The 288358-nt window shown below is 40.2% G+C and overlaps 7 protein-coding genes and 1 long non-coding RNA gene across 10 annotated transcripts; 4 read left to right on the top strand and 4 right to left on the bottom strand.

The window, feature by feature from the left end:
* Positions 1 to 22116: 22116 nt before the first annotated feature.
* LOC121513750 lies at positions 22117 to 23002 on the bottom strand. Its single transcript, XR_005992232.1, has 3 exons — positions 22939 to 23002; positions 22336 to 22432; positions 22117 to 22224 (listed from the first exon to the last, which is right to left on the bottom strand). It is a non-coding gene; the product is annotated as an uncharacterized LOC121513750 (long non-coding RNA).
* Positions 23003 to 34713: 11711 nt separating this feature from the next.
* Positions 34714 to 196732, top strand: ano1a (anoctamin 1, calcium activated chloride channel a). 2 transcript variants are annotated; one of them, XM_041791662.1, is made up of 26 exons: positions 34714 to 35106; positions 55446 to 55600; positions 96422 to 96763; positions 109736 to 109834; positions 111637 to 111788; positions 119102 to 119156; positions 122848 to 122899; positions 125799 to 125854; positions 126863 to 126904; positions 139708 to 139772; positions 143146 to 143280; positions 147028 to 147188; positions 150474 to 150559; positions 151289 to 151300; positions 154322 to 154393; positions 157503 to 157577; positions 163177 to 163378; positions 166982 to 167093; positions 170003 to 170060; positions 170615 to 170715; positions 172796 to 172938; positions 186034 to 186186; positions 189764 to 189816; positions 189971 to 190155; positions 190361 to 190466; positions 193439 to 196732. In XM_041791662.1, exons 1-26 carry the CDS (start codon positions 35037 to 35039, stop codon positions 193682 to 193684), a joined length of 2988 nt encoding a protein of 995 aa, XP_041647596.1. In that variant the 5' UTR covers positions 34714 to 35036; the 3' UTR covers positions 193685 to 196732. The 2 variants fall into 2 exon arrangements, with proteins under 2 accessions (XP_041647596.1, XP_041648349.1); XM_041792415.1 differs by lacking the exon at positions 151289 to 151300.
* Positions 196733 to 214219: 17487 nt separating this feature from the next.
* fadd (Fas (tnfrsf6)-associated via death domain) lies at positions 214220 to 218193 on the top strand. The gene is made up of 2 exons (XM_041791059.1): positions 214220 to 214594; positions 216784 to 218193. Exons 1-2 carry the CDS (start codon positions 214291 to 214293, stop codon positions 217062 to 217064), a joined length of 585 nt encoding a protein of 194 aa, XP_041646993.1. The 5' UTR covers positions 214220 to 214290; the 3' UTR covers positions 217065 to 218193.
* Positions 218194 to 218320: 127 nt separating this feature from the next.
* Positions 218321 to 227224, bottom strand: LOC121512058 (low choriolytic enzyme-like). The gene is made up of 10 exons (XM_041791045.1): positions 227174 to 227224; positions 226964 to 227030; positions 224809 to 224812; positions 224605 to 224667; positions 222748 to 222903; positions 222449 to 222569; positions 221963 to 222141; positions 221683 to 221764; positions 220819 to 220943; positions 218321 to 218424 (listed from the first exon to the last, which is right to left on the bottom strand). Coding segments are annotated over exons 2-10 (786 nt in total). The 5' UTR covers positions 227018 to 227030; positions 227174 to 227224; the 3' UTR covers positions 218321 to 218422.
* A 12739-nt stretch (positions 227225 to 239963) lies between these two features.
* Positions 239964 to 245196, bottom strand: LOC121509172 (high choriolytic enzyme 1-like). Of its 2 annotated transcripts, none has more exons than XM_041786425.1 (10): positions 245133 to 245196; positions 244965 to 245052; positions 241691 to 241697; positions 241536 to 241592; positions 241290 to 241445; positions 240851 to 240971; positions 240581 to 240759; positions 240401 to 240482; positions 240180 to 240304; positions 239964 to 240098 (listed from the first exon to the last, which is right to left on the bottom strand). In XM_041786425.1, coding segments are annotated over exons 2-10 (807 nt in total). In that variant the 5' UTR covers positions 245043 to 245052; positions 245133 to 245196; the 3' UTR covers positions 239964 to 240096. The 2 variants fall into 2 exon arrangements, with proteins under 2 accessions (XP_041642359.1, XP_041642358.1); XM_041786424.1 differs by having other exon boundaries at positions 241691 to 241700; positions 245133 to 245150.
* Positions 245197 to 253866: 8670 nt separating this feature from the next.
* On the top strand, positions 253867 to 256731 carry LOC121509197 (U2 snRNP-associated SURP motif-containing protein-like). Its single transcript, XM_041786426.1, has 3 exons — positions 253867 to 253978; positions 254833 to 254976; positions 255418 to 256731. Exons 1-3 carry the CDS (start codon positions 253897 to 253899, stop codon positions 255699 to 255701), a joined length of 510 nt encoding a protein of 169 aa, XP_041642360.1. The 5' UTR covers positions 253867 to 253896; the 3' UTR covers positions 255702 to 256731.
* A 666-nt stretch (positions 256732 to 257397) lies between these two features.
* LOC121509165 (high choriolytic enzyme 1-like) lies at positions 257398 to 265265 on the bottom strand. Its single transcript, XM_041786413.1, has 10 exons — positions 265127 to 265265; positions 264940 to 264967; positions 264786 to 264851; positions 264407 to 264559; positions 263708 to 263825; positions 263411 to 263589; positions 262191 to 262272; positions 260284 to 260408; positions 257910 to 257979; positions 257398 to 257526 (listed from the first exon to the last, which is right to left on the bottom strand). The coding sequence occupies exons 1-9, from the start codon at positions 265187 to 265189 to the stop codon at positions 257912 to 257914; spliced, it is 882 nt and encodes a 293-aa protein (XP_041642347.1). The 5' UTR covers positions 265190 to 265265; the 3' UTR covers positions 257398 to 257526; positions 257910 to 257911.
* A 5250-nt stretch (positions 265266 to 270515) lies between these two features.
* On the top strand, positions 270516 to 281848 carry LOC121510918 (low choriolytic enzyme-like). The gene is made up of 9 exons (XM_041789296.1): positions 270516 to 270593; positions 274678 to 274684; positions 274783 to 274839; positions 274930 to 275085; positions 276996 to 277116; positions 278868 to 279054; positions 281404 to 281477; positions 281567 to 281691; positions 281781 to 281848. Coding segments are annotated over exons 1-9 (807 nt in total). The 3' UTR covers positions 281783 to 281848.
* The last annotated feature ends 6510 nt before the right edge of the window (positions 281849 to 288358 follow it).

The raw sequence follows: 288358 nt of genomic DNA on the forward strand, positions 1-288358 counted from the left end.
TTGCAAGGCTGGAGAGAAGCCAGACCATCAGACGTTAGCTGTTGAGACCCTCCCCTCCAGATCCAGGGTCTTCAAGGTCCTCTTCAGCTGAGGACCTCCAGCAGGCATTAGGGGGGGTTAGTGCTAAGTGGTTGGGTTCAGGGTCAGCACCTCTAAGTCTGAGGCCATGGTTCTGTGCAAGAATAGAAAACAATGATTGCTCCCTTACATTGGGGAGTGAGTCTTTGCCCTAAGTGAAGGAGTTTCACTAGCAGGGTAGAAAGGTGGGCAGATTGGTGCAGCATCAGTGTTACAGTACTGGTCTGTTGTGGCGAAAAGGGAAGCTTAGTTCCAGCCCTTACCTATGGTCATGAGCTTTAGGTAATGACTAAAAGAATGAGATCACAGGTGAAAGTGGTTGAAATAAGATTCCTTAGGAGGGTGTCAGGACTCAGCATCAGAGATAGGATGAGGAGCTTGGACATCTGAGGGGAGCTCAAAGTAGAACTGCTGCTCCTTTCATCAGAAGGAGTCTGTTGAGGTGGTTCAGGCATCTAATTAGGATACTCCCTGATCACCTCCCTGCAGAGGACCCTGGGGTAGACCCAGTGTTTGCTGAAGCGATTATATATTCCATCTGGCCAAGAAACCCTTCAGAATCCTCCAGGAGAGGCTGGAAATGTTGCTGTAATGTCTGTGCTGACATGCGAATTGAGCAATCATACACATGCCATGTTCAAATACTCAAAGTTTGATCTGTTGGTCCAGAAATATAAACATAGCAGGAATCAGTTATTTCACATGTTGGCAGAAGGAAAAAGGGGCCGCCCCCCCTCCACCTTCCCCACTGGGGGACCACATGGATCAGGAGTTCTGACCACAGCTTTCATCTTTGAGACAGCTAATCAAGGCATTAATGGCTATCGTCAGATCAAACACAGCGCTGCCCAGCACTCCAGTGGTGTCTTCTCTTTATTTAACTCTTCCTGGTGTCACCATCTGCATTGACTTTTTCATGATATTTTTGTAACTGGAACGGCTGCACAGCTGATTCAATGAAAGCAAACAGAGCTTTTAAACTTACGTTTCACCAGGATGCTGTTCTTGTCCCTTTTATCCAAAAATCCATCAAAATGGGGATAATTCCTCAGTGTCCTGCTGTCCTCTCTGTCATCTCACTGGCTCAACAAGCTAACAATGCGCGTGTAATGGCACACAATGTTTACCTTCCGCTGCCACGTGCCAACGTGACTACAGGAAGAAAGAAGAACAAACAGAGCAGACGATTCAAGGAGCTTCCTTTTTTTCTTTCTTTTTGAAGCCACAGAAGAGAGAGGAAATTTGGGATTTTTCTTTCAGTAAAAGATTACTTTAGTGAAAATGTAACTAATAACGGTATTACTTGAATTGTAAAACTAACACGTTACGTAACACATTACAATAAGACTTGGAGCGTCACAGAGCTTCTAATCCTCATTAAACCTAAATAAATTGGATCCCTCATCCTGACAGGGTCACGAAAAAAACAGCTCACTATCTGCTACATGTTAGCTTTCTCCCACTCTTGGCTGATTGTACTGAAAATGTCTCAACATGATAAATGTTTTTTTTTTTTTTCAAAGAGTTATTAGTCTCAGAGGTTGTCTTGCTGGAATTATGAATCATGAGTCCTCTCTGGAGGGACTCAAAACCTTTGTTTTATTTGTGCCTGTTACAGAAACCAAAGCCTTTGTAAAGATGTTGACCTGCAGTAGTTTAGCCCTGTCTCACATTGACTGAACTAAGGCCCCGCCCACACGGAGACGAATCAGGAGTATACGCAAAAGTTTTTTGTCGTATCGGCATTTCAGCCACACGGAAACAGCGTTTTGGGTGACTGTAAATGATACTTTTTGAAACCGGGTCCCAGCATGAACAAATCTGTAAACGCTTACTGTTTCGTCTCCATGTGGACAGCCAACTGCATCTTTCCTAAAACGATTACATCACACATAGCGTAGCACACTTACCCCCCATGCATATGTCAAACCAAAACAACAATGATGGATTACAGAGTTGTATTCATGCTGCAGAAGCTACTGAGCTTATTATGGCTTTTACAGCTAAATCTGAGCAGCAGACACCAGATGTTCCTAAATTCACTGTGGAGAACAACCAGAAGGAACCAGGAGAAAGTTTGTGGCAGTTTTCTGTAACCTTCTTCTCTCTTTTGTTGCATTCCCATGGCAGCAATACAGCGCCACTTACAGGCTTGCAGGGGCGTAGCACAGGGGGGAGAAAGCGTACTGCTTACCTGGGCCCACAGTAGGGAGGGGCCCTTGAGGAGCCTGCAATGAAAAGTGTGTTTTTATCTATTTCTCTTAGTAATTAGTGTCATTATTGAATCAAAAGCTAAAAAAAAATGAATAGGTCAACACATTGAAATTTGTATCAAATAGAGTAAAAATAAAAACTGGGGGGCCTCTGATCCTCCAATGTACAAATGCTATAGTCCAGCGCTGCAAAATCATGCAAGTAAATTCATTATAACCATACTGAATTAGTAAAAATATAGTAAAAATATTGCTCATAAATGGGAAAATTATGCTTCAAAAATATATTAAAATCCATATATATTTGTAAAAAATTATGCAAAATTTGTTGCTTGGATAGCCAGTTAAGGGGGGAACTGTGTAATATTCTTTCTGGGGGCCCAAAATCCCTGGCAATGCCCCTGCAGGCTCGGCATATCTACTACAGCGATTTCAGTTGTTTTCAGTGGTTCTGTGTTTACTTGGACATTTCCCGAAATGACCTTGTATTTACAGAAAACTTTTTGAAAATGAAACGGAAATATAACATTTTCATCTTCGTGTGGACAAGGCCTAAGAGTCTGTGCAGTAGTGATCAGCTCATGGGGCTGTAGTGTTGACGTCTGCAGTTAGACTGGCCACACATCTTAACCCAACATCACACACAGGAGACTGCAGGCACATTTTCCACAAACTTTTAATCCTCTGAATACTCACACTAGATGACTCAGCCTCAGACAGTAGGATCACACAGCTGCTGTCTGTAGTCACAATTTCACAGTGGGGAATCCACAGACACGAGATCTCACAGAAGCTCACAGGATCAAACGTGACTTCTGAAGACAAACAAACATCAAGGACAATCGAAATCCTCGCCTGGCTGCCCAGATGTGCATTACAGGTTCTTACAGGTTGTCTTCACAGCACAGAACTTCAGATGGGGGGCAAGAAGGGATTTCTGCATAGAGCAGCGCTAGTAAATTACTAAAGTTTTGTTCCGTTTATGACTATGCCAACCATTCAAATAGTGAAAAAGAGCTACTTTTAAGTCCCAACAACATTGTCACATTCAGGAAAAAACTAATAAAAAGCTCACAGAGAAATGTCAGCAAGCACAGATTAAAAGCCTCTGTCTAATGTCTGGAGTAGTGAGTCAGTACTCACATATGGTCCGTTTTCCACCAAGTGGTCTGGTTTGGTTCAGTTCAGTCTGCTAGTAGCACACTAAACCCTGAGGACATGCAGAACGAAACAAATGTCAGAAGGCTGGTAGCTTCACCAGAGCATTTAGTGTTAATAGGATGAACCATCATTATGATGTCAACGGTATGTTATTAATAAATTATTATCAACTTTAAATTTAACTGTGTTTTCTCATCATTCAGCCTACCACTGACTTTGGCTGTAGCATCAACTTCAATGCCGAGATGAGCATCCTCTTATTAAGTGTAACCACAATATTTGCCTGACCTTTATCATACGTTTTAGTTGATCAGTCCTAACCATGTCTTAACTAGGGTGACCAAACGTCCTGTTTTCCCAGGACATGTCCTGTTTTCATGTCCTGTCCTGGCCGACCTGGCTGATTTTTATAAAGTGATGAAAATGTCCTGGTTTTTATTGTTTTTCATTGGGTCACCAAATTGACTGGCACTAGGGCACTCTGCACCTACAGTGCTGCATGTGACGTAATCCCTGAGAGGCTGCTGTTTGGGTGGCTCTCTTTACACTCAGAACGAGCAAGCAGACAGCCATCCAGGCACTTCCGCCTGCAACATGCCGAAGCGCAAATGTACATTTACGGATGAGTTGCAGAAGAAATTCCCCACTTACCGTCCTGGTTGGGACAAGTTGGAGGCTGCGTGCACCATGTGCAAACCCGGCACATATGTTTTGGTGTCCAGTGGGGGTGCCCCATGATCTTAAAGATCACATGGACAGCGAAAAACAAAAAAAAGGCTGTGCGAGGTGAGAGTAGTTCAACAAAGTTGACGGAGTTCTTTGTTAGACCCGGAAAAACAGAGGATGCCGTGAATGCAGCAGAGGGTGCATTGGCATTTCATACTGTGAGACACCACAACAGCTACAGATCCATGGATTGCACTAGTGCGTTGCTAAAAAAGGCATTCCCAGATTCTGACACCGCCAAAAAGTTTAATGGTGCCCGCACTAAGACCGAAGCCATTGTGAATGGTGTTTTAGTGCCCCACTCTGTTGAAGTCTCGCATGAAGCACTGAAAGAAATCCAGTTTTGTGGTATTTGTACAGATGGAAATAACCACGGAGCAGTGAAAATATTCCCGATCATAATCCAGTACTTTGATTGGAAGAAGGGTGGTGTGCAAACAAAATGAATTAAGGTGAAAGACACACCTAATGAGACAGCAGAAACCATTGCAAATTATCTCACTGAAACACCGGCAAAAAACAATTTGTCTGAAAAATGCATTGCATTTACTGGAGACAACTGCAACACAAATTTAGGTAGAATTAGACGTGATGAAGGGGGAAACTGTGTTTGCAAATTTGAAGAGGATGCTTCAGAACAAGACCCTGATTGGTGTGGGTTGCCCAGCACACATATTGAATAATTGTGTTCATCATGGGGCAGACACAATAGATGCTGACCTTGAGAATATCATGTGTAAAATCTACCAGTACTTCCACATTTACACTGTGTGCACTGAGAACCTGAAGGAGTACTGTGATTTTGTTGACATTGAATACAGGAGGATGCTTTCTCACAGCAAGACAAGGTGGCTGTCATTGTTCCCAGGCATTGTGAGAATGCTACAGATGTTTCCAGCTTTAGAGGCATTCTTTCTGTCTCAGCAAAAGCCACCCATAGTGATCAAGAAGTTTTTTGAAAATAACTTCAGTGAGATCTACCTGTGGCACATGCACTCACTCATGTCTGTGTTTCACACCAACATTCAACAAATGGAAAAGGAGAATAATTCCATCATGGAGGTGAAGAAAATACTGAACAGCATCCACAACATTCTTCTTGAATGTAAGAGCAACAATTTCATGTCCCTTAAAGTTAAGGGACTACTGGCAGAAAATCGCAGAGATAGACTTGGTGAGGGCTGTGACAAGTTCTGTGTTGATGTGCAAGGCCTGTACAGTGCATGTCTGGAGTATCTGGAGAAGTGGATGATTCCCATGGAAGAGTTCTCAACATCTATGTGGATGGATATGAGTGAGCCACCAGACTGGAATGATGTGGAGGCCTGCATCAAGTACCTAGGAGAGAAGGGGGTGCCAATTGATGATGTCAAGTGTTTTGACCAGGTCGCCAATCTGAAGAATTTCATAAAAAGGTGCAACAGTGATGAGGAGTTCACTGGCCTACAGGTGCACCAGAAGTGGACCAAATACTTTGAGAAAGCCAAAAGCATTGCATGCTACTCAGAACTACTGAAGATTGCACAGTTTGTCTTTGCACTTCCCTCTCACAATGCAAATGTTGAGAGGGTTTTCTCACTGATGCAGAGCCAGTGGACAAAGGAGAGGAACCAGCTCTCTGTTGAGTCATTGAAAGGGATTCTATTTGTGCAATACAACCTCAAAGACACTTCTTGCAAAGACTTTCATGCTTATTTGTTAAGCAACAAAAAACTGCTGGGAAAGATCAGCTCTACAGCGAAATATAGATGGGCAAACAAAGAGGATGAGGAAGAAAAACAGTATGAAGAGGAAAACGAGGATGAAGAAGAAAACTAAAGATATAGATATTTTTGTTAGTTTTTGTAAGCTTGTAAGAGCTATTTCTGTAAAAGTTGGATCGCTAATATAGCAGAGGTATTTTTTATTTATTTATTCATTTATTTTTCTAATACAGAAGAGACATTATTTCTATTATTATTTCATTTGTTATTTTTTAAATTTGTCATAATAAAACCTCTGAGAAGCCTATCTAAATTTGTGTCTTTGGTTATAGATAGTATTTGGTAATATAACAATTTTCTATCCATACAGATGAGGTATACTTTCAATGTATTGATTTGATAATCTGAGTGTCGAGTGCCGAGTGTCCTGGTTTTCGTTAATCAAAATATGGTCACCCTATCTTAACATGATTTGTCATAACCGCCACCCCCGGCTGACCTTGGTGTGTAATTTTTGTTGTAAAGGGATTTTAAGGAAGTTAAACCTTGCAAAGCAGATGGATACCCCTGTTTCCGTGTTTTTCACAGGTGAATCCATCTTGCAAAGCTCCCATCTGAACCGTTTGGGCCCGGTTAGAAAGTGACAGGACCAATCAGTGACGAGGGGCAGTACTTTCAGGCGCGGCAGAGTTGTGATATAAGCAAGCAGCAACAAGAGACCAGTGCAATTATGGCCGAAGAGCTTAACGTAGATGCTGCTAAAGCGCCAGTTTTATCAGAACTTGACGACATTTCTTTGTTAAAAGAAGAACAAAGAACAGCAGTGAGTTTTCTTTTCAAAAATGACAAATGTGTGTACTTACATGTCTATAGCCACCATGTTTTACGTTATTCCTCGGCGGCAGCTTGGATTAAAACAAAACTTGGTAGGGCTGTTCCTTTTATACATGTAAAGCAGTGGTTCTCAACCTGGGGTCCGCTAGCTACAGCTTGAGGGTCCGCCAAATAATTCAAAATAAACTAGTAAAGTAATGCCATGTAATTAAAAGTCAAATAAATACATATCAGGACCACAGCGCCATAAAACAACCATACTAAACCACATAATTCAGCTTTGGGCCAATTAAAACTGTGAGAAAACACGTAAATTTATCACTCGTCACACATAAAAAAAGCCCAGAGGGCTTCTTATTTGGCTGCTTAAAGGATCGCAAAAAGTATGATATTTATGTTGAAGAGTTTAAAATACAACATCTAAGAGTACAAATGGCAGTTAGCACATGTTTAATCAGCGTGAGGGTTATGCGGGAGTCCTTGGGAAATGTTCTTCCCTGTAGGGGGTCCCTAGCCCCGAAAAGTTTGAGACCCCCGATGTAAAGAAATGTGAGAAAGTGAGCCGTGAGCTTGCTTCTCTTCCTCTCACTCCTGTGTGCCCTCTGTGTTTGCACGCTGACCTGAAGTCTCATGTCCATTTGTGGGCATAAATGCTAAAATCTTAGGAATATTTTGGTGAATGAGGCCCAAAGAGTACTTTTTGGTGTCCATGTGCGGTTGATTTATGGTTGCACTGAGGGAAGGAATATCCTCAGGTCATCCTTCACCTGCAGCCTTACCTGGGACTTTCTTTGGACCACTGCAGAAAACCCACACTCACTAATGACACTTTTCATGGCCTCATGCTGTCATTTGCTTACACCTCTTTGGCCATTCAGCATCATCTGTTCCAATCTAGAAAATATACACTTTAAATAGTTATGGTTGTACTTCCTGTTTATCCTGCATAACCCAGATTCTGTCTGTTTTTGTATTTACTAAAAATATATCCCTTTTGCCCCAAACATTGTAGAAGTTGGCTACGCAGGTCATCTTTTTTCACTCTGCAAGCTGTCCAAAAAGTAGGTACACAAAAAGTCAAAAACTCGACAAAATCAAGGGACAAGACAAAAAGTTGAGTTAAAAAAAAAGTCAATAACCTCACATGAAGTAGATGCAGAGTACATGAGAACAAGGAAACCAGACTCAGCAGGAGCTGGAAACATGAAGGGATTGAGGTTAACTGGGGTTAAATACACTGACAGACAGGGGATAAAGAGACATGGGTGCAGGTAATGAAGGGTGGGGCTGACACAGAAGGCAGTAAAGAGTTGAAAGACAGAAGACATGCAAAGCACAAGAAAAGAACATACCTAAAATATATTTCCATGGAACGCTGCTACATTGCTGTAGAAACTGTGTTGTAGTTTTAGTCACAGTTTCCTCTCTTTTCACCTGCAATGTTTTGAATCCTTCAGCTCTTGCCCAAGTTCCAGCAGACATTCTTGTGTATATCAGTGTCAGTTTACAGGTAAGGAGCTCTGACTCATAGGGTGGGATTTACCTCATATACCTGTAGTGACAAGAGCAGAAATGCATGTGTGGGATGATGTATAGACTCTCAGAGAAACCAGAGAGTCCTTGTGTGGGTGAAGAGCTGCAGGGATGTGACGTGATCCAAGTGTGCTATTGGCTCAGGCAGTGACAGCCGCATACAGGAGGACATGATGATATGATCTTTAGTTTACTTTAGCTTTTCTTGCTCCTCTTTTGTTTCTGTTGATGGCTGCCCTGATGAAATAAAAAAACTAAAGTACTAAAGTGTACTCAGACTATGTTTGAATCTTTGGAGGTGTGTGAAAAACAAACTAACTGATACAAATGTGCTAATAGAACAGGCTTTCATGACATTCTTGCACATGCACTTTGATCACACTTCAAAATAGTTGTAAAATTAAAAACAACAATATGCACTCACTGATCACTTTATTAGGTACACCTATTCATCTGCTAATTATTACAAGAATCTAATCTGAAAACTAAGACAAAAGTACTTGGAGTACAAGTCGCCCCAATTCATGCCACATCCATACAGAAATGAACTCAGGAGTATACGTTTTTAAGTTTTTTGTCGGATCTGCGTTTCATCCACATGTACATCCCAGAGTGCATGAATCCGTAAACGACTACCGTTTCATCTCCGTGTGGACGACTATCCTTTCTTGAAACGATTACATCACACACAGTGTGTCTTCCTTAAGGCGCCTGTGCGGCCCGACCAAAACATTAATGATGGATTACAGGATTGTGTTCGTGCTGCAGAAGCTACTGAGCTTGTTATGGCTTTTACAGCATAATCTGTTGCTCCTTTACTGCGAAACGCATAAACCATATGTTCTTAAATCCAAGTGGAGAACAACCAGAAGGACAACTAGACGAAAGTTTGTGTCAGTTTTCTGTGATCTTCTTCTACTTTGGTGCATTTCCGTGGCAGCGTCACAGCGCCAGTTAAAGGCTTGGCATATGCACTACAGCCTTTTCAGTTGTTTCAGTGGTTCCTGAAACGACTCCTTCTTCACAGAAGGCGTTTCCAAAATTAAATTGCAGTATATAATTTTTGTCTCCATGTGGACGGGGCCTTAGTCATGGCCTTTAGTCATGTGATTCCCCCACACCCCCTTCATAAAGGGCAACAAAAGTAAAGATCAGCGGCAGCTACCATTGAACTTTATGATTTCTTTTTTTTACAACATTTACTGTTCATTCAGACAAATGTGTTTATTTTGATGAATATGAGTGGAGAGGAGGGTGAGCAGAGGAATATTCAGATGTGTCCCATCACATGTAACTTTATTCCTTTTTTCATCACAGCCTCCAAACAAACGATCAGCTGCATTTGTTTCATTATTTTGGGCTACTTCAAAAAATTGGCAAAACTTTAATCACTGCCATTTGAAAGTCAGATTTCTGCTGTTTGGATGATGATGATTATGGTTCACAGTTGATAAATCCCCAAATTCAGTGTCTCAGAAAATTGGAATATTGTTAAAAAGTGAAATAATGGAGACTCATCGTGACACACTCTAATCAGCTAATTAACTCCAAACACCTGAAAAGGTTTTCTGAATCTTTAAACGGTCTCTCAGTCTGGGGGTCTGTTCGAAAAGTCCATTTTGCTTTAATTTAATATCGTTGTGAAATAAAAGGATTTGAACATTATTCATTTTGTATTGACTTAGCAGAAAGTTCAGATTAAGAGAAATGTTTCTGCTGTTCTAGATGTTCACAGTCACATAACAATACAGAGAATGCATTGAGTGGTAGATGCAAATGTTGTACTCCATCAACATTAAATTGTAGTTTTTACACACACATCACATCCATAATATCATAACAGCCTAGGGAAAGTGCGGTCAGATTCCCTGATCACTGCTGTTCTCCTTTCCTATTCTCTTACTCCCACCTTTCCTTGGATAGGAAAGGACTTAGGAGGTAATTCTTTGGACTTTTCCATAAGACCCCAGGTCAGTAGGCTACACAATCATGGGGAAGACTGCAGACTTGACAGATGTCCAGATGACAGTCATTGACGCCTTCCACAAGGAGGGTAAGCTACAAAAGGTCATTGTTAAAGAAGCTGCTTGTTCACAGAGTGCTGTATCCAAGCATATTCATAGAAAGTTGAGTGGAAGGAAAAAGTGTGGAAGGAAAAGGATCACAAACAGCAGGGATACCCACAGCCTTGAGGGGACAGTCAAGAGAAACCCATTCAAGAATTGGGAAAGCTTCACAAGAAGTGGACTGAGGCTGGAGTCAGCGCATCAAGAGCCACCACACAGACAATTCATGGAATTTGGTTGCAAGTGTCGTGTTCTTAGTGCCAAGCCTGAACCAGAGACTGGTCAGTGGTCCACAGTCCTGTTTTCAGATGAAAGTACATTTTGAATTTCATTTGGAAATCAGGGTTCTGAAGTCTGGAGGAAGATCAGTGAGGCACAGAATCCAGGGTGCTTGAAGTCCAATGTTTTCAGTTTCTCCAGTCAGTGATGGTTTGAGGTGCATGTCATCTGCTGCTGCTGGTCCACTGTGTTTTCTGAAGCCAAAGTCAACAAAGTTGGTTACCAGGACATTTTAGGGTACTCCATGTATGCGTCTGCTGAGAAGCTTTATGGAGATAGTTTCATTTCCAGCAGGACTGGCACCTGCCCACACTGCCAAAGGTACTAACAGCTGGTTCAATGACCATGGTGCTACTGTGCTTGACTGGCCAGCAAACTGGCTTGACCTGGACCCCATAGAGAATCTGTGGGGTATTGTCAAGAGGAAGATGAGAGACACCAAGCACAGACGAGCTGAAGGCCGCTTTTAGAGCAACCTGGGCTTCGTAACACCTGAGCAGTGCCACAGGCTGATCACCTCCATGCCACATTACTGCACTGATGCAGTAATTCATGCAAAAGGAACCTTGACCAAGTATTGAGTGCATAGAAATGAACAAATATTAATGTTTTACATATTATTCTCACAGTCTGAGATACTGAATTTTGGGTTCTCATTAGCTTTAAGCTATAATCATCAAAATTCAAAGAAATAAACACTCTAAATTTTTCAGCCTGATCCTTTTATCACTGCGGTTCTCTTTCCTATCTCCCTGATTCACCTTTCCCTGACCTTGTGATGTTTTTCATCGGAGTCAAGGGAAGTGGCTTGGAAAGGACTTAGAGAGTCGTTTTTAAAAAACTTATTGAACAGACTTTCATCAAACAGGTGAAAAGTTCAGGATAAATATGTAGTAATGTGTTTTAGCAGAAAAATGATGTGACATCCATAACATTGATCTTGGTCTGATAAGCTGGCTAATGGACTTTTAACTGGAAGGACTCCACGGGTGAAGGTTAATGGGGTTTTATCAGATTTAAGTATTTCCTCTACTGGCTCACCTCAAGGATGTGTTCTCTCACTGCTTTTATTTGTTTTATATACAAACGAATGTCGGAGTCAGTATGAGAAGTGACACATAAGTCACAAGTGACGACTCTGTGATTGTGTCACTTCTCTCCAACAATGATCCAGATCGTGGTCCCATTTTAACTGATTTTATTGAATGGTGTGACAAATCCTTTTTAAAGATCCATGTTTTAAAAAACAAAAGAAATGACTGTGGATTTTAGGAAGAATGCCACTGCCTTTCTCCTTTGTTGATTAATGGACAGTCCATAAAGTGAGCCAATATAAATACCTGGGTACTGCTGTGGACAACAAAATGAGCTTCGAGCCTCAGGTAGACGATGACTGCAAGAAAGTCAACCAAAGATTGTATTTTTATCACAAGCTTAGGAATTTTAATGTGGACAGTGTTTTTCTGGAAATGTTTTATTCTTGTTTTATTGAATCTGTTCTTACATTCTCTTTTATGGGTCACTTAATTTGAAATTTAAAAACCGGCTGTTAGGCTTAGTTAAAACCTGCTGCAAAATTACAGGCACTGCTCTGAGTGATCTGACCGACTTATTTAAACTCAGAACTCTTAAAAAAGCCCAGTCTATCCTTGGTGAACCAGACCATCCATTCTTTAAGGAGTTCATACTGCTCCCTTCTGATATGTACGCAGATATGTCCTTCCATCATGTAAGATGAACAGACTGAAAAATTCTTTAATCCCGACTGTCATTAGCCTTTTGAGTAGTTCAAGGTAAAATTTGTCCATGACTTTTTTATTCTGATGCCATTGCCATTGTTTCCTGTCTATGTGGTTTCTATGTGTCAAAACTTTTATTTTATTCCTATTGTGAGAGAAATTGTTTGTATGGTACTGCTGGCTGTGAAACAAATTGCCCCTCGGGGATAATAAAGATATCCTTCATCCTCAATCCTTGCATATTTCAGGCACAAAGATTGTGTTGAATCTGCTCATACTTCCTTAGTTTTAGTTTTTCATAGCTTTTTCCTCATGAAGAGCTTCTCTTTCAGTGAGTTAACGTTACAACAGAAATTTTTCCTGAACTGGTACAACATATCCACCTCTTTAGATATCAGTTTTTTCTTTGCCCCATGAGAACAGACATGATGTAAGTGTGGTACAGAAAATACTTGATTTAGAAAAATTCACTTTTGGATTGACCTCCTTTTTCGATTTAGGGGTCTCTTTGGAAAATAAAAGTTCATTGCAAGTGCATCTTTTATTGTAATGAAATTCCCTACCTAAATCATTTTTTTTATTTGAATTTGTTTTAAAGAGCCTCTCCAGGAAAAGAGAGCCACACTGCTGCCATTTTACTCAAAATAACGTCTCATGTTTCAGCGCTGGTGGCCACCTCTCCTGATCTCCACGCTGAGTCCTCTGCAAGGTGTGGGTGTGGCGTGTAAAACAACACCCAGGGCTATGAAAGTCTGGTTGAAAACACAATAGGTGAACTAAGCTGATGCAAATGAGTCCCTTCCTTTCTGCTCTGGTTCTGCAGCTCTGGAAAAGCTTGAATATCAGTCCCTCCAGTGTCCACACTGACACCCATTTGGGAAATATTTAGCAAACAACACTCCTTGGTTTTGATTTGCCGCTGTGTGTGAAGAAGCCAGCAGAGCAAACAGGTTACAAAACACACAGAAGCTGCAGCCTGACAGCAGAATGTTCATGGCTGACTGAGGCCCAGCTGATAGTGTTGGTCAGGTTTGGCTACTTTCTCAAATGCACTGTCATGAATTATCAATAACTAAGACCATGATCTATGATCTATGTCTGCAGAGAGCAGCTCCATAACACTGCATGGATGAACACAAGTGAATGTTCCCAGACTCTTTGGTATGGTTTTACTTCTAAAGATCAGCCAGAAACAAACGATTCAGCGTTTATTTAGCAGATGAAGTAGATCTGAAAGTTTCACATGAGAATATTGAATAAATGAAATCACTGTATTCCCCTTTTCACCTGCGTGTGTCAGTTATTTCATTATAGTCTCTGTTTAACACAAGTGTGCGCTACTATGGTCATTTATTCTCATTCTTTTCTCTTGAGTTTATTTACATGCAGCTAAAAACATTGATTGTGCTTGTTCTGGACTTTTTAAACGCCTGTTAACATTTGAGTCTAAATTAAATCAAACTAGGTTCAACTTCTCAAAGTTGGACTACAGGATAATTTATGCTCTATGCATTTATGCATAGATCTGGATAATGTCATACTGATGTGCGTCTGTTATTTTTTGAGGACATGAAAAAAAAAAAATCCTGGCGAGGTTGCAGTCCTTCACAGAGCTACTTTAAAGCTGCTCTGCCTGATAGACTGAAGAAGAGCAGCCCGTCCTCTGCTCAGCTGTGCTCTTGTAGCTGTCGGTCTTTGTGCCCAGGTGAGCTAACATCATTGATTCAGCGCTGCCCCATGATTGGCAGTGGTGCTGTAATGTCTGGTCCCGATCCGTAAGCTTCGAGAGAATGGCCGAAAAATGTACGAAATGAATGGTCCGTCGTATCCGTATGCGTTTCAAACGTAAAGCATAAATGAGCCAAAACACACCAAGAAAATGCAGTTGGGTAAGATGTTAAATCTTCTGTCTAAGCCCCCCTGGGTTGGACCAGGATCCTCTTCTAGGAGGTCAGAGACATCTGATCATCCTGTCAGACTTTCTGACAGGCTTAACTCTAGGATTTCAGTTTACATCTGTTTTTCTTGTAATAACTAGGGATGTTCCAAGACCATTTTTTCCATCTTTTTTCCATTTTTTTTGGTTTACTGGTGTGGATTTAATCAATAAAGTCCCAAAAGTCACATGAGTTCCAGGCTCACTGAAAATGCTGCTAAGGGATTCAAAGGCATCAATAGTATCAATGTGAAGGCACAACAGCTAGCTTTAAGAAGAAAAACAAGTAAGAGGCAGTGATTTATGGTTCAAAAGTTATTTAACTTTTCATAAACTGTGTCACTTCCTGTCATGTACGACAGTGATGGTCTGGAAGGCATTTTAACGATCACATTCAGAAAAAAAGTCACACAGTCATTCTTTGCTGCTGCCGTGGCTCCTTTGGTTCTTCTTCTCTGCTGTAAAAATGGTAGCCTGTGCATGATGTGCTTTCCGGCAGCGAACAAGAACAATTTCTGGTTTATAGCGCTAACAGTTAGCATGGCTAAACAAAGCAAAATATAAAGCTAAACCAAACAGAACAGACTGGTGCATAAACACGAGTTCTCACCGATACCAATACCTGCATTTTAAGCAGTATCTGACATATTTCCTATACTGGTATTGGAATCGGAACAACCCAAGTAATACCCTCAGAAAACTTCTCCTGCAACAATTTCCTTCAACTGTTGTGTATGACTGCCCAGCTCTGCTGCTCTCCTGTCTTGAATCAGGAAATCTTTTGCACTCCATTAGGTTTATTTTCAAAACATTATTTCCCCATTTTCTTTAAATGGCCTGAGGTGAAACCATCATCCAGCCCCTCTTCTGGGTCTGGGGTGGTAGGATTTCACGCAGGCCTTGACATAAACTTTTTCCCCCACGAGACAATGTGGCTGTTAGCTGTGTAAAGGTACAAAGCCACTCTGAGTTTTCACTTGCCACTATGTTGCTTTCAGGAAATTATGCTTATGGTTTACCATGGCTCAAAAATTATTTGGACTAGATTAACAAACCTGAAATGTAAATAATTCCTCTACTTCCAGCTCTCAAGCATTTTTCCTCCTGAAGAAAACACAATTTGACTGACAGGTTTGCGTACTCATATAAAACAGGCTCAATGAGAAGCGAGCTTTAAGCACATCTCTGCACCAGTGAACTGACACATCACCGACTGTGAGACACATTTGAAACATCAGGCTTTAAATGAACCTGCTATTTGCTGATGATGGGAAAATCATGCCAGGAATACAATAACAAGCTCCTGTCAGTGATTTTTCACTGATGTCAGTTTTCAATCTTTTACCGTGAGCGTTGGGCACTTTTTGGCTTGCACTCTTTGCATTACTGTAATTATGCAACCATTAGTACTATCCTATCGTATTTGTACTGTGTAAAATTCAAATGGCTTCTGAAAGCTGAGTAATGTTTCACAGCCAGCATGTGGTTATTATGGTCATTTCACATGCACTGTAACAAACTCTAACGTCACCCACAAGGATGCCAGCAGGCACCTATGATCCATCAGCACCTCCAGGAGACCCCAGGTGATAAAGACCTGCCTGTCCTCACATACAGCAGACAGACCAAAGCTCAGAGAACCAGCATAGAGTGACGGCGCTGCAGATTCCACAAGAGGAGCACTGCTTGGAAGTGTGAGGCCAGTAATGTGGTCCTGTTTCTGCAGCCAGACAGTAACTATCACTAGCAGAACCACCGAGACCTCTGAATGTGAAGGGATGGTCCACAGCCAGAGAAGAGAGTTGGAAAAAATATCTGAGTTTCTATTTTTCAGCCCGTTTTTGCAAACTGAGAGTCAAAGACTACCAATCTTTATTGTAAATATGTTTATTGTATGTGTTACATCTATTGTTCATGTTCAACTGCAATGTTTTTTCTCACTAAGACTCTAAAAATCTAATTCTGTTTTTAATGTTTTGTCTTTATTTCAAACCTTTAATACACTATTTTAACATGCAGTGAATTGAAAAAGTAGAAATGAATTTACAGGATATTTTCTGTCCCTTTTATGGTCAAAATAAGAAAATAGCATCCAGACAGACATTTTGAGGATAGGTATTAAAGGGTTAAATATCAGATGTGATGGCAAATTCCCAATTTGCCCCATGAGTCTTAGTCCCTTTCAGCACGCTTTGGTTGGTCGAACGTCTCCCTGCAGCCACAGAGATGTGGGGATGTGACCTCTTGTCTCCTTCAGACTCTTTCCCATTGGCTGCCTCCAGCACATGAAGGCGCACAGACCAGGTAGACTTAAACATAGACACAGGGCAGCTGTGGATCAGTAGGTAGTCTCAGTTGGAAGCTTGTGGCTTTGATTTGATCTGATTTGTCCTTTGGCTAATTTACTCCCTCTGCTGTGTCACTGGTGTGTGAGTTTGTTTGGATGCATATGAATGGGATTAGTTAACACTGGTCTTAATTATAATAGAGGGCACAGTCTAGACCTCCCCTCTTTGTAAAGTGTCTGCAGATAACTTTGGTTAGGATTGCAGCTAGACAAACAATGATTGATTGGTGGATTGAATACTGACGGACACTCTACATCGCAGCCTTTATCATCAGTGTGTGAGTGTGGAGTGAATGGGTGTGACTGGCAGGTGTGATCTGGAGTATAAAAAGCACTTCGAGTAGTCAGACTCAAGAAAAGAGTCATGCGAGCTCAGGTCCTGTCCGTTTACAGCCCTTCCACACCCCCAGTATTTCCACATATTGTTGTATTTAAATTCTGGGATTAAAGTCAAAATTCAGAGAAAACAAGGTCTGAATTCAGAAGAAAAACTTTGAGAGTGAAGTCAAAATTCAGAAAAAAAAGAGTTTTGACTGAAAAAGAAAAGCTTGAGACAAAGGTAGAATTCAAGAAGAATAAAATAAAGAGTCGTATAGAAATAGAGTTTAGACTGAAAGAGAAAAACTACACAGAATTTTGACTCTGAAAAAGACTTTGAGACATTTTTTTCAAAATAAGAATTCTGACTTTGTTAATAAAATTAAGACTTTTATTTTAAATTCTGTCTCTGATCTCAGAGTTCTGATGTTTTTTTGTTCAGAATTCTTTTCTTTTTCAATATTCTGACTTTTTCTCAGTTATGTCTCAGTCATTTTTCCGTTGAGCCCAATATTAAGTTAGTGGTACAGGATGGGGCAGGATGAGGCATGACAGGGCAGGATGGGACTGGACTGGACAGGACAGGACAGAGTGGGGCAGGATGGGACAGGATGGGGTAGGATGGGGCAGGATGGGGTAGGATGGGGTAGGATGGGGCAGGATAGGAAAGGATGGGGTAGGATGGGGCAGGATGGGCAGGATGGGGCAGGACAGACAGGACAGGGTAGGACGGGGCAGGATGGGCAGGATGGGGTAGGATGGGGTAGGATGGGCAGGACCGGGCAGGATGGGGCAGGACGGAGCAGGATGGGACAGGATGGGGCAGGACGGGACTGGATGGGGTAGGGCAGGGTAGGACTGGGTAGGATGGGGAAGGATGGGACGGGATGGGACATGATGGGGCAGGATAGGACAGGGGGATCTTGGAGAATCTGCACGAACTCAGGCATGGTCAGGTTAGATTTTTGGACCTGACCCAAACTACCTCTTAAGTTACCAAGAAGGACAAAGAGTCAGTTAACACTTATTCGTCCCCATCATGTTTAAGTGACACAAATCAATTCATCCTAGTTCCACATGGTCTCACACACTGCTCCGGCCTGCTGAGCCATAAATGACAGTCAGCTGTGTCAGTGCAGCCCACATATCCTGATGGATGTAGCTGAAGTAAAACAGAGCAGACTCAGAGCAGCAATGAGGACCGAAACAGCTCTGAGCAGAAAATTTCATTTTTTTTCCCAATGAAAGCATCAGTTTAGAATTAAATAGCCTCTAAACTCATCTGTTCTTCAGATAAAGGTTTCAGGTATAGGGGTAGGTTTAGTTTTGTCCTAGTTATTTATAACTGAGGCAGGAGGCATCCAGATAAGACTTTAAAAAGAAGTTAAATAACCGTGGTCTACAGCTCTGTTGGAAAACAGGCTGCCTGATAAGAGCTGTCGACTATCGTAGTACATCTGATGGTATGCAGTTAAAAACATCTTTAAAAAGCTTGTAGGCAGTGTGTCGAGGCAGCAGGTAGGCTCAAGGCTTCAGACAGTTTTTGCCAAGGTTGCATAATGTAGGGGGTGAAAATATGTCAAAGTATTTAGTGAGCTTCTGCGGAGGCACAGGTGCCACATAAACATTTGGTCAAGAAGAATAAAAGCTGTCTAATCTTAATTTTCATCCATAAAAACTGGGTAGAAAGCAGACCTGGAGGGTCTCTCTGTCAGCCACGGTTACAGAGGTCCAGCTATGGTGTCATGAAGAAGCAGAGAAGAAAAGGTCTTTTTATGCCAGAGTCTGCCTATAAACACATCATTAAAAGCCCTGAGCTCACTGGGTTTTTATTCTGCCTCTCTAGATGGTTATTTTCATGGCTGTCCTGCCTGACTGTAGTGGACAGGTGGATTCTGTATGCACACACTTTCAGGTGAAGGATATAGAAGCCAGCTCCCACAGTACCCTCCTTTTCATTCATTATATGACAGAATAAATGATGAGCATTTCTCCACACTGCTCAGCCACAGGCATACACAGCACTGGACCAACAGTCATGTAACCAATTACTGTTGACTTATGCTAATTAGCCAGTTTAGTTTGATTCTAAGGAATATTTTCAGTGATAATGGCTTCATTAATTTAGCACGTTTCATTCAAAATGTAGCTCAAAGAGTTCAGCAACACAAGAACATGCATCACGGTCTTTTTAATTTGGAAAAAGCATTTAAAAAGATCATTGTTGTAAAAATGTCATGGATTGGCATCATGTCTGTTTTATGTAAATGTTCTTCTGTAGGAGAAGATTTTACTACTTTCTCCTGTTTCAAGGAGCGAAGGGCACTTGGAAACATGGAGAAGTGCATCTTTCTGTATTATGATTGTGGTTAAGTTAACATTTAAAATGTGAGGCTGAGACAGAGAAACGCTGTTCATTTTAATAGAGTACGCCGTTAAACACAAGAAGACCAAGGACTGTCGAGCAGTGAGAATCCAGACTGTTGTTTAAAGACCCTGTAAAGTGAAATCCAAAGTTTTTGTCTTAACACTCTAGATATGTTTGAAAATGGTTGCTGTAAACATGTGAAAACACTGAGATCTACATGTGACTGAATTCTGGATTTAGGCCATTCACCTCTTTCCTGGCTTGGTTTCATGTGGGCGGGGCCAATCTGTGGGCTCATGATGTCATGAGCCCACAGTAGGGAATGACCCCGCCCCTCAATACAATATTGTGGAAGGAAGCAGTCACCTGGAGCAGGGACTTCTGGGATTATTATGTGCAAAGGAATTCACTCTTGTACCGTTCTATAATGTTTATGTTTCATTGCAAAGTTTTAGTGATGCATGTTTTGTTTATTGGTTCATGTTTTTAGGGGAAAATATTTTTCCAAGTATGACATTATGAGTGAGGGGGTTAATGCTGCAGACTATGGTGCCTGTATGTGTCTTTATCTGTGGTTCTAAAGAAAAGAGAGCTGCTCATGCTTACTGTGTGAGGGCTTGTTAAACTCATTCAACTCATCAATGAGCCACTCCCCATTACAGTCTGCCACAATCTAAAATCACAGAGCAGTTCATCTCAGTGACACCACAGTAATAATAATAATAATGATAATATCTTGAATTTATATAGCGCCTTTCAAGAAACCCAAGGACACTTTACAGGAACACATAGACATGGACAAACTATGTGAGGGGTAGGATGAGTGTAAGGGGTGGTTTAGTGAAGACTGTAGGCTGTGGTGAACAGGTGGTGCTTGAGACATTTTTTGAAAATGTCCAGAGATGGAGCGCTACGGATGTCTGCAGGAAGAGTGTTCCAGAGGGTGGGAGCTGCAGCACTGAAGGCTCTGTCTCCATAGGTTCGGAGTTTGGTTTTGGGCATGGAAAGTAGGCCGGTGTCTGAAGATCGAAGTTTGCGGGATGGTGTGTATGGATGGAGGAGATCAGAAAGGTACTGGGGAGCCAGAGCATGGAGAGATTTGTATGTGAGGAGGAGGACTTTGTAGTTGATACGGGATTTGATAGGGAGCCAGTGGAGGTGGATGAGGGTCTAGTGCGGGTGAGAACTTTAGCTGCAGAGTTTTGGACGTACTGAAGCCTGTCCAGGGTTTTGCTGGGAACTCCAGACGGGACTCCATTACAGTAGTCCAGACAGGAGGTTATGAAAGCATGAATGAGTGTCTCAGCCACAGAATCAGGGCATGATTCTGTGGCTGAGCATGAGATCTCCAACCTTCTGCAGCAGCGCTTTGGGGGCCACCACCATGAGCCCTGTTTTATTGCTGTTGAGTTTGAGTTGGTTAGAGGTGTGGTGGTCTATGGATCATGTAAAGCATCATAGCAGAGATTTGAGCAGACTTTGTCTCTTCTCCTAAGGTCAACAAAAGGTCAAGGGAAAGGCTAACGGTGTGAGTGCTTTCCTTCATTCAGATTTTAACATTTTTAAAACCTGAGAGGATCATGTTCTTCCTGAGTGGGTGTGGCTTCAGCTCATTCAACAGACACGCCCATCCTGGAGCAGATTTTACTGCCTCATTTTTCATGACTTGAAGCTTATTATAATAAACTTGTTGATGCTTTATTTGACTGAAATTTGACCTGGGGGTTCATAACACAGTGATCTATCATACAACAAACCTAAATATGGAATATATATGGAATATATATTTTTACTTTCCAGGGTCTTTAAAGAAGTGTGGATGCCACAATAAACTTGGCCCTGTTCTTACTTTTCTGAGATGTGTTTCAGCTATCAAATTCAAAATAAGCTAATATGTTCCTGAAATGGTCAAATGTCTCAGTGTATCATCTGATCTGGTTTTTGTGTTCTATTATGAATCAAATATGGGTTTATGAGATTTGACAACCATTGAGCTCTGATTGTATTTACATTTTACACAGTGCCCCAACTTTTTTGGAACTGGGGTGGTGAAACCTGTAAACAGGCAAAGAATTCTGGGAATCTGAGAATTAGAAAGATTCAGAGGGGCATGTGGGAATAAGGCATCCCACAAAAATGACAATTTACTACCACAGTGCTCCAGAGCGCTGCTCCAACCTCTAATAACAGTAATAATACTGATATGCTGAGTGATAATCATGGTCTATATACACCAATCCGAACTCAGATCCTGTTCTGCTCTCCCTCGGAAGAATCCAGACAGCTCCTTTTAGACACACAGGCCTCAGAGGTCAAACAAGGGATTAATTTCCCCCCTGTGGCTGAGTAAAAGAAACACACTGACACCTCAGTCATGATCAGTCATCTCTACACAGTCGAAGGACAAAGGCAGATCTGTAAAAGCTCCACATGCCCACTGCGCAAAGACACGTTTAAACGTCTTTTCAACATCATTTTGAATGTCTAATTTTGGTCTCCTGAAGGTGCAGACTGTTACTCCAGACGTCTTTTTTCTGACGTCTACTGAACGTCCATGGACGTCTTTTCTACGTCATTTTTGAACGTCTAATTTTGGTCCCCTGAAGGTGCAGACTGTTACTCCAGATGGCATCTTTTTTCTGACGTCTACTGAACGTCTATTAAGGATGCCCACAGTACCTCCATATAGGAACTAATTGTTGTCCAAATGTGGTATTTGTGGATGTCTTTTCGACAACAAATTTAAACCCACTGTGAAGTTGGAGTAGTGAACCCAAAATGCAGACCAGAATGACAAAGTCTAAGATTATTGGTTTTTATTGTTTAACAATTTCTGTGAAGGGAGAGGGTTCCATGTGTAGGGGGTAGTGGCTCCAGAGTGAGAGTGCTGCGGCTGGGCTGTGGTGAGGCACAGAGAGAGGCACTGGAAAAAAGGAGAAGAGGCAGAATTAGTGGCGAGCTCAAACAAAGCACTCAAATTAATCATCAACAAGAAATCACAATAAATGAGAGAGAGCCTGAGAGCTGAGGTTACCACTGGTGAGTTGCTGGCAATACTGTGGAGCTGAGGTAAGTTTCTGCGGGCTTGATTGCAGAGCAGAGACAGGTGTGTCCAATCAGCCTCAGCGCACCTGGGGGAAGGGAGCAGCCTCAGTGAAGTACTATCACTATTACTACTAAACAGTAGTCAGTGTAACCCGCAGTTAAGTTTGTAAAAACAATAGTAGCAAAATACAATAAATAAAATTACCTTATCTTTGGTCTGTACCACAAATAAGAATAAAAATATGAAACAAACATTAAAGTGTGAACACTGAGGTAAAAATCCAGCTGAACACAGAAAAAGTAAAGGGCTAACCAGATTCCCCTAATGAAAAATTTAAAAATCAGTCCTGAGTGACTATTAAAACTTGTTAGGTTCTTGTTAAGAGCTGACCACCTAAGTGTCTCAAATTAAAGAGCTGATGACAATTGAAGCAATTTTGAGGTTTTATTTTCCATCCAAACCATGGTTTCTGTGTCAACAAAAATAAAGTAATAGGTTAACATAGGCTTTAAGTCAAACAATCAAGTTCTAATTTGTATAATTAACATAAAATAGTAAAGGAAACGCAGTAAAACAAAGAAACAGTCTTACATTCTCAAGGATGCATGGCTGGGAATTGGATGGAGATCAGAGAGACCTCTGCCTGACTGTGCTGGGCTTTTAATAATGGCTGCAGGCACGCCTGTGTGCCTGACACACCTGTCAGCAATTATTACTCCTGTCAGAGCTGCACCATTATTGGCCACCAGATGCCACCATTCTGACAGTATGAGAGAATTCACAACAGTAGCTGGGTTTCCATTACACTTGGAAATGCACAAAATTGAAATAGCGCAATAAAAAACTGGTAATGGAAACACCTGAATTTCGAAAAAACCCTAAAATATCGCTAAAAAGTTTTTACGCTTTCATGAGGAGGTTTTTCAGGAATTTCAATATAGAGATATATCGCAAACTGTGTTATGGAAACACTTTTTCCGCATTTACAAGTCACGGGATGTGACGTATGGTGTCACATGACCAGTCACTCTGAGACAACATGGCGCGGTTTGTGTGGACAGAAGAAGAGACGAGACTTTTCTTAACATCATAATTCTACCCTTATACATGGCTTTTGCCACACATATGGACTTTACCTCTGAACTATCATCCATTGCCTTCATCTTTTGTTCAACATTATCGAGGCAACCACCGTAGATGTAACCAAAACCATACCAACACGCAACAGGTTTTGAGCGTCAAGCTTCCTGCAGCGGATTCACGCGAGATGAGATTTTACAAGAATTGCAAGGCCTACGCCCAAAACCCTTTCAATGGAAACGCATTCAAAGTGCAATTGTATTTAACCGAAATTTAAGAAATATCGCTTTTATTTTTATAAAAAACTGTAATAGAAACCCAGCTATTGTCTGTGAACCTCCCTCCTCCACTTCTTTGTGGTGCATGCTTTAAATGCTCTGAAGCATGTGTCCTTATGAAGTCCTCAGTTGCTGTGTTATTAAATTGCATGACTCCATCCCCTCTTTTCACTGAATCACGTTTAGAAGTTCGGCTGCATGTGTTCAGACAGCATCTTCTTTTTCCTCCAAGTGAATTCAGTACAGCATCTTGTATTGCTTGATAGATTTTGTATTTTTGAGGGATGTTTTGTCCTTCTTCCCCTTCATGTTGAAGCAGGCCGTTGGAGAACTTGTGAAAAGCCAGTGAATAACTTCATGGACTCTGCCCTTATGGTCCAACATGAGCTAGTTGCTGCAGCTGTTGGGAACAAAATGAAAAAAAAAAAAAAAACAAAGGAAAATTTTCAGTAAATATATTTATATGTGTGTAAGAAGAAAAATGCTGAGGTGAGCAGTATATTGAATAATGTCAGTTTCATTCGCTTTTTAATTTATGTCAATATTCTGCACCTGACATTCACGTCCACAAGACATTGAAAAAAACGAGTATGCAAGCGTTCAAATATTGAACTGCATATCAACGTCCAGGAGAGGTCACGCTTTGACATCCAGATCCACTACTTGATTTGGAGGTCAGAATGACATGCAGATTGGGTCCTGGACCGACCGACTTGATTTAGACCAGATCTGCACATCCTGTGGACGTCCAATGTTTAGTGGGTGCTGTCCTCAGACGACAGCAAACAGATACAGTGTCACTTTGAATATGTAAATCTGGTTTCTGCTGACACATCTGTTAGGAAAACATGCTAGGAGAGAGGCTTTTTGTTTGTTAAGAGGTTTGTTGGGCCATACTCTGCCATGTCCTGTCTGTTAGACAGGTCAAACTTCATATATAGAACATTTCAAACGCAGGGAAACACTGAGCTTCATATTCAATCCAACAAACTTTCTGGTCAGTAATAGAAAGACACTTCACAAAGAGAGCAGGTCTGGACCGTACTCCTTTGAATTGTATTTATTAAAACTCAACATTCATTAATTAAGGATGCACAATACCATCAGCATAATATGAGTATGGACAGGTAGGAGCATTTCCGCCAATACAGCTGATATACAGACCATAATGATTGAATAGACACATGTACCTCAGTGTCTCTCTTTATAAGGCACAGCACCAGGTTTATGGAGCTTTCAGCAGATCCAGTACTGGTGTAGGTTGTTTGGAGTCACATGAATGCATTGACATGTAATGTCAGTTTGGATTTAATGTGAGCGAAGGAAAGGTAGTCTGATAAAGCTCTAAACAAACCTGCATGCTGCAGTTATTATCAGAAAAGTTTTACACTCATAATGTGTGATTCCTGCACTTTAAACAAGTCTTTTTTCACCACAGGTTCACTGATTTACCCGGCATGGTGGGGACTGATATCACAAATGGTTTAAGGACTAAGTCAGCAGACCTCCGACTACACATTTATTTATTTGTTTGTTTTTTTGTTTGTTGTAGGGGAAAGGAAACATGGACATTTACATGTGCCAGATTGTAGCCATAAGCTAGTTTCCATCTGTAGGTCCCAGCAGAGTGATGGTGTACATATAAAAGTGTGCATCAAACATGTACTTAATAAACATAAACACAGACATAAAATCAGAGAACACCAAACAACATAAACAGTACAATATTATACGACCCACATATAACAGTCCAGAAGGAGTCTATAAGACTGATCAGGAATAAAGGGGCTGCAGGGAGTTTCTTTTGTTAAAAATACAAGACACCATGGTTTTTTGTGGCAAATCTTCTAAAGTCTATCCACATAACTAAGCCTGACTTCACTAACTTTGCTCAGTTTCATTCTATGTTTCTAAACTAAAAAAAACTACATTAACCATGAATAAATGCACCCCTGAGATGCATTGTGGGTGTTCAGAATTAGTGATGGATTGGAAACAGCATTTCTAACTACCAGGATTCAGAGTTTTGGGGGGAAAATTGGGATTTCACCACTCAATGATAAGTGCACACTGAACTGTTGTCTATCACGCTGGTTGCTCACAGGTGAAACTTCTCTCACTGAGTTAGCAACTTCACTCATGGTGCCAAGGTGTCTGCAAAGCATTCTGGGAAATCTCTGCTGATTAACTCATTGAGTGCCAGCCCTTTTATAAAATGGAAAGTGGCTTGTGCCAGCGTTTTTGGCCATTTTGAGTCATCTTTCAAGACCCACAGAATATTTTGTACTATGATTCTGAAAACACCAAATAGCTCAAATAAAAGAAGAAGAATAACATAAAAGACATCTGAAAATTGTATTACAAATGTTATTTTATTGTAAAATAAATAACAATGCTTCCAGTCACTGTCATGCCATTCACACTCTGGAACTGGACGGCCTCCACAGGACCCCCCTATACACCCACATCCTCTCCTGCTTGTTGCTGTATGCATCCAGCTGGTGAGAGGCTGCCTTATTTCTCCGACGCACGGGGGAGACCTCGCGGCATTCTTTAGCCTCTTGGTCGGCATAGATGGATGAATTAAAGCACCGATCCCTGGGTTCGCTGTTGTTAAGTTCAGTGTCGGTTTCAGTGAGTAAGTGATTTCTCAGGCAAAAGTTTAAAGTTTCTTCCAGCATCTGAGTGAGAACTTTTAGCTTAGATTACCTCTGTAAGGATCACTCTGCTCTTTGACCCCAGGATCTCCACCTCTGATGTTTGATCTACCGTCACTTCCAAGCACCCCCTTGTGCCAGCCGCCGAAAAAACCACTATGACATATAAATACGTCTATTGCACTCAAGTGTTGTTTTTTAAATGACGTATAAATACGTCAATGGCACTCAATGAGTTAAGGGATAATAATTTGAGTAAAATGACAAAAAAATGACCCCCCCCCAAAAAAAATAAACATTTAAATTGATTAAGGAATGTTTACTTAAAACTAAAAATGTGTTCAGTCAACTCAGAAAAATAGAGCTGAAGTAGCTGTTTTTTAATTTAAAGTGAACACAGTTAATTTTTTTTTAACAACCTCCAACTGTTTGGTCTTATACACTTAAAAAAAATTAATCAGGGAAGTAGTAAATTTAACTTCATCTAACCTTCCATATCAACAATAAAAATCCACATTTCTAGCTTGACATAAGTAAACCTAATTTTGTTGTCAGTTTCTTTTGTTGAAAATAAAAGACATCGTGATTTTTTTCCAAAACAAGAATAATTTAGTTAATCTAAGCCAATCTTCCAAAGTTTATCCACATAACTAAACCTGACTTTGTTACCTTTACTCAGTTTCATTCTGTGTTTCAAAACTACAAAAAACTACATTATCCATGAATAAATGCCCCCTGTGATGCGTTGTGGGTATTTCAAATGAGTGATAAATGTCTTTTGTAAGGACTAGATGAACTGCTAACTGAAGACATGGCGGTGATGACAGATCAGATTGGTGGGATTCAAATCTGGGGATATGTAGGCAGAATTTTCCCATGATGCCCTGGGGCAGAATGTTTCTCTGTGTTTAGATGTGTTTAAATGTGATCAGGTGAGTTTAGATGTTGAATGTTGTCCAGAGATCACTGCTGGGATTCTGGTGTTTATCTTTCTGATGGATTACTGTTGATTTTGATGGTTAACACGTCTGCAACATGAGTGAAAAGAGGACTTCTTAAAAATGAGTCTGACTGCCTGACAGCCAGTTGTAATCAAAACTTAACCAATCTCTGTTTACTTCATGGAAAATTGCAACTGTGTGGAATGAAATGCAGATGCTTCCTTTGCATTATCACAGGTATTACAAATGTATATCTCTAATGGGTAATAATTATTGTGTCAGACTGCACTATAAACCCGAGTCATTTACACAAGCTGAGAATGATTGAAATGACATGTATTTCAAAGAAAAAAAATTAAGTTAAACAAAGATTGGTCTTGTTGAAGCTACTTGAAAATGTGAGTAAATTTCACTTCGATTTTTTTGTTCCTGAACTAAAACAGAGTAGCAGTTTTTACTGAGATTAATCTGGATAATCTAAAAAAACTGATGCAAAAAGTTGCCAAGGTTTTTCTAAGTAGATAGGGCTGAATATTTTGAACATTTTTGTTTTTATATTATTGTATATTATTATTGAAAATAAATGAGGTTGATTTATTTCTGTCCCAGGGTGTAAATTCATCTTATTCCTGTGTGCTGCCCCCCCCAAACAAATATGTCTGTGTTTTTCCTCTGGTTGTTGTGGATCCAGGGCCACTTTGGGTGACTTTTCTCCTGAGTTCAGATGCTGAGGCGTGTTTGGGAACTGCTAAACATCCCACCAGCTTGCAAGTCCACACACGCCTGGGAATGTCTGTCTCACCAGAGCAGACTCCCTCTGAGGCTGGCTGAAATCCTGCAGCCAGGACCCATAAACATCAAATAAAACCACCCAAAAACCTGTAGATCTGTAGATCATTGGACCAAACTAGACAGGATGTTTAGCAGGGATGACCTTTAGGGATGATCAGCTCCTTAATAAACTCCTGTTCAGTTCTCCCTCTAAATCCAGCAATTCCTTAACAAAGCCTAAATACTGAGATTAAATTCAGAACAAGGAGAAAAACGTCCAAATTCTGAGATCAAAGTCAGAATTCTGACTGAATAAAACTTAGGGATTTTTTTTTTTTTTAACTCTGAGAAAAAAGTCAGGATTTTTAAAGGTGGCATCAGGTTTTTCCCCGTTGGCCCTTATAGCATTCTGACATGGAATCATCGTTTAAAAAATTGGTGTTTTTCTCTCATTAATATGAAATGAAGATATTTTCAACATTGTGTTTTATTTTAAAGATGTGGTGGGGCACTCATGCTCCAGTTTTCATTACTCGTGCTGAAAGAAAATCCAGGGTTGCTCCAGCCAGGGGCGTAGCGAGGGATTTTGGGCCCTCAGAAAGAACTTTCACAGGGCCCCCCTTAACTAGACAGACAAGCAACATATGTTGAGTCTTTTTTACAAATATCTATGCGTTTTTATGTATTTTTGAAACATAATTTCCCCATTTGTGAGCAACATTTTGACTGTGATTAAATTAACTTAACTTGCAATATTTCGCAGTGCTGTATTATACCATTTGGACATTTTTAAGGAAGGAGCAGTGCTGTATTTTACTCTGTTTCACATGGATTTCAGTCTGTTGATTGATTAATTTAGTCCAGTGTTACTCAACCCTGCTCAACCAAAGAGCCAGATTGTTGAAAAATACATTTGCAAGAACCACAATCTAAAAAATGGCAATTAAAATGGTTAAAGGTAGCAAAAATTGTCAAATAGGAGCAAACACTGAGAGAAAAAGTGGTAAAAAATGGGAAGAAAAGTGGCATAAAAGGGCAGAAAGTGGCAAAATGGGTGGGAAGTGACCAAAAAAATGAGTTAACGGTGGCAAAAAAAATGGTCCCAAAGTGACAAAAAGTGGCAAAAAATGAGTGAAAAGTGACTAAACTGGGCAAAAATAAGACAAAAAGTGGGAAAAATGGTCGAAAAGTGGCATTTAATTGCAAAAGGCAGCTTAAATAGGCAAGACATGGCAGAAAAGGCAAAAAGCAGAATTAAAAATGTCAAAAATGGACGAGACGAGACAAAAAGAAGAGGAAAAAATGGGCTAAAAGCAGCAAACACTGGGAGAAAAATGGCAAAAAGGGAAGAAAGTGGCAAAAATGGGCGTGAAGTGTCCAAAAAATGAGTAAACAGTGGGAAAAACATGGCAAAACAAAGGAAACGTGACTAAACTGGGCAAAAAGCATCAAAGAGTGGTAAAATGGGAAGTAAGTAGCATTTAAGTGCACAAGGCAGCTTAAACGGGCATTGAGGATCACTGCTTTAGTCACTTTTGATTTGATAATGTCTCTAATTACTAAGAAAAAAATAAATCAGATACACTTTTCGTCGCAGGCTTCCCACGGGCCCCTCCCCACAGTGGGCTCGGGTGATCAGAACCCTTTTTCCCCCCCCTGGCTCCAGCACCCCCAAAGACTGTCTAGAATCGCTCGTGAGCTATAGGTTTCTTTTGCCTCCTTAAAGCTCCTGGCCTATCAGCAGTCCCATGCCTTCAGTTGTCACGTTGCATAACCCACCAATGACTTCATGTTCTCCCTGAGCTGCTGTGTGGGAGGAGAGACTCTACCTGAGGAGGACACAAGCACTTCCTCCTCCGCCCTGTCTGCACTCAGGTGAGTGGGAAGTGTTACCTGGCCAATACCTGCGCTTATTTCTTCTTTCCGTCCATGCAAACGGACTCCCTTTAACTCCGGAGAAAAGGTAAGTATTGATTTCACTGATTTCGTCACATTCTTCTCCTTTTGATGACTCTGTCTTTGTTTGCGCGGCTCACATACACCTGCTCTGTGCGTAAAACGCAGCTGGATCAATGTTCTTCCCCTGTGAGCTCCATAGGAGGTCTCAGGTTTCATTATTTTTTAACACTTTGTGTAATAGTTGATAATTCACCGGGCAGCGCATTTGGCAAAGTCAAACACTGTGATTCCCTTTAAACGCTGGCGGGCTCCTGACCGGCGTCTGTCCTGAGGCGCATTTTTGCGCGAGGAGGCTTCCCCGGCTCTGTGATTCTGCCAGTGATGTCTGCTCACTTTAGAATCAGAGAAAGATGTGGGACGCACTGCTGCTGGTACTGTTTTATGGAATCTACAGTGCCCAGTGTCCATAGAAAGCTGTTTGGTGAATGCTTTCGCTCCATGTGTTCCCCGTAGCTCTGGGTCTCTCAGAAGAGCGCGCTCGGGCTGACAGCGTGCAGGCGGACCATGAGAGAGGAAATGCAGGCTCCTATTGACAGGGACAAGGCTCAGGTTAAGTCATTGTTGTTTTTTCGGACACGTCCCTGCAGATATTTAGAACATTCCTGCGGACTGACTCCGTGAATCTTTCCATCCACAAACCGAAGCAGGCTGTGAATGTCGAGGTCTGCTTCATGTTTTACTTTCAACTTCCATCTTGAGCTGATATATGACGTTTCAGGAGCGCTCCGTGGTCGTTCAGGGTAGATTTCTGTGAAATGATGCGTCTTTACCGGAGACCACAACAACATTCGCTCGTGCGCTTCAATCACCTCGCGCCTACTGGAAGACCCCAGCGCGAGTGGGCGACACCAGCTGGCGCAGTGATGCTCGAGCTGGAGAGCAATGCTGCATTCACGTCCCATAGGAAATAACAGCAACTATAAGTCAGTTCCAGGCAGCCACTGGAAAATGTGCTTTCCCACATGTCCTCCCCTTTAATTTCACATCAGCAGTGATCTACATCTGTTCACAGACGCGTCTGTGTGCTGCTGGGTTAGGTTTTAGAAAAAAGACCCGCCTCAGATTATTTCTCTCACATAAAGAACACAACAGCATCTGATAATCTGCAGAGGGATTACTCTGAATCAGGATGAGAAAGATTTTCATCTGACAGCCAGACATGACACATGTTCCTGCCCCATTTAGGGGAAAAGGGCAAAATAAGGCACAAAAAAAATAACAAGGAAGACCAGTGTCCGTTTACAGAACTCAGATTCAGATTTATTGGCCAAGTATTCTACTCAACAAGAGATTCAACTCAGTCTACAAGAATTAAACATTGTATCAAAAAAAGACAAAATAATTAAGTTTATGTACGCATGGCCTCTTGTTAGATATCTTATCTACAAGTCTGTGCATTAGGGAGGGTGAGAGGACGCTGAATAGACATGATCAAAAAGTTTAAAATAAGCATTGAAGATTAACATGAGGCAGAAAAGATTAGCTCATGATAAATTTATTTTAAAATCTTATTGATCCTCCTGTGTTGAATCTGCAGTCTGATGAGCAGCTACTCATATGTGACTACATGTGGCCAGGGGCGTAGCACAGGGGGAGAAAGGGTACTGTAAAGTACCCACGGTAAAGTAAAGTAAAGTTGTACTTCATTCATCCCCGTAGGGAAATTCATAGTTTACACTGTTTTGTTGCTTTTTACATATTACACATGTATACAGTGATGGCCTTGCTGCTCATTGCTAAGCGCTGCCATGAGCTGTGAGGGGTTCAGTGCCTTGCTCAAGGGCACTTCAGCAGTGCTCAGGACTGTAGGGAGGGACCCTTGAGAAGCCTGCAATGAAAAGTGTGTTTTTATCTATTTCTCTTAGTAATTAGTGTCATTATTGAAACAAAAGAATGAATGGGTCAACAGGCTGAAATTTGTATCATATAGAGTAAAATAAAAACTGGGGGGCCTCTGCTCCTGCCTTAAAAATGTCCAAATGCTATAGTCCAGCGATGCAAAATAACGCGAGTAAATTCAGTATAACCATATGAATTAGTAAAAAAATAGTTAAAATATTGCTCATAAATGGGGAAATTCTGCCTCAAAAATATATCAAAATCCAATAGTGGTTGGGCGTTCCTTGGTGCCTTAGCAGTGAGGCACTGGGATACAGAGGGATACTCCAACTCCCGATCACTAGCTAGACAGAAGAGTTCAAGTGCTCAAAGGTTAGAACAGAGTTGCTGTTAGCAGGGAGTAAAGATAGAATAGTTAGCAGTGTAGTTCCAAATCCAACTAGAGGAACGAAATGGAACCCAAGACAGGCAGTAGAGGAGACAGAGGCAGCTCTTAGGCATGCTGAGATTGTAGGCAATCTGGGAGGCCTGGGGCTTGGCTCAGGTAGACCGGCGTGGAACAAAGCAGGTCCTAAAGATAGAAGGAGACTGGTAGTGGAACAGGTACGTAGACAGGAGGAAGTAGTAAGGTGTACTAAGGCTGTGGCTCAGGCTAAGCAGGGACAGTGGATGAACTAGGAGAGTGTAGAGAAGAGGAAGCTGAGTTGGAGAGACCTATGGAGTTTGGAAGATAGGCAGATCAAATTCCTGCTAGGGTCTTCCTATGACGTCCTACCATCACCCCAGAACCTAAAGTGCTGGGTTGACGGGGACCCATCGTGTCCTTTGTGCTCAGAGACAGCAACCTTGAGGCACATTTTGACAGGATATAGGATCAGTCAGTCATAAGGTAGATATACATGGAGGCATGACAGGGTTTTGAACAGTCTGGCAGCAGGAATTGAAAACAGAAGGCGACAGGTGAATGTAGGATGTAATCAGGGAACGAGGACGGTTCAGTTTGTCAGAGAGGGAGAGAAGGTTAAAGGAGGTAGAGTATTAGGTAAGCACCAGTTAGGCCAGTTAAAGGATGCTAAGGACTGGGAGATGCAGGTAGATTTAGGAGGGAAAGTTGTTGTGCCACAGGAGATAGTTTGCACCAGTCTTAGGCCTGACATAGTGCTGTGGTCTATCAGTGAGTGTGTAGTTTATTTTATAGAGCTGACAGTTCTGTGGGAGGATTCTGTGGAGGAAGCCTATGAAAGGAAGAAGCTGAGATATGCAGATTTAGAAGCAGAAGCTGAACAGCAAGGATGGAAAGTTAGGACTCGTCCAGTAGAAGTGGGAGGGTTTGTAGCAAGGTCAGCTGTTTCATTTCTTAGAGAGCTGGGAGTGCAGGGACAGAATTTATGAAAGACAGTTAAGGAGATCTCAGATGAAGCAGCACAGGCCAGTCAGTGGATCTGGATGAGGAGGAGTAATGCCAGCCGGGGCAGAAATGAAGGTTGACGAAACCCCTTAACTTCTCTGTCCGTTAGTTTCATTTAATCCTCTCTCTACTCTGTCTTCCCTCATGAAAATGAGGGAGTAGGGGGGGTGGTAGAGTGGTGTTAAAGAAGGTAGTATCGGCATTGTCACTACATGGAGCTTGCATGAACAGAGCCTGGGTCTGTTGAAGGTGGCATGCTGTTGAGGCTGTGTGGGCCATGTGGTAAGATAGGTAAGATGATGTCTCCATGTTGACATGGTGGGTGGTGAGAGCTGGCATGGAGGGGTGTGGCTCTGGGATGCTGCAGATCACTGTTCAGCCCTCTGGAGGTGTCGTGGGACTAACTGGACGAAACATTGAGGAAGGAGGGTTCCCACTCGACAGCCCCTGTGAAGTGTGGGCTTCTTACTACCCATCAGTCTGCATGGGCGACTTGTGGAGGCAGATAGTATTGGATTAGGGATTTCCTCACTGAGCGCCGATCCTCTTTATAGGGCACAAGTATCTTGTGTTTCATTCAAACATAAATATTTGTAAAAAATGATGCAACATTTGTTGCTTGGATAGCGAGTTAAGGGGGGAACTGTGTAATATTCTTTCTAGGGGCCTAAAATCCCTAGCTACGTCCCTGCATGTTGCAATGATGCAGACTACAGGCTCTATGAACACTTCATCATCATTTTAACTTTTTTCACTGAAGTGTGTTCTTCCTCAGCCTGCATGATGTGAGAAATATGTGATATGTAGATAGATAACCATAAATAAACCAATATTAAAGAGTCCATGTCCTTGCACACTGCACTGAGGGGCTTCTCCAATCTCCTGTAACGTCACCAAGACCACTGAGCTATCCAGCCATATATAGCTACAATATAAAACTAAAATGGATGTGGCCCCCAAAGTTTCCCATCCCTACTGTAGAGACTGAAACATGAGCTGTGAGGTAAAATGATGCAGTAGAAAAAAAGGCCAGCATATATCTTCATGTCCTCAGGTCCACCTGGCCTAGAGGTGTGTTAAATGATTCTGGTGAGTTTGAGTTATGATGGAGTTCATTCTCCAGTTTGGGTGTCCTGTAGCTTATGTAGAATAGCCATACCTCTAAATGTTTGGTTCTCTCGCTGTGATTGCTGTTAGCTCAGCGGGGAAGGAGCCAAAATACTGAAACCACCTCTGGGTTTCAGATTTTCCGAGGAAACTGCCGGGTAAGGCAGGGAATCCACATTTCCGTGTTTTCCAATGGGAATTGAATGCAGCATATTTCTAGCCCTTTTTGGCACGATTTTTGCCGAGCTTCCCCGCGCGTTCTCACTCTGCTGTGTCATTAATCTCATTTGGACAGAGAGCATCCTGACACTCGGAGGAGACGCGGTTTAGCACGCAGTAGTCTCATTCTGACAGACAGGGAAATGTTGGCTGCGTTTACTCCAACCTTCATTATTGTCAGTTATAATCCGAGGTAAATACTCTCAGTAGATAGCACCCAGTCATCTGATTGGACCAATAGAGTATTCTGGATCAATTCGACAGTATCATCTCTCCTAAAGCATGTTTAAGTGGTAGCTCTCCGAGCAGCGTTTCCATGCAACAGCGCAGGCGGCTGTGAAGCCACGAAGCACACAGAGGGATAGATGCTGTTGGCTCTGTAGATCTGTCAGGGCTCTGTGAAGGAACCCCGTGCGCCTTTTAAAAGCCAATGGAGCGTCAAGATGATGGAGGAGAGCCGGTTGGGAGCTTAACGCAGCATGATAGCGCAGAAGAGCCCGGTAAGAGCTGAAATTCTGTTCAGGTTTGGACTAAAACGCAGGGCTGTGATGGAGGTGGTGGTAGTGGAGGTTCGTGCGCGCTCAGTGAGACGTGGAGTGAACATGAATGCTGAGCCTACAGCTCTGCTCGTCAGGCTTTCTTTAATAACCTCTGCTTGTGTTTGGTGGACTGGATTAACGCACATGTGCGCACTGGTACAGTCACTGGAGGCATGGAGGGAGCTTCACACCCGTGTACCTGGACTTTTCACTTCTAGATGCTGATGTTACTGCTGGGGTCATTATTTTGATTCTAACACCTTGTCAGAAGATGTGGAAGCCTGTATGTACAGAACAGTTTCACCTCAACTTTCCTGATAAATGTCCGCGTGTTTGCTGCGTTTGGAATCAGATCAGGGTGAAATTGTTTTGATTTGTTTTTCTAATTCTGATTTGCCTTTTTAATTTTTGTTAAGTTTATTGTTTAAGTTTATTTATAATCCTGTTGTTGGTTTAGCTGAGTATATTAAGTGAAAATAATTCGTTTTAGTTTACTTTTAGCGTGAGTTTAAAGTTTTTGTGTACAAGTGGAATTTTGTCTGGAACAACACCCAAAAGTAAGGCTGGGCTGTTAATCAAGTTTCAATTTCAATCATCATTTAGGCTTCACACAACAACAAGGCTGTGGTGATGACTTTTGCTGCATGCTTGCTGCGGGTTTGTGTCCATAGATTTTGTTATGTGGCACATGTATGTTTTTACATTGGGTGTAAAGTTTCTTCATTGTTATGAGATAGTATCATTTTTATTTGTGGTGCTGAAAGTAATCATTTTCACAATGGATCATGATACAGATGTGGACAATTCTGCATGGATGCAGAGGCAGAATATAATCACTGCTTATATATTTCCCCTGCAGTTGGATGTACTGTAAATATACCTTAAGTTTCTCTGAATGTTTTTCTGATTGGATTATTGATTTCTGATTATTGAGTTCATGTAGGTCATTATTGAGTTCTTGTAGGTTCATACTGTAAATGTAATTTCCAGTTTCCATTCCCAGTAAGGTGCTTTCAGCACATTTCAACCGTAGCTTTAAAGGATGCAGCTTTTCCTGTCTTTGCAGTAGGCACTAGTCACATGTAACTCTGCCAACCAACCAACCAGCTCCTGTGTTTTCACTCTGCTGGCATTAGAACACGGAAACACCAAGCTGTCAGAAACAGATTCATGGCTTTTTACTTGTTTATTCTCCTTCATTGCTTGTTTTTTTAAAGGTACAGGTGTGTCTATGTTTGATAAGTACATGCGATGTCGATGTTGTAAAATCATTGAATACTTGTTTTTTGTAATGGTGATCTCAATACCAATCAAAATAATGGTGATTATGATTTTGCTATAACCAAGCAGTCCTACTCAAATGGGCCAAAAAGAACGAGTGAATATCTCTGCTGTGGTGGCATAAGACAAAAAACCAAGGGCCCCTGTGCAGGCTAATATGACAGGTCCTTGTGCCCTTGACATTTACACCATTGTGGTACCAATCTGTCAGATTTGACTAAAGTACTTTTTGTAGTTTATTCAAAATTCTTGTAGTCTATGTAGAATAATCCTCTAATTTGGTTCTAATTTACCTCCTGTTATTTTTAATCACCATGACAGAAATGGTCGGGCTGGTTTAATGTACATGTCACTTGTAATCCAAGATGCACTAATGCCTGTATGTACCAGCAGTAGTAGTTACTGTAGTTACAGTAGTGTTCCTACATCAATTCAGATACTCAGGATCAGCGTGACTGTAACTTCATCACATGAGCAGGTGGGGAAAGATGAGCCATGTCTGCAGTTTGAGGATATTTTAGCTAGTGCTGCAAGTTTAATCTGATTGTAATCCTGATGTTCTTGTTTTGTATTGTAAGGCTGTGCAATGACATAACTGCATAAAAGGCAGGGGATCTATAATAATATCAGCATGATACCCACATCAGCAGATATTTATTATATATTATATATCTCACTCTCTCTATATATATTATTATATATATTATATATTATATATCTGCTGATATTTATAACCAGTATTTGGGCTGTGAATACTGGCTGCATGTATAGATGTGTTGGTAGAGTTTTAGAAAGGACCAGCAGACCTACGTCAGCTCAAGTTTTTTTCTCTGTTCAGCCTCATTCCTTAAACTTTAGAGTGTTTTTAAGAACTCATGTTTAGGGTCTGACAGAAATATTTAAATTCTGGTCTCAGTATTAGAATTAATGTCGGCTTAAATATTTCTGTGCATAACAGATACTGGAAAAAATCCAGTATTGTAGTACAGAAATGTCTGCAGAAAGGCCAGGAGGAGAGGAGGAGAGTTGAGGAACATCTGACTGAAATAAACTTTCTACATATTTCTAAGGACTGTAAAGGTGTTTTTAAGTTAGTCTTTACTTGGCATCACTGAGTTTCCACATTTACTTACTTACTCTGTGGTGTCAGTGCATCCTTAAGGGTGAGTATACCTGACGGTGTCACTCGTTATATGAAGTAAAGGTGTCATGTAAGATGAAATTTAGAAACATTATAGACACGTCGCTGTGAGAGGCCCACCTTCTAACAGACAGAATACAGATGAACTGTAGTGTCACCTCTGCACTGCTGTCCATGAAAGATAAACCCGCTGTGACGCTGAGTGGGACTTGCAGACCTGGGCCCACCCACTCCTCTAACAAACTCACTTTGACTGACATAAAGAACACTCAGTCTTTGATTTTTATCTTGTGGTATTTAATTTTTGAATTTAACACAAGACCTGGAATCAAACAGGATATCAGCATGCAGAAGCCCATTTTTAGGACAGATCGTCAGGTTTCTTTTCCTGCAGCAAAGTTACTGAAGCAGGGATAAAGAACGACCACTGGGCCACTCTGTGGAAATGAAATAGACAGCATTGTCCTTGTTGAGATTATTTTACTGTTTGAATATTAATCTTCTCTTTTAAGGTGGAAAAGTTAGGTGTTGCTTTAATCTTTGTGGACAGATTTGAGATGACTGAAGTCATATTGGCCAATAAAACTGATTGTGACTGCGTGGTAGCCATTACTGAGGTTTGTCACTGAAGAACCATGCTTCATAGATACACTTTATTGCCAAAAGTATTGGCTCACCTGCCTTGACTGGCACATGAACTTAAGTGACACCCCATTCTTAATCCATAGGGTTTAATATGATGTCGGTCCACCTTTTGCAGCTATAACAGCTTCAACCCTTCTGGGAAGGCTTTCCACAAGGTTTAGGAGTGTGTTTATTGGAATTTTTGACCATTCTTCCAGAAGCACATTTCTGAGGTCACGCACTGATGTTGGATGAGAAGGCCTGGCTCTCAGTCTCCGCTTTAATTCAGCCCAAAGGTGTTCTATCAGGTTGAGGTCAGGACTCTGTGCAGGCCAGTCAAGTTCATCCACACCAACCTCTCTCATCCATGTCTTTATGGACCTTGCTCTGTGCACTGGTGCACAGTCATGTTGGAACAGGAAGGGGCCATCCCCAAACTGTTCCCACAAAGTTGGGAGCATGGAATTAAACCCCCCTCCACCAAACTTTTTCATTTTACGTGGCCTACCACTTGGTGGTGGAGTTGCTATCGTTCCCAATGGCTTCCACTTTGTTATAATACCACTGACAGTTGACTGTGGAATATTTAGGAGCCAGGAAATTTCCCCACTGGACTTGCTGCACAGGTGGCATCCTATCACAGTAGCACGCTGGAATTCACTGAGCTCCTGAGAGCGAGCCATTCTTTCACAAATGGTTGTAGAACCAGTCTGCATACCTAGGTGCTTGATTTTATACACCTGTGGCCATGGAAGTAATTGGAACACCCGATTTCAATTATTTGGATGGGTGAGTGAATACTTTTGGCAATATAGTGTAATTAGCCACACAATCTAGAATACTGAACCATCACGACTTATTGCTTTGTTGTAAGAGGGGCTGCTAGTGGTACACTTTCTTGGATTACAAGTGACATGTACATTACAAAGACTACTGATCAGCTGAAAAAGCACTAGATGGCTGTATTCATTTCTGAAGTAAACATTTCAGCCTTTATCATGAAAATCAACTCAAAGAACTTATCTCAGAGACGAAGCGTCGTGTTTTAGCAGAGTCAGGAGCTCTGACAGTTCTGCAGGTGTGTTATTCAGGCTGTTTGCTTTTCCATTAATCTGCTCTCATTTCTCCAACTCTGTCACCTGCAGTCATCCATCTTTTCTCTTTGTTGTCATGCTAAGTTTCCACTCTTACTGAGCCGACACTGAATAAGACTGCAGCTCTTCCTTTTGCCCTCTCTAAAGAGCCGATCATTGTTCTGTAAGACCTGTGGGTTCAACTGGCACAAGTCTAACTGAACACATATCAGTTAAGGATGCTTTCACACTAGGGGGCTGGTCCCAAATCCAAATTTACTTGATCCCAAAGTGTAGTTACCAGGCTCGCTTGGAGAGGTGGTCTGAGGTCCGCCTTGGCGCCATGCCGCATACAGGCCAGAGAGTTGTGTCATCAAAACACAACTTTCTCTGGCAGTTTTCTCAATGCGAGGCGGGAATCACCGTAATCGGGTCAACAAATGGTTCATTATGACTCACCTTATGGATGAGCGTTGTAGTCAGCCAGTAGAGTTGCAAAGACGTCTCCTGTCTCTTAAAAAACCACCATATCTGTGCAGCTTGGGCCTATTTCATCCTCTAAGCTTCACATAGACGTGTGTATGAAGAGGGTTGTTGAAAGCATCTTAAAGATGATTAGAAAAACAAACATGGTGGCAGGATGGATCCTTTGTCAGCAAAAACAATCATGGCTCATGTCATGACCCGAGAAGCTGCAAAGATAGCTTCTTCTTCAAATCCTCCTACGTGCATACCTGCTGTATCAGACTGGGTCCATACGCTGAGCCAGGGCACTGAAGGATGTTCTTAATTGTCCTTGGGCAAGACACTTAACCCATATTTGCTCCCACTGCTTCGTTAGTGGTGTGTCAGTGGGTGTGGATGTGTATGAATGGTATTAGCTAATACTGATGGCTAATTCTCAACAGCAGCCTCTGCCATCTGTGTGTGAATGTGGAGTGACCTGGGGTGTAAAAGTGTGTTGAGTAGTCGGATGACCAAGCGCTATTTTACTAATCCAAGTACATGTCGGTTGCATTGGGGTGTGTGCTGTCGCTGTCTCACATGGACCTCCATCATTCTGCTCTCTGCCCTGTTGTGCTCTTGTGGTCGTCCATCTCTGTGTCCAGGGGCCTCATTTATAAAACTGTGCGTAGGAAAGATCCCTACAGGTGGCGTACGGTGGAAACAGGAAATGCATGCACACAAAAACTTTCAGATTTATAACAGAGTGCGCACGCACATCCTACACCTGTTTCCATTTATAAATCACAATCAACTCTAAAGTTGTCGCATGTGAGGGAACGCTTTGCCCCGCCCATATGGTGCCTATAAAAGGTCAGGAGAACGCCCTTGATGAATATTCAGTGATATCAGTTTCACGATGGACCAAGACGGAAAACGAGCGAAATAAAGAAATTCCACCCAATGTAAGGTCGCGATATTAATAGGAGAGGTGGACACACGCAAAGTCTTATTTGGTGGGCACAGTTTGGGCATCACTAATGCAAGAAAGGCAACAGAGTGGAAGCATGTGGCTGATGTTGTAAATAATGTTGCTTCAGAGGGTCGGACTGTGGCTGAAGTAAAAAAGAAATGGTCCGACATAAAAGTGGAGGCGAAAAGGTGCATCGCTCTCCATAGAAAGAGTATCTGTGTGACAGGTGGGGGAAAGGGCACACCAGAGCTCACCCCCACAGACGACAAGCTGGTGGGGATCACTGGGGAATCCCTCCTGAGCAGTGTGGTGACGGAGGCAGAGGGGGACACAGATGCACCAAATGCGCCAGAAGTGATCATGTCATTGATCGTGTCATTTTAATTACAATTATTATAAATGTACAACTTTATTTGTATGGCACATTTTGGGAGCACGGTTACTGTACGCCTTATTTATGTGAATAGATGTCATAATAACATGTAGGGTTTGTTTCACAATGACAGAACATGATCGATTCAATAATAAAGGCTATGTGTGTGGCTATGTGTGTGGGCACGAGCGCATGCACTCCCTTGGGCATCAGTGTAAATTTTTCTTTTTTTCAAATATATCCTTCATATATGATATGTGTTGTGAAATGTGTAATGTTTGATTATTTCACACAAATGTATCAATTTCACATTAGTCTTAATTTCATCCATCTACTGTTGAGGTCAGTTTCCTGTTTATTCAGGTTTTGTGCATATGGCAGGGTCAGAGCTGCCGTGGAGGTGCGCACATTTTCCCGTCAAGTTTGTTTTTCATAAATCCCAAACGTTACTTACAATTGACGTACGCTTTCTTTTGTGTGTACGCAGCATTTATAAATGAGGCCCCTGATCAGCTAACATCATCTATGTTTGTATTTCCTAACAACTCACAAAATTCTGCAATACAGTATGTTCTGAAATGTGACAAAATAAATCCAGAGTATGAAGAAAAGCTCTGCCTCAGATGTGAAGGTTCACACGGTGCAGCAGAGCAGCTGATTTAAATCATCAAAAAGTCAACATCATCACCTCTCTGAAACACGCCAGGAGGAATTCAGTTACAGCAGTTTATGAACTTAATCTGTTTGTTTTGACATGGAAATAGTTAAATATTAATCATGCAATTAAAACTGAGTGTAATCACTGTTAATAATAAGAAATCCTGGGATGAAGTGTGATTGAAAAAGTGGGCTGATGTCTGACAGCCCAGTGACCTCATTAATCTGACTCACATGCTGTGCACTCTGTAAATGTCACTCAGGTGATTTGTGTTTTTTCTCCTCCTGAGGACGTCTACCTGTCAAAAACATCGTACTGTACTCGTCCGTGAAAGTGAAGCACCATGTACGGCTCCATATGTGTTTGATGTGACCAATCTGGCCATGGGAGCCCGGGCACACGCTGAGGCGGTCATCACTGCCAGCACATAAACCTCATTCTGTTGGCTTTTGTTTATTTTTCTATGATGCTGCAGTGTAAAAATGGCCCTTTGAATTAGTGAACACAGCAGGGGGATGTATTTCCAACATAAACAGAACATTTCTAAAGGTTTTGAGATTCTGGTTGGCAAACATTATTCAAGGCCCAAGCTGTTGGGAGTATGCAGATACATTTTCCATATTTGACAGAGATAAAGTGTCCTGCTTATGAACATGCACATTAGAAACTCCTGATTATGGCTTCATAACAGATGAATCCTGTACAGTTTAACAAAGCATGTCCTCAGACCAGGATTTGCATAGTCAAATCTGATTGGTTAAATTTCGCCTAGAGTTGGCTGATGGATAAATACCTTTTTTATACTGTTTCATGCTGGCATTTATACCATAAGAGATAAACCAAACAATTCAGCTGTCTGTCGTGAGGAAAACTGCAGGACAAGGTGCTTTGTGGACTCAAAAGAACTGTCTGAGATGCATTTCAAATTTATGTAGTCAAAAAGATTATATGAAAATCTCCAAGGCACTCTTTGAACACAAATAATGCCTTTATTTTCACAACAACATAGCTGTGAAAGAGCTTAAACACACGTCTGGGTGCTGGTTAAGTTCTGAGCGTAGAGCACCGATAGAGGTGGTTACTCTCAGGGTGTTAATGGCAAAAGCAGCATACATTATTACAACAAAAAGAATCACATTTTGGGGCATTAATTTTTAAAATCAAGATCAGACCTGATCATAAATATCACATAATTATTGTGAGGAATTTAACCCTTTCACCCTGTGAATGTGTGGGTTCTCTCTGGATACTCCGGCTTCCTCCCACCACCATTAAAATACTTAACTGGTGACTCTAAATTGCCCGTAGGTGTGAGCATGAGCGTGCCTGGTTGTCTGTCTCTGTATGTCCATCCTGTGATTGACTGGCGACCAGACCAGGGTGTACCTCGCCTCTCGCCCAATGACAGCTAGGATAGGCTCCAGCCCCCCCGCGACCCCGAGGGATAAGTTGTATAGAAAATGGATGGATGGATTTATCCCTTTCAATGACAGTTTAAGTGAAAAACCCTGATGATTGTAATGTAAAAAACACAAAAGTAGATATTTTATATATATATTTCATGCAAATTGGATTTTCTTGAAGGTGTCTATCACAAAAAAATAGAATATTCTTTTGGAAAAAAGAAAAATGAGAAAATAAACCCCCTCCAAATGTATGTTTATGCATTAACATAAAAACTTTAAAACTGCCAATAGCATATCTTAGCTGCTGGCTTCAATGACAGCACTCACTGTTTCCAGCTAGAGTACGACTAAACCCCGCCCATAACTATTACAAACTCATGCTGAAGCAGGTCAGAAAAGAGAAAACATCCTTTCTGATAAAACTGCTGCTATATTACAGTTGCATCCAAGCGGATCACTACACTGGTGGTGGCCATTACTACTGGTTTGGAGAACAACTAAACCCTACCCATATCTCATTCTCATTCTCCTCAAATGATGCTGATTAGTCTGGTCGGTTCTTTAGAGCTGGTGCAATTATTTCAGGCTGGAGCTTTGCAAGATACCTTCATCTAGACAGCATACTTGACCAGTTTCAGTCAGGCTTTAGGACTGGTCATAGTACCGAGTCTGCCTTACTTAAAGTATATAATGGCCTCGTCCTTACTGTTGATGCAGGTAACTGTGCCATCCTGGTTCTCTTGGACCTGAGCACAGCATTCGATAATGTAGATAATGGCATTCTACTCAGTCGCCTAGAGTATGGGGTTGGTGTTAGAGGTATTGCTCTGCAGTGGTTCATCTCCTACTTACAACACAGATCATTCAATGTCAACGTAGGAAATTCTATTTCATCAATAGCCAACCTGTCATGTGGGGTGCCTTAAGGCTCCGTCCTAGGCCCCATTCTCTTCTCCATTTACATGCTCCCATTAGGTAAAGTTGTAGAAAAGCAAAATATTTCATACCACTGTTACGCTGATGATACACAACTCTATCTTCCCATAAAGTCAAACAACCAGTCAGACTTCAATGCGCTCATACAGTGTCTTGATGATATCAAATGCTGGATGGCTGAAAATTTTTTACAAATAAATGAAAGCAAAACTGAGGTCATTGTCTTTGGCATCCCCAACTCTATCAAACAGGTTAGGAAACACTTAGGAAATTTTAGAAAAAAAATACATGCCTTCATTTCGTCAGTGCTGGATTATTGTAGCTCTCTGTATTCTTGAATTAGCCAGACAACCCTCTCCAGGCTGCAAATGGTACAAAACACGGCAGCAAGGTTTCTCACTGGCTCTCATCAAAGGGAACATATCACCCCAGTCTTAGCCTCTCTTCACTGGCTTCCCATACGGTACAGGATTGACTTTAAGGTTGCTCTGTTTGTGTTTAAAGCTGTAAATGGCCTGGCACCAGCTTACATTTCCAACCTCCTCAGCCCTTATACCACTTCCAGGCCCCTCAGATCCACAGACATGGGACTTCTGGCTGTCCCTCGTTCCAACCATAAACTTAGAGGTGACCAAGCTTTTGCAGTAAAAGCCCCTCAACTATGGAACAGCCTCCCACCATCAATCAAATCTGCCCCCTCTGTTGACTGTTTTAAGTCCCGTCTCAAAACGTATCTCTAGAGTTTGGCTTCTGAGTCCGAAGCCCAGTGACCTGGTGGTAATATTTAACATAGCTCCAACAATTTATTACTATTGTTATTATTATTATTATCATTATTATCTTCCTCTTAATCCTATTTTCTATTTTATTTCATTTTACTTTATTTTTTGTTTGTTTCGTCATTGTAATAATTTGCGTCACTGTTTATAGTTTTTAATGTGTGTGCATCCTGACTTTTCTGTGCGACTTCCTGTCTTGTACAGCACTTTGGTCAGCTGTTGCTGTTTTAAATGTGCTTTTTAAATAAATTTGATTGATTGATTGAAGATGGATTTGCCTGATGACAGACGAGGAATTTGAGCATTCTGTCTGCTTCGCATAACTGAAAAGCTACAGTCCTCAATGTAGAAGTCATTGGAGTAAATCCTTATCCTGGCACCTCTTCCATAGTCTCTTTTCCCCTACTTCCTGTCTCTTACAGCTGAGCAAATAAAGGAAAAGCCCAAAAACTAATATTTAAAAAAACTGATAAATGTCAGCATCAAGCCTTCATCAGGTTGTAAAATCTCTGCACATCCATGCCCTCAAAATATTGAGTTGTTGAAGAGAGAGTTTTCTAGAGAGAGCTGAAGAGACTGGAAGGTGAGGCTTCTTTCAAACATCAGTGTCAGGGTCTTGAAATATCAGATCAAATGTGGAATCATCATTTTGAGTTTAGGGATTCCTTCTCATTACAGGAAATAAATCTTTTCATTGCCATGAAGCGAGGATAGATGGTCTGTAAAGTAGAATAAAAGCACAGCAACATTTTGGATTACATAAAAGGAAAAACATCAAACCACTTATAAAAAAGAGACAACATTTATAATTATCTGTTATAATTATCTGTTATCTAATGTAGTGGTTCCCAAACATTTGTCCTTGGGGCCCCCCCTACTCGTCTCCAAGACAAGCTCTAATTTTAACAACCTCAGCGCAGACAAAGCCTCGCGCCCCCCGGCACACCCCTAGGGGGGCCCAGACCCCAGGTTGGAAACCACTGATTTATTGTATCTGTTTTGTTTCAGTAATAAGTTGATCTTTTTACCAGGATACAGACTATGATCAGCATTTATTTGAAGAAAAAAACAGAACTATGTGAAATTAAGCATTTTACACCCCCATTCAGCTGAAATGGAATGATCCTTGTTTCATAAGCTGGTGATTAATAATCAGCAGTCGAATAAGGCAGTCAGTGACTATTTGGGGTCACCTGTAGTCTTAGCTGACATAACTAAGGTAGATATAAATCCTGAAACAACACCTACTGTGTTCATGGCCAGATCTCAGAGACATGTGGGACGGTCCTGGTGGTAAATGTTGATTTACAGTAAAAACACCTCGTGTTGTGAAAGTAAATCCAGGTCCCATGCTGGGTGCCGCCTGTCTAGGCTGTCTGCCAACACATTTGGCAGATGATATCAAGCCCTGGGCCGGGTTCTGTTGCTTTCAACACTTGTAACTGCACCTAACAAACCACCAAAGATATCCGTGTCATATAATGCCTTCCTAATTGCTTAACATTATGTGTTATTAAAACAGTTTTTGTAGAAAGTCTGTGGCCTTCCCATGACTCTGACTTCTCTGAGCGTTGTTATCCCGCAGAGCTGAATTTAGTTTAATGCAGTGAAAGGTCTGTACAGTAGCACCGTGGTTCTCAGAGGACACCGTTTAGGTGTGTCGTGGGAGTTTGTAAAACTACGTCATTACTACGACGATACAAAAACCAAAATACTTAAGCACATGTAAAGGAGGCTTTATCACTTGGCTATGATCTCGGTGATCCTCCAGACTTTGGCCTCATCTTAGGTGCGCCTCGGGCAAATAAAGTGTGAAAACCACTTTAGTAGGATAAAACCAGGAATAGAACCTCTTAGCTGAAGGATTAATCCTCTAGTTTACATCAGGTATACTGTGTGAGGAAATCAAACACAAACCTGCCACGCCAGACAAGTTACTTCAAGTTCACTTCAGGTATTTCAGTTGGCAAACATTGAACAAGCCCGGTCTGTTCCCTCAAGCTTCACCAGAGACAGCGTCCTGTCTGAGCCAGTATTACACAGCTTTTGGGATTATTCACAGCTTGAAGGATGAGGGTCGATGTTAGTATCACTGATTCAGACTCAAGACGAAAAAGGGGCAACAGCTTCAAAAACAGCTGCATCCATCATTCTCTCTCCTATCTGGAAACATCAGGCTGTTTTTTATGCTCAGGACTTTTCCCAGCAGAACAACCGATCTGTTAGAGATTAAGAAGACGGTTTGGGCAACTTGAAGAACTTGGAGATTGCACTGAGTGTTACAAAGGGTTGTAATGGTATTAGTTTTTCACCCTTAAAGGTGCAGTGTGTAATATTTAGCCTATTAGCATTTAGCAAAACAAGCTTGGTTAAAATGAAACATAACATTTATAAGTAGATTGATCTAAATTAGTGTTGACATCTGATAACACATTTTTTACATTTATGTTTTAAATTAACTCAGAATAAGCCTTTTATTCATACGTAGGGAGGGTCCCCTCTGTGGAAGCTGCCATCTTGGATTTTTGCATTTTGCCTGTTTCTATGGCACCATAGAAGGAACCAAATAACAGTTAAGCATGTATTGATTTTTAAACTTCACTGGTTCCCACAGTTATCACCAGAGAAATGAGCATCACACTCCAGAATTGACTGTTAGATGTTGATAGTCCCATTTTTACACACTGTACCTTTAACCGTCATGGTTGGAATGTTACAGTGTGGTGCATATAGTAACACGCCAGATACACATGGTGTCCACATCATATCCACGCCCTAGTTCAGGAGGCTGAATTCTTTCTGTTTGTTAACTGCTATTTAACAACTAATGAGGACAAAGCAGACACACAAAGTACACAAAGAAGAAAAGGTACACACAGTTGCACTGGGAAAGAAGACGGAGCAAAGCTACAAGACCTGCCGTCTTCTCCTTCTCAACATCTCAGCGCTTTTTAAAAAACCTCTGGATGTGAAAGCAGAGAGGTCAAAGACATCACTGATGCTCATTTACATTTTCAAGACTACATGCCCATATATGGTAATAGAGGGGCTCAGCTGTCTAAGAATATTACCACAAATATCCACATACTCCAGCTGCACCGTGATCTGCAACAATCAGTTTCTGTTGTGCGCTGAAGAACAAATCGGTCCCTTTCTAGTCCAGGGGTTCTCAAACTTCTCAGACCACGGCCCCCAAAATAAAGGTGCCAGAGACCCCCACTGTACCTGAAGGTGTTTGAACACAGCCATGGACACTCAAGAACAGTCATGTGCAGACAAGGCCGTGCATAAGGGGGGATGAAGGGGAGGGCTTTCTGGGGCCCTGACAAACTGGGGGCCCATGAAGTGAGCAAAATCATAGTCCATTGTAAAGTTACGCTGTGGTATCCGTATTTTATATTTTTACCTGAATGATAACCACTCTTAGCAAAGAAACACATATCTTTGTATTCATTTGTGCTGTAGTATATCTTAAATCCCTTTTTGTTTTAAACAGAATGGGTGCAAAATGGCAAAAAAGAGTAAAAATGGGATTTTAAAGTAGCAGGATTGGTTAAAAGTGGCAAAAATAAGAGAAGTGGTAAAAAAATAGTCAAAAATTGACAAAAATGAGTTAAAGTTGCAAAACTGGCATTAAAGGTGGTGAAATTGGATTAAAAGTGGGACATTTTGGTTTTAAACTGGCGAAAATTGACTCAAAAAAATAGGCAGAAATGGGAAAAGGGCAAAAATGTGCAAAACAAATAGTGAAAGCAAAATGGGTGTTAAAAGTGGTGAAAATGGGTTAATAGTGACATTAACAGGTCAACAGAGGCAACAATAGGCAGAAAGTGACAAGAATTGCTTTAGAAGTGGCAAAAAGTGGTGTAAAGGGTTAAACAGTGACAAATATGGCTTACATGTGAAAGAAATGGGCAGAAAAGGTGGTGAAATGAGATTAAACACTAGCAGAAATGGGTTTGAAGTGGCGAAAATTGGTGTGAAAAATGATGAAAACACATGCACTGATACTGCTAATAAATCACGACTGAGGAGAGCCCATCCTCTGGGACTGTCAGGGCCGAGCCAAATATGTAGGCAAAGTTGCAGATTTAGTTTTACAGATTTTTTTAAACATTACATCGATTTCAGCATATATCTTACCAAATAACCACGTTTTTATTTTTCATTGAACTGATTTTATGCCCCACCCCCACGTTGAGAACCACTGTTAGTCAATCTTTGCAATTCCACTGCACATGCTTTGGTCTGTGTCCCAGAAGCACCACTGTGCTTAAGATAAGTTCCAGATCTATTTCAGCGCTGCGTCTGTTCCTGCTGTGGTCTTTCATGCATGGTAGCGCTGCACTAGAATAAGGCCCAGAATTACTGAGGTACATGAACCTATCAGTGAGTTGGCAGCATGGTTACTGAGGGCACTAACTCCCTGCTGCAGAAGTGGCAGAGTGACTGTTAACTCTGATGTTGACTGCACCTGCAATTCACACATACAAAGACGCCGTCACGCTCTACAGTGCAACAGTGCGAGCAAAGGCCGACAACCGCCCACACTGGAAGTGTGTCTGCAGTGCTATGCAGGGCAGCCATCGGCAGTTTGATATGAGAGAGGACAAGATAATAGGACAACTGTGAGTGCAGTAACTTAAAAACAGATTATCTTTTCACCTCAAAAGTTAACGTTTAATATCAGTCACTGTAGTAGCTCTGTGACCCTCTGACCTTTGTGCTGCAGGATGTGATGTTGATAGGCTGATGATCCGTCATTCATTTCTACATAGTTCCTACTTTTCCAGCCGTCTAGTCTGCTGTACGTAGTTTGGTGTGTTTGCCAGTGTATGTGCGATGCATGTGACTTGGAACACTGTGGCGCACATCAGAAGATTGGAAAGCTGCTTTATAATTTTAACACTGCATGAAATCACACGCTGTTGCAGAAAACAAACATTTTAACTGCCTAATTTTCTCAGCCATGGCAGAAGCTAAATAATCATGGTGGAGTTATATTAAAATGAACAAAATCAACCTCGGAAAGATGAAATAATCTGGTGTTTACAGTGTTAACACATTGGTGCTGTCTGACACTCCTCCCAATGATCACCTCCACTATTTTCTATGTACAAACCCACACCAGCGGCAGCCAGACGCATACGTGGCATGCTGCAGCAATGTCCTGCCTGACAGTTCAAAATAATCAACAAGAAAAAACAAAAAAATATGCATCCACAACACTTGTTGCTTTTTTCCCATTGGGCCAAACTGAGAGCCCAAAACTGAGGTAAAAACTGAACAGTGACCTCTGGGGACCATCAAAAAAGATGCAGTTTTAGACCCACTTTAGAGGATGCAGGCTGCACATACACAGTATCAGCCCAAACGTCTCCCCAACGTTCTTCCTCATAATCTGACACACGGCAACATCACACTACTTCCACCTTTAATTCAAGGGAAGAACAGTTGTCATGCACCATCACAAAGGGCTGTTGTCTAGAAAACAGACAAAGGTCATTTAGTGTTTAGAGCAATAACTGGTTCAGTCACTCTTCATCTGTGGATATTTGGAGGGTTAATGGACCCTTTATCAAAGGAGGGTTAGAGCTCCCTCCTTTCTGAAAAAATTATGATACCCCATGGTTTAACTAACTTTAATTAACCTTGGTGCAGTTACCAAAGTTGGTCACAATTTTAATTTCTGATTGGTGCATCATTGGGCCAATCAGAGAGACAACAAGAAGCCATTTACAGAGCATTTTCTCCAAGTGGTCTTGTTTGGTTCAGTACATTTTAATAAAGAATAGGGGTGGGTGATGTGGAAAAAATATCATATCACGGTTTTTTAAAGGCCACATCCCAATCTCGATTTTATCACAAGTTTTTCATTCCTTTTTTAAAGACACATTTGTAAGTTAGTGACCAGAAAAAAACAACCTTTTTCTCTCTAAATGTTTTCAAATGCAAAAACACTATGTTCACAAGTCAGTTTTTTCTTTTTCTACTGCACCAGCCAGCGTTTATTTTCCTGCATTACTGTATGACCCATTTTATGGAATTAATTTCAGCATTTTTCTGCCACTTAAAAATTATGATTTGTGTGTAGGGATGGGTACTGAATTCGGTACTTTTATAGGCACCAACCGAATTCCGTTGGTACTACCGAGTACCGATTCAAGTAAAATCAAACGGTACCATGTTTCGGTACCTAAACGCATCCTTGTGACTGCAGCAGAATGGGAGAGTAGTCAATTTTCCATGCCAGACGCGAACGCAGCATTGCAAGCATGTGAGTAATGACGTCAGTAGCAGCTAACTGAATCAACAAAACAAGCATGGCTGATCGGCTCCCACTGTTTCCTGCTCATTTGCCTTCCTCCCTCTTGCTCTCTCGTAGTGAATCCTCACTTTAAACACTATGATTTGCCCATTTATCTTGTGGATATCAACCGTGGAAATATTCCAGATAAAGGGATATGTTTGGATATTGCTTTATTTTCTCCCTGAACATGTTAGATGTCCAGCATTCAGGGATATCTTGATCATCATCTCCCTGGTAACTTGGGCCATTTTCAGCATCATCAGCACTATCTTGCCCTGCGTCTGCTTCCTCCTCTCTTCCTCTTTTCTCTACAAAAACAAAAGATCTATGATAAATTAATTTGCCTCATGTACACTGACATAATGAGCTGTATTAATCCCGAATCTGGTAGCCCTTTGCTGCATGTCATTCCCCTTCTCACTGCCTCCCCTTTTCCTGCCTCTTTCAAACCATTCTATCAATTAAAGGCAAAAAGCCCAAAACATACACTTAAAAAAAGAATTATCAAACCTGTTCCTTCTCCAGCTCTTGGCTCTCCTGTGTGCCGTCCTGCTTCCTGTCCATGGTTATCCTCTATGAAGAAAAGAACGATATTATGGTTTCGTTAGAGTGAGCAGACAGTCAGGTGCAGTAAGTTATGTTATTTGGTTAAAATAAAAGGACAGTCACCAAGCTCAGTGTCCAAATAGAGAAATGTTTACATGTTACTGACCAAACACTTGCTGTCAGGATTTTCACCAAAAAAAAAAAATCATTGACAGCACCATAAATATGTTTTGCAAATTATTAAAAGCACAACAACTTGCTCTTAGATATTTAGAAAACTATATATTTTCATGAAGATGCCCAACATTCAAAAAACAACTACATATAAAATAAAACAGCTTTTGGGCTGAAAATAGTTTCTCAACTTACTTTTAATATCACTGTTATAATATTTTATAACAAAACACTGTGAGGGTCTTCAGAGACCCCTAGAAATAAAGAATTAAAGAACATGCTGGCGGGGAAAGAGTTAATTTATCTTAAAATTAATAGTTATCAAACCATCAATTCTCTCGGCCTCCGGGTCCCCTCCAGTTCCCCTTGTTGTACCACCATGTTGTGCTGTCGCACTGTGCTGGCTGTCATCTATGGAGAAAACAGCAGTGCCTAAATACAGATTATTATTAGGTTAGATCTACTATCAAAGCAGTCACCAGATTTTAAGAGACTATATAAAGGTAAGGACATACTAATGATGTTCATTCCAATACCTGTGCACCCTGATTATACTCTCGTGACTACCGTATCTAATTTCTCCTTTCAATATTTTATTAATGACGTTAATGTTAGCGACGTTTACTTTACCTGCATTTAATGTCAAAATGTTTCACTTGTTTTTGTTGCCTGAAGAATCCCAGAATAACATTAACTCTTGCTCAGCCCGGGCTGTTTAAATCTAAACTAACATTAGGCTATTGAGAAGCCTAACCCGAGTCTGCCAGCTAGCGTTAGAAAGAGAGAAAAACGTAAATTCCAACCTAACATCGTTAGCTGTGTTGTTGTCGCTATGTCCAGAGATTACACCTTTGGTGACATCATGGTAGGTTTATAAAAAGTAATGACTGATATTTCTGACTCTTGACTTACCTAAAATGCTACTTTTTGCCCTCTCAAATCCAAAGTGCCTCAGATCAAGCTGTCCATTTGCTTGACCATGATGCTGAAATCTCAACAGCGCCACCTGCGCTGCTACGCCGCTTACTGACGTCATTTAAAAAAAAAAAAAAAAGAAAGAAAAAAAAAACGTGTCATATTCGCACGTGCCTCCTCACCCAGAGTATTTTACTCACTATGCGCAAGGCCCCCTAAATGTTGAAATGGTGGTAATATTTCCAGTGTTAAAATAGTAGTAATATTTCCACATTCATTGATAAAAATGGCTCAAGGGATAGAAAGGGGGGATGACCATTTTAGAATGGGGATGATTTTGACCCTTTTTTATTTCGGGGGGGATGCCACCCCCCATCCCCCCTCAACTCGAGTACTGAACGTAACGGACCCTGTGTGTGACGTTTATACTTCTGCGTAGACGGTCACATGATTGATGGTTGAGGAGCAGACTCTGCTTTTACCAGGGAAACATAACATCTTAGTTTTATTGGAAAAAGAACTGCATGAGGAAAGAAGATGTGCAGTAAACGTAGTTCATGGTAGAGGAAGTAGTTAGTTTACTTTCATTTGTAATACTTTAATCAGTAAAATTTTATACCTTTTATTTATTTATTTAGTTTTATACATTTACATTCTAACATGGTGACTGCCATTCTAAAGCATGCTGAGTATAAATTGAATTCCTACAACTGAAGCTTTGAGGACCCTGCAAAGTGAAAATAAGTCTGTATTTAGGTTTTTTGTATGACAGCTCACTGTGTTATGAACCCCAAAATCAAATTTCAGTCAAAAAACCTCTCTAAGTTTATAAAATTAAAATTCAAAATCATGAAAAATGAGGCAGTAAAATCTGCTCGGATGGTGTGGATGTACTGGGATGAACTGCTCTGTGATTTTAGATTGTAGTGTTAGAGGGGCGGGGTCATTCCTCACTATGGGCTCATGACATCATCCTGTTTGAACCTCGGAGGGCGGTTTAGGGGGCATTCTTCTGAGCTCATCAGAAAAAAATCAGAAACTCTGTTCTGATTGTGTGTATGTTTACTTTTGCACACTGATGGTTTAGAAAACCTGACACCGCTTCATATAAGACAGAAGTCTACCTGAGCACTAAGTCTTAAGTTTCAGTTTCATTTGCTGCCAAAATGACTCCTACTCTGATGGAAACGCTGTCATGTCATACATTTAGAGCTGCAGTGGTGCCTGCAGAAGTGGGTTTTTTCTCACTTTATTCCCCTACATTATTAAGTGGCCCATCCTGCAAAGAATGACAACTTTGTGCTATAAACAAAGACACATGAAAGCATCTTACATGTTAGAGAATAATCTTTTCATATTTGTACATTAACTTCTGCTGCTTCAGGATCCTGATGAAATTAGGAGAAGAGCAGATTTGAACATCACCACTGGCCCAAGGGTGTTGGTTTTATGAGATAATGAATCCATACTTTTAAAGTTCATGGCAATGTATTATACAGCAGTGTCGCCTTTGCCGCCCTAGGAAAGAGGATCTAGATGTGGGTAAACTCAATAGAAAGAGGAATGAGAGCCTGAACACTGACAACACTGTCCCAGTGAAATGGTTCATAGAGATGTTTCTAAATGGTTGGATCAGACTTTTCTCATTCATCATCACTCACTGAAATGCTGGCAAGTCTTCTCACCCATTTTTGTGTGTTTTGCTGCTAAATGGACAACAGATCTCTGCATGGAAATCACAGTATCAGTGACTGTATGTGTGTTTGGTGTTTCCTTTATTGTGTTATTTTTATTATTTCTGACTGTTAAACTTTTTAATCAGGTCTTATTTCACTCCTGATCTTGTCTTTGTGTACCTTGTCTTTTGTGTGCTCCAGCTGCAAAACTGATTTCCTTTCATGGGACAATAAAATAATCTAAATCTGATTCTGAATCTGAATCTGAAATGAACAAAACAAGTTTATCAGATTTTAGCAAACAGCAGAGATATGTGGATGCTTCATGAAAATATTTTGTGGTGAGAGAAATGTAAAGAGTCATTTTGAGCCCTTTTTCCTTGAAATGATCACTGATATTTGATCATTAAAGGTAGATGTTTTAGTTCATTTTAGAGTGAGAGGAGCTGTGTTTACCAAAGCAGTAAGAGTCGTGCCATGCATACAGAAAGAAATATTGAGTATTTAGAGACTCATTTCACATTATTTCCTTTAAGATACTGATGTGGAGAAATTAACAATAATCCATCAACACTGATGGAAAGTTGGATTCACTTTTTACTTTAGCTGAGGACTTTTTTTTTTTGTTTTAATGATGGCTATACTGAAATTTTTGTGTCATTTGTGCTCCATCCGAAGTATACTAATAACTTTAGTTTGTGGCTGTATTGTATTTGAAAACAGTGTATATTAAAATATAGTCTGTTGGTAAAGAGCAGCTCTGCTTTGAGAGAAATCTTTTGTCATACAAGCCTTTCTGTGATGGATTATTTTGCATGTTGTCTCATGTTTTGCTCCCTAAACATGTCCAGACTTTATGTGAATCATCCTCACTCTTAACAGCCATAATAAATTAATAAAACCCTAACAGCCTATGCATAATTCACTCTGCCAGGTGGATGATAATAACACACAGAGCTAATGCCTGCTCCATCCCTCTGCTCCTCCTTAGGCTCTCCTCCCTTGGCTTGTGAGCCCACAGGCAGCCTGCAGCAGGAGGAGCCCGCCATGATGAAGAGGAGTGACCACTACCTGCCGGTCCCTGGAGAGGAGAAGAACCTGGATGGAGACTTTGCCAACGCTAACACCGGGGGCAACGTGTCAATAGTAAGAGCTTTCATCCATGTAGTCGTCCCAGTGAGGTCTTTTTATGGTGGGTGATGCAGAGAGGAAGGTAACATCTATCAGAGAAGTAATGAAGCTACAGGTTTGTGAGGGGAAGTATCATCCAAACTTTGAATTTTATCTGCAGTTCATAAGTTTGGGTTACTTTTATTTCAAGTGTAAACCTTTGTGGTATTTCATCAGTAAATAAAAGATAAAAATGTCCAACTTTTACCTTTTTTTCCATAAAGAAGATGTGATGGAGTTAAAAGAGTTTCTATCGCTCTTTGCATGGTACAGCACAACGCAGCATAGTTAAGCATAACGCAGCATAGCGCAGCATAGAGCAGCATAGAGCAGCATAGCGCAGCATAGAGCAGCATAGCGCAGCATAGAGCAGCACAGAGTAGCATAGCGCAGCATAGAGCAGCATAGCACAGCACAGAGCAGCATAGCACAGCACAGAGCAGCATAGCGCAGCATAGAGCTGCATAGAGCTGCATAGTGTAGCATAGTTCAGCCCTGAGCAGCTGAAGACTCTAGGTCTCAAGATCACAGCAGAGCTATGAGACAGGACAGGAAAACAGGAAGTGTCTATAACAACAGATTATTTTGTTTCCACCATGGGTGAGTACTCTAGGAGGTTAAAAGGTTTATGTTTCCTACTAAGGTTGTGTGGTTAGAGGTAAAATTCTGTGGTTTTTCACCGCGAGAGTCTGTGCTTTTCTTTGTCAGTTGCTCCCTAGTGACTCTCTGACTTACTGGTGCCTGCAGTTTGTGCCACAGGATGAGATGTGATGTTGATATAATCAGAGTATTGTGTTGTATTGTGTAAGTTGTGTAAGTTCACCTGATGCTTTCAACTCTTTCGATCAATCTGCTCTACATGGAGTGAAACATTTTTGGCGGCAGCGCTGAAAATAGACCTGTCGCAATTTCAAGTGGAGGAGAGAGTGCTTCTGAGGTGCACCAGGGATGGGCGAGAGTCTGTGCTTTGGAATTGCAGAGACTGACTCAAAAGGGAGCAATCTGCTCTGCAGTCTGCGTTGCCAGTGGACACAGGCAACGCAGGCAGAAAATGTGGAATTTGGCGGTTAGAGGTGGACTGCTGATATAATAAATTCCAAAATTCACAGCATGATTTTATTTTGACAAAATATTCTACTTTAAACAAATATCTGTTAGAATTTATTTCCTTTCAAAACAAGACTTCCTTTTCTTTCTCCACTTTTAGCTAGCAATGTCCTGCAACCAGCTGTCTGCAACCTTTCAAACTGAATCAGAGGTAACATTGTCAGCAGTGTTGGGGGTAACGCGTTACAAAGTATTCTGTTAGAGTACTCAGATTACTTTTTTGGAGTAACGAGTAACGTAACACATTAGTTTTACAATTCAAGTAATCCCGTTATTAGTTACATTTTCATAAAAGTAATCCGTTACTGAGAGAAAAACCCCAAATTTCCTCTCTCTTCCTTGGCTTCAAAAAGAGAGAAAGAAAAAAGGACGCTCCTTGAAGCATCTGCTCTGTTTGTCCTTCTCTCTTCCTGTAGTCAAGTTGGCACGTGCCAGCGGAAGGTAAACATTCTGTGCCGGTACACGCGCATTATTAGCTTGTTGAACCAGCGAGATGAGGAGGACAGCAGGCCACTGTGGAATTATCCCCATTATGATGGATTCTTGGATAAAAGGGACAAGAACGGCATCCTGGTGAAACGCAAGTTTAAAAGCTGTTTGCTTTCATTGAATCAGCTGTGCAGCTGTTCCAATTACGCGCTGTTATTACGCACAGTGTTGGAGTGATTCTGTCTGCCTCTGCTCAGTTTGTTGTCAGATTGTGAACTTGTTAAAGAGCTGTAAATGTTTTTCTGTCTGTAGGTGGTGTTTTTAGGCTGCACAGATACAGATTATGGGCTGTAAACTAGGCTGTACATTGGCATTAGAGTCTGCACATTCAAATGCAGAAGTGCGGCGTTATCTGTCGTTTTTACAGCCAACGAGTGGAACGAGTGGCTAAAGGGTTTTAATATTTAGTAATTCAAAAGTACTCTGACGCATTAGTTATAGAAGCAGGTAACGCAGTAACGTAACAAATTCCTCTTCTCAGTATGTAATGCAGTAAACGAGTTAGTTTCAAAAGTAACGCTACTCAACACTGATTGTCAGACACTTGATTCCAGCTGTATCGGCTCATGGTTGCTGCTTTCTGAAGTAGTCTTTTCCCGTTGTGAATGTTTGCTTTGGGCTTTACAGTTTAGTCTCAGCGTTTGGCGAGAATTGTGGTTGAAAATAATAACTATAATAGTAATAACTTTATTTGTATAGCACTTTTAAAAACATGGGTTTACAAAGTGCTTTGACAAGTGCAGAAGCAAGCAGAAGAACAAAGCAACAACCCAAAGAAAAGATAAGAAGACAGAATGTGACATGCAGACAACATCAGCAGAATCCACACATTTAAAGAAACTAAACAAGAATATGGATGAGATAGTAATTCATCAAAATATGAAGCTTTAGGTTAACAAAAGTAATTCTGGTGGGGACCACAGTGAGACTGGGTGTTTAATCGTTAAACAAAGATAGTGTGGGATGCTGACAGACTCGTCTCAGCATGGATAGCTGCCCAGGGTCAGAGCCCTTTAAAGTCACTATGAGCACATTAGTGCCCTAGTGAGAGAGTTTCTCTGTCAGCATCTGCTGTTTACCCAGGTTCAGTTAAGGTAGCTGTTCTTAGGCCCTGAATATGTGGGGAAGCTGTGACTATTAAGAATGTGTTACTGTTTACCGCCAAGAGAAATAAATCTGTTGTTTATGTACAGCAGAACAGCTTTACCTGCATCTATGGAGGGCTGTTAACGTTACTCATACTAGTTTTAATCCAGAGATTCAAATACACAAACACTTAAAAAGTGTTAGGGAACACTTAAAAACAAATCAGCTGTACTCTGAAGTATCTGACTGAACTTTGATAAAACACATCAATGCTGCTGTTATTTCTGACATTTGCACATAACTGATAAAAATCTGCATTTTATGGCATTTAATTAGCTCAAACGGACATCTGCTTTGAAAAATCTTTTCTGAACAGGCAGGGCTTATGTGACGTAGAATCCTACCATCGGTAGGCTAACTGACTTCACCATTCAGAGACCACTACCATCCTCTCCTGCACTGCCTCGGCTCTGAGAGCTCCAGCTTTTGTAACACCGGTGCTGGAGTAAACAGACCAAACAGGTAATGGTCAGGACCGCCACGGTACACCACCACACTCCAGTCTGCTTCAGGGGACTTTGGAGGGGAAAATCCTCCACCTTTAAAGAACGCTCTGAGGCAGCAGGGCTGCAGGACTCTCAGAAAATGTTTGCAAAAACAAGCCATTCTCAGATTTTCCCCTCATGACGTCATGTGGGGAGTTAGCACCGTCCCCAGGTTTGGTTGGCCCTCCCTGCTTAGAATAAAGTTCCGCCCTCCTCTCCTGATCTTCCCCTTAGCTGAGATGCTGGATAGCTCAGTGGGTTACCCTGCTGACTTTGATTTGGGAGATTGATGGTTCAAATCCCAGTCAGGTCCTTAACTTTGGATAAAACTGTCTGGAACATTGTAACATCAAGAGTGCTGCATCCATTTCCTGAGAGGGGTGTGTTCAGGGGCAGAGTCAGAGAGCTAATAATCATTTAAAGCCACAGACACAGAAACAGCCTGTTCTGAGCAGGGCTGAAACAGAGACCCCTCTGCTGTTTAGACATGCAAAAATCTAGGGGTGTGACGGGATCTCATGCCACGAGATCTCATGAGATTAAAACGTGCTGAGATTTCACGTCGAGGTGAAAATCATCTTGCAAGATCAATATTGCACAGAAATGATAAAAGATCACAAAGATGCCCTGGACACTTTAAAATAGTTGGTTTCACAGCCAATGAAGTAACGGAGCTGATCCGTGACCACCGCTCCAACCCCCACTCCCTTCTCTGCGTGCTTACTTGGGGCCGCACATGTTCTGCCAATGTTTAATAAGTTCATCATAACGGTGTGAAATGATGAAATGCTGCTGCTGCTTGAAACCTGTGCAGTCTCTGTGAGGACTGAGTAAAATATGGCGAATTTTGATATACATCCATACGTGTTAGATCCGGAGTCTGACCCTGATAGTTTGGAGAGAGAGGGGGAAGAAAACCAGCAGCAGCAAAGGATAGAGCGGGACATATCTGTTTGGTAAGTGTTTAACTACTGTGTTACTAGATGGCTAAATGGCTAAAAGGCCTTGTGGGGGCGGTCTGTTCCGCTTTGCCAGCAGCACGGATGAACCAGTCAGGAGATCCTATTGCGATGAACTCATCAGTTCGCTCCATCGAAATCTTGTCTCAGGAAGATCTCGGAAAGATTACCAACAAACCATTTTCATCAGTTTACACGCTAATTCCAAGATTTCTGCCACATACATCTTGCGGTTTGAAAATTTTCATACGTGAAGTATGGACACCCAACATTGTGACTTTATATTTATGTTTTAAAAATCTGAAAAGTACAATACCCCCTCTTTAATAACTGCAAAAAACAAACGTGTTATTAACAGAAAGATTTCTTTTGAGTGTTTTAATTTACTACTACTTAAAGAGAAATAGAAAAATTGAGAAATAGTTTAATTTTCATTGTACTCTACTGATGTAGCTCTTTATATTTCAGTCTGTTGTGTTTAAAGTACTTTCAAAATAATCTAAATGCTTTTATTACTATTATTGTAATTGTAGTAAAGAGTGCATAGTGTTGTACATTGAAGATGTGGTAGAATGTTAAAATGAAAGGTTTGATTTGAAGAGCATTAAAATGTAAAGATTGAGTCAGAGTTAGACAAACTGTGTGTAAACATTGATGGATTATTCAGTACAAGAGGAGATAGTTGAAACATTTCTGAATAGACCTGAATGCTTCGCAAATATGACTCTCAGCTGTATGAAGGACATATTATCTACTCATGGATTTTTTCCAAAATTTAAAAAAAATTAGTAAATTCTCATCTCATCTCATGAGATAAGAGTCTCGTCACACCCCTACAAAAATCCTATACTGGGGGGTGTTTTCAGCAACCAACTTCACAGGCATGTTTTGGGGACCTATGAGACTGATATAGACTTGTCTTAAAAGGGTAAAATATGTGACCTTTAACAATGAAAAGGTGTGTAGACTGGCATCAGCTAAAATGAGTTTGTAAATATCGGTATATTGGTTATTAACATAAGATCCAATATTATGCATCCCTAAAATGATAAGCCTATGAACATCACTACTTCAAATGTATTTGCATCTTGACGTTGGTGAGTGGATGCAGCCCAAGACTGAAATTTTAGAACAAAGACGAGGAGAGAAATAAGATAAAATAAACACAGCATCTGCTTCTGTCACCTTTTAGCTTTCGAGGAAAACAACTATTCTGGTAATAGAAATATGGAGTATATAGGATCATGGCTGATCAGCGGACTAGGAATTGTGGCTTTTTCACTCCTGCACTGGCTTCATATTTCTACTCTGAAGGATGAAGGAAGATGGTTCATTTCTCAGGCCTCTCATAGATCGATGCCAGCAGTATATAGCTTCTCATATTAATAGTCTGTGGATGCTTCACATAAAGCAACATCACCTGTGTACATCGGTGGGTGGTTATGCTCCCGTGTGGAGGATTACATTAATTTACCCTCTCGGTCTGTGGTATCAAAGGGAGACTGGATTTTAATGATCTCCTGTCTGTAAGGGAAATGTGTTTATGAAAACCATGTATGCACACACAATGGTGCCATTAGCGCTGATTTAACATTTACACACAATCTGCTGCTTACACGGCAGGGTGGAAACAATCACAAACTAATGACGTCCTTTAGAAGAGAAATCCTATTGTGTATTGTTTATATAAGTTGGATAAATCGTTGCTTTACCTTTGAGAGGAGCCTCATTGACATAATGTCTTCAGTTTGATGGGAATATTGTTCATCTTCACTGTAAGCAGCACACAAACGGCTCTATGTTTACTGTGTTTAGATGAATGACTGCATTAGTTTAGACGTCATTGCATTAAAAATGTAATGTTGACTTCTTGTCTGAGTGATGCTTTTTTCCATACTGTATAACATTAACTTAAGTGGTAAATAGCTCCAAAGCTTTTGCATTTTGTCTCCTTTTCAGACTGTTGTCAGGAGAAGAGGAGGTTATTTCTTCTCCTCTTTTAATGATTTAAATACTCAGCGCTCTTTCACAGTGAGCTGCTGCAGCATTTAAAAGACAGAGAAAAGAACAGCACTTCAGTACCACATGAGCTCAAGGAGACACCTCGAGTGGTACCGAAGCTTTCTGTTATTATGACTACGAAAGGACTAAACAGAATAAAGAAAAAAGAAAACACAAAGTCATCATACTGAGAAGAGAACAATACAACTAAATCACAAGTGACTTCTGTGAGTTTCACACGATTCCAGTGATTTAAAGCATGAAAACAACTGTTCCTCTAGTAGTTCATTATCTCATTGTTTGTATCTGCAGAGATCTTTACATCTCCCAGAGCTAAAGAGCAGATCCAGTGAATGCAGCCGACAACATCGGCAGATATTTCTTCGTCAGGGTTCAGTCTAAGCCCCATTCAGACCAAATATGTGCAAAGCAGCAAGATCATTTATGCATGTTGCTGGGGACAGTTTCAGCTGTGTGAACTGAGCCGTCGCTGCTTGAACAGTGGTATTTGACAGTTCTGCTTAGAGTTCAGTTTGTGAAGTCACTGGTTGGATTGAATGGAGTTGGCTGTCTGCAGGGCAGTAGTTCTCAACCTTTTCAGCCCGCGACCCCAAAATTAAGGTGACAGTGACCAGGGACCACTACTGTACCTGAAGCCATGAACATTCAAAAATAGTCATGTGACAAGGCCGTCCATTAGGGGGAAGAATGGGAGAGCTTTCTGGGGCCCAGCCAAAGTGGGGGCCAGCTAAATCATGGTCCATTGTAAAGTTAAACTGTGAGATTTTATATTTAACCTGAATAATAACCACTCTTATCAAAGAAACAAATTAGAATTTATTTGTTTAGTAAGCAGCCCTCTTAAAAATGTAAATCCTTTTGCTAAAACACAGAATTAAAATAGATGAAAAATGTGGTGGGGAAATTAGATTTTAAAAGTAGCAGAAATGGGTTAGAAATGCCAAAAGATAGATAAAAGAGGCCAAAAATAGCAAAAATTGGTTAAAGTGGCAGAAATGTGCATATTAAGTGGTAAAAGGAGATTCAAAATTGGCTTAAATGGCATTAAAGTGGCAAAAATAGGTGGAAATTTGGTGAAATGGGATGAAAATTGATATAAATTTGCAAAATAGGGTTAGCTGAGGCAGAAAAATTTAGAAACTGGCAAAAATGGGCATATCAAATTGTGAAATGTGGCTTAAAAAGTGGTAAACGGGGTTAATAGTGTCAACAGAGTCATCTATAGGCAGAGAGTTGCAAAATATGGTAGTTAGAAGTGGCAAAACCAGGCAGACAAAAAGTTGTGGAAAGGGTTTAAAATGGACAAAAATGGGGTTTAAGCTGCAAAAATGTGTCAAATTTGGCAAACTTTGTGAGAAAAAAAATGATAAAAATTGGTTAAAATTTGACAAAATTGGTGTAAATTGGCAACAGTGTAATTCAAAGATGTTCTTAGTTTTTATTAAGGCATCTGGAGACCCCCTCTCAGTGTCTCGTGACTCCCAGTGGGGTCCTGACCCCAAAGTTGAGAACCACTCCGGGGACGTCACATTACAACACAGAACTCCAGATGGGGGCAGGAAGTCATTTCTTCATGGAGAAAAATTTTGTGCTTTTTAAAACTGGATTCAGATTGAGTAAAAATTGTCTTAAGGTACCTTTATATTCCAGAAGTAGTGACACATTTAGGTGAAAAAGCTTAAAGAACAAAAAAAGTTTAATGAGCTCATAGAGAAACAGCAGCAGACATGGATTAGAAACTTCTGTCTGCAGCCTGGATGACTCTCATCAGGGAGGCAGTGACTGTAGTTGACATGAAAGATTTGTTTCTTTCGACAGGGATCGTCCATGGACGACACATTATAACTCTGATTATTTTCTTCATAGTATCTAGGTATTTCCATTAAAGCATGTTCATGACAAAAGAGGGGAAAAGCTGTTAAAGATGTTCAGCTAGCCTCTTAGCTAAGTCTAAGACTCCTCTAGACTCTGGTCTCACTTCGTCTGGATAGATGTGTAGTAGGAGTTCTGCAGGACTGAGTCATTTGTGCTTTTAATTGTCTCTATGCCAGGCTAATCAGTGGGAAAAAACACTTTCTGTTCAGTGTCGGGTCATTGTAGTGAGTGGATGTAGACATGTTCTGATAACTGCAGCATATAGGTCCATTTAGAGCTTTACTACTAACTTTCCTCCATTCACAGTGATACTAACCACTGTTCTTCAATTCCTGCACCCCATTCTACATGTGCACGCCATCAGATCACATGACTGCAAACAGCCAGTTGGAGATATTTATTAAAACTGTACATCATCTTCCCCATTTTCATGGTTTAGTTCTCATTAAGACTAAAACAGGAAACTGACAGGACTACTGCATGTGTTTCCCTTGGAATGAATGGCTTTTAAAGGTAGAATATCTGACATTTTACACTTAATTGTAATAAAAATCAAACATATGCTATGTAATTGTTTTTTCTCAGTACAGTATCAACACACTGAATTAAAACTTTGGTACCCTGTAGTTTTGTTTATATGGGATGTTTATAACTCTGTCCGGACCGGATTGGGGAGGTAACTTTCTCCTCTGGCACATGCTCCTCTCCTCCTAGATGCGCCCCCAGGGGCAGCAGTGCTGCAAGTAAATGTTTCACCCAAACAGCTCAGAGGAGTGTAAATGGCAGACTCAAGTCCGAAGCGGCCGACCGAAGGCCTGCCACCGGCCTCCCCTCCACCTAGAAAGCCTCGACATTTGTCTAGGAAACCCTCTGTCAAAGTGAAAGGAAAAACTAGAGTTAATATTGGACTTGCTTTTCCTCGGTGGCAAACCCTACGCGACGCTAAAACGCTCTCGCATGACTCAGAACTGGCTTTGCTTCTTGTGGATGCATAAGTAGGCTACATCTTTTCATTCATCGTGCACATTGTCTCAACAGCACTATTCTTATGGTTGGACATTTAAGCTGAGTGTTATAGCGCAGCTGAAATAAATGTGGGGTAAAAATGAATGGAAGCTAGGTGTGTTAATGTTAGCCTGCTGCTAATAAATGGAGGCTGCAGAAGGAGGTAGCTCTACTCAAATCAGGTAGTGTCTCAAATTTTGTTTATCTCAAATCACCCATGTCTTGTTTGAAGCTGATGTTTTCATGTTTAATTGATGCGATAACATAACCGGCCAGGATAAGAAGAGCTCGTGAAATGGTTTACTGCAGCTGAAAAAGGTATTAGCAGTAAAGGTTGCCTTGAACGTTACATATAAACTCGTATATGATTGGTGTTTAGGATCAACAGAGGCTAAAGGGAGAGGCTTCAAAGTGGTGGAGGTGTGTCAAAAACTCCTCTTTGTTTACATTTTCAAGGCTTTTCTCTCCTACGACACCTAGTGGAAAAAAATCGCATAGTCTACCTTTAAGGCAGGTTGACATTTGGATAATGATGTCTTTTATTAACATATTAACAACTATTTATTTATTTATTTATTTTTTTTACATATGGTGCTTATATATGTCCAGAATGGGCAGGAAGATTTATGGCAAGTCAAATAAGGGCTTGGAGTTCTACTTTTATGTGCTTAGGTGTAGGAAACAGAGGTGGACGGAGTCAATAAAGGATTAACTTTGTTAATAGTTGATCTGTTAACAAAGACATAAACTCATAACTCATAGCAGCTAACCTGCTGATTCTGTTCACAGCTGAAGCAACTTTACACCTGAGTGTTTTTCTCATCACTATTACAATAACATACCCAAATGCTGTGGTATCAGAATCATCAATCTCAGTCATTGTTTGTATTACTCATGCTAAACATCGCTTAGAGAATAAGGAACTTCTTATGGATTGAAAAGGAAGTAGGGGACATTAAAAAGGTAATATGTCTGTAAATTGAAAAGTCCAGATGCCTTCTGACTTGTCCACTGAGCTGTCTATGGGTTTATAAAGTGAAATGAGACTTTAAGAGGCAATGGACTTATTTCACATCACTATGGCTGCAGAGAAACGCTGGCATGGATTAACCAAAGGGACAAGAAAGCATGCAATAAAAAAAAAATAGTGCACTAATTTTGGACCTTAAATAACTGTGATTAATGGGATTAATCCTGACAGCCCTAGTTTTTAATGATTTGGGGAGAATGCACAGAAAATTATTTAAATTCTTTTACCCGCCAGAAGAAGCATCAGTGTCAGTGCACATGGAATTAGCTTTGACTGTTTGTTTGCTGTACTGATTACTGTATCCAGCTACAGCCAGGCATTTATCCCTGCATGCAGAGGGACTTTAGCTCAGAGCAGGTCTGAGAGGAATCACTCATTTGTCCTTCCATGTCACTCAAGTTCAAACCCCACAGTAACATTTTAGCATGAACATGCAAACACTCCTCGTTCATGCAGCTTACTGCTGCAGCTGAAAACATTATTGACTTCAATCTGCTGGGCTGTCTCAGCCCTGAGCTTATTATGGCTCACCAATGTGTGTGTGTCGGTTTGTGTTTTAGTGTGAGTGGGTGGCTGTGTGTGTGTGGAAGTCCAGAGGAGAGGAGAACCTCATTTCCCGATGGCGTGGTGAGAAAAGAGTTCCTATTGGTGAACGATGATCACAGCACCACATCCTCATGCGCCCTCTGAGAAAGCACCTCTGACCTCTGCAGCTCTGACGGCTTCCTGTTGAAGATGATGAGTATGTATTGTTGTGTGTGTGTGTTGGGGGTGAGGCTGGGGGCGACATACAGTACAGAATCACAGACATAAATACACAGCAGCAGCAGCAGCAGCAGCCCCCAGTGATTCTTTCTACCACGCTAACACCATCATGATCATCATAGTAGATATGTGAATTTAGATTTAATACTGAGAACAATTAGAAACACCGGTTTTCAATCACAGCTATGATAAAAGAAGTTTTTGGAGCCCAAAGCAGGGTACACAGTGGGGGATAACCAGGCATCTTAACTCATGAATAGAATCTGATGGAGTGTAGTGGCTGCTTCCATACTGTTGCTCCCCACATTGTGTGTATACTGTGAAACAAAAATGAAATAGTGGTTTACTGTATAGTACCTATAGTACCTTATGCAGTGAATTTTTGATGAAAAGACACCTCAATTTAAAAAAATACACTCAGCAACAGATATGGAAGGGGCATGTCCCTCCCCCAGGTCACCGCTGGGACGGATTCAGCGGTTCCGTACCCTGAGGCAGAGCGAGCGAGAGTGAGAGTGTCCTGCAATTTTCAAATTGCAAATGGTGAAATATGTCTTTGACCTTAAATGTGTGTCACATTCCTGTTTCATACTGTTCTTTCTGCAGAGATATTCTGCTATTAGGATCATGAAAAGATCCAAGTGTCATTGTTTTAGAATAGCTTGCAAAAAAACAGTTTAAATTTGATACTCTTCAGGGTTATTCTGCCCTAGTTTAATCTGTGGGATATTCCGATGCTTATTATAAAGAAGCATCTTTTACTTGATGAGGGACTTGAAAAGAATTTAATGATAAATCTGAATATTGGAAAAAGAAATTGCAATTAAAACTTTTTCCCAAATCATTCAGCCCACTTTTGACCTTCAAAATCTTAACAGTTCACCCTCAGATGCAAGAGTTGGTTGGGCCAAATTTGACAAAAATCTCTTGATTCATTCTGAAAATACTGTGATCCCAAGACTGGAGGTCACAGGGACTTTGACCTTGTTCCCCTAAAATCCAGTCCAATCATCCCTGAATCAGGACTTTTGTGCAAATTTTGTAAAAAATGAAGTGTGGGATGAACATGAGCCCTAATGACCTTGACCTTTGACTTATGACCTCTAAAATCTTATCAGTTTGTCTTTGAGTTAGAGTGGACATTTTTGCAAAGTTTGTAGAAATCCTTTGAAGAATCGCTGAGATATGGCAGTAACAGTACTGTCCAGGATGGACACGGGTATGTGAAGTCATTGTTCTAACTGTCACAATGATGGAGGCAACAAACACCTTAAAAGGTAGACCAGACCTCATTTCCTGTTTTTAACTTCCTAAAACTGTAAGCAAACTTTTTGCAGGATTAAGAGCTAGTTGGAAGCAGGACTGCATGTGACTGACATCAAAGTCAGAGTGCATAGGATGAATAAACAGAATAGGACACAGGTATGACATCACTGCAGAATCAGGAACGTCCTAATGTACAAATCCAACATACTACGTGTCTGCAGTGTCGCATGCAAAGCATGCATACTCCAAATAATGGCACATGCCCTCGCCCACTGGGTCCTTTTCTTAAAGCAGTGTAAAACTGAGTAGCTGGAGATCACAAGGTCACAGGAAAGGTATGAGTGCCATGTGATAACAACATGGTGGAACGTGAAAGTAGAATGTAAACAGCAGGTAGCTTTGCCTTTCTGGGCTTGATTTTCTGTTCGCTTTGGTACTGTTTTTTATCCTTCTACCAAGGGTGAGACAATGAGAACGTTTATGTTTTATAGAAACGGTGTATGGTGTTGAATCAAATGCCATCATATTACCTCACCTGACCCTCTGACCCACTGATGACCTGAGGCTTGTGCAACCAGCTGATGTTGATATAGAGATGAGATTTATAATTAGAAGCTGCTTCAATGTGCTGTATCTTGAAATTGACCTTTGTGCGCTGTCCTTCTGTTTGGGTTGATCAGCTCTACTTGGATTGACATGCTGTGGCAGCAGCTTGGCAGAAAATAGACTCAGCGTAAATCTTAAGCAAAGCAAAAAGAAGAGGCAGCTGCTGGCGAACAAAAAGATAAACCCACTTCAGTCTTGGTTTTGAGAATTCAGACTTGGAACAATGCACAATAACTGGCAGAATTTCTGACATGATTGTTGCTGCCCCTGAAGGCAACATGACACATTTAGTGAATCATCTAAAACTCACAGTAGTAAAATCAATGACTAGTCATGTTTAATAATCATGATCTCAGTTAATAATCATGATCTCAGTATCTATCAAAGTAATCGTGATCAGGATTTTAGAACACACAGAGGAACACACGGTGCTGCTGTTCAGAGATCTGGTGGTTTTACAGAGGAGAAAGCTTTTTTCTTTCATCGCTGTGTCAATATTAGCTTTGTGATTCACTGTTGATCTGCGGCTGACCGTGATGGTAATTTAAATGTTCCGTCAGGGTTTATGACTCTCTTATCGACAGCAGCCAGTGTCAACTGGAACAGAATTGCCTTCTAATTGCCCTCCTATCACCATGTAAACATCACCTCTTGTTATCAGCTTCTCTGTCAGAAATTCCCATACAGTCTGTTCTATATCCTCTCTGTCTCTCTTTAATAATATCAATAATAATATTGATTATATTTTTATTATAATAATGACAATAATAAACTCACAGCGGTCACTTCATCAGAAACACCTGAGCAGCACTGAGGTAGAACCAATCAGATTTTACACACAGTAGCCACTTTGATTTCTGTTCAAAGATCTCAGATAAAGAAACAGATGATCTGAAGGTAGAATAACAGAGAATCTGCTTCTTTTTGAGAGCTATTTATTTCATCCACGGTGGTGCAGTGGTCAGCGTGGTTACCTCACAGTTGGAGGGCTCTGGTTTAAATACTCTTACACGCTGTACTTGTTCTCTCTCTTAGTACTAGGCAACTAATTGAGTTTCAGTAATTTTGATTTTAGCTTACCACGATCAAGAAAAACAAGATAGTTGAAGGTACATGGTGATTGTGCCACATGCAGAGCTGCTTTCCTTTTGTACTGTGTGGTAATAGAGTGCACACACCCTCGCTTTAAGATACAGCGCTTGCGTCTGTACGCTCTAAATGTTGGTTTTCGGTGGAAGTGAATGAAACAGTTCAGTTTACATGAGAGCATAGCTCAAACTGCAGACATTGAACTACATTAATACTCTGTGAAGTAGAAGACAGTTGAACCAGCATGTGCTGCAGCAGATTCACTCTGCCTCCTCACTGTCCACACACTCCTGGTTAGAATGTCGGGCACGGTTCACTCTGAAATGCAATTTAGTGTTAAAGCATGTTCTTATTCTGAGGTTGTTTCTGTTGCACTTATTTCTTGTTGAAGTCACTTCAAAAGTTGTCCAGTCCTTTCCTCAAGTCTCTGTCAAGCTTTCTTTGTCATAAATCACACAGGGTGTTTTAATTATATTATATATGATGTTATTATTTTGATGGTTTGAATCATCTGTTTATGGTTCATACTGATAGAAGATCTATCCTTCCTTCCTCTATGACTCTTGCACTGCATGAGGTGTTTTCTTGTCACCTGTGTTTCTGAAATAGGGCTCTGTAAAACGCACCACATTTATCCTGATTAATGAAGGTCCACAATAAGTGTGCAGATTTTTTAAAACTATTTTAAAATTGTTTTTGTAGCATAATCCACAATAAATTCACAGATATTTTCCTTTTCTACACTAAAAAACATAAAAACAAAAGAATACATTCAACACCCCCCTCTTTCAGACTTAGTATTAGACACTCGCTTTCAAATACTAATTTCCAAAAAAAAAAAAACGAATAAAAATATCTGTACATGCATACACACATATATACACTATATTGCCAAAAGTATTCACTGACCCATCAAAATAATTAAAATCAGGTGTTCCAATCACTTCCATGGCCACAGGTGTATAAAATCAAGCACCTAGGCATGCAGACTGGTTCTATAAACATTTGTGAAAGAATGGCTCACTCTCAGGAGCTCAGTGAATTCCAGTGTGGTACTGTGATAGGATACCACCTGTGCAACAAGTCCAGTGGGGAAATTTCCTGGCTCCTAAATATTCCACAGTCAACTGTCAGTGGTATTATAACAAAGTGGAAGCCACTGGGAACGACAGCAACTCAGCCACCAAGTGGTAGGCCACGTAAAATGACGGCGTGGGGTCAGTGGATGCTGAGGCACATAGTGCGCAGAGGTCACCAACTTTCTGCAGAGTCAATGGCTACAGACCTCCAAACTTCATGTGGCCTTCAGATTAGTTCAAGAACAGTGGTAGAGAGCTTCATGGAATGGGTTTCCATGACCGAGCAGCTGCATCCAAGCCATACAACACCAAGTGCAATGCAAAGCGTCGGATGCAGTGGTGTAAAGCACGCCGCCACTGGACTCTAGAGCAGTGGAGATGGGTTTTCTGGAGTGACCAATCACACCTCTCTATCTGGCAATCTGATGGACAAGTCTGGGTTTGGCGGTTGCCAGGAGAACAGTACTTGTCTGACTGCATTGTGCCAAGTGTAAAGTTTGGTGGAGGGGGGATTATGGTGTGGGCTTGTTTTCAGGAGCTGGACTTGGCCCCTTAGTTCCAGTGAAAGGAACTCTGAATGCTTCAGCGTACCAAGAGATTTTGGACAATTCCATGCTCCCAACTTTGTGGAAACAGTTTGGGGATGGCCCCTTCCTATTCCACCATGACTGTGCACCAGTGCACAAAGCAAGGTCCATAAAGACATGGATGAGAGAGTTTGGTGTGGATGAACTTTACTGGCCTGCACAGAGTCCTGACCTCAACCCGATAAAACACCTTTGGGATGAATTAAAGCGGAGACTGAGAGCCAGGCCTTGTCGTCCAACATCACCTCACAAATGCGCTTCTGGAAGAATGGTGAAAAATTCCAATAAACACACTCCTAAACCTTGTGGAAAGCCTTCCCAGAAGAGTTGAAGGTGTTAAGGGTGGACCGATGTCATATTAAATCCTATGGATTAAGAATGGGATGACACTTAAGTTCATATGAGAGTCAAGGCAGGTGAGTGAATACTTTTGGCAATATAGTGTATTTGCACCGTAATGTTTTTGAAGAACAGAACAGAAAAAAGTGAAAAAAATGAAGAGTATCCACTGTAGGTGGCACAGTTTAGTTGCTGGTGATGCACAGTCCATACAGGATACATACTGGATAAAGACCCTGCCTGGTTAAACAAGCAGGTGCACTTTTGGAAACAGTCATTTAAAAGGGAACAAATGAGGCTGTATAATAAGAAAACAAAAGTAAAAGCCTTCAATCAGTTGTCCTTTTCATACTAAAAGCACCGACAGTTGAAACAAGCAGAGAACCAACCCACTCAGTCAGTGTGGCGAAGGAAGCCTTCTGAAGAAAAGACCTCTGAAAAACATCACTCCTGCTTGATTTAGTATTAAGACATCTTTTTTAATGTTTAAATCAAGCAGCAGATATATTTTTAGATGTTTTTATTTGCTTTATTCCAAAGTTGTTTACTCTATTTTTTCTCTTTTGCTCTGGCGGTTAAAGTCTTTCCCTGAAGCGTCATAAATGTTGATGAAATGTAATCAGAGCAGAGATTTATCTGCTGCAGTGAAATAAACAGTACGTCGGGGTTAGCTGGAGATCTGTGTTTGTTTGACCGCTGTGTTCTTGTGGTTTGCTCTGATGGCCTGCAGGAGTGTGTTACTATAACCTCAGCCAGCTCATACATACCCACACAGCGTCAGGGGTTAGCCAGCCTATAAATATAGCACAACAAAACACTCAGCTGTAATCAGAGGAAAAAGACTGGACGAGGTCAGACAGCAGGATTTTTTTTGAATTACACTAGATCACATCAGAGAACAACTCTGGAGCGTTTGTGCAGCGCTGTAACAGACGAAGATAATCGATGTCTCCACACATCTCTCTGTTAAAGCATTGTTATTCAGGCTGCAGATGTAATTAGAGTCTTATCCAAGTAATGTGATTGTCTTGAGTGTAATAATGCAATTCATTTAAGCTGCTCCCTTCACCAACAGCTCTGACTCCACTTTCATTAAAGCTGGGACAGGAATGAAACAGAGCACTGATGGATGGAAATAATGAACAAGGGCCAGAGATGTCGCCTCGAGTATTTGAAGCTGAACCATCGGCACCTTTCCATTGGCTCACTCCATTCCTCCTCTTTGTCTAGAGCTTTAAAGGCTCTGGAGCTGAGAAGATTTTTCCTTCGTACATTTACTTTACTAGTCCCAAAGCACAGAAACTGAGTGGTAATAAGTCAGGGACAATTGTGTCTCAGTAGGTAGAGTTGGCTGTCTTACAATCAGAAGGTTGTGGGTTCAATCCCCAACTCCTGCAGTCACATGTTGATGGCGAGACACTCAACCCCTGTTTGGTCCCACTGCTTCATCTGTGGGAGCAGTATGTAAAGGTGTGATTGATAGATAGATAGATAGCCGTTTATTGTCATTGCATTGTAAAAACACAATGAAATTACGTTTGGCAGTCTCTTCTGTAGCAGCAAACAGTCGTCCAAGCGGTGGTTAGAAATCCCCAGCCTCACATCATCCATCCCGCTGGTGAGGGGTTGGGCCCCCAGGAGAAAGAAGCTATGACAGGTTTGTGTGGGGCCGCTCTTAGCCAAGCCTGCAGCCCAGCTTTTTTGCCCCACTTCTGCCTTTTTGCACAATGCCGTCGCTGCCTCCTCCCAACCGGGTGTAGGTGTCGTGCTGCTCCGTATCATCCTCCTTTCAGTCTCCGAGTGCCCCGTTCTCTGGATAATATCTGTCGGGAGAGATGTAAACTCCATGGGCATGCTGTCAGTTCTGGTGTGAGTGTAGGGCTTTGTTTTGCTGCTAGTGATGGAGTGCCAGGCATGGATAGGAATGCATGACGATTTGCATCATCATCATCCGATATTACGCATATTTTAATTATTTTCATTTTTCCAATATTGGAATATTAACTGAAAAAATGCACTGATACTACTGACATTTGTTTACTTTCTCATGTGACTGCACATCTTGAAACAGCAGGTGGCATCACAGTGACCTGCTATTAAGACATGGAGGAAGGAGAAGAAGAAGTCTCAGATGCACTGGTGCATCTAAAAACACATTTTGAATGAATGAATGAATGTGTTTGGAAAACATGCTCCGCAAAGATCCTGAAGGGAGTATCTTTGGAGGCCACTAGGATCCCTGGCTGGGAGCAATGACTTGGTGCACATTAGATCTGAATAGAATTCTCCTTGTTTATCCTCTTAGATAAGTTACCTCCATTTTTTTCATTCCTGAAAGTTAAAGACGTTATATTTTTTTTACTACAGCTCCTACATTACCTGAATGGGTGGAGCTTGTAAGTTATAATAATTAAGTTTGCGTGATTTTGTATTTCAAATGTACAAAAAGCTGCAGAGCTTTGTTCAGTTTCTGGAGTTAAAGTTCTAAATACACAATTCAGTCAGGAACACTCTCGTCATAGATTTAAACCATTTATTGCCAAATGGAATACAGTTAGAGTTGGCGTTATAGCTCTGCTTTTCAGAGTACTCCCTGGGTTAGCCAAGCAGCCTGCTTAGGCTTTCCAAGGAGTGCATGCAAAATCCCCCACATGGGTAAATACATACATAGAGATTTGATAGGATACAACATGCAGACTTAATAAGAGGAGGCTGGGGTGGAGGAGGCAATATTTCAGACAGCAACAACGGGGTAGCATAGGAGTAGCAGGGATAAGTGAGAGTGGAGACGTAATTTAAATACACCGCCTTATTGCTAAACACGCGCTGTGATTGGTTGGGTGGGGTTGGGAACAGTGATTTGAGCATCAGCCTATCAGCTGATAACGGCTGGGCGTATGACTTCCGTGTCCTGCATGAACTTACGCAAACTTCATTTCAGTCAGGAACACTCTCGTCATAGATTTAAACCATTTATTGCCAAATGAAATACAGTTAGAGTTGGCGTTATAGCTCTGCTTTTCAGAGTACTCCCTGGGTTAGCCAAGCAGCCTGCTTAGGCTTTCCAGGGAGTGCATGCAAATCCCCCAAAACAACAGAGCCAACACCAATATTTAAGCTTGATACTAAAATATTTTGTGCCCCATATCTGCCGCAGACTGTTGCATAAACTAAGATGCAAGCATGCATCCTAAAGGGGTCATGCCAGATTAAGTGACGTATAACTTAAAACCTGTGCTACAGCAAGCATGCTGAAGACCCCCAAAAATCCTATGATGCAAGCATGCATCCTCAACGGGTCATACTAGAGTTATCTAATATGTGAATAGTTATGTGTTACAGCAAGCATGCTAAAGACCTTTGAAAGATCCTATGATGCAAGTATGCATCCTAGACAGGTCGCACTAGAGTAAAGTGATATGTGAATAAAACTCCTATGTGTTACAGCAAGCATGCTGAAGACCCAGAAAGAAATTATGATGCAAGCATGCATCCTCAATGGGTCATACTAGAGTTATCTGATATGTGAATAAAACTCCTATGTGTTACAGCAAGCATGCTGAAGACCTCTGAAAGATCCTATGATGCAAGCATGCATCCTAGACGGGTCATACTAGAGCTAGGTGATATGAATAAAACTCCTATGTGTTACAGCAAGCATGCTGTAGACCCAGAAAGAAATAATGATGCAAGCATGCATCCTAACCAGGTCATACTAGAGTTAAGTGATATGTAAATAAGACTGCATTGAACGTGTCAAATCATGACTTTTTGCTCATTGCTTTTCGAGCCATAATGATCTCCTTTACACCCATAAGTTGATGAGACCAGCAACCAGTTCTGCAGCGGTGGTAGCTGCTCCAATGCAGAAAGAGTGTGGGGTGTAGAGTTGAGGAGGGAGACCACATCTTTGGCAGAGCAGACGGAGTCGTGAGGTGAACCAGGATCTTGACATGACTTTTCTTTTGTTGGTCATGAATAAGGGCTTGTCTGGTTTTGCAGATGGACAGCATTGCAGGTACCAGGTCATGGATGATAGGGGACAGAAAGATCTACATATGCCCCAAAACACCCTTGTCTTAAGTGAGACACCAGCTTGTGAACTAATGATAAAGTAAATGGAAGGTGCTTATCCTTGCTGTCTGGGCGCTCCTTTTTAAGACCATTGAACAGAAGACGAATGGAGGGGTTCCTGTACAGGCTACATACTGCTGGATCTAAACATTTCAAATGGAACTGAATACCTGCTATACTTAGACAGGCGTCTGCAAGTCACATATACTCTTAAATGTATCTTTAAAATGTAGTTTGATAATAAAAACCCCTTCTTAGTAGTGATTAATGCAGCAAGGTTTAATGCCCCAGGGTGTCACCAGTTAGTTCAGCACCAGTTAAACCATGAGCCCATTCTGGACAATATTCAAATGGGACATGCAAGTTAATTATACTTGCTTGTTTGTAACTTAAATGACTTTAAAGAAGCATTTGACATGTTAGAGTACCTTAAGATAATTTAAACCTGATTTTATTTTGCAAAATTATATCAATGGGTTTGTAAAGCACAAGGACTCCCACGGCCCACACCCTGGAAGCACCGTCTCAGTCGTTACCTTCTTCCTTCAGAATTAGCAGTACCCATTACCCACACCCTTTCTATCATATGATCAGCATTTCTGAAGATTATTTGAGCGGATTGACTCTGGCATAACAGGTTATAGTGAGCTTTTACCAAGGTTATAATAGTTTTGGATTTTTCATTAGTTCCCATTCTCCATTTCGTCTTCACCCTCCGTGATCGACCTTAGTCCAGCTTCCATTAGTTTTTACCGCTGGTTTTCTAGCCCAGTCTTTATTTTTCAAAATCCTTTGTTTTAGTTTATCTCTTATTAGCTTTAGTGCTAGTCCCAGCTCCTTATGGATAAATGTCGGGGCTGAGTGAGTGTCACTCGTCTTTGAACATTAAATCAGGCCACTCTTCACCCATCACTCCATTTACCCGATGATGATGTTTGAATACAACTACAGGCATAAAAACAACCACTATTTAAAATCCCAACCAACCAGATCAGGCAATCCCACACTCCCCAGACTTTGTGTAGGTGCTAGTCAGCATGGTCGTGTCAAAGACCAAAACCAAGGACATCCTGTCTTCACTCTTATTTTAGTTAGCCTTGTCAGCGCACCAGGCAGTTTTTTGTTTTTAAACAACAGACTCACATCCAACCCGATTCTACTCTGTAAAGGTCCTTGCTTTCTCTTTAACCTGAATCTAATAAGACCCCATTCTTATGAATTCTACGCATCTGTCATGATAATTTACTTTTAACTTTGACTAACGATTAGTAAAGCACCATCTCATTTAGCTTGCAGCCTTCATGGTACAATTTCTTTGGTAATTATACTCATTTGGCGTGATCACATCATTACTGCTGATCCCAATTATCTTTTAATGATCTGATAAATACAGATAAACCTGATCACCTTTGCACTGAGCCATCAACGGGTGTATGATCATATTTAGTAGGTTGATGGGGATTTTAGAGCTTGAATATATGAATCGGGTTAAGAAATACTAGTTTTACTTCTCTGGACACTGGTAGCTACAAGCACACTGAAAATGGTGGTTGACACAATATACAAGCAGGGGTAATTCAGCATTTACCATTTAGCTTGATGATATAATAACATATGAGTATGCTATTGTCATTGATTGGTCTATTAATATTCAACATCAGTCATGCTGGAATTATTTTAATTCTATTTATTTCAAATACATTTATCAATATTTATTTACTTATTTATTCTATTTATTTTAATTTAAATTTATTTATAGTAAATTTTAATTTTTTATACCTCGAAACATCTAAATGCTTTCAATGACTGAAAGCTACTAATTTGAGCCTTGACATTACTTTCATTCTTTCATTCAGCTGCGGTGTTATGGGCGGGCCTTATGGGCCTGTGTCCACCCACTTGTTCGTTGGCCCACTTTAAATTTTTTTAATGTTATGTTTTGCTTGTTTATACCTTATCTAATAAAAACATAAATGCCATTTAAACTTAAACAGTTTCTTTTTAAAACCTGCAGATTTATGATGTCAGGTGTGATGCCATAACTAAACATACCAGGACATAGGCTTGTAAAACTGTGCGCTCATGCGCACACATGTCTCAGATCATCAGATGATCCATTAGGGACAGAGAGACAAGCATGTAAAGGAGAGGAATTTAAGTCTAGCAGATTAAAGTCAGAAAACGTCCTATAGTTTTAAGACCACCTTTTTTTCCTAGTCTCTTAATCATCAAAAAGCAGAATTTCTAACAGAGAAGTCAGAGAACGGTCATCTGACAATTTTAGTTATGCCTTTAGCTTAGCAGAAAAATTAAATATATGGGTTACAAAACTACCTGCTTACTTGCACAAATAAGGATTCTTTAGATGTCACATAAGATAGCTGTCTCTATCATAGGTTAAATGATTCAATATCTCCAGCAATTTCTCAATGGTAGGCTAGAGGACTTTTCTACAAGAAAGGGGGGCAGTTTAAGTTTTAAATCAACAGATCAATCCAGAACTGGCAGGCCTATCCAAAGATTTAATCCTGGCACTGTTATTGAAGTTTCTGGTAACAGCCGGCTGGACTTAAGATGTATCAGGCACGAGCTCTCACAGGATTGAGCATTTAGCAGTCTTTAGCATGTAAAACGGAGATCACAGCGTGGACACATAGACCGCTTCATTTATCATGTGCCTGGATGGATTAATCCTCACCTGAAGAACGTGCTTTACTCTTGGTCAGAGATGTGACAGGTAACAGCCAACGCAGTGTGAAGGTAAACTTTTCCGTCGTTAGAAAAGATAGCTGGAATTTCAAGCAAGAGCACAGCGTTGATCCAGGCGCAGCGTTCAATATTTCAGACAGCAGCGACGGGGTATCATAGGAGTAGCAGGGATAAGTGAGAGTGGAGACGTAATTTAAATACACCGCCTTATTGCTAAACACGCGCTGTGATTGGTTGAGTGGGGTTGGGAATAGTGATTCGAGCATCAGCCTATCAGCTGATAACGGCTGGGCGTATGACTTTCGTGTCCTGCATGAACTTACGTAAACTTCATTTCTTGTAGAAAGGTTGGAATGTTGTTGGTTGTGCCTTTGGATCTGATAACAATAACATTGTGTATTGAAACACGAGGTGACATTTGTGCAGGAGTGTTGCTACATCGACAGGCTGCAGGCCTCTACATGCTACGGCTTAGAGGACATCATCATGTAATGCAGCTGGGAATTGGACAGGGGAATTGAAAAACATAAATAGACGGTGTAAGATGCATATCACTCTGGAGACATTGCTCATATGTGAACTGAATATTTTATGATTCAGAACACAACATGGCTCAGCTTTAGGAGGACATGCATGTTGCATGTTGCTCCCTGTTGAACCAGATGTTGTTTATGGCGTGCTTGCCGTTGTCTCTGCTGGCTTTGACACCATGTCTCATGGGTCAGTACATGTTGTAACAGTAAAAGTGTGAAAGTGTATGTTGTGTATGTTGTTCATGAGTGCATTAGTCCTCTGAAATGTCAGCGACATGGACTACTCAGCAGAGAGTCAGGAAGACTAACTCTGCTTCAGGGCTGGAAGATAACAAAAATCAGAACCCAACCGTTGTAGATGGAGATATGATCTCACTGTAACTTGTGTCATCAGATATGACTTAAGAAGAAATACCAAGGCTAAGGTTCAATTCTTTCTGTTTTGCAGTGAAAAACAAAAAAATGAAAAATCTGTACCGCGCCTGGGCCCGTTTGAAACCGGAGTGCATTTGATCCATGCTTGGGCGCAGCACACCCCCGGCATGGAAGGACCAGGTGGGCCTAGGTACAGCACGGATGCGAATGAAGGAGCCCTAGCACAGAGATGAGACGTAACATAAATTAACAACAAAACGACCTGCTTCAGAGCGCACAGAGAACACCAGACAGCAGCTGCATGCTCAACAGACACACTGACCTAAAGAGAGAGGCTGATAGAGACGGCAGGATTTTTCCAGAGGGATGGAGAGAGAACTATAAATTTTGTCTCACTGTATTTCAATAAGTTACAAAGATTGTATCAGAGCTGAAGAATTTAACTCTGCACAGCTCAACTATGACCTTGTCCTAATGGATCCCAGTAGAGTCCACATTTCTGACCAGTTTCTAGCAAAGTCAGGCTTTAACAACTGTGTGAGGTTTTTTTGGTTTGTGAAATAAAGCTTCCTCCCTTGATTGAGCCACAAACAGCAGCTCACTCACCTGGCACGTCAGATGGATTTGTTTCACACATCTGGAAAACCACTCATAGACAGCATTTTGGGAAGGGCAGGGCCTTTGAAAAAAGAAAAACTCGGAGGGTGATTGGAGGAACATTCTCTCAGTCAGATCTTTACGGACCATTTAGAACAACATAAAAAACGTGATGTAGCCGCTACAGAGCTGCGCCCTTAAACTCGAGTAAACTCGATAGAGAACTGCATAACATGAACCATGGCAACTGTAGACATGTCAGTACACGACTTTTGTGGGTTTTGAAAAGAAAACAACTCACTGCTGTTCTTTATTCCTCTTTTAACAAAGAAATGTCGTCAAGTTCTGATAAAACTGGCGCTTTAGCAGCATCCATGCTAATCTCTTCCGCCATAATTGCACTGGCCTCTTGTTGCTGCTTGCTTTTGTCACGACTCCACCACGCCTGAAAGTACTGCCCCTCAACGCTGATTGGTCCTGTCACTTTCTAACCGGGCCCAAACAGTTCAGATGGGAGCCCTGAAAGATGGATTCACCAATGAGAAACAAGGGAAAGGGCGTATCCATCTGCTTTGCAAGGTTAACCCAACACTGCTTTTAGCAAATTAAAGCAATTTCTCTTACGTAGGTCCACAATTTTCTTTTCTTTCATTGTACATTGCTGTGGTTTAGGGTTCTTAGCAAACACATCAGGTCAGACTCCCTCTAAGCTAGTATTGTAAAGTCCGCAGTGAACTTTTCCTCTGAGAAATCAGGAGTGGCTCAGTGCCTCGTAGCTCCAAAGACAGTACCACTATGGTAGACACAGCAAAGTAAACATTACCAATGCTACAGGCTAGCACTGCTGATGCTAACAGTGCAGCTGACGAGCCACACATCCTCCTGCAGCATCTGTATGCTAGTTCAGTTGGAGGATGGAAGAAAATACCAGCAGCAGGTTTGCTGTGCTCAAACTGTTGGCTGTTAAAAATGCACTCAGGATGTAATAAAGTATGTGTGAAAATATGGATCAATTCTGAATCATAGAAATTAATATTTGTGATTTGGATGTGAATCAAGTAGGTCTGATACCTTTCATTCTACTGGTCGGATGATTGGTCGGTATGCTCTCATCTGACCAAGATCCTGTTGGTCGGTTGGTCACGTGTTGGCGTGCGAGAACGAAACAGCTGACTGCCAGACACGGGAGGAGGGAGAGAGAAAGGAGTTATGCTGGGCAATACAGGCAGAGAGGCACACAAAGTGATGCAGAACATGTTCTATTCTGATGGTTTCACAGCGGTTAGGCTGTGAATAACTTGGAAACAACAGGTCTCCAAGTTGACATAGAGATGCAGACTTTTTATAGGCTATGGCACAGCTGAGTGTCTCTCTGTCCTCCGTCAGAGCCACAACTCCCCTGACCTGTTTAATTCATGAGTTAGTAAATATGGGGTATAATATCGCCCATTTATCCTCAGATTAAAATGTTCATGTCAGCATTAGTGTCTGTTACAGGCAGATGAACAGCAAAGAGAGAAGAGTCAATGTCTCTTTGTCATTAAGTCCCGACCAGCAGACTTTTCTCCCTTCACCTCAGTAAATAACCGCTGCATGCGGTCTGATATCTGCTGATAAATGACAGCGCCGGCTGGAACAAGTCATCCTGTTGATAGTTATCATTGTAAGTTATTACAAACAATTGTCTGAGGATGTTTTGTAGGCTATGATGCCAAAATGTTATCATGCCATGATCACAAATTATATGATTAAAGGTAGGCGCACACTGATCGCTGATTTTAGTACAACAAAGTGAGGATACAAACAATCAGTAGTGCCTCATAAAGCTTGTTCTTTTGATTTTTAAGGTCATCTAGACTACCAGAGCCTGCAGTGAGGAGCCTGTTACGGATTATGCTTTTAAAAATATATAATTATTTTTAATTGATTGGTCGACCAAGATTTTCTTTCTAACATCCAATTGTTGAGCTTCCTAGTCTGCTCCCTCTCTTTTTATGGGTGTTCAGTCCAATCCAGAGTCTTAAGACAGGTTTGATATTTACAGTTCAAGATCAGGGAGGCTCAGACTTGATCAGGAGCAGTAAAGTAGCCTGTCTTACCTCCAATTTCCACATACAGCGACTGCACCGCGTTTACTCGTTTATTGCGGTAGGTTCACAGCGTGGTGGTACAGCAGAATGCCTAGCAACAACCGAAGCTTCTCATCCCAATCCCAACATACCTTGCGCAGCTCACACTACGGAAGCCACAGCTGGCCAAAATACATAACATCTCCTCCCATCTTACATTCAATGTGCTATAGAATCAACATGGAGGAATTACTAAATTTCTCTTAGCAATCTTTTGTAACGATTAGAACATTCATTACAAGCAATTCTTTTATCTCAGTCTGTAACACTTAGCTACTTTTTTTGTTTCGCAACTTCCTCTTGAGAACATTTTGTCTCAACATTTTTTTTTTTTAAACATATATTTGCAGCACTAACTCAGGGTCGAGGGTAGACTACCTCTTCCCTTGACCATGCCCAAGGGGATTATTCTGCCCCGCTCGTTTGGGTCAGTCACTAATCTAACCTACAAATTCAGGCGTACAGGAGGCCGTCTCTCTCTTACAGGATATCAACGTTTCCCTGTAACAACAAGTTCATTGTCTCTCAGTGGTTGACTGGGTGTTGGCATAGCACCAGAAGGTACCTCAGTCTCTTTCACAGCCATCTCGGCTACTGGAACACTTGCTTGTGATGAGATTGAGTTCGGTGCTCTGGCTGATAACTGAACTGGGGTGTTGACAACAACATCTGAAGATTCTGGATGAGACGACTCTGTAGGCTCTGGTAAGGCATGCAGGGGTTGATCAGCATGTCTTCTCCAGACACAATCAGTAGTCTGAATAGTGTAGGAAACTGGTCCAGTTTGAGCGATGACAGTAGCTGGAATCCACTTTGGTTCACTGCCATAATTCCTTGCCAGCACAGATTCTCCTGGTCTGAAAACTCTGTTTTTGGTGTGATGTTCTGTGCGTGTTACCTGCTTCTCTTGTTGATGTTGAACAGTTTCTTTGACTGTTGTGGGCTTCAGGAGGTCAAAAGAGGTACGCAGCTCTCTCTTTAGCATTAGGCTTGCAGGAGAAGTCTTTGTGGTCGCGTGAGGGGTGTTGCGGTACATCAACAGGAACTGATGCGGTCTCTGGTGTAGTGTTCCTTGTCCGCGTGATGTTTTCAGTGCATGTTTCATAGACTGAACAAACCGTTCAGCTAACCCGTTGGTTGCAGGGTGATATGTTGCTGATTTAATGTGTTGTACTCCATTGGCTTGTAGAAATGAAGTCATTTCCTGAGACACAAGTTGAGGTCCGTTGTCGGAAACTAACTGTGCAGGTGATCCAAAACGACTGAACATTTCTCCAAGTTTCTCAATCGCCTTTTCTGCGGTGGTTGATCTCATGATAGCCACCTCAGGCCATTTACTGTGTGCATCTACAGTGACAAGGAACATTCAGTCTTTAAAAGGTCCTGCAAAGTCAACATGTACATGATACCATGGCTCTTGAGGGAACTCCCAGGGGTGCAAGGGAGCCTGTGGTGGGTTGTTCCTGACTTTGTGACATGAAGAACAGCTGTTAGCCACCTCTTCGATCTGTTGATCCATGCTTGGCCACCAGAAGTAGCTTCTTGCAATTTCTTTCATACGCACTATTCCACTGTGTCCTGCATGAAGTTGCTGCAGCATGCTTTTACGGAGTGACTGCGCAATAATCACTCGCCTTCCCCACACCAAACATCCGGACTGAACAGAGAGCTCCAACTTCCGTCTGAGAAAGGGTGCTAGGTGCAGTTTATCAACAGCATTAATACCTTTGAAGACAATGTCCATGACTGCAGATAGCTCTGGGTACTTTATAGTCTCTCTCTTCACTTGCTGAGCTGAAACAGGTGCTTTCTCTACCTGCTTGAAATAGAATATGTCAACAGTGTTCAACTCTGGCTTTGTGACTGGGAGTGGCAGTCTAGATAACCCATCAGCATTACAGTGTGAATCGGACTTCCGATGCTTGATGTTGTAAGAATGAGCCGACAACAGCAAAGCCCACCCCTGCAGTCGAGATGCAGCCAGAGGCGGTATACCAGTGTGTGGACCTAGAATGGTCGTGAGTGGTTGATGATCAGTTAGGAGTGTAAACTTCCTTCCACACAAGTACTGGTGGAACTTTCTGACTCCAAACACAATGCTCAGTGCTTCTCTTTCCAGTTGAGCATAATTGCTTTCAGCTTTGTTCAAAGTCCTTGATGCAAAAGCGATTGGCTTTTCTTCACCATTTGGGAACACATGAGAAATAACAGCTCCTACTCCATATGGAGAAGCATCGCATGCAAGCTGAAGCGGTAGCTTTGGATTGAAATGTGTCAGGACTTCTGATGCAGTCAGTACATCTTTTGCTTTTTGGAAAGCCTCTTGACAGCTTGCTGTCCATTTCCATGTCTTGTCCTGATGTAACAGTTCGTGCAGCAGCCGAAGAAGGGATGCCAGGTTGGGGATAAAATGTCCATAATAGTTCAACAATCCAAGGAAAGATAGTAGTTGACTGACGTTCTGTGGAGGGGGTGCATCCACAATGGCTGCTGTCTTTGATGGTGCGGTGTGCAACCTGTCTGCATCGATCACATGCCCTAAATATTCAACAGATGATCGGAAAAACTCACATTTGTCCTTCCTTACTCTCAACTACTCTTTCAGTCTTTGAAGAGTTGCATCCAAGTTGCGTAGATGCTCTTCGTTGTTTGCTCCTGTGTACAAAATGCCGTCTAAATAGCACTGCACTCCAGACAATCCGCTGAGGACTTGGTCCATGGCTCTTTGAAACAGTGCTGGGGCTGACATGATGCCAAAAGGCAAGCTGCAGTACCTGAAAAGTCCTTTTTGCGTGTTAATGGTTAGCATGTCACGTGATTCCTCTTCCACATGCATCTGCAGGTAAGCTTGGTTCAGATCTACCTTGCTGAATTTCTGTCCTCCACTAAGTCCAGCAAATAAATCATCAATCAGAGGAAGCGGGTATTATTCTGCTGTTAGAACAGGGTTCAGTGTTACCTTGGAATCTCCACAGGTCCGTATTCCCCCATCCTTTTTGGGAACCGGAACAATGGGTGTAGCCCACTCACTGGTTTTGACAGACTCCAAAACTCCATTTTTCACCATAGCGTCCAGATCTGCTCCCACCTTGGGTCTGACAGCATACGGCATGGGTCTTGCTTTCAAAAACACAGGTTTACTACCAGGTTTTACATGTAGCTTCACTGTAATGTCTTTCATGCGGCCTAATTCTTCATGAAAAACTTCTTTGTGTTTCTCTAGTATTGCCTGTAGCTGTGAAGAACCTTGTGACAGCTTCCTTACCTATTGCCAGCCGAGGCGGATTTCCTTGAGCCACACATGCCCCATGATGGCAGGGTAGTCTTCCTTGGTGACATAAACCGGAAGCCTTGCTGTTTGGCTGTTGTACAGAACAGTCACCTCTGTCATCCCTTTTATGTGCACCTGATGTCCTGTATAGCCTCTGAAAACCGTGTCTGAAGGACATAGTGGAAGGTGTTTCAAATACTTCTTGTAAACCTTGTGTGACACTAAAGATGCTTTTGAGCCAGTGTCAATTTGCATTTTTACATATTGTCCTTCCAACTGGGGTCTAACCCAATAGCCATCTGAACCATCATCCACATTCATTATTCGCACTGTATTTATTTTTGCGTGCAGCTCCTCTTCTGAAGAGTCACTGATCTGCTCATTTCCTTGCTGGACTGTGTGAATATGTCTTTTCTTTTTAGTCTTTGACATGTCTCTCATTTTAGCAGGTTTGAGACTTTTCTCTGCACTTTTCTTGTTTCTACATGTCCGCTCCACATGTCCTTTTTTCCCACAGTTATGACAGTTCATATCTTTGCTCCAGCAGGTGGCTGCAAGGTGTCCAGATTTACCACAACGATAACATGGTCCTTGTGTTTTTGTTTCATCACTGCTTACTTTATGCACTCTGTCTGTTGCATGCAGCTGCTGAGCTTCTTTAGATGCCATTTCCATAGTTACACTTATATTAACTGCTTTTTCAAGGGTTAAATCACTTTCTGTGAGCACTTTCTTCTGTGCTGCTTCATTTCGTAATCCACACACAAGCCTGTCTCATAATGTATCATTTAAGACATCCTTAAATTCGCAGTGTTCAGCTAGCTTGCGTATTGCTGCCATGTACATGGTAACAGACTCACCCTCTTCTTGGTTGCATCTGTGGAAACAGAACCGTTCAGCGATTACGAGAGGCTTGGGAGAGAAATGTTTGGCCAAAATGTCCACAATTTCCTTGTATGGCTTACTACCTGGATTTGCTGGCTGTAGCAAATTCCAGAGCAAGTTAAAAGTCTTTGGTCTGATCACACTTAAAAATGTGGGCACTATCTTCTCTTCTGCTATTGTATTTGCCAAAACATGTGTACGAGCTCAACTGCTCCGTGTGCTCGTCAAACGGGCCAATTGAGCCGATAACTCCAGCCATTCCGAGGCTCCTGGTTATTTCCTGGCTTCTTTCTGCTGCAATACTTCCCTCCTCTTCTAACATGAGACACTACTCACAGCGGCCAATTGCGCTTCACCTGCCGAACTCCAGTGCAGTCTAATTCCTGTGCTGTGTGTCGGCGGAAGAAGAAAACACACATTCCTCCGCTGCAGAAAATTCTGCGTCGGTTCAGACGTCCTCGTCGCAACTTTTGTTATATCCTGACCCTTTTTTGGTTACTTGTATAACAATTAATAGTCGTACTCCGACTGTACGTTTACTCGTTTAATTCGGTAGGTTCACAGCGTGGTGGTACAGCAGAATGCCTAGCAACAACCGAAGCTTCTCATCCCAATCCCAACATACCTTGCGCAGCTCAAACTACGGAAGCCACAGCTGGCCAAAATACAGAACACCACAGCCGGCGCTCCAGACCAGCAGCGGCGTGTGCCGGGGGTGCCACTCCATTCCACTTCATTCGAGATACACTGCAGGTCTATTTTCAGTGCTGGCCACTGCCAAACAGTGTCAATACCTGTCAACCAGAAAGCTCCAGAAGAGGAAGTCACAAGCGTAGAATATCCGGTTCTTTTAAAATAAAACACAATGTACTGGACTCCTGATCACAAATCATCACCATTTCCAAAGAGCTACAACGACGCCGTTGACAAGGAAAAGTTAACTTTTGAGGACATTTAGCCAAAGAATTTTTCATAAAACCACAGGTCCTTTAAGCAAACATCAACCTTTTAACCCTGTAAGACCCAAATATAGAAAAAAATGAGCAAAAATTGTTTTTGACCACTCAGGTATTGTTTTAGGAGGCCTCTGATGTAGAAATTGAAGGTTTTTTAAAATGTCTATGTTTTAGTAAGTTTTTATGGAAACGTTGTAATATTGCAATGTTGGGCAAAAAGTGGGATCAGAATTTTTCTGTTAGTACTCCCTTTGAACAGATATACAGAACATTTAAGCATTAATTTGATTCATTTGCAGGGTTGATCGCTTACTTAGCCCCATAACAGTATATGTCATGAATAATAATCACATAACAATCATAATTTTATGAATAACGATTTATTTAAAAAAAAATTGGAAAAAATGTATTTACAAAACCTTTTTCTTTGATCACTTTCAAAGTGGTCTGTGTTTACAAGTCTCTGTTTACTTGCAGTGATAGTTGCAGTGATAGTCCCTAAGAAAGTTCTTTTTTCATTTCACTTGCATCTTCCCTCTCTGAGTTACTTATATCAATGTCTTCTGAGTCCATTTCGAAATCGCTTTCTCCATTTTGGACTTCATTAATCACATAATGCACACAGATCAGATGACTTTTCCGAGTTGATGGCAATCTGATATGGTAGAGATTAAAAAAATTAAATTAAATATGTGAATAGTACATAATATAGGTCCCATATTATAGTAGATAAACTGAAACAATAGACAGGGTGGTAGACCATGTGTTGAGGGTAGACATGTAAGTATTATCATTTCAATGCAAATGCAAATTTCACAAATTCCACTACATGCAAACAATACTGTCTGACTGGCCTATTAAGATCTCTACTTATCATACTAAAAGGAGCACATGCATCCCCCCAGAGCACTTACAGGTTCACATTCAATGATGTAGGTAACCATTCACACCTGTCCCTGAACAATGCAACAGGCATACCCCCCAAAATCCAGAACATTCAGAGCCTGTTTTTCTATGTCCTAATGCCACAAACTGCTACTTGGGAAACTTTCATAAAAAATCTCAGGATCATTTAGAAGTTAATAACAAACAAAAACTACAAAGACACAGAGAGTTTCAGATACTGCTATAGATGATAACATACCATTTATTCCTGTGTTTAATTATGGTCTAAGCTAAACTAAGTAAAAATGTAACAGAAAAGCACATTTACAACTTAGTTACAATGAATCATCAAACACTTCAAATTTCTACTACAGTTTTTCTTCAGTTTGTGACCATGTGTGACCAAGTGTCCTTATGTAATGTGTAAGGAAAAAACAGGCTATTTTGACTACCACTCTGACCCAGCGTTGTAAAATTACAACATAGACATAACAAGCTCTAAATCAAATTTGATTATTTTTTTCCAAAATAACTAAATATGTATGTGTTCTAGACATTGTAATAAACACCAAAAAAAAAATACTTACCGAATTTTACTTACTTGAATCTTGACAAATCCAGTCATTCAGAAAAAGATAAGCTCGACAAAAAATTCTCAAATAGAGTCAGTTTATGGCCAGATAACCAGACCTATAAACACTTCTTCTATCCAATAGCATAGTGAGGACAAACAATAGGACCCATTAACTATGTAAATGTGGTTTTGAGGGAAAAAAACATTTGCAGGGATTTTATAGGAATTCTTAAAAGTGATGTTGTAATTCTGCAACAGTGGGCATTTCAGGGTTAACTTCCTAATGTACTCACTCAATGGAGGAGGCAATAATATCATGACTTATACTGGAAAGGATGATAAATTAACCCCAAAAGGTAAAATAGTCTGCTGTTGGCATACTATTCCTGCGTGAACTTGCAGCTCTCCCATGATCTCACAGCTCAGCTCTTTTAGACTCACTTTCTAGTAGGCAAGGTCGCTCGTCTTCGGTCGGGGCAAACCTGTGGTGCTTTGGTGTGCGGCGCAGTCGTTTTATGTGAAAATTGCAGGTTAGTCTTGATGTGTCCTGTATTTCACCTGAGAGGTTTAGGCATCAGTCTCATTTTGGTGAAAGATAGTAAACATCCTGATAAAGTAAAATGTTTTTACAGTAGTCCGCCAAAGTTAAGTCAGATTCTCAACTGAATCTCTGTGTTCCTCTCTGGTATTTCTCGGAGCTCCTCTCTCCGATCTCAAAAGAAGTTATGTAAGTGTGACTGAATGTCCTCCAATCAGGATTTGGCGTCTGACTCAGAGTCTGGGTACATTTGGTGGGTTTTTGGTCACTGTCAATCAAACACGATCAGAGACATCCACAGAGACCTGACAGAGCCGAGTGTTTGATGCTTCAACTTGGTGTTGTTAATTTAGTTATTAGTAATCATTGTTGAAAATCTTAGGTGAGGATTTCAGTTTCACATCAGAGATAGATGAAATGATCTTTTTTCTTTCTTTCTGATTTTCTGATATTAAACATGATACCTCAAACTTCCCTAACCTTGGTCATATGTCTTAGCATTATTATTCATATTTGTGTTCAGTATTGGTGAGCTACTGTTACTCATTAAACTGAATGCAGAGTTTTTAAAGCAGTAAATAACATTAGAGTGGAAAACAGGGCCTTTCTGTGTGAGATCTGCATGTTCTCCCTGTACATGTGGGATCTCTCTGGGAACTCCGGCTGCCTCCCACAGTCCAAACTCATGCTTGTTAGGTTAACTGTTGGCTCTTAATTGCCTGTAGGTGGAGTGTGAGCATGCCTGGTTGTTTGGAGGGTGCACCCTGCCTCTTGCCTGATGACAGCTGGGATAGGCTCCAACCCCCAGCAACCCTGAACGGGATAGGTGTAGACGATGGATGGATAAAGCAGCTATGTTATATCGGCTTCAACTGTTTACATCTTGATGTTGAGAATTATTCTTATAACCGTAAATTATATCCTAAATGCTTGTGCTCCACTGTCACTGTGTAAAACAACAAATATGAGAAGTGAACACTGTGCTGCTGTGATCATCTTTTCCTCCATGCCAAAAAAAGGCGTAGCCTCAAAGATTTTTTTTGGTGTGTGAAATTACTTGTGAAAATGCGGCTTAATAAATTCAATCCCATTACTTAGATCATCTTTAATTGCTTTACTAAAAGAAGTACAGAGATGAAATTTGAATGACGGGTTGTAAATCAGTATAACTATGTCAAAATGACAGACAGCAAAAAAGTCTAGCGTGACCTCTGGTTCATTTCAACCAGCAGCCAGCGTGCTCTGACTGTACTGTCTCTGGGATCTGACATACAGTTGTTGTTTTTTTATCAACCAATCGATTGGTTGGTGAGTTTGTGCAATTTTAGCTGACCAAGTTCTTCTCTGGTCCACTTCTTCTGGTTTAGAGCCCAGCTCAGTCCCATGTTAACCAGCCAAGCCCTTCTTGACTGTGCACCAGTGGTGGCTAGTCAATAGAGGGCGCTAGGACGCCGCCCGCCATCACGTTGTCAACAAAGAGAGGACAGATCTTAAAGTAAAATTATGCCTTTTTTCAAGGCTTTACACCATCTCTCTGATACCCACGTAGTAGCTTTACATGGTCTACAGCTCAAAAAAACTCATTTCTCACACTGGCGTCCTGAAAAACCCTTATTTTAACCTCTGTCTGAAATGCTTTGTTTTCGCTGCTGTCTCTTTAACACCCCCCACCCCACGGACCTGCTTTCCTCCGACTGGCTGATTTTCCAGAGGCTGGCCAGCGGCAGGACTCAATGTTTTGTGCCTGCCCCCTCTAATGTGGCTAATGTTGTGTGTAGTGCTGTTACTCGATTTAAGAAATCAAGTTAATCACATTCCTGCTGTGATTAATCATGATTAATCACAGCATTTTTATTAAATTTTAGGTGTATTTTGAAGATGTCTCGAATAGGTATGGGGATTGTTAATTTTAATTGATATTCATTAACAACATTAACATTAACAACACTCTTTATTGATCTGAGTCCTTATTGATACGACTATCAACACTTTCTATAGTTCGGTGGAAAGACAAAATAAGGTCAAATATTTAAACTCCAAGTGGTCTTAGCTGAGTAGTGCTTGGGTTAAAAAGCTACTATTCAGTCTGTCACATCTATTGTATATCCCTCAAATATGAACACAGATTCGCACTGTATTTATTAAAGTTTCTCGTAAAAAACTAAATTTTCCCATTTTTATGTGATATTTGAACACATCATAACATATAGAATACAGTTGTCTAATTTACTGAGGTTACCTGAACAGGTCATATTTTCCGTCTTCAGCTCTAAAGTTCGCTAATTAACTTCAGTTTTGCCAGTTCCACCATGGATTTCTACACCAGATTAATATTGTTAACAAACAGAACTGTCTCAAAGTTTTGGAGCACTTTTCAGCATTTATCTGAGCAGCTGAAGAAGAAAACTGTCCTGAAGCAGCTGAACAGAGTGGTATGACCATGGCTTGATCCCGTGTCGTTGTTAACTTCTTTGCTAACATAAGCAAAGATGTGCTTTGCCTGAAGGTGGAACCTAAGACACGTTGTGCTTCAGTGTAAAGACAGTTCATCACTGCAGCATGTACCCGCAATTTTGGTTTTATCTTAACTAACATTCTCCAGCTTTTTAAAAAGAAAATGGCCATTAAGCAGACCTGGGTCTGTCTCCTCACTCATCACTGCTGGCTGTGTCTGACCCTCTCACCTCTTCACCCCCAGGCACGTAAACATCCGCGCTGGAGAACTACGGGAGCAAGTTGTGGTCAAACTTGATTAATTTGCATTATTTATTTTGAACATGTTAAGGTTTCAATGTTAATCACAAGCGTTAACGTCAACAGCCCTAATACATTTATATGAATAGAGATAAACTCTATCATCCATTCATCCATCTTCTTCCACTTATCCGAGGTCGGGTCGCGGGGGCAGCAGTCTAAGCAGGGAAGCCCAGACTTCCCTTTTCCCGGCCACTTCGTCCAGCTCTTCCCGGGGGATCTCAATGCGAGCAACATAGTCTCTCTAGTGTGTCCTGGGTCTTCCCAGGGGCCTCCTCCCAGTGGGACCTACCCGGAACACCTCACCAGAAAGGCGTCCAGGAGGCATCCTGACCAGATGCCTGAGCCACCTCATCTGGCTCCTCTCAAAGCGGAGGAGCAGCGGCTCTACTATGAGTCTCTTCCAGACGGCCGAGCTTCTCATCCTATCTCTAAGGGAGAGCCCAGACACCCTGCACAGGAAACTCATTTCAGCTGCCTGTATCCGTGATCTCGTTCTTTCGGTCACTACCCACAGTTTGGGACCATAGGTGAGGGTAGGAACGTAGATCGAGCGGTAAATCGAGAGCTTCGCCTTTTGACTCAGCTCTTTCTTCACCATGACAGACCGATGCAGAGACCGCATCACTGCCGACGCTGCACCAATCCACCTGTCAATCTCCCACTCCATTCTTCCCTCACTCGTGAACTAGACCCCAAGATACTTGAACTCCTCCACTTTGGGCAGGATCCCATTCCCATCCTGGAGAGGGCATTCCACCCTTTTCTGACTGAGGACCATGGCCTCAGATTTGGAAGTGCTGATTCTTATCCCAGCCGCTTCACACTCGGTTGCAAACCATTCCATTGAGAGCTGAAGGTCAAGGCCTGATGAAGTCAACAGAACCACATCATCCGCAAAAAGCAGAGACCTAACCCTGAGGCTACCAAACCAGACGCCCTCAACGACCTGATTGCGCCGAGAAATTCTGTCCATAAAAGCCCTGGCGGAGTTCCAACTCACATCGGAAACGAGTCAGACTTAATTCTGGCAATGCAGACCAATCTCTGACACCGGTCGTACAGGGACCAAACAGCCCTTTTCAGGGGGTCCGGTAATCCCAGAGCACCCTCCACAGGATTCCTCGCGGGACACAGTCGAATGCCTTCTCCAGGTCCACAAAACACATGTAGACTGGTTGGGCGAACTCCCATGCACCCTCCAGGACCCTACCGAGAGTGTAGAGCTGGTCCGCTGTTCCACGACGGGGACGAAAACCACATTGCTCCTCCTGGATCTGAGGATCGACTATTTGATGGACCCTCTTTTCCAGGACCTCCAAATAGACCTTACCGGGGAGGCTGAGAAGTGTGATCCCCCATAACTGGAACACACCCTCTGGTCCCCCTTCTTAAAGGAGGGAACCACCACCCCAGTCTGCCAGTCCAGGGGCACTGTCCCTGATGTCCACGCAATGTTGCAAAGGCGTGTCAGCCAAGACAGCCCTACAACATCCAGAGTCTTGAGGAACTCAGGGCGGATCTCATCCACCCCCGGGGCCCTGCCACCGAGGAGCTTTTTCACCACCTTCACGACCTCAGCCCTAGAGATAGAAGAACCCACACCCAAGCCCCCAGACCGTCCCTAGAGCCAGCTTCTGCAGCCAAGGATTGGACTGCCAAGGTCCCCGTCTTTGACCACCGCCCAGCTCACATTGCACCCTACCTCCATGGCACCTCCCACAGGTGTTGAGTCCATGGGGGGGGGCATGTTGCCTCTTCGGGCTGTGCCCGGCCAGTCCCCATGGGTGCAGGCCCAGCCACCAGGCACTCGCCATCGAGCCACAAACCCAGGCCTGGCTCCAAGAGGGGGCCCCAGTGACCCACGTCCGGGTGAGGGAGATTGGACTCTGTCCTGCCGTTCTGCCATATGAGGTTTTTGAGCTGCACTTCATCTGGTCCCTCATCTAGGACCTGTTTGCCTTGGGAGACCCTACCAGGGGCATGAAGCCCCCCCGAAAATGTAGCTCCTAGGATCATTGAGACACCAAACCCCTCCACCCCTTCCATAGAGTGGTGCAGTTGTGACGTAATTTTGTAGGCAAACCCAGAAGATTGTGTAACATGGGTTCCCTCGGCGTCGAGACTATGGGATTTTTCAATGGGTTTTTGGATCATTGCTGAAATAAGCTTCGTGTCCGATAAAATTTTATGAAACTTGCACCTTTTGTTCATAAAGATAATCTTCACAAATTGATAATGTAAGCACCATATCAGGTTCATTAATCTAACTGACGACAGTAAAAAGCTAACGTCATGCTATACTGAACTACAACTCGGTCGACTGAATTTAACGTCATCACCGCATATACATGTGAATGGCAGGCTCAGATGATGATGTACAGTCTATATGACAAACACTGTAGTCCTTGTTAGCTGTCTTTTAGCAACCGCCTTTATTAAGACATGAAAAGATACACAATTCAAAGGTGGGGCATGTTTCAGATGTATTTTATGTTGTAGGATAAAACTTTAAACTCTCTTGAGCTTTTGTTCACCACAGACCTTTTTTCAGGCGTTTAACCAAAAACTCATTCAAATATCCCAGAGACTTTCAGACAAGGGAACTGGAAGTGCTAAAATGCTAACTTACTTCCATGTTTTAGGACTCATTCCTGCACCACTCTATTGACTACAGTTATAAACTATGCGTGCCCAGTAAATTTCTGGCTTTCTGCCATAAATTGCGCCTGCTTTTGTTGTTTAGCTCATTGAGAGATGCTAGGAAGACAGCAAAATGCAATAAGAAAACTCAGTGGAGTGTTTAAGAATAAGGCATTTAGAGAGGAGGACATTGGAGGAGAAACTTAGAATTAAAGAGCTGAGACCTTACCAGCCAGATATCAGGATGAAGCAACAAAGCTGTGACAGAAGGGAGAAAGTTTACTGATGGCATATTATAATAATAAAAAGTTAGTAAATAAATCAATCAATAAATAATAGTTCTGTGTGTTTTAACATTTTTGCTGCATTCAGGTCTGGTACATATATTTTTTACTCAACCAGTCACTATTGAAGCAGTGACTACTGGCACCCTATGTTCTTTGTAAATGTTTCTATTTAAAATAAAAATGATATTGTCATGTATCGAGTTGATTTGTGATAATGTGTGATAAGTTCAAGATTTAAGTTGACTGTGATAAGTGTTAGCTGTTACAGCCATCTTATTTTAATATTTGTTCACCAACCAAATAAATGCAGATGGAAAAAGTCATATTAATATAACGTAACTCACGCTGTTGTAACATCTGTTGATGTACCGTACATAAATAACATATCAGATTAGGATTTTGTTCTAGCCCTCCCCTTAAGAAAAATGCACCAGCCCCCTCTGCTGTGTGCTCCATTTAGGATCATTTCCACATGGGTGATGTTTTGTGTGACTTGGTGTGGAGCTTTGATTCAAGCAGGCAGAGATGCACATATTTCATGTGTTGTATCTAACTGTATGTTTTTGTGTTGAAAGTTTAGAGACTGTGAAAATAAATCTGCCTGTGGGGCACTAGAGACTTCCTAGACTTAAACACATGAGCAGAGCTTTAACTGTAAACATTTCATGAGGCCGGGATGTGCTGGTGTCAGAAAGATCATTTGGCAGTTATTACATAACGTTAATGTCATTCAGTTATTGACAGTAAATGTGTAAGAGCCAGTTAGAGGAAGCGGATGATGTGTTTACATCTCCTCTCACAGTACATGGAATCGTTGTCACTGTTTTATCCATCACTTTGAGTCCTTCAGTGTCGTGGGAATAGTTGGACAGAACAAGGTTATAATAATTTGGGGTTTTTCATTTGTTTTTATTTTTATTTCATTTTTACCATTTATTTTACATTTCCTTTTAGTTTGAACTAGTTTTTTCCGCTGGGCTTCTGGTTTAGTTTAGTTTTTATTTGGCAAAAATGCTTGGTTTTAGTTTTCTTTTTATTGTTTTAGTTTTTTTCAGATATCTGTCAGAGGTGAGACCCAAAAGAGCTCATCACTTTTCATTTAATTTATTCAATTTTGATGTTTGTATAAAACTTTACATCCAAAATTACCCTTCTCCAATCAAACCAGAGGACTTTACTCTCTCCAGGCTTGGGCATACATGCCAGTCAGTCCGCTGCTGTCAAAGACTAAAACTAAGGAGATTTTATTTTTTTATTTTATTTTATTTCAGTGAGTTTTCTAAGCACAGGATTTAGTTTTAGTTAGTTTTCATTTTATTTTGAAAGCTTAGTTTTTATTTCGTTTCAGTTAACTAAAATGTTTTTACATTTTCGTTTTAGTTATTTAGTTAGTTTTAGTTAACTTTAATAATTTTGGTACAGACATTTAAGATCAAGACAAAAAATATAACCCAAAACACTGAAGCTATTTTCTGATGTATGTCACCCACAATTCACTGTTTTATTCCTCAAATATTTACTAAAACATAAAAAACTCCCAGGATTCCCTTTAAGTGACTGTTGATGTAGAGATGGCTAAAAGTGATTATTGCACCACAAAAATCTGAAGAAACCTGATCCCTTGATCCACCTCTGCAGGATTGCTGAATTTTCAGTGTTCTGACAAAATAAATCAGAAATGTCTCCTTGCACCTAAACTGCTCTAACATATTTTGTTTCCTTGTCTTTTACTTTCTAGCCACTGAAAAATCTTTATGCAGACGATGGCTCGCCCCTGCATCCACGACTTGGCCCCTACTTCTCTGATGGCAGACGGCGGGTGGATTATGTGCTGGCATACCACATCCAGAAGCCGAGCAGCATCCGACGACGGTCGTTTGGAGACAACAACTTTGTCAGACGACTTCGACGCAGCCTGAGCATGAGGAGTAGCAGAGCCCCGCTCCAGCCGAAGGAGGACCCCGAGATCGCTGCCCAAGAGCACCGGACTGATTATCATGAGGATGACAAGCGCTTCAGGAGGGAGGAGTTTGAGGAAAACCTCCTGGAGATGGGGCTGGAGCTGGAGAAGGATGAGGAGGTAACATGAGGGCCGGGTTTATGGTGGGAAACCAATGAGCTGAATTTAATCCAGTACTTTGACAGATGCAGTGTTTTCCTTTTGTATGCTCTGTCCTAACAAGGACATTTACTTTGATGAAATTGGCAAAAAATCAATTATAATTATTTTTTAAGTGTTGGATTTAGTCAGCATGTGCCTCACTCTTTAAAGGTTTAGTCTAGTTTTAGTTGAGAAGGACTCAAAACCATTTAGTTTAAGTCAGTAAAAGTCAGTTAAAGAAATATTTGCTTTGAACTGATTTTATTAGCCATCTTTTCAACCCAGGACAAACTTGGATAAATGACACCAACTGACTGGTCATTGGAGTTCAGTAAAAATCTCCGGATCTATTTAATCATTGTTTCTCCTGCTGGTACCTTTACAGGTAGACTGAAGACTTTAAAAGGAACCCTGCATGGTCAGACAAGTTCGTTTTGTTGGATAGATATTTTTTTCTCTCAAATGTTTATTGAACTAAAAAACTCACTAGATGTCTTCATTTTGAATAAACTTGAGCTCATTAACTCACCAAGAGGCTGCCATGTTCTGGTCCACGCTGGTACTGTGACGTCATAGTACTGCAGAGCTCCCTATGAGCACTCCTCACCGTTCCTTTGCAGTAAAGGTTTTTCTGCTTGCAGCTGTTGCTGCCATAACAGCTTTCATAGCAGACATCAGTTTGTTGGTTTTGTCTCCCTGCTGTCAAAGCTCCGTCATTCCTCCTAAGGTTTACCTTGATAAAACTCCCTACAAGTGACTGGATTCAGTATGTAGTGGAAGTGTGCCGGGAGCTTTTCAAAATAAAAGCATTATGTACTGTACATAGGAAGGGAGTTTCTCCAAAGAGGACAAAGGGGACTTTTACTTTGAAAGGTACAAACCGGAAGTGCTTTCATACTGCATTTACCTTTACCTGAACTGTGTGGAAAACAGAAACCTTCATAAATAGTAGAAGTTTGGGGAATAACTTTATTAAACATACACATTTTAGCTCGTGGCCTTCATCTGGTTCATCAAGAAACAGATTTCAAACATATTCTACCGACGTGGATGTAAGTGTTTGCCACGAGAAGGTAAATATGGCTCTGTATTTATCATTTTCCTGTCTAGATGGACAGATAACTGCTCATGGTGCAAATAATAAATAGAAAAGACCTCAAATTTTATAATTCTCCATGTGTGGGAAGTGCAGCGTCTCTGAGGATGCAGCCCTAACACTGGCTACCAGTCCGAAACAGCGGTTACTGCAGAGAAACGGCGAGGAGCTGCAGAACTGTGATGTCACACCGCCAGCGTGGACAAAAACATGGCAGCCTCCTAGTGAGTTTATAAACTTAAATTACTCAAAATGCAGATATCTAGTGAGTTTTTCCAGTTTAATATACATTTGAGAGATACAAATATCTATCCAACAAGATGAACTTGTCTGATCATGCAGGGTTCATTTTAACATGAACTGAATCACGGAGAAAGGAGCATGTTCTGGAATGAAAGGCAATTAGTGAACAGTTTAAAGGTTAATGTGTGATCACACAAGGTCCAGATGACTTTGACCTGACTTATTTTACATCACTGTGGCTGCTGTGATGTGGCTTAACCAAAGTTTGTTGAAAGGGACAACAAAGCATGCTGTTAATGTGATCAAAAACAATTAGAATGACATACATTTGAATTAAATATAAAATCCTTTCAGATAATTGTTTCTGCTTAATCTATTACAATGACTTCACAGGACTGACTTGTTCCAGCCCTTGCCCTGTAAATTCTGAGTGTAATCCAGACATCATGCATATTTACCAGGGTAAAGTAAAAGAGTCGTGTCTAAGAAGAGAAACTGGGGGCAGCAGCACCAGCTTGGTGTAAATAAAGTCAGTCTTATCATCTCAGGCTACTCCTGAGCACATGGCTCACATTTACACCGAAATCGAGTGTAAGAGAGCGGGCGTAGTACTCAAGCTTTTCCAGACCCTTTAAATCAACACCGTAAATGTAGCTCAGGCTCCTCCATGTCTCTGGTCTTTGCTGAGATGTTTCTACACCTTGATTGGAGTCCACCTGTGCTAAATTAACCTGATTGGACAGGATTCTAAAGGTTCACTCCTCTCTATAGAAGGCCTCACAGCTGATATCAGAGCAGAAACAAAGCCATGAGGTCAAAGGTCAAAGAGCTCAGAGACAGGATTGATGACAGGCACAGATCTGGGGAAGACTGCAAAAACATTTCTGCTGCTCTGAAGGTTCCCAAGAGAACAGCAGCCTCCAAAATTCTCACATGAAGACGTTTGGCACAACCAGGACTCTTTTAAGAGCTGGTAACCCAGCTAAACTGAGCTATCAGGGGAGAAGGGCCTTAGTAAAAAAGATAAACAAGAACCTGATGGTCACTCTGACTGAGCTCCAGAGATCCTGTGTGGAGACGGGACAGAGTCCCAGAAAAACAACAATCACTGCAGCAATCTCTGCTCATGGCAGAGTGAATCGATGGAAACAGCAGGCTAAAGGCTGAGACAAAGAGAGGAGCAGTGACACTTAAATCCAAAATAGAAAAGAATCTCTGTGTCAAGATGAACATGTTCTTTAGAGCATAACCGCTGTGACAAAATCAGTAGATAACATTTTCTGCTGTGTTTGTGTCCTTCTTTCTGCCTGGATTGTCCACACCTGCTGCTCCTCTCTCTGGTTCCGGTCCTGGTCCTGGTCCTGGGCAGAGTGCTTCTGTTTGTTGCTGCTAGAAAAAACACTGAAAGACACTAGGCCCTTAATTCTAGGGAAATTATCCTCATAAGGACAGAGATTTCTTTCATTTATTGTCCTTTTGCATAGCCTACTTATTGGTGATGGTGAGTGATTAGGTTTGACTTTATTAGGAAAAGACTTCTGGGACAACTGTTGTGTAAATGTGAGGCTACCTTGGCTAATGTAAGCATGTATGTGAAGAAACCTAACTAACAGCATGCTCAAGCATTAAGTGGTTTATTCAGTGGGCTTGGCTGACTCTGTGATAGTTACTCCTGAACTGGCCCAACATGTCCTCCAAGGGAGGGGCAGAGTAAAGATTCATAGGAAGCCTCACCCAAAAAACCCCGTCAGCACTCTGAGGCTGCTGTTAGAGTTTCACGCTGCTCCTTCCTGGGTTAGACAGCACGTGTTATACCAGGAGTCACCATCTGCTGGTATCTCTGAGACATTCCAGGCAGATCTTTAATTCCAGAGTGGTATCAGGTCTACTAGTAACTCTGAATTTCTCCTTTTAGACTTCAGTTTGAGCAGGATAGACTGTTAGAAGGGTGTTTTATTCTCACATCATTCTTATACTGCTGTTTCACAAAGACAGTTTCACCTTTTCATTATTTATGTTTTTTATGAAGCATGCTTTGTAATGCACATGCAACTTTTTACCATTTTCAGAAAGTTTTTAATGCATTCAGTAGTTTCAGATGTTCTTGAGAAAACATTTTATGGGGATTGAACTCATCTGTTTTGTCTGCAAGAAGGATATAAGTTATGCATAAATAGAGGCTGATATGACTACAAGCCAACGTTTAGTAGCTGTTATTCAGGAAGAGGTCTTATGCTGCATTCCATTTATCTCAGATGTCACAACTGGGAATGATGTCACACGTGTTGAATGTGTTCTATTTGCCACAAGCTTATAATTGGGGATATTGGGGACTATTTAAACCTATGAGTCGGCGTTACGTGTTCAGGGCGCATTTTTGATGATCAACTTAGAATTTCTGAGTTACGAGGACAACTGGGACATTAGGCCCGCCTCATATCTGCCTCTTTGTCTGTCATTGGTTGATCTAAAGTTAGTTTGACACTGAGTTTTCCATAAAGAGACTGCCATAGATTGACCAATGGCTGACAGCTCTTAGACTTTGTCAGATTCTCTCTACAGTCTTTGGCAGGGATGAAGGAGTCGGAGGCTTCCTGGCTCTCCTCACAAACCACACTGTGAAAAAAGATACACCATAACTACTCAATAAAATTGAGGCAACAGATTGCACGCAATATGTTTATTTAGATCTCAGTATATTTTTTGTGTTGACTGAACTTAATGTTTTTAAGTGATCTCAGATGAATAATACAGGTAAGTTTAACTTAATAATTTTGTGTAGAAGGTGCTAAATTTTTTTAAGAAAAGCCAGCTAAACCTAGGTTAACCAGACTCAAATGAATGGAGTTGAATTAACTCAATTTTAGCAGTAGCACAAAAGAAATTTGCCTCGGTTCCACATATGTTTTTTAAGTTGACTCAACTTATTAATTTTAAGTAATTCCAAATTAATTTACCTGTAGTTTTAGCTCAACAAATTAGAGGTATATTTATCATCATAGGTATCTGCTTACCTTATGATGTCAAATAGTACTCACTTTCAAAAGCTTTTTATATTATCATTTCATCTAAAGATCAACCTGCACAAGCATTTGCAGTAGTGACTGTTGGTAATCCACTGAGTCAATAGCTTAGGTTTCATCAAAGTCAATTTGCCATTCAACAGGTATTGACATTTACAACAATAACATTGCCCCCTATAGGCGGGACCTCTTTAATTGAGACAGCAACTTCACTCATGGTGCATTCTATTTAATTATTTTATCTAACCGTTATTTAACCAGAAGAAAACCTCACTGAGATTAAAAATCTCTTTTTTGAGAGTGTCCTGGCCACAAAAGCAGCAGCAAACTGCATGCATAGAGGTTTAGTGCCCAAAGGCATTCTGGGAAAACTGCAGATTTGTCATAACTCAAACAATTTGAGTAATAATCAAGTGTTGACTACATCTTGATATCTATGGCTATAACCTCGTAAAAACAGCAATATGTGTTTAAAAAATACTTAGAATGTAAACTCATTTAACTTCCTGACACAAGCTTCACCACCAAAAACAGTAAATCCCAAACAGGTGGGTAATTGCAGGGCTGAAAATGTCCTTGGAAAAGTGTAAATCCTAACCAGGAAAGGACAAAATGGCGGTTTCTCCCTGCACATGCTCAGATAGGGCAGTATGTGGTCCTCATTTGAACACAATTTTTTTATGTTCCTGGTACACATTAAAATCAACTAGCCTGAACACGTTTTTAAGATTACTTTTACATAATTAAAATCACTTTAGTTTAACACAATTTTTTTTATGTTATTTTAACACATTTCAAACCAACTTATTTGAACAAAGTTTTATTATGTTACTTTCACACAATTAGAATCAATTCATTTAAAATGGAGACAGCACATTTTAAAATTAGTCAAAAAATATAAGAAGGATTGAATTACACATTTAAATCAGTGAAACAAACTTAATAATTATACGTTACAAATACTAAGGGTCAAAATTTGTTTTTTCAGTGCATCCAGTCTTCACATAACTGGTGTGAGAGTTGGGTTTGTAGTCTTGGTTTGAACTGAAGCATGTTTTCTGAAGTTTATTGGGCCCTACCAGGTTGGTTACTTGTTACTGACCATGTTTTTGCATTTCATTAAAAACATTGTCAGGGTGCAGCTGGGATGGTGGTGCAGCTTGGAGGGAGAGCATGTATCATACTGGGGCCCAAAAACTGCTGAATCGATCTCTGCAGGCGATGGTCTGTTGGACTCATCTGACATGACTCCCAGCATGCTTTGGGGGCCTGTGAAGCTGTGTGAAGTGGAGAAACGACAGTCAGCCCCACCAAGCGTAGAGCTGTGCTTGAGAAGAGCGTGCTGTTCTGTGCAAGTTGAGAGTAAGCCCCTGCATAAGGTGATGAATTTTAACCACCCTGGGTGTTGTTCACATGAAGAAGGTCAAACCGGAGCACTGACAGGTGGATTGTGCAGAAACAGCAGTAATCTGGATGTCTTATCAGGATGGGTTGTCATTTTTCTTTGGAATTTCTTCAGGCATTTAGAGCTGTACTGAAGCCCTGGACTCATGGTGCGAGGTGAAACAAATCCATCTGGCACGCCAGGTTTGTTTGGCGGTAGTAATGATAATAATAATAAGATGCAATGATAAAAGTAATAACAGTGGTGTAAAGATAATCCAGTATGGACCGGTCAACCGATCATAACATCAGCTGTCCGAGTGCATCGGTGCACAGAGCCCTGGATCGGTGAAAATGAGGCATGAACTGGTCTCTGGACCGGTCTTAAAATTAGAGATTGGTTGATTGAGGCTCTGCTGCTTGTTCTCATAGCCCGTTCTGCCATGCTCTGGCTTAGCGTCTGTAGTCTCGTGTGACCCGTGGTGACCTTTTACCTTTAAATGAGAGTTCCGTTCACCATAGGTGCTCGCTAGGTAGCTGGATTCTCCAGTCATCGCTGGAACGTCTTTCTGTTACATTTCTACACCTCAGAAATCAAGTCATATGGACCTACTATGAAGGAGGACTAACTTTTACAATGTCTACCTATCTGTACGCTTTGGAGAAAAGTGATGAAGAACTACAGCAGCTCATAAATCTCAACTGTTGAGATGGTGGAGCTAAAGTTTAGTTAAGATGCTAATGTTAAACGCAACACAGACCCAGACATAAACACTTTTCTGAGTTAAAACTCTTCAGTTATCCCTGTAACAACAGCCCCTTTATTCACGGGGTTTACAACTGTAATGTGTTGTGGGAGTGATTGATCTGCAGATATAATCAATACATCTGAGCCCACTGATATGATATTAAACAGAGAGGACTTCACTGAGCTGGAGATCAGCTGTTCTCCACTGAATTAATTCAAGAAAACAATCAAGAATGGTCAGATACACAGAGAACGGAAATAATCATGTTTTAGAGACATGTAGACTGAATACTCACATTAAGAGGAATCATGAAATGAAAAAAATGTATAGAAAGCTGTTTTAATTTGACTGTTTTCAATATTATTTTAACCCCTTGTTCTCTGTCTATCCAAATCTCCTTGTGACTTTAAATCCATTTTAATTTGTGCTTCTTGGGAAAATTTGATGTTAAGTTTTTACTGTTATTGGGATTAATAATGCTTTGGAAGTTAAAAGAAGGACCAACATGACCAGTAAACTCATTTTAATATTTATCTCTCAAATGACCGTAAAAGTGAGACACCTGTGCAGATGTGATGAAAACTCTCTTAAACATAATTTCATGTTCGCACAGGAGGCCTGGGACTTATCAAATAAACTTAGGTTATTATGAAATCATCTTGTTTACCCCTTTTTTTTTTTAATTTTTGTTAAAGCAAAAAGTTATTTTGATTCCATAATTGATTCAGTTTGTACCCAATCGAATTGGATCAGACTGAATCATTCTGTATTTTAATGAAAAGTCAGTAAATAAAAATAAAGATAAAAATGATTTTAGAAATAATAATAAGAATAATAATAATAAGATAATAATAATGTAATATTAATTTTATAGTGATTGTACATCACCATAATATTAATAAAATGAGAGCTGATACTTGGTCCATATCTCCATTTTCTTGTTTTCATGATCATCACTGAAATTACATTTTGCATTGAGAGCTTTTAATGACTGACCTGTTCGGAACAAACCTCTCTGCCAGCTTTAAATTATTTAAATATTTATGATTTTAGACTAAATCGCTATTAGAGAATCTTTGGCTCTTGAACTCTAAAGACAGATAAGGGGATCAGAGGGTGTCTGCTCTGATTATTCCCACTGTGGGGTCCTGACACTGGTGGTGGTGGAAAATGATGCTGTCTAAGGCTGTGGGAGGAAGAAGCTGATGAAAATACAAGACTGCAGGTTGACAGGAAGATGGCTGATGATGTTGTCTTAAAGCTGATGGGATGGTGAGGCTGAGGAAATTGCAGAGACTTGGAGGTGATGGAGAGGTGGAGAATTGCATGCCTCAGTGGCAGGAACAGACATGAGGAAGAAAGAGCTTCACTGAAAAAGACAGAAACAATCAGAAAGACTAACAATGAAGGATTGGAGCAGTCGTATTGGACAGACGTGACCAGATGATGAGAGTAGTAATGTCCATTTCTCTTTCAGCTCTGATACCTGAGCTGTAGGTTTCTGCTGAGGGGATGCTGATCTAACACCGCTATTAAATTACACGCTCATATTGAGTGTGTCACACAGGATAACTTCAGTTAAACTATGATGGTCCCTGTCTTTTCCTAAATGGGTCTGTGCTTCAATTTAAAATGTTATTGTGATGAAAAAAACAATAAAATGTGATCACCACAGTCATTTGGACTGAGTCGAGTTTGTTACACTTAAATTCAGTCAATCATTCTTTGTTTGTACAGCACCAATTTATAAACAAAGTTATCTCAAGACACGTTCCGATGAGGGCAGGTCTAGACTAGAGCTGTGAAAAAATATCAATACGGCAATATATCGCGATACTTTGACATCCAATACAATATCGATACTTCAACTCTTAATATCGATTTTTGGTAAAAAATAAAAATTCATATTTTAGCTGAGTTGTTAGTAAAATACGACTTGCTCACATGGTTGTGTGAGCACAAACAGCGAGTTAAAGAAAGAAAATGCCGTTTGCAAGCTCTGTCTTGCTGCCGTGATATATCGCGAGAAGACCACCAACGTATTGTGTGATTTACATATACATCATCTCTATATTTTTCTCAGTTAACTGTGTAGAATATCGCAATATATCACAATATCGTGATATCCCGATATATCGTAATACTAGCGCATCGTGACCCAAGTATCGTGATGCATATCGTATCATGAGGTTCTTGCCAATACTCACCCCTAGTCTAGACCGTACTCTGGCCTGCAGAGCTGTTACAGTGACAGAATCTCTCTTTAACAGGCAGGAATGCCTGTTGATATGTTTTTCTCCAGCTGCTTCTCGGTTGTTGGCAGCATCCATCATTTATCACAGTTAGCTGCCTATTAGACCAGTTTTAGATGTTTAGTAGGCTGAGGAGGATCTAGGCCATTGTTAGTCTGGATAAATGTGCTGCTCTGTGGTGCTGATCAAGGGCCAGTGTGAATAACTTTTTTAGCTGGACCAAACCAAAATATCTACACAGACTAGTTAAAATGTAGTTTTTTGTGTTGTTTAAGTCATTTATTTATTGTGTTTCCAAACACAAGAAAATATTTCTGTTTGTACTGGGAGTCTATTATCAGATATAATACAGTTTGTCATCTTGCAGTCAAAATGACCTTTAACAGTCTTTTCAGTAGGTCTGAAATTCTGGCCTTTCTAGTGTTAAAAATTCATGGATAATCAAAGTTTAGGCATGAAAACTCCTTACTCAAACAAATGAACCACAGTGTTAACAAAGGGACCATGAATGAAATAACAGAACATGCAAGAGGCTTTTGAATATTTCAGTGGAGGTAAAATCCATTTCACACCAAAGTTGGAAGCATGCATCATGTGGGCACCAAGAGTGTTTATACCAAATTTTGTGCCAGTTTATGTGGGTAGATGTTGAAATATTTGACAGGAAATGAAATATTATCTAAAAAGAAACTCTGGTGGCACCAGTAGAAAAGTCTGTCTACGTAGCTAAGCTCCCATCATTTCCATCCTCTTCTCATATCATGTTCTAACTCTTTTTCACTTGTTCTCTTAGAGCTCCAGCAGAAACTGTAACTTTTAGTGTTGATGATATAAAAGTAGATTCAGTCATACTTTTGCCAGAGAGTATCTGTTGACAGTCAGGCTCTTGTTTGTCTAGTTAATCCTCATCTTTGAACCGACTCCAGAGGATTACTCTGAAATCACTATGTTTATTATTCTTACATCATTTCCTCTTAACATAGATGTTTGCTTGACTTCTCTGGAAGTTCTATCTGCTACGTGAGTAAATCCATAAAGAAAACATTTGTTTTCATTAAAGTACACCCCCAGCTTTTTGTCATTTCTTAGTAACTGGTCTTTAGAAATATCAGATGGAAATGGTCCGACCCTTTACCCAGTGAATCATTCATTGGAAATTACATGGACAAACCTTTGGCATAGCACAGCTGGATGGTTAAACGTTCCTGTGAAAGGCTTTTAGCAAATCACTGTGTCCTACAGTATGCAAAACGGAACATTTCATAAAATGCCACTCTAAAAGACTTTGACTGTGGGGGCTAGCTGTCACTGCTCAGAGGCTTGAGTGGGCATGCATAATAACTAGTCATGGTATGTCATCAGTGGCTATTTGCATTTGGAATAAAATATATTGTTCATGTTAAAAAATATCAGTCAATTTTAATCAGATGACATGATTGTGCCAAAGACATTCGTTGCAGTCGTACATGTTTGTGTTTGGAGTCCAGGCTCTGACCTCAGCTCATCACAGATTTCTTTTACATGCAGAATTTGAGGAATGATGAGATTGCATTCTGAATCCCCTTCAGGGCCTACAGGTGGATGCTGGATGGAAAGTTAGAGTGCTGAATCAGGGCAGAGGGAGGGTCCAGCAGTCTTACAGCTTCCATAGAGGGAGCATGTTTGTCAGGATTATGACACATGTTAAGTGTGAAATCAGCCCCCATCATCAAAAAGATGCCTCTGTGTAAGTGCAAAAATACTGTAATGCGCCACATGCTTAATGTTATTTTAAGTGCTTAGGGTGCTTTTGCACCGGGATTGTTTAAAGAAGTTGCTCTTTAACAACAAAAACACACCAAAACATGCTAGTCCGGATTGTTTGGGAGAGATGGTCTAAAGTTGCAGTGAAAACACAAATAACTAATGACACAGCAGGACAAACGGTTACTGAGCCACATGTAGTTTTGTTCATAGGATGCAGTAAAAATGACAGCGCTTGTTTATTTTGGCCATAAAAGTAATTTTTTTTGATTGATTGTTGTTATCGTATGTCTTTATTTTATTTGTTGTTTAAGTGTTGTCAAAAGATTACAAGTTTTAATTTTTGTCTTAGCTGACGTCCCGTGTTTGGATACAGACCTGTTTTTATAGATACATTATATTGCCAAAAGTATTCACTCACCCATGCAAATAATTGAAATCAGGTGTTCCAATCACTTCCATGGCCACAGGTGTATAAAATCAAGCACCTAGGCATGCAGACTGTTTATACAAACATTTGTGAAAGAATGGCTCGCTCTCAGGAGCTCAGTGAATTCCAGCATGGTACTGTGATAGGATGCCACCTGTGCAAAAAGTCCAGTGGTGGAATTTCCTGGCTCCTAAATATTTCACAGTCAACTGTCAGTGGTATTATAACAAAATGGAAGTGATTGGGAATGACAGCAACTCAGCCAGGAAGTGGTAGGCCACATAAAATGACGGAGCAGGGTCAGCAGACGCTGAGGCGCGTAGTGAGCAGAGGTTGCCAACTTTCTGCAGAGTCAATGGCTACAGACCTCCAAACTTCATGTGGCCTTCAGATTAGCTGAAGAACAGTGGTAGAGAGTTTCATGGAATGGGTTTCCATGGCCGAGCAGCTGCATCCAAGCCATACATCACCAAGTGCAATGCAAAGCGTGGGATGCAGTGGCATAAAGCATTCCAACACTGGACTCTAGAGCAGTGGAGACATGTTTTCTGGAGTGACCAATTGCGCTTCGCCATCTGGCAATCTGATGGACCAGTCTGGGTTTGGCGATTGCCAGAACGGTACTTGTCTGACTGCATTGTGCCAAGTGTAAAGTTTGGTGCAAGGGGGGATTATGGTGTGGGCTTGTTTTTCAGGAGCTGGACTTGGCCTCTTAGTTCCAGTGAAAGGAACTCTCAATGCTTCAGCATACCGAGAGATTTTGGACAATTCCATGCTCCCAACTTTGTGGGAACAGTTTGGGGATGGCCCCTTCCTGTTCCAACATGACTGTGCACCAGTGCACAAAGCAAGGTCCATAAAGACATGGATGAGAGAGTTTGGTGTGGATGAGCTTGACTGGCCTGCAACAGAGTCCTGACCTCAACCCGATAAAACACCTTTGGGATGAATTAGAGCGGAGACTGAGAGCCAGGCCTTCTCGTCCAACATCAGTGTGTGACCTCACAAATGTGCTTCTGGAAGAATGGTGAAAAATTCCCATAAACACACTCCTAAACCTTGTGGAAAGCCTTCCCAGAAGAGTTGAAGCTGTTATAGCTGCAGAGGGTGGACTGACGTCATATTAAACCCTATGGATTAAGAATGGGATGTCACTTAAGTTCATATGTGAATAAAGTAAGAGGTCGGTAAAAAGGTAAATGTGTGATAATACAAGGTACAGTTAACTTTCTTAGTTTTTAAAGGTAAAGCCTTTTTCAAAGTTTTAAGAGAACCTTAGTTTGAGAAATGCTTGGGTTGAAAATGTGTTTTGCAATAATCGAGTAGCCCGTACTTACAGCACACAGCTACCAGGCAATTCTGTTCACGTGGTGATAAAGTCATAGGAACGATAATAACCATTTATAATGGACCTTTAGCTGCTTGTCTCTGATGATGTAGTTACAGGTGATGTTGAAAACACCAAGAGTATTCACATACACTTTTGTTTGTCATGTCCTTACTGGGAGGTTGTGGGATAAATCCTCAATCACGGCACAATCCTGCCTCCGTCCTTTGAAATTTAAACACAAAACTGGGTTTCTGTGACTTAATAAGCCGTCGGTTTGTTACCAAAGGACCAAACAAACCGTAATGACGTAATGTTTGACACACTGTAAGTCGACTGGTTTGAGTTGGTTGTCATATATTTTTGTATCCAGACGGGTCAGTGTGACGAGCTGAAGGGTGTGAAGTGAGTCTGGCAGTGTTGGAGTGGTTTACATAACAGCAGAGGCTGCAGGAACAATCAAATGCAGCAATAAAGAAGTGAATTTATGCTGAAGTGGATGCAGCGGGACTTTACTTGACAGTGGCGCTTCAGACTCAGCACTAAACCAACATAAAGCTCTGCCAACTGAAAGCTTGTTACCATCTGTCAAAAACACATGTAGTATTGATAGCATTTATTCATACAGTTTTGAAAAGCTGGGAATGGTCCTGTTATTGTTCTTCAGAAACACTATTAAAACTACTTTTCTTGGTTGTTTTTCAGAGTAAGATCACTGGAATTGGCTTCTTGAAGATCCATGCTCCTTGGAACGTTTTGTGTCGAGAGGCTGAGTTCATGAAGCTAAAGATGCCAACCAAGAAGGTACTCCACCCATGAGTCAACCATCCTGCTGTCTATGACCTAACTTTTATTTGCACAGAAAGGAAATGTATTTACCCAGCGTGATAAATTACATTCATATAATGTTTTCAACTCCCCATTGAGACCATGCTGTGGGCAAATTAAGCAGAAATCCAATTATCTCATAACATGCATGAATAATCAATGAACATTCATCATGTGCCATCATGTGCCATTATAATCCATTTAGTAGTAAAACCTAGAGTTACAGTAGCAACAGAAATCTGGACTGCGATTGTCTCTACTATCTTTTTCAGACCTCAGCAGTTGTGATTAAGGCCAAGTCAGAGCATGACACTGTCATTATAAGACACTGAAATATATTTATAATCCACAGTATCCTTGGGTTACTTTAAAGTAATTCTGAGTGGTTTTAAGTTCACTGTTTTGGACATTTCTGAAAGTGTCCTACAGGGGTCTATACGTGGTACTGTTGTACTCAAGACCACACTATCCAAGACCAAGCGTTGCCCAAGACCAGAGTGCACCAGGACCAAGACAAGACCAAGACTCTTGAGGGTTGAGACTGAGTCAAGACCAAGATCAAGACAACTCGCGACTGAGACAAGACAAGACCATAAAAATCAATTTTAATAAAGCATGACGAGGTTGAACAGTTAAAGAGCGTTCTCTCTTAATTTTTGTTTTCTTTTTAATACATTTGACAGATAAAACAAGGTGTCTTAAACTCTTTCAAAGCACAACATGCAAAAATCTCAAATCTTAACAAATTTGTTGAAATACCTCTATGTAAAAATTAAATCCTTGTATGTATTTAAAAGCCACTGACAAGTCTGGAATTATTTTAAATATCTGAAAATGAGATGTTTCTCTAGATTAGTCAGGTGAATGAGGCCTAAAGTGTTCAGCTTCTGACTAGAAATAAGATGGACTGATGTCTGAGTTTTTGCAGGTGTAATTATTTCTTGTTGAATAGCAGATCAGCGCTGGTCTCAATCAGACTTGATGGAAAAATCCAAGTCCGGCCAGTCCAAGACCGAGACAAGACCGAGTATTTTTAGTCACATTTATGATTTCAGTCAAGTTTTTATTGACAAAACCTTAGAAACATTTTGGTCAGTGACAGTTCCTTCTATTTTAGTGTGTAGTTTTAGTGACAACAATCATTTTTTCACTTTTCATGTAAGTTTGATTTTTTTATATTAAATACTGATTAAAACATTAAAACTAACTTTCACATAGGTATTAAAATGTGTTAAAAACAGGTGGAAAAATTACAAGACTATTTTACTCAAGCAAAAGTAAAAGTACTGGTCTATAAATCTTTTCAAGTTAAAGTAGAAATATCCACTTTAAAGTTTACTTGAAGTACTGATTAGCTACTCAGGAGTAATCTTTCCTTTTTGGCAATAACAAGAGAACAGATCTCCAACCAGGTTGTTCAGATAAATTCACACCTCCATGATAAAGTAAAATATACAGCTAAATTGACAGTGTATTGACAGTCATATAGTTAAATGTAACACTTTAAAAGATACCATATTTGTCCACACTATATAAAATTAAACTTCACTTTTGTCTGTCAAACCCGCTGCACATTTTGAAAATCTGTGGCAACCTGGGTCTCCAAAGGTGAGCCCAAAGAAGAGAGAAAGAATATGCACTATGTGTCTTTTAGGAATGCCAAAAGTCTACTCTAACTCAGTAGACAACTTCACTCATGGTGCAAATGTGTCTCACAACTTGAAACAAAAATCTATTACAAACATGACTAACCCACCCAATCTATAAAATCTCTGCAGGTCTACGAAGTGAAACAAGGCAGTAACGTGGTGGAGAAGATCCGACTGTTCATTCACAAAGTCACGGCTCCTCTTCATCCTAAAGTTGATGCCAACAGGCCTCAGAGTATCAAACCACTGTCTCACCCTTTCTCCAGAGAGAAGCAGCATCTGTAAGTCAATCTTCTGCTGAGTCTCACCTCCAATTTCCACATACAGCGACCGCGCCACGATCCGCCAGCGAATTGTACTGCGGAGCAAATCACTCTCTCTCTAGTCTATCAGAGCATTTCCACAGCTGGCGCCCTAGACTGGCGCCTGGAGTGCCACTCCGCTACGCTTTGTTCAAGATACGCTGCAGATCTATTTTCAGCGTTGACCGCTTCCAAACCGTGTCAATACCCGTTGATCAGAAAGCTCCAAACAGGAAGTCACAAGCATAGAATGTCTGGTTCTTTCAAAATACAACACAATGCACAGACTCCCGATCGTAAATCATCACTATGTCAACAATACGTTTCATCCTGCAGCGAGAGCAAAGGGTCACTGAGAGGTCAGTGGGTCACAGAGCTACAACGGTGCCATTGATGAGGAAAAGTTAACTTTTGAGGACATTTAGCCAAAGAATTTTACATAAAACCACAGATCCTTTAAACAAACATTAACCTTTTAACTTCCTAATGTACTCAATGGAGGAAGCAATGATATCATGGACTGGAAAGGATGATAAATTAACACGAAAAGTTAAATAAGCCGCTGTTGACATACTATTCCTGTGTGAACTTACTGTTCTGCTGCGATCTCTGCCATGATCAGGGCTGGCTGCTTGACATGGCACTCTCGACTTGCTTCCAGTGGGCGAGGTCACTCACCCCTGGTTGGAGGTAAAAATGCGGTGCTTCGTGTCCTATGTGGAAATTGTGGGTCAGAAGTCAAGATGATGTTTTTACCTTTGAACCTGCAGACAGAATGTTTGTGTGGACTCCAGTTATTTAAACTGAACTAATCAAACCCCAGCTTGTTAGATTTGTTACATAAACTTAGCACAAAAAGTAAGTACATTTGTGTTTGGTACATTATTTCTTTGTTGTAACAATGCTTCTTGGCAATGAATCTTATAGCCCTTCTGGTACCCCCAGGTGCTTCCAATCAGGTGCCTGATTCTCATCACCTGGGGGTACCAGAAGCTCAAAACAAGGGTCAATAGCAATAGCAAAATAAGCTGTTTGGCATTGGCAGAGAAGATTTGGCTAATTTTTTATGGGTGCAACCCACAGACTCAGCTCTGCTGCTCATCCCACAAATGCATGTTCCATCACTTAAAAGGGAACTAAACAGGCTTTCCAACAATATAAGATTTATTACCAAGAAGCATTGTTACAACAAAGAAATAATGTACCAAACACAAATTTACTTACTTTTGGTGCTAATTTTAGATGTTAATACATCATCAGCATAAGGGTCCAAGAACTTTTTTGTGTAGAATTGGAGCATTTGGGAGCACCAGGTATTAAACTTTAAATAAATTCATATAAATTGAAATTGTTATCACAATCTGCCCCTAAAATCAGTATACCTCTTTAATGTCACCACTTGTTCACTGTTCTGGCACCTTCCTATCACAAAGAAGGAAAGATGAATTTCATGTATTTCTTACCTAATCAGGCCTTCTTCCTAATTTCGTGATATTTAATCTCTGAGCTTTTTAGAACTAGAAGAGGAAGCTTTAGCCAGGGACTTGCATGATTGAGGCAGCATGGAGAAATAACAACCACAGAGGTGTAAATTGGAATAAAAATCACACAACAAGCCCATCAAAGAGTCTGACTGGAGCGTGGCAGGAAGGCTGAAGCGTGACGCTCTCCTGCAGCATGCAGCCAAAGCCTCCATCCCTCTGCTTTCTCTCCCAGGAGGAAGCTACCACAGCGAGCCTGAATCACAAACATGATGCACATTTTCTCCTCACTGTGATTCGGGGGTTTTAGAATAGCCTGATGAAGAATTTGGACTGATTAAATAGAGACAGAAGTCATGCCCCTCTGTTTCCTGCTCAGCCATTTAAGTAAATCCACTTTGAAAGGTGGTGATCAGAGCAGGAGAAAGTCTGAGTATAAACGTCAGCCTACTGGGATGTATGGAGGAGAGAGTGGGAAGCAGGCAACTATATTTACAGCTCTGACTAACAGCAAGCCGGAGATCTCCCTCCACATCTTCTCCATCTCTTAATCTTGATCTATTTTCAAAACACTGCAGACCAGATCCAAGAGGTAAAGCCTGGTTATCACAGAGTCCTTCATGCAACAGCTACTTCACCTGCCTTAGACAGACATGATGTTCAATGGTTTTTCATTAAAGCTACATTTGATTCAGCTGTTTAACTCTGTGAAGAACTATGAAGATCCCCAGAGCTGGCCCTTAGATTTACCCCCAAATAAAACATTTGATTGCAGATTAATGGGTCGGTCAGAAGAGAATAACATCATTAACCTTTTCAGAAAGATCAGTGAGACTGACCAGCCCGCCCTCTCACCTTCATCACATGCTCTCAGTCTTTTTTCTTTCAGTGGGATTAGAACGTGTTTGGAAAACATACAACCACTCTCATGTCAACTTGTCTCACAAAATATTTATACTAAATCAATGTGAAAAAAAATGTTATGGAATTAACTATGCTGCTCTTGCCAATGGCAACTTCTTAAATCGATACATTGCTCAATTAGGAATTTAAATTGGTCTCCAAAGGCTAACAACGCTTTTGTCCTTCAGTCTTGCTTGGGCAACAATTTTTCTTGCATTACTGTATGTCTGCTGCTTTTGACAAAGAGTAAATAAAATGTGCCACTATTACTATCACAATAGATTTCCCACATCAGTTTGACTGTATAGTCAGTGTAGGTGAAGGCTAAACCAAGCTGGTCCATGAGGAAGAGAAAAACAATGATAACAAAGCATGGACAGAGGCAGGAAAGCATGCAGATGTCAGGATGTGTCCAAGTGTTACTGTGTCATAATGACACAGTCTGTGCATGCATATGTGACCAAAGTTGGTAAAAACTTCTGCAAGTCGTCCAAGGTCATTTTTGAGTTTTTTACACATTATGAAAATGTAGATTCCATGCTTAGATACCGTGAACAATAGGGCCACATTTACATAAAGTCCACCCAAACCAAGCTTCTGAATCGGACTGGTGACGCTCATCAACATATTCCCATAGGAAATCCGCCTTCATCAAACTTTCACTGTTGAGTGATCCTGAAGTTGTCCCAAGTCTGTTGATAATTCTTGCTGCTTCTTCATTGTCTCTTCTACTTTTCTTCACTGCAGGGTGCATCTTGAGGCTTGTTGATAAAGGTGATAACTAGAAACAGCCGCATTTATGTGCTGGGTGAGGGGTGGCTTTTGAGCCATGCTGTGTTTGTTATTGTCCATCTCAATGGGCGAAACTGGGGACAATGGCGGACTGAGTGGCCAATTATCACCCAGCAGTTTCGCTTTCCCCTTCCCTCAATCTCCTCGTAGCAACTCCGGAAACAGGGCATTTTAAAATACAAAATTAACGTTTTTAAATATCACATTTGTGTTACTTTTTTCATCAAATGAGTAGTTTAAATGTCGGACTTGCATAAAATGAGAAAAACACAAAAAATGATCATTTTGAAGAAAACGACTTTGTATCCATTTTTCTCAACCACCGGAATGCCGACTTGCAGGAACTTTATCTGGCTTCAGTCACATATTTACAGAATCAGAGATTGCTTTGTTTTTTGCTTTTGCTCCTGTTTGTTGTCGTTTTAGAACCAAGAAGGTTCAGATCTGGTTTGAGCTTCACTGCAGTCTAAACGTGATTCTGTCTGATAAATGTGTTTTTCCCTTAAATCTTGTCTGGGGCAGCTTTAAGCTCAGATTATTGTGACAGTAAAGCTGCTTTGGTATCATTATACTCACATGAGTCTGCACTAGGGCTGAACAATATTGAAAAAATGACATTGCCATATTCCTCACTATGTAAATATTAGTGCTGTCTATTGATTAAATAGAATAATCAAGTTAATCACATCACTATGCTGGGATTAATCATGATCTTTTGACGGTGTAATAAATGTAGCTCAGGCCAGCTGCTCCACTTTAGCTGCCTTTTTAGCTGTCATACAGTTCACGGATTCTTGTGACAGTAGTTCTCGTAGGTGTTCTGTGGTACGGGTCATCCGAGGTGACCTGGATAATGTCTTGAAGCCCCTTGTCATCAACGATGGCGATGGTCTGCAGTCTCTTGTGACCCATTAGCGATCGCATTAGTTAGCTTGTTAATGCGTTTATATTAACAGGCCTATTAAAAATATAATAGAGACTTTGCATTAATAAAAACGAGCGCTCTGACAGCTCTCTGCTGAAATCCAGCGTCATGCCAACAGGAAAGAGAAAAAAGGACGATTCAGGGAAAAACCAACAGTTTCATGTTTTTGTACATTCGTGCTGATATACAGAGTATGTACTGATCCACAGTATGTGAAATATCCAACCCACCTGTTTGCCTGTCAACCTGTCTAAAATAGACCAAACCTGACTACTCTAATGAATTACTTTGAAGTGTGTTATTCCAACAGTGGTGATTATAACCTTTGATTCATCTACGCTCAAAAAAAAAAATCTGGCCACTTCTGTCAGTTTTACATTTTTCAATTGAATTTCCACCCAATGGAGTTAAATAATTCTAACTTGAGCCAATAAATTCCTCTTCTGTGATGAAACTAGTGAAAACTTTGATGAATAGACAATGAGAATTTAAGTAAAAATAGCTCAGAGAATTGACCTAATTGGGTTAAAATATTATAATAAATGGACTTGAATGGACTTGTAGAATAGACATTCACCTTTCAATCTGCAGGTCACACCTATCGACATCAGTATTAGATAATCCCATTGGCAGGATCCATCCAGTGCAGGGGTTGAGTGTTTATACCAAGGACTGCAGGACCAGGGGTCAAACCAAAGACCTTCTGAACACAAGACAATCCTGCCTGCTGAGCCTCAGTCACCATTGCTCAGTGCTGGGCCGTAAACTGGTATTAGAGCAACATTTCTGCCACAAAATGGATTTTTTGCCTCACCGTCATCACCAGTTTAAATGCATGTGTGTGTACTGCACACATCACATGTCACCATTGGTGTAGCAGAGTGATATGTGACAAACAACAGCTCAGTCTGAGCAATAACAGCAACATACTGCCAGTGTCTTGCTGAGCCCCCGTTGCAGTGAACCCTTGATATCCTGTAATCTAAACCACTGAGATTTCAAGTCACCAGGTAGGAAAAAGGAGGAAAAGTGGATAAGTGTTCAGGTGAAAATACTCTGTTTTGGTTAAACCTGCTGACCAGGAAAAGAAACGTGCTGCCACCAACTTACTGAACCTTTATGAAACCCAGTCTCATTTGTTTCATTTGAATTCCCTCTAAACCAGAAGAACTCACACTGGTTTTATTTATTTGTCAGAAATAAAAGTTGAAAATATGCAGAATTGGCTACATCAAGTAAATGTGTCCTTATATTACTGATGACAGCATATAACAAACCCTGCTGATCACATAACCTCCTTGGCGGAGGTAATAATGCTTTATGTGAATGTACTAATGAATGAATGGGCTATGTTCTTATTAGAGAAGAAATAGTTTGATAAGGAAAAAAAGCCTGGACTGCTGGAGATATTCATCTATGTACATAAGTTTTCAATTCATGATTTTTATAAGGCCACAGTTTTTATGTTTTTTTTTTTCTTTTCAAAAATAAAACATTTAAAGGGGACATATTATGCAAAAATCACTTTTTCAGGCTTTTCTAACACAAATATGTCCTCCTGGCCTGTCCACAATCCCCTCAAGTACCAGAAAAACCCATTCTAGTCTGAGCTCAAAGATACTGAATGCTGCAAAAATCTGCTGAGAGCATATCATGGTAAACTCAAGCCACAACAGATGGAGATACTGACCTTAATGTAACATTACTGAATAATACCACAATGTAGAGTCAAACTTTAGACTTCTAGAAGTTAACTCCTCTGTTCTCAGCAGCTGAACACCAAACAACAGATCTCATCATCACACATGGACATAAAGAAGTCAAGTCTCTGCTGAGAGCTCAGCAGTAAGGCACAGACACATCTAATGGTGTTTCACTGTTCTGATGTGAGTAAGGTGGACACATCTGCCCTGCTCAAGAGAAAAAGCAGGTAATTACTTAAAAAATGTCTGCTATTATTTATCATATTTTTACTTTCAAACTGAAAAATGTAGTCCAAATGTAAAATAAATGCTGACAGTAAGAAATGACTGAGAACTTTTAAGGTGTACTAAGAGGACTTAACCATCTCTTCATTCTTCAGATCATAGAAGAGCTACAGATTTAATCTATAACCATTTTTTTCTTCCTAAACAAAGGAGAGCCACAGTCTAATAATGCTTTCAGCTTCTATTCTGATACTCTACAGAGCTCATTCACTAACCTCTGCTCTCCTGTCACACACCAGCCTCTGCTGCTCTGTCTCCTCCTCCTCCTCATGATGCAGCTGTACATTCACCAGCATCAGACAATCTCCTACAGGGACTGCAGAGTCTTTGACAATTTTGCAGCATCTTGATTGACTGTTATTTAAATTTGGCGTTTATTCACAATTCCAGTTGATCGTTTTAGTAAGTTTCGTTTTTTCTTACTTTCACTTTCAAGCAAGAGCTGCGTGGGGATGAGAGCGGATCTTTAGGAGACGTGATCGGACCAGTCAGCAGTCAATAGTGCAGCTGTGGTGCCGGTTCATGGCAGATATAATAGCCTGAATAAAAGAATAAATCATTCTGGCCCAAAAGTGCGTCGGCACACCGGTATGCCAGATAGTGAGTCCATCCCTGCAGAGTTGTCTGAGTGTCTCCATTGTAAACAAATCCAGCATGGCGAGGGGGGCGGCTCTCTGCATTAGCGGTGTGCATGGCTAGCGAGTGGTGTGGACTATATAAGAATCCACGAACTTCCTGTAACTCCATTCATGTCGACAGTAGGAGAAAATAACTTCAGTTTTATCTGACATGATCTGAAAGCTGAACCTGTCGTTCAAAAGTCTCTGTCCTTTATCCATTGCTGCTCACTTGTACCGCATCATGACGGCGCCGCTTCCTGGTCTGGCAAACTACGGGATGGGTCGAGGGTCATACAGAACACGCATGCGTTAATCATGAGACAAAAAATTTAGCGGTGTTAAAAGTAATTTGAGTTAACATGATATGAACGCGTTAACTTTCACAGCCCTAATATATATATAAATAATATTGCACCTGCTGGCATAGTAATATGGGATTTAACAATACATTGTTCAGCTGTAAACAGAACCATGAATCTTTACCTATTCAAGTATTTTTTCTCTTCAAAAAGAGAGGGTCAGCATCAGTCAGATGTCTTTGTATTTAAACTTAATCCTCACCTGTGCTTTTCTTTGTTGCCAGATTCGATCTTTCTGACCGTGACAAATTCTTCGACAGCAAGACCAGGAGCTCAATAGTGAGTATTTCTCATTTTTACCCAGGAAACATTTAGTTTGTATCTGAAGTATTTTGAAGTCTTTCTCCTGTTTGACTGGTGGTCACGGTAGTGGCTGTTTCACCTTCAGCCCTAATGCTTAGTTTGTTTATTCTTGGTTCTATTCTGAATGGGATCTTCACTTACACATGAATACATGCTGTTTTAAAGAACTCTAAGTAGCAACTGAGCTCATTACGTCATTAAGAATGCTTCAATTAGGTGATAAATCAACTGAAAAGTAGGGACGTTTTCACAGCTGTAATCATGCAGTGAGTCTTCTCTCCACAACCAGAGGAGTCGTCCCTTCTGGTTATGAAAGTACATTACGGCCCCTGTCATGAGATGGCCATGATAATAACATAACCTCTTTTATCAAATGTAATTGTATAGAAAGACTTTGTGAACAGCCAGTCTTATTTTTATAAAGCAAAGAATTTCAGAGCGATGATAAAGAAACATGCTGAATAAAGCAATGCAGGTTGTTTTTAACACATGCAAACCATTAAAAAAATCTAGTTAACAACATCTTTGAGATTTTAGGGTCACATTTGACACAGAATGGTGGTTAAACTGTGAGTAAACATAAGGCTACCCATACCCTGTATATGATCCTGTAGACCTGTTATATGACAGGATGTTTCAGCTGTTAGTCAGGTTGAATGTGGAGAGAGGAAGGCCTGCAGGAGATAGAAGAAGCCAGCTGCTTAAACTGTGTGCTCGCAGGCTGGAACCAATCAGCTCCTTTGAGTGGCCTGTGCTCTCAGGCCGTCAATCATTCAGTCAGCAAAAGCAGAGATAAACTCACCCACAGGCCAGCACACGGTGAGATCTGAAACACATGCATGGAGAAGATTACTACACATGCATACATAGAGAGTATTTAAAGCAGCTCAAGGCTCTGAGATGTTTGATTGTTAAAGAGAACATGAACAGCTTAAAAACTGAAATATGCTGATTCTAAGGTTGTAAAAACAGAAAGGTCTAAAGAAATGACTGTAGCTTAGTAGGTAGAGTCGATCATCTCTACCTACTGGGTTTGATCTTCTGCAGGTCACCAAGACACCTTACCCCAGATAGTTCCCATTGCTGTTTCAGTGGCATGGGAATGAATATGAATAGAATTATTGATACTGATCAGTGTTAACATCAGTCCAGTAACTGTGACCTGCAGTGTGTACGAGCTTTCAAAAAAGAATCAGCATGCTGCATCACAATAAAACTTAGGACATGGAGCATGGAACAGGGACAGGTCAAACCTGTCAGAGACATCAGAGGAAGTGAGGCTGCCTTGAGATTCAGACAACCTTTGGAGGTAAGACACAACTGACTTTATCTACTGTAGAAGAAATACTACCACTTTATAATTCCAGCAGGAAACCTAAAACCAATCACAAATGTTGAATTACTACATGGATTTTAGTAATGATGAGACTCACAATAAAACATAAAAATGGATGTGTACCATTTGAGTTTGATTAAACTTTTGCACTGTTATAAAACCACTTGTATTTCTATGTTTCACCACATTTTTTATATAATTCCTTCAGAAAGCCTAGAAAAATCACAAATATTGAATGTCTAAATGAATCTTAGCTTCTCACAGTAAAAATGAAAATTGTTATAAATAGGGGTGCACGATAACTATCGGACCGATAGTTATCGGGCCGATAACAGGAAATTATTACATCATTCTTATCGGTCCAATATCAGTACGACGAGCCCTGATAACGTATATATTTTTGTCAGCACAGCAGTTCTGGCATTTTTCTTTCTCAGGAGACTACACATTCTGAAACAGCAGGTGGCGCCGCAGTACACGACCTGCTATTAAAGCACCAAAGAAGAAGAGAAAGTAGCAGCCCCTGTGCTAAAATGCTAACAACACGGTAGCGTTATTCAGTATTTACGAGGAGGATAACACGACCGTGTGTGTAGAATTCGCCCTGCAAAGGTCGCAAAGAGTAGAAAGATGTCTCCGACGGATCTTAAAAGTCACTTAAGAGTCATCATCCTAATGACGTTAAAACGAAGCGGCAGCAGCCACTAGCCTCAGCCGCAGGCATTGAAAACTGCAGAAAGTTTGCCAGAGCCAAAAGGCGCAACGTTATAATAACAAAATCAGTCTGACAGTCTCCTGATCCACCGCTACTTTCATAGACGTGTACCTGCCTGCTCTGTTTGATCTGGTTTCATTCAGTCTGATCGACGTTATGAACAGAAGTTCGCCACAGACCATGGTGTACTTTACATTCTTAACCTATCTCTGATATGACTTATGTCAGTGCATATTTTTAATCTTTATGTCAAACATCAGCTTGCTGTAATTCTGGCTTAAGTAAAAAAAAACAAAAAAAAAACAGACCCCCAAATATCTCCATTTGTTAAGCATAACAGCCTGTTATCATTTGGTTTCATGGGGGAAAACCTATGTCAGTTGTTTGTGTATGTTTTACTAGGTACACAAATGTATAACTAAGAAAAGTGAACTATAATAACAGTTATAAAGTCAGAATGGTTCTTTGTTTTTTGAAAAACATGAGTGATATTAGTTAAAATGAGTTATAAATATCTTTGCTCACTACATATTAACCCCCTCTTACCCCTAGATGTGCATAAACACATCAAATAAACTTCTTTTGTTAAATCAACAATTGAAAAAATATATCGGTTATTTTCGGTTATCGGCCATCAGAAGTAGGAAATTATCGGTTATCGGTATCGGTTCAGAAAAAAAGTTATTGTGCATCACTAGTTATAAACCACATAAGTACAAAGGAACTATTTTAAGGTTGTAAGTCTGACTTAAAACCACGTTTTTTTTTTTTTTACCAATCATTCCTTCATAATGTCGATAAATTGTTAACATCTACCACTGGACTACTTTTTATTTTGTTTGCAAACCTTTGACACCGCCTAACTACACTAACCGTTAACCTACATTTTAAAAAGTTATTGGTCAAGAAAATTCCTCCAGTATCACTTGCTAGATGAACAGTGGATGTCTAAATATACTTCATTTAAGGGCATATGATCAAATGTGGTGCCTTCATTTTTGGTACTAAAATCTCAGTAATTGCTACAAATCCTACACAAACAAAAACTACTATGACATTTAGCATTTCATGAGCTTGGTTGGTTATAATGTTAGGACTGTGTGGGATGTAAAACTACATTTCACAAGTTTTGGAGGAAACAGGAAGTTTGAGACGATCTTGGCCACTTCTGATTGGTCCGATGCTGTGGTGTTTTATCTGTGATGTTGACTGATCTCCAATGATGGACTGAGAAAGATCATATTGGTTCTACTGTACCATTGGAGGGAGGGGCTAAACACAGCGCTGCATCATACATGTGCGGCTGTATTCACACACTGACACCCACTCAGTCCTGTGCGGCGCCTGAATAATTACTGGCTAATGTGATTGTCTTCTCATTACTGGCGAAGCTTTTCTATCATTGCTGTCAGCTCGTTGTTGAGTTCTAATCAATAAACCTGTGGTTTTACTCTGAGCTGATCAGCAGCCTCTCTGTGGACAGGTGAACCTCTCTCCCTTTACACAGATTAACCCGTTTGATTCCACTAGCCTCACACCCTCTGCTTTATGCTCATATTTTAAAGACTGCATGTGCTTAGCATAATGAAATTTTAATGTTTTTTTTTAATCTCCAGGTCTATGAGGTACTCAAGAGGACGAGATGCACCAGAGCAAAGTACTCCATGGGTAAGACCTCCACCTCTCTCCTGTGTTCAAGGCGTAAATCAATTTGACTTTTCCTAATAATTACCCCAGAGAAGAGGTGTGATTATCTCTGCCATGTGTCAGACCTTAGCTACTTGTACTTTTCTGCCATCCACACAGTGAAGTGTTGGCTGAAAGTGGCTGCTAGCCGGTGAGATTATTCGGCCCTGGCTGAGTTCGACAGTCTCTTGAGTGTTATGTAATTGTCAGATGAAGAATATATATAGGAAATATGTTCAGGTTTGTTTTTGAGGAACTGTGAGAGAAACCAAGTCAGTAAGAGCATACACAGGAGCAGTTCATTACATAAACTCAGGCAGTATGAACAGTAAATAGAACGATAAACATATGCACACCTTTTCACATGCTGACTCATGCTAGCCTGACGTTATAAAAGACAAATAACAAGTTCATATGGAGGTGCTATCACTGTTTTTTAATATTTTGGACATAATTAATCCATGCATTCTTGTTGTGTTTGAACTTATACACGCTCCTGAAGAGAGCTTTGATTAGTCCCTGTCTGACTGTCCAAACTCATGCATGTTTGCATGAGCCAGGCCTGGCTCATCTCATTAACTGATTTGTGGGCCTGAGACCATTTTAACCCAACATCTTCTAGATTGGCTATTGTATTTAAAGCTTTAACCTACAGTACAGGAATGAGGATGGCCTAGCAGTTAGGTCACACCCCATGTATGGAGTCTTCAAAATGTGTGGCATAGATTCAATTCCAACCTACGGCTCCTTTGCTCCATATGATTCTTTCTCTGATTTCCTAAACCATCCACTGTCCTGTCCTCTCGAAATAAAGACAAAGGCCAGAAAAGAATAAAAATAACAATTCTTAGTTGAGTGAAAGACAGAAATCTGCTCAGATTAGATTTAAATAAGTTAAACACAGATACCTGAGCTATTGTTTTTTTGTTGTTATCAATAAGCAGAGCAGTGAGGATGATGAGCAGATTCAGAGTGCTTTATGTATGCAGGAGCCTTTTGGAGATCATCAGTCTGTTAACAGACCACAGACTGCAGTGTTGGTCACACATGCTAAACTAAGTTAAAAGGACTTGAGCTTGCATAGTCACTTTTCTAGTCATCTGACTACTCAAAACACTTTAACACCACAGGTTGACTCCACCATCCTGTTGCTAGGCCACATCCTGATCCCGCAGTGTTTTTTTTTAGCCACCCGATCCCGCCCGCAGCAAAGTTCAAACTGCCTGCTCCTGTGAGATTTAAGTTGGGTCCCAATGCAGCCCTCTAGATCAAACCCATGACCTTCTGATTGTGAGATGACCAACCACAAAATAATGATCAGTTGAAGGCTTTGTTTTTTGTCTGTCCACCTACATGCACAATTGACCCCCACCCGGCCCCTCGGTGGGGGCAGGGTAACTGTACCATGCCTGTGAAAGCTGACAGGTCCATTAGAGATGAGCAGAGGATGAATGTACAGAAAACACAAGAGTTTTTAGACAAGATAATGTTCAGAGTTTCACACTCTAAAAAATGATATGCTGGCTCAACGTAAAAAAAAATTAAGGTAACAATTTGCATGGATCTTTTTAAGTTATTTCAACTTGGCCATCATTGCTTAAATGCCACAACACTTCTCTATTACTTTAGTACAAACATGATTTGCTTTGTACTCTACAAGCTTAATTAAGTTGAACCAACTTAATTTTAATTGTGTTTTCTGAAGTGTGACGCCATTAGTGAGGGGGTCAATGTTGCAGACCACCCTGTTTGTATGCCACTGTATCTGTGGTTGAGAATAACAACTACTAACTTGAGAAACAACAACTATTCTTGTTCTTTGGTTTTACCTGCAGACCACAATACAACATTACAGATGCATACTGCCACCTACTGACCGTACTCTAGGACTTTTACATTAAAATGCATAAATTTTAAACCAGATTTACTCAGTAACCTAAATTTTTTTAGTCATGAATGTAAAACGGCCCAGCCATGCAGCTTTTGCTGGTCGAACCTTTAACACTACAACAATTTTAAGGAAAAGGAAAAGAGTTTAGTGTGGTGTAAAAACAATTTCTTGCCGAGTGTTGATAGTTAATAGCTGATGTGAATAAAACAAGGCAAAATTGTACTCACCAAGCCATAAAGTTTAGTAAAGTTCTGTGCAAAATCGTGTTTCTCCCTCTTCTTTCTGTGCTTCCCTCCATTTCTTGTGACAGGCGTGGTGTCACAGCAAAAAACTGTCCAGGCACGTCAGCCTTGTACTCAGATTTTAAAGAATGCTTACAGGATTTTTAAGCTGTACTAACTGAATACACTTTTATGTTAAGTTAAGGCAGAAATGTCTGTTGAAAATCGATATGTAACTGAGTTAAGATGGTTTTCTTTATTTTAATGTAGACCAACTTGATAAAGTAAGTTATCAGCTGATTACAATGTGTTCATGTAACAAACTTAATTTTTTTATGCAGAAAAAGCTCTTGATTTTAAGCTGTACTTACTAACCCCAAGAATCATTTTTTAGAGTGCACCAACAAATAAACTGTTTATCTTAGATGTTGACAGCTTGTCTTCATGAGCTGAATTCTGTTTCAGTGTTGGTTTCATGTTCCCAGATCTCATAAATGACTGTGGTGGGTGTGTTCTAATGACAGGAATGACAACAATGATAGAAGTAATGAGGCTTTAAATTATAAGAAACCCCAGTTAGCCTCTAAGGTTTGTCTTCTAACCTCTAATGTTTAAATAAATACTCCAGTCATTCCTTGGTTTATATCTCTGGGTGTGTTTTTAATCCACAGCTCTTCTGCTGAGTTTTTCTTTGCTGTGTGTGACTCTGTGATTGTGTGTATGTTTCTCTCTGGCTGAATCTTAATCTGTTGAATATTCCTTCTTTCAGGGATCACCAGCCTGCTTGCTAATGGTGTCTATACGTCCGCTTATCCCCTGCATGATGTGAGTATCAGCATCCCACTCCATCACACCTCACTGGTCTGAGAACAGCTGATAAATCACTGTTTTTGTTCCCAAAGGGAATTATTACATCTCAATTAGTCTCGGATGTGCAAATCCACAGAGCACCTGCTGTATGTTGACTATGATTTATGTCAAACCAATCTCTCTGTGACTAGAATTAATCTCGAACACTTGAGATGATTTAAAGAAATGATTCCACCCTACTGCTGGTCCAGACTTGGAGTGTGGCTGCTGTGTAACAGCTGTTTAATGGATTGACTTGCTTGTTGGTGTGCATACAAATAAGCCGGCCCTTTCAAGCTGCATGTCTGATGAAAGAGTTTGCTATGGAGAATCACTATCCTCATTCAAACGCATACATACCCACTTATCATTATCATTATCTATAGACCACCAAAGAAGCAAACTGAGGTTAAGTGTCTTGCCCAAGGACACATCAAACATGTGACTGCAGGAGCTGGGGATCAAACCCACAACCCTTTGATTGCAGGACATCCAACTCTACCTGCTGAGCAACATTTATGTCCAAAGTGGAAGAAATGTCACACAGAGGAGAAGCACAGCTAGAGCTGTGCAACCCTAAGCCTGGTTTCATATTTATAGGGACAGACTGATCTGATATGAACAGTGTGCTGTCAGTCTGACTTTTCTTGGCTCAGCTGAACAATGAAGCAGTTCAGTTGTAGCGGGATTAATTGAGGTGCACATTGGTATTTATTTTGTCTTCTGGTGTTTTAGCACAATATTAGATTTTTGCTGATATAAGATACGCCAATGTTTCCAAAGCCATTTTAGCCGATACCACTATCGAAACTGTTTTATATTCTGTACACCTTTTTTAATTGTGTTTTCTGTCAAAGAGAGGCTGAGTTAAGCAGAGCAGAGATAGGAGTAGGGACATTGACAGTCTGGTCCTCCAGCTATACTTGATCTGATAATATCGTATGTCCCTAGTTTTTAATGTGTTAATGTGTTTGTATGTCACAGGGAGACATCGAGGGAGTAAATGCTGAGCCTAATGACAGGAAGGTAAGTCCTGTGAGACATCACCACACTTTTTTTCTGATATAAATACCCAGCTAATTTTTCTATGAAGCATGACAACACTGGAAAAAAGCAAAGAAATTGTCTTTTCATGGTCCATTTAGTGAAAAGAAGTCTGGATTTACTCTGCTGTTTTAAGTGTTTGTACCAATTTGAAAATGTAACTGGCCCTTTGTCAAGCCCCACCCACCTTGGTAAGACGAGGTTTAAAAAGCTTGTGGTCATAAAGCTATTTCCAAGTTGAAACCATAAAAATAATCCCTTGATTTCTCTAACTTTTACTGATATCTGATAGATTTGGTTCTGAGACTTGGCCTCATAAAGTTTACAACTAAGGGCTTCAAGTAAGAGGTGAATCTAAATGAAATGAAGCAGATGATGGGGAGCGTTAGATTTACTCATTACTGTCATTAAAAGTGTTACTTTGTCACATACTGTAAAAAAAAAAACATCAGAGAATTTTTATGTCACCAAACATTCAAACCATTCTGTGACTCCTGTTGTTGACGTTGTCCTGACAGCATGTAGACAACTCTTCCTTTGACTCTGTCAACTTCACTGTCACTCTACACAGAAGCAAATCTACAGAAGTGCAGATGGTGAGGCTACATGGGGGTCCTTACTGTACCAGGGTCTGTGAAGCTGGTGGGTCCAATCTGTTGGAAGTGGGCTCCTTGCAGGAATGTGTCAATAATGCCTCAAAAAGGCCTCCTTGACATGACGCCTTTACATTATTTAAGGAGTGATACCATCTGGTATAGTTTGTATACCCTCAAATGTGCCAAACCATCTCTGTCACTGAGTTAAAAAGAGACAGCCCAGAATTACGAAGGATCCTGAACCTATCATCTGCTCTGGGTTTCTCTGATCAAACTTTTTGTGTGATATTTAAGTTGTTATCGTGACTAAATGGCTGCTTAGTGACAGCATTAACTCCCTGCTGCAGAAGTGGAGATATCTGTTAACTCTGCACTTGTATATGTGTGATGCTGTGGTGCATTTCTGAAAATGAGGCTCACACAAAAGCCACTGTATAATTTGAACACTAGTGAAAAATGCCTTAATAACACATTTGGGTGTATGATTGACAGTATATATAATACTGTATATACACACACCTGTCTGTCTGCATGACACAGAGTTAACAAACCAAAGAGCCCAAGGGCCCAATGTAATATCTTGCACTGGGCCCGTAATTACTACCTTTACACCTCTGATTCTAGTATACAGCCTATGTGTCATTGTGCAGAACCCACACTTGCACAGGGAGAACATGCAAACACCACACAGAAAGGCCCTGACCAGGAAGCGAACCAGGGACCTTCTTACTGGGAGGCAACAGCACTAAACCCTGCACTGCCGTGCAGCCCCACGCTAGGATATATGCATCAATATATATGTGTGAGTTTGTCGTTTCCAGATGAGCCCGATGTCATTAACAGGAGTTCTTTTGTCACTTTTAAAGCATCTTTACACACAGACAGAGGTGGATAGGGACGCTCTCTCTCAAGGCATTTATTATACAAGTGCACTCATTACACATCCCCCCTCTTCATGCTAATTAAAGCAGAGCTGTGCCTTGTCTTTAATACCCCTGCATATGGGGTGGCTTTATTACTGCCCATTCTTAACTTGGACCTTACAAGATAGACAATTGAGCAAAGTGAGAGGACAAAGCAAACATGTGTGCATTTGTTTTTTTTATTCTGTGAAATCTCCCTGTGCTAAACTTTGCTCACTTCTTGAGGAATTATCATTATCTTGGAAAAACCATCGCTCATTGTGACACAATGGAATAAAATTAAATATATAGATTGAGAACCACTGTCTTAAACTTTGACTTTCCTCCCCAACAAAGATGATATTCCTTTGGAGGAGTTTTTATTCAGTTTGTTTGAGGTGTTTTGTTCTCATCCTTATACAGCACAACAACACAACATTTACAAGTGAGTCAAACACGTCATATCATTTGTTCTGATGAGACAGAGGACCGTGCTAACATGACGGCTCTTTCATGTGTCAGAGGGTTTTGTTCCAACTGTATAAGAATGCGATAGAACAGAGGAGCTGGAGCTGAATCTAAAGTCTCCTCCTCGGCTAACACTCTCCATAATTATATGGTAGGCTGTGTGTCACTAAGGCAACAGCCCAATAATCCCCCTCCCCACTGTTGTTCTCTACCAAGCTGCAGCCTAGAGTCTCCTCTATAACTCACTGAGATTTCACAATATCCATGTAGAAGAAATGTTGTTCCTCCTGGGCTACAGTAATGGGAATGTAGCGATTCCAGGTTGTAAATGAGGTGTTAGTCCTCTCTCTGGGGCTCAGTGCTATGATGGGCAGTCTGAATGCTCCTCTGGGGCCGCCCCCCTGATTTAAAACCTTTACTTCACATCCTCCAGTGTGCTGCTCTGCCCGTGACCAGTGTGATTGTGTTTGTCAGTGTTTGATTTATGTGTCGTACGCCTGCGAGGGAAATGACCAGAGCAGCGAGCCAGTGAGCTATTTGATGATAATTGTTCAGGCCAGACCGTACAGCTCTGATTTGCAAATGTGTTTGACCACAAGGCAATACATCACACTGAGGAATGTTCACAAACACAGACATGCATCTGAGCAGCTGTGTTGTTCCATCTGTCAATAACAGCTCCAAAAGAGTTCCAGGATACACAGTGCTTTATCCAGTGTATCATCATTTATCATGTAGCTTCCAGAAAAAGTAAGGTGCAAATGTAAACCTAGTGCAGAGTGTGTTAGCATGCACTGCAGGTGCCTGTCCTATTTTCGGTGTGCTTTACAACACTCCAGCCATCGCTTGGTACTGGACTTGGTGATGTGAGGCTTGCAAGCAGCTGCTCGGACATGGAAACTCATTCATGAAGCTCCTGCTGCAATTTTAGGCCCCGTTTACACGACAACGTTTTGTTTCGTTTTCCCTTTTCGTTTCCTCAAAGTTCCACGTTCAGACAGCAACGTTTTCAAAATGATCTCCGTTCACACAAGACTGGGGTAAACACCAAAAATAATGAAGTATACATAACAGGCCAGTAGATGGCGCCTATCGCCTTCAGGCTGCCCTTCAGTGATATATGGGTCGAGTCAGAATCTGCTGTAGGCACGAAATATGTCTCCGCTGATCGAAGTGATGGTGAAGTAAATCAATACTTTGTTGGAGAAGTACAGTTAAATTCAAAAGAGTGAGGAGCATGAACAGTACACTGGTGTTGGCCATCTTTGTTTTGTTTTTGGCTTCCCGTCTGCGCATGCATTATAAGCTACTTGCGCATGGATATTTACTGTAGCCGCAGTGTACATGTCCGTTTTCAGAAAGTGCCAGTTTCCCTGTTTACACGGAGATGGGGGTGTTTTCAAAAACTTCCACTCTGGAGCACGTTTCCAAAAAGCTCAAATTTTTAGGCACCAAAATGCTGTTGCCATGTAAACGGACAGCCAAAACACTACGAAACTTTTTCGTTTTCACTCAAAAACGTTGTCATGTATCTATAATAGGAAATAAAAAACAAGCTGAAAGATATTATAACAGCTTGAATCAATGGACTGTACTCACTCTTCAACTATGGTTTAAAGTTTTGAGGAAGTTACAAATAAAGAAAAAGGTCAGAGTCTTGAATTGGATAGCATATGATCCTGAATTTGAACCTGCTAGATTGGATGGGGGCTTTAAACAGTGGGTCAGGAGAGGTATCACATCCTTTTGTTCCCTCATCTCAAACAATAAATTTCAGAGTTATGAGTTCATTTCAGACACATTTGGACTGGGGAAGCAGGACTTCCACAGATACCTACAAGTCAGAGATTATTATAATAAAAAATTACAAATCATGGAGGAGAAGGAATACAATTTAATTTCTATATTTCATGAGGCATATAAAAAGAAAGATAATAAAAAGTTGGCCTCTAGAATATATGGAAGTATACAAGCCTCTAAAAATCACTCTACGTTATCCATTAAACAAAAATGGGAGAAGGAATCAGGGATACAAATATCAGAAGAGACCTGAATAGAAATATGTGAGACACAAGCGACCACCGCAAATTCAAGATCTTTAAGAGAGTTTGGCTGGAAGAATGTAGTGAGATTTTTCATAACCCCTAAATTAACAGCACTGCAAACAGGCACACAGAGCCGAGGCCTCTGCTGGAGGCAGTGTGGAACCCCTATGGCTAACCACTTTCATGTTTTTTGGGCCTGCCCCAAAATCCAATTATTTTGGAGGGAGGTGTCAACCGAGATAAATAAAATAATTGGGGTGGATTTAGATTTTTCTTTTGTTATTTTATATCTTGGTAAATTCCGGAAACAGTCCTTCATAAGGACAGGTACCTATTGAAGATCCTTTTGGCAAGTGCCAGGAAAGCTATAACTAGAAGGTGGTTGCAACCAGGCCTCCCAACATTGGTCCAGTGGTACGGGCTCATTAAAGAAATTTACAGTATGGAGAGACTTACTTTTGTTTTAAGACTTCAGTTGGAAAAGTGTGTGGAACGCTGGGAAAAATGGATCAGGTATATGCACATTGTATAGTGAGACTTTATGTTAAGATGTATGTGTACGTATGTATGTATGAGTAACAGAACATTTTGATTTTAACTGTATCACCCATGATGAACTAATGTTCTTTGTTCTTGTAAATAAAAAGTTAAAAAAAGAGATGGGGGTGTTTTCAAAAACTTCCACTCTGGAGCCCGTTTCCAAAAAGCTCAAATTTTTAGGCACCAAAATGCTGTTGCCATGTAAACGGACAGTCAAAACACTACGAAACTTTTTTGTTCTCACTCAAAAACGTTGTCATGTAAACGGGGCCTCAGTCTTTACATCCATGCCAGTGGAAGTTCAGAACTCTTCAGATATGGAATCAGTAGTGTTGGTGACTTTTACGCATCTTGCACTTGGCAGTCATTGACCCAGCTCTATGGTTTTACATTGTCTTCCTTTTAGTGTTTTTCCTCATGTATTGTTCCTTAACTCTTCCACTTTCTAATTATATCACTTATAGTTGGCTGTGATATCCAGCAGGGATATCTTACTGTCTCATTGTAAAGGTGGCATCTGTCACAGCAATGACCCGTTCAAGATTACAGATGTTTGAACATGGAAACTGCATGCTTGATGTTAAACCTGTGGAACACGTCTGATTGAAACACCTGAATTCAATAGTAAGCAGGTTTAGCCAAATACTTTTGTCCACATAGTTTAAGTACAGTACTGTGCAGAAGTTTTAGGCATATAGAGCGCTAATGGTTCTTCACAGGTCCTGATGTTCCACAACCCCGGGCTGAAGAGAGGAGGGAGAGCGGCCAGAGTCAGTGTCAACACATTTGACATGTACGTGTGTCGCTCAGCAGCCAAGGTCGAGCTAACAGCATTTCTTTAGTCCGGGCCTGGTAATACGCCCAGCAACCCCCAACAGTTTTCAGGTGCTTAGAACATACACACGACAACCAGGGGGTTGTGGCAACCCTCCTACCCACCCTAACAGTACCCTAGGCTATGTTTAAGCGCCACATCTACCCATAACTCCGCCCTCAAGCTGTGGTTTTTGTTTTATTTTCATCAGATTATTTTCCCATGCCCTTGGTAATATACAAAGATATCCAGAGCATGACCTGGGTTGTGTCAATCCTCCTTCCTGCCCAATGGGGACTTCAGGTGGGCGTACTCGCCATAACACGCCTTACTTCAGCCTCAAATTTCTGCCCAAACATTCTGCACAGTACTGTGTATGTATAAATACTAGAGAATTTCTGCAGGGTTTGGTGATGAAATGCATCACTTTCAAGGCATTTTAAATGTTAATATGTACATACTGTTTTTTATTTATTTATTTATTTGATTAGGACTGTTCACATCAATCAACATTTCCGCATTACACGTCAATGTAAATATGATGATTTGAGCACTGTCCAGAACAGTGTTGTCTCTTTGTCCTGTTGAATGATGTTCAAGATGCATTTGAATCAGCACATATGGAGGGCACTGAGCTTTTGCTCCTGGCTCACCTGCACAGTCCAGGACTTACTGCTTACAGGATGGTGCTCAGGACAAATCCTCTGTGAACAGAGAAAATCAGTGAATGAAGGTTTGCAGCCTGTAGTTTTGTTTCACTTTGAGCACAGAAAGATAACCATCTAAATGTTTCATATCCTATCAGAATCCTGCACATGTGTTCAGGAAAAGGAGAGAAGTTTAAACAGCTGGCTGGAGTTCAGTCTGTTAAGGAATTGAAACTCTAATCTACCATGTAGATCACCAACATGCTGCTTCAGGCTCACACTCAGTTCTTAAAGGTAATGACAGCTGACTAGGGATGGGTACCTTTCGCATTTGAACCAGTACAGTACCGATTCCCGTACTTTTGAGTGTGAATGATATGCAATAATAGATGTTATATAACCTCAAAACTTCTGAATTTTCAATATCAAAACACTATCAAATATCTGTGTTTAAAGAGATTTGTTTTTAAAAAATTACTCCAACATGGAAAACCTAAACTACTCTAACTACCCAGTGTTTTTTTCTTTATACTGCACAAATGAAAACCCAGCCCACTACCTCCCATTCCTCTAATTTCCCCTCTTGGAAAATGTGTGCTGGGGTCCATGGAGGGAGAATAAGTTAAAAACAAATGAGCAATAGAGTATGGAGTCAAAATAACTGAATAACTAAAAGGTATAAATTTTGCCAATTAAAGTATTACAAATGAAAGTAAACTAACTACTTCCTCTACCATGAACTATGTTTACTGCACATCTTCTTTCCTCATGCAGTTCTTTTCCCAACAAAACTAAGATGTTATCTTTCTCTGGTAAGAGCAGAGTCTGCTCCTCACCCATCAATCATGTCACACAAAGGGTCCATTACATTATATTTGTATACTGCAAAAAGTTAACAGAAAGTGGCAAATTGATTAATTCTGCGATGAAATAAGCAGCGAGGACGAGCCTGTGGCTCTATCACTCCTTCAAAATCACTCTGAATCCATCTATCCTGGCAGAGTGCTTTCTACGGCGCCAGCTGCGCCAAGTTAGAGAGATGGAGAGCAACTTTTAGGAAGCGGTCACACTAGGAAATCCACACTGTGCCTTAATTTAGTGTCTGTTAGGTGACTGAGCCAACAAACATATCCCTTTATCTACTATATTTCCATAGTTGATATCCACAAGATAAACGGGAAAATCACGGTGTTTAAAGTGAGGATTCGTTACGAGAGTGCGAGAGGGAGGCAAACAAGCAGGAAACAGCGGGAGCTGATCAGCCATGCTTGTTTTGTTGATTCAGTTAGCTGCTACCGACGTCATTACTCACATGCGTGCAATGCTGCGTTCGCGTCCAGAATGGAAAATTGACCACTCTTCCACTCTGTTTCCATCACAAGGATGGGTTTAGGTACCGACCCATGGTACTGTTTGATTTTACGTGAATCGGTACTCAGTAGTACCAAAGGAGTTCGGTCAGTGCCTATAAAAGTACCGAATTCGGTACCCATCCCTACAGCTGACTGACTGACCATGTATAATTAAGCCAACATATCTCTCTTTTGCATTCAGAACCTGGGTTCGTATTGTGCACCTTCAAGATAGTGAAAATGTGGACTGACGTCCTGAATCACCACAAACTTTAGACAATAAAAGGCCTCCAGTTTTCTAGAATATAGTACACCCAAGGCTATAGTTGCAAAACCTGAAGAAATAACTTCTGCCATGTTCCTCACTCAGCTAATACAGACATTTTGCTGTAACTCATCAATAAATCCATGTAGGTCACAAGGACGTGTTACTTAATCATGTACATGAAAGGTTTTTAATGCCTTTAAATTCAGCAGTATGACTCAGTCGTTAGAAGCATGTTAGATGTGGTTTGGAAAGATCTTTGTTCTGAAGAAACCAGTGTTGCATTCACTGTAAAAACAAGGGTGTTATTTCCAGTGAGAAGATTCTGTTTTTGTGGTTTGATTTATGGCCAAAAGTCTTTCCAAACAGAAATTCCCAACAAACTCTGACATTGTCATTCAGCCAGGATGTGCTCTGAGCTGGTGAATGTTCATTAACTCATCTTTGTGATGAAAACTATCTGAGCTGTGTTCTTTCTCTGTTTAACCTTTATTTAACCACTGAGATCAGAGATCTACTGACCTGACCAAGAATAGCAGCTACTCACAGTCAGGGGCAGTTTAAGTGACTTGGAGGTCCCAGGCAAAGATCAATTTGAGGCCCCCCTAATACCACTCACCTCAACTTCTTTGATGACTGCCATATGAATGTGATTTAACAGAAGCAGCACAGTGTGCAGTGTGCCACTAACAACACATTTAACTCCATTCAGTGTAAGATAATCTACATTAAAACCAGCATCTGTTAGGTTAAGTATTAGTGAATACTTGGTTACATCAAGCTGGACAAACTGCATCCACCTTAGACAGAGAATAAAAAAACAAACATAAATCGGACATCTCCTCCAAAGATATATGAGAATAAAGACTCTCTGTACTTAAATGATTTTTATGTTCAAACTTGTGACTTTTCTTCATCATCAAGTTCATGTACTCTCCTGTTCTCAGGGTTTCATGTTTTCAGGTACAATATCTTGACAACTGTATCTGGCCCAAGGTCCCATTAGGAACTTAATGTAGTTAATTTGTATTTCTGCATCAAATCAGCTGTATTACATGGGTTTTTATTATGTTGTTAAGAGAAAAATACAATAGGCTCTACTGTCAGTGTTTTTTTTTTTTCATTTGAATCATACTGTACTGCAGCAAAGCAGGGGTGTCAAGCTCATTTGTGCTGCATGTTTGCACAGTAAAGCGTTAATTAGCTACTTTAAAAGAGAATTTACCTACAGGTAATCTAAACAGGTTAGACTAAAATATGCTGTCCTCGTAACATATGACAATTTTTACAGATTTGAGTGTTTTTAGGACCCACTGATGATGAATTTACAAGACTGTAATATTCATTATAAATATTCATTCAGCATGACTATTTATGGATTTAAAACAGCAACCTGTCGTCATCAATATCTGATCTGACCCTGAGATTATTTCAACTGACCTGGGATCAGTGCACAGAGTCTAGAGAGGAGACAAATGAGAGAATGGAGTGAAAGAGAGGGAGAGACAAGATCCTGCGAGATATACTGTATCCTGCACTGTTGTGCTTACTCCTTAAGTAGCTGCAAACCTCACCTGCTGAGTGAAAACTTGACTTTAAGCACATGTCTGAGCCCCTAGACTCGTTCTTCTTCATATCCACTTTATCTGAATCCCCCCTCCTCCTCAAACATGCAGATCTCTCATGTCATAGGACAGGATTTATAAACGATGTCCTGTTTAAACTTAAGTGATCAAGACCACGATTTCACTTCTTGATGACATAAAATGAAATCATATGTAAATAAAATTTGTTGATATTAGTCTGGCATTACAGAAAGTGAGATACGATGTCTGCAATTACACAGAGAAAGTATTTTTGATCTGAGAGCAGCTGTTTTAATCCCACTCAGGGGAAGATGTTTGGTTCTACTGAACAAAAACCTCTGGATTGACATTTGTTGAAGCCCTTGTGCAAGAAACTAGTCAGAGGTGCGGATAGGACAAGACTCACTGAGAGAGCAGAGGTGATGCTGCAGTTGTGCTGCCATGTGTCTTTTTTATGATGTTCCTCCCTGGTCTAAATGTTAAACTCTGAATAATTTTCTTTGACCTGGGGAGTGGCAAAAACACAAGTGAGCTATAATTGTAGAAAAACAAACCTAGGCAAATTCTTGAGGGCCCCTTTATGGACGAGGCCCCAGCAATTGCCTACCTTTGCCTAATGGTAAAACCACCTATGCACACAATCTGAGAAATCTAACACACTCAGATAGCACAGTTCACAACAATAATACAGCAATACCAAAGTATTAGCTAAAACAGAATGTCTGGCTTTCACTAGGGATTTAAAAACACTCTGACTCACCAAGTTTTTGCAGTTTAAATTCATACTGTAGATTGTTTCAAGCTAAATGTGCCTTCTTTCTTCAGTTTGAACTGTGGAAATAAAAGATAGTGAATAAAATCAAACAAATGCAGGTTTTGCATTCTATTCTTCTAGATTAAAAGAGGAAACATCATCCATAATTCTGTTTAGAATGGCTTTACAAATAAAGATATACCAGTGTCCAAGATGATGTGTACTTTAGTCCTGAACCCTGTGGGACCCCCTCCATCTAACTCAACAGTCTGGCTTCTAGCAGAAAGTTTATGAAAATGTGTTATAGATGGTCAGGCAGAAGCTACAACTTCACTCTAAGTTCTTCAGAAGATATCAACATATAAATACAACCAGAAATTCCATAAAATTTGGGACATTGTCTAAATGTGAATAGAAGGCAATGCTTTAAAATTTCATTAACCTATATTTTACAATATAACATCAGATGATGAGTCTGAGACATTTTAGCATTTCATGAAAAAATATTGGCTCATTTTCAATTTGATGGCAGCAACACATCTCAAAAAAGTAGTCTGTCAGCAGTCTGCAAATGTCTGGGAAGTGAGGAGACCAGCTGATGGAGTTTTGGGAGAGGAATGTTGTCCCATTCCTGTCTGATGTAAGGTTCTAGCTGCTCAACAGCTCCTCAGGTCTTCTTTGCTGGATTTTCCCTTTCATGATGCAAATGATCCAAATGTTTTCCCTTGGTGAAAGGTCTGGGCTGCAGGCAGACCAGTTCAGTACCAGGACTCTTCTACTGTGAAGCCATGCTGTTGTGATGGGTGTGGTATGTTGTCCTGCTGAAATAGTCAAGGCCTTCCCTGACAGAGACGTTGTCGAGATGGGAGCATATGTTGCTCTAAGACCTCTCTCTACTTTTCAGCATTGATAGTTCCTTCCCAGATGTTAGAGCTGTCCAGAACATAGGTACTAATGCAACCCCATACCATCAGAGATGCAGGCTTTAGAACTGTACTGATGACAAGCTGGACGGTCCTTCTCCTCTCCACAACATCTGTGGTTTTCTGAGAGATTTTTCCAATTTTGATTGATCTGACCACAGAACAGTTTTCCATTTTGCCTCAGTCCATTTTAAAAGAGCTTTGGCCCATGAGATGAAAGTGGCATTTCTGGATCATGTTTACGTACGGCTTCTTCTTTGCAGCTTTACCTTGCATTTGATGGTGTGGCCAACTCTAACACCCATGGCTACACCATAGTGATAGATGAATTTCATGTAATGAGAGATAAAAGTTGTTTAAAAGTGCAAAAAATGAATATACTTTAATTGTAAAGAAAATATTGTTGGGAGAACAAATTCACAAGAATGATCCATACAGACAGATGAAAATACATAGAGTACCTCCAGCCATGGCTATCGCTGACATGGAGGCATTTAAACCTGATTTTAATCCTTGCTCTTTGACAGTGCGTTGCGTCCTGCTGGTGTTCAGAATACAAAGTGCTTCATGGGGATGGAAATCAATAGAATTGAAGAACCTTTTATCTCCAAAGGAACTGATTAAGCTGCAGAGAGTGAACATGATAATGCCAGGCTTTTTCTCTCAACTATTTGTTGTTGTTGATATAAAAGTCTCAGCTGATCTCAGGCTGAATTACCTCTGGGTTATGCATCCTTAAACCACCAGCATTTTTGTTAGAGAAACTAACACATCAGTGGAAGAAGAGAAGCATATTCTCTATCGCTTTATATTATGATCGTCGACCCACAACAATGGAGCGTTACACATTCATGAGCTGACAGGAATCCCCTCTAGTATTCACTACAGCCTCTGTGAAAAATAAATGCCGATGTTGTCAGGCCTGCAGGTCTGTTTTTAATTGCATTGATTTTTTTGCCACCAGCACCTTCTTTGAATGTGTGGAAACGTTTTTTTTCTCTCTACACCACAACTGAAGCACTGATCCATGGGAAAGAAGACTGTATGGTGAATGTGCAGAATCAGTGTGGGAAAATGCAAATATAATCACAGCTCTACGTCTCAGAGAGAGCTGGCTGTGAAGCTCAGTCAAACATGTCATCAATTCATCACTAAAACCAGTAGAAGTATGGCTACTGACTGATTCAGAATGCATATTTTCACAGCATGCTGTTATGATCCATTTCTACCATGCAGTAGCTTTTACCTGTGTTCATTTAGAATTACTGTGTTGATCAAGAGCTGATCTCAATTAGCTGATTTATCAAAGTCACTGGATTAATGCACCAAGGTGAAGAGATGGGGGGGGGGGTTAATACAGTTATCATGATGACTAATTTCTGCAGTATAGTGTTTGTATGAAGATAAATTGACAAAGCTGTTCATTTTTTAAAGAATTTTTGAAATTTCATTATCCACACTGTGTTGACAGAATTTTCCACTGTGTGGACAAAAAACTCTCACTTATTTTCATTCTACTGCCACTGCAATACAGAAATAAGAAATCCTGTTAATTCCTCTGTAATTCAGTCATTCAGAGGTAAAAATATTTGCACACCAAAAAAATGCCACCAAATTTCACCATTTTTGAATATTTGCAGAGAGGCATGGTGGGAGATAATGACCGTGTTTGAACTGATACGATATATCAATGACTGTAGTGGAATTAATTGTTTCAACTAAAACTTCTTTGGGTGTTTTCTATGGATGTCAGAGTCTGGTGATAAATTAAGATTATGAAAATTAATTCAAATTTTCTATACATGATGAGGACTGGAGTAACTTACTATGTTGATCTCTTGCATATGAATAAAGGAGAACTCAGTTTTCATGGCCTCTTGTGTCTCTTCACAGCTGCTGTACGAGGAGTGGGCCAGCTACAGCGTCTTCTACAAGTACCAGCCTATTGGACTCATCAGGTCAGACCCATCACTCTGCTCTTGTCACACCCCTCAGATAAATTACAGACACATTTCCACGCCTCGTGAGACTCCCACGGGTGGTGCTCTCACAGCAGCCATATGAGCCTTCACCTGCCTGCAGGCAGGAGTTCCAGCGGAGGACTCTTACGGCTAATTGATGCTCCACAGATACTCATAGTGTTCCTGTGCAGGGACTGGGACTATGAGATGAATATGATAAAGTTTCTTATAAAACCCTCTCACTCTGTGCTGATAGAAAACATCACATAAAACAAGTAAGAAACTTCAGACCATCCTATCACCGGGTTTTCTTGTCTTATGAATCAAACTAGTTATTCAATATTCTCCACAAAGTGAGTTTGTAAAGAGTGTAGATTGGTAAACTGTTACCAACACTGAGGCCACTCTCACTCCGGACAGTCTGAATGTTCTTAACCTGTTGGAGCCCAGAGGCCAGTTAGTCTGACCAGTGTGAGTGCTTACATTGACTGCTGATTGATTTAATTCATTTATTAAACTTCACCTCAGTGACAGAATAAAGGCAGAGATGCTGTTTATGAGGATAACTACACATCTCCTCAAACTTGTAAAACAGTTGAAATGATTGTTGATGTGTGATTCTAGTGATGCAGGTGAACATCTGCTGCTCTTATATCAAAGTGCTCATTTACATAGACAGACAGATAAGGTGTGTCATACCTTTGGATCTGCCTTATTAGAGCAGTTAATGCTAACGTAGTAAGTTGATGTTTACTCGAATGAGCTAACAACAGAAGAGCAATTCCAACATTACATTCTGCTAATGCTACAAACAACATGTGATATAAATTTGCTATTAGGTAACGTTAAAGCTCCTTAACCTGATCAGAACATCTCATATTGTCAGTATTTAAGTGCTTTCTCCTCCCTTCTAGCATTTTCAAGTATTCTTTGAGATTGTCAGTGGGCTGGACTGAACCCACAGATGACGTTTTTCATATTTAACCTTCAGTTTAAGAAATGGGATGAAAAATACTTCCAGATACATTGTGGATGTCTTTAATCACTCTTGTAGATACACCAAGGACAGTTTAATCATTTAAAATCATAATTTCACCTCAACACACTAAAAAAAAAACAGGCGTCTCGTTTGTAAATGTATGCACAAAACAAGCCCTGAAGGTGGCATATACCCCAGTATACCTCCCAAGCATATGCCCCAGTATACCTCCCAAGCATATACCCCAGTATACCTCCCAAGCATATGCCCCAGTATACCTCCCAAGCATATGCCCCGGTATACCTCCCAAGCATATGCCCCGGTATACCTCCCAAGCATATACCCCAGTATACCTCCCAAGCATATGCCCCAGTATACCTCCCAAGCATATGCCCCGGTATACCTCCCAAGCATATACCCCGGTATACCTCCCAAGCATATGCCCCGGTATACCTCCCAAGCATATACCCCGGTATACCTCCCAAGCATATACCCCGGTATACCTCCCAAGCATATGCCCCAGTATACCTCCCAAGCATATGCCCCGGTATACCTCCCAAGTAAAAAACAGACCTGGAAAATGTGCATACCTGAGGCAGACTATAACACCTGTGTACAAATGGTTTAGCCACAGAGAGGAAAACAACACACGCGGTGAGGTGAAAAATGAAGCCTGTTTGTATTTTGATTAGTGCTGTTACACGGTTAAAAAAATTAATCAAGTTAATCACATCACTATGCTGTGATTAATCATGATTAATCACAGCATCTTTTTAATTGTTTAAGTATATATTCATGTAATATAACACATATTCACACTATATTTATTGAAGTTTCTCATCAAAAACTACGTTTTCCCATTTTTATGTGACATTTGAACACATCATAACATATAGAATACAGTCATCTAATTTACTGAGGTTACCTGAACGCATTATATTTTCCGTCTTCAGCTCCTCAAGTTCACTAATTAACTTCAAATTTGCCAGTTCCACAGTGGATTCCTACACTGGATTTATCTTGTTAACAAACAGAACTGTCTCAAAGTTTTGGAGCACTTTTCAGCATTTATCTGAGCAGCTGAAGAAGAAAACTGTTCTGAAGCAGCTGAACAGAGTGGTATGACCATGGCTTGATCCTGTGTCATTGTTAACTTCTTTGCTAACATTAGCAAAGGTGTCCTTTCCTGAAGGTGGAACTTAAGACACGTTGTGCTTCGGTGTAAAGACAATTTATCACTGCATGTACCCACAGTTTAGGGTTTATCTTAATTAACATTCACCAGCTTTTAAAAAAGAAAATGGTCATTAAGCAGACCTGGGTCTGTCTCCTCACTCATCACTGCTGGCTGTGTCTGACCTGCCTTGGTATCGCCCATCTCTACTGCCTGTCACCTCTTCAGCCCTAGTTACGTAAACATCCGTGCTGGAGGACTACGGAAGCAAGTTGTTGTCAAGCTTAGTCATATAATTAAATTACATTTTTTTTTTGTTTGTTTTTAATGGTAACAGCCTTAATTTTAATACTTCTGAAAAAGTACATTTCTCAAAATACAAAATTTTATTCCACTATCCACGTCATCAGTTTCATTTTTCACGCATGCAAGGTGATCCTTATTTTAATTTGTAATATAAAAATGTGTTTAGAATTAATCCTTAAAAAGCTGCCCTATATTTCATTATCAAAGTCTCGCCTTCATTCGCCCTGAGCGTAGGTGGTTATCACCCACAGGGGAATGAAGACATCGCGGTGTTTGCTCTTCATGGACTCATCTTTGCTCTGTCTGACATTCTGAGAAGAAATCGGTGTGGGTCTGGTAAAAAATGAAGCCTGCAGTCACATTAATGTGGTCTAAGTCTGACTTTTCTTGTTTGTGACCGCTCAGTATAACAAGTGTCAGCCATCGTGGTTGACTGCTCATTTCTGTTCATTTTCATTCATAAGGAGTTTTGCATCAACCGTTTAAGGTTGAATAAAGGTGTGTGACAGGAAACAGGGAGTAGATCTAGATACCCAGATGTCCAGGTGGATCAGGATTTATAAAGAGAACACTGCGTGAAGATGTGCATGTTCGACGGTTACTACATCTAAATTATCAGCTGATGTTTTGGAAGGCCATGTTTTAATGTCTGGAGAATTTTTAAAAATGTGCCCATAAAAGTAAAGGTAAAGGTAAAAACAGTAAAGATATCATGTAGAATCATGTCGGCATATTTGGAAGATTGGTTTTTGCTGAGCTGGAAAACAGAAACAAACAGAGGAAGCATGAACAGAAGGAAATCCAGTACTGACAAGTTGAGCGGGGTGTTGCCCTGATCTAATCACTGAGAGTTGGCAGTCTCCTCATGTCGTTGTTGTTTTCACACCTTTATTCTTCATCTCCTCCCACAGAAAGTATTTTGGAGAGAAAGTTGGATTATATTTCGCCTGGTTAGGAGTCTACACACAGATGCTGATCCCTGCTGCCATTGTTGGAGTCATTGTTTTTCTCTACGGCTGTGCCACTGTGGATGATAACATACCCAGGTACCAACACAGAAACGTACATACGGACTCCTGCTCTCCTGCATGTATACTTTGGTTTTTCATCTTTTTCCTGATTAAATATCTCTAAACATCTGTTGTGTCAGGCACAATACTGTGAGTCCAATCAGAACTTGCAGGTCACCCCTGCCTATGTGCAGCTGATCAGACAGAGGAGAAGAGAGAAAGTCCAGCATCCTTCCTGTTAATGTCTGAGAAAGGGAGATGTCTGATGTTAGATATGAACCTCTTCTGTCAATTTAACAGTTTTTATTCAGGTGATGCTGTGGATGTTATTCTATACTCTGTACATCTGGGATCATTTAGCATCCACGACAACCCTCCTGTCAGATCAGCTGTTGCATCCTAACCACCGAATGTTGAGCCACATTTCAAATCATACATTCTGATCGAAGATCAGGCACTTGCAAAGAGAAACTGTAGGAAGATGAGCAGCTATGTGAATGTAATGAGCAGTGGTGCACGCACATTTGGACAGCAAAGTTTAAATGAATAAGTCAGAGCCATTTTCACATAAGCTGGCATTAACTGAAGAGAAGCACTTTTTATAACCTTTATATGTAAAAAACTTAGCTTACAATCTCCTACGCTGCCTCTTTTATTTTTTGTCATTAAAAAGGAGCAGAAAAAGCCTCATGGACCTTATCTATCTATCTATCTATCTATCTATCTATCTATCTATCTATCTATCTATCTATCTATCTCTCTATCTATCTATCTATCTATCTATCTATCTATCTATCTATCTATCTATCCGTCTGTCTGTCTGTCTTACATCTATCTGGCAGAGATTTGACTTGGTTTAGGGAATCAATGGCAGACTAAATGAACTAAATGAACTGTGAACATGAAGATCCCCAAGATTACACCACACCCTCTGAATGACTCCACCTAGTCACATAAAGACAAGCTAAAGCTTTAGGTTTATTGCTACGCCTTGTAGTTAAAGTCTTAAAATTTAAAGATGATGTTGTTTGAGGTTTGGTCATATCATGACCCAACATATTTTATTTGACAATAAACCATGAAAGATTTTGACATTGCTGCAGACTGAGGTAGAGCTGTGAATGTCACACAAATCCAGATTTTACAGTTTTTCTCAGTCGCTTTGGTACATTTCTCAGATCAGAACTGAAATTCTCAAAACTACTCATTCAATCTTCACATCATTGTGTCACTTGTGCACATCAAAAAAGCAATTTCTCTTTTTTTTAACAAGTTGCAAATGCTTTGGTACATCCATGCAAATGATTATGTACAACTCTCTGTTGTTTCCTACATTATCAGTTGCTTATGTCATGTTGATCAAAATGTATTATCATGGGTCTCTGTTGAATAGTCTCACCCCCCACAACATTTAGGCATTAGTTCATTGCATCAGTCTTTACATGCAAAATGGTTGAACATGTTGTCATATGTCAAGCATGTTTCTATGCGTTTCCAGTAGTCTTTTTTTCCTAAATCTGTCCTGAATTGGTAAATTGCTCCCAGGTGAATCTTGACTTTCTCTAACGAAGGAAAATGTGTGAAGCATTAGATCAACCAATGATCAAGGAATTTGATTTAGGAGAATTTGATGATTGAGGAATTTCTCAGCATGGAGATGGAAAGTATATGATCACCACATACACAGATGACCCTTCTGGCTAACATTGATATAGCGTGTGATGACATCACAGCAGATATCTGCAGAGGCTGGATAAGACACTCTGAAAGATTCTTTCCACGCTGCATCGCAAGAGAAGAAATTCGTTGTGATGTGGATGAGAATTTGTGGCCCAACAGACAGGAACGTCAGGAGGTGTAGGAAGACTGCACTGTAATTCCTACAGCACTGCATGTACAGTTTTCCCTAAGAAGATTTGTCCTATGTTCACATTTCTACTTTTGTTTTTTTGTTTGTTTATTTTTTTCTTTGTGCTATGCAGGGCTGTCTTTTCTTTTCTGTATTGCAATGACATCGTCAACAAATAACAGTACAAACAGTAAAAGCAGAAATGTGAATCATGTCCAGTCTCTTGCAATCTCCCACATACACTAAGGTGTAACTTACAATTTACAATAATTGTCATCAAAACTTTTGCCATAGTTTACATCAGAACATTCCTCCAGAGTAACTGTTATATTGACAACATGACTAAGCAATTTGACTGTCTTATCCGTACACAATGACACAAGGACTTGTCATTCTGATGGCACTGACATGTTCATTGACACAGATATTTACTTTTGAGAGATGAACTAAGGATTCTGAGCAAGAGACTGGCTTTTGCAGGTAATCCATGGTGGTTTGCTATTTGTACGAATTGTTTGAGAAATGCACTTACTGTTTTGCAAATGTCGAGGATGATTGGAGTAATGTACCAAAGCGACTGAGAAAAACTGTAATCAGTCTGGAGCCTCCTTGAGGCTGTGAGCGATAAAAAGTAAATATAGGGAACAAATGCAATCTAAATATTGGTAAAAGTTGTCAAAGGAAAGCCTCCACTGACTCTGATACTTGTCTGATACTTGTACTTGGCAGCGGATTGTAGCGAGAATACTCACAATGCTAGGAGGAATAGAGGAATATTCACCCTCTGCCATGACTGTCACACATAGCAAAGCAAATGCTTTGCCTCACTGTGTCTCCATCCCACTGGGGAGGGAGTAATCAGCAAATTAGATTTTGGGAGTGATCCGGATCACTGTATAGATCCAGGAATGTTTTTAAAAGATTCCTCACTCTTGGGAGATAGGGCTGATGGCGGAGGTCTGCGCTCTCTGAGTGCTTTTCTAGTAGTGATTGATAAGCAGTCCATCGTGACTTCTCACCCTCCATACAAAACAGGCCTGGTGTCTGAGTGGCGGTGGTAGTTCCCCTGTGTTTTGAGAGTCAAATACTTAAAAAGCCACAATTAACAATGTTTTTATCCTCAGCTGAGTGTTAAAGAAGAGCTCTGTGGCTTTGGGCTGAAACTAGGGAGTATTGTAGAGGTCAAATGTCAGACCGGTTGTGCTCCTACTGTAAGCCAGCAGTGGCTCTCTGATGGTAGGAGATGTTGTTGCCCACCTGTTAAAAGGAAACATCATGATCAGACAAGTTTATCTGAATGGATAAATATTTGTATCTCTTATATGTATGTGGAACAAAAAACTCACTACTTATCTGAATTTTGATACATTTGAACTTATGAATAGAAATCAGTAGAAATAGTACAGGCGAGGAGTGTGATGACATCACACTACCAGTGTGGACCAAACATGGCGGCCACCTGGTGAGTCCCCTCAGACTCACGGGTATGATGAATACATCCTGGGGACACAGGACCAAGGTCACTGTGACGTCTAATCTTGTGAGTCCAATATTTTAAGAATGTGACGGGTTTTCGTCCAGTTTGGCATGAACTCACACTTCGACTTGAGCACTCTCAACTGATTTGATCTGGAGGTCAAAGGTCATTTTTTGGATCAGTTTGACCACCATACTTTCAACTAGCTCTGCAGTCCAAAGTGTAGAAAACATGCATCCAAATCATTAAAGAAATAAGATTTGTACCAATCACACTACCTCAAAGCCACCCAGTCCTGCTTCTGTGCCATCCTTTGTCCTTCGCTGATGATCAGATACCTCACAGAGGCATGTTACCTTAAGGCGACAGTTGTAGTTTACGTAACCCTGTTCCTTTTCCTCTATCTTCACTTTAACACCTTCTCCTCATTTGAATAATTTATCTCCTTTATTGCCAGTATGGAGATCTGTGATCCCAGGAATAACATCACCATGTGTCCGTTGTGCGACCGAGCCTGCAGCTACTGGAAGCTGGTGACAGCATGTGGTACAGCCAGAGCCAGCCACCTGTTCGATAACCCAGCCACCGTCTTCTTCTCCATCTTCATGGCGCTCTGGGGTGAGAACACATTCACATGAAATCATACAAACAGCAAAAAAGGGTCCAGTAGACGATACATCCAGCCTGTGGACCTGCCACAATAATGGAAATGGTCCAGCTAATCGATTGATCTAACAAACCCATTAAAGCAGAGATTCTGCTGGAAACATAGATAGATCACCTAAGGCATACATAAAAGTTACAAAGTGAATCCATGATGGTTGCTCCTGAGTAAATAGAGAGCTGGACCTCCTCTGATGTCCTGCCAAATCAAGCTGCCATCTGTTCACAGCAGCAGGGCTTCAGACCACGGAGGTGTTGAAGTCTGACAGAGTCACAGCTCCACATCCATCTGGGATTCACCTACTGAAAGCACGATGTGGTAGACGTACAGGAAGCTAATTTATCCTGTTTATTTCTAGCAACAAGTTACATTCATGTGCACAAAAAAGTTGGGGCACTGTATAAAATGTGATATAAACAGAATTGCAAACCCATATTTTCTCCTCAATAGAACATAAACAACACATCAGACGTTGAAACTGAGACGGTTTACCATTTCATGAATAATATTAGTTAATTTTCAATTTGATGGCACATATAAGAAAAGTAGGGACGGGGTCATGTTGACCATTGTGTTGTATTCCCTCTCCTTTTAACAACAGTCTGTAAACGTCTGGGTTAGGGTAGTGAGGAGACCAGCTGATGGAGTTTTGAGAGAGGGATGTTATTCCTGAATCCTGATTTAGGATTCTAGCTGCTCAACAGTCCTGGGTCTTCTTTGCCAGATTTTTGATGCTCCAAATGTTTTGTATTGGTAAAAGGTCTGGACTGCAGGCAGACCAGTTCAGGACATGGGGCCTCATTTATAAAACATTGCAATAGGATCCATGCTAAAAGAAAAGAAAAGAAAAACAAGTGAATGGCAGCACGTTGTCACCGCTGTAAACAGCGTGAGTGCCACAGAGCGATCTGCAGTCTGTTCCCTACACTGCTGTGCATCAGGATGAATGAGTGTTGACCCAGGCCACCGTGCCACTAAATGTGTCAAAACCATGTTTGAGGTTCAAATAATTTGTACATTGATTGTATGCACATTTTTTTCGGTTCACAAAGACAAATTCATTTTCACTCGGAGCCCTTATAGCAACGTGAGTGCAGTCAATTGTGCCGATTACATTTGGGAAACGAGACATTGCTGCAAATTGCCTTTTAATGTTGGCCTTTTCACCCACAGTGCAAGGAAACCTGATGTATCGACTGGTCATGTTTATAATGCCATCCAAAACGGCTGGCATTAGCATGCTGAGGGACGGCTGTGATATCCCAGACCTAAGGACAGAATTTAACTGTATTATATCATACCCAAAAGGGACTTTAGACAGAAAATGTAAAATTATATATTGTTTTATATATTGTTAATCATATCAAACACATACCTGTCAGCTAATTCCCGCTGGTAGGAGCCGGTTGCCAGAAACCCCAGAGTGGTCAGCACCTGTATATGCACCAGGATGGCATGGTTCCGGCGGGTGGTTCTGTATAATACTGGGCCCAGTTCAGCACATAGATCCAAATGCACTGCTCTAGGGAATCTAAACTGGCTTACTAGCTAGTCATCATCATGGGCCAGGAAATCTTCATGGTCCCTGAAGTCTCTCTTCATCCTGATCCTACCATTTGCGTGATCTTCATGCAGTGCCACTGCATCCATTGTGCAGCATTACGCACGAGTGTCACTGCACTATTTATATGCTTACTCAGCAATTAGACTGATTGTTACACACCTTGTCACAATTAATACTAATCAATCAGTGCTATCTCCACTCTATATCATTTGAAGATGAAAGTATGATACATGAACATTGTGCATACAGTAGTAGACCTAATGGCTCACTAAAGGAAAACATCTCTAACACTGCAGACTTGGGTGTTTATGATTACGCAGGTCTTTAAGTCTGATATGTGATGAAATTAAATGTATGAGATGAAAGTGGCTTCAATTCACCACCTCTCCATCTGCGCCGCAAGTTTCCCCCATCTCCAAAATGTTCACGTGCAAGGATCAAAGTTTACATACCGATGCGCACATTCTCCCGCCAAGCTTTTTTTTTTATAAATCACAACCTTTGTGTGGAAAGTGGCATACGCCACTTTCAAGCCCTGTTTGGTGCGTAAGCAAGCTTTATAAATGAGGCCCCTGGACTCTTCTCCCGTGAAGCCATGCTGTTGTGATGGATGTGGTATGTGGTTTAGCATCGTCTCACTGAAATAGTCTTCCCTGACAGAGACGTTGTCTGGATGGGAGCATATGTTGCTCTAAAACCTCTCTCTACTTTTCAGCATTGATAGTTCCTTTCCAGATGTTAGAGCTACCCATGCCACAATGGGCACTAATGCAACCCCATACCATTTCTGGGCATAGGCGATATAGGCGGTGCCTAGGGTGCCGTGCTGAAGGGGGGCCGTCGTGAGTCCTGAACATTTTGAATGAGGCACCAACATAACAGATCGTCAACACCTGCACTCCTATAACCTGTGCGCCTCGTTTGTGAAACTGTTCAGCCTCACTTTGTTGCTCTCAGCCCATTTGAATGACCTTTGGCCCAGAGACAACAGTGGCATCCTTGGATCCTGTTCACATACGTGTTCTTTGCATAATACAGTGATTTCCAGTAAAGAATCCTGCCTGTTTTAATGCAGTGGCCCCTGAGGGCCCTAAGATCACCAACATCCACTAGTGACCTTTGACCTTCTCCCTTGCTCACAGAGATTTCTCCAGATTCTCTTTTTGTAGATTGGTGAACCTTCTGAGAGACCCTGCCTCTCTACAATGCTCCTTTTATAACCAGTATTGCAGTTCATGTGTCAGGCCTGTGTGTCTTTTTTTTTTTTTTTTTTTTTTGTCATTTCTGGTTCCAAAAAAGAATTTAAAAGACCAAAATGAGTGGTCAGTTAATTTTTGTTTTAAATTGACAAGTCAAAATTGAAATACAGGGTGATTTTTTCATGCTCATTTGAATTAACATCTTCAAGTTGCTACCATGCTGGAGTTTGACAGGCCAGAGGGCTACTCATCTCCTTAGCAGAGTTTGGACTAATCACAGTCATGACCATAGCCTTATCTGATTGGTTACCTCAATTTTTTTTTCTAACCAAGGTTTGCCAGCTTCAGCAGACTTTCTCAGATGTGAAAGAAGCAAATTTGTTCAAAGCCACTGTTTCACCTCCTATCTGCCGAGTAACAAATCAAGCGGTGTTGAGAACAAGCCGATGTTTAGACGTCTGTTTCTGTTTCTGCAGCGGTTCTCTTCATGGAGCACTGGAAGCGACGACAGATGAGACTCAACTATATCTGGGACCTGACGGGCTTCGGAGAGGAGGAAGAGGTGAGATAACGCCACAAATAACATGTCTTCATATCTGCACTGAAAAATACATATGTGTAGGGCTGACATTAAAAAGATGACATTTTGAAAGAGATGATTGCTGGTCTGGAGGATTAAGTGTTTGGGCTGATCTGCTCTGCCTTGAGCAGATGCTTGACGCTCCACTGAAAATAGAAAAGCAGAGCAGAGTGGTGCTTCTGGCACGCGCCAGAGACAGATCATGGAGTGCAATGGAGTTCAAGTATTGACTAAAAAAGGAGTAACAGTATTTTGAATTTGAGCTTCTCTGTTTGCTAACACTGATGCAAGAACGTTTTATGATGTCTCCAAATTTGTGAGAGAAGCCCTATCTCTCCCTCCATAAAAGTTCCCTCATAATTTCCAACCAGCTTCACTGATTCTCATTTCTACCTGATCACCTATCTACAACAGAGATTCTGTCTTCTTAAAAGCGCAGTAACAGAGTAAGAAGGCCAGCGTGAGGCTACAGGTCAGGCTATGCAGATGAGAAAGCCTCCTCTGTCTTTTGTAAGCACTGTGCAGCTCTGGAGTGAGTCAGCTCTCAGCCGAATGTTCCCACACAAACAGCACAGCCTCAGACATCCACATTACACCGTCTTTTTCAGCTGTTATAGAGATTGAAGTGTGGTAATTTTACTGTTTAGATTTCTAAACTCTTGAATACTGTCTGACATGTTCTCCTTTGTTTTTGTGTGTTGTGTTTTACAGGAGGAACATAAGGTTTGGATCCACCTTGTTTTGTTTCATATTTAAACTTCTGTTTCTTCAGTAGACCCATCCTGTTGCTGCTAACACTAACTTTCCTCCCTCAAGGTGCCTAACAATCTGCCTCAGGCCATCCCTCTATGATCCGTCTCTGTCTTTGGTGCATTTCTCTGTTATTTTATCTCTTCTCTCTCCCTGACGCTTGTCCTCAGATGCTGCGATGCTCTCGATGCATCACTTTAGCTGTTGTTTATGCTGACTGATAGGAGCAGAGCTGACAGGACAGTTGGTTGACTCATAGCACCTTTCTCTTTGTCTTCTTTTCTGTTAACATTTCCTCTTTTACACAAACAGCCAGGCTCTCCATGTTAGGGTTGTCACAATATCCCATTTTTAAACTTCAGCCCTAAGCTAAACTTCAGCTTAGGGCTGTCCAGAGATTACATCTTTAACTTTCAATAAGATGATAAGTTAATCACACATTTGAATGACATGTTTAAGATTGAACTCTTTCAGATTTATTGATAATATAAAGAATTTATTCCCAGCTGGTTGGTATGTGAATCAGACAAAGTCAGTGAGTGTTGCTCTGCTACACCAGTGTGGTGTGAAGGCATGACTTAGAGCTAAGAGACCGCTTCAAGCTTACTCTTTCAAATACACTGTTAACACTGTTTTACATGAAGAAATATGCAGGAGCGCATGTGCAGAATGATTCACTGACATCCCTGGTTAATGTGACAGCATCTATGCTTTTCACTTCATGCGTGGCTGCTTTCTCTGTGTCAGTAACCCAGTTTAGGTTAACAAAAAGATATCTCAATTAAATTCTCCTAGTTATGCCTTTATTTTGGAATCTGAACTGTCTCGAGCTAAACAACCTTTACTTCCTCTTGGATCATAAAGTAAATGAAAATATGTAAAGAGTGCCAGACATGAAATGTTTGATATCACAAGGTGCAGATGACTTCTGAACTGTCTGTGAGTTAAGTAAGGGTTAATGCCCAATGAGGTGTCTTATTATCAGGGATTAATGGACGACATGCGGGCCTGAACCATCCGACACGCAGCAGAGGATGGTTGCCTCAGCAGTTGCTGTGATTTTAAGAAATTCAATGCATGAATTTTGGACCTTAATATCATCACTAGATGGCTGACATCCCCAGCACAAATCTAACAATACCGTTATCCGCTTTAATATCATAGCAGCCAGATAAAATACTGTCTTGGCACCAGATATCAGATGATTTCTTACAAGTCCTAAATGCATAAATCAGAGGTGTCAAACTCAAGGCCCAGGGGCCAAATCCGACCCGTGGAATAGTTATACCCGGCCTGCAAGATCATAGCCTATTTGTATTGTAACTGGTTCTAAAATATGAGGTCTGCATATTTCCTCCAACATAAAAATGTGAACTTAACCCTGATGATATCAAATATCCTTAAGTTAAAAAAAAAAGGTGAAAAAATAAAGAGTAAAAATAATTAGGTAAAAAGAAATATGTGAAAAGAAATGAATTTGTGTTTTCATTTCATATCATCAATTTTGCATTGCACAATTATGACTTCAGTCTATTATTTTTTTTCCTTTTAGATTTATTTGACTTTTTACCTCATATTTTGACAATTTTTCATTAATTATTTTGACTTATTGTCCCATATTTTGACTGTCAATTTATTATTTTGACTTTTTATCTAATATTTTGACCTTTTCAAATTTATGATTTTGTCTTTATCTAATGATTTTGGCTTTTTCAATTTTTAATTAATTTTCACTTTTTATCTCATATTTTGAGCTTGTCAATTTTTAATTTTGACTTTTTAATCTAATTGTTTGACCTTTTCAATGTATTATTTTGACCTTTATCTCATATTTTGACCTTTTAGGTGCACCATTTTAAATTTTAAGTCATATTTTTGTCTTTAAAGCATGACTGTGACTTTCTTTTGTGATATGTATATTTGCCTTTTAAAAGCATTATTTTAACATTCAATTTTGTTTTTTTAATTTTTGAACTAATAACTTTGACTTTTTGTATCTGAGATTATGAGCCTTTTTACTAATCACTTTGACTTTTTAAATCTCAAAATCATTTATCATCAGTGTTAGTTTTTTTTCCCGATAATGTATTACTGGTGAAAATGAGGTTAACAGTTTGGTTAAATGTGGACACAGTTAGCTGTTAAAGAAGAAAAGCAGGGTTTTATTTAAGTGGTTGAATGCTGTGAAATTTCTCACTGTGCATCAAGAATCTGCTGGCTCATGAACAGCAGACCAGTGCTAAAGCTACAAAACAGCTCTTTTTTCATGTTTTGTTCTTATGCTGGCAAAGAAATAAACTCCTGATGATAATTTTGTTGAACTTCAGGTGATTTTATCCTGAGGAAGACTTAAGCTGGAACCGTTTTTACAGTCTGTTTAGTTATTTTTGCTGTTTTTGATGATGAAGTTGAAGAAGTAAGGGCCCAGTAACAGGATAGATGACCTTTAGTCCTTCTTACATCCACACACTGATGAATGCAGTAGCTGCTATTAAACACATATGAGCTGCACATATTTACAACGCTCCCACCCAGACTCTCACAGCTCTCTGTCTGCCCTTATGGGGCCCACATGGACATGTTGGAGAGAAGACAGTGGTATGTCAAACCAATAAATTTCTCAAAGGCTTGAAAATATGCATCTCCAAAACCCTCACATCCTTAAACAGACTAAGGAGAGACCAGAGATGAATTCTGGATGATACAATTTGCATCTTCAAATGTTCAGTAAACGGCTGCTTTACAACCCTTCCTGCAGACCATTTCCAGGAGTTACACGTCCTTTCTGAATGGTGTAGAGAAAAACCAACATCAGAGATTATTTTGGCTTTATCTGTTCTACTTCATCCTTTATACTGGCCTGATACATTTCTCTCTATCCATGCACAGGGTGCTGCTCTCCAACTTTAACTTCATGCAGACTATCAACTTTGAAAGCAACTGTCTTTTCCCCTCACTGCTTCACTGAAATACCTAAACTGTTTTCCCTTTCAGGACCACAACCGAGCTGAGTACGAGTTCAGAGTCATGCAGAAGACGCTGAGACACGAACATTCAACTCCAAAGGTAAACCAGGTTTGGTTGAATGTTAATCTGAGTGTTTGAACTTTTCTCCCTAAAAGTCAAATATGTAGTCTTAAGTAAATGTTTTATTTCATGGAGCGCTCTTTAAGAACACAGGCTTGGTTTGACAGATGTCTGAATGTGCCTTTACACACCAGGCACATATTTTTCTTCAGATTAATTTTAATTATTTTTTCAAGTCTGGAGCAAGTCAATGCGAGCTTTCATACCAGCAGCATAATTTGGCTGTGAAAAATAGCGGCTAATATTGTTCCAAACCGTGGACGATTTTTTTCAAAAAATTTTTTGGCAACAAGCACACATCTGACCAATCAAAACACTCATTGTTGCCTGTGAAAGAGGAGGAGCAAAACCGTCCTCCTCTTCTTGACACCGTAAGATGCCTTTCATATAAATATTTGTCTCTATTCAGTTTTAAGTCATTTTGGTAGACGGTGACTGGCAGCGGACAGCCCATCACATGTCCATGTCAGCCTGCTCTGGGTCAATCCGTGCCCCTCTTCACTGCAAGAAAAGTTTTTAATTTTTTTAAAACTGCTTGGACCCCAGTTATCTCCATTTTCTGCTGTTTGTTTATGTCGACCCGTGGTGTGCAAATGCCTTAAAAGCAGTGTTACTCAACCCAGCTCAACCAAAGAGCCAAAATATTGAAAAATACCTTCGCAAGAGCCACAATCTAAGTGGTGAAAGTGGCAAAAAATGGATTCAAGTGGCAAAAGATAAGTTAAAGGTGGCAAAAATAGTGAAAAAAAAACAGCAATAGAGTGGCAAAAACTGGTTAAAAAGTAAAAAAAAAAAAAAAAATAGGGAAAGTGGCAAAAAAGGTAGAAAGTGGCAAAATGAGTGAGAATTGACAAAATAATGAGTTACAGATGGTAAAAAAGGTCAAAAAGCAGCAGAAACATGACAGAAAAATGAGTGAAAAGTGATTAAAATGAGCTGAAAACAGCGAAAGGTGGAAAAAGTGGGCAAAAAGCAGCAAAGAATGGCAAAAATGGGTCAAAAGGGGCAAATTAGGCAAAATATGGCAAAAACTGGGTGAAAAGTTACAAAAATAGGCAGAAAAAGGGGCAGACAAAGGGCAGAAAGTGGCAAAAATGGGTGAGAGATGACAAGAAAAAGAGTTACAGGTGACAAAAATGGTCAGAAAAACCACATAGACATAGCAAAAATGAGTGTAAAGTGAATAAAAGAGGCAAAAAGCAGCAAAAAGGAGGGAAAATGGATCAAAAGTGCCGAAACATTTAAATAAAGAGCCAAAAAAAAAAATGCAAGTAAGGGCAATAGAAATATAAAGACAAAAAAAATAGTGTGGGGAACAAGCTGATTAATGTGACTTGCAATGGATAATTTCTGACGTCAAAATTTCCCTTTTCTTAAGGTTTTCTGGGGAATTTCAAGTTAAGACATAAAAGAGCCACATATCATCACAAAAGAGCCACATGTGGCTCTAGAGTCACGCGTTGAGTATTACTGCTTTAAACTGAGACACATCTCCCTAATCATGTAATGTTAATATTACACTTTGTCTTTGAATATTTCTGCCAATACAATGTGCAGAGTTTGAACACCTTAATCACAAATATTGTGTAACTCACATTGTAGCTGTGACCCGTATCAATACAGTCACCGATAACATTTCTGCCACACGGTCATCAGTGGTGTAAATGTGTGTGTTGTAGTGCACATAAGAGGACTAACCACAGCCACTGTTAGGATAGCAGAGTGATATGTGATGGACAACTGCTCAGTCTGAGTCCAGGCTTCTACACCTTTGCCTTAGCATTAGGAGCAGCCAGGTGACCAACCAAACATCCCCTTCTGTAGTTGTGTGGCTGTGGCAGAGCACAGCAAATGGGTAAACGTGTGTTCTGTCAAGTGTGTGTGTTATCTGTAGTAACAGCAGCATACAGCAGGGGGCTCTCTTTGCAAAGCATGTCTATCAAAGCTTTTTTGTGTAGCGTAAATTCCTAACTGAAGTTATTTCAAGACACTTTACAAAGAGGGCAGGTCTAGACCGTACTCTTTGTAAAGTGTCTATTGGTATTACTATTAATACTACTACCAGTAAGACCAGTGCTTATCACCATGAGCACAGCACCAGCAGTATTTAGCCTCTTTGCAATGGAAAGAAAACTAACCTTTAATTGGGCAGGAATCATGTAGACTGCCCTCTACGGAAGCACTTACTGTATTTCTAGGTGCAACTTCAACCTCAGTATGTGTGACTTTTTCAAATTAAACTCCAAATATATTTATCGGACCATACAGTGTGAGCATGTAAATCATGTGCAATTGTAGAGCGTTCTAAGGTATTCCATCACACTTTTTCTATTCCGCTACAACTGTTAGAGTCAGCAAGAAACTGCACAGTGTGTGCCCAGCTTTAGGGGGAGAAGGGGGCTGTTACACCTGAATATGCATTTAAATGCATCATTTCTTTTTTGATTTTGTAATACAGTGATATACTACCATAACCAGAGAGGGCAAGAAAAATACTGCAATATGACATTCAGGCCATATTGCAAAGGCCTAATCTCACATATTAGGCTCATCAGAGAAGAAGATGGCTGACATGTTGTTTTAAGTGTTGGGTTGTCATTTAAACACAGCTACTGATGCTTGTTTGGAGGATAAACAACAGTGATGTAGGGAGATTATTACCCTGTTGTTTTTTGTTTCTCTTGTACCAAGGTCACGTCTTTCTCCTTATCACAAACACAAGAGGAAACACACAAACGCACACATTCTCCCGAGCTCTCTGACCCAATTCTCAGTAGACTTAAATGTGACATGATAGCTGGGGGCAGAATCAGCTCCGCTCCACTGCAGCCAACATAATGTGTGTGTCCATGTGTGTGTGGTGCATCCATGTATGTGTCTGTGTGTGCCGTCTGCATCTGTGTGCCCAGAGCATGAGAGGCTGCGTCTGACAGGAAACATGACGCACACACACACACACACACCCACACACACACACACACGTCAGCGCGGTCACAGGTCTCAGGAGCAGGAGATCTGCTCATGTTCCTGACATGTTAGAGCGTGATGAACCCGTGCTGTTGTGTTAACATGTGTTTGTGTGTTTCAGGGGGAGAAGGTGAAGCTGACATGTACGGACAGACTGCCAGCCTACCTGACCACAGTGGCCATGATGTGCTTCATGGTGAGTCTCCCTCTTACATCACCAGACTTTAGATTCCTGACATTTGGAAGAATAACATCTAAATGTAAATTAATTTCCCCTGAATAAACAGTAAGAGAACTCACAAGAGAGAACAGGTTTCTTTTTCAAATGTTTCTCTGAATTTGATCAAACAAAAATGTTATCTGATATAGCAATATGTCAAATTTTGTGCAAAAATGTCTCAATTCATAAAGAAATAGCTCATACTATATATTTACTTGTTGAGTTCTTACATTGCTAATCAAATTCTATCAGTTTTCAAAGCCATAAAAATCCTTCATAAGCCAATGAGAACAGGATCCAGAGACTCTGCCGTCTTCTCTGGACCAAAGCTGTGTAAAATACACTGCCTGGTCAAAAAAAAAGTCGCCACCTGGATTTAACTAAGCAAATAGGTATGAGCCTCCTATTGGATAATTACTGCATGGGTGATTATCTTTCATCTGGCAACAAGTTATTTAAACCCAGCTGATGCAATGAGTAACTTCTCATTTCTTAAACAATGGATTTTTTCTTCCCTAATGGCACGGGCATATTCCAAGATGACAATGCCAGGATTCATCGGGCTCAAATTGTGAAAGAGTGGTTCAGGGAGCATGAGACATCATTTTCACACATGGATTGGCCACCACAGAGTCCAGACCTTAACCCCATTGAGAATCTTTGGGATGTGCTGGAGAAGGCTTTGTGCAGTGGTCAGACTCTCCCATCATCAATATTAAAATTAATGCAACACTGGATGGAAATAAATCTTGTGACATTGCAGAAGCTTATCGAAATAATGCCACAGCAAATGTGTGCTGTAATCAAAGCTAAAGGCGGTCCAACAAAATATTAGAGTGTGTGACCTTTTTTTGGTGGTGACTTTTTTTTTGGCCAGGCAGTGTATAAATAAAAACAGAAGTCAATGATTGTCTGGTCTCATAAACTCATATTTGATTCACAAAAGAACAGAAATAACATATCAGATGTTAAACTGAGACATTTTATCATTTCATGAAAAATACAAGCTCATTTTGAATTTGATGGCAGCAACACACCTCAGTCTGTACAGGAATGTTGTCCCATTCTTATCTGATCAAGGATTCTAGTTGCTCTACAGTCCTGGGTCTTCTTTGCTGGATTTTTCCTTCTCTGATGCTCCAAATGTCTGGACTACAGGCAGACCAGTTCAGGACCTGGACTCTTCTACTGTGAAGTCATGCTTTGATGTGGTTTAGCAATGTCTTACTGAAATAGCCGAGGCCTTGTTTGAATGAGCTTTGGTCCAGAGAAGACGGCGGTGTTTCTGGATCCTGTTCACATATGGCTTCTTCTCTCCATGATCCAGCTTTGACTGTCATTTGTGGATAGCATGGCCAACTGTGTTGACAGACAATGATGTCTGGAAGTGTTCCTGAGCCCATGCAGTGATTTCAGTACAGAATCATTTTAATGCAGTGGCCCCTGAGAGCATCCAATGACCTTTGGCCTCATCACTTGTTCCAGTGTTAATTTGGCAGCTATTTTTGATTTGAGTCTAAGTCTTAGTCTTTAGATGGAATGTCTTTTAGTTTTAGTCACATTTAAGTCATTTCTAACCTTTTTAGTTTTAGTCTAGTTTTAGTTAACAAAAAACCCAACAACATTTTAGTCTTTATTCTTAGTCCAAGCATTTATATTCTTGCCTGAATCTGGTACCAAATCATGGTAGTGTGTTTTCTGCTCTCTGCTAAACCTGGGGTCCCTGCTTTCTACAGCTGAGAGACAGAATAGATACAGATTCATTGTTTTTGACAGATTTACCCACAGTGGAGAAATATCACAGATTTTAAATGTCCAACAAAAACTACATTACATTTTAGTCTAGTTTTAGTCATCTTGACAAAAACCAAACTTAGGTTTTTTGTCAGTTTTAGTCATCACAGATCTATTTTTGTCCGTCTATTTGATCTATTTTTAGTCAAATTTGTAAATTCTTACCGTTTCGTCTCTGTGTGGACAGCCAACTGCATCTTTCTTGAAATGATAACGTCATACATAGCCTAGCCTGTCGACACCGCATGCGCAAGTCGAACTTAGAGAACCATGGCGGATTACAGGGTTGTGTTTGAGCTTATTATGGCTGTAACAGCAAAATCTGATGCTCCTTTACCACCGCGGAGAACAACTAGAAGGAACCAGGAGAAAGTTTGTGGCAGATTTCTGTGATCTTCTTCTCTCTTTTGGTGCATTTCTGTGGCACCAATACAGCGCCACATACAGGCTTGGCATATGCACTACAGCGTTTTCAGTGGTTCTATGCTTGCATGAACATTTCCTCAACCACATATTTAAGGAAAACTTTTTAAAAAAAAAATGGAAATATAACATTTTCATCTTGTGGACAATGCCAAAGAGCTAACATCAGCCGGCCTCAGCATGATAATCACAGTGATAAGTGATAAGAGCACGGCATGCTCACTCACACTCTAACTAAACTTTGTTTTACTCAAGAAACATAATCGTGTTCATCTCTGAACTAGAAGCTCTCTAAAAACTCTGATCTGAAGTCGTACGAGGCTGCAGCTGTTATTACTTCTCTGCTGAATCAGCAAATTTGTGACTCCAGTTTAAACATTAATTAGGCTGTCCTCTCTCCACTGTTATATTTGGTCAAACAAATACAGCTTATAGATGTTGTTTAAAATCATACTTACTTGCAAATGTTGAAGCTAGCTCTAATTAAGGGATTCAGAATAATCCAAAATAAATTAGACACTAGTTGCAATCAAAAGAATTGCTTTGAATCCACAAAAATAACATCTCCTCTTGTGCTGGGTCCTAAAGACAAACATATGCAAAGAAGACAAATGTTTTTATTCCTCACAGCACTGGTAACAGCTAATCTGGGGCTGCATGTCTGTGGATCGTCTGTCCATCTGTCCCTCAGTCACTGTAAACAAGAACTGCTTTGAAGGATTTTCTTCAAACTTTGATCAAGTGTCTCGTTTGCCTCAAGGATAAACTGATTAGATTCTTGGGGTCATAGGTCAAGGTCACTGGGCCACATGTTCATTCCTTGCTTATAAAGGGTTAAAAAGTCCTCCATCTCAACCCAGCGCTGGTCTTTCACTGTCTAGCAGGTGTACAACTTATAGCCTAGTCATCAGGTGTGATCAGTAACAGAGACTCTAGTGTTCTCCTTGTGAAAGACTGACTATAAATCATCTGTCAGCTGACATCTTCAGTTTTAAGCCAAAAAGAAGAAACACATTCTTTTGTTCTTTCTTAGAAGCCGATAATCATTCCTCTGAAGTTTCATAATCAGCAGCAGTGTTCACATTCAAGCCAATCAAAACATTCTTTAACGTACCAGTATTTTAAAGATGACAGCCTGTAATCAGCCTGTGTTTGGAGATCAGAAGCTACCGTGGTGCATCCATTCAGTAAACAGAAGCTCACGCAGGTGGGTAAGGATGCAGATCAACACAGCTGTCTTATGTTTGTGTTTGAACACCTGTATACCTGTAACACCACATCCTGGGCCAAGATCAGGTGGACCCATCTAACAAAAGTTTTCAGCTGATCTGCCCCTCCACAGGAAGGTCAGACCAATCAGCATCAAATCAAAGCAAGAGCTACAAGTGTGGGTTAGTTGGACTTGCAAGTAAACAACGAGTAAAGAGAGATTAGGGTGGATCAGTGCTTTAAGTGTAAAGAGGTTACTGACCCCCCCCCCCGATCAGCTGGTGTCACACCATCACAGAACCAATCTGAGGGGTATGGAATGAATTCCAACACACACTGAATATTTGGATATTTTTGTCTACAAAAACATCACAGAAACATAGTTACTACTAATCTAATCCAAGCTGGTCAAATGTCACACAGGGGCTTCTTTAACAGCCAGCTGATCAGTGTCAACATGGGTATGATCTCCTTCACTATCTCCTGTCCTGTCCTCTCCAAATAAAGACAAAGAGCACAAAAATAAATTTTAACAATACAACATTATAAATCTAAAAAAAAACAATAGTATGTTAAATAATTTTAACATGTATTTTGCAGTGATTTTGGTAGATTTGTCTTGTCAGCTCCAAGTGTAGAGATTAAACAGCCTCCCCTCACTGACATTCAGACTCCCTGCTGGGTTTGTGAGCTAATTTTGCCTCAGAATGAACACACACAGTTTTTCTTTGCAAACAAGAGAGTTCCTCTAGGAGCAAAAACACTGGCCTTGGTCCTTCAACCAACAGTCAGGTGGTTCATTTTTAAAGACGTCACTAGTATAAAGTAGTGTTATCTGTTGATAGGCAGCAGTATCAGGAGGAACAGGTGTCAGTGGAGCATCAGGCTCCTCAGGGGAGGCGCTACCGCTCACGTCCAGTCTAGTACCAGACTTTCCAGGAGAGATAATATTTTTTTGCTCTGGTTTTCTTCCAACATAGTGACAGGTGAGTTCAAGTGAATTTGAGAAATGTGCCATACGCCACAGCAATGAATTTGTATTGGATGCTATTATGAATAGTTCATGAAAGCCATAAGCTGCAGAGAGGACAGGCAACATTTTGGCGACTGATGAGAAGTCCTGGTATGCTAGAAAAAGTGCCGGGACACCAGGGAGTAAAATGTAAGAGTGGTGGTACTGGTTCTGGACCGTACCGGCCACTTAAAGCTCTAGCACGGATGTAGCTATAGTGGCAGTCTGATCAGAGCATTTCTTTATCAAAAGAAGAGAGAACATGAGCGTCTACATGAGTTTTTCTGCCAACTGGCTCCAGTGATAGTTAACAGCATAAAGAACTGTCCAAATATACAGTTTACTCTCTGACAGACAGAGCGCGTCTACCATCACCTTAAAAAGGTTGATTGTAGGATTTGTTTTAAGGTTCTGTCTGTCACAAGCACCATCTATAGCTGGTTCTCAAATGGATGTGAAATATAGCCCATACTATGGAAATGTGAAGCAGTCCATCTGGCAACATATCAGGTTAAGACTCTCTCTCCTGGGCCCTCATCTTTCAGCAGAAATACGAATGGGTCTGTGTGTTCATCTGCATTCCCATGTACGGATGATCTTCTTGTATTTGTACTGAGGAATGTTTCTAGTGGAAAATGAAACCACAAACCAAAAGCATTACAAGTGTCACAGCTCCCATAAATCACTCTCATTTTTCATGCATGTTCCGAGTTTTCTGTAATCACAAACAGTCATTTTGTCTAGTTTGAAACAGACATGTCGCCTCAACCTTTAAAGACAGTTGTGACAGAAATCAGAAACGTAGTGCCACAGCTCATCCTAATTGTTAGAAGATTTGGTAATCCATCTGATCTGTTTGAGTCACTCTCTCTGTGCCTCACTGAGCCCATTAGTCTCAGAGTCTTCACGTAGACGCTTATTTTGAAGAAAGTCACTTAGCTGTTTATTTGTACATGTTTGTGTAATTTAATTTAAAAAAGATAAATGTATTTCTGTTTGTATTGTGTCGCTATAATTTAGCAGTCATAATGAGCTCTCACCATGTTTCTATCCGGCAGGTTCTATGAAGTTTTATTTATTTGTTCTTCATACATGCAGTGACTCTTTAAATCTGATCTCCCTCTTTAACGTCCTCAGATCGCCGTGACGTTTGCCATAGCTTTCGGAGTCATCCTGTACCGCATCAGCATCAAGGCAGCGCTGCACATGAGCAGCTACCCTGCAGCTCGCTCCAACATCAGAGCCACCGTCAAAACCACCGCCGCCATCATCAACCTCATCGTCATCATCATCTTAGATGAAATCTATGCCTCCATCGCCCGCTGGCTCACCACACTGGGTGAGGCTCATGTCTAAGTTAACCTTTTATAGGAAGGACTGATGATCAAATACATAGAGGTTTAAAACATCAGTTAAGACAAGCTTCAGGTTCACAGGGTTAGTGGCGGTCTTTAATCCAAGCCAGCACCTGTTATCTATGAAGCCCCAGACATGACATGGTCAAAAAAAAAATGAAGTTGTGGCCACAATATAGCTATAACGTGCACACAAAATACTAATTCATGGCCACAAAATACTAAATTGTGGCCACGAAATAAGTATAACATGTGCACGAAATACTAATTAATAATATTAATATCATTCCTGGACAGCTGGGTAAGCAAATGGAGCACACCTTCTCTAAGGTCTAAGGTAGAGGCAGTAGAGGGGCTACAGCTACACGATGGACAGGGATAGTATGATTGAATTTTATTTTAGGCTGGGAATGAGCTATGAAAACATTCTGAAAGCCTGGCATTGCAAGGAACCATTATTACTGAGAGGCATTTAAACAGAATAGTGAGAGCCAGATTGCGTTACCAGCGAAGGTACGACTTGGACGCCGGGATAGGAAGGTGCACTTGATTTGCTTACCCAGCTGTCCTAAAACAACATTTATATTATTAATTAGTATTTTGTGTGCACATTATACCTACTTTGTGGCAACAATTTAGTATTTTGTGTTCATGAGTTAGTGTTTATGCACATGTTATAGCTATATTGTGGCTACAATTTAATTGTTTTTTTGATCATGTCATGTCTGGGGCTCCATAGTTATCTACACAACCAAACAAATCCTAGACTGCCACGGTATGCGGTCTGAACTGTTGGATATCAGAAAATTTTCAGAACACACTGAAGTGTGCCCACACAAAGCATAGAGGGGGTTACTACTTTGTATCAGAATGTCCAAAGCAAATATTTTATTTTTGGGCTATAAATGCCATAAAAACCCATAAACAGACATCTGCATTCAAGTGCAGCCAAAATCCCCCATTAAACCTGATTTCTCAAAAATCCTGACCAAAACTCAGTCTTAGCTTAAAGTCAAAGCTGCTTAGGCATAACAACAAGAAGAGTTGGTAGCTGTGAAAAAAGAGACTGTATCATTTTTGCTGAAGAGATATAGTCAGGATAACAGCCCAGCCTAATGATGAGTCAGCAGGGGTCGTCAGCGCCATCTGTTGAGCAGTGACGTTAATGGTGCAGAGTGATGCCAGCAGACTCTGACACTTTAAATTAGGAACCAACCAGTGACCATGAGTCACTGGTCGGTTATGAGACATGGATTCAAACTGGTTTGTTATTTTTCAGTGAAGGATTTTATCTTTTTTTTTTAATCTATTTGCAAATGAGAGTTGAATATTTCAGCCATAAGCCACATCCTCACTCATCAGTATAGTCGCTGCTCTGCCATTGAATGGGTTTAACATAAAGGTTGGGCTGATGGATGGTGCAGCAGGCTGATAACAGTCATGATTAGGGCTGTCAATAGATTAAAATTTTTAATCCCGATTAATGTCACAAATTCCATAGTTAACTCACGATTAATCACAAATTAATCACGCTTTTTTGTCTGTTCTAAATGTACCTTACAGCTATATATATATATATATATATATATATTTTTTTTTTTTTTTTTTTTTTTTTTTAAAGGTTTATTTTGGGCATTTTGTGCCTTTTTTTGGTGGTGGGGGGGTTGGTGGAGGGGGTCGGGGGGGGGGGGGGTGGGGGCATGCGGTGGTGGGCCTCAGGCCGGATTCGAGCCCCGGCTGCCTGCGTATATGGGTCCCGTGCCTTATCCATTCTACCACCTGTGCCCCCTTACAGTACTATTTCTCAAGATTTAAATACCCTTCTCAACACAAGTGGACAAAAATGCTTTCTTTATGCAAATGTTTGTTCATGTCAACAACCCAAAACAACATCAGATAAAGTCCAGAAAATTCTCTAGTCTGAGCTCAAAGATACTGAACGCTGCAAAAATCTGCTGAGAGCATAACATGGTAAACTCAAGCCACAACAGATGGAGATACTGACCTTAATGTAACATTACTGAATAATACCACAATGTAGAGTCAAACTTTAGACTTCTAGAAGTTAACTCCTCTGTTCTCAGCAGCTGAACACCAAACAACAGATCTCATCATCACACATGGACATAAAGAAGTCAAGTCTCTGCTGAGAGCTCAGCAGTAAGGCACAGACACATCTAATGGTGTTTCACTGTTCTGATGTGAGTAAGGTGGACACATCTGCCCTGCTCAAGAGAAAAAGCAAGTAATTACTTAAAAAATGTCTGCTATTATTTATCATATTTTTACTTTCAAACTAAAAAATGTAGTCCAAATGTAAAATAAATGCTGACAGTAAGAAATGACTGAGAACTTTTAAGGTGTACTAAGAGGACTAAACCATCTCTTCATTCTTCAGATCATAGAAGAGCTACAGATTTAATCTAAAACCATTTTTTTCTTCCTAAACAAAGGAGAGCCACAGTCTAATAATGCTTTCAGCTTCTATTCTGATACTCTACAGAGCTCATTCACTAACCTCTGCTCTCCTGTCACACACCAGCCTCTGCTGCTCTGTCTCCTCCTCCTCATGATGCAGCTGTACATTCACCAGCATCAGACAATCTCCTACAGGGACTGCAGAGTCTTTGACAGTTTTGCAGCATCTTGATTGACTGTTATTTAAATTTGGCGTTTATTCACAGTTCCAGTCGATCGTTTTAGTAAGTTTAGTTTTTTTCCGAATACTTTCACTGTCAAACAAGAGCTGCGTGGGGATGAGAGCGGACCTTTAGGAGACGTGATCGGACCAGTCAGCAGTCAATAGTGCAGCTGTGGTGCCGGTTCATGGCAGATATAATAGCCTGAATAAAAGAATAAATCATTCTGGCCCAAAAGTGCGTCGGCACACCGGGAAATGCTCGGTATGCCAGATAGTGAGTCCATCCCTGCAGAGTTGTCTGAGTGTCTCCATTGTAAACAAATCCAGCATGGCGAGGGGGGCGGCTCTCTGCATTAGCGGTGTGCATGGCTAGCAAGTGGTGCGGACTATATAAGACTCTATGAACTTCCTGTAACTCCGTTCATGTCGACAGTAGGAGAAAATAACTTCAGTTTTATCTGACATGATCTGAAAGCTGAACCTGTCATTCAAAAGTCTCTGTCCTTTATCCATTTCTGCTTGCTTGTACTGCATCACGACGGCGCCGCTTCCTGGTCTGGCAAACTACGGGATGGGTCGAGGGTCATACAGAACGCGCATGCGTTAATTGTGCGACAAAAATTTAGCGGTGTTAAAAGTAATTTGAGTTAACGCGATATTAACGCGTTAACTTTGACAGCCCTAGTCATGATATTTAAAAACCAGCCCCATGTGTTGTTCTCTTTATTTAGCTCAGTAGCCCTGTCTGCATGAGGCTGTGTTTTACCTTCACTAACCTTTTAACGCCTTTCTCTGTCATCAGTGATATAAACACTTAGGATATTCCACTCGTGCAAAGTTAAAGTGAGATTCCTGCTTAAACTGGGTTATAAAATCTTATAGAAATACCACTACATTAATGTTTTTGTGTGTGAACTAATAGAGTGACATTTTTTCTCTTTTTCAGAGGTTCCAAAAACAGACAAGAGTTTTGAAGAGCGCCTCATCTTCAAGACTTTTATTCTGAAGTTTGTCAATGCCTTCACCCCCATCGTATATCTGGCTTTTTTCAGGGGCAGGTAAAAACTTCTGACCATTCATTTTAATATTCAGATATATTTATCAAACCTTGGTGGGTCAGTGGCAGCTCGGATGCTGACATTTGTAGGTCCTGATAAAGACGGGGCCATGTATACACTCCAATAAACAAAGAAATGGATAAATAAATGTACAAATTGAAACCCAGGAATTATGTTTATATTACGTTACACATAACTGCTATCTTTCCTTTAGGTTTGTATTAACTTTACTGTCTGTTTTAACTATTTATTCTCAAACACATTTTAATTTAGCTCTTATAGGTCAAACAAATTGTGCAGCTTCTTGAGCTGGATTAATGCTTCTGCAGTGAATCTAGCCTGTAGGTTGTTTGCAGTCATGTGATACCAGTGATGTGCAAATGCTGTAGTGAAGAACAGCCATTAGGAATGAATGGGAATAAAGAAAAGTTAGTACAATAAAGCTCTAAATGGACCTATATCAGGGGTGCCAAACTCAAGGCCTGGGGGCCAAATCCGGCCCCTGGTGCAGTTATACCCGGCCCACCAAATATTTTTATTAGTACTGTCCCACCTATATGAGGTCTGCAGATTTCCTCCAGTATAAAAATGAAACTTAATCGTGGGGATAATATTCTTGTTGAGTCATAAAAATTAGAAAAGTAAACAGTAAAAATAATTTGATTAAAAGGAAGGAACATAGGAGAAATTTGCATTTTCTCTATATTTTCAATTTTGCAGCTGATTAAAAGTTATGGTTTTGACCATTTATTTCATATTTTAATCCTTACATCTCATAACTTTGACTCTTGTCTGATATTTTTTTTATTTTAAACCCTTTTTGACCTTTTAAAGTCATGATTTTCACAAATATGCATGTCTTCTCTAATGTGAACCACGGTAGCTAGCTCCTGTGGGACATAGTTTCTCCCCTGCATTTTTGCCATTATTTAATCCATATTTAAATCCCCTAACTGATACCAAATAAAGAATTGTTTGGAAGCCAAAAGAGCTTAGCTAGATGATCCAGATCTCTAAAAGTGGACTGATGGGTTGTTCCCGAATGAGCCGGTTCACAGAGCCGGCTCTTTTACGTGAATGATAAGAGCCGGATCCTGTTTGAGAGCTGTTTTATATTGTTACAACTATTATTATTCTTTCTATGTGTGTGCGCCTGTGTGTTATTTGATAAATTAGTGGGGATAATATTTTTTATCCTGTACCACAGGCACACCATGCATTAAGGAAGTGTTTGATGGTGTAGCATCAATGTTTTATGTCAGATGTATCATACATCCCAGCCACTGAGCAGATTTCATCTGACCCACAAGGTGTTTTTGGGAGATAGTAGATGTTGAAAAATAAGTACATGTTTTTATCCATTTTAAAAACTGAGCACAGTTGGAATAAAATACCTTCCCAAATATTAATCATATGTTATAACATTGCTAAAATTGGCAATGAAGAGTTGTTTGGGAGCCAAAAGAAGTGTCTCTTTTTGCTGAGCTGAGCCAAATGAGGCAGTTCACTGAAAAGAGCGGAAATTCCCATCACTCTAAAATGGGACTGATTTCCCTGCATGAGTGAGACTGGATGGTATCGGCTAAACACAAGCGAGATCAGGGTTTAATGTGCTAAACTGTGACAGACTAAACAGAACCAAGCCAGACCACTGTGTGACAATGGACCGTATGAGTACTGTGTGACTCTTCTCCTCCAAGCTTTAGATGGAGGCTTTTTTATATCCAAGGCTGCCGCTGTTTTTATCTGTAAGCTTTTGAACTTTATTTCGACCTGAATGTGTCGCTGCTGTTGGGTCTCAGATGTAGCTCAATATAGTTTATTTTTTGTAAGTTGGAATGGTTAGCACCACCATAAACAGCACAAAATGGATGTATTTTGATCACGTTTCTTTATGCAAAATCACTTCCTGCTCCCTATCTGGACCTCTCTGCTATGATGTCACATTATCTGCTAAGGACCTTTAGCCTACACCGTAGGTCTGTGTGGCCCTGAACCCTACATAGGGGCCTTCACATGAAGCCATCATGCACCTCCCCAAAATGTAGCTAGACATCAGAATGATGCAGACCGCAAGTCCTGTGATTGGTCTGCTGGTACCACGGGTGACCTCAAGTCCCTGAGTGAAGTCTGCAGACATAATGTTTGTTCTCTACAGTAAGATAAACGGCTATGGACAATAATACAGATAGTCAAATCTTCTTCCAACATCTGAAAGTATCAGACGTATTTATTTCCTCATCCATTTCTCTCTTAATGTGGAAACAATGCAAAAATGTTGCCATCCTAAGCTGCAGTTAAGTCAGCAGCCATACTTTCCCTCTCCTCCAGTGTCTCCTCTTTCCTCTTTGGCAAAGCAGAAAAATAAGTCCTCACACCAGAAGCTGCTCCGAAGCTTATGTAATGAAGATTATCACCAAATATGTTAGAGATGTTTTCTTCTTTGCATAACTCCAGTACAACCAACTGCTGATCAATATTTTTCAGCTCCAGGTAAACAGGAAATGTAAAGCATGAAAATGTCAGTGCCCAGGAGTGTTTGGGTGTAGTAATGAACAGCAGTGTGAACACCCCAATATAAAGGTATGTAGTGCTCAAAACTGTGTAGACTAGTACGGCATCAAGTAAAGACGAAACAAGATAAAACAAGATTTCACAGCACAGAAAGCTGAACCCTGAAAGCAGCACTCCTTTGTGACATCAGTGCCACTGACATCATAAACTAGACCAAAAAAACCTCAGCCCTTCAGAGATAAGGAGATCAGCGAGAACAGTTGTTTGTTAAGGATTTAAAATGTTTGACGTGTATTTCTGACAGATTTCAACACTAAATAAATTTAATGAAATTCCTTCAACAATGAACAACAAAATTCCTTTACCATCCTCTCTCCTGTTGTTGTGTTTTACAGACTCGTTGGACGTCCCGGGAACTACCTGTATGTTGTTGGCTCATACCGAATGGAAGAGGTATTTCACCATAAACCCTGTTTCTGATGATTTATACTGTGCTTATTCCATATCATTTAAATGTCAACAAAGAGCAGAGAAAACAATGAAACAAACGGAGACCATGTTTCAGTAGATTCCCAGTGAATAGAGGTCAGATAGTATTGATTGTGTTCATCGATCTTCTATGTGCAGAAATGGATGTAGCCGTGTTTCCTTGTTTCTTTAATGAGATCCCGAACCAACGGCTCATGTCGGCTCTTTTCAGTGAAACTTCAGCTGCTGATTCTGCTCTAATGACCACAGACAGTCCGAGTATATGAGCAGCAAAGATTACCATGTACTTACATCTATTTAACACAGGGGGCTTTGAACAATCAGCATGTATGCATATAGAGGTAGCCTTTTAGACTCATGGTAAATGAGGTCATATGCATGTCAATTTGAATACATTAATAGTTAATCTGGACATGTTATATTAACTTTAGAGTGCATAGTTAAACAGAATTGAAGTAAATTACATTTAAATTTTTAACTTGATTGTTCTTCTTTCATTTCTCTCTCTCTCCCTGCAGTGTGCCCACGCAGGCTGCCTCATGGAGCTGTGCATACAGTTATGCATCACCATGCTGGGCAAGCAGCTCATCCAGAACAACCTGTTTGAGATCGGCATACCGTGAGTGCAGAAAGACGTTCTTTCAATGACAAGCAAACAAACACAAGCTAATCAACAGTGCAGTAAAGATCACAACACACCGGCTCAGACGCCTGCAGAACAGAAAGCCTGGGACATCCTTCCAGCATGTCTGAGGACCAAACTGCTGCCAGCCTTCTTCTCGCTTCTGTTAGACAGAAGTTTATTCTCCTCATGGCCCTTCAATAATAGTGAATCTGCTGTTAGATTGAATTAAAATCAAATTCTGTCTGAACATTTCATTTGATAAAATTTGATACATAAATGTAATGTTTTTGTTGGCCTGCTCTGCAACAAAATCACATTTTATTTTTGTGTTTCTGAAGGCTTTATACTCTCTCAGAGCACTGATCGGTTTATAGAGGGAGTGACCGTTAATCTAGATCAGTGATACTCAACTCTAGCCACATGTGGCTCTAGAGCCACATGTGGCTATTTTGTGATGATTTGTGGCTCTTCATGTCTTCATTTGAAATATTATTTCCCCAGAAAACCATAAACAAGGGAATGTTTGACCTCAGAAATTATCCAGTCACATTAATCAGTTTATTTCCCACACTTACAGAGTTGGCTTTAATTTTCAACCTTTTTTTTTTTGCCTGTGTATTTCCATCACCCTTATTTGCAATTTTTTAACCCCTTTATTCATCATTTTTTGGTTATTTTTAAGTTATTTTACAGCATTAAAACCCACTTTTGCCACTTCTTTTTGCCACAATTTACCCATTTTTATACTACTTTTATCCTGTTTTTTCCCTTTTTCGACAGTTTTTGCCTTTATCACCCTGCTTTTTTGCCACTTTTCACCCATTTAAGTTGCATTTTGCTATTAAATACTACCCCCCCACCCCAATTATAACACCCTTTGCTGCTTTTTGCCCATTTTTACCACCTTTTGCTGCTTTGTGCCTGTTTTAGTCATTTTTAACCAATTTTTTTAGCCACCTTTTTGACCATTTTTTGCCCCCTGCAACTTATTCTTTTTGTCACTTACATTCTTGCCACTTTCTGCCTTTTTTGCCACTTGATGCCTGCTTTGACCTTTTTCACCCATTTTTGCTGCTTTTTGATAATTTAACATTTCAGTTATTCTTAATACCGGTTTACCCATCTTTGTCACTTTTCACCACATAGATTGTGGCTCTTGCAAAGGTAATTTTCAACAATTTGGCTCTTTGGTTGAGCAGGGTTGAGTAACACTGCTCTAGAGCCTCTATGACATGTAACAAAAGTAAGTAGCTTATTGTAAACCTTTGAGCTACTCAGTCATTTTTAAAACATCTAAACAAGACTCTAGTTACCTTTAGAGTCATACATTTGTGGTTCTAGAGCTCGCATTTTCCAGAATACCGGTCAGGTGTTTGATGCTGCAGGGTGGGTGTGATATTGACGTGCCATGGATTTTTTAACAAACATTTATCATATAACATTATTTAGCAGTCTTAGCATCTTCCTACTAGTGTGCTGGCCAGCTAGCTCGCTAACCTGTAGCGTTTTGTACTCCTCAGTCAGGCCTGTATGTTTGATGCTGATGTGTGCTGTTCTAACACTGGCACTGTATCACACTGAACGGTGGACTGGAGCAGCTGATCACTGTCTACTTCACCGCTGACACTGTACTGCTGACATCATACACATTTCTGTTGTAGCATTGGTCGGCACCACACCTCCCCGATAACTACGAACTGTCAGCAGCAAAGACAGGACAAGATTTTTGTTGCAGAGCCTGATAAAAAAACAAAAACAAAAAACAAAAAAAGGAAGTGTAGAGGGATCTGGCCTTTACTGGTACCTGCTCTTCCAAACATTCTATCACTGCTGTTATTTAAACATCTCAAACTCCTCTGTTAGAGAGCTCAAGTCAAAGAAAACTCACATCAGTGTATATACTTATCACATTCAAAAGGAGTAAGCATTAAAGTTGACAGAAATCTCAAAGATTTGTTTGAAATTATTTAACAATGCAAAATTCTGTAAATGTTTCCTCATGTAATTGACTAAACCTCGCCCAGATCAGGCCTTAGTCTGGAGTTTTCACCATCTTTGTCTTTCTGGTTTGCAGGAAGCTGAAGAAACTGCTGCAGAGAAGGAAGTCAGAGTTGGACTCAAAGCAAGAGGAGGAACTGAACAAAACTCTGCATCGCCACGAAAAGGACCACATCCTGTGCCCGTTTATCGGCCTCAGCCCCGAGTACATGGAGATGAGTGAGTGTGAACACAAGCAACAGATATGATCCTGCAGACTGCCAGCAAATTAGAAAGAAAGTATTCTACAATGCAAAATAACACAGAGGCTTCCTGGGTGAAAAATAGAACGCTTCAAAAATGTTTGATATAAGCCAACATTGTTTTTTGTCTTTTTTTTTTTTTTTGTCAATCTAAAACTCATGAAATAATGCAGAGGATCCGTCCTGTAGCTTCCCTTGGTGGTGTCCTCAGCATGTTCTGTTTACAAGGCTCACTGAACTCTCTGAAGGATAACTTCATTGCTATTATTAGCTACCTGAGACAGCCTTGCTGATTGTGTGTGTATTTTGATGATTAGATCATTTTGCTCTTTCAGAGAACAAAGCAAACATATGCACCCACACAGCTTGCCTATAATGAGGCTGTGAAAAGGCCTGGTGGAAGCTGATGGGTTTTTTTCCCAAATTCTTTTTCCCTGTTTTAATTTTTTAAATTCCCTTTTTCCCTTTAGACTAAATTTACAAACAGAGTGTCCTGTTTATGTAAGGGAATAAAATGTTCCAATAATTATAATAATTATTATATGAAAAATAGATAATATTTGTTTAATTTATTACATTGAATAGAAATAACCTTAAATTTCTTAAATTTATTGAATTTATGTAAGGACCACAATTGGCCCTTGAGCCACAGTTTGGATAACGTAGATATAAACTAATGATAATCAGTGTAACAGTCAAAGACATTCATTAAAAACTGTAGGATTCTGAGTTCTTCCATATTCACATTGATGTTTTTAATGTAAATGAAGAAATCCTTCCGTTCTCTCAAACACACAGTGATGCCAGCTTAATAAGAATGTAACATTTAAGTGAAATGGTTAAAAGCAAACCTGTTACCTAAACTTTTCTTTACTCTCTTAATTTACGTGTAACTTTCCATGCTGCATTGTTCACCTCCTGTCTCCTCTTCGTCTGCCTCATATCGGCCCGGTACATTAAACGTAGACATGCATTGGCTGGATAACAAATCAAAATGAGCTACAGTATTAATCGACAGAATTATTCAGCTACTTGATACTCATATGTAACATCATATAGCCCACAGGTCTTTGAAAAGTTTCCAGTTCAACTCGAGTGTGACGCCTTCGAGGGCTGAGTATGTCTTCAAAAGTATCTCTATGACTCTCTAGTGTGATGAGGAAAAACAACTGGTAGGAGGGACCAGTTTTCTTCCTCCTGCCCGTGATGAGCTACATAGTGTTTGCTGTTGTCAGGCTTGTATTGTTTGGGAGGGGGCAGAGGAGTGTTTGTGAAGTGAGCATAGACTGTAGAAAGAATTGGACAAAGCCTGTGTGATGTCAGCCGTCTGATTACAATAGGCAGACTCAAACAGCTTTTGAAGTCAATCTGTGGCGGCCTCCATATTGAAATCGCTGTCTCAACCCAACTTTGGATCAACCTAATGGCAGACAAGAGCCCGCCCACTGAGCTCGACTTCCTGTAAGCTAGGCTATCACTAAAGCTAGCCTTCTGGTGGTAGCGTCTGCCTGTCAAGCTATCTGTCAATTAAATGAGACATGCCAATCAGTGCACAGCGAGGGTTTTCCTGAATAATCATAACAACTGTGGTACAGAAGTACAAGAACTGACACAGTTTATCAAAAGTTAAATAACTTCTGAACCATACATCGCTGCCTCTTACTTGTTTTTCCTCCTGAAGCTAGCCGTTGTGTCGTCCCATTGACGCCTCTGATGCCATTGAATCCAAGGGGCAGCATTGACAGCGAGCCTGGAGCTAGTGTAACTTTTGGGGACTTTAATGATTAAATCCACACCAGTAAATCTGATATCGAACATCTTTTTATCCACTTTAATCGAATTATGATCATTTATTACCGCTAGCCCGAATGCTAACTCGGATGCTAACTGCCATATTTGTTTGTGTCTGTCAGCCAGTTGCAGGCTGCTCTATAATCACGTCATGGAGCCTGAGTAGAGCATAACAGAATGAGAGAGAGAGAGCCTGTGATGTAGGGCTGAATGATTTTGAAAAATTGTCTAATTGCATTTTTTTTCCACAATATTGCAATTGCGATTTGATATTTGATTATTCCTTAACTTTCTTTAATTCCTAAACAAGGGCTGAACAGTTCTTATGATTTTGAATTGTATTGAAAATTGGATATGAATTGTTGCATTGAAGAGTTTTTTCATTTTTATATTTAATAAGAAAAAAGTACAAAAATGAAGAAGGTAGGATTTTTTGTAGACTATTCTAAAAAAAAAGGGCACCTGAATGATTGCATATGTCATGCATAACATCTCTGCTGCAAAAAAAAAAAAAAGTTAAAAACTGGTATTTTGACCAAATTTCAGGTCAAAGAAATATTGCACCTTTTGCAATTTGAAAATTGCAGCAGGCCATATTGTGATTTAGTCTAATGTTCGATTAATTGCCCAGCCCTATTATGACGCTGGCCCCTGTATTATTGTTATTTTAATATTTAGTAGTAAAACTCAATCAGCAGAAAAACAACTTAAGGGTCACGATGCTGCACATCAGGGGTGTCAACCTCAAGGCCCGGGACCAAATCCGGCGCGCAAAATCATATCACATTTTAACTATAACTGGCCCACCGGTATGAGGTGTGCAGAATTTATTCCAGTATAAAAATGTTAACTAAACCTTCATGTTTAAAAATATCCTTAAGTCATCAAATTTAGAGTCAAGAGTAAAAATAATTAGATAAATTAATTTTTGTTTTCATTTCAATTTTCAAGTTTGCATCTCACAATTACAGCTTAAACTTAGGATTTCATATTTTTATTTTTATTTTTATTTTTTATTTTTGGCCTTTTCAATAAATAATTTTGGCCTTTTAGACACATTTTTTTTTAATTCATCTCATATTTTACAATTAAAATTCCAAAGCTGCCCTAAATTGACAGCATTGGTAAAAATTGGTTTAAACCAAAATCATTTTATATGTTTCTGCAATGGTTAAAGCACTTCATGATGCTGGATGGTCTTTGAGACAGGTGGTAGAATAAACTTTTAAGCACTGTATATTAATCTTACCTCATATTTGGGCTTTAAATCTCACGATTTTTAATTTTATCTCATATTTTGGCCTTTACAACTCATGATTTTGAATTGTATCTCATATTTCAGCCTTCTAGACTCACAACTTTTTATTTCATATTCTCATATTTCTCCTTTTGAATACACAGCTGTGAATTTTATCTTACATTTGGAGTTTTTACATTTATGGTTTTGACTTTCAGTCTCATATTTCCAATTTATTTTTCTTTTTATTTTGTGTTTTGACCTTTTGAACTGATAAGTTTGCCTTTTAACTTCAGATTTTGAGCCTTTAAACTTATAATTTTCACTTTTTTATGTTGATGTGTAGGGTGTTTATCATCACGGCTAAGTTGTTTTTTACTTTCCATAATTCGTCACTAGTGAAAATGGGGTTAATGGTTTTTGGTTAAATGTTGACCCTGTTCGGTCCTCAGGTTAGACCTAAATCCAGATTCTGGCCCCCGCTGGGCTGAGTTTGACACCCCTACTGTACATTATGATTCTCTTTGTTGAGCTGTTCTGAGTCAAATATAGGTCTAAAATAATTTTCTAGTCCGCACAGTCAGTCCAGAAAGTTCATGCTGTATCGGATCAGTACTCGGTATCAGCCGATACCCAACACCCTGGTATCGGTATCATACTGGGAAGGAAAAAATGGTATCGGAACGTCCCTAGTAAAAATAACTGGAGCTTCCCAGGAGAAGTAACAAAAACAGTAGTGGGCAGCCTTAAAGAACAGGAGGAACTAGGGAAATATGTCAGGTATGCTCATTTCCTTCATGAGAGCGGGGACGTTCAGGATCCTTCAGAAATGACTGTGCTCTGGACCTTTTTAACACCAGAGTCTTTGCAGGATGAGTCATGTTTAGGTCAAAAATAACACGCCTAATGGCTTTGACTACTGAATAACCATATTAACACTCAGCTTCCATATAGTCCTCTTTGCTACTGGTTGTTTAATGTCAGACCTTAGCAGGGACCTGCAAATGTCAGCTCCTTTTAGTGCGGTTTGTTAGCATTATGTAGGGAATCAGCAGTCATAATCAACTGACAAAGCAGGGGAAATGCTAACTAAAGTCTTTGTTGAAGTACAATGATTTGACCTTTAATTTCATGAACATCACGTTGGCCAGGAGCAGATTGTCTAACAGTCATGTGGAAACATATCCACATCATGCTTCATGTGCACCAGAGGTTAGCATGTATGTATGTGTGTGAAATGAAGATAAAAGATTAAAGTGTGTTGCTCTTAGTACAGCAGCTCAGAGCTTATGGTTATTGCATCCAAGTAATTGCTGTTTGGGGATGTGCATTATTAAACAGTTGATCCGTACGTCCCTGTTGAGGGGAAGAGATCTTTATACGGGGAAGCTGATTATCCTGTTACCAAACATCTGAATACTGCAGAGAGAGGATTAAACTTCTTCAACTCAACACTCTTTTTCCTCTTTCTAGCTCATCATTATTTATCCTGAAGAGAGAATGGAGCTCTAAATTAGCCAGCTGTTGTTTTCATCAGTGACCAGCGGGATGTTAGACTCTTTGTAACTAGAGCGCTCCCTCACACCTTTTAATCTTTGTGCACATTACCTTTTGCAATTCTTTGGTGAAACATCTGCTCAACATCAGCACAGCTACAAACGAGGATGAAATGATTAGTCCCCCTTTGAAAAGTTCATTTTTTTAAGTGCTGTTAAACAGAACAAGGGATTTTGAACAACACAATAGCTAGAGCCCTGTGCAGAAATGGACTGTAGGGTTGCAGACTAAGAAAAACTCTACTTCATGCAGAAGACACCTTCTAGACTGAGGTATGCTTAGGAAAACCTGGAGAAAGATTCTGCATACTGGAAGCATGTCCTTTGGTCAGGTGAGACCAAACTAGAGCTCTTTGGCCATAGAGGCGTTGGTGATGTTTGGAGAAAAAGGGAGAGGCATATCACCCAAAGAACCCCGCCTCCACAGTGAAACACGGCGGTGGGAGGTTTATGCTGTAGGGACGCTTCAGTGCATCTGGAACTGGGAATCTGGTAAAGGTGGAAGGAGTCATGAAGGAAGAAGGATGTGGAGATTTAGAAAGAAAACATCAAGCAGTTAGCAGATAAACAGGGTCTGTGTCATCACTTCATCTTCAACACAAACAACCCAAAACATCCGAGGCTCCTGGTGAAGAACAAGCTAGAAGACCGAAGTCTACCTTATTGACTGGCCTGATCAAAGCCCTGACTTGAATCCCATTGAAATTCTGTGGAGTGACCTGAAGACCAAGGTCCATGCCAGAAGGCCATCAAATCTGGAGGAGCTGGAGAAATTGGCCAAGAAGACTCAGACTGAGAGAGTATGAGTCTGAGATTAAAACTACAACAAACAACTGCAAGCTGTGATCCAGCAAAAAGGAAACACAACTGACTGTTAGCAGGATTATCATTTAGACCCTGGTAGTTTTTGTTTTTTTGTGAACTGATTATGCTTCTCCGTGCAAAGTCAAATAATGTAAGCATCTGAAATGCAACTAGGATGTTTGGAAAAAATTGTGATTAAAATGTGTTGCTCTGTTCAACAGTACTGGGAGATACTTAAAAAAAAAACACAACATTTTTACTGTGGGGCTTTCTCATCTGTGCAATGACCAATCACTTTTCAAAGCAAACCTGCCTTGTTAGAAATGAAGCTAATTCATGAAGCTGCAGTTCCTCAAGTGTCCAATAGAGGCTTTAAACATATTGATTTTTTTAGGCTGAAATTTGTGTGTTTGGTATTCATGATGTTTAAAGAAAGACCCTAGAATTCTACATTTTGGAGAATTTTTTAAAAATGAGATTCCCAAAGAGAATCACTGGGTTGTGATATGGTATAGCCGCTTCTTCTTCCTAAGGATTTTCATGCTTCAAGAGTAACTAAACCCCAGAGTTTTGAGCCGAGATTCTTCCACTCTCTTTTTATAAAAATGATTTTAGAACATCATGAACAGTCCTGGGGGTGAGCAGGGAATGGACAAGCCAACTCCCTCCTTCCTACTGTCCCTTATCAGCCACAACATCATTCAGTCTATGCTGCCTTTTAGATCTGAGTATGAGCCATAATGTCAGAACTATTCATGGTAGACTTACAGCGAGCTACCTGAGGAAAAAACATTAAATCTATTCTCATGGTGAAGATGCTATTTCTCATATAGTCTACCTTGCTTTAAGAGTTACATGTTTTATTTGCAATATCAGCTAAAAGTATTTCCCACAATCCTATAGTGTCACAGTGACGTCACCCGATTGGCTTAACTCATCTTTGCCTGTGAAACACCCATGTTTCTGATGTTGAAGTCATATGAAGAAGAGTTTTTATCATCCACTTAACTCCAGTAAATACATGGTTTAGAAACAACATTGTCAAAAATGCAGTCTAAAGAGTGGGCAAATATTTACAGATATATATACAGTGGTGTGAAAAAGTATTTGCCCCCTTTCTGATCCTGAGTTTTTTGCTGATTTATCACACTTAAATGTTTCGGATCATCAAACCAATTTTTATATTTCACAAAGACAACCCAAGTAAATGGAAAATGCAGTTTTTGAAAGATTATTTAATTTTTTAAGGGGGTGGGGTCCAAACCTCTCTGGCCCTGTGTGAAAAGTAATTGCCCCCCCCCCCATGTGTTCCCCACACATTACAGGCTGAGTAAAGAAAGAATGTTTTTCTTACTATGGTTATGTAACACAGCTGAAAGTGAAGGAGATCACGGAGGGCTCCACTCTTCAGATATTGATTCTGTGACCCTTGAAATAACGAGTATTGATTAATTCACTTTCTCATTGCTTCAATCAGTGATGGACAGTAATGAACACATCATGGATAATTAACCCAAAGCTGCACCCATAATCTTTGATTTCAATCATTATTCAAATGACTGGATGGAATTTTTTAACGGGATGCTCATATTGCGTTGATGCACAGCATGATACTCTTCTGCTGGTCTTTAACTCCACAGGAATGGTAGTCCCTATCAGCCTATTGTTCTGGATTTATTAACCAGATCTTCACCCCCTGAGAGCATTGTTTCTAAAAGAGTCAGCCAGCTGTTTAGAATAAATCCATGTTACACCTGATCCAGTATTTTATAAGATCTGATGGACACAGTAGAGCTCTGGGACTCATGAAGAGTTCACAGGTTGCTTTAATGCTGAGCTGTGGACATTCAGATACCAAGTGTCTACACTTTAATAACCTGACATCAGAACTCATTGTTCCTTATCATATTCTAGCGACAGCTCATTCATCATTTCTGTGGCTCTTAGCGTGGTTTAATATCCCTACATGCTGTGTGCAGTGAAGCTGCTGATTCAGAGAATGAACAGGGATGCCACAATGCTAACACAGCCTCTTTAACAGCTTTTCTCCCTCATGCTGTCATGAGCATGGACACAATGATAAACTATTTAGCAAATCTATCTCATGGAGAACAGGTTTGATTAAAATGCCAACTCAGCTTGAGAGTGTTGTTCATGGACGAGCCGTTTCTAAGAGCCGGCTGTTTTTGCAAATTATGGAAGCCAGCTTCTGTTTCAGAAGAAATTGTTTATTTTTTTGCCTTTTTTTGTTGTTTAAAAGCTTTGAAAAAGGTAAAATGTTACCAAATGAAGAGTACTTTGATAACTAAAAGACAGGCTGCTTTTACTGAGGGAGCCAAAAAAGTCAGGATCTTTGAAAAGAGCCTCAACCCCCATCAATGTGAGCGAGGCCAGACATAAAGAAAGCTCTGCTGTTTGTTTACTAGCTGAATACAGCAGATCACAAAAGTTGACGGGTCGCTTTTTGATGTGTGCCAGGACATGCTGCATCTTCACAACCAGTCCATCCAGATAAAGGCATCGACACGCCCTTAAATGTATCTGTCTCCACCATAAATATGTTATCATCACCTCTAATGGCATCAGTGTAAAGCTGACAAAAAAGCAATAAAAGGAGCACCCTCCAAGCACAAAAACTTTTTAAAGGTGCCAGACAAAAGACTTACTAGAGTTAGAGAAGTGTCAGCACTCAAAATGTCCTTTATAGTAGTTTTATTCAAGGCTCAAAGTAAAGCTGGACAGGTCAAATTCACACCATAGAATATGATTAAATAACGATATAATGTAAGATATATAAGATATATTTATAAGATAAATGTAATTATATTATTATATATATTATGATTATATTTTAAGGTAAATGTGATTATATTATTAAATATATTATGATTATATTTTAAGGTAAATGTGATTATATTATTATATATATTATGATTATATTTTAAGGTAAATGTGATTATATTATTATATATATTATGACTATATTTTAAGGTAAATGTGATTATATTATTAAATATATTATGATTATATTTTAAGGTAAATGTGATTATATTATTATATATATTTTGATTATATTTTAAGGTAAATGTGATTATATTATTATATATATTAAGATTATATTTTAAGGTAAATGTGATTTTATTATTATATATATTATGATTATATTTTAAGGTAAATGTGATTTTATTATTATATATATTATGATTATATTTTAAGGTAAATGTGATTATATTATTATATATATTATGACTATATTTTAAGGTAAATGTGATTATATTATTAAATATATTATGATTATATTTTAAGGTAAATGTGATTATATTATAATATTTTTTGATTATATTTTAAGGTAAATGTGATTATGTTATTATATATTTTATGATTATATTTTAAGATGAATGTGATTATATTATTATATATATTATGACTATATTTTAAGGTAAATGTGATTATATTATTACATATATTATGATTATATTTTAAGGTAAATGTGATTATATTATTACATATATTATGATTATATTTTAAGGTAAATGTGATTATATTATTATATATATTATGATTATATTTTAAGGTAAATGTGATTATATTATTATATATATTATGACTATATTTTAAGGTAAATGTGATTATATTATTAAATATATTATGATTATATTTTAAGGTAAATGTGATTATATTATAATATTTTTTGATTATATTTTAAGGTAAATGTGATTATGTTATTATATATTTTATGATTATATTTTAAGATGAATGTGATTATATTATTATATATTATGATTATATGATGATATGACAGCATAGACAGTGCTGGGTTAAAGTTGTGCAAGCTGTTGATAGTACCCCTAGCATTTTGATTTCTGCCGGCGCCGTCCTTATGGGCGTGACCATTTCTATGACATAATCACACACAGTCACTAGCCTGGTCCAAATGTGTGCTCAGTGTGCCAGGGAGGACTCTGGCCTCGCCTCTGAGGGTCCTGACTCGGGAAGATCCTTCCTACAGAGGAAGGATCCTGGACTTTGATCTCACGGATACTGAGAGGCGAGCATCTCTTGTGGTTTTCTTGGGTTCTTTCAAGTGTGATTTGTAAATATGACAGTATGCTGAAGTATATGTTTTATAGAAGAATATATAAACTTCTACAAGTTGTCAGTTTGTGGGAGCTAGAAGCCACACCCAGTTTTTTGGTTTACCTGCTAAACTCTAGTCTGATGTTCTTTGTGTTTGGGAAGGAAGTGATTATTTTTAAGCTCCTCAACCATCATAGTTTTTATTCAGCTGCATGGCAGCTGTGGTTGAGTTCTCCTGTAACTCTTTGCTAACAGGAATGGGCTTTTTGAGTTTGATTTGTATTGTTCTCCCTTCTCCCTATTGATAATTCCACAATTTAGTGCTTATCCCTCTGGGATAGATTTTAGAAACCCTTCATCCCACTGCCCTGTGTTCTGACATTAGGCTCCTGTCTAAAAATGACGTTTACAGAAACTGAATGTCATGAAAGTTAAATGTATAAGTAATAGGGCTGTCAATAGATTAAAATTTTTGATCGCGATTAATCTCACAAATTCCATAGTTAACTCGCAATTAATCACAAATTAATCACACTTTTTTGTCTATTCTAAATGTACCTTACAGTACTATTTCTCAAGATTTAAATACCCTTCTCAACACAAGTGGACAAAAATGCTTTCTTTATGCAAATGTTTGTTCATGTCAACAACCCAAAACAACATCAGATAAGTCCAGAAAATTCTCTAGTCTGAGCTCAAAGATACTGAATGCTGCAAAAATCTGCTGAAAGCATATCATGGTAAACTCAAGCCACAACAGATGGAGATACTGACCTTAATGTAACATTACTGAATAATACCACAATGTAGAGTCAAACTTTAGACTTCTAGAAGTTAACTCCTCTGTTCTCAGCAGCTGAACACCAAACAACAGATCTCATCATCACACATGGACATAAAGAAGTCAAGTCTCTGCTGAGAGCTCAGCAGTAAGGCACAGACACATCTAATGGTGTTTCACTGTTCTGATGTGAGTAAGGTGGACACATCTGCCCTGCTCAAGAGAAAAAGCAAGTAATTACTTAAAAAATGTCTGCTATTATTTATCATATTTTTACATTCAAACTAAAAAATGTAGTCCAAATGTAAAATAAATGCTGACAGTAAGAAATGACTGAGAACTTTTAAGGTGTACTAAGAGGACTTAACCATCTCTTCATTCTTCAGATCATAGAAGAGCTACAGATTTAATCTATAACCATTTTTTTCTTCCTAAACAAAGGAGAGCCACAGTCTAATAATGCTTTCAGCTTCTATTCTGATACTCTACAGAGCTCATTCACTAACCTCTGCTCTCCTGTCACACACCAGCCTCTGCTGCTCTGTCTCCTCCTCCTCATGATGCAGCTGTACATTCACCAGCATCAGACAATCTCCTACAGGGACTGCAGAGTCTTTGACAGTTTTGCAGCATCTTGATTGACTGTTATTTAAATTTGGCGTTTATTCACAGTTCCAGTCGATTGTTTTAGTAAGTTTAGTTTTTTTCCGAATACTTTCACTTTCAAACAAGAGCTGCGTGGGGATGAGAGCGGACCTTTAGGAGACGTGATCGGACCAGTCAGCAGTCAATAGTGCAGCTGTGGTGCCGGTTCATGGCAGATATAATAGCCTGAATAAAAGAATAAATCATACTGGCCCAAAAGTGCGTCGGCACACCGGGAAATGCTCGGTATGCCAGATAGCGAGTCCATCCCTGCAGAGTTGTCTGAGTGTCTCCATTGTAAACAAATCCAGCATGGCGAGGGGGGCGGCTCTCTGCATTAGCGGTGTGCATGGCTAGCGAGTGGTGCGGACTATATAAGACTCTATGAACTTCCTGTAACTCCGTTCATGTCGACAGTAGGAGAAAATAATTTCAGTTTTATCTGACATGATCTGAAAGCTGAACCTGTCATTCAAAAGTCTCTGTCCTTTATCCATTTCTGCTCGCTTGTACCGCATCACGACGGCGCCGCTTCCTGGTCTGGCAAACTACGGGATGGGTCGAGGGTCATACAGAACGCGCATGCGTTAATCGTGCGACAAAAAATTTAGCGGTGTTAAATGTAATTTGAGTTAACGTGATATTAACGCGTTAACTTTGACAGCCCTCATAAATAAACATTTATTCATCTAACATTCATGTTAAAATTGATTTTAAAAAATAATGCTATTGTTGAAGCAGCCACGGCCAACTCCACATGTATGACTTTACACTTTACAAAGAGGGGCAGAGCAGACTCTCTGCTCAGGACGCTGAGGTCTTTTGGGGTGCAGGGGGCACTCCTGAAGACCTTCCTGGGATGCCCTGTGGAACTTTTGGAAGAGGTGGGGGAGAGGAGGATCATGGCCAAACTGTCCTCCATGATGGACAAAGGCTCCCACCTCCTCCAACACGCACTCATTCTACTGTGGAGCTCCATTAGTGACAGGGTGCTCCACCCCAAGTGTGTGAAGGAGAGGTATTGCAGATCATTACTTCCTGTGGCTGCTAGGCTCCACAACAGAAAATTCTCCAAATAATCCCTGTGCAATAAATAATATTTATTTGTTTAATCTGTACACATGCCTGTATTTATATGATTGTGTATGTATATGTGAATATGTTGTATAAATGCAAATGTATTTGCACAGTTTAGAAAGTGTGCTGGAGTTTGTCCTGGAGTTTGTTCAAAGTGGGTCTCTATCGTTTGATTTTAATGTTTTTATACTTTTCTATCATTTTCAGTGTAAAACTATGACAAGGTCATCATAACGAATGATGCTCAGAGTAAAACCTTAGGTGACTCAGCTTACATGCTCTGATGTTTTTAGCACCGCTCAGTTTAACTAGTCAACATAACAACGAACAACTCTGTACACAACTGAGGAATCTATGCCACCGTTAACATGTGCTGTGGGACCGTACTATACCAACACAGATCTGCAGGAAGCAATTATCGGATTATAAAGCACAATTTAAAGTGAACTCTTCACTGCTGCCGTGGGGCATTCGTGTGCAGAGAATGAATCCATAATCACTCAGGAGTGATTACTTTGTTCTTGATTACTTCTTCAGTAGGGAGCAGCAACTTCATAACTACACCAAGGCACGAAACGTCTCCTTATAATGAAACACAATCACCTGGATCCTAACGTTAACTACTTCCTGTTTTATTTTCTGGTTTATTCCCTAAAGGATTGGGGCTGAATATTTTGTGTTACAATTAAACACATGATAGCAGCATATACTGCATTCACTAACATGTACAGAGCAGAAGAAGAAGAAGAAGATAAGGAAATGCAAAGTCAAGGACATTTGACTCCAAGATGAAAAATATAGACTGACTGGAAGGACCAAACTGGGATTTTAAGATCACTCATGCAACAATGATGGATGCAAAACAACCTGTAAACATATAATGTGAATCAGGGCTCATGAATCCCGTGTGAAATCCAAAAAAAATGCCACACAGAGCAAATTATGGTTCAAACTTGACGTAATTTTACTTAAAGCTCTAAAAGTGTTTGATTTTTAAGTGTCCAGGAGCCCTGCTGTATTTGCTGTTGTGTCCACAGACAGTTCCATAGAAAACATGTCCCTCCTCCAGCTTCTGATAGTTGGTCCTCTCTTCTGTTTCTTTAGTCATCCAGTTTGGGATGGTGACTCTCTTCGTGGCCTCCTTCCCTTTGGCACCGCTCTTCGCACTTCTGAATAACATCATCGAGATCCGACTGGATGCAAAGAAGTTTGTGATGGAGCTGCGAAGGCCAATTGCAGCAAAAGCCAAAGACATCGGTAGGTGTTAACAAACAGAATATCACAGACCTCTTCCCCTTTATGAGCTGTATTTCCCAGTTATGTTTTTTTAGCTGCATCAGTGGGATTTGGATGAAAAAGCAAAAGTTTTGATCTAATTGTCAAGGTGGTCTTCACCTCAGTATAATGTTACCCTACTGATCATTATCCTAGTTATCAGATAGCTCAAGTTTACTGAGCTTATTTTAACTTAATGAACTTTAAAGCTTCTTTAGATTAGATTTTTCTCCCAATATCTTAAATTAGAATAGCATGAAGAAGGAGCTCATTACAGGTACAGGTGCAAGCACAGTTATCCCCAGTCCTGACTTGAACTCACGTTGCTACAGGCCCAACCACACAGACTGACTGCCACACTCTCACAGAGAGAGTAGAACCATGGGAAGCATTTCCAACTGTGAGGCGTGTTTTCCTCCATTAACTGTTGGACTGCATCAAATGGAAATAAATGAACAGGGAACAGGCCTACCTGTGGACAGCCACCAGAAAGAATATTTATTTTTTAGCTGCTAGTTGTGTTTGCTGTCGATGCTGTCAGTGTGTGAGAGACAGCCTGGGTGGCTGGTCACAGTTTGTTGCTACAGTGCATTCAGAAAGCATTCAGAACTCCTTCGCTTTCTTCTGTTTTGTTCTATTTTGCAGCCTGATGCTACATTTTTAAAGTCATTTTGTCTCTCATTAACCAATACTCTATCAAGACAAAGTGATTTTTTTCAAAAACAAAAAATGACATAACATTGACATGAGTATTCAGACCCTTTACTCAGTACTTAGTTGAACATCTTTGGCAGCACTTGTATGGAAGTAAATCAGTGCCATCTGACTTTGAATTTGAATTTCTAAAACAGAATTTTTTTTAGCATCAAAATTGTATTTTGAATTTGAAATACTATCAGTTAGCCACTGAATTTTTATCCAATGCAAAAATAAATTTTGTGTTAAAAAAAAAATTCAATGTCTCAAAAAATTCAGTTTTTAAAAATTCAACATCGAAAAAAAATTCAGTGTTAAAAAACTCAACGTCTCAAAAAATTCATGGCAAAAAAAATTCAGAGTCAAAAATTCAACAGCAAAAAATTCAACAGCAAAAATTGCAACAGCAAAAAATTTAACTCCAGCATCAAAAGAGACCAAGTAAACCAGGGAGAAGCAATCGATCCCTGTCTCAATTGATCTAACGTCCAGCCAATTAGGTTATGCTCCCTCGGTCATGTGACAGAGACCCTTGAAGCTTCATCAGCAATGTCAGCCAACGGAGGAGAATGTGCCTCGGTAAGTGTGTCTATTTTCTTGAGAGGGGTCCAGCTGCAGACCTCCACTCTCATTCGGCTTAACGGCTGCTCCAATGTGAAGCAGAAGCCACCTCCATCGTAGGACAGAAGTGAGGTTAATCTAATCCTCCTTTGCCGTCTCAGCCGTCTGATAGGCTCCTCCACCTCCAGCTCCTCCTCCTCTATCATAGGACGGAAATGATGTGCACATTGTACGTTTAAGTTTTTGCCAGGCAACTGGAACTTTGTCCCATCTCCACACAGGATCTCTGGAGCTCAGTCAGAGGGCCCAGACAGCATGCCATGAGGGATTATTTATTGAGGTGAATGGGGAAAAAGCACACAGGTTGACTCTGTACATTAAAGTTTGGTGATAATGCCAAATTGAATGTCCAGAGCATCTCTATGAAGGCCAATGTAAGGAGTAACACCTGTTCAGTAAGTCAGCAGGCTCACTGATAGAAGGTTTGAGTACCAACTCTCAGGGTTTGGACGACACTTGAGACAGACTGTCTACATGTATGGACAGATGTTTTTGTCCAGCTGCCTTTTAAATTCTAATAAATATGTCTGTTAAAGCAGCATTCATTAAAGTTTTAATAGACAAGAACAGTTTGAGAACAGCAGATAAGTGACAAACAAATAAAGTAAGTGAATATGTCAGTATTTTACTTTTGTGGTTGTTAAATCATCAGTCAAATATTCACATTGATTTTTATCCAGTGTGCTGTCAGGAAAGAAAGACAAAAACATAATGGCTCATACAATCCTGGATAGCAGACCTGATGCCATTTCAGGGAGGCTGTGGTTCAGTGGTAGAGCTGACGATTCCACCACACCTGATCTTTGGTCCCCAGCTCCTGCTGTCCCGTGTCAAAGTGTCTTTGGTGAGACACTGAACTCCACTGTTGCATCAGTCAGCGTGGGTGAAAAGAATTAGTCATCAGTGATGGACGCATCACGAAGCAGCCTCCTTAGTCAGTGTGTGAATGTGGTGTGAATGGTGAAGTGTGACAATCACTTGTATTAGTCTGACAGCTAGAAAAGTGCTATACCAGCTCAGGTCAATTCATCATCAAACCCTGTGAGGGTTCAGGATCAGACCATCGGATAAAAATGAGGCATGGGGGCACATTGGCTCCCTGAGATAACCAGCCTTCCCAAGGCCGGGTTGTCTCTCCACTCTCCTGGCTGTTATGCGGACAAGATGCTCCGCCCCCCCACACGCACACTCCTGTGAACTTTGTTTCTGGATCAGAACTCTCTCGTCTCCACGGCAACAGCCGTGTCTTCGTCATCAGTTGTCAAATGGCAGAGACAATGGGTGGAACTGAGTGAAGATGAAGTGCACGGGCTTACACACACGCACACACAAGACACACATAACACACACATCCCCTCCAACTCAACGCCTTCGTTGGCTCCCACCCCCCTCCTCCCTTCACCGCAGTGTACCATGGGAGGGTTGTGGCTGCGTGCGCCCCCCCCCCCCGTGACTGTGCTTCGACACCTCCCCAACACCCTGCCCCCCTCCACATGTGCAAGTCTTCGAGTTCTTTTTTGTTGTAATGTCTTATTATGTTGCTGATGTGCTGAGGTGTTTTTTTCCAAATTCCACACTGTGCCCCTACCTACAGAAGCCTAGTTTGGGAGTTGCTTTTTTTTCCCTCCTCCTTCCTCTTGTTCTCCTTTTTAGCGAAGAAGAGGGTAGTGGCAGCGCACTAAGTTTGCAGCGGCCCAATGCTCACTCATCAAACGCAATTTCATTGAAATACTGTACTGTACTGTACTGTACTGACCAATCAATAAACAACTGATCACAAAAAAGAGAAGCATTTTTTTATTATGGGAAACTCCAGGTAAGAGTTCAATGACAGAAGACACCGGAAGTCATTCCCAGGAGTCACACAAAGTGGAACTGAGACCAGGAATAACATGAACTGTGTTGATTACCATAAGAATATGATCATGTAGTGGGGGAAAGGACAGTCAGTCCTCAATGTTACTGTGAACTCTCAGACAGAAAAGCAGACTCACAAAACCTACATCATTTTGTGAGTAAATTCAGTATCAGCCCTCATACACTCATGAGGAGGTTTTAGTGAGACAGCATCCAACACTCACAAGAGAGTACCTAAACCTGTGTGATTCTGTGGTGGACCAGGTTGGGACTGGGTCAACCTGCACAGCAGTGAAGTACTCTTGCCTTTCATACAGACTGTGGGTGCCATCTAGTGGTGTCTGGGGTCACTGTTTGGATCTTAATGATGCCTCCTCTCTTGCAGGTATCTGGTACAACCTCCTGAGAGGCCTCAGCAAAGTAGCAGTCATCGTTAATGTAAGTCCTTCCAGTGCTGGTGTTCTAACCAAACATGGTCATATGATTGATCACAGTCAAGCTGGTTGATGGAAATAAACAGTTAATGGTTCAGTTATGTTCTGTAAATAACGGAGGCATAAATAAATCTTTGTTTAATCTTGTTGAACATTAGGCCTTCGTCATCGCCTTCACCTCAGACTTCATCCCACGGCTGGTCTATCAGTACACGTACAGCCCTGATGGCAGCATGCACGGCTTTGTCAACCACACCCTGTCCTACTTCAACGTCAGTGACTTTCAGCTAAACACAGACCCGCTGGAGCCCATGCACCTGGGCTACAAGGTCGAAATCTGCAGGTAATATGTCCATTTCATTTTTAAATTATTTTACATTGTATTTTTACATGTTTTCTTACTTAACACATTATTGTCTTTAATATGACTGTTCCTAAATTCATTTTACTTCTTATTTCTCATGGACATATGAACACAGTCAAAGTGTCAAATGTTTTTTTTTATAACATTTCAACATGGTGAAATGAATGCTTCTCTTTGTGTGCAGGTATAAAGACTACAGAGAGCCTCCGTGGTCCAGCACGCCGTATGAGCTCTCCAAGGAGTTTTGGGCTATTTTGGCTGCTCGTCTCGCCTTTGTCATCGTCTTTCAGGTTTGTGGCTAATATTCACTCATTCTTTATCCATCCATGTTTACCTAGTTCACTGACGTTTGAGTTCTTTGGTATTTGTTGATGATTTGAAGCCCACTTAAAACTTCAGAGGCTGAGAAAATCACAGAAGACACTTTTGTGACTCAGCTCCAATTTTTTTCTTTTAAAGTTCAAAATATCAGCTGGAGCAAATAATACTGGAAATCAGAAATTTATTAACAAATCTGACTTTCATTTAAATCACCTGTATTATGGAATGCATCAAAAATTGTTTAAATAAGAATGAACCAAAACATGTATTCCAGTTAGTATTTAACGAGCTAAACATGTTAATGTTTACACTGAAATAACTACATATACAAATAATCTGGAAAATGCATGAATAATTCTTATCTAGTCACAAAAGTAATCTTCCATTGTTGAATACAAATGACTTTTAATTGATTTGATTCACCATTGCTGCAATTCTTTTCTATCTGATTGGATATTCACGTTTGAGGGTGTCACACCTGAAAGTCTGGTCCAGGGTTTGTGTTTTTGTTCCATATTTGGTTTGGTTGGTTTTGGTTTTGCACTGGAATTATTGCAAATGGACTAACAGACCTACATGACAAACCTACGTGATATCATCTTCATCTTTGTGGGTTTGTGTCTCTCTAGTTGACACTGGTTGGTTAGCTGGCTAATCACTGCTCACTGAAATCACTCCACTGATCTGTCAGTAACACGAACCTGTGAGCCAATCGGCTCGCTGTGAGAGAAGCGGACCTCAAGTGTGCAGCTGATGAAATTATTAATACCATTTGACATACAGAATCAATGAAAAGTCTCTGGTCCGATTTGAATGAAAGGGGGAGCAGCATGATGGATGAAACAGTGAAACAAAACGGCGTAGAGTGTGCCTTTATGCACGGACTGGAGGAGAGAGATGCAGAAACCTCATTTTTATCTTCGACCCCAGTATATCACAGTTTATCAGAGCGCAGAAGAAAACACACCTCAGAGACTTTTGCATTGCATTTTTTTTTCTGTATAATTTATTCGTATCACTCCTGATGTGCATAGAAAGGTGCGTCAAAATTAGCCTCAGGATTATTTGTATTTGCATGCCTTTCATTCGCCTCTTTTTTAATGTGCATAGGCCTTTAGATGACAGCTTTATTGTTGTAGACAGGAAAGGCCATGGCAGCGCAGACTCAGGAGAGGTTAGTGGCGTGAATAACGGTAGCAGCAGTTTCTCTTCCTTCAGGTGGCGCTGTTCTCCCATCCTCTCGTATCCTCTCTATTTCAGCCTTTCAGAAAACAGTTGGAAAGTTTTGGTGTTTTTACATGTTTTTTTCCAGTTAGACCCTAATAATATCGTCTCCTAACCCCCACAAGTGCTTCCACAGCTCATTTTGTTCTGGTGTTGGACTAAATTGGTTGGACTAAGGGCCGACTGTTTGGTCTGGACCATGGTCCAGGGGAGGTCTCACACCTGTCATTTTGGTTCACACCTAACTGAAAGGCCAAAAGTCTGGACCAAATGACTAAAGTTGGAAAAGAATGTTCACATTATTGAAAATATACCTGTTTGCATTCAAAATGGACTGTAGACCAGCAGTATCTACTTTCTTATTTTACCTCCATGTGGCAAATGTTGCAGAAGGCCTTTCTTTCGTCCCACTCACCTCTGTCTTTATAGTTTAAATCTAAAATGCAGCCTAATATCCTCTTTTAAATCTGACTACGCTATCAGTGGAGCAGGTCTGCCAGGTTCCACCATGTTTGTTAAGGCAGAGAAAAGTCACTTGTTGAAAGTCCAAGGTAAATGTCTCGTTGTGAAATGAATAAAAATAAAAATAAGTTAATATGATAAATTATCGTTATGTAGTTAGGGTACGTTTTTAATTTATAAATACACTGCAGCCTACAGTGTGGAAGTAATAGAAATAGTCACTAAAACAGATTCTCACACTTCACATTTTTAGGTATAGTGCTTGCAGTGTGGAGCTCTAATGTTCACCTGTAATAAACTGGGACTGTTTCTACTCTACCTGTCCCTCCATCAAACTGCTGTCTGCCTGTGCGTCCATCCACCTGCTGGCGGGTTACGACTGTGAAGTGGAGAAATACAGGAAATAAAATAAATCACGCTGTAATGAGCGTCATATACGGGACTTTCACAAATCACTCGGGGTTTGAAGCAGCACTCCTTTTGAAAGCTCCCCAGACGATCACCTGCTGTGTGAGGGCCAGCCTGCTCTGTAGCAGCAGTGGCTTAAACGCTCTCCATCAGGTCACCTGTAGAGTTTGGCTCCTTTGCTGCACAGGCGGTGGTTTACGTGTAAGGAACAGATATCACAGATACAGGTATTGATATTGAACAGATATTGATAATGATCGCTTATCAATGCAAAAATGATTTAAAAAAATGAATGAAAAACAATTGAAAAAATGTTTTCCATTTAAACCTGGAATCTGAGCCTACAGGCTTGTACAGACAAGAGCAGGTCAAGTTTTAAGCTGTTTGAGCGACGTAACTGATGTGACTGGTCGTGTGAGGGGCTGCAAGGAGAAGAAGGCCCATGTTAAATGATCAATCTCTGGATTATATGAATTAATATCATAATTTGAAAAAAAGAAATCGATCTGAAGCGGAGAATTGATTTTTGAAACCAATCGCAGTGATTAAACTGATACCTGTGATATTTCAGACCGTGATGATTGTGATATGAAATTTGATTACTGTTACATCACTAGACCACAGGGAGAGCAGGCACTCTCAGCAGCTCCAGTCTGAAACAAACTCCCGCACCTCTGATGATTGTGTTGAGGTTTCAGTCTGTTTCTAACTTCTTTAAAGAGGAATTGATGTCAGACAATCACGTTCTAACCTTATTGTGTTGACTGTATCTCTCTCGTCACTCTCTGTGTTTGGCCAGCCTGAATGTGCTTCTGTCAGTGAACTCAGTCCCCTCTTCTGTTCCCAGAATGTGGTGATGCTCATGAGTGACTTTGTGGATTGGCTGATCCCAGACATCCCTAAGGACATCAGCCTTCAGATGCACAAGGAGAAGATCCTCATGGTGGAGCTCTTCATGAAGGAGGAGCAGGGCAAAAGGCTGGCAGCCCGGGACAACCACAACCAGGACAACTACACCTCTCCGTCATCAGCCAATCAGAGCCCACCGCAGCCCCGCTCGCGGCCCATATCACACGTAAATTCTTCTTCTTAAACGGCTTCTTGCTGGGCTCTAAAAGCAAGCACAAATAGCAACAAGCAAACACGACACATGTATAGGAAGTGTAAATAAGAGGACCATCTGAATAAATAGGGCTGGTAAAGGTTTAGACCCTGATCAATAAGCACATGAAGTTTTTACTGCTTTCATGTGGCTTGGGAATATTTTCAGACATGACTGACAGAATCCAAACTTTGACACCTTCGTACTACCTTCACCATAGAGACTGTCCGCCTCTTTTAAACTATCTAAGACAGCATAATTCAGCATTTTACAGCATAATTCAGCCATTAGCCAAACTATAGCACATACTTCAACAGTACTGAAAAAATCAAGATGATTATTTATTGGATGTATTTGAAAGGAACAAGCCATTTGCTTTGTTTAACCATGCTGATGAGATCTTTATTCAGGATGTCTGAGAAAGCAGTGCCAAACATTCATAGGAATCAAGCAGTAGATCATACCTGCCACCTCTCCTATGGGACATTAAGCAGGACGTCATCGGCCAATCCGTCCTGCTGAGGAAAGAGTCTTTAAGGAATAAGAGATCCTCCCTCCTGCCATCAATATGTCAAACTCAGATAGACCTTTTTGGTTTTTGCACAATTATAAACAAATGCAGGAATACATTGATATATGTTTTGTTTATGCAGCATGGCCAGGCTTCATTTTTGAGGTGAAAATCACGTTTTGGGAGAGCTCCTGTTGATCTGTATGATTCTCTTTAGGAGCTCAGTATTTCTCGTTGTTACATGTTGGTATGAACAAACTGCCTGACAGCGCTCAGTGCCATGACTCCTGGAAGCACAAGTCTCATTTTTATTTTCTCCAATCAAACAGAATTTTTTAAGCTGAAATTGGTGAGACTGTAAAGCTATGTCATGCTCCATATCACCCTCCAGAGAATCTATAAAACTCATCACAACTTGTCGTATTATGACTCAGCTTTGTACTGTTTGGCTTATTCACCATATTTTGAGCTCCCATGATACTTTGTGTGAAATGTGGGTTTGGCTTCTGGTCCCTTCTGTCAGACTGGGACTTTGTAATGAGATTATTATCCTGATTATTAGAGTGACTTGGAGATTATGTGAATATGATCTGTTACACCTGAAACAGGATATTGATTTTATTCCTCTAATGAAGACAAAGTACACCAGTAAACTGAGCTAACATTATTAGCCTCGTATTGACATAGTGTTTCATGTGAACCTTATATACTTCAGAGAAGATGTAGAGCCCAGTCAGAGATTTTAAGGTTTTGTGAAAATCTTATTTCACCAACTAGTCCCTCTGTAAACGTGTGAACTTTAGTATCCATGATTTACTCGGGCAGCTGTTCAGTTCTATGAATCTCTGATTTCATTTTAAGAATTAATTACTAATATTAAGTTGATATGAAAATAATCACATCCCATTTAGACAGTGAGCAGCATGTTTAAAACACCACTGCTGTGAGAGACATTTATTTAACTTTCTGGTTATCAGAACCATGAACAGAGAAACAGGTACTCTCAGTTTATAACATTAGCTGGATGTTTGTTTTTTTCATAAAGCAGTACTTACTGAACTGGGGACTTATTCCTTTCAAAACAACCGCTGACACGCAGAAGCACATGACATGTTGCCATTGGGAAAAATGTGTTTTTGCTTTTATCATTACTGTTACAGAAGATCCACCCACATTCACAGCTACAGCAGACCTCAGGAATAAGAGGGATAAAATCATTTTACTGATACAGCAGTTTGAAATCCAAGCTAGCTTGTTAGCTAAGCCAGTTAGCCACTGTAAGTGTGCATTTTAAATGTATGTTGAAATATTTCCTGCACAGTGGTACACACAGCTTAATGGGCTGAGGTGAGGCAGCATTTAGCTTTTGTCTGCATTTTTTAACTTGATGTCTCTAGAGAGCTGCACCAAAGTGTTGCTCGAGGACCCAAAGGTGACAGCTTATGAGCAATGGACCACATTAATGTCACTGTTTACCTGCCTTATGATTTACCAGCTGATCCAGGGATTCTAAGCATCACCTTTGTCCATCTTGCAGTTTTCATGTGAAGGGTGTCAAACCAGGAAAGGCAGCACAGTTTGAATATTCTTACATTGCCTTATATTAACCGTATATATCACCAGGCATTCTCCTAACGCTGCCATTCTGGGTCTGCTCTAGCACAAAGACTGCTTCAGACGCTGTTTTTTTATCTGTGGAACTGCAAAAACACCTGTGGGAGTGACTGGAGCTCACTTTGAGGAATGTAAATGTTCTGTGGACTGAAGCGTGCGTGTCAAATCCCACACCCTGCTGTAAATAAACATTAGACCAGCTCTGTTTTATGCCCTCAACCCAGACTGATGGAATGTACTCTTACTTTTGTATGTATTTGTTTTTGATTTGATAAAGCATTTCTAGGTGTAACTTTAGAGTAATGGAAGGGTTTGACATTCCCACAGGGGACCACTGATCTGTCAGTAAAACTTTCTGACAGCTTAAATGATTTTGTATGTACCAAGATAATTACTATGGACCTATTTAGCTGTCCTTAAGGATGCCTAGGAAGCATCTTTTTGAGTACAGCCAATAAAACTTTTCATCAGTGAACACTTTACTTCTTTTGGGGATTTTTAAGCAAAAACTGCACATTTTATTTGTACCAAATCTTAATACTGTTACTGATACTTGTGTTGGTAGGGTTAGTGTGGATTTTCAGTGATAGGTTACACGCTGCCGCAGGGACGCAGAGCCTGTTTTAGCTAGCCTCAGAATCTCTTTTAACCTGATGTCACACATGAAGACGTCACTCAATCGTTTTCATGAGATGTCCTGTTCCTGCTGTCTGATTTCATGTTCTACTTAAAGCATCAATAAAACACAAGTTGTGACATGCTAACATCTGTTCTAATGTATGTCAAAGCACATTTCACAATGTGTGTGTATGCATGTATTAGCAATATGTCTGTCTGATATTTTGAGTCTATTTTTGTTCAAACTAAGCAAATAAAGACATGAACGGCTCCATGTTTAAATATTCAGTCGAAAATCTGTCATTTGGCTCTGTGTTTTTCTTATTTAGCCTATTATAGCTCATACATTTAGGTCCCGTCCACATGGAGACGAGTTCAGGAGTATATAAAAAAGTTTTTTGTCATATTGGCGTTTCATCCACACAGAAACCGCATTTTAGGAGGCCGTAAACGGTGCTTTTTGAAACTGGGGCCCAGAGTGGCCAAATCTGTAAACGACTACCATTTCGTCTCCATGTGGACGGCCAACCACATCTTTCTTGAAACGATTATGTCACACATAGCATGGCTCTCTTACCCTGCATGCCCATATTGAACCAGAACAACAATGGTGGATTACAGGGTTGTGTTCATGCTGCAGAAGCTACTGAGCTTATTAAGGCTCTATCAGCAGAATCTGGTGCTCCTTTAGCACCACGGCAAACAGCAGATACCACATTTTTATTAATTCCAACAAGGAGAACAACCAGAAGGGCAACTAGAAGAAACTGTGTCAGTTTTCTGTCATCTTCTTCTCTCTTTTGGTGCATTTCTGTGGCAGCAATACAGCGATACAATACGTACAGGCTTGGCATATGCACTGCAGCGTTTCCAGTCGTTTTCAGTGGTTCTGTGCTTATGTGGATATTTCTTGAAACAATCACGTCTTTACGGAAAACTTTTTCAAAACAAACAGAGAGACAACGTTTTAGTGTCCATGTGGACGGGGCCTTAGAAAACTGGGCTGCACAGCAGCGCGCACTGTTGCCTCACAGCAAGAAGATTCCCGGTCAGAGCCTTTCTGCAGAGTTTGCATGTTCTCCCCGTGCATAGGTTCTCTCTGGGTACTCAAAATGCAGATATCTAGTGAGTTTTTTAGTTCAATATACATATAAAAATATCTATCCAACAGGATAAACTTGTCTGATCATGCAGGGTTCATTTGAAGGTGTACCTACTTTGACGCCTTCAATGGATCGTTCTTAAAGTCACTAGGCCAGGGGTCATCAACTACATTTGTACAAGGGCCAGCTTTTTTTTTTCTTTTAAACAGACATTTTGGGGCCAAAGTTTCAAATAAACAAAAGGAATTTCAACATTTGTTTAAATATTTTCATTTTCTGTCAAATGTATATAATTTTTAGGCTCTAACAGTGAAATCAGTCCCTTTATCTCAGCCAGCCACAAGGGGGCGTTTGAGAAACTTTACCTGTATATTTCTAAGGCTGTCTCACTGGGTTTGATGCCAATATGCTGTATAGTGATGAGTGAAAAACCCAAGCAGGAAAATTGCACTCACAAACGCCTGACGCTAAAAGTTACCACAGAAAATAGCTTTATTTTTATCAACAATGAACTGATAAAAAATCTGTTTAACATGTATTTTATTTGCTAATAATGGCTGACAGGTGGATTTCTGAAAAATGGATGAAACATAAATTTAAAACAAAAAGTGAGGCAATTTGTGTTTGGTACATTATTTCTTTGTTGTAACAATGCTACTTGGTAATAAATCTTTTACCGTTGGAAAGCCTATTTATTACCCTTTAAAATGGAGCCACATTTGTAAGGATCATGCATTTGTGCAATGAGCAGCAGAGCTGAGTATGTGGGTTGCGCCCATGAAAAATGTGCCAGATCTTCTTTGCCAATGCCAAACTGCTGATTTTGCTGTTGCTACTGACTCTTGTTTTGAGCTACTGGTACCCCCAGGTCGATTGGCAGCACCTGTGAGCATGGGCCTTGCGACAGTGGTTAGTAGATGTGTGTTTCAAGAATCGCCATGCCACGTTTGACTGATCTGGATAGGGCCCATCGGTTGGGCAACTTCAAGCTGGTGTTCCACAAAACCAAGTAGCGGCATTGTTTGGAGTGAACCCTAGTACCATCTCCAAACTGAAGGCCAAGTTCCATATAACGGGGAATGTCAGAGACCGGCCACAAAGTGGTGTCCCAAGAAGACAACATCCCAAGAACACTGTTTTTTCACCCTGTCAGCAAGAACTCTATCCTCCAAGATGACAACACTTGACCCCACAGAGTGGGTTTATCAGAGACTACCTCCAGAATTTGGGAGTGGAGAGGATGGAATGGCCTGCCAGCAGTCCTGACCTTAACCCCATTGAACACTTGTGGGATCAGCTTGGGCATGCTGTTCGTGCCAGAGTGACCCACACAACCATGTGGGCTGACTTGTGACAAATGCTGGTTGAAGAATGGCAGTGTGTGACCAGGCTGGTGACTAGCAATGAGGAGGAGGAGCCAGGCTGGTGACCAGCATGAGGAGGAGGAGCCAGGCTGTTGTGGCTGTGTATGGTGCTTCCACACACATACTTTCAATATGTCTTGTTTCTTCAAACTTCAATCATCCAATCCAACAAACACCAAACAAGAGTCAATGTCAAAATCAGCTGTTTGGCATTGGCAGAGAAGATCTGGCACATTTTTCATGGGTGCAACCCACATACTCAGCTCTGCTGCTCATCCCATAAATGCATGATCCTTACAAATGTGGCATCATTTCAAAGGGAAATAAATAGGCTTTCCAATGGTAAATATTTATTACCAACAAGAATTGTTCAACAAAGAAATAATGTACCAAAAATTGCCTCACTTTTTGTTTTAAGTTTAGATTCATGCCTGATTAAATGTGTGTCAACCTCAGCCTGCATTGTTGTGTCATTTTGATAGCTGTAGGGAATTTATTAAAAAAAAAAATTAACAAATAAATAAATACCCGAAATACCACAACATATTTTTTTCCAGCACATGTTTTGAATTTGATAACATTCTTGAAGCCAAATGGGAAGATCTGGGGGGCCTGATGTGGCCCCCAGGCAGTTTGTTTTACTAAGACACCGTGATAGAAAGATGCCAATCTGACTAGGTAAGAAGACACACAGGAAACAAGACGGGAAACTGGGGGACTGTTTTAAATTAACATTCAGTAAATGAGTAATGGGCAAAATCACAGTGAACAATGAAAGGAACAACTTTAAAACCTCAACAAAAAACCCTCCAGGAGATTGAGCTGTGAGGAAAGCAGCAGGCAGAGACCCAGGGAGAAAGGCGGCCATCATGCCACAGGTAAGCTCAGCCAGGTGAGGCGTTGGACAGGGGAGGAGCTGACCTATTTTTGAGAGTGTGCATTTAAAGCCAGTAGAAACAATGAGGCCCAGTTCCTCTCTGATACACAGGGAATATTATTGATTTGCTGTTTACACCGTGTTCCACATTATTATGCGAATGATATTTTTCTCTGATTTTCCTAAATATTAATGCAGATGACAGTCAGAATATTTTTCAAGTCATCAGCCATTAGATAACTCAAAGCATAACTCAAATGTTTTTGAACAAACTTCATAATGACAAAAATTATAAAAAAAACTCAAAATGCACAGTTCCACATTATTAAGCACAACAGCTTTTTAAAACATTTTATAGGTTGTAAAGAACTGAAAATGGTCATTTGTAGAAATTGCAGCATCAGGGGGTCATATTCACTGAAATCAAAGCAATTTCAACCAAAAACATCTCAACAGGACAAGTTCCATGTTAACATAGGAGCCCTTCTTTGATATCACCTTCACTATTCTTGCATCCATTGAACTTGTGAGTTTTTGGAGAGTTTCTGCTACAATTTTTTTTTTGCAGGATGTCAGAATATCCTCCAGAGCTGCTGTTTTGATGTGAACTGCCTCCCACCCTCATAGGTCTTTAGCTTGAGGATGCTCCAAAGGTGCTCAGTAGGGTTAAAGGTCAGGGGAGGATGGGGACCACACCACGAGTTTCTCTTCTTTTATGCCCATAGCAACCAATGACACAGAGGGATTTTTTGCAGCATGAGATGGAGCATTGTCATGCTTGAAGAAAATTTTGCTACAGAAGGCACGATTCTCTTTTTGTACCATGGAAGAAAGTGGTCAGTCAGAAACTCTATATACTTTGCCGAGGTCATTTTCACACCTTCAGGGACCCTAAAGGGGCCTATCAGCTCTCTCTTCATGATTCCAGCCCAAACATGACTCCACCCCCTCCTTGTTGACATCCCGGCCTCATTGGGACATGGTGGCCATCCAGCAACCATCCACTACTCCTCCATCTGGACCATCCAGGGTTGCACGCACTCATCATTCAACAAGACTGTTTGAAAATGAGTCTTCATGTATTTCTGGGCCCACTGTAACCGTTTCTGCTTGTGAGCATTGGTTAGGGGGGCTGAATAGTAGGTTTATACATGACTGCAAGCCTCTGGAGGATCCTACACCTTGAGGTTGGTGGGACCAGCGGCTTCAAATACTTGCTTGCTGCTTTGTAATGGCATTTTAGCATCTGCTCTCTTAATCTGATGTATTTGTCCATCAGAAACCTTCCTCATTATGTCTTTATCTGCACAAACCCGTCTGTGCTCTGAATCAGCCACAAATTTCTTCACAGTACGATGATCATGATTAATTTTTCCTGAAATATCGAATGTTTTCATTCCTTGTCCAAGGCATTACACTATTTGACACTTTTCAGCAGCAGAGAGATCCTTTTTCTTTCCCATATTGCTGAAACCTGTGGCCTGCTTAATAATGTGGAACATGTGGAAAAGTGCATTTTGAGGTTTTTATTTTTAAAAAAAATAGTTATCATTATGAAGTTTGTTCAAAAACATTTGAATTATACTCTAACTGTTGATGACTTGAAAAATATTATGACTCATTTGCATTGATATTTAGAAAATCAGAGAAAAACGTTGTTTGCATAATAATGTGGAACATGGTGTATTGATCAATCAGACAACAGGAGTCTCTTACTGACAACTAAAAAGTGAGGGAAAATTCATCTGAAAAAGTGAACATTTCTGTTTCTACGATCAGATTTTTCCCAGTAAGGGTCTTAAAACATATATTTTAGATATTTTCCTAATATGAACTTCATGCAGCAAACCTAAGCAAGTAAATAATTTAATAGATTTTAAAGCTTTGTTTTACACATATACACTTCCACCATGAATGATGGCAGAGGTTTACAGGAAAATAAACTAGGCATTCAGCACTAAACATTTTCACAAGTGAAAATCAGAGATGCCTCTAAAAGCTGCTGGAAGGTTTTTTTTTCAATAAGCAGTTCATTATATTCAGTCTTTGTTTTCAATTTAAACCTACTATCATTTGAAAAAAATCCAAGAATCATGTGTCTTGTTGTCAGTTATAAACTGTGTAGGAAAAAATCATTACCAGCAGGTCAGAGCAGGAAAAATGTGAACCAGCCAAAGATATGACAGGATATGCTCCATCTATGTAACAACCACTGAACCACAGATAAAGGACTCACATGCACGACAGTCAATAGTTCACAGACTTTTAATGTGAATATAATCCAAAAAATCCAAATCCATAAAGGGGCAGGCAAAAATCAGAAACAGATACTAGCTAGAGGTCAATCTCCAAAGGTCTAACACTAGGGATAAGGCTGGAATGCTCAAACATGAGGTACAAAGACAAACTGGCACAGAAGGAAGGGAAGACACAGACTAAATTCTAAGCTAAGGGCAGACAATGAGGTGCAGCTGGACACAATCAGGGCAGGGCAGACAATCTAACAGGTGGGAAACACATGAGGGCAGGAAGTAGAGGATCTGAAACGTGAGGAGAGGTAAGTCACCAAAATAAAACAGGAAGTAACTAACTCAACAACAAAATGAAACATAACCTAGGTTATGACTGAGCTGGACATGACAGTCTAGAGCAGACAAACTGTCATGATTGGATTTGTTTGTACTTATTTTTGTAGTCTAGTGATTCTTTTGGGTTTGTTATGCTTGTGTTTCCGTGTTCTTTTCCTTCTTTTGCTGCAGGCTGGTGGGAGTGGCTTAAAGGCACTGAGGCTCCTAATTACACCGCTGCAGCTCATTGGAACACCTGCTTATAAACACCAGAGTATAGCCTACATCCAGCGTGGTAGAAGGCCTACACTCCAGCTCTATCCTTCAGATATTTGTGATTCTTGTGAGGTTTTTGGACTATATTATAACCTCCTCGTATTTTTCTCATTTTTCCAGCGCCTTCTTCAGACTCCCAGTGCCTCTTCCACTCCACCAGCCAATCAACAGCCCTTTCTGTTGACAATAAAATCAACCTCTACCCAACACTGAGGTCTGTGTGTTGCTCCTGGGCTCAGCCAGAGAGTTAGCGTCACACAAATAACAAGAACAGTTTTCCTCTAATTTCTCAGCAGCTGTCTAGAACAGGGGTTCTAGTCCGCCTAAATAAAGGTGCCAGAGACCGGGGACTCCACTGTACCTGAAGGTGGTTGAACACAGCCATGAACAATCTAGAACAGTCATGTGGAGACAAGGCCGTCCTTAAGGCGGGAGAAAGGGGAGAGCTTTCTGGGGCCCAGCCAAACTGGGGGATCGTGGAGGTCAGCAAAATCAGGGTCTATAGTAAAGTTAACCTGTGATATCCTTTTTTATATTTAACCTGAAAAAGACCACCAATCAATGAAACAAGACTCTTTTTTAAATCATTTTTGTAGTATATAGGCTATTTTGTTTTAAAAAAGAATTAAAATGGCTTAAAAATTGAAAAAAAGGTTAATAATAGCAAAAAAGTGGTGGAAAAAGTGGTGAAATTGGATCTTAAAAGTAGCAGAAATGGGTTAGAAGTGATGAAAAATATATAAGAATGGCAAAAATAACCAAAAAAAAAAGCAACAAAGGGGTTACAGTGGCAAAAACAGTGGTAAAAGTGGCTGAAAAGGCTTTAAATTGGCAAAAATGGATTGAAATCTGGTGACATGGGAAGAAAAATTGATATCAACTGGCAAAATAGTGCAAACTGAGAAAGAAAAATTAGGCAAATATTGGTAGAAATTGGTCAAACTGGCAACAATAGGCATATTAGGTAGTGAAATGTGGTTAAAATGGGAAAAATTGAGGTAACATTATGCTTTTGTGGCAAGAATTGGTTTAGGAGTGGCAAAAACAGGCAGAAAAAAAAAGTGGTGGAAAAGGTTTAAAATGGGCAAAAATAATGTTAAATGGCAACACTGTGTTAAAATTTGTGGGAAAAATTAATGAAAACTGGTTAAAATTTGGTAAAATTGGTGTAAAGTGGCTACAGTGGAATTTGAAAGTATATTTATTTATTTTAGGGCTGTCAAAAGATTAAAAATTTTAACTGCGATTAATCTCATAAATTCCATAGTTAACTTGCGATTAATCACAAATTAATCGCACTAATTTGTCTGTTCTAAATGTACCTTACAGTACTATTTCTCAAGATTTAAATACCCTTATCAACACAAGTGGAAAAAAATGCTTTCTTTATGCAAAAGTTTCTTCATGTCAACAACCCAAAACAACATCAGATAAAGTCCAGAAAATTCTCTAGTCTGAGCTCAAAGATAATGAACGCTGCAAAAATCTGCTGAGAGCATAACATGGTAAACTCAAGCCACAACAGATGGAGATACTGACCTTAATGTAACATTACTGAATAATACCACAATGTAGAGTCAAACTTTAGACTTCTAGAAGTTAACTCCTCTGTTCTCAGCAGCTGAACACCAAACAACAGATCTCATCATCACACATGGACATAAAGAAGTCAAGTCTCTGCTGAGAGCTCAGCAGTAAGGCACAGACACATCTAATGGTGTTTCACTGTTCTGATGTGAGTAAGGTGGACACATCTGCCCTGCTCAAGAGAAAAAGCAGGTAATTACTTAAAAAATGTCTGCTATTATTTATCATATTTTTACTTTCAAACTAAAAAATGTAGTCCAAATGTAAAATAAATGCTGACAGTAAGAAATGACTGAGAACTTTTAAGGTGTACTAAGAGGACTAAACCATCTCTTCATTCTTCAGATCATAGAAGAGCTACAGATTTAATCTAAAACCATTTTTTTCTTCCTAAACAAAGGAGAGCCACAGTCTAATAATGCTTTCAGCTTCTATTCTGATACTCTACAGAGCTCATTCACTAACCTCTGCTCTCCTGTCACACACCAGCCTCTGCTGCTCTGTCTCCTCCTCCTCATGATGCAGCTGTACATTCACCAGCATCAGACAATCTCCTACAGGGACTGCAGAGTCTTTGACAGTTTTGCAGCATCTTGATTGACTGTTATTTAAATTTGGCGTTTATTCACAGTTCCAGTCGATTGTTTTAGTAAGTTTAGTTTTTTTCCGAATACTTTCACTTTCAAACAAGAGCTGCGTGGGGATGAGAGCGGACCTTTAGGAGACGTGATCGGACCAGTCAGCAGTCAATAGTGCAGCTGTGGTGCCGGTTCATGGCAGATATAATAGCCTGAATAAAAGAATAAATCATTCTGGCCCAAAAGTGCGTCGGCACACCGGGAAATGCTCGGTATTCCAGATAGCGAGTCCATCCCTGCAGAGTTGTCTGAGTGTAGCGGTGTGCATGGCTAGCGAGTGGTGCGGACTGTATAAGACTTTACGAACTTCCTGTAACTCCGTTCACGTCGACAGTAGGAGAAAATAACTTCAGTCTTATCTGACATGATCTGAAAGCTGAACCTGTCATTCAAAAGTCTCTGTCCTTTATCCATTTCTGCTCACTTGTACCGTATCACGACGGTGCTGGTCTGGCAAACTACGGGATGGGTCGAGGGTCATACAGAACGCGCATGCGTTAATCGTGTGACAAAACTTACTTACTTACTTAGCGGTGTTAAAAGTAATTTGAGTTAACGTGATATTAACGCTTTAACTTTGACAGCCCTAATTTATTTATTTATTTTTTAGGGAATCTGGAGACCCCTCTTAGTGTCTCACAACCCCCAAGGGGGTCCCGACCCCAAGGTTGAGAACCCCTGGTCTATGACTCTGTATGTTACATATGAACAGGGACAACTGCTTCACAAAAAGGAGAGCCTATACTAAACATGCTGCTGAGAGGAAAAAGAGCATCATCTCATCTCATACAAACTCCATTTGGCATAAGAAACATACATTACCAACAAAACTGTGGCTAGTTGAAATGCTGCATGGCTAGTAAATTTGCAAAACCAGGAGCCACAGTAAACAAAAAAGTAAATGTCAAGCCCTGCATGCCAGGCCTATTTTCAGCAGAGGAAGGACCAAAGTACAAATACTTCCTGTACTGTATTTAAGTACTCTTTTCATGAACTCTTTACTGAAGTATTTATTTTCCTGATGACGTTCTACTTTTGTAAATATAGCAAGCTTCTTTTGAACAGAAATATCTGTATTTTCTACTCCTAACATCGTTGAAACAGCCTCATTACTTGTTACTAGCCAAACAGATGAATGACAGCATGAAGGTGGCTCAGTCTGAAGCTGCTTAGAGTCCCTTCATCGCTCTGATGTGGAAAGATGTCTGAGCAGAGAGCTGTGTGGATCCTCTGTCAGTTCTAGCTGATATGACAGGTATGGTACTCTTCTGGTGTGTTTTCAAAGTAAAGGCCTGATTAGTTTCTCTCTGTGATGAGACTACCAAGGTTTTCACGTGATGCTTTTATTCTGAAATGTTTCTAGTTTTATGGTTGTTGCAAAGTTACTCCGGTTTTTCTCTGCATCTGTGCTAAACTTTTCTTTCATTTCTTCTCAGATGATTTTAAAACATCAGATTCAAAGAAATCTGGAGTACATTTCAGAACCTACTTTTTACTTTCACTAGAGTAAAGGGGCTGAATCAGTACGTCTACTTTGACCAAAGTCTTTTTCTACAGAAGTATCTGTACCTCTACTGAAGTACAGAGTGTGACAACTTTTGCCACCGTTGATTTTAGTGCCACCTGCTGCCAGACTGCATAAGTCCACATGGAGTAGATCGATCCAAATAGCTGAAAAAATAAGGAAAGCACCTGGTCAACTTCAAAACACAACAACACACTGACTCCTGACTCCTAACTAGTCTCTAAATCAACATAACATCCAATCCTGTAGCTAGGGGTCACTGATTGGTCAGAGGGTCAGAGAGGTAATGCAGTGCAAACCTTCCAAATGTTCCACCCAGGGCTTGACACTGACACCCGCCAACTAGCCAAATGCGGGTGGATTTCGGCCGTGGCGGGTAGCAGCTTGACTCTAACTAGCCACGATGGCGGATAGCGGGTTGAATTTATTAGTGTCACAACTTATGCTTTACTCTGAACGTGCTTGTCAGTTAGCCCTTATGATTTAGGCTTGTTACAGAGAGGCTGCTTGGCACATAAAGACTCAAATTTCCCTCCAAAATAACAGAAAAGTGTCTAGTCTCTTCATCCATTCGTGCGTAAGGGCTTTGATGCTGTATGACGCACACAAACGCGACACTCACAGACATATACGGACACACACTCGCACTGACGTGTTGGTTAGACTGAAGGCTTCTATCTGTTTAGGGAAAATGTTTCAGAATTTGCAGGATAAACTCAGACCTGAACTTTCTCTTTCTGCTTTAAAGTGCCTCTCTGTCCATGTGCGTCAGTGCCGTTTATGTGTGTGTGCTCTCCAGCTGTGTGTCTCTGTCGCTCGTGCGAGCCAGGGCGGGCGGTGTGTCTAAATATTGTTTAATTAATACTCCATCTATATTCTTTGTTTGTTGAGGGCGATCTAAATGATAAAAACCTCCCCAAAGGTGTGGTACACTTTAAATGTTATTGAAACTTTTAAATCTTTGTATATTCAGGGTTAATTATAAATTTGCCATAAATCGATAATTAACGGTTATAAAAGACGAGAGAAACTCTGAAACTTTAAATCAGTTCAGTGAGGCAGTGAGAAACAGAGGCAGAAGGATAAAAGTCTGTCACTGATCACTTAGGAGTCCGAGAGAATTCAACTAAATGGTGATTTTTTTTTCTTCTTATATTATACATCCATTGTTTAATGTTCTCCAAATGTGAGCTTCACCACCAAATGTAAGTCATCTATTATTTAATGAGATATTTTTTAATTAGCAATAGACACACGTATGAAAACATTTCCTCCATACAGTATAGAGCAAAGGACAGGAGAAGTTGGACACTTAATATTCTCTGGTGGAGATTTGTCAGAGTGAAAATTAGAGATGTTCTTGTAATCTGCTGTAGTTTTTCTAATAACGAGCCGGTTAACAGTATTTTAATCTTAGCATAAACTTGATACCATTAAGAAAATAAAAATCTTAGAGTTTTGACTCTTAGATGACTGTCTCTAACAGTCTGACCCATATCTCAGTAGTGTGATGTTTCATATGTACAGGGAGAAGTGCTTTATTAAGAGGAGAGCTGATATTGATCATATTGGTGAGGGAAAGTAGAGCACGTGTGTCATATCATACCCTTTGTACCAAATTTGGCATATAGCCAGAGTTACCAAACGCCGAAGTTGTGGCTAGTGGAAATACTGAGTGGCTAGTAAGTTTGCAGAACCACTAGCCTCCATGGCTGGTGAGCAAAAAAGTTCATGTCAAGCCCTGGTTCCACCCATGGTGGAAGCAAAAAAAAAAGGGATTATGTTGAAATGGGTGGCAAATAATCTGTTGTTTACTCTTTTTCACCTGAACCCATAGTTCTCCCATGATTTTGTGTCCTTTCACCTAAAGCTGCTCCGGCTGTGCAGGCAGAGTTTGTTGATTTTGGGGGTCATGCATGGAGCATCTTGAGAAGAGAGTGCTCGTCTCTCTTTTCATGTGAGACGTGTGCATCTCTAGGCCAAAATAGTTGGGAAAATGATAAGCAGAGAGGCATATTTAAGAAGCTATGTAAGTTCACATCAGTAAAAAATCCATCTGCAATCTGTTTCTTGACCCAGATGAAGGCCTTTAGCAGCCTAATGAGTCTGATTAAGCTGCTCTCTAAACTTTAACTACTGATGGAGCTTTCTGCTTCTTCACTGGCAGAATATATCACAGGCAAGTTAAACACAGTAAAAGTACACTTCTGGTTGTACTTTTCAGAATAAAAGCCCATTTAAGTGTTTCTGTGGAGGGTCTCACCTCATTTGGACAGAATGCTTTTATTCTCTATTGTTCCCAGGTCAGTTCTACGATGAATCGGGTTACTTGTTTTAAGATTTTTGGAAGTAGAATTTATGAAGAAAGACAGGACTGTGACAGCAGGGAGACACAGCACAACATGAAACATGCATGTGCCTGATATGAAAGCCATGCCAGTGTCAGAGCAGACATATGCAGCAGCTGCAAGCAGCAAAACTCACTGAAAGTCCAGATAGGACTCAACAACATCGAAGGGTTAAACTCGTTTGGTTCCCAGAGTTTGATCCAGCTGGTTGAACCAGGGGAAATCATCCTTGCCATCACTAGATCCTCCACTTTTAGAAAGCTGCTAACAGCTGGTCTGCCATGTGAACTTGTGACCTTTAGGCACCTGTGCTGCGACTGCCATGGCAACAATAGAGTTTGGAAAGGTGGGGGTTAGAGATGTCTGATTCCCTACTCTCCTAGCGATGCCACTCCCAATGGCCTTCAGTGGTCAGCAGCATCTGTTCACCATGTTTTGGTAGCTGTCAGCTGGTGTTGAATGTCTCCAGAGGTCACACCTACCACACGATTAAAAAAGCACCATGATTAGGTCTTCTCTAGTCAGCCAAAACCGGAAAAACATGGGAAAATTTTCATTCAGTGTTAGCCTTCTGGCCATTACTGAAGCTAAACCACAGTTTCACTGAATTCACTCTGCAGGTCAAACTGAGTCTGATCTGTTTTTCTCTTCTTTGAGACTCTGGTCTGATTCTTAGATTAGCTTCATCAACTCAAGTCACATAGAATTTAATCTTTTAAAATCTGATTTTGACTGCTTTCATGCGTGGATCCACAGAAGTCCAGGAGTCTGAGACCACATCTTAAAATGAAACTAGACCTCTTTTCTGTTTCACTCACCAACTGATGCTTTGTAAAATGTGGCACACTACAATAAACATGATTAAGAAAAGTAAAAATGACTGTTTTTTAGATCTACTCTACATGTACAGATAAACATGGAGGCATCACAAGAGTTAATCCAGTTCATCCCTTTCACCCCTGGGTGCAGATACACTAAGGTGGGCCTTTGTTGCTGTTGAACCACCTGGTGTGACCACACACTCTTCAAGTTTTCTGCTGATTCTTTGTGTCTTATAAATCTTGTGAACAAACAAAGGTTGCATGACACAAACAGAGAGAAACATTCTGGCATGAGTAATTCTGCCTTTAAAGCTGCACTATGTAACTTTCACTTTTTGTGTAGTTTTGCGGCGCCGGTGGACAAAAGCGGTAGTGCTTTACCAGAAGAAACACTCAATTACCCATGAGCACCAGCGCATACTGCCGTAAAGATCCTGATCTCCCGGTCACGTTCATTTGTTTTGGAAGAGAATGAAAGAAGACAGGACTTACTTTTAAAACTACTCTTCTGTCTTTAGCGGGTGTTTGCAGGATGGATAGTGAAGAGGAAATGTATTTATTTTTGGGTAAATGACGATGTTGAAAATCACTAAGTTCAACTTGGTTTTATTACCGTGAAGTCGCCCCTGGCCCCGTCCTTTTTCAGCGAGATAGTGAATAAACTGATGACGATATGGCCCTTAGTGATATGAAAAGACATTACAAACTCAGAGTACTGTTTATAGATGGTAAGCAATCAACATATACTTAGAAGTCCAACAATAACAGGGCCAAATCAGCATCGGTTGGACATCCCTCCTCGTCTTTCAGCTCACGCCAGCGAGTTAACGCCGGGCCAATGTTTATTCTTGTCCAGGCATTCAGCTTGTTACTCTCCCGCTTTATTTTTTTTTTGTCTCCTCTGATAAAACTTTTCTTTTCTTTGGGTTTTTCGCTGCTTCTGCCACGATAACCACTCTACGTTTAGCTTTCGCCTCGACTTCCGTCTTTTCAACAAATCAGGAAGGAAGGGGAAGTGACGTATGCCGTAGACCTGTCAAAGCAGTAGAAATTTGTAGTTTTTTAGTATGGAAGGGTTCCTACCATCCACCTGAAGTTACATTGTGCCAGTGAAGGCGATACAGACCCCCCCAGACCATGAGAGAGCTGTCATTCAACCTGTTGTAAGGTGATGTACCATCACAATGACTCTTGAAATATTGTATTAAGGTGGAAAAACTACATAGTGCTGCTTTAAGATGCTCTGAGTCATCTGCTCAGTCAGTACAGGAGCAACATACAGAGCAGAAAAGACCCAACGGCCTGTAGTCATGATGACAACATGGCTTATTATATTATATTTAATTATATCATATTATATTATTATATTATATTTAATTATATTATATTATATTATATTATTACTATTACTATTAAATATAAATTTATATTATATTATATATTTTTATTATTATATAAATTTATATTACATTAGATTATTATTATTATATTAATTATATTATATTACATTATATTATATTATATTATATTATATATTCTTATTATATTAGATTTTATTATAATGTGCAGTGGTGTAAGATAGAAACGCTGGACCCTTGAGCAGACTGTCATGCTGGGCCTTTGGGCTCTTTAGGAAGCCCACATACACACACATATATCGCACACTATCAAACCTATAGATTTACTAGGGCTGTCAAAGTTAACACGTTAATATCACGTTAACTCAAATTACTTTTAACACTGCTAAGTTTTTTGTCGCACGATTAACGCATGCGCGTTCTGTATGACCCTCGACCCATCCCGTAGTTTGCCAGACCAGCACCGTCGTGATGCGGTACAAGTGAGCAGAAATGGATAAAGGACAGAGACTTTTGAACGACAAGTTCAGCTTTCAGATCATGTCAGATAAGACTGAAGTTATTTTCTCCTACTGTCGACATGAACAGAGTTACAGGAAGTTCGTAGAGTCTTATATAGTCCGCACCACTCGCTAGCCATGTACACCGCTAATGCAGAGAGCCGCCCCCCTCGCCATGCTGGATTTGTTTACAATGGAGACACTCAGACAACTCTGCAGGGATGGACTCACTATCTGGCATACCAAGCATTTCCTGGTGTGCCGACGCTCTTTTGGGCCAGAATGATTTATTCTTTTATTCAGGCTATTATATCTGCCATGAACCGGCACCACAGCTGCACTATTGACTGCTGACTGGTCCGATCACGTCTCCTAAAGGTCCGCTCTCATCCCCACGCAGCTCTTGCTTGAAAGTGAAAGTATTTGGAAAAAAAATAAACTTACAAAAATGATCGACTGGAACTGTGAATAAACGCCAAATTTAAATAACAGTCAACCAAGATGCTGCAAAACTGTCAAAGACTCTGCAGTCCCTGTAGGAGATTGTCTGATGCTGGTGAATGTACAGCTGCATCATGAGGAGGAGGAGACAGAGCAGCAGAGGCTGGTGTGTGACAGGAGAGCAGAGGTTAGTGAATGAGCTCTGTAGAGTATCAGAATAGAAGCTGAAAGCATTATTAGACTGTGGCTCTCCTTTGTTTAGGAAGAAAAAAATGGTTTTAGATTAAATCTGTAGCTCTTCTATGATCTGAAGAATGAAGAGATGGTTTAGTCCTCTTAGTACACCTTAAAAGTTCTCAGTCATTTCTTACTGTCAGCATTTATTTTACATTTGGACTACATTTTTTCAGTTTGAAAGTAAAAATATGATAAATAATAGCAGACATTTTTTAAGTAATTACCTGCTTTTTCTCTTGAGCAGGGCAGATGTGTCCACCTTACTCACATCAGAACAGTGAAACACCATTAGATGTGTCTGTGCCTTACTGCTGAGCTCTCAGCAGAGACTTGACTTCTTTATGTCCATGTGTGATGATGAGATCTGTTGTTTGGTGTTCAGCTGCTGAGAACAGAGGAGTTAACTTCTAGAAGTCTAAAGTTTGACTCTACATTGTGGTATTATTCAGTAATGTTACATTAAGGTCAGTATCTCCATCTGTTGTGGCTTGAGTTTACCATGTTATGCTCTCAGCAGATTTTTGCAGCGTTCAGTATCTTTGAGCTCAGACTAGAGAATTTTCTGGACTTTATCTGATGTTGTTTTGGGTTGTTGACATGAAGAAACTTTTGCATAAAGAAAGCATTTTTGTCCACTTGTGTTGATAAGGGTTTTTAAATCTTGAGAAATAGTACTGTAAGGTACATTTAGAACAGACAAAAAAGTGTGATTAATTTGCGATTAATTGCGAGTTAACTATGGAATTTGTGAGATTAATCGCAGTTAAAATTTTTAATCTATTGACAGCCCTAATATTTACATTTGTGGCACCAATCACATCTGTTTGTTTATTTATAGTTTATTAATAGTTTGTGTGGAATAGAGGGAAAAAAACAAAACTGCTTGTTAATCATGTGTTTGCAAATCTTTTTACTTTGTTTTGCTTTTGTTTTTGTTTTTGTTTTTTGTTTTTTGTTTTCCATTTGAATCAATATAACTGTCACTACAAACTGTGGGCAGATGTTTAAAAAAATGAAACACTAGAGGTCGCTGTGTCACACAGACCTCCACAGACATATCTATGTCTGTACTTTCTTACAGCTCTCACAGTATTCAGCGATATTTCCTCAGAAAGTTTGAGTAAAGTTTTTCAAACCATTCTTCTTCTGGCTCGGATGTTTGAACTGTTGGCTACATTGCTCAACACTGCCCCCATCATTGCCAGTGGTACTGCAGCATTTAGCAAGCTTCCAGAGAATGTGCAGAAATATGAGCACAGAGTGCAGAAATAAATCAATAAATAAATGAGCTTTATTCATAGTTTTATTTCCTCCAGCTGCATTCTAACACCATAGCAGAGATGGTTTAACACTTTTGGTGGGATGTAATGTATACCAGATGGTGGCTGTTAGAATTTAATGTTAAGTTTCTTGAGAAAGAAGCATTTAGAAACATGTTCCCCATGGGGTCCACCTTCAAGCAGGTGGGACCCATCCCCAGACAGCATGGGGGCCCAATGTAGCGTATCTGTCTGCACTGTTTATAGTTACAGATCTGTAATCAGTATGCTTCAGTATTTAAAAACACCAATAAAGAGGAACAATATACCTATATCTTATAAAATAACTTTTCTGGTCTCTCTGGTCTCATTTCTTCAGTCCCTGTATTGAATTAAGGCATTGACCCTCTAATATCTAAAAAAAAAAAGAAAAAAAGAAAAACTATTAAAATGTTTATGTCACCAATAAGAAATTTCTTTGAATTAAAAGTTTAAAGATGACATTGGGGAAAGAAGTATTCCGGTGCAATTTCAGCATTTTGTGATCCAAGTGTATTTCCCCTAAAAAGTTTATTTTCTAAAACAATTATAAGAACAGCAGAAAGAGACACACGTGCGCTGAAATGAGCAGTTTCATCTAAATGTGTCCTTGTGTCTTCCCATAATAATTATTGGGATAATATTGCAATTTTGTTTTTTAAGAAGACAACATAACTTGTTGTTCATTATCTAGTATCGTTGGTCCAATGACCAAAAGCTACACGGACGTCAGAGAAAGAGAGCTGCGTGTGTGAGGCTCCGTTCTCTCAGTGTTGAGGAATGTCTCGGAGGCTCGTGAACTCACCATAGACAGGCTGACACACACAGACGGAAGTGAAAGTAAAAAGTGAACTATTTCCTGCTCGGACGGATCAGGTCTTCGTGTCGGTGGAGCCGCTCTCCGCGTCTGAGTAATGGGTTCTGTAGGTTTTAACGGCGTTTTACTGGAGATTTCCAACAGCCTGACCTCTGACCAGCTGGAGCAAATGAAGTATCTGTGTGATAATGAAACTGTCAGGAAAAGAGACAAGGAGAGGATCGACAGCGGCTGGAGACTGTTTCAGCTGCTGACAGAGAGACAGAAACTGGGAGAGGACAACATCGAGTATGTGTGCCAGCTTCTCCAGGGAGCCCAGAGACCCGACCTGGTCGAAAAGCTACGAAACTATGACGGACAACCAGGAAACGGGGTCCAACAGCCTCCAGAGACGGAGAGAGGTACGGTAGCACTGCCCAGCATACTGCCAGCATGTAGCAGTGTTAGACCACCAGATGGCGCTGTTTGATCGTCTCCATTATAGAGCATTAAACTCTATGAGGGTCGATTTTTAAATAGTCTATGAAATTAATTCAGTCTACTCTGATGAGAGGAGCAGTGTTTGATATAATAGTTTATATATATTATACTGTTCGCTATCTTTTATGTGTCTTTAAACTAGATCGGTTAGATTTTACCTGTTAACAGCCAAACTGTCAATGGTTGTGTAACGTTTTTAATTACCAAAAAGAAAACAATCCTGAATTTCTGCTAATTATACACAAAAATAGGGGCTAGAATTTCATGCAGATCATTTATCCCACAAACAAGTGGAAACTAAGAATAACGCTGGCTGAAAGGTGTATCACAGAATCACGTCATAAGTCTCCCCTTTTAAACCCAGACAGGGTCAGTTAGGTTAGACCATAGGCTGCTATGAAATAAGAACCGATAAATTCAAAACAACGATCTGAAATATTCAGTTCAGTTTGATCAATTCCTCATTAAATGTTCAAATTTTCATACTTATATTAAAAATAATCCTGAATTTCTACTAAATCTGACACTAAAAAGGGGAAATTTTAATGTCACTAAAGCAGACCAGGTAATGTTAGATCTCTGGGGACAACAAAGAGCTACCATTGATAGATAAATACATAAATGTTATTGATTTTTTTAAAAACTAAAATTCACCATAAACAAGTCTAAAATCTTTAAATGCTCCTCTGACCAGCTGCAAATATTCAAAAGTATCTTTTTTGAAAACTAAAAAAATAAAGGTTAATCAGAGGTTCCCTGATCCCCTGCTGTTACAGCTAACATTATATTCACATTCACAGTGTCTAGTGAGAATGATCAGGCTGTAATGATCCCTAGCTGCACTGCATGATGGGAAACCAGTGTCTGTGGACATGTCCTCACATGTAGCCTACTCTGGGAACACCTCAGCAGTGACGATACACAAAGATGACTCATGACCAGTCCGTCTGCATGGACCATAAAAGCAGAGTAAACAGATAAACCTCTGCTTTCTGCCCCACATTTCCTTTTGCTCCGACATCTCAGTGGTCTGTTCTGGTGGCCTCTTTGGTTTATATATTACTGTTTAATCATAATTATAGTAAAAAGTCTGAGACACACCTCATGTGAGGTCACTAGGTGTAAAATCAGAGAACTGCTTGTTTCAGCACACATTTTCTGAAAGGTGTGGAGAAAGAGAGGGGGAGAGGGAATGGATTTTTCTGGTACTTGAGGGGATTTTGGACAGGCCAGGGGGACATATTTGTGTTAGTAAAGCCTGAAAAAGTGATTTTTGTATAATATGTCTCCTTTAAGACCTGCAGTGTGAATATTGGCCGTCCTGGTTTGCACAGTAAAGTACTTGGACAGCACTGTCTGCAGCACCGACCTAGAAGGGCGGTTTGTTAATACTAAATATATATACAGTGCTTAACACATTTATTAGACCACCTGTCATATTTGTCTCAAAGACCATCCAGCATCATGAAGTGCTTTAATGCGGACTCTTTCATTTTTCAGTGAGCTCTCCACTTTTTACCATTTTAACAGGAATGAGGAATGTCAAACTAAATTCACCCAAATTTCACTGGGCTTCTCTGAGAAGTCAGAAATTAATTAAGCATAACATTCAACCACTAAAACTAATTTTTCTGTTCAGGAATGCAAGTAAATAACTGTAATTTGACATATTAATCAAGAAATAATAATGTGCTTTACTATTTTTTCAGTTTTTTTTGTAAATCAGTAAATTTGAAAATTCATGGATAACAATAATAATTATATTCTAGCATTAGAAATATCATTTCAGTTAAAGAGCTTCTACAAATTGGTGTATTAACCATTGCAGAAACATAAAAAATGATTTTGGTAATTACCAATGCTGTTAATTGAAGGCAGCTGTGGCATAAACCTTACTTTGGTTAGGGTTAGGGTGGTCTAATACATTTGTTAAGCACTGTATATTTATTATAATAAAAATAATACTATTATACGTGATATCGTCTGACTTTTCATTCGGAGCACAGACCTCCTGAAGTCTCTTCTGGCCTTGACTACGGTTTGCATATTGTATTTCTTTAGAGACGGTTTTTGATTGTCTCTGCCTCTGTGTCTCGTCTTCCTCTTCCAGTCAAACTGGACATTGCCACAGAGGTGATCGCAGAGAACCTGGGAAAGATGTGGCGTAAACTGGGCCGTAAACTGGGTTTGACTGACACCAAGCTGGAGTCCATCTCCAGGAAACATCCCACAGACCTGGAGGAGACGGCGATGGAGCTGCTGAAGGAGTGGAGGAAGATCTGTGGAGCCGAGGCCTGCTCAGAAAGGCTGATCAAAGCTCTGAGAGACTGCAACCTCAACCTGACGGCTGATAAAATCGAGGACAGACTACTCAAACACACATGTCAGTAAAAGACTGTTAAGAAATTAGTTAGTGCTCAGATCAGTGAAATAATGCAAAAATCCTTCCTTTAGCTGAAGAAATGGACTTCCTGATTGTAAAGCTGCACATGTGCAAAAGAGAGAGAGTGTTTGGTGGATGGTTCTAATTTTTGTTTTTGTCCATTAGTAATCATATATTAAATAAATTATGTGTGACTTTATTGTCTGAAGATCACATAATAAACTGTGAAGTCTGCTTAACTAAAAATCCTTCTTTTTGTCGAGCGAACACATGAAGCCCTGTTCACAAAACCCCAGAAAACATCCAGAAATGTTCAGGGTGAGCCTCATGTTGGAATGCAAACAGCTAGATATTTCATGTGGGGTAGGGTGGGGCTTTGCTTGTGTGACAGGACAGTGTTTGAGGAGGAGGAGGGTTTGAAAACGTTGCACTGAGATAGCATGGTCTGAAAGCTTGGTCAGTTTTTCACCTTTGGATCAAGGAGAGATTGGCATACAGAGAAGGAGCCACAGTCTGGATTTGAACTTGGCCTTCTGCTTCCTCTGTTCAGGGGCTTCAGATACACACAAAGGTCCAGCAGTTTAATAAAACGAGATCAAGAAAGGAGTGCATTTGTGAAAATGAGTTTTCTGTGATTTTAATTGACACTTCACGTATGATGGAACATTTCTGCTTCATCTTATTGAAATACAAGCCATCTGTATGTGAGGCCTTTTCATTCTTTATCATATTTAATGTCACTGATGCTGGTCAGAGTTTTCCTGTTTTCTGTTTTGGTGTGAAACTGTCGACACAAACATTTTTGACAACTCAGTTTAATTTTCTGCAAAAACTAAAGTGGAGGTCCTGAGGTTTCTGTGCACTCAGACCATGAGATGATGCAGATAGGATCTTTTTGGAAAATCAGAGTATTTCTGTCTGCAACAGTCTGATGAAGAGTCCATCACCTCTGTTTCAAATAAAAGGGATCAATAAGAAAAAATCCTGTTGTGCTGTTTCATGTGTATGTGCAGTTAAAAAGGAGTCAGTGAGCTTCAGAGGGAGAAAAGATTTGCTCAGCTTTAACTCCACAGTTATTCCTTTAAGATGATGTTTTGTGATTTTATTAAAACTGAAAAGAAAGTTCAAGGATTCATCAGATGTCACCAAAGCTCAGTTTGTGATTGATTGACTTATATGTAAATGAAATGGTATGGTATCTCAGTGTCTCACTGACAATATCTATTATGTTCATGTTTCTAATAAAAAAATACAGGCAGCTTTAGACGTTTTCAGGTTTATTCTGAAAGGCCCATACAAAGTGATGTCCACCCTGTTTCAACCATCAGCACGCACAGATGCCATCAGGTCAAAGGTCATGTGTGGTTTCTGTGAAGACATAAACATGTTAAAACAGTATGAAGGATTTTAGCCAGGGAAATCGTTTCTAAAGTACAGTGCCATGAAAAAGTATGTGCCCCCTTTCTGATTCCTGATTTTTTTGCATGTTTGTCACACTTAAATGTTTCTGATCATCAAACCAATTTTAATATCTCACAAAGAACCCAAGTAAATAAAAAATGTTTTTTTTTTTTAATGATTTTATTTATTAAGGGGAAAAAAATCCAAACCTATCAATCCCTGTGTGAAAAAGTAATCGCCCCCGTTGTTAAATCATGAGTTAACTGTGATTAACCACAGTTCTTGGAAAGCTGAGTTCAGTTTCACTGGCCACACCCAGGCCTGATTACTGCCAGATTAGCTGAAGAAATCGCTTAAATAGAAGCTGTCAGACAAAATGAAGTAGGCTACAAGATGTCTGAAAGAAAAGCATCATGCCACCATCCAAAGAAATTCAAGAGCAAATGAGAAACAAAGTGATTGGAATCTATCAGTCTGGAAAAGGTTACAAAGACATGTCCAAGGCTTTGGGACTCCAGCAAACCACAGTCAGAGCCATTATCCACAAATGGAGAAAACTGGGGACAGTGGTGAACCTTCCCAGGAGTGGTCGGCCAACCAAAATGACTCCAAGAGTGCAACAACGACTCACCCAGGAGGTCCCAAAAGAACCCAGAACCACATCCAAAGACCTGCAGGCCTCACTGGCCTCAGTTAAGGTCAGAGTTCATGACTCAACCATCAGAAAGACACTGGGCAACAATGGCATCATGGGAGAGCTCCAAGGCCAAAACCACTGCTGACAAAAAAAAAAAGAACACAAAGGCTCGTCTCACATTTGACTAAAAACATCCTGATGATCCCCTAGACTTCTGGAGAAATATTCTGTGGACTGACCAGACAAAGTGGAACTTTCTGGAAGGTGTGTGTCCCATTACATCTGGAGTAAAAATAACACAGCATTTGATAAAAAGAACATCATGCCAACAGTCAAACATGGTGGTGGCAGTGTGATGCTCTGGGGCTGCTTTGCTTTGTTAAAAAAAATAATAATAATAAATAAATATATATATATATATATATCAATGATGGTGTTATTTCTGAAATTTGACCCAAACAGATAAAAAAAATCTGCATTTTGTGGCTTTTAATTAGCTCAAACCGACATCTCCTTTGGAAAATCTTTTCTGGAAAGGCGGGGTTTCCGTGATGTAAAAAAAACAACAGTGGTGGACAGCTCCTCTCTCTTCGCTGCAGGACAGAAAGATATAGAAGATCTTTTATACTCTCAGCAGTCAGACTATATAGTTCTATTAGAAACAGATGAGACTCCAGACAAATGAATTTCCCTTTTGGGATAAATAAAGTTATTATTGTATTGTATTGTATACAGAATCCTATCATCGGTAGGCTTCTACATCACAAACACTAGATAAAAGATAGAACATGATCGCCTCTTAGCATCTTTACCATTCAGAGACCACTCCCATCCTCTTCTGCACTGCTTCAGCTCCGAGAGCTCCGGCTTTAGTAACACCAGTACTGGAGCCAAACAGGTAGTGCTCAGGACCACCACGGTCCACCACCACACTACAGCCTGTTTCAGGGGACTCTGGAGGGAAAATCCTCCACTTCTAAAGATCGCTCTGAGGCAGCAGTGTTACGGGACTCCGTGTCACTTTCTGACAAGGGGACAACACTGTCACTCCCGCCTCTTCTGGAAAACCCCATCCTTTTCCCCTCCCTCCTCTCAGTACCAAACTGACCATTTTTGTGCATTTTTCAAAATTCTGAAGTGGAGTTAGCTCCGAGCTGGGAGTTTACTTACACTTTAAATCCAATAGAGATGCTGTGGTGTGACCTTAAACAGGCAGTTCATGCTGGAAAACCCTCCAATATGACTGAGTTAAAACAATTTTGTGAAGAAGAGTGTGACAACATTCCACCACAGCGATGAGGAAGACTCATCACCAGTTATCACAAACACTTGATTCCAGTTACTGCCGCCAAGGATGTAACAACCAGTTATTAGGTTCTGGGGGTAATTACTTTTTCACACAGGGTCAGATAGGTTTGGATTTTTTCCCTTTAATAAATAAACTCATCATTTACAAACTGCGTTTTGTATTTACTTGGGCTGTACTTTGTGAGATATTAAAATTGGTTTGATGATCCGAAACATTTAATTGTGATAAATATGCAAAAAAAGTCAGAAATCAGAAAGGGGCAAATACTTTTTTCACGGCGCTGTACATCAGAGATCACATCCACGGCCCACATTCTTTGTAAAATTACCTTAAAATTCATTTAAAGCTATAAAGTCTGATTCTGACAAACAGAGAAGTGTTCCTGGCATTGATCGTCTCTGAAAAATAAACTCACAGCACTGGTACAGCCTGTTCAGCCTGACGATGTCATTCTGGCTCATCTGGGTGGCGGTGCCGAATGCCACGTTGTTGTTAGGAATGGGCACCATGGTGGGGAGGTTGTTCTTGGAGAAAGCGTACCTGAATCACACACAAGTATGAAGAGAATTACTGAGCAAATGTGGGATCAGTCATGTATTCTGATCGAGTTAATTTTAAAGTTAATTAAGGTAAAACTTTTTCAGTTTCAGTTATGTACATAGAATTAAAAATACCAGTGGGAGAAGGTGTAAGCTTGTATTTGAAGAGGAAAGATTAGAAGTGTCATACCTCTAATGATCCTCTGGGTAGAAGTGTTCAGATGAGAATATGGTATTAAGACTGTTCATGCTTTTTCTCTCTGCATAGCTTTACAAAGACGTGAACCACTTGGACCCACTCAACAAACTGGTAATTCATGTTCACCATTGGAATGCTGTTTAATGACTAACATGAAAATGTCCCCTTTAAAGATATGCACAGACATTCTATCCGCTGTTATGTGTGAAATATTCATCAGTCAGATGAGGCCCAGGCCTGTAAATCTATGAGGGTGCTCACTCATGTTTGCTCTGCAGCAGATGAGGGCCTGAGAAAGGGAGACATGTGAAGGACTGTTTTCACCCAGGTAAAAGTCAGACTCATGGATTAATGCCTGCACTGACCACAGAGTAGTTTGGGTTGTATCTCTGAGCCTGAAATGCAGCACGATAGTCTCATTTATGGGGAAAATAACACTTGAAGGATTTTATTCAGAAACGTATAAGGTTATAAAATCTTACCAAATACTGTCACAAAGTATTTGAGAGGTGTGGGAATATAAATGAAAGATGAAGCGTACTTCTCGTATTGCATGACAGAGTTGTAGTCATAAGCAGTTCCCTGGTTCAGAGTGTCGATCTTGTAGAAGTTGTACTCCATGCCTAGAAGACGGACAAATCACAGATGTTTAGAGTTTTAAGAAAAGTATAAAATATTTGGTCTCATTAAAGATGGCCTAAAAGTTAAAGAAAAGAACACCCGTTTCTCTTATACTACATTCTGATGAGAGGCTCACATAAACAAAAGCCTACATGGTCAGTAAAATCTACATGGATGTATAAGCTCAGTGAGAGTCTCACCATCGATGATGTTGTCCCAGTACACCATGATGTGGTTGTCCCTGTCAGAGCGGGTCTGCTCGTGGTTGAAGCCGAGGGCGTGCAGCAGCTCATGCTGGACGGTGCCATGGTAAAGACATCCACTACGGGCCAGAGACACGGTCTGACCTCCTCCCTGACGGCCCACGTAGGACCAGCAGCTGTTCACAAGGAAATAAAGAGATGTTTTCAGAGAAATGTCACTGAAAGGAATTAGAGAAAGAAGAGTTGTTTTGGGAAACTGCATAAATATTTCTTTATATGACAGGGAAAAGTCTCTCCAAGATGAAAATATTCATCTGTGTTTGATTATACATGAATGGATAGATATCTAACTACAGCTTGTTTACAACGTCATGATTGAATGTTTCATTAATGTCACAGAAATAATCGATGGTTTTAAAAGTCAGAGTAACTCAAGCATAAGTCCTGTTATGCTCAGATCCTGGAGCAGAAGCAGAGTCTTACCCATCCCTGGACTCGATGCTCAGCCACTCGTGATCTCCGCTCTGGTAGGGTCTGAAGCGAATGCAGGAAACTGAAGAGAAGGACTCGAGTCCACGAGTGATGATGGACCTCTCTCTGGAAGCTAGAAGAAGAAAGAAAGCCTGACATGTTATGGTGCTTCAAACAAACTCAGGTCTTCAGAAGTTTTAAATATTTGCTCTTTCGTTCCTCCTTTATTCTGGCAGTTATCTACCCAGGAACCATCCCAGTATCTGCAGACTTTACTGTGAAGAGTTTCTGATACACTGATGAGTGCGTACAGTAGTGATTGGCGATGTAGTAGGGGATGTAGACCTTCCCATCAGTGTACTTCAGCCACAGGCAGCCTCTTGCTGTGCAGGGGTCAGCGTTTCTGTCGGCTTCAGACTTGATGGCAATATCTCCTCCAATCAGGGTGGGCTCATCAGGACCAGGGTCTGCAAACCCAGATCAGGAGTCAGCTCAAAATATGCAACTATATAATCGGAGTTGTGATGATTAGGATTTTTTTATTTTGAGGGGGTTATTCTTGGTTTAAAATCTTCAAACATCATGTGACCTATGGAGTTATTGAGGGCAGGGCTGACTGTGACGTTAAGGGCAAGGTCAAACTTGTTGACAAAAATACAAACAGCATGTTTGGTGATGATTTCTGGCAAGTCAAAAAGAAACAAAGGTAGTTTTTACAGCTGAAAAGACATGTTTACAGCCTGGTTTAAAAAATCAACTTGATCTAAACAGCTCACGTCTTTATCTGCTCACAGTCTGGGGTCTGAATTCTTACCATCTGACTCTGTGAGGGGTGAGACCTGCTTTCATAGAGGACAGGGCTGATGTGAATGACCCATGGGTGCTTTATCAGGAGCAGCTTTAGGCTCTCTGGACCTGATCCACGAATGAATAGTGCTGATTTTTGTGCGGCCACAAAAAACACAGCAGCTATGCAAAGGGCAAAAAGATCATGTCGGATCCACAGAGTGAGCAGCTAAGCAAATGGCACCCAGGTGTTTTCTCTTTCTTTCTTTCTTATTATTATTTTTATCTTTGGTGATTTTCATATTTAACTGATTTCTTGATTTCTGATGTTTTCAGGCATTTAAAGTGTTAAAATCCTGACAATAACTGAATATGTAGTATTTTTGATCATGTTAATGACAAGAGTTTATTGAAAATAAAATAAAAATATTTCTATATAATTCTGTAATTCATATTTTTATATTGGGGTCAAATTTGTATGACAGCAGAGGGTTATCGTCCAATTCTGGATTCTGGATTCAGGTCTAACCTGAGGGCCTAACAGGGTCAACATTTACCAAAAACTGTCAACCTCATTTCACCAGTAATTAAATATGAAAAACGCAGCACTGATGATAAATGATTTTGACTTTTGAAAAGTTAAAAAGAAAAGTTTAAAGGCTCACAATCTGAGAAAAATACATTTATTAGTTCAAAAAGGTCCAAACATGAAATTAAAAAATAATGTTTTAAATGGCAAATATATTATAAAGAAAGTCAAAATCATGAGTTTAAAAGGTCAAAATATAAAATAAAATCTGTAATCATGAAATTTAAAGTCAAAATATGATTCAAAATTTTAAATTGTGAGTCTAAAAGGTCAAACTATTGGATTATGAAGTCAAAGTTTGGAGTTGAAAATATGAGGTAAAATACAAAATAACTTGTCAAAAAGATCAAAATATGAATTAAAAATAGAATTATAAATCTTAAAGCTCAAAATATTATATGAGAGGTGAAAATAATGAGTTGAAATGCTCAAAGTATGACATAAAAAGTCAAAATCCTAAGTTTGAGTCCTAATTCTGAGATGCTAAAATGAAAATGTGAAATTAAAACACAAATTCTTTTCTCACAGTCCTGACTTCTTATCTAAATATTTTTACTCCTTACTTTTTCAGATTTTGTGATTTAACAAGGAAATCTTAAATCATCAGGATAAGTTCACATTTTTATACTTGAGGAAATCTGCAGACCTCAGACTGATGGACCAGTTACAACAGAAATATGAGATCATCTTGTGGGCCGGATTTAACTGTTCCACAGGCCTGATTTGGCCCCTGGGCCTTAAGTTGATTTACAGTGTGTGACTAAAATCAAGAAGTCGGCAAAGCTGGACTCACTGCGGTTTCTGTTGGCTCTCTCCAACAGCTGACTGACAGAGAGCTCCTCAAGGGTAGAAACCTCTGCACAACAAAATATATGAGATTAACATGAGAACTCACTGACAGCCATGAAATATCCAACAACAGAATTAAATCACAGACAGTAGTCTGACAGGCTAGTTCTTCCATACTGTTTAAAGGGAGATGCCATGTCTTTCTTACCTTCCTGTACTCGGCCACAGTGACATGAAAAAGATGAGCAGAATGTGAGAATATTACCAGCTCTGCCTGCTTCAAGGATGACATGATTATCTTTTTTATTTACAGTGTGGTGCCCTTTAAAAGGGAATATTAGCAGTGAGTATAGAACCAGGAAAAACACGTGTGACTGCCTTCTTCACTCGTCTGTATTAAAGGGATACTTCAACATTTTGGCAAATTGGCCCATTGCCATAATCCCCATAGTCTTAGTAATAGGTTCGTCACCTTTAGTTGTCAGTGCAAGCTATTTTTAGATTGGCGGTGCTGAGTTAGGAGCTGCTCTGCCAACGCCATGGAGTCTTATGGTATCCAGACATTCCCTCATCAAACTCATCAGATACACAATCCAACTACTCTAAAATGCTCTCGTGGACAAGTTGTGACCTGCACATTCACCACGCTATGAAATAATAACGTATAATTATGTAAAATTACGACACATGAAGCAAATACTCAGAACTATTTCTTGAGTAAACCACTGGGCGGGGTGACACAGTGCAACAGCCATGTCTGGAGTGTAGTTCCGGCTTTGCATTTAGCCTCAAAACATCTCCGTCTCGTAATGTTCCATGATTATTTCATAGTGTTTCAGACTGTTTTAAAGGGGCTTTTTCCAGTGGCTATGCGGGCAAAAAAGTCTGAAATCCACAGGCTAAAAACAATCCTAGTTATTGAACAAGAAATGTAGAGCAACAGAGCCAGAGAACAACAGGACATACCCAGATGTGAAATATAAATCCCTACAGAGCCAGCAGAACTTCATCAGCTCTTAAAGAGCAGAAAAGTCAGCAAATCCTCACATATGAAGGTGGAACAGAATATATTTGTATCATATCTGATCTTCAGAGATGAACCATACATTTACATTTGTAACTACCCTACATGAACCTCCAGTTCACTGTTTCAGGATGTCGTCAGGAATCTACCATCATTAGCATGATATGCTGACATTCTGGGGCTGGAGACTGGGACTGTTTTATTCACTCTTAGCCCCTTACTGACATCAAAAATACACATCTTTGTCACTGAAAGTCATTTTAGATTTACACCTCATATTTGGTCACACCTATAGATTATAGGCCCAACTGTCAGATGTTTTATATTTACTGTTATTATAGTTATAGTGTCTCTCATTTGTCTCAGACAAAGATGGCTACTCTATTCACAGTACTGCTGGCTGCATGAGAAAGGAGAAGTAGTATAGCTGCCAGTTGGATTATATTTTCAGTCTGAGGGCCCCATCTTCTCTGATTTCTGGTTTTATTCCAGAGGTGAACAACAGCTGACCTAACAGCTACGTCTTCTAATGCAGTGGTTCTCAACTGGTGGGTCGGGATCCAAAATGTGGGTCACGGATGTGTGTCTGGGAAAAAAATTGAGCAAAATTGTCTATGAGACTCCATAGAACATGTATGTTTTTTTTTCTGTTTCATTGTTTTGTTTTTACAACTTTTATACTGTCTGTGCTTTTTAATTGAATACATCTGATTTACCAAAAAATCTCCAAATTTGGGTCTCAATTTTCCTTGAGGAGTTGATGGTGGGTCCTGGTTGAGAACCACTGTTCTAAAGCTTCCAGAAGCCTCACTGTTTTAGGCAGGTACATTTTCACACCTGGTGGAATTCATGAGACATTCAAAGTTGGAGATAAACCTTCTAGCAGTTGAATTTTTTACCAGAGTGAATCTCTATAGTCCCTGCGTGCATGAGATCAGAGTCAGCCACCATCGATGAAATGCAGCTCCAAATTGAGCCGCTGCTGAGGCCACACAAAGGGCACGAAAAAAAAAAAACACATAATACAAACATTTTTCTGTGTATCTGATATTCATTTTGTTTCTCACACTTTTTTGTTTTTGCATTATGTTTTTCTTGAATCAACAACAATTCTGGAGAGCCAGTTAATCAGAAGTCGTCTACAGCTTCATGTGTCTAAACGGTGAGAGCTTGAACACATAGGCCACCCTCCAGCTGCTGTGAAAGCATTGGCTTTACATAAAAATAATCGTTACTATGATAGATTCAATCTTCTGCTGTGTGCTTATAAGAAATGTTTATTCAGTGCAGTAATGAATAATGTTGTACACAGCCCTAGTTTCTGGACAAGTTTTTATACCTCGGCCCAGGAAGAGGAGACCAGCAGCAGAGCCACAAAAGAAAAGACCAGCATGGCTGCAACAGACCTGAAACAACAAGAGAGAAATAAGAATGTGTATGACTGTATATTAATGTGACACACCACACTGGGGCTTTCAACGCCCTCTCAAACAATGACGTGTTCATAAAAGATGAAGTTGGTAGAGTTAAAGGAAGACAGGGTTCTTACCTGAGAGCCTGAAGAGAGAATGATCACCTTTCTGTTACCTAGTGAGACTTTTTATACCACCAAGAATGAGTAAACAGCGTGTTATATCAAAAAGTGCAAACAGCCTCCTTTATCACAGCAGATGGAAAGTCCTGAGTCCTTGTAACATGAGAAACGGGGCAGCTGTCACCACATCAGTGAGTGTGTTTGTGGCTGTGTTAAACAACTCTCTGAAAGCTCTTTAATCAGGTTTAAACTTACATTTAGATTTACCAACACTGTTAATTTTGCTCATGCTAAGATGATTGTCAAACAGTTTCAGGCTTTCCACCGCATACTGTGCCTGAAGGACAGTTGGAGTCTGATCTAGATCAAGAGCCCATGTGTGATGGGTCTGAATCAGTCACTTAGTCTGTTAGCAGGCAGTTAAGCCGGGTCTTTTGCTGCTCGATTAAAATATAAAATGTGACTTTTTGTCCCGATGTACCTGCACTGGTTTGGTAGATGACGATTCTCCCCTTTCAGCTAGTAGGTACTACTGGACCTCATTTTAGTGGAACAAGTTAGCAGCAGCTAACATGGAGACATGAACAAAGCTCAGGGGTTTCATCTATAAGAGCTGTATAAACCCACATCAGCAGCTGAAGTTGGTGTGTGCCTCTTCCTACACCAGTTAGAGTGCCATGAGAAAAGGATTTGCCTCCTTTCTGATTCCTGAGTTTTTTGCGTAGTTACCACAATTAAATATTTCCGATCATTCACATTTTTTAATAAAGAAACAAAGACAACTCAAGCAAATATAAAATGTGGTTTTTAAATGATGATTTTATTTATTTAGGGTAAAAAAATAATCCAAACCTATCTGGCCCTGTGTGAAAAAGCAATTACCCCTGAACCTAATAACTTGTTGTTCCACCCTTGGCAGCAAAATCTGAAATCAAGTGTTTGTGATAACTGGTGATGAGTCTTTCTCATCGCTGTGGAGGAATGTTCTCCCACTCTTCTTCTCTTGTTTTAACTCAGCCATATTGGAGGGTTTTCCATCATGAACTGCCTGTTTAAGGTCACACCACAGAATCTCAGTTAGATTTAAGTCCAGACTTTGACTTGGCCACTCCAAAAGCTTTATTTTATTATTTTTTAGCCTTTCAGAGGTGGACTTGCTGGTAGGTTTCAGGTCGTTGTCCTGCTGCATAACCCAAGAGTTCTTGAGCTTGAGGTCATGAACTGATGGTCGGACGTTGGCCTTCAGGATTTTCTGCTAGACAGCAGAATTCATGGTTCCATCAATCAAAGCAGCCCAGACATCACACTGCCACCACCATGTTTGACTGTTGGCATGATGTTCTTTTTATCAAATGCTGTGTTATTTTTACTCCAGATGTAATGGGACACACACCTTCCAGAAAGTTCCACTTTGTCTGGTCAGTCCACAGAATATTTCTCCAGAAGTCTTGGGGATCATCAGGATGTTTTTAGTCAAATGTGAGACAAGTCTTGGTGTTCTTTCTTGTCAGCAGTGGTTTTGGCCTTGGAGCTCTCCCATGATGCCATTGTTTCCCAGTGTCTTTCTGATGGTTGAGTCATGAACTCTGACCTTAACTGAGGCCAGTGAGGCCTGCAGGTCTTTGGATGTGGTTCTGGGTTCTTTTGGGACCTCCTGGGTGAGTCGTTGTTGCACTCTTGGAGTCATTTTGGTTGGCCGACCACTCCTGGGAAGGTTCACCACTGTTCCCAGTTCTCTCCATTTGTGGATAATGGCTCTGACTGTGGTTCTCTGGAGTCCCAAGCCTTGGAAATGTCTTTGTAACCTTTTCCAGACTGATAGATTCCAATTACTTTGTTTCTCATTTGTTCTTGAATTTCTCTGGATGGTGGTATGATGCTTTTCTTTCAGACATCTTGTAGCCTACCTCACTTAAAGCTTCTATTTAAGGGATTTCTCCATTCAGCAAATCTGGAGGTAATCAGGCCTGAGTGTGGCCAGTGAAACTGAACTCAGCTTTCCACGAACTGTGGTTAATCACAGTTAACTCATGATTTAACAACGGGGGCGATTACTTTTTCACACAGGGACAGATAGGTTTGGATTTTTTTTCCCCTTAATAAATAAAATCATCATTTAAAAAATACCTTTTCTATTTACTTGTGAGATATTAAAATTAGTTTGATCAGCTGGAACATTTAATTGTGATAAATATGCAAACAACTCAGGAATCAAAAAGAAGGCAACCACTTTTTTATGGCACTGTTTGTTATCTATTAAAAATGGCCTGATGGTAAAATGTGTGCACCTGTAAGCAAACTCTAACCCAAGCCCCACCGTGTGGAAGCAGAGGGAAACTGGTGACAAATACAGTGAGGTGATGAAGTGAAGCCTGCTTGTCTGTTAATGCCTCTGAAATTTTTAACAAACTTACTTTCTTATATAAAAGCGTTTTCCATGTTTTTGCTTAAAAAACCTGCTAAATTCTCACTTTTATACGCCCTGATGGAAGGTGGTCGAACCTGATCGTTTTATGTAGAAATACTACCAAATTTAGAGAAATGGCTGTAGATGATATAACCTGTAATTATCTTGAATATTTCCTCTGTAATAACCAAGTCAACCACATGACAGAGGCTGTGCAGCACGCTCAGAATGTCAGCCAAATTTTGGGTCTGATTGAGTTGTGCACGATTCAAATGATCTGCCCCTCTATTATTTATACAGTATGTAGTAGACTGACTAAGAAATTCTATAAGTACAGTTTCAGTCGGTCTTCTAATGCCTTTTCAAAGTCCAGGGAAAGTATTTGCTATCCTGAGAGAAGCTTCAATCTCTCACAGGGATATAAGTTTTGTTTTAAAGGGAAAAACCTCTGACATTGATTAATGCCTGAGATGCAGAAAACAAGTCAGAGATGCAGGCGGGGCTGGACTCTATGAAAGCCTGTGCAGCCATGCAGGGTGGTTAAATTCTTCATCTAAACAAACAATAAAATCAGACAAAATAAATCCTTCTCCTTCAGTCTGTATAATCATGCTGTCTGTATCAGCCTCTCTTTATTGTCAGCATGTTTGCAGAGCTGAGGTGATGAAGCTGTGCTGCTGTGTGCTCTCCTGTGTGTCTTTTTGATGATGTTCCTCCCTCCTCTAAAGAGACTTCACTGTACCTTATTTAACTCATTTATTGCATTGTATTATATCCTTTACTTTCTATAGTTATAGAAAGATCATGATAAATGAGTGAATATATATTTAAACACCTTAGTAAGTAAATCTTGAAAATTTATATAAAAAACAAATCCATCTTTTTTCCAGAACATCTTGTAGACCAGATGACACCTGCTGGTGGGCTGGACCTGGCCTGTGGGCCGCCATTTGGGGATGGTTGACCTAGGGATTGTGGTATGGTACAAACTGACTGTGGTATTTATCCAAGTAAAATACATACTATATAAAAAGTGGACAAATCATTGATAAAAACGATTAAAAAAAATAGAATAAAAACAACGCACAGTCACCTCTTTCTTCTTCTTATCAGCTATCACAGAAAAAAAGGCCAAGACTCTCAGAAAGCATGAGGACATGACCTAGGTGTCCTCAGTCTGAGCTACAAACCTGCTACAAACCTACAAACCTGCGAAACACAAGTTTAAGGAGAATCAGGGGATTATAAACATCACAGCAGCTCTGATGATGTTTTCTCATGGTTGTGAAGCTTGGAGTCGTTATATAGAGGAATATCAAATAACATTAAAGAACATTTAACACCATTTTTGTTCAGAAAATCATCGACATGTAAAAGAGAGGAAACGTTTGTCTTCTTATCCTTTTTAACTAACTAAAGGTTTTCAGCCTTGAGGATTGTTTATGGTATCAAACACATAATAACTCAAACCACAGAATAACATCCAACTGTGAGCCGAACTTCATGAATCTTAAACATCTGTCACTCTACCCCCCGGGGTAACAACCCTCCTCTGCTCTGCCCTTATCAGCCTGGGACATTCAACCTGCTGCTGAAAACAGTACTCACTGTGAGTAACACCACCTGTGGGTAACACTCACTGTAAGTAACACCCACTCTGAATAACAACCACTCTGGGTAACACCCTCTGTGGGTAACACCCACTCTGGGTAACCCTCACTGCAGGTAACACTCACCATGGGTAACACCCTCTGTGGGTAACCCTCACTCTAGGTAACACCCTCTGTGGGTAACACTCACCGTGGGTAACCCCACTCTGGGTAACACTCACTGTAAGTAACACCCACTCTGAATAACAACCACTCAGGGTAACACCCTCTGTGGGTAACACACAGTGTGGGCAACACTCACTGTAGGTAACACTTACTCTGGGTAACACTCACTCTGGTAAACACTCACTCGGTGTAAGCCTCACTGTAGGGTCTGTGTTACTCACAGAGGGTAACACCCTCTGAATAACAACCACTCAGGGTAACACTCACTCTGGGTAACACCCTCTGTGGGTAACACACAATGTGGGTAACACTCACTGTAGGTAACACTCACTCGGGGTAACACCCTCTGTGGGTACACTGTAAAAAATGACTGTGAAATTTACATAAAAACTATGTAAAATCCCTACAGAAAAGTATTGTAAACCCAAAAACATATATTTTTTGTTTAAATCACAGTGAACTTCTGTAAATTATTAAACAGAATATTTTTGTTATATTTACAATGACAACATGTGATTATAATCAAATTTATTTGTGAAAACTACAGATATTGGTAACAAAAACTGAGAAATACTGTAATACTCATAACAAAACAATATTGTTAATTTGACATGCAAATATTGTAAAAACTATAGTTTTTGTCAGTTGTTTTGAAAAATACAAAAAAAATACGTAAACCACTTTACAAGTTTATGCTGTACTTTTAACATGATTGATCAAACAATGCAAACTGAGGTAATGAAAATGTTTTCACAAAAACAAAAATCATTGTGAACCTGAGAGGTTGCCTATAGGCCTATTCATATAGGCTACAATTACAATAGCATTTGTTTGGAAGATTTTTTGTTTCCTTCCTCACCTTACAGCCCAGAGCCATGCCTCTTCTTCATTTTCACACTTGGTTCAATCACCTCCAATTAGCCCATGTCAGTCACTCCCTGCCCACTGACATTAAAGCTGAGAGCTGTGCTTTTGAACTCCTTGTGTGTGTAACTAACAAATGTGAGTTATGTTTGATTTGTTTGTAACTGAATTCATTGTGAAACGTTGCTGTTGATCGTGGCGATGATATGTTGTTCTGGGAATTCTTAGTTTGAATGTGAACCGTTAGAAGGCTTTCATGTTAACTGAATTGTTGTCCTGCATATATGCACTTCTGCTTTTTGAACATTGGAACTTGTACTGGACACCTTGCTCTCACTGACACGCCGAGTCTCAAGCCTGCCCTATAGCCCTCCTAAAAACCCTCCTCTTGTTTTTATAATTTAGGCTATTTCTAGTCTATTGTAGAGTGTAAGCTAAAATAAATTAAAATTATTAATATGTAAAGTAGGCCTAATAATTCTGTTCAGTCCTGTATGCCTTGTGTTTCCTTTAGTCTTTAAAATTTAATGTAATACTTAGCCTACTGGTTTATATTGATAAAATAATATTAATAATTTGAGCATTGTGTCATTACCACACGCTAAACAACCTAACAGTGCCTCCTCTAACCCTTGACTTGGACTCTCTCATAGTACACTGAGTCTGCGTAATTTTGAATTTCACAGTGCGCAGCTGAAGCTCATCTCTGATTGGATAATGATGTGAGGGCGGGAGTAGCGACGTCATTAACGATCGCGCTAGAGCAGGCTTGCAGGAGACAACACAGGAACAGAGCAGACATCTTTGGACCTCTATCTCATTTTAAAAGTTTTTTGGACAAATCTACGATTTTAACACAATTTTTGTGGAGGGTCTGCCGCTGTTAAGTGAGAGAAGCAGGAGCTCCTCGTTCACAGCTGCGGCTGACGTCATTAACGAGCGAGCTAGAGGCGCTTGCTGGAGAGAACACAGGAGCAGAGCAGAAATCTTCGGACTATTTTTTTTTGTTTTAAGACAAGTCGAAGAGTTGAAGACAAGTTTTGTGGAGGGTCTGCTGCTGTTCAATCGGAAAATTGAAAGTTTACACGGTAAGCTTCACATTTAGCCTACTTTTTCGAGACAAAAGAAAATGTGTGCTGAAAGTACATGGTGTTAAGCTAGCACGGTTGATTATTAAGACCAGTAGCTGCTAGCTAGATCAATGCGTGATAACATAGTTTAGCTGGAAAGCACAGTCAAACGCTTGAAATCCTAAAAATGGTCACCTGTATCTTTTGTAAAAAGAGATTGGATACATTAAGAGGCTATGTACTGCATTGCAGAGTGCATAGGAATGAGCCCCGTTGTCTTTTCAAATGTGTTGGCGCCAACTGTAGTCAAACATATAGCACTTACTCAGCTTTCAAGGGCCATTTTTATCGTGTGCACAATGCACCTGAACCGCAAGCTGCTATAGCTGTTGCTGCAGATTTAAAATGTGCAGTTTCATTATGTGCCCGCCATTTTCTCACGGTGAAAGAGCTAGTGTCTCACTTAAATGATCATATTAGAGAGGGCAGGTCTGTGATGTGTCCAGTAAGTGATTGTAAGCAGGTGTTTACAAAAAAGTCATCATTTACTTCTCACATGTGTAGGAAGCATAAAGCATGCTCCCCTGACAGTGTTGATGACATGTACAGGGAAACTCGCCCTCAGCACCCAGTCATTACCAGTACAGATGATTCTGAAAACACACATGAAGCTATGCCAACAGCTAGTGCAGCCAGTGATATGCCAGAGAATGATAGTCAGTCTTATCTTAGAAACATGTGCCTCTTTTACCTTAAACTGCAAGGACAGCTGCTTATTCCTGCCTCTACTATACAGACTATAGTTGAGGAAATGCAAAATGTGCACGAGTTAGGTCAAGCCTACACAATATTTAAACTAAATTCTTTATTAAAAAATGATATAAACTTATCAGATGAAGCAGTCGCTAAAATCTGTGACTGTATTAAAGAGTCAGATTTGTTCTCTGCCTGTCATCAGGGACAGTTGAGAACAACATACTCCAGAAATCAGACATTCACAAAAATGTTTAAACACACGGAACCCCAAAAAGTGGCATTGGGAATGGATGAAAACATGACACAAAAATATGGTTACTATATACCTGTGACAGAAACTCTTAAGAGCGTTTTACAGTCACATTTAAGGAGGAATACACAGTCACAACAGTTTGGAGATCCAGATGTAGAGTTTTTACAGATTTATATGATGGACAACATTTCAAATTTCACCAGTTCTTTAATGAAAACCCTGAAAGCCTCAAACTGATTTTGTACCAAGATTCATTTGAAATTGTGAATCCCCTGGGTTCTGCGAAAAGGACTCACAAAGTTCTTGCAGTCTATCTTTCATTAGCAGATTTACCCGTTCATTTGCCTTCAAATACTGATAATATGTTTTTAGTCTTGCTGTGTTTTGAGAATGACCTCAAGCATTTTGGAACAGCCAAAGTTTTCTCAGAGTTGTTGGCAGATCTGAAATCCTTGGAGACAGATGAAATACATGTAGATGGAGAGCTTCTTCACATGTTGTATGCGTTGGAATTGTTTTGTCATTTACTGTAGAACATTCCAGACAGGGAGTATGGGCTGTTGTTCTGCATCTGACACTTAAACAAATGTCCAGATATAAAGTGGCTAATCTTCTGGAGTATTTCAACCTGGATTCAGTCATAGTTAAAAGAACCATTAAATGTAACTTCTTTGCATGTTGTATTCATTGGGGGGGAAAAAATTGCATCCAATTGTTTACAACTATTGACGATGGTTGTTCAATAAATGTCCCAAAAGTGATATTTTCCTCTCTTGTCTTTTCTGACAAGAGAAATGTATTTTTTGCATGTTTTGGTGTAGGCGTAGTAGAAATAATTTTGCAGGTTTATAAGTAATTTTTACATAATAACTTGATTATTAAAACATAAAAATATGGCATTAAAGAATAGATTTTATGTATAATATACAGAACAGCTCCATTTAAAATGCAAAGTTTTACTGTTGTTATACCAGATTAACTTAGTTTTTTGTTTGATATTTCCCTGTTAATTTGATCATTTATTGATGCACAATAAGCAATTACTACATGTAAAAAATACTATTCATATGCAACACCGTTATGCAAAATTAACACATTTTTTTGTAGACTTAACAGTATTTTTAATGTGATTCAGACATAAATTCATTTACTGTAAATCAATTTACATATTTTGTCAGTAAACTTATCTACAGTGCTGCTGTATTTTTTTACAGGAATACTCTGGTAACCACAGCTGCCAGCGTTTTCCTGTAAAAACTACAGTTTTTTTTTTTACAGTGTAACACACAGTGTGGGTAACACCCTCTGTAGGTAACACTCACTCGGGGTAACACTCTCTGTGGGTAACACACAGGCTGTTTTCAAATTCGCCTACTATACTAGCAGTACGTACTGATTTGCCCAAAATGCAGTATACAGTATGCCAACAAATGTGAAATTTGCAGTATGCCAAAAATACCCGGATGACATACTGATTCGGGAAAATTTCACAGTATCGGACCAGTCTGCTTTGCCTACTGTTTCCCACAATGCAAAGCGCAGGGTCAGAGTTCTTAATAGCAGAGAGCGGCAAAACTTTCATCGGAGCGGCTGACAGTTACAAAAAGGGCCATTACCTTTTATCTTTACCTTTTTAACATGTACTATAGCGAAATAAGTTGTAATAATGTCACTGTTGTTTTTGTTTTGCCGTTACGGCTCGTAACAGCCGGAAAGGTGCTGTCAGGTGTGTCCTTTCACTGCACTATACATGCTAAGCTAAAAACAACGGCTATAAAAATCCTGAAAAATCAAATAAAAACACTTCCCAGATTTCTTCTGTATTTAAATAGATGGAAAACACTGTAGTGTCATTTAATACTGACCAGGGTCTGACGTACTTCTGTACACTGGAAACCAGCTAAACCGGGCCAAGCATACTACACAATAACGTCTGACTGGCAGTCATACTGCATACTACTGTCGAACGCAGTACACAGTGCACAATACATACTGCATACTGTGTTTGGCAGGAGTATGCACTAGGCCAATTCGAAAACAGCCACAGTGTGGGTAACACTCACTGTAGGTAACACTCACTGTGTGTAACACTCACTGTGGGTAACACTCACTCTAGGTAACACCCTCTGTGGGTAACACCCACTCTGGGTAACACCCTCTGTGGGTAACACACAGTGTGGGTAACACTCACTGTAGGTAACACCCTCTGTGGGTAACACACAATGTGGGTAACACTCACTGTAGGTAACACTCACTCGGAGTAACACCCTCTGTAGGTAACACTCACTCTGGGTAACACCCTCTGTAGGTAACACTCACTCTGGGTAACACCCTCTGTGGGTAACACACAATGTGGGTAACACTCACTGTAGGTAACACTCACTCGGAGTAACACCCTCTGTAGGTAACACTCACTCTGGGTAACACTCTGGGTAACACTCACTCTGGGTAACACCCTCTGTGGGTAACAACCAGTGTGGGTAACACTCACTGTAGGTAACACTTAATCTGGGTAACACTAACTCTGGGTAACACTCACTCTGGGTAACACTCACTCTGGGTAACACCCTCTGTGGGTAACAACCAGTGTGGGTAACACTCACTGTAGGTAACACTTAATCTGGGTAACACTCTGGGTAACACTCACTCTGGGTAACACTCACTCTGGTTAACACTCACTCTCGGTAACACTCTGGGTAACACTCTCTGTGGGTAACACTCATTCGGGGTAACACCCTCTGTAGGTAACACTCACTCGGGGTAACACCCTCTGTGGGTAACACACAGTGTGGGTAACACCCTCTGTAGGTAACACTCACTCGGGGTAACACTCACTGTAGGTAACACTCACTGTGGGTAACACTCTGGGTAACACTCACTCTGGGTAACACCCTCTGTGGGTAACAACCAGTGTGGGTAACACTCACTGTAGGTAACACTTAATCTGGGTAACACTAACTCTGGGTAACACTCACTCTGGGTAACACTCACTGTGTGTAACACTCACTGTGGGTAACACTCACTCTAGGTAACACCCTCTGTGGGTAACACTCATTCGGGGTAACACCCTCTGTAGGTAACACTCACTCGGGGTAACACCCTCTGTGGGTAACACACAGTGTGGGTAACACCCTCTGTAGGTAACACTCACTCGGGGTAACACTCACTGTAGGTAACACTCACTGTGGGTAACACTCTGGGTAACACTCACTCTGGGTAACACCCTCTGTGGGTAACAACCAGTGTGGGTAACACTCACTGTAGGTAACACTTAATCTGGGTAACACTAACTCTGGGTAACACTCACTCTGGGTAACACTCACTCTGGGTAACACCCTCTGTGGGTAACAACCAGTGTGGGTAACACTCACTGTAGGTAACACTTAATCTGGGTAACACTCTGGGTAACACTCACTCTGGGTAACACTCACTCTGGTTAACACTCTGGGTAACACTCACTCTGTTTAACACTCACTCTCGGTAACACTCTGGGTAACACTCACTCTGGGTAACACCCTCTGTGAGTAACACGCACTGTGGGTAACTCTCCACTGTGAAAAGGCCAGGCACTCAGAGAAACTATTAAAACCACATTAAACATGACAGAAGTGGGATATTCATCCATCCATTTTCTACACCGCTTTTCCCTTTCTTTTCCCCAGTCCCGGGCAGGATGGAGCCTATCCCAGCTGTCATTGGGCAAGAGGTGGGGTACACCCTGGACTGGTTGCCAGTCAATCGCAGGGGTAACACCCACCCTGGGTGTCACTCACTCTGGGTGACACCCACTCTGGGTAACACCCTCTGTGGGTAACACCCACTCTGGATAACCCTCACTGCGGGTAACAGAAATGGGATATCCGTCCATCCATTTTCTACACTGTGTTTCCCATTCACACCCACTCTGGGTCTCACTCACTCAGTCAATCGCAGGGCTGACTTTTAGAGACAGACAACCAGGCATGCTCACACTCACACCTACGGACAATTTAGAGTCACCAGTTAACCTAATGAGCATGTTTTTGGTGGTGGGAGGAAGCCGGAGTACCCGGAGAGAACCCACGCATGCAAACACCGCACAGAAAGGCCCTGACCAGGAAGCAAACCAGGGACCTTCTTGCTGTGAGGCAACAGCGCTAACCCCTGCACCGCCATGCAGCCCCATTGGATTCCTCTGAAGTTTTATGTCCAGATGCGGAGATTAATCTATATTTTGGACTGTTATTGACTCAGAGCTTGACACAGTCTATGCAAGATTTTTATGACATGTAACTCTTTAAATTCTAGTTAATAAAGTTAATTTCTTAAAACCTTATTTTTTACAGCACTTTCACTATAAAAGTTGGGACATTGTGTAAATACAGACAGAATGTAAACATTTGTGAAACATTCAGTACGTTTACATGTGTTACAGCTTCATGACCAGGTTTTCTCAAACTTTCAGCCCATGACCTCCAACATACCAAAGACTGGAATCCCACTTTTCCTGGAGGTGGCTGAAACATAGCCGTGCACATTCAAAAATAACCATGTGCAGACTTACATTTTAAGGATTTCTTAAAAATTCCTTTGATTTCAGCGTAAATATCATCAAATCCCCCTCTTTGTATTTTAAATTTAACTAGTTTTATACATATATTTTTATAACAATGGGTAAAATATACAATTTGAAATCATTTAAGAATATTATTTGCTTTTTTTGAAGGTCCCCTCCTCAATGTCTTGCAACCTCCTGGGGGGGGGCCTCCCGGTTGAGAACCCCTACCTCCACACACTGTGTATCATGGAGCTCTGAGGTTGATCACACATTAACACCAGTTGTGACGTTCACACTCTGGTGAATTCTTATTAACATGGCCATTCTTGGTCTTCTTCCTTCATATCGTCAGAGGTATTCCAGGAACCTGTCATCTTTGTTTTCAGGATCTTTTTCTTCCCAAAGGTCAGAACTGAACTTAGAAAAATGGCATTCATTGTTGCTCTCTCCTTGCCTGGAATAAATCACTAAAAGACCTGAAACTGATGGACTTGGTCTCACTGGACGCTTTTAGGAGCATGCTGGGTGACTTGGAGGTGAGCACACCTGTTTGTAGATGTTATGTTTAATGACTGCAGTTCAATTTTTGACATTGATTTTTCTTTCTAATTATTTGAGTGTCCTGTTATGCTTGTGTTTATGGCTGCTTATTCTCCATCTGTAACCTTGTTATTGTACTGCTGACTGTCTTGGCCAGGACACTCTAGAAAAAGAAATTCTTAATCTCAATGAGGTTTTCCTGGTTAAAAAAGGTTTAAAAAAATAACCTAACTTCATATTTTCCATTACTTTACACACAGTTACCACATTTGAACTACTCTGTGATTTGATATTTTTTGTATGTTAAAAACTCTGCCATGAAAGCAGTGAATTCAGAGTCTGCTGTGTGTCTGTGTCAGCTGTAAATTAAACGTGTCTAAGTCCTGGCTAAGGCAGACTTCATAATGAAACTGTCATGTAAAATTTATTATGAATGTCCCTGTTTTTCCAAAACTGCCGCTTCTGCAACGACTCTAATCCAATCAGATTGCTTAGTTGGAACTAAGTCAGCGTTTGTGCTGAGTGTTTGAGTTTTCATACAAAGTTCGGACCGTTCTCAGACTGGTCTGAGTGGTTCTCAAAGTACCAGAGGATCACACAGTGTTTCAGCCAGAGTTACTTTATTGTTATGAGCAATAACGGTTTCGTTGATGAGTCCAGGTCATGTCTTCTTCTGGTCCGTGATCCTGTGGAGACGGTGTGTGTCTCCTCTCTGTGAGGACGTGTGCTGTCTCCTCTCTGTAGTATGAACAGATGTCGTTAACAGAGGTTTAAATGGGCAGACAGTGAGTACAGCTGAAGGTTTGTTTTAACACTCACAGCACTTGTAGAGGGTGTTGAGTCTGGCGATGTCATTACGGCTCATCTCCTGGGCGTTACCAAAGGACACGTTGGGGTTAGGGATGGGGAGCATGGTTGGCTGGTTGTTCTTGGAGAAGGCGTACCTACAACGGGACACAGAGCAGTCAGACTGTCACTGGCCCGCTCTGCACTGCACACAGAACACACAGTAGTATCAGATCTGAAGTGTAGCCACTCACTTGTGGTACTGCATGACAGAGTTGTAGTCGTAGGAAGTGCCCTGGTTCAGGGTGGCGATCTTGTTGAAGTTGTGCTCCATTCCTGGAAACAAAAATATCCTTTAAGCATGTAGGTTAGTCGATAGGTACATCCAAGAGCCATAACATTAACCAAAATTCACATAACAGAAGCAACGTTACCAGAAATAACATTCTGCAGCAGGACTCTGATGTGGTTGTCCCTGTCAGAGCGGGTCTGCTCGTGGTTGAATCCCAGAGCGTGGAGCAGCTCGTGCTGGACGGTGCCGTGGTAAAGACATCCACTACGGGCCAGAGACAGCACCTGCTTTCCTCCACGGCGGCCCACGTAGGACCAGCAGCTGAACAGAGACAGGAAGAAGTTAAAGAGCACAGTAGAAGTAGAACGACATGACATACTTACTCTCAAACTGTGATCATATCTCTTTATACCCGTTCTGGGACTCGATCTGCAGCCAGTCACGGTCGCTGCTTCTGCTGGGCCTGAAGCGGATGCAGGAGAAGGAAGAGAAGGACTCCAGTCCACGGGTGATGATGGCCGCCTCACGGGAGGCTGGAAGAATCACAACATATCACTTTAACTCTTTAAACCCTCATCAAGGGAACAACACAATCCACACAGGGAGCCAGTGTGGGCGGTGAGGATAGGAGTGATAGATTTGATTTATGAGTGACACCAGATGAAGGGAGATGCAGGACGAGAAATGATAAGTAAAAGTTGGCTGCTTTGTGCCCATTCTTTAGATTTCAGAGATGAAGGCCAAAGTTTGAACTCATTGCCATCATCTTCACTGCTTGATGACTTTGTTGGTATGAAATGTCTTCATAGAATCAGATCATAGTCAGGCCCTGGCCATCCTGTGACACTCACTGAAGTGATTGGTGATGTAGTAAGGGATGTAGACCTTCCCATCAGTCCACTTGCCCCACATGCAGCCACGGCTGGTGCAGGGGTCGGCATTTCTCTCAGCCTCTGAGTCGACGGCGATGTCTCCTTCAACCAGGTCGGGTTCATCAGCAGAGCGGACTGAAACATCACAAAGCTCCTTTAAAAGCTGCTGAGGTGTTGAGAACAGAAAACATGAGGAACACAGAGACACCAGCCGCTCATACTCACTCAGATCCCTGTTGGCTCTCTCCAGAAGTTCAGAGACAGAAAGCTTCGAGTCATCCTCTGCTCAGGGACAGAAGAACAACAATGGGGGTTAGTCTAGGATCTAACAGAGCAGTCAGAGTCCAGCTGAGCTGTGATCATTAGAAAAGATGACATACCTGCCTGCTGCTTCAGTGATCAGTGAGGGGAGAAGAAAACAAAGCAGTTACAGATGTAGAAAAAAACATGACCAGAAATTACACATCAAACTTTAAAGACTGTGTCATGGTTTAATTATTTTTAATAGTATTTTTTTTCTATTCCTAATGTACCTGGGCTTCAATAACCAGTCATGACTTTGTGAATCTTTTTTTCCAAAATATGATGGACTAACAGTCTGTGTCTCCAAGGACAAGTTCTCATAAAGGCTCTGCATTCTTTCTTGGTATGAAGAGAAATCACTGTTGGACTATGAATTATTTCTTGATGCTATTTTATGCTCTCTAGGAATGTTAATTACTTATTTTAACTGCTGAAATTTATTTTATGTATATCTCACATTTGATGCAAACCTTTGCCTTTGCCTCGAGGCTCCAGGCAAGCTAGGAACCACTGGAACCACTGGTAGCTAGTCCCAAATAAAGGGCCCTGCTCAGATCTGATTTAAAAGAATCAGAGCTGGGATCTGCAATGTTAGCACACGTCTGCGCAGGAGAAGCAACTCACTGTCAAAGCTCCAAAGGTTTGCATACTGTCCACAGATATTCACTTATGTGGCTTAGGTGGAAGGTCATGGGTTCAATCCCCAGCTGCTGCCGTGACATGTCAGTTGGCAAGAAACTTAACCTCAATCTGTTTCCTCTGTGTATGGATGTGTATTAAAGGGATTAGTCAATACTGATGGCCAATTCTCCATAACAACCTCTGCCATCAGTGTGTGAATGAGTAGGTGTGACCTGCAGTGTAAAAACGCTTTGTGTTTAACTGTAAACTTCAGAAAATCCACATGTTAGGGCAGCAATCCTGCCACAGTTGATCTTATAATGGGGCAGGAAAAAAACAGTGGGATGTCTTTTTTTGTCTCATTTCTCAAGTGGAAAAAAATGATCTTTTACAAGGCTAAATAAAATCATACTAAAGAAAAGAATACCACTGCTAGCAGAACTGTTTTCTCTAAATATCTTTGTTTGGTGCTAAAATACAGTTTTTCCCAGGATGGTGCTTTTTCTTTTCCCTTCTGTTTCTCCGTTTACTCGCCTCATGATCATGTGACAGCCACCAAACCAGCTGATTAAACAAGTAATAGCTGTACGAAAATCCGAGGCCATTCCCTAAAAGATGGCACCCACAACCCAAGGCAGAGTTGATGTCCACATTCTCCATACTGCCACCAAGGATATAAACATTCAATACCTGAATATAAGATTCACACTGCAGGCCTTAAAGCTCAATCCTGATCTTTTCTTAGGTCTGATTTTTGTCATTTTAATGTTGGCATGAAGTCACATGACCAGCTAAGCCCCCTCTTCGGTTAGTTATTTATACTTTTACTTTAATTTAGTGGATGAAAAGTTATTTTAGTCTTTAATCAAGTTTTCCTGCAAGTCAAGACTGTCATGGATAAGCTGACAAAATGAACACAGACTACCTAGACTGTGTTTCTGAAAGGGTTGAGTCATCTGTAAGAAAAAAGAGCAGAAAAAGAAATAGTCATTCATTTAAACCACAGAGGTTCAGGTGGATCAGCAGAGCAGGCTCGGAGGATATAAAGAAGGTGATTGGCTTTATTTCAGAGACAGGAGTTCATATTAAAGGTTTTATTCTTATTTCCTTTTTTGTTTTCTATCTCAGGTTTTTCTTCAGTTTTTACTGCTGGTTTATTACTGTGACTGAGTTTATACTAGTATGCACCAATGCTTTGTTTCACTTTTTATTAGTTTTAGTGTTTTCAGTAATACTTGCCAGGGGCCAGTCCCCAAAAGGGCCAAATAGAGTTAACAACTCAATTACAACGAAGACTCAACGCATGGCTCTTGAGCCACATATGGCTCTTTTGTGATGATTTGTGGCTCTTTTATTTCTTAGTTTGAAATATTATTCTTTTAAACTTTGACCTCAGAAATTATCCATTGCAAGCCACATTAATCAGTTTGTTTCCCAGACTTATACAGTAGGCTTTAATGGTCAAACTTAATTGTCAACCTTTATTTTTCTCTGTATATTTTCATTGCCCTTATTTGCAGTTTTGTCCCTTTTATTACATATTACCACTTCATTGAGCAACTTTTATCCGATTTTTGCCCTTTTCCATCAAATTTAGCTACTTTTATCCTGCCTTTTTGTTTTTGCATTTTTTTTTTCATTTTTCACACATTGATGCTTCCCTTTGCCATTAAATGCCCCTTTCCCCACTTTGACACCTTTAAACAGCTTTTTTGCCCATTTTAGACACACCTGTAGCTCCTTTTTTAGTAACTTTGCACCCATTTTAGTTGCTTTTCACCCAGTTTTGTCCATTGTATGTCTAATTTGCTCCTTTGTCAACCATTTTTGATCACTTTTTTTGCAGCTTTTTAAACATTTTTGCCACTTTTATCCAGTTTTAATCCTTTTTCATCAGCTTTAGCCATTTTTATCTTACTCTTTTGCAATTATTCACCTTTTTTGGCGCTTTTTGTCCATTTAAGCTGCCTTATGCCGTTGAATGCCAATTTTCCCCATTTTTACACTTTTTTTTTTTTTTTTTTTTAACTTTTTTGGCTCATTTTAGTTACTTTTCACTAATTTTTTGCTGCATTTTTGACCACCTGTATCTTTAATTTTTGGTGACTTTGCACCAATTTTTCTCCCTTTTCACCCATTTTTCATTACTTTCTTGCCGCTTTTTGACCATGTCGGCCACCTTTCGTATGTTTTTGCCTCTTTAACCCATTTTTGCTACTTTTCACCATTTAAATTGTAGCTCTTGCAAAGGCATTTTTCAACAATTTGGCTCTGGTTGAGCAGGATTGAGTAACACTAATTTAAGACAAACGTTCAAATATAGACTGCTGTCCAGTTTTCATCTAATTTATTCAGATTTTACATTTAAAGAAACTCCAGATCTAAACTCAGCATGGCTGGAAGTCGATCTTTTTACACTCCTCAGACTTGACTGGACCAGAATTGACTTTAATGTTAGGTGTTTCATTATTGGAGATAAACTGTAGAATATTTATATACATACTTTAAAACAATAAATAACAAAAATATTACGAAAATACCAACATTTAAAGATTTATGTTTAAAAAAAGATGAATTTCGAACTTCTGCAATGAACAAAGCTCATTTTAAATGTGTTGATTTAAGTTACAGGTATTTCATTCTAGTTAATGATCAGGTGGCAGTAAGAGTCAAACTTCTGCAGCATGACAACCACTGTCACACAGCGCCGACATTGTCCTGTGATCGTACCTCATTGTGGGCCCAGCAGCAGGCTGACAGCAGCAGCAGAGCCAGAGTGGAGAAGCTGAAAACAGACAAGCGAGCCATCCCAGCAGACCTGCAGGACAGAGACAGGAACCGGCCTCAGCGTCACTCTGAGGAAACACTCACAGAGTTCACATCTGCAGCAGGACTCACCTTAGATCCTCTGTGTGGACGAGTGCTGCTCAGATTCCTCCTCAGGGTTTTATTGGTGTGATACTGCCCATATTAGGACTATCTGTGTGCCTCAGCTCCTCTCAGCCAAAGTCTTATCAGTCAGTTTAGATGAGGACATCAATGCTGATAGAAACATCAATTCAACTATGGATGGGAAAATGGACACTTGTTACACTTTTTCCTCTCATTCTGAATTTAAAATATGTTTTCCTAGAAGTCAGATGACCTGAGCTAACACTGGAGTGTTCCAGGATTTTACAGGATAACGTAAAGAAGCAGCAGCTCTACTCGTTGCTCTCTCCACATGTCTGAACTCCTCGCGCTGTCCCTTTGGTGAAAAATTTGTTTCAGCCACTTATGTCCACATCTCATTACCCAGAGTTCATAGGTGAGGGTTGGGAGGTATCGGCCGGTAAACGAAGCTTTGCCTTTCAACTCAGTTCCCTCCTCACCACAACAGTCCAGCACACCGCTGTCAGTCTCACACTCCTGTCACACACATGTAGACTGGATGATCAAACTCTCATGCCTCCTCAGAAGTCCAATTGCAGGACTAACGAGCTGGTCCACTGTTCCACGGCCAGTGGAATATTGTTCCTTCTGAATCCAAGGTTTGACAATTGGCTGGAGCATCTAGCACCCTAGAGTGGACTTAACCAGGGAGGCTGAGTAGTGAGATACCCCGTAGTTGAGCACACCCTCAAGACCCCCTTTTAAAAATGGGACCATCACCCTTATCTACCACTCCACAGACGCTGTCTCAGACCTCCATGTGATATTAAAGGCATGTCAGCCATGACAGCCTAACAACGTCCAGCTCAGTGACAATTATGTAAGCTGTAAATCCCTCGCTGTGATGACAGGGAGCATTTTTAAACTGGCGTTATGGTCTTTAGTGTTTGGATTTCTAAATCAAACACTGATGTGACAGTTTGACCAGCTAGGATCAGGGTGAATGAAGGTGAGACTCTGATAATGAAATGCTGTTTATGTGTAATAGAGTCCTGTTACTGAAATTATTTGTTTCATATCTGGTTTCAGTTCACCTCATCTCTGTGTGCGTCACCATTTCCCTCTGCCTCTTAAACGTTTGTGCGGATCAGAGTCCTTATTTTGAACCGAGGACTCTGTTCACTGAAGACTCCACTCCATACAGCTGTATCTACTGAACTGTAAACCAATGTTGGGGATTTAGTGTTGTATTTCTCATGACGAGCCTGGAAAGCTGTTAAAGAGGTTTGCTCTGCGAGTGATCCCAGCATGCTTGAGTAGCATCAGCTACATGGAGGAGTTTTATTTACAGGTTTTCTCCCTCATAATTTTAAATTCATCACTGAAATAAAATATCAGTTTATTATTCAGTCAATACACCTCACGCTGTTTTTATTAAACAATGCTCAGTTTAAAAAAAAGAGTAAACTGAGCAGAGCTGGTCTATGCTCCTCCTTGGTATTGTTTTGATGAGAGCCCCCTAGTGGAGGAATTTAATTCACTGCTCAATACACTACACAATATCTAAAAGTGAAATTCGATTTATTCAAGAAATGCAAAGGATTTTTCTCTTATTTCAAACATTGTTTGGCCTTTATTAACTAATTTATTTATTTATTTATTCATTTATTCATTCATTTTTAAATTTATTTTTTATTTATTCATTTATGTATTTATCTATTTATTTATTTATTTATTAACAAGGGTTGGCTCTTGGTTGTGAGAATAACTTGATGCTGTAAATAAAAAACAAAAAGTAAGGAAATTTCTGTTTGGTAGATTATTTCTTTGTTGTAACAAAACTTGGTAATAAATCTTATATTGTTGGAAAGCCTGTTTATTACCCTTTTAAATGGAGCCACATTTGTAAGGATCATGCATTTGTGGGATGAGCAGCAGAGCTGAGTCTGTGGGTTGTGCCAATGAAAAATTTGCCAGATCTTCTCTGCCAATGCCAAACAGCTGATTCTGACTGTTGTTTGGTGTTTGGTGGATTGGATGATTGAAGTTTGAAGAAACAAGACATTTTGGCAATAAAACAATTTATTCATAAACAAACAGGAGCCTCAGTGGCATGTGGAGGAACCAGACACAGCCACAACAGCCTGGCTCCTCCTCCTCATGCTGGTCACCATCCTGGTCACACACTGCTGTGAACCATTGCACCTTTTAAAAGGAAATAAACAGGCTTCCCAGCCATATAAGATGAATTCCAAAGAAGCATTGTTACAACAAAGAAACAATCCTCCGAACACAAATTTCCTTACTTTCCTTTCCTTAATTTACTTCCGTTATATATGGAACTTGGCCTTCAGGAGATGGTACTATGGCAACACCAGCTTGTGGAACACCAGCTTGAAGTTGCCCTATCTCACGGCTCTATCCAGATCAGTCAAACGTGGCATGCTGATTCTTGAAGCAGACAACTACTGACCACTGTAGCAGGGCCCATGCTCACAAGTGCTGGCCGCACCTGGGGTACCAGAAGCTCAAAACAAGAGTCAATAGCAACAGCAAAATCAGCTGAGACGATCTGGCAAATTTTTCATGGCCGCAACCCACATACTCAGCTCTGCTGCTCATCCTTCAATTGCATGTTCCTTTCAAATGTGGCATCATTTAAAAGGGAAACAGGCTTTCCAACGGTATAAGATTTATTGCCAAGAAGCATTGTTACAACAAAGAAATAATGTACCAAACACAAATTGCCTTACCTTTTGTGCCAAGTTTAGAATTGGCAAATAATTAAAGCAGCCTGATCATTACTCACAGCTGATTATTTTAATGTAGAATTCTTCATTTTAAAGCATTTGATCTTTTTTTATTCTATCACGCTGCAAAAACCCAAATCTAGCAACGTCTTAAAATAACTACATCATACATCAGTAAACAAAGACATGCACATCTATAAAACTCTTTTAGTTAATAATAGTTCTGCCTATTTCTGCTTCATTGATGGAGCCTTGAGCATTTTGACGTTTTACTTTTGTTTATGGCACGTTGTGTCAGGGTGTGTGTGTGTGTGTGTGTGTGTTGGGGGGGGGGGGTTGTCATGTCTTAGGAGGTTTTAAATAACCTTCATTTTTTCCTGTTTGTTTCTTGTTGCTTCTGTGACCTGTGTTTCCAAATGGATGTTGTAATCTCACTGACTGCAAAACAAATCTAGCTATGGGTACAAAAATACAGTAACCTGAACCTAAATATTAATAAACACAGCCATAAATGCAAATGAAGAAAAACATTTTAGCTGAATAATGTTAATAATGCAGTCATGTTTTATTTGACCATCTGTTGAGAATGACAGCTCCTCTCAGGTGTGTGTGACTGGACATGATGTTAGTGCTGAGTCGGGGTTTCTCGTGGAGGTCAGAGAAGTGTTATCTTGTTCTGTGTCCTGAGTTTGATCACCTGTTTGTGTTCCTCACTCTCTGACCGTGAAGGCCGTCAGAGATGGACAGAAAACGTGGAGGCTGTTGGTGACCTGCTTGGGGAAATCTTTATGCTTATTCTTAAAAAGGAGGCTGTAAAGATGAATCACATTAATGGCGATTAATCAATCTCAATAATGATTATTCAGCATGTCCCTTTCAGCACACATTGGTTAATCCCATCAGTGTCTCCCTGCAGCCAAAGAGATGTAAAATACCACCACTGCTCCTGAACGCTCCGCTATAATTTACATTTAGCACCTTTTTAGGACTTTCAGGACAAAACCATACAGACATAATGCTGTTGTTGTTGTTTAGCAGTATGCATGGACCATGGATTCAATATGGTGAAAAAAACATGGGTAACGCTTTATATTAAGGTCCTTGTAATAAGCATTAATAAGCGTTAATAAGGCCCTTATAAGTCCTTATAAGATGCTTATTAACATTATTATGTTTTTATAAGACTATGTAAGCGTTAATAATGGCATTGTAACATAGTTAATATCAGACTATCAGACAGTCAAAAGAACTTGTAAGAAACTTAACCCACCCACTGTGTCTTTGTCATGTTTGCTTTATCAATATTAAAGTATACTTTTGTGCTCATCTATTATAAGTTAACTAGGCACTTGTTAACAGTTAATTATGTTATTTGCAGCTACCGGATCTAAAGCGAGAACAATGCCTTATTAAGGCTAATAAATCTGTTATTATGCATTTATTAATTGTTAACAATGATTTTCACAACTTCCACATCTGAAATGAACACTACATGTGGTCATGGTTGATAAAATGGTTAGAAAAAATACATAATAATACAAATGTTTCAACAGTGAAGCCCAAACTTGCCATTTATTGCTGTGGCTGTCAAAGAAAAGGATATTTTACTAAAAATGTATAAAAGTCAACTAAAACAGGCATTTGGGGAAAAAATACATCAAGAGTACACCTTTAGTGCCTTTTTAACATTAAGGCATATTATACAAAACACCAATAAACACAAAAAAGTACTATTTTGTAAAGTGCAACACAAAACTGAGGTGGATTTGTTTTTTTAAATTCCATGGAACATTTAACATTTAAACATTTTATAAAGCAACCGTTTTTTTGCTCTTTAAACATGGTCCATTAGCTTCAAAAGCATCATTTTTTAAATTGGACTTGAAAGGCAGACATGCAGTCACAAGAGACCATTTTATAAAACATTGCCTACAATGGGTCAGTATATATGATAAAACACATTCTGAAAATGTGACATAAAACATCACTACTCACAAAAATAATGCAACTGTAACATAAAAACAGAGGTAGGTTTACCAATATCAATGCAAAGATGATGAATAGACATGAATACGCGCCATGAAGAAATAGAGGACTACCGTATTTAAGATCTTGTGTGGTAACTAGTGCTTTAGATCATAAAGTCATAAGGAATCTGTTTGGAGTTGGAGTAGCTCCTTGCTGGTCATTAGAAAGAATGCAGGTTTAAGGCACTTATTTATTGGCTTCATTATTCAGACCAGGAACTTCCCACCTGCTCTCTAGCCTTCATTGTAGCCTACCCTGTAACTCTTAGCTATGTCATGTAGTAGCCTACCAAGAGGACCGTCTTTGTGTTTCCTGCCTAGCCATTCAGTCCACTCAATAAGACAAAGATGGTCAGACAGTAAGGATTCAGTTTGATTACCTCTTTGTCTCCAAACTTGCTCCTTAATGCTACGCCAGGCTCCTTCTATGTGCTGTGTGTGGGCACCTGTTTGGGGATCTACATACCACCTTGAATGATTCACAGTCATATGATTGTAGCCGAATGCAGAGAGGGAACGATAAGCACGCCATTCATCACTAATGATGTTTGATCCTATCCTCACATGATGTGCAATCAGTGGGACGAGGTGTTGTCGTTCTCTTCTTTCTACAAGGCGCAGCACCGGCTTTGCTCTCTTGCTCCTCAGCTGCTGCACACCAAGCATGCTGAAGACCCATTTCCGTCTTCTCCAAGTGCCACCCATTCTTCCTCTCCCATACTGTTGTGATGATGACCAATAAAGCAAAAAAACAAAAAAAAGAAAAAGAAACAGAAATAGCTCATGAGGTGTAATGAACAACTTTCAGGCAAACTAAATGATGACCTACAATGAACTAAACTTAATCTAAGAAATATGATCCTGATAAAGTATTTTCACTTTTGTAGTTCTGGTTCTAGTGTGACATTTCATTGATGTTTTGACAAGAGAAGGTTCCTTGATAAGCCTTTAGTGGCTTCTAAACTCTCCGGCACATTTCTTTTTTAATCTGGTAAATATTAAACTGTCTGTTTTTTTACATTATGTGAAAATAAAACTAACTTAGTGTGATAGTTTTTTGTGTGTTAATTACGACAATGAGCATCATTCTATTATTCATATGTGAACAAAACCTATCAAAACGTTCAATACGAGAATACTTCAAGTACCTGTAGACACACAAGTATCTGAAAGTAGGCTGAGTGTATAAGCTTTATGGTATAAGTAACCAAAAGCATATAAGGCCAACAGAGTCTTAATTCTGTCTAGCCCACTTATTGAGATGGTATTTTAACTTTTACCAATCACTCACTTAGCACCACAAACCATTTACAGCCAGCCCTTTCTTGCAGCTATTAGGGCTGGGACGATTCACTTTTCTCCTGATTCGATTTTTTACGATCTTTTAGGTGCCGATTCGATTTAAATTGCGATTCTACGATATTGCCGATTTTTGCAATCTTTAGTTAGCTTTTTAAACACCAGTGAAAAAGATGAATGATAATTATGCCTACAGATTACATCAGGAAAAATAAGCATCACATGTGTATAACCATACATCACAAAATATGTCTAACTAGAGAATACAAAATAGTTATAAAATGGTCAAGTGCAGGATTTCTCAGTTTATTCACAACAATTTAGTATCAATTTCACAGAATTTGACACAGACTGAGCTAAATACTGAATATGAAGTGCATAAAGTCTATACATATGTGTGTAGTATATATATGTATAACTTATGGAATTTTAAGTTAAAATCGAATTTAACAATGTAGAATTAAGCTATTTAAAAAATAAATAGTCCTGCATCATCTCGCATTTTACCTATCTTTGTTCAATCTGAAGATGAGGATTTTCCCCATTTGTTGCACTGAATTAAAATGCTACCGTGATTTTTTTTTTATGAAAAGGAGGAATAAATTATTATAGAGTGAATGTACTCCAATCCTTTATATTTCATATTTTATCAGTTTTTTATGTCATCACATAATATGTTTCTGGAGGGAGATTATGGGAGACGAGCTGATCGTCACGTCCAGCTTTAAGACTAATGGACTGTGTTTTGCGGAGGGCATGACGTGACAGGCCAGTATTTCTTTCTTGTGTTACCGAAGCCGTCATTCTTAACGACACTACACGGGACAGGTCCTTACAAATAATACGACTGTGATTATGGTTGCATGAGTAAAGACCAGCGGTAGCTTCAACGGGCTTGTTTGTTGACGTTAGCCATTAGCTGTAGCGCTAACGCGATGATGCCTAACTAGTAGATTCGTTGTGTTGTCTCAGTATTTTACTCTGGCGTGGCATATCTTGCAAACGACTGTCTAACTCCTGTCTAAGTTTGTGCGGTCTTTAATGTTTTGGAAGCCAAAGTAAGTCCACACATCCACTATGAATGCGGCGGAAGTCGCTCTGCTGGGTAGGTACAAGCAACCGGCTCACGCAGACCGGAAGTCTCGTGTGATCTCGTTGTCTCAAGAGAGAAGAGGCAAGAGTCAACTGCCAGCTAGCGATGCCTGCCGCCAACTAGCGGTCAGGGGGTGAAATTACACCACAAACTACCGCACCAACAAAGTGAATAATTATCTAATTAATTAAATATCGATACTGCATTTTAAAATATCGATACAATATCACGCCAGGAAGTATCGCGATATTTCAGTGTATCGATTTTTTTGTCCCCCCCCCAGCAGCTATACACACCTTTCTCTTATGGCGGAAATGACTCTCGTCAGTTACAATGATTTCCTGCCGTCCACCAATCAGCTGTCCTCTGCGTCGTCCCATTCATTCAACAGCCCTTCTACAGCCCTTCCTTAATTTTTTAGCCATCTTGGAGAGGGTTGCAGTACTTGCAGCAATATGGTCTTCCATCATATCAACCTGTCTGAGATGTAGGCCCTGTGCAAATCTATAGAAAACATAACACATCATGAGTTCACTTAATTTTTTCAAAAAGCTTTTCCTAAGTAACTATCTAGCACTTTAAAATGTATTACCTATAAATGAACTACATCCACTGAAAGAGTGAAAGCCTGGACTTGTTGAAAAGAGATTTGCCCCTTATTGATTTCACTGTCTTGGTCCCTCGGTGCACCACTCGCTGGCATGTCCTTAATAAAAGCACACAGTAATGTTTAATTGGTGAAAATATTAAAAAGGTTATTGATAACGTTTAAAAAAATATCATTACTGTGTATCAATCACGGTTAACTTTATACATACATATGGCATGTGAATGTTCAAATTTTACAAGGCATTCAACAGATGACTGTAGTTTTTTGGGCTGGTAAATGAAAGAAATGTCCTTGTCAATTGCATATTTGACCAGCATTTGGCTGATGGCTGGTTTAACTTTGTGACCTACAAATGCATCTGTCAGATGGGTTGGTTTAGGATCCATTGTCCAAATACATTTTGCATAATTTCTGATGGCTGCTAAATAATGCATGAATAAGCACAAAACTGCATAGTCAACAGCACTGTTAGGCACACATTCTTGAAGGACCCTTACCTAGAGGCTAACTAACTGACATTAGCCCAAGGAAAAAGTTATCACCAGCTGTAATGGTCTCTGCCCGTCTTCTTTGCCAGCTTCATCCTCAGGTGACAAATGTGGCATTTGATTTTTTCATGACAATTTTTTTTTTTTTTTTCCTGAAGGTATTAGCTTTAAGGTTTTTCTGGGTGAACTACCTTCAAAAATAAGTTTTGTGAGTTTGTTTTGCAGCGCCATCCTGGTAAAGTCACTTCTTTTTCTTCTTCCTTCTCCTTCAGGTGTTTTTGGCGGGCCGCTTCCTTTTCTGCTTCTGTTGACATCCGGAATAGCTCTTCTACCTCTTTTCGCGCTTCCCATGTGTGTCCTATATCGTTCATTTAGGAGCTTTTATTTTGAAGACAGACATTAAAACCGGAAGTTCCGTTTTGAGTTAGCGGCTGGTAACTTAGCACACATGAATCAACGTGAGCGCGATTCTGATCCCACCGTGCACAATGGAGGTAGTTGACCCACTCCCAACGTCTTCGCCTATGAGTAGAATTAAAACCTGTTCTGGACTTCGAAAAGAAGCAGCTGACAAGAGGAAACGTGAGACGGAGGATGACTCTGCTGGTACGTTTAACTGGTACTAACTAGTTAGTGCAAACTCAAACACGCAGCCAGCCACGTAGCTAGACAGAGGCACAGTGGCAGTCTGGAGTCTGCCGCTCCTGTGTATTAAAATAATCAAACTCATTGAATCTCAACTGATTTTCACAGTTTTCTTTGTTACAAACACCTGGCATGTGGCTATGATGAAGGATACTTAGTGATATTAAAAATACTGTTTTCATGTTAAAATACTCTATGCAGATAGTATCATTAATTGCTATGAAACATAACTAATTTTGTCTCCAGCTATGCTAATATATATATGCAGTTTACATTGTGGAAATGTATAGCTTCTCTCTTTAGTTGGGCTCTGTCTGAAATGTTCATTACACATTTCTGTACATGGATTCTCTTTAAAATGCTTGGAAATGTAAAATTTCAACTGTAAACTGGTACCAGAGAATATTTCAATAAATGTTATTATTACACAGATGCACATTTCTGCAAGGTAAACTGCATCATGTTATCTATGCATATAGCAGGAGACAAAAATAAGCTATGCTTTATGGCCATTACTATCTGTATAGGTATTTCTACATGGAAACCAGCGTTTTTAATGTTATCAAGTGTCCTGTATCATGTCCACATGTCTGACATTTGTAACAAAGAATACCACATGGAAATTAGAATTCAGTGAGTTAGGATTATTTTACTAGCACAGGCATTTCATTCCTCTTCAACTTTATGTAATTTGGTTTGTGTTATGATTTTTATCATTGTCTTTAATTGCACCTTTATACACCCCTCCTGGACCCCTGGAAGGCATAATCTATGACTAGTATTAATTTGAATTGTTACTTCTGTGCAAATGTCAGGTGCTGCCCAAATGGCCCCCACTGCCAAACTCCAGAAGTACAAACATGAGCTGGAGCTGGCTAAAATGAAAATAACATGTCAGGAAGACTTGATCAAAGAGCTAACCAAAGAGAGAGATTTCTTAAAAGAACAACTGTCGCAGGGTAAGTCAATAATTACTGTTTTTCACCAATATGTTGAGTATTATGTTTATGTATTTTGTTACACAAATAATGGTGATTTTATTGGTTATATGTATTTTTTAACTAAATTTATCTTATGTATAAATGAATGTATACACTGCCATATAATTTTAATCTTTTACTTTGTCCTTTTTAACCTGTGACAATGATATGACTACTCTTATGTTGTTATGCCATGCTGAACCAAAGAAAAAAAAATACCCTAGGGGACACTAAAAGTATATTTCATCTCACAAACGTGTAAATAAATGTGTATATTTTGTGTCCTAAACATCAGGGACACCACTGTAATAGTACAGTAGTACACAACACAATCTAGTTCTAAACTGCTTAAAGCTTTATTTTGACCTGTCTCCTAACCATCTATTGTGGTCAATATTTCATTGTGTTGTCTTTACATAGCATCAAGAAACCAACCAACAACAGACATGAGAAATGACGAGCCATCCCCTGAGGCATCAGCTGCAACAGCTTCTGATTTTTCTGGATTGTCTGAGTCAAGTTACTCATTCTCTACTGACCCCTCCTCAGACTCCTCAGTTTCCTCAAGCTCTCCAACCTCAGATGATGGCAACAAGAAGAAGCAGAAGACGAAGAGGTCAAAAAAGAACATGAAGAAGAAGAAGGGAAAGAAAGGAACAAGGGAGAGAGGAAGCAAAAAGATCAGAAGGAGTTTTAAGGGGTAATTTATGTAAATTAAAACTAAGATAGAAGATAGAAGATAGTTACTGACTATTTATTTTTGAGTGTCACTTAATGTTGTCAGTTTGAATAAAGATGATGCTTTATGTAGTCCAACTATGTGCAAATTAGGCTGGGACACTGTTGTGACTGTTAGGCTATGCCTGCTGAATGATATTAGTGTGCATAGTTAGTTTACATCATGAATGGTTTAAGGTTGTTGAATGGACGATCATTTCTGTCACTGATACTTATATCTACTCTCTTTCTTCTTGAGATGAGGTAATTGCACGTTACCGAAAAGTGTTGAAGGTCTACAAGAAGAAGCATAGCATCATTGCTGCTTGCAAAATAGTGGGAGTGGATCGCAACACAATTGCCTTGAATGCACCAATTGCAGAGCTTTACATTGCTGCCTCAGAAAAGTTTGCAGAGTTGAAAGATCAGCATACAAGAAAGCACAAGCTTGGTGATTTTGCGGGGAAATGTCTTGATGCCATCCAGATATTGCCAATACAGTTACGGCACTTATGAAATCAGGGAAACTGTTGCCCGTTGGTAAGGGGAACTATTGAATAGCTTTTGAAGCTAATGGACCATGTTTAAAAAGCAAAAGAGCGGTTGCTTTGTGAAATGTTTAAATGTTAAATGTTCTGTGGAATTTTAAAAAACAAATCCACCTCAGTGTTCTGTTGCACTTTACAGAATTGCACTTTTTGTGTTTATTGATGTTTTGTATAATATGCCTTAATGTTTGAAGGTGCTAGAAGGTGAACTCTTTTTTCCCAAATGCCTATTTTAGATGACGTTTATACATTTAATTTTTTAAAACAAATCACCCTCAGTTTTATGTTGCACTTTACAAAATTGCACTTTTTTTGTGTTTATTGATGTTTTGTATAATGTCTTTAATGTTTAAAGGTGCTTGAGGTGTACTCCTTGTTTATTTTTTCCCACAATGCCTGTTTTAGTTGACTTTTATACATTTTTAGTAAAATGTCCTTTTCTTTGACAGCCACAGCAATAAATGGCAAGTTTGGGCTTCACTGTTGAAACATTTGTATTATTATGTATTTTTTCTAACCATTTTATCAACCTTGACCACATGTAGTGTTCATTCCAGATGTGGAAGTTGTGAAAATCATTGTTAACAATTAATAAATGCATAATAACAGATTTATTAGCCTTAATAAGGCATTGTTCTCTCTCCGGTAGCTGCAAATAACATAATTAACTGTTAACAAGTGCCTAGTTAACTTATAATAGATGAGCACAAAAGTATACTTTAATATTGATAAAGCAAACATGACAAAGACACAGTGGGTGGGTTAAGTTTCTTACAAGTTCTTTTGACTGTCTGATAGTCTGATATTAACTATGTTACAATGCCATTATTAATGCTTACATAGTCTTATAAAAACATAATAATGTTAATAAGCATCTTATAAGGGCCTTATTTCCTATGAACTAAGTTTTTATAATGTCTTATAGTCTGATATCAGTTACCTTATAATGACATTATTAATGCTTATATAGTCTTATAAAAACATAATAATGTTAATAAGCATCTTATAAGGGCCTTATTAATGCTTATAACAAGGACCTTAATATGAAGTGTTGCCAACATGAAGTCAGAGCAGATTCACTGTTAGTACTAAATCTCAGGCCAGAAACAACAGGTATTTGGATGAACTGCTGTCATGTTATCAGGCACATTTTATTTTGCAGCATTTAATCACATTAATGAAAGCAAATGAAGCCAGTGGGTTATACTGTATTTAGCTCTGCAAGGTGATCCGTTGCCACATTCTGCAATTTTCTCTTCATTTCCTGAAAAAAAGACAGAAAACATTAAATAAATTAGATTATTCCAGTCCATGGGCTCCAGGCCCAAACAGATGTAAAAACATAGGCAGACATCTATTGGTTGTAAAATTAAAAGTGTCTTCTTTGTTTTACCCCTCCTCCTTTGTAGCCATACATTTACATTCCCATTCACATTTCTGTATTTTTTGATTCCCTGGAGGTTTTGCATATTGGTTTAAAAGGGTAGCCGTCTCATAAAGCATTGGAAAGAAGATTTTATGTCATCAGAGAATGCTATGAAAATAAAAAAATCTCGAATAGTCATTATCATTTGTGTCAGACTAAATCACTTTAAAAAACACTGATAAAATCTAATAAAAAAAACAGGAAAAATACAAAAACTTTACCTCTAGAGGAAAAGATCTTTCGGTTCAAGTTCTGGGTCCACTGGGAGAGGAGCTCCGGTAGCCGTTTGATCTGTGTTCAAAAAGACGATAAGAATATTAATAAATGAATAAATAAAAGCATTGATTATACCACTGGTTCTCAACCTTTTCAGCCCGCGACCCCCAAAATAAAGGTGCCAGAGACCGAGGACCCCCGCTGTACCTGGTTGAACACAGCCATGCACATTCTAGAACAGTCATGTGCAGACAAGGCCGTACATTAGGGGGGAAATCGGGGAGCTTGAAGTTGCCCTATCGCACGGGCCCCCAGCCAAACTAGGGGCCAGCAAAATCATGGTCCACTGTAAAGTTAGGCTGTGGTATTTTATATTTAATCTGAATAATAACCCCTTTTGTCAAAGAAGCAAAAATGGTTTTCATTCATTTGTGTAGTGAGTAGCCCTCTTAAAAATGTAAATCCTTTTGTTAAAAACAATTAAAATAAGTTAAAAGTAGCTAAGATGAGTTCATAATTGCAGAAAATGGTGGAAAAGGTGGTGAAATTGGATCTTAAAAGTAGCAGAAATGGGTTAGAAGTGCCAAGAAAAAAATTGCTAGATTGCTAGATAAAAGTGGCAAAAAAATAACCAAAAAATGGCAAAAATTGGTTAAAGTGGCAAAGAAGGGTATATTGAGTGGTAAAAGGGGATTAAAAAGTGGCTGAAATTAGTTAAAAGTTGCAAAGCTAGGTGGAAATTTGGTGAAATGGGATGAAAAATTGATATAAACTGGCAAGAAAGGGTTAGCTGAAGCAGAAATAGGCAGAAATGTGGTGTAAAAAGTGGTAAAGAGGGGTTAAATGTGGCCATGATGAGTTAACAGAGCGAACAATAGGTGAAGAGTGCTAAGATTTGGTTTAGACGTGGCAAAAACAGGCAGAAAAAAAGTGGTGGAAAGGGTTTAAAACTGACAAAAAAATAGGTTTTAGGTGGCAAAAATGTGTTAAAATTGGCCAAATTGGTGTAAAAAAGTGATGAAAACAGTTTAACATTTGTCTAAATTGGTGTAAAGTGGCAACAGTGTCATTTTAAAAATATTCTTTGTTTTTCAAGGCATCTGGAGACCCCCTCTCAGTGTCTCGTGACCCCCAATAGAGTCCCGACCCCTAGGTTGAGAACCCCTGGATTACACTGGATAAGTTTGGATGGATTAAGTATAGCTAACTACATACTTCTATTATCCCTCCATTTTCTACACTGCTTTCTCATTGGGGGTCGCAGGGGCTGGAGCCAATCCCAGCTGTCATTGGGCGAGGGGCGGGGTTAACCCTGGTTACCAGAAAGCTTCTTGCTGTGAGGCAACAGCACTAACCATACGCCACTGTGCAGCCCTATACTCCTTAGTTAAGATAAGATCCAATTTAAAGAAATATCCAGCAGTTGAAGAATGTGTTGTGAATCCCTCATAGGTGTCTCTGTGAAACTTTAAGAGCGCATTTAAGAAAAACCTGAGGAAGATACTGAGGCCGAAGAGTTAGTCATCCACATGCACCAAGGGCCAGGCCATTTGGACCAAAATACACTTATGAATGCTTTTTAGCTTACTGGTGGTACAGGATGGATTCAATGTCCATAAAAAACAGAACGGTAGTCAGGAAGAATAATACTCCTGTCAGAATCTAACATTTCATCCTGAAACGTCATTGTGACCGCTAGTGTGTATTTATTGGTAGCTCTACATTTAATTTGAAGTTATCAAAACTTGCCGTGCTTTGTTAACTATCACATCAGGCTTTAGTTCAGCTTTCCTGTCATCACTTCAGAGCCCACTCTGGTCATCACTGGCATAAGGTGGGATTGATTTTTCTTTAAGCAGGAAACCAGAGGTTAAGTCCTGCTTTATACAAAACTGTTTTGGCTCCCTGTGACTAAGAGGACTGTTTTTTTTTGCTAAAAAAAAATATTTTAACAAAAGTTTTGATACAAAAACAAAACCATTTCCAAACATTGGAGTTTGATTTTTATATCTGCACTTTCCATTTCAGTTCTTTCCAAAGTAACCCGGGATAGTAGATAATTATTTCTCTATTAGTTTGAAACCTGATGTGATTTATGAAACAGAAGAGGCTTTTACACAGACAGTCATGAAGTCTGGCCCGTAACAGCTCACATGGGTTTAAATGTAACTTACTGGGGAGCAGGTGGCCTGGTGGTTATAGGCGCTCCCCATGTATGCGGGCGGCCCGGGTTCGAATCCGGCCTCCAGCCCCTTACGGCATGTCTCTCCCCCACTCTTGACCCTGTTTCTGACTCTATCCACTGTCCTCCTCTGTCTAATAAAGGCACAAAAATTCCCAAAAATAAATCTTAAAACAAAGAAAAAAAATGTAACTTACTGCAGCGATAGAGGCGGTTCACCCGCAGGATGTCATTGGAACTCATCTGGCTGGCTCTGCCAATCGCAACATTGGGGTCTGGGACAGGAATGATGGTCGGCTGCCCGTTACGAGAGAAGGCGAACCTACAGGGCAAACACAGCAGGAATTAAAGAACCATCTACCCTAAAGAACCTAAGAAATGCTCTCTTGTCAAGTTTTTTCCTGTGTGTGAGCAAGACAGTACAGGTGAGCATGCCAAATGTAGATTTTTGTCTGTGTTGTTTCCCTGGATAAGAGTAAGTTCTATTGCTCTTCTTCTGGATCAGTTTTTGGTCTTTGTCATTCTGTTAGCTTCAAACCAACATTTCTTCAAGATTTTGGGATCCCAGACCCTTTAGGGAGGTTTCCATCTAAAGGTTTCTCAAAACTTTCAGAAGTTTGAACAGAAGGTGGTGCAATACATGAAGAATTGAAAAAACAGCAGAAGAAGAGGGCTGAACACAGTGTTGAAACTTCTAAAAGCATTTAAAATTTCATTTTCCCCTCGATATACAACTCCAATTCCAAAAAAGTTGGGCTACTGTTTAAAAAGTAAATTAAATCAGAACGCAATGGATAACCATATTTTATACACAATAGAACATATCAGATGAGACAGACTGAGACATTTTACAATTTCATGAAAATAATATTATGGCAACAAAACATCTCAAACAAAGTAAGGACAGAGCAACAAAGGGCTGGAAAAGTAAGTGATACTACTGAAAAACAGCTGGAGGAGCATTTTGTATCTAATTAGCTTGATTGTCAACAGGTCAGTAGTATGACTGAGATGACATGAGATTCAGAGAGTCTGGAGAAATCTCTGAGCGCAGGGACAAGGCTGAAGGGGCCCTCAGGGGCCACTGCATTAAAGACAGGCATGATTCTGTACTAAAATCACTGCATGGGCTCAGGAACACTTCTGGCCATGGCCGTGCCATCCACCAATGACAGTTAAAGCTGGATCATGGAGAGAAGAAGCCATATGTGAACAGGATCCAGAAACACCACCGTCTTCTCTGGACCAAAGCTCATTTAACATGGACTGAGGAAACATGGAAAACTGTTCTGTGGTCAGAGGAAACAAGAGGAGAGGGAGCATCCAGCTTGTTCTCCTGGCTCAGTTCTGAAGCCTGCATCTCTGATGGTATGGGGTTGCATTAGTGCCTATGGCGTGGGCAGCTCTAACATCTGGAAAAGAACTATCAATGCTGAAAAGTAGAGAGAGAGGCTTTAGAGCAACATTATGCTCCCATCCAGACAACGTCTCTGTCAGGGAAGGCCTTGACTATTTCAGCAAGACAATGCTAAACCACATACCACATCCATCGCAACAGCATGGATGTGGTAAAAGAAGAATCCAGGTCCTGAACTGGTCTGCCTGCAGTCCAGACCTTTCACCAATAGAAAACATTTGGAGCATCACAAAAGGAAAAATCCAACAAAGAAAACCCAGCACTAGAATCCTAAATCAGACAAGAATGGGACAACATTCCTCTCCCATCAACTGGTCTCCTCACTTCCCAGAGGTTTACAGACTGTTGTCAAAAGAAGAGGGGATGCTACGCAAATATAGATTTATGAGATTTGACAATCAGTGTCCTCTGTTTTTATCTACATTTTACACGGTGACCCAGCTTTTCTGGTACTGGGGTTGTGTTTTAAATGTTCGCCTGTTTTTCCCCATAGTTTCTGTGTTATCTGTGAAGCAAACTGGCCCTTTGGGGCTTATTCAACAAGAGAGAGTAAAACATGCTCATAATTAATGGAAATGAGAAGATGCGGTAAAACTGCTGACTGAGCAATCCTTATCATAACAGATTCTTGCTTTTTTTTCTGTTTTTGTCTGTCGTAAATCCGCTGTTTGTTTACACAGACATTACCTTGAATAATGCATGACAGAGTTGTAGTCATAGGAAGTGTTCAGGTTGATCGTTCTGATTCTCCTGAAGTTGTACTCTGTTCCTGTAAGAGATCAAAAACATAGTTACATTCCTCCTCTTTTTCATCGATATTAAAACGGGCTGAACCAAACAGTTGTTAAAACACTTTGATCACTCTTTTTTCTAGACCACTGGTTCTTAACATTTTCAGCCCCAGACCCCCAAAATAAAGGTGCCAGAGACCGGGGATCCCCGCTGTACCTGAAGGTGGTTGAACACAGCCATGCACATTCTAGAATATTCAAGTGCAGACAAGGCAGTCCATAAGCAGGGATAAAGGGGGAGGTTTCTGAGACCCAGCCAAACTGGGGGTCAGCAAAATCATGATCCATTGGGAAGTTAAGCTGTGGAAACCACAATTTATATTTGACCTAAATAATAACCACTTTTATCAGAGAAAAAATATCTCTTTCTGTTCATTCATGTAGTAAATAACCTTCTTAAATAACTTTTGTTAAAAACATTATTTAAGATGGGTGAAAAATTGCTTAAGTTAGTGAATAATTGCAAAAAATGGTGGAAAAGGTATTGAAATTGGATTTTTAAAGAACATGAAAGGGAAAAAGTGGCAGAAAAAAATGTATTAAAGTGGCCAAAAAATAACCGAAAAATTGATTCAATTGGCAAGAATGGGCACAAAAAGTGGTAAAAGTGGATTAAAAAGTGGCTGAAATGACTTTAAAGTGCAAAAAATTGAGGGAAATTAGGTGGAATGGGATGAAAAATTGATATGAACTGGCAAAAATGGGATAACTGTGGTTAAAATGGGCAAAAAAGGAGTGTAACAAGTGGTTAACAGTGGCAACAATAGGCAGAAAGTGGCAAGAATTGGTTTAGAAGTGTCAAAAAAGGCAGAAATTAGTGATGGAAAGGGTATAAAATTGACAAAAAGGAGGTCTGAGTGGCAAAAATGTGCTAAAATTGGCAAATTTGGTGTTAAAACAAGATGAAAAAGGGTTAAAATTTGGTAAAATTGGTGTAAAGTGGCAACAGTGTAATTTAAAAAATATTCTTAGATTTTTTTTAAAGCATATGGTGACCCCCTCTCAGTGTCTCGCGACCCCCAATGGGGTCAACCCCAAGGTTGAGAACCACTGTTCTAGACAGCCATTCATTAAAATAAATCTTTATTTAACTTTTTTAAAAATGTTCAGACTCACCAGGTTGGACATTCTCCAGCAGGATGCGAACATGCCGGTCCCTGTCAGACCGGGTCTGCTCATGGTTAAAGCCCAAGGCGTGGAGCAGCTCGTGTTGGACAATCTCAAAGAAAACACAGCCTCGGCGCATTAAAGACACGGTCTGGCCTCTACCCTGACGCCCAATAAATGAGTAGCACCTGGAAGAGAGAGAAAGTGAATCTAGCAAACAGTAAAACATCTTTAAAGGGCTCATACTGTAGAAACCAGCTCTGCGTTTGCAGCGTCTGTTGGCTGTGACCACCGTGTGGTTCTTACCCGTTGTCAGATATGATGTTCACAAAGTCCTCCTGTTGGTTCTCGGGGGTGAAGCGGATGCAGGTGGACTGAGAGAAGGACCTCAAACCCTGGAGGATGATGTTTCTCTCTCTGGTAGCTTTACAGGGAACGAAAACATCGTATTTGTTTTTTTAGATATCAAACCCAACTGACATCACGTGAAAAGGCATCTAAACAATTCTGTAGAACCACTACATCTCATATATTTCCATCTTTGTTCCATCTTTGTTCTCCAAGCTCTTATTTTCTATCATACAAAAAATGAATTATTTTTTTAAATCCAGAACAAACTAAAAAAAACAGTAGGATTGACTTCATTCTCATTTCTAGAGGCTGTGTTTTGTTGATTTGTCTGAACAGCTTCACATAAATTTTGAGAAACAGAGAGATTAAGAAGTGGCATCTAGTGCAGTGTTCATTTTGGTGACTATTTTTTACTATTTTTTCCTCCCACCCCTAATGTCCTTGGATTTATGGCACGTTCCCCTAAATCTGGGACTGCAGTTCCAGCACCATTTGTCACTTAATGATCCTGCTCTGGTGTAAATTAGTTGTCTTTCAGTTTGCTCTAACCCTTTTATTGGATTACTTCTATGGACGTCTTGCCACTACAGCTTCTGATGGTATTTCTAATGTAACCAAAAATGCGCTACTGTAAGCATGCTCAGTAAAACTCACAGTACTGTTGGCTGATGCGGTACGGTATGTAGACGTTCCCATCTCTTGCTTTGGGCCACAGGCAACCTCTTCTTGTGCAGGGATCAGCGTTCTGTAGACCCGTAGGTACGGCAATGTCTCCATAGACCTCGAAAGAGTCATCCGGGTTTTTTCCTGAAAGAGACAGCGTGATGTTGACTGATGTGTAATCAATCACATTAGACAGAATATCTGATTTTCACTCCTGTGTAACGGAAGCTTTAACTATTTGATCATTCTATCGTTATACTTTTTGACTAATCTAGGTCTCAGCTGTTGATTATTTGCTGCAAAAATGTCCCTAGACTTCATGCATGCTACAGCTGCTGAGGAAATAAACATAAATAAAAAATAAACATACCAATGTTACGATTTGCCCTCTCTAGACGTGTAGAGATACTGAACTTGTCATCGTCAATGCTGTTTCCTGCAGAGAACAAAGAGCATGTTTATGTATGGGTTCAACAGTGTGAGATATTAGCTAAATATTTCTGTGAGGAGCAGCCATGACTCACCAGAGGACTCAGTCTGATCAAAAGAAGTCTGAGAAAAGAAACACAATGGTTGAAAAGGTTTTTCTGTAAGTTAAGTCTGCTTTTACAGCTTTTAAATTGTGTCTAATGTTAGAAAATCTTCATCAGTTCATCCAAAAACAAATAAACATACCATGCAGTGCTGATTAAAATTAATGTAAATGCTTACTGGTAGGACAAAAGCGTGGACAGAGCAGAGGAGGACGCTCAGTACAGCAGCCTGGAGCATCATGGTAGTTTAATGGACGACACCACGATGAAGTCTGCTGAAACAGGAGGGTTTCATTTTATATATGTGGGAAGGCAGACCGACCTTCATCCTCATATGGCGAACAGCTGACCAAGACTTATTGACAAACCCAGCTTCAGCAGAAAGAGGAGGTTATTTCTCAAAAACGGACCGAGGATTGTGTCATGATGTGGCTTTGTCTGTTTGTTCCCCGCAGACAGGAGCATTCAGCACAGAGACACTCATCACCCAGATCTGAATTTGTTTTCAGTCCAAATCTGGTGTTCATATCTTCATGTAGTCATCTTTTATTTATGTCTATGAAAGCTTAACGCAGGGGTTCCCAAATGTTTTCTGTCAGGCCCCTTTGGCAGATGAAAATATTTTTGCAAACAAAGAAATTCCTTTTTTGTGTACCTTAACATAAAACCTAACCATGGCCCACTTTGAGAACCACTGGCTTAAGGTTAACAGATTTTACAGTCCAGCCAACTCAGATTTACAACAAAACTGACAAACAATAAAAAAAAAAACATTTTTTCTTTTATATTTACATGCAGCGACTCCAAAGGCACAACCATGCACCCGCACAGAGTGTCTTGGTGTGCAGAAAAGTTCTTTGCAAGTGTCCATCAGAGACCGGTATGATTTTTGCACTGTGCTACAGATGATTTTAGACAATTTCAGATGTACTGAAGCACCCAGAAATTTCATCTTAACACCCCTGAAATAATAGCAAGAGCATAGGCCTACCCCAACAGGTTTTTAATCCTTTGATTAAAGAGTAAATAAATACAGATGTGGAAGGAGAAGAGGAGTTGTTCCAACCCATTAACATGTGTTAATATAGAATATTGTTTGTTAAACTTGTGGGCTTTCATTCTTCAGTTGTAGGTGACTTTACTTTGACATTTTGCCCTTTATTCTTACTGGCTTAAAAATAATGGACAGATGACCATTTGATGGAAATACAGTGAATGTGATGTTTAATTGTTGTTTTGATATTTTTTAACTTTTACAGGTGTATTTAGTGATGCATACAAAAGGTTTTTCAGAAACAGTTATAGACTTTTATATCTACTAATTTCTGTGATAAATGAACATATACCATTACTCCAAGATTAGAAGAAAATGTTTTCATCCTTCATGTTTTCCACATGTTTACAATTTCTTGATATTTGGAATCCACTCCTGGGCCACAGTGAGTGAGGAGAAGGATTGTCAGCAGTGGTGGACAGCTGTGAGGGAGCTCACACACTGGCCGTTTTTGAAATTGGCCTACTGCATACTCCTGCTAAACCCATTATGCAATATGTATTGTGCATACAGCGTTTGACAGTAGTATGCAGTATGACTGCCAGTCGGACATCATTGTGTAGTATGCTTGGCCCGGTTTAGCTGGTTTCCTGTATAAAGAAGTACGTCATACCCTGGTCAATTGCAAATGACGCTACAGTGTTTTCCATCAGTTTATGTACAGAAAAAATCTGGGAAGTGTTTTTAATGTGATTTTTTGGGATTTTTGTAGCCGTTGTTTTTAGCTTAGCATGTACAGTGCAGTGAAAGGACACACCTGACAGCACCTTTCCGGCCGTTACCAGCCGTAATGGCAAAAAAACTACAGTGACCTTATTACAACTTATTTCACTATAGTTCATGTTAAAAGGTAAGGATAAAAAGTAATGGCACTTCCATTTGTAACCATCAGCTGCTCCGGTGAAAGTTTCGCTGCTCTGCCATTACGAACTCTGACCCTGCGCTTTGCATTGTGGGTAACAGTACGCGAGGCAGACTGGTCCGATGCATACTGTGAAATTTTCCGAAATCAGTACGTCATCCGGGTATTTATGGCATACTGCAACTTTCGCATTTGTTCGCATACTGCATACTAAGTGTGCTAAAGATTTTCTAGAATCTTGAATAAGTTACCAGTCACTCTAGGATGGTAGTTTTTGCCCTCTTTATGTTGTGTTCTTTGTATTCCCTTTAGATGTTTGTTTGCTCTTCCTGTGCTGCATGTGAAGTCTCCGTTGTATTCTAGATTTTGTAACCTGGTTTATTATTTTCTTGAAGTGAGTTTTGTTGGAGTTTTTCCTTTGGGATATTTGTTAATTAAAAGTATTTTGTTTTTTATCTGCACTTGGGTCCAGTTTTGAGTTTTTGCCACACCTGACAAATACTAAGAAAACTAAACATACCTGAGTATAAAATCTAAGCATGCATATCTCAGAGAGAAAGCAGAAACAGAACAGATGATCAGTGCAGTGATGGAAGTATTGAATTCATGTTTGCATATTTCCACAACCTCTCTGTGTGGTAAAAAGAGTTGCCAAAGGCTTGCATTTAGGATTTCTTCAAGCTGTGGGCACACACGCAACATATGATTGGTTCACACAGTCTTACCAAACAGGAAGTGAAGGAATCAGCTGACAAGCCATGGCTCTGGTGAGTCGACCTTTATTGTCTTTTTACCAGATAACTGAATGACCTAACTTTATTAGTCAAACCGACTTCATGAGATGTGTTACTGCCATTAATTCTAAATGAGCACAGGTTTTCATGACATGGTAAAAACGTCTCAGTTTCAACATGTTTCTATGTTCTATTCTGAATACATTACAGATTTTTGAGATTTAACCATCACTGACTTTGTTTTTTTTTTATATCTTATACAGCGTCCCAACTTTTTTGAATTGTGGTTGTATGTTTAATAAACTACTTATTTAAGTTAATGCTCTTACATTCTGAGTTTGACAAATCTGCTGTAAACTGGTTCAAATAAGTGCAAGAAACAAACAAGCCGGCAGGAAGCAGATTTTGGACAGTGGCTTAATGCAGAAATACTAACCCAGAAAATCTTTGACTAATACTTCAGGTCTACAGGGAAAGGCTTTTGTGATCAAGTCTGCTGCAACTACTTCTCCTCTCTTGGTAACAAACAGGCATTTCTCCACAGAGCTCATGGCTTTGTCTTGTAAGTGTTTGCTGAAGCAAGAGGATGGAGAAATACTTGTTTTGATCTCTGTGGTTCAGCTTAAATGTGGCTGTTAGGATCTTTTTCTTTTCTTTCTACAACTGACACAAATAGCTACAGTGCCTGTATAAAGGATTTAGCCTTTTGGATGTTTTACTTTTTTATTGATTCTATAAATCAGTCATGGTCATTATTATTTGACTTTTTCGACAAAATAATACAACAACCCCCTCTTTAATGTCAAAGTGAAAACAGATGTCTACAAAATAATGCCAATTAAATAAAAACCTGTTATGTAAAATAAATGACTGCATAAATATTCTTCCTTCTAGTCAGTATTTAGTAGAGTCACCTTTAGCTGCAATCACAGCTCTGAGTCTGTGTGGATGGGTCTCAGTCAGACTCAAACATCTGGACTCTGGAATTTTCTAAACAGCTCAAGCTCCATCAGGATGCAAAGGGATCAGGTGTGAACAGCGCTTTTCAAGTCCAGACACTAATTCTCTGTCTGATTAAGGTCTGGGCTTTGACTCAGCCAATCCAGAACATTCCCCTGTTGTCTTTAAACCATTTCTGTGTAGCTTTCTCTGGATGCTTTGCCTCATTGTCTGACTGGAAAATAAATCTTCTCCTGAGCCATAGTCCTCTCAGACTAAATAAGATTGTCCTCCAGGATTTTCTTAGATTTTTCAGCATTCATTTCACCCTCTATCATTACAAGCCTTCCAGGGCTGGCTGCTGAGCAGCATCCCCACAGCGTGATGCTGCTGAGAAACATCCCCACAGCGTGATGCTGCTGAGAAACATCCCCACAGCGTGATGCTGCTGAGCAGCATCCCCACAGCGTGATGCTAATGAGAAACATCCCCACAGCGTGATGCTGCTGAGAAACATCCCCACAGCGTGATGCTGCTGAGAAACATCCCCACAGCATGATGCTAATGAGAAACATCCCCACAGCGTGATGTTGCTGAGAAACATCCCCACGGCATGATGCTAATGAGAAACATCCTCACAGCGTGATGCTGCTGAGAAGCATCACCACAGCGTGATGTTGCTGAGAAACTTCCCCACAGCATGATGATGCCACCCCCATTCTCCACAGTGAGGATGGTGTGTTTGTGGTGACGTCAATGTTTGGCGTCTTGTCTGATGGTCTTAAAGCTCCATTCTGGTCTCCTCAGGCCAAAAAACTTTCTTCCTCTTGACCATGGAGTCTCCCACATGCCTTCTGGTGAACTCTAGTCCAGATTGAATCTGAGTTTTCTTCAGTGTCTTTCTCTTTGCCACTCTCCCATAAAGTTCTGACTGGTGAAGAACCCGGCCAACAGTTGTTGTCTGTAGAGTCTCTCCCATCTCAGCTGCTGAAGCTTGGAACTCCTTCAGAGTAGTCATAGGTGTCCTGTTGGCCTCTCTCACTAGTCTCTTTAATACTTTTATTTCATCACTAAATTACCTTCTGGGATTTTTTGAGGTAAGAAATTGATGTTGGTGATTTTTAACATTTACAGTTTCACAAATTTTGACATCAGCTGGGAATGTGTTCCCTTGTTTTCGTAGTTTAGACGTTCAAAGCTCAGCCAGGTGAAGTAAGCCTGCGACCCCTTTAGAGACAGCTCCTGACCTGCAGTCATACAGAGACCCTGTGGCTTCATTTACATTTACTCGGAGTTAGTTAATCCTCAGGAGCTCTATTTTCAGAAAGCTTTGTTCTGGATACATGCTGATGATTTCATTTGATAGCAGAGATCTTCATGTTTTCATTCGACCTCTGTCTCATTTTTCCTGATCTTTATGGCAAAAATGAAGACTGTCTCATCTTACCCCACTCTCCCCTAAAGTTCTTCTCTGGTTGAAGTCTCTTGTTAGGCCATATTCATCAGTCATTTGGATCTGACACGTAACACTGTGGTATATTTCTCCTTATTAATCAGTAAAAAGAGAAAAGGAAAACTCTTTTCTTCTCACAACCAAAGGCAGGTGGCACATGTTTGTTTCAGCAGCCTGCTACCAAAGCTACCACACAACCATCATTAGACATATCTCTGATTGCTGACTGGTCCATTTTACAAATGTCCATTTCTCACACACATGCTGCATGTATGATATCTTTTACATACGTGTGTGGGAAAGATAAGACTTTGGCTGAGTTAAGCTGATTCTTGGCACCCAGACAATCCATATTTGGCCTGGCCGGCGTGGTTGAACATGTATAAAACCCTGAGGAGGAATCTGAGCAGCACTCGTCCACACAGAGGATCTAAGGTGAGTCCTGCTGCAGATGTGAACTCTGTGAGTGTTTCCTCTGAGTGACGCTGAGGCCGGTTCCTGTCTCTGTCCTGCAGGTCTGCTGGGATGGCTCGCTTGTCTGTTTTCAGCTTCTCCGCTCTGGCTCTGCTGCTGCTGTCAGCCTGCTGCTGGGCCGACAATGAGGTACGATCACAGGACAATGACGGCCCTGTGTGTTAGTGGTCATTGGTCATGTAGCAGAAGTTTAACATCGACTGTTAATAAAAGGCCTCCATAGACATGGAATCAGTCACCTTTATGTTCCTAAAGGCACAGCCTGAAAAATTACTTAAACCTGAGCGGTTTAAAGCAACCAACTGCGGCCAACGGTGCAGTTTTACCTAGCCTGCAAGATCATTTCATATTTTAATTAGAAGTGGCTCACCTGAATGAGGTCTGCAGATTTCCTCCAGTATAAAAATGTAAATTTAACCTTGAAGATTAAAAAAAAAAGCCTTGTAAGTTATAAAAATCTGAAAAAGTAGAGAGTAGAAAAAGTCAGGAATGAGGGAAAGAAATAAATTTGTGTTTTCATTTCATATTTACCTCCACCAAGGAGGTTATGTGATCTGCAGGGTTTGTTAGATTGTTTTTTTGTTAGCAACATAACTCAAAACATTATGGACGAATTTTGATGAAAATTTCAGGAAATGGCATAAGGAAGAACTGATTAGATTTTGGGAGTGATCCAGATCAAGGTCTGGATCCAGGAATTTTTTAAAGGATTCTTAACATTGGGGCTAATGGCAGAGGTCTGTGCTCTCCAAATGCTTTTCTAGTTTCATTTTGCATCATAAGATAATGACTTAGAATTAGGATTTTGACTTTTTAGTTCATATTTTGACTTTTTCAATTCATAATTTTGACATTTTCTCTCATATTGGGGCCTTTTAGGTGCACAGTTTTTCATTTTAAATCATATAGTGACCTTTAAAACTCCTAACTTTGACTTTTAATCCCATATTTTTACCTTTTAAACTCCTAGTCTAGAATTTTATCTCATATCTTGACCTTTTAGAGTCACAATTTTGAATTTTATCTTCTATTTTGACCTTTAAAACTCTTGATTCTGTATTCTATCTCATATCTTGACCTTTAAACTTATAATTTTAACTCTCTATCTCATATGTTTGCCTTTTTAAATCTTATTTTGACTTTTAATTTTGTATCTTGACCTTTAGGACTTATAAAGTTGACTTTTCACAGATTTCAAGCCTTGAAGTCGTTTAATTATTTATTTGACATGGACACATAGTGACAATGATGCTGTGATATTTAATCATTTTGACTTTTTTTTTTTTAAATCTTAACATCATTTATCACCACTTTTTAATTTTCCCTATAATTCTTTACCTGACAGTTTGACAGTTGACACTTTTTCAGTTAAATGTTGACCTTGTTAGACCCCCAGGTTAGACCTAAATTCAGATTTCAGCCCCTGCTGTGATTGAGTTTGACACCCCTGGTTTAAAGGATCATGAAGGCCATAGTTTGTACTTGTCTTGTTTCTCTTGCTTCACTGACAGAGTTCCCTCGGTCTGCAGAGGTTTATTCTATGATGGCTGTCTCCTAATATCCAACACTTGAACCCTTCCATGCCTTCTGTATTATGGATGATGCAGTCATTTGACATGCTTTAAGAAGGCCCATTCAGTGATACACTGTTGGGTCGGGTAGCCAGGTCATGTGACTTTATGCCAAATTAATTCAAAGCCTTTCTTTATATGTCAAAATCCAAAATACCAGCTAGCAGTAACAAGGACCCTGAAGACGAAGTCTGGGGGAGAGGAGAGGACTTTGGTTAATCTACGCCAGCGTCTCCCTGCAATCACACTAAAGTAGAATAAAATCCCAACTCTCCCCTTAACCCTCAATCTTACCCTCAAGCTCAACCCTCAGTCTTAACTCGCCCCTCAAAACCGAGTGTAAGGGCCATCTCGTGAAATGGGACACCCCTTAATAGCAGTTACGATTTCAGACTCTAGAGGGCAGTAATGTGCCAAAACTGCGTAGTCTGTTGATTCAGAGGAAGAAGAAGGAGACGGGACGGTTACTGGCTTACGATCGTAAAAATTAAAGTGAATGTTACGCTACAAAAAGGCAAATAATCCATAAAATAACATTAAACTAAGATATTGGAGTGGTTTTCGTAATTTCTAGATCTCTATTAACAAAGAAATTTACATTTGTAGCTCGATTTCCTCCCCGCATTTGCCGCCATATTTCTTTGAGTGACAACCCTCAATACCAAGAGAGCTCCAGGAACACTGAGGGGGATAAAGCCATAGATATCTATAGAACACTAGATACGACAGCGCGCAGTAGCAGCCCGCTAAGCGACGTGCCTACGTGGCGGCCATCTTGGCGTGGGTGACGTTCTCATTAAAGGCAATGAATGTACATTGAAAATAATTCATAAATTGCTCATTTCTTAACCGATTTTCATGCGGTTTGCTTTACTGTCAACGCCAAAACATGTGCTATTAATACAGGACTTTTGATTAAGAAAAAAAAAAAAAAAAAGGAAAAGGGCTTTCTACCAATGTAGCCTACAATTTTAGTTATTTTACTCTTTAAGTCCAGAGGTCTGGGAATCGTTTATGTTCAGCCATTATAAATTTATAAATGTATATACATAGACATAAAGTTGTATGTATAAAAATAGAAAGATAAAGATATACATATATAGAAAATACGTTTTTAGATCTAAAGATTTAATTGTAGAGTAATCAAATAATCATTAATATTAATTTATTTGTCTCTCTCCCCCTCCTTATCTCTCTCTCACTCTCTCTCTCTCTATATATATATGTTTATAGAAACAAACACACTGTGGAGATAGAATAGAATAGAGTTTATTGCCATTTGTACAAGTTAGAAACAGGTACATTGAAATTGTTGTGCATGTCACTGAGTAAATAGTAACACTTCACTTCACCTTGGACTTAAATAACGTATATAACTATAGATATAACTATAATGTACAACTTTCATAACTACTACTACTAGTAGTGGTAGTACACCAGCTACTACTGCTGATACTGGCACTGCTACTACAACTTACCAGTTGTAGTACTACTATTACTATTGTAATACTATTACAAATGCTGATAATACTTCTACGGCTCTAAAGGCTATTTATATTACTACTGCTGCTGCTTGTACAACTATACTACAGCTACTATTAATGGTCTGGTATTTGGCTGTCAAGCTGCTAGCTCGCGTTAGTGTTTTGCTTGTAACCAAGTAGTTACTCTCAACAAGATTTAATAATGAAAAAGAGCCAAAAACTATTTTTACCTATGAAAAGTTATTTCCAGTTTCTTTGTTTCAACCGTACGGTGTAGTGTGCAACCATATGCAGCATAATGTGCAGGCATCCTTGTTGTTTTAGTCTTCGTGCCACCTACAACCATGGAATGCCCTGACACTTTTGCCCCCACTAGCTTAGCCTCGCCGTAGGCACGCAGCTCAAAGGGCCGTGTCGTATCTACTCTTCTATATATATCTATGGATAGAGCCCTCAATCTCACCCCTCAACTCAGCTCTCAGGAGAATCGGGACAGCCCTCGCACTTTGCAGGAACACACATTTTGAGATTGGGGGTTAAGGGGAGAACTGGGCTTCAGCCTAAGTCCACTACTGCTCCTTAATGTCTCACAGACGAGTCAGAAGAGATCTGAACATTGTCCAACATCTTTTTACTGTTCCCTGATCTCTCATAAGATCCTTTTTCTGTGGTTTAGTTCATGTTAAAATGTTGTCTCTACCTATAAAAGCAGCTCTACATCCAAAGTAAATGAGCCTGAGTATAAGAACGAACAAAAATCCAAACATTTGAAATCTAACATTTAAAGTGACTTTTGAAATTCTGAGTTTATTCATAATTAAAAACTTGTATAGTTTGACAGAACTGCTGTAAAACCTTTTTAAACTTGATACAAAAAAACATGAATGAAAAAGCCAAAGAATTGTTTAAAAGTTGGAACATACACAACTAAAAGATGGTGAACGTCTAAAATTTATAAATTGGCAACACATCTTTGGAGACATAAACTGATGAGTAAATGTTGAATTTAAAACATCATGGCGTGTTATTTATGCGTTTTATGTTGAGAGTTAACAGTTTGATAAAATCTTTAAAGTTTGATGTGTAATTTCTGGTCATGTATTTTTCAACATTTCTAACAGCTTTGTTTTCTTCTCCCCTCACTGATCAATGAAGCAGCAGGCAGGTATGTCATCTTTTCTAATGATCACAGCTCAGCTGGACTCTGACTGCTTTGTTAGAACCTAGACTAACCCCCATCATTGTTGTTCTGTCCCTGAGCAGAGGACGACTCTGAGCTTTCTGTCTCTGAACTTCTGGAGAGAGCCAACAGGAATCTGAGTGAGTATGAGCGGCTGGTGTCTCTGTGTTCCTCATGTTTTCTGTTCTCAACACCTCAGCAGCTTTTAAAGGAGCTTTGTGATGTTTCAGTCCGCTCTGCTGATGAACCCGACCTGGTTGAAGGAGACGTCGCCGTCGACTCAGAGGCTGAGAGAAACGCCGACCCCTGCACCAGCCGTGGCTGCATGTGGGGCAAGTGGACCGATGGGAAGGTCTACATCCCTTACTACATCACCAATCACTTCTGTGAGTCTTTCAAGGGGGCTGGGGCCTAAATGCGATCTGATCTAATACAGACAGACTTTACTTTTGTTATTGTGAAAATTTGCAGTACAAGACAAAATGAATTCACCAAGCAGTGTAGATGATATTGGTGATATTTTTCTGCACTTGTTAAAAAAAGACAAACTCTGACAGAGCTCTTAAAATACTTTGTTTTTTTGCACAAGCTTGTGCATCACAGCGCTGTGCCAAGAACTTGAAAACCTGTTAGAAGGACAGATTGTATCTCTTTACCCCGAATTTCCATATACAGCGTACGCGCCACGCATCGAAGCGCCGCGGGTTTGCTCCGACCGAAAGGCAAGCAACCTCGCCCACTGGAAGAGAGTCTAGAGCGCAGCGCCGCGGCGCGCAGCCCTGATCATCAGGAAGAGATCACGGGAGAACTGCGAGTTCACGCAGGAATAGCATGTCAACAGCGGACTATTTTACCTTTTGGGATTAATTTATCATCCTTTCCAGTATAAGTACATGATATTATAGCTTCCTCCACTGAGTGAGTACAGTAGGAAGTTAAAAGGTAAATGTTTGCTGAAAGGATCTGTGGTTTTATGCAAAATTCTTTGGCTAAATGTCCCCAAAAGTTAACTTTTCCTCGTCAATGATGCCATTGTATCTCTGTGACCCACTGACCTCTCGGTGACCCTTTGCTCTCGCTGCAGGATGAGACATAATGTTGATAAAGTGATGATTTACGATCGGGATCCCGTACATTGTGTTTTATTTTGAAAGAACCGGATGTTCTACGCTTGTGACTTCCATGGTTGGTGCTTTCTGAACGACGGTAAACTTACCAGGTTTGGCAGCGGCCGGCGCTGAAATAAACCTGCATCGTATCTGAAACGAAGCGGAGGGGAGTGGCGTTCCAGGCACGCGCCGCTGCCGGTCTAGAGCGCCGGCTATGGAAATGCTCTGATAGACTAGAGAGGGAGCGAAGTGCTCTGCAGTTCGTTTTCGCCGGCGTTCCGCGGCGCTCACGCTGTATATGGAAATTCGGGGATAGTCTGTCATGATTTGCATGGTTAGTGTGGCCTTAATCTCTGATGTTCCAGGGTCAAAATCCACAGAATAAGCACAACACGGAGTTCACAGTGAAGTCTCAGTTCATAAAGAAGGAGACAGAAGGAGCTGTTTTGGATAGTCAGACATCTCTAACTGAGAGGAAAAATGCAGAGAATTAAACTGTTTGGAAAAAAACTGACAGATAAAGGTTTTGTAGTCATTGTGTAAACATGGCTGACAGATGACATAGCATTCTGGATTAAGGACACTCGATGTGCAGAAGTCAGGGGTCATGACCTGCATCTGTTCAAAGGCCAGCTTTTCTTTTGGCAGACATTTTTGTCTAAGAGCTGAGAAAATAACCCTAATCCCACAAATATGATCTGATTTTACACAGATACTTTGACCTCTGATGCATCAGAGCAACAACAACAGCACTATCACCTCACACTGTTTATAACAGAGCAGCTGTTGGCACCAGAAAGTTCTGCTGGAGTCTGGATTTGCTTGACATAGCATACAGAAAATCCAAATGATCCGGAATAATTCTACATAGACAATTATATTTCACTGTTGTTCTCATCCTTCCTTGTTTCTGTAGGACTTCTGCTCACTAACGTGGTCGTCTTTGGTTTGCAGAATTATTTGAACGCTTATTTGTTCCCTCAACAGGATGTTCAAATGTTGAGTTCAACTGTCTGTCATATGATCAGGCATGTTTTTGTTTTATTATGTGCATATGATGGAGACTCTGGGATGTTTACTTGCATGAGTGCAGTGTGCTGTGATGCTTTATGTCAGAGACACTGTCTTGTGTCGTTCTCTGGATGTGGGGTATAATGAGTTAAAACCATGTGTTATGAACCCACCAGCCTCCCGTGAAAAGGCCATCATCACCCGTGGACTGGAGTCCTTCTCTTCCTTCTCCTGCATCCGCTTCAGGCCCAGCAGAAGCAGCGACCGTGACTGGCTACAGATCGAGTCCCAGAATGGGTAAAAATTTCTAAAATTAATCAGATACATTTGTAGTTTGAGGTCATTGAAGTTTTCTCGGACTTAATTGTCTTTGTGGTGACGGTGGCTTGAGAGTGGTCGGAGCCAGACGGCGGCTAGAGTCAGGCAGCTCTCAACCAGAAGGCCAGAAGATCGATCGCCAGCTCCTGCAGACACATGTCCAAGTGTCCTTGTGCAAATCACTGAACCCTCAGTCACTCCTGCTGCTATGAATGTTCATGGATGTGTACACAGTAGGGGTGTAATGGTACAGAAAAACTTCGGTTCGGTATGTACCTCAGTTTTGAAGTCACGGTTCGGTACGCTTTTGGTAAAATGATTGAAGAGAATAAATAAAATGTAATTTTAATTTTTTTGATTAAATTGTATTAAAATAAGGAGTATAAATAAATTACATTTAAATTATAAATAATTCTGCGACCTCCTTCCAAAAGTTCTTCAATGATTAAAAATATTAATAAATAAATACATTTTTGAACAACTAGGTTATTTTCATTGATATATTGACATATTTCTACTGATTCTTTAAATGCTAAAATTTCCCAGGTAGCTTGAACATATCATCACAAAACCACAAGTCAGCTTGTTAAGTATGCAAATTAGCGTTTTTTTTGCCTTTTTCAACACGGACTTCAGCACTGGATTACTTTTTTAACCAATGGGACCTACTACAAAGTTTGGAAGAACTTTACTCAGCCCATCTTGGTGGATGAAGAGGTTAAAGCCGTGTGAAATCTGAGGACAACCTTACCTATGACACAGCTGCAGAGTCCCTCTCTCACTCCTCCGAGGCTAATAGTTGAAGGTAAAGTTAATATGATTCACAGAGTCAGAGCACCATTGCTATACGGGTGATTTAAATGAGGCCGGCAGCTCTTCTAACTCCACACGCGCCATCACTCTTCTTCGTTTGTTTTTGTAACTGCTCCTTCTTCTGTAACGATGGTTGCTGGCAGCTTTTAGGCTCATTGCCGCCACCTGGATTGAAGTAGGAACTCAACGTTTTTTTTAATACTCACTCAGACGTATTCATCACCTAACCATCACGGCTGTACCGTGATGGTTCGGGACGAATACAAATACCATTACACCCCTAGTACACAGTAAAATCAGGAGTGTAAATTTAACACTTAAAGAGCACAATTAACACTGAGTTAATGAGCATATAGTCCCACTGGGCAGAGTGTAACAGTTACACTCAACATAGTGTTGAATTCCAGAGTCAGTTCACACACTGTGAACTCTGGGCTGTACTGGTAGTAGTAACTCTATGAAGAAAATAACACTCTAGTGTTACTTCCATTTGACACCTAGTGTTATTAATCAACTCCTCATGAGGCAAAATCTGAGGTACTTTTAATTTAATTCTTTGTGGTGTGAACACTTTAGATATACCATAAATATCAATCGCCATCTTACATTAAATAACTGATGCAATGTGAAGTTTCCTGTGGCAGCCATGGATCATTGACACACATTTGAAATGGCAGTAGGCAGAGCTTGGCTCTAGACTCTAGAGTTAGACTAACACTGGTGAATCAAAACTCCAGTGTTTGCTGTGTATGAATGTGATTAGTTACTAGTGATGCTCATTAGCAGCCTTTACCATCAGTGTGGATGTGGAAAGTGTGACCTGCAGTGAAGAAACTCTCTGGCTGGTCAGATGTCTAAAAAAAGGGCTGTACAGCTTGGGTCATTTTACCATGTAACACCTCTCTGTCTCTGTTCAGCTGCTGGTCCTATGTCGGCCGCCGTGGAGGAAAGCAGGTGATCTCTCTGAATCGCCGTGGATGTCTTTACCACGGCACCGTGCAGCATGAGCTGCTCCACGCTCTGGGATTCAACCACGAGCAGACCCGCTCTGACAGGGACAACCACATCAGAGTCCTGCTGGAGAACGTCAGCTCTGGTATGGAGGCTGGTTTTTTGTTTTTAATATACAAACTCTATTTAAGGATCAGACTTTCAGGGGCATTCTGCTCTGATTGTGGTAGGTGCGAAATGCTCCTTTATAGTGTCCTCCTGCAAAATAACTCATTTTAAAGACCATAGAAAATAATTTCCTCTATGTGGGGCAGTGTTTATTTATTTATTTATTTATTTATATATTTTTATTCACCAATAAGTGCATACAAACAAATATATGTGAACAGACAGATAAATGGGTAACAAGTTGTAGTGTTGATTTACAGAATTATATACATATGATGAAAATAAATAAGAGACAAATTGATGTAGACAAAGAGAAGGAAAAAGAAGGTAAAAAATCAAGGAGGAAAAGAAAGAGGACAGAAAGCAAGCAAACAAAATAATAATAATAATAATAATGACAATAAAATAAAAAGATAAGAGCAGAAAGACAAAGGAAGAGGGGAAACAAGGCAAAACAGTGTAGCAACCAAGTGATCTTGCATGAGACAGAGTGGCATTTTGGCAGGTATTTCATGATGTGTTTGTTATGGTAAGTTTCCTTTTAGGTTCAGATAGATTTCCATTTTCAAATTAGTTTTATTTATTTATTTATTTATTCATTTTTATTTATTTATTTATTCATCTTTATTTATTTATTTATTATTATTATTTTTTTTTTTTGACTGCTATTTTTAATCCCTGTCTTAAAGATAAAAGGTTCATTATTACTATTTAGTCATTTCTTGATGAGACTTAAGATGCCTGCACAGTGTTGATATACCAATATTAACACCATCGCCATTTTTTAAAAACATCAGTATTTCCCAGTGTCTGAAACCGAGAGGATGGTAATGGTAATGCGCTTCCGTGTTTTCATTGAGTGAGCGGTGAGTGATTTGAGTGGAGCGGGAAGAAACTTGAGCGATAATGAGTGGAGCGGCGTGAATCCCCTCTGAGCGGACGAGCGGGCGCAAGGAACAGCTCTGTGAGCAAGGAGCGGGAAATCTCATCGCTCCACTCCGCTCACATGCTCTGAACCAGACAGTGACACAACTTCAGTTTAAACTTAACTAGTTCCAATGTAGAGTTTCGAACTTAGCACAGCTGCTGCAACAGGATTCAGATGTTTAATTTATATCTTAGGTTGTATTTTCTAGAAGGCCCATTGTGCTGTTTGTTGTCATGTTTGTAATCAGACAACTAAATATGCTCTTAACAGCAATATTTTAATGCTGATCCCTGTTTGCATGCTTCAGGGATTCAAATTTCCCTAATCTGGAATTATCTCTGGCCTGAAGAGGTCATCATAAATATCAGTAAAAACTTTCAGAAGCTTTTCAGAACTTCCACAGACTTAAATTAGGGCTGGGCAATTAATCGGAAATTAGATTAAATCATGACATGGCCTGCTGCAACTTTCAAACTGCAGAAGGTGCAACATTTCTTTGACCTGCAATTTGTGTCAAAATACCATTTTTTTTTTGTTTTGTTTTTGTTTTTGTTTTGTTTTTTTTGCAGCAGATATGAGCAGTTATGCATGACATATGCAATCATTCAGATGGCATTTTTTTAGAACAGTCTGCAAAAAAATCTTCAATTTTTTACTTTTTTCTTATCAAATATAAGAATGACAAAAACCCTTCAATGCAACAATTCATATCCAATTTGCAATACAAGTCAAAATCATCAGAATTAGATTTATTTTTTTAAATAATTGTTCAGTCAATAAAAAAAACTCAAATCACAACTGCAATACTGGGGAAAATGGCAATTAGATTGTTTTTCCAAAATCGTTCAGTCCTAACTTTAATGCATGATGATCTTTTCCTGTAGGTCCATGCTAATATCTATGTGAAGCTTTAACTTTGTAGGCTTTAAAATAGACAGCAGTTTGCCATATTTGTGCTTTAGTGCAGACTCATGCATTTAAGGCACAATACACTGTTAGCTACCAGCTAACAGCACAATCACCAACACTGTAACTCCAACCCAGGCATGGTAATGTGAGTTACTCTGTCTGCTTTATAGTTTCTAAAGTCGAGTCCCACCTCCTCTAACAAAACCTGACTGGCCTTAGTACTATGTGAATACTAATCTGGAACACATGAGGTCAGCTAAATATACCTGTGGACCTTACCTAAAGCTGTTTCTCTACATGGTCCTCTCATCTGTGGAAAGTAGAAGTAGAAAGTCACACCCAGAATTTACCCAAAGTATCATGAGTCCTAGGATTAGGGTGGATAAGACAGTGTATCATAATGCTTTATTCTAGAAGGGGAAGCATTTTTTAAGCAGAATCATGAGAGTCAGATGGATTTCAAATATGATGTGTGTTTTGTTTTTTCAGATATGCAGCACAACTTCAGGAAGATCGCTACCCTGAACCAGGGAACTTCCTATGACTACAACTCTGTCATGCAGTACCACAAGTGAGTGAGACTGGCATCATTTCATACCTGTTTTTGTCATCAAACATGCGTGTACATGTCCAGTCTGACTGCTCCGTGTCCCATTGTAGGTACGCCTTCTCCAAGAACAACAAGCCCACCATGCTCCCCATCCCTAACCCCAACGTGTCCTTTGGTAACGCCCAGGAGATGAGCCGTAATGACATCGCCAGACTCAACACCCTCTACAAGTGCTGTGAGTGCATAAAGAACACAAACACAGGCTGTCACATGGTTTGGTTGAACTGATCCCTCAACTAATGACTTTGTTGTTCACTGTGACAGAAGAAGCCAGCAGAGATGAGGAGACAGAGGAGAGAAAACATCATCTCCTGATGCTCAGTGAACAACAGACGCCTGACTGAGCTCATCAGTACTACAGTCAATAATCATCAATAAAGTTTACATGAATATAATAGACAGCCTTCTCTTTCTCTTTTTTAATCAACACACCAAACACATTCATCCAAACATTACTGACTAAGGCCAGCCACACACTGGACCATTTTTTAATCTGAAATGATTTAAAACCGTGGGAGACCTCTGCTTATTTCAAAAGACAGGAGTTAAGTGTGATGCACCAGCCAACAAGGAGATGAGTCTGGGTTGTACTTCTGCAGAATTCTGTAGAGGAGGTCAAAGATCACTCTGACCTCAGATCTCTTGTGAGAATCCACAGAGGAATTTTGGCACAAACCTACACTCCGTCTGATCCCTCTCCTTTGTAAACTTAGCCTGTTTATTTCCCTTTAAATTGAAGCCACATTTGTAAGGATCATGCATTTGTGGGATGAGCAGCAGAGCTGAGTATGTGGGTTGCTCTCATGAAACAATACCCAAATCTTCTCTGCCAATGCCAAACAGCTGATTCTGCTGTTGCTATTGACTCTTGATTTGACGTCCTGGTATCCCCCTCTGCTAACAATCAAGTGCCTCAAAGACGCTTACAAATCGATCCCTCTCCCTCCGCTGGGCTCAGCTGATCACTGCTGTGTGCACCTGATACCCACCTACCGCACGTCTCTTCAGAAGGGGAAAGTCACAGCTAAAAACGTCCGAATATGGTCAGAGGAAGCAATTTTAACTTTGCAGGGCTGCCTGGACAGTACTGCATGGGACGTGTTTCAGGAATCTGCTGCTGATATTGATGATCTGACAGATGTGGTCGGCTCTTGGATATCTTTTTGTGAGGATGTTTTCATCCCTGTAAAAACTGTTAAAGTATACCCAAATAGTAAACCTTGGGTGAGCAAACACTTGATAGAGCTAGTAAAGAAGAAAAAACTCTTATTTAAAGAGGGTACTTTTTCTGAACTCCATTCTGTGCAAAAAGAGACCAAACCGGAGATAAGGCGGGCCGAATGGCGCTATAAACAAAAAGTTGAAAACAAACTTAGTAGCAATAACTTATGTTCTGCCTGGGAAAGCCTCAAGATAATGACAGGGCAGGCAAACAACGTCAAGAAAAATATACCCTTTGAGGGATTCTCCTCTGATCAAGTCTTGGCTAATGAGCTTAATAACTTTTATTTTAGATTTGATGTGCATGATTTTAAGAATGAAACTGCTCTGTTAAAGAAGTCCTTGTCAGATTTTAGTGAATCAGTGTCTGTTTTAAATGTTTGTACAGTTATCAACTCCTTTAAACACTGTAAGGTTAAAACAAGTGCTGGCCCTGATAATATCAGCAGCCGTATGCTCATCCATTGCTCAGAGCAGCTGGGGCCTATTTTCACCTATATTTTTAACTTGTCTCTTTCTTTGCAGAGAGTCCCTGCAAAGTGGAAACAGGCCACTATAGTCCCTGCTGCTAAAACATCTAGTCCAAACACCTTGAATGATTTCAGGCCCATTGCTCTGACCTCCTTAGTAATGAAATCTTTTGAAAAGTTGATCAAAAACGAAATATTAAACAGGACTGAACATCTGCTTGATCCTTTGCAATTTGCTTATAGAACTAAGAGGGGTGTCCAAGATGCCAGATTAACTTTGCTTAATTACATTTATCATCACCTTGAAGGCTCTAGCACTCATGCTAGATTATTATTTGTTGATTTCTCCTCAGCCTTCAACACTATCCAGCCTCATCTGCTTGTCAGGAAACTTACTAACCAGTTCAGCCTTGATGATAGGATTGCTGGTTGGATTTTCTTATGTTCAGGACTCAGAGAGTGAGAGAAAATGGAGAACTTTCTGGTCCGTCTGTAACATCCACGGGGTCTCCCCAAGGATGTGTTCTATTTCCTCTCCTTTATATCATGTATACGAATGACTGCAGTAGCACATATGAAAACCACCATATTTTAAAGTTTGCAGACGATACTGTAATTGTTAGCTTGTTGAGAGGAACTCTCTCATGGTCCCATTATTGATTATTTTACAACCTGGTGTCAGGAATCTTTCTTATCACTTAATGTGACCAAGACAAAAGACATGCTGATTGATTTCATAAACTCCCCTCCTTCTCCTGTCAGCACGATAATCAACAGACAGAACATTGAAATAGTGCTATAGTCCTATAGTCCTAGTCCTATAAGTACTTAGGCACTCTAATCGATAAGAAACTGACTTTTGAGCGTAATACTAATGCAGTGAATAAGAAAAGTCAGCAGTGCCTCTTCTGTCTCAGAAAGCTTGTGAAATTCCAGGTTGACAGGTCCCTGTTAAATATGTTTTATCGTTCCTTTATTGAGCAGGTGCTCACCTTTTCTTTTATCTGTTGGTTTTAATCACTGCAGTAAAACAATTGGTGTGACTCAGGAACCTCTTCAGGATTTGTACAACAAAAGGGTGTACAACATGGCTAAGTCTATCTTGTCAGATAGCTCACATCCATTACATCTACAATTTCAGCCTCTCCCATCAGGTTCCCTTCTCAGACTTCCACCGATCAAAACCAACAGATACAAACACTCCTTTATTCCTACTGCCATCTCCCTTCGTAACTTCAGTAGGAGGAGATAGTCTTTGCACTTTTGCACCTTGTGATATCCAGTGTGATAAATTAATTGATCGATTTCCTTGTTGGATTTTAAATTTGTTACTTGTTTTATGTTAATATGTGCTTTAATGGGTCAATTATACTGTTACATGTTTTTATGTATTCTTTCCATATTTTTGCACACTGAATCGCCCTTACTGGGGACAAATAAAGTTCTTGATTGATTGTTTGATTGATTGATTGATTGATTGATTGGCATGTGATGCCAATTGTCCAACAGTGAGTCCAGATTCTGCCTACGGCAGTTGGATTGTAGGGTCAAAGTGTGGAGAAGATGCCAGGAACACTATGCTGATTGCTGCACTGATAGAGTAACACCTTTTGGTGGAGGCAGTGTGATGGTGTGGGGCGGCATCTCCCTCACTGGAAAAACAAGGCTTGTCATCATTGGAGGAAATCTCAATGCAGAGATATATGGAGATGAGATTCCGCAACCAGTGGCAATCCCACATCTCCACAGTCTGGGACCGAACTCGATCCTCCAAGATGATAACACTCTCCCCCACAGAGCGGGGTTTATCAGAGACTACCTCCAGAATTTGGGAGTGAAGAGGATGGAATGGCCTGCTAGCAGTCCTGACCCCAACCCTACTGAACACTGTGGGATCAGCTTGGGCGTGCTGTTGGTGCCGGAGTGATCAACACAACCACATTGGCTGACTTGCTAAAATTGCTGGTTGAAGAATGGGATGCCATCCCACAGCAGTGTGTGACCAGGCTGGTGACCAGCATGAGGAGGAGGAGCCAGGCTGGTGACCAGCATGAGGAGGAGGTGCCAGGCTGGTGACCAGCATGAGGAGGAGGTGCCAGGCTGTTGTGGCTGTGTATGGTTCTTCCACATGCTACTGAGGCTCCTGTTTGTTAAATGAATAAATTGTTTAATTGCCAGAATGTCTTGTTTCTTCAGACTTCAATCATCCAAAACACCAAACACCAAACAACAGTGAACAACAGAATCAGCTGTTTGGCATTGGCAGAGAAGATTTGGCAAATTTTTCATGGGACCAACCCACATACTCAGCTCTGCTGCTCATCCCACAAATGCATGATCCTTACAAATGTGGCTCCAATTTAAGATTTATTACCAAGAAGCATTGTTACAATGAAGAAATAATGTACCAAACACAAAATTCCTTACTTTTTTGTGCTAAGTTAATTATCTGTTTGTGTTAAAAAAAGAGGGCAGGGCACATTTCCAACACTTTACATGTGTAATGTGGTGTCGCTGTTTCCCTGCGGGAGGCTATATAAGGGTGACGTAGACAGGGCTCTTCCTCTCCCTCTCCCTTTGCTGTGGGTCACTTGAGGAGGAAGTTCTGTGAGGAGCACACGCTTGACAAACATTTGCTGGCGGTAAGCAATCTATATAGTTTAATTGCAACTCTGGCCAAACAATTTAAAAGCTCATGTAAGACAACTAATTAAATTAAGTATATTTATTTTGTAGCATCCAGAAAATATAACGAGCGACGGACACTCTGCTGCAATGTCGTTGTGAAGCGTTACCACTGGTAGGCTGTTTCACATGTGATATGATTTATTAAATCAGTGTTGCACTCTCTTGTAAATGACTGCATAGGATGAGTTGTTTTAATGTAGCCATGGGTACTAAGGGTAAACTTCATCTGTCGATTGCAGTAAATGTTTATCGGCTTTAATCAAATCAAATGAAAGCTGTTGAATCATGCGGCTAGAGTTGTAATTTTTTTTTTGTTTTTGTTTTTAGCTGGGTTTACCATAATACTAGTCACTGACTGATTAAGTATGTATTAATTTAAGGTATGTTTCCAGTTGCTTTCTTTAAAAGAATCGTTATTTTTACATACGTGTATATAGTATTTTGATGCATTGTTTATTTTCTTTTAGGACTGTGGTGTTATTTCCTGTTGCTGTTTCTTTTCCCGCTCTACTAATATTAGTTCATTGTTGAACGGGCTACGTGCAATATTAATAAGCAAAGTGCAATCCTCAAGTCATAGTAAAATCCAGAAGTGTAGTTGCTCTGCCGGCACGATCCCTTTGTTTGCTGTTTGTTAATTGTAGTGATTTATCCAATTTTGCCATGCAAGTCTGGTCTTATTTTGGGACAGTGTGAAGTATTAAAGAGCATCTACTATTAAGATCTAAGTTTTTTACTACTGCATCAAATGAGATTGTAGAAGCAATTTTGCTCATTCCTGTGGTAGCTGTGCTTATTTTTATTGTTTGACTGCCTCTAATCATATTGGTCCAGTTGGACTTCTTTTTTATACCTTACAACTGTAAATAAATGTAAACTTAATTTGAAGTTACCAGCCTCTCGTCCTCTTAATTGAGACACCTACCTTTGTATACATTGTCTATGGTAAAAATCAACACTTACCTGTGAGTAGGCAGAACTAAGTACAACACATGGCTTCATTTTTCATGAGTGAGATGATAGAAACACTCCTAATGCACCGTAATAAACAATTAGCAGTGTGCGGCTACATTTCCTTATCAATCCAAGAGCTGTTTACTGCCACAGTGAATGAAGTGAGGACACTTCATTCACTGTGGCTTTATTCTCTGAATAAAGGCCAATAATGCAGCAGCTTTACCTACCAGCAATGATTCAGCTGCAGTGTTAAAAGAACAGCTCCTTCTGGAAGTTTAATTTCCCATTTAGAATCAGTTTTTTCAAATAATCTCCCCAGCACCATGGCTTAATTTACCAGGCCAATACGAGCATTCTACACTCAATAGGTATGGAGTTAAACACAAAAGTGCTCATGAGTGTTGCTGATGTAATGCAAGTCAATAATGAGCAAAAATTGAAGCTGTATTAAAATCATGAATCTGTTTTAGTTGTTATTAGAAACAAGGATAGCAGTGCTGGTTGTTCTATGAGGTGGCAGCGATCTTCAGCACAGGTCTGAGTCAAAGCTGTCGCTCTGGACTCTGCTCCAGTAGGACCCAGCTGCTCTTTTCTAAACCTGTTGTTTATTGACAGTGGTGCAGTGACATGTGCGGAAATGGGAATACTCTAAAACTTTACAGGCTACTCTTTTTTGAGGTACACTCTTTATTTGGAATTAGAACTCTATAGCAGTGTTTCCCAAACCTTTTTTGTGGTGACCCACTTTTTAGAAGAGACAAGCCATCATGACCCAACAACTTTGTTTTCTGTATGTCATTGCTTATCAAGTCTGCCTTCTGCTTTGTCCTCTGCTGGTTGGTTGAGCTGATAACTGGTGCTAACTTTGATAACATGAACTACAGAGTCAATCTGGTCCTGAACTGGGGTTTTGTGTTTATGAACCTGGAGGAGGCCCTTTTTCCTCTGTCACAGAGGCTATCATTACATGCTCAGCCCTTGGGGCTTCAGTAGCCACCTGTTCTGTAACAATGCACCTGTTTTTATAAGCCAAGCATCCATGACTGTGAGTGTTGGCAGGTAGGCTTCCTTTGAGTTTTAATATGTGTAGAAGATGAGTTATAAAGGGTGGAGCTCCCTCATGTGGCTATAATGTTTACTGCAAAAATAAATGTCTCATGAAATACTTCGGCAAAGAAACTAAAAAACTCATTTAACAACCCAAAAAATCTCTCTCAACACACCTGTTGGTCCTGATCCAGACTTTGGGAATGACTGTTCTATAGAGACAAAAAATAAGTAGGTATACTCTGCATACCATTGTTAACCCTGCAATACACCACTGCTGACTGATCATACAGTCTTTCTTGCTGTTGATTCTTAGTTTCTGCTGCTGAGTAACTTTTCCTATCAGCCTTATCTCCTTCTTGCAGTAGGCGCCATGGCAAAGATAAAAGTGGGTCCAGTTTGGCCTCAGACTGTGATGATACATTTTTGTAGGTCTCATTTCTGTTAAAACTGTAAGCT

Source organism: Cheilinus undulatus, linkage group 1 (genome assembly GCF_018320785.1).
Source record: "Cheilinus undulatus linkage group 1, ASM1832078v1, whole genome shotgun sequence".
In the NCBI taxonomy this organism is placed as follows: Eukaryota; Metazoa; Chordata; class Actinopteri; order Labriformes; family Labridae; genus Cheilinus; species Cheilinus undulatus.

Bases quoted from the DNA above. Each gene is read 5' to 3' on its own strand.
- LOC121509197 (XM_041786426.1), top strand. From the start codon at position 253,897: ATGAGTAGAATTAAAACCTGTTCTGGACTTCGAAAAGAAGCAGCTGAC. The intron at 253,979-254,832 runs GTACGTTTAACT...TGCAAATGTCAG, and splicing joins GACGGAGGATGACTCTGCTG to GTGCTGCCCAAATGGCCCCC. The intron at 254,977-255,417 runs GTAAGTCAATAA...GTCTTTACATAG, and splicing joins AAAAGAACAACTGTCGCAGG to CATCAAGAAACCAACCAACA.
- LOC121509165 (XM_041786413.1), bottom strand. From the start codon at position 265,189: ATGATGCTCCAGGCTGCTGTACTGAGCGTCCTCCTCTGCTCTGTCCAC. The intron at 264,852-264,939 runs GTGAGTCATGGC...TGTTCTCTGCAG, and splicing joins TGATCAGACTGAGTCCTCTG to GAAACAGCATTGACGATGAC. The intron at 260,409-262,190 runs GTAATGTCTGTG...TTTGCCCTGTAG, and splicing joins TCTGTCATGCATTATTCAAG to GTTCGCCTTCTCTCGTAACG.
- LOC121512058 (XM_041791045.1), bottom strand. From the start codon at position 227,017: ATGCTGGTCTTTTCTTTTGTGGCTCTGCTGCTGGTCTCCTCTTCCTGG. The intron at 222,142-222,448 runs GTAAGACTCTGC...CCTTGTGAACAG, and splicing joins AGCATCGAGTCCAGGGATGG to CTGCTGGTCCTACGTGGGCC. The intron at 220,944-221,682 runs GTACGCTTCATC...TGTGTGATTCAG, and splicing joins TCTGTCATGCAATACGAGAA to GTACGCTTTCTCCAAGAACA.
- LOC121509172 (XM_041786424.1), bottom strand. From the start codon at position 245,042: ATGGCTCGCTTGTCTGTTTTCAGCTTCTCCACTCTGGCTCTGCTGCTG. The intron at 241,446-241,535 runs GTGAGTATGAGC...GTGATGTTTCAG, and splicing joins GAGAGCCAACAGGGATCTGA to TCCGCTCTGCTGATGAACCC. The intron at 240,305-240,400 runs GTGAGTGGCTAC...GTCCCGTTGTAG, and splicing joins TCTGTCATGCAGTACCACAA to GTACGCCTTCTCCAAGAACA.
- fadd (XM_041791059.1), top strand. From the start codon at position 214,291: ATGGGTTCTGTAGGTTTTAACGGCGTTTTACTGGAGATTTCCAACAGC. The intron at 214,595-216,783 runs GTACGGTAGCAC...TTCCTCTTCCAG, and splicing joins GCCTCCAGAGACGGAGAGAG to TCAAACTGGACATTGCCACA.
- ano1a (XM_041791662.1), top strand. From the start codon at position 35,037: ATGGAGCGTCAAGATGATGGAGGAGAGCCGGTTGGGAGCTTAACGCAG. The intron at 35,107-55,445 runs GTAAGAGCTGAA...GCTCCTCCTTAG, and splicing joins TGATAGCGCAGAAGAGCCCG to GCTCTCCTCCCTTGGCTTGT. The intron at 143,281-147,027 runs GTACCAACACAG...CTTTATTGCCAG, and splicing joins GTGGATGATAACATACCCAG to TATGGAGATCTGTGATCCCA.
- LOC121510918 (XM_041789296.1), top strand. From the start codon at position 270,516: ATGGCTCGCTTGTCTGTTTTCAGCTTCTCCGCTCTGGCTCTGCTGCTG. The intron at 277,117-278,867 runs GTAAAAATTTCT...GTCTCTGTTCAG, and splicing joins CAGATCGAGTCCCAGAATGG to CTGCTGGTCCTATGTCGGCC. The intron at 281,478-281,566 runs GTGAGTGAGACT...GTCCCATTGTAG, and splicing joins TCTGTCATGCAGTACCACAA to GTACGCCTTCTCCAAGAACA.